The sequence below is a fragment of the Ischnura elegans genome, chromosome 9 (assembly GCF_921293095.1).
Source record: "Ischnura elegans chromosome 9, ioIscEleg1.1, whole genome shotgun sequence".
In the NCBI taxonomy this organism is placed as follows: domain Eukaryota; kingdom Metazoa; phylum Arthropoda; class Insecta; order Odonata; family Coenagrionidae; genus Ischnura; species Ischnura elegans.
The window spans coordinates 64,856,889-65,145,246 of record NC_060254.1 but is presented as its reverse complement, the minus strand read 5'-3'; the positions used below and the strand labels follow the sequence as shown (position 1 = coordinate 65,145,246).

The 288,358-nt window shown below is 37.5% G+C and overlaps 1 protein-coding gene across 2 annotated transcripts; it reads left to right on the top strand.

Annotated features, from left to right (window-relative positions):
* The first annotated feature begins 135,605 nt into the window (after nt 1–135,605).
* Nucleotides 135,606–266,327, top strand: LOC124165891 (lachesin-like). 2 transcript variants are annotated; one of them, XM_046543431.1, is made up of 7 exons: nt 135,606–137,078; nt 188,798–189,039; nt 220,305–220,515; nt 240,639–240,766; nt 251,076–251,244; nt 263,696–263,807; nt 266,146–266,327. In XM_046543431.1, the coding sequence occupies exons 1-6, from the start codon at nt 137,018–137,020 to the stop codon at nt 263,794–263,796; spliced, it is 912 nt and encodes a 303-aa protein (XP_046399387.1). In that variant the 5' UTR covers nt 135,606–137,017; the 3' UTR covers nt 263,797–263,807; nt 266,146–266,327. The 2 variants fall into 2 exon arrangements, with proteins under 2 accessions (XP_046399387.1, XP_046399388.1); XM_046543432.1 differs by lacking the exon at nt 266,146–266,327 and adding an exon at nt 265,242–266,139.
* The last annotated feature ends 22,031 nt before the right edge of the window (nt 266,328–288,358 follow it).

Below are 288,358 nucleotides of genomic sequence, written 5' to 3'. Positions count from 1 at the left end.
AGATAATGGTAATCTGCAACCATTTTATTTGATGAAAAATGAATTCAAATCCCGGAACGGACAACAGTTAAAATTTGGTTAGCTTCCCGTGTAAATGTCATTCAATCTGAAGAAAATTTTCGGCCTGTTTAATTATGAGTACGAGCCAAATTTCCGTGAAAATTCGCGAAAAATACTGCAGTTCAAAATTGTGATGTAGGTACAAACGTCACTTTAATATTTTTATATTCAGAGTTCGCGATCCATATGATACCGTAAATAAAAACAAGGTCCAAGAAGTGTATTAATAGGCTCTAAAATGCTGTACTTCGGTTACTTGGCACCATTTGCTGTAGCATTTCGCATATTAACTTCCACCTGCCTTAAAAGGTACTTGAATGACCGTAGAAAATGGAAGTGAGCGAATCAAAAGATTATTTCATTTCATTTAAGGTCACCTCTTTGTGTGGTAATAGTAAATAATGGGGTTTGTTGTTGAAAGTGAAAATTCTACCCTTTTAAAATGTTAGCAAGTGTCGTGATCCTTCATATAAGGGAAATAGTTATCAGGGTGGTGCGAAAAAACTCAAGTTCCAAATTTCGTGTCGTAATAGTGCGGAAAAGTTTTGATACGTTAGTACAAGAAAAACAAAAAAAGAATTATTAAAATCGGACGTCGTCTTCCGATCCCGCAAAGCACCTGAAAAAATGACAAAAATGAAAAAAATAGTTTTTTTTCGTTGTAAAAAAAATAAATTAAATTAATATCTTTTAACGCTGTAGCAAAAAATGATTACAAATAGCATAGGGTATTATTTATATATGCATATTTATGGCTTTTAACTGTTATTACCGATCGCACAAGATCATTAAAAATGTATAAATTTTGCAATTTAGCCTATTTTTTAGTTGTGTCATAATAACTTAAGGTAATATTTTAGTCTAAAATACATGTTTGATTATGCAGCTCTTCCTTTGTTTATATATGATTTAATAATATTGAAACAACCCAGAACGCACCGCGGAGAGGTGGCTGCACTTTTGAGTTCTACCCACACCATCCATTCAACCAGTGAGGGTACTGCTTCTACAATATTTAAATTTTTTGTCCTTCTTTTAAATTTTAACTTTTGAAAACTACTTTGTACTGCGATTTAGTGGTAAGGTCTGGCATAATGGACCTTGATTTGAATTATCCCTAATAAATCCATCTCTGGATCGATAGCCACAAAGCTTAAGGGATGCCTCCATTACCAATTTCACACACGGCTCCATTGCTTGCGTGTGATATGGGAAGTTATAATATCCCAATCTTGTTTATCGCCAGATTCAACGAAAGAAGCTATTTCTTCATTACTAATTATTCTCATAAGATGAGGTGGAGTAGATAGTTTGACTACATTCCACTCAATCAATTCTATATGGTCAGTTATTTCGAAGTTCATGGTAGGAGTAATGAAGTTTACGATAGGTTTGCCTTTTGGTTAAGTTTGTCTGGCTTTAAATACTCTTTTTAGCCCTAGCTCTCTAATGTGCCTTCTGTAATCAAAACCATCGCCATCAATACATTCTCTTCGTGATCAAAGTTAGAGTTCCGTTCAATAACAGGGAAAACTACTTTCTTTTAATATCCAGGTATGTATCGAGAGGTTTCCTTTGCTCTGTTCTCACGAGCCATCTAGCATGTGAAAATTGTCCAGTATCCCGGTTTGCTAAGTCATTTGGAAAGTCGCCACTTGTGATTGCTTGAATGATGTCTTTGGTCCTTGCTCAAAATTTGTCTATCAACTTGTAGAATTTCACATTCAATTGTTTGGAAATGCAGTTTGGAAGCTTTCCATCACCATTCATATTAGTCCAATTGGCCCACTAAATGATTTTTGGCCACTTGTTTCACCATCTAAATACTGAAAAATATGACAAAAGTAATTCAATGAAATGAAGTAACCCAACTGCCCACTGCAGCGGGTGTCATTGGTGTTTTACGAGCTTTCTAATAGTGCAACCTTTCCATCTAATGTTGATGTTCGTGCCATCACAGCAAACTAACTCTAAGAACTCTAATGATACTCCTTGATCAGAGAGATAAGATAGTATGGAGACCACCATATCTTTAGCAGACCCGGACCTTGGAGAAACATAACTCAAATACACAAAAGCCGGCTCTTTTATTAGAGAATGGTGTTCTGCTATAACTGTCCGACAGTACTCCTTCGATTCAATCATTTCTATTACTATGGTATTGTCTACCCTTCCGTCAAATTATAACCGTGTAGCTCACCTAAATAAAGATGGATTTGCTGTAAATCGCTTATAATATTTTTCTTTTCCCTATTAATTCTATATCGGTCAATGAACTTAGAAGTATATTCTTCATTTATAACACCAATGTCTACAAGTGCACTTGATGCTATAGCAGCTGCTGTACGGTGAGACACATTGATCACAATGAAAAGCTGTACTTTGGAATTTTACCCTCATTTGCCATGGTGATTTATATTCTTTGGATGTACTAGGCATGTAATCTTCCTAGTCAACAAATTTCTCCTTGATTGTTGAGCTTTGCGTTGCGTCATTTAAAACCTCAACATCTTCACTTTCGGTTTCAATTAGGGTAAACATGCTGCCTTTTTAAAGTGCAATTTTGCCTTTCAATTCTAGTGGTCAGTTTTATTGCCTTTTTTGATCTAAAGAGCTAATTAAAACTTCTCAAAAATTATCCTCATGTAATTATTACAAAACTGAAAAATAGGCGAAATTGCAAAATTTATACATTTTTAATGATCTTGTGTGATCGGTAATAACAGCTGAAAGCCATAAATATGCATACATAAATAATAACCTATGCTATTTGTAATAATTTTTTGCTACAGGGTTAAAAGGTATTAATTTATTTTAATTTTTTTACAACGAAAAAAAAACAATTTTTTTCATTTTTGTCATTTTTCAGGTGCTTTGCGGGATCGGAAGATGACGTCCGATTTTAATAATTATTTTTTTGTTTTTCTTGTACTAACGTATCGCAACTTTTCCGCACTATTACGACACGAAATTTGGAACTTGAGGTTTTTCGCACCACCCTAATAGTTATTCCATCCCTATTAATTATCAATGAAAATGAGTTGTATTTTCGACTGGCAGACATATGAGTGGCAAAATTGATGAAAAATTAATTTTTAACAGTAAATTATCACGCGTGCTCAAATAACTTGAGAATTATATGTATATGAGCACTATAGAGCATTTTATCTGGAATTCGAACGAGGAGGATAAATTCCGCTTGGGTAGGTATTGCAAATCTCGAATCAAAACTTAATGAGCGGTGAATATCCTATCTTTCACATTAAAAAAATATATGTTACAATGAGGATTACGAAAATTCGTCCAATGTAACACATACCTACTATGTCATTGCTAAACGTGATTTTCCTCAGACAAAATATTTAAGATAAAAAAAATTGAAATAACATATTATTTACATTAGGTAACAATACTTTGATAAATTGAGGTCAATATTTTGACGCTCTCAAAGATAAAGAAACTCTGCAACACAATGAAATCCTCTATTACAGAGTCAACATTATCAAAATAGCCATCTAGACTTCTTCCTGATAAATAGGAATAATTTTATTACGTTTAGCGAAAGAATTTTTCGATTCTATATTGTTGCTCTTTCATTTAAGATTTAAAGACTCGCTTATTTTAATATGTATCTTTATAATACATTAAAACTCATACGTTCAACCTTTGCTCATCCCTCACACCTGATGCTTTCCCAGCTAATTGGCAACCCTTATGTTTCCTCCACGCGATGTCCTTGATACTGGTCAGAAGAACAGTTAAGTTACTTAACCTTATGGACTCCTTGGAAGAGAAAGGAGTTACAGGGGAGAGGAGAAAGAGCTGAGAATGATTGTGACGCATCAGAAGCCGGTTAAAGTGAGAAAGTAGGGGGGTGCAGGACATCCTTGTCGCATCTGCAGTTCTTTCCCTCTTCATCCACTCTGGTAACCATGTTTCAACCGACACCTGGTGTCCTCAGTCGTTTCCACTGGGTGTAAGAAGTGCTTTCGATCTTCCAACATGCTGCCACCTCTCCCTGTGATATGTTTGTTGAACCTTTGCAGTTAGACTGATTTTAGCAGGAATCTGAGTTCCGCCAGGAATCGTCCAAGTTTTTTATACACTAGGTCCTTCAATGGCAGAACTTAAACATTTAGCTCACGTGATGTTTACGGGCTCAACTTCGTGATTATTAATTTTAGTAACGACAGTAAGCTAACTTTATGTCAAAGATTCAACAAAATTTTACAATGTTATTTTAGCCATCATCAGCCATTTATTTGATTAATGGTAGATTGATTAGGTAAATGTTCCAATTTATATGCGTCAACAAAATTGGACAGATGCCTAAGTTAGTCTTCCCACCTCCCTCACTTCATGCCATTTTTTCATCACTCTTATGATAAAAGTGCGCCCGCCAAAAATAATAAACTCCTATCTTCATGCTTGCATATCTACCCTATTCCTGCACTCAGGACAAATATTTTATCGTGTATTTCGCCGATAGCATACTATAAAATACTAAAAATCTATACTCTAACTAAAATAAACAATTACTTTCTTTTGAGAACCAGCCCGAAAGCTGTTCCTTAATGTAGCGGTGGTGACCAAAATAATCAATGGTCCACGAAAGCATATATTAGTTTGTACGGAGGCCTCCGCGGACGCAGACGCTTAAGACCCGAAGACGGAAGCTGAAATGTGCCCTAAACTGTCGTCCACCATAGAGAGTCAACACGGCCTTTACACGGGAAACATTCGCTTTAATCAATTATTGAAAGGGTACGATCTTTTTAAATGAAAATAATATTCTGTCTGCAATGGTGCCTCAAACTCTGTGAAACTCAAACTCACTGAAAGAATTTATGGGCGGGGGAGCAGGGTGCCGGATGGTGTCCTAATCCTACCCAGGCTAAAGAAAACATCAGTCACATCATCCGGTTTTCTCGCCACGTTTTCAGCGTCCGAAACCAACGAAATGCCTCCAACACAACTCCTACGCTTCCCTCACTTTCTCTCCCTCTGCACCGCTTCACACATTCAAAACTTCCTGCCCGCGCGAAAAAGGATTCGTTCTCTCCGCCATACTCTCCCTCCCGTGTCTTCGCTCGTCCGTAATATGAGCCCTGAAGGCGTTATCACAACACGTGTCTGCACCGCGATAAGCGTGAGAACCCCTCGTCTCTGTCGGACTTCATTTTTTTTTCTGCCGGACCGCATTTTCTTGAATTGCGCCGGTGTATGTCGCCCGGCGTCTCCCTTCATGTTTCATTCATTTTTATTCATTTATTCCTCCGCCTTCGTCCTTGTGCCGAGTCACCAACTGCCCTCATCTCATCTTCTTCCTTGGGTGCCGCACACCTATGCCCGCCTTTTTCCCGTTTTATTCCGTCTCCTTTTTTTAAAAAAAAAAAATCCTGTTTTTCCATTTATTAACCTCTCCTCATCTCATTCATTTTTAGAATATACTATTTAGAATTCTGGAGTATTTCTTGCATTTATTCAACGCGTTTTGTTGTCCATTGTAGAGTTTTAAGTGCCAATTCCCGTGTGAAACCTCTCAAATTATGTTCTGTTGGAGCCGTAACACTTTTTATACATTCATGCTTTTTTGCCAATTTCCTTGTAAAGCCTCTAATTTTATGTTCACTTGGGTTCGTATTTCATTTTTTTAAATCCGTTGTTTTAAAATTTATTTCCTTTTTTTATATATCATTTCTTAACCTTTCAATATTTTACATTTACATACTAGCCACGCATCGAAAGCAATACCTGTTTGTACAAGAAAAAGTTTGAAACCCCTTACGATGCCATAAGTTGGAGAGACGCGTGGTATTAAGAGTAACACCAAGTAGAAGACTTCAAAAGATATTCCAAAAAAGGAATGTTAACTGCTTCTGTGAAAGATATTCTATGTACGTAAGGTATATCCTCTCTTATGATACCTCTTTATCTTTATTTTGATCCCTTTATATTCCACCTTTCTTATTTTAGATCCTCTCCTTCGCTTGCCGATGCTAGCGGCCACTATTTTGCATCTCAATCCGGCCGCTTTGCAGTGATTGAAATAGGACAGAGAACAAAAATGCGAACAATTTAGCTCTTTTTCATCTAAAATTTGAAGCTGTGAATAAGCCCTAAACTGTGCACCAAATATTTTGATTTTAATACAAATTTGTAGCTTTTCTTGAATTCCATGGTCTCAGCGATTGCGCCCAGAAGAGCATATGCAGATATCCTTTAGAAGACATTAGCATGCTCCATTTCAGCCTCAGAATGTAAGAAGTGATATGCGAGAGCATTTATAAGATATCTCTTTACATAATGCACTTTAAGAATAGTATATTATCCAGAAGCATTTAGAAAAGCAATATTCTAAGATATAAACCCGTGCCTATAAAAACGATGTCCTAAAAAAACTTTACATGGTCCCAATTAATATAAAAACTTGCTAGATATCAACTAAAGTGGTGAGAAAATTTGAATCTGAAAAATATATGAAGATGATGCATCCCAATTTAGAACAGAAACATTTTTTACAAATCACTCTGCAATTTAGTAACATAATTATTTCTGAACTCTTATTTAAACATTGATCTTCTGCCTCTATGGAAACATATTTTTGATTGAAAACTATAAATAAACATGAATAATGAAGCACAGGCATTTTAAGCACAAGAAATTAATATCTTTACAACTTTGATGCCATTACAAGCATCAGAGGTTAACCACATTCAAAGCGGATGCCATGAATTCAAGTCTTCCCACGCAAGCCGAGGACGCAGATGCATTGAATTCTAAACATCGGTCCCCGGCGGATCCAGGATTTTTTTCCTGGGGGGCATAAGGATCTGACAGGTTATTTCATATTTGAGATTAAAAATAAAATACAACAATTAATGTGTAAAATATTATCTCTATTTTAATTTGAAAGTTATTAATATTAAATTAAAGGATGGAGGCTCAGCAATGCATAAAATAAAACGAACGTAAAGATAACTGTTTTATTAAAAAAAAATATTCCCAAACCTCCTAATACAGCTCTCATAGGCCATTTTAAATTGGAGTATTCAACAAATTCAACAAGGAAACATACACGATCAACCATGCTCTGGATAAGGGACACTTACCCAGGCGGGACACAAACCCGTGGCCTCATGTTTGGCAGACGAGGACTGTACCCCACCGTCACCGGGGCCGACGATTAATTAAAATCATTGTCTAAATTTTAAGCGTCTGGGAGTGGTGGGCACGGGGGCCCGTATCCCTGTATCCCCCCCTAAATCCACCTATGGGTCCCCTTAGCCCGCCATCTCTATCCGCGTCTTCTATTAAACCCTGCAATTGTTCTCAAACTCTCAGTGTTTCTTTCATAGTGATCAATAATGCGTCGTTTTCTTACAGCAGAATTTTTGCCCTCATACTAGGTATATATTATTTTAAAAACTTAGTTCCGCGTGACGGTGTGTTTTGATAACTTTTTTCATAATCAATTCTGAGCGTGTTAACAGCCTCCACAAGATATATACCTTGAAACGATATTTTTTGTAGGCATATTGGTTTTATCTCATTTTATTGGGAAAAATTTGCAGTAAGATTCAATTCGCTCTATTTAAGTTGTAAAAAAATAGTGTTCAAAATTAGATTCTTTAGCCATTGCTCTCCAATATTTCTCCGTTTTTCTAGACAGAAAGCTCATAAGACATCAAAACGAAGGAAACAAAGGGGTCGTCTTACTGCACAGAAGAATACATAATAGGATATTTTAGCAATGCAAATATCTTAAAATAATCAAACTTAAGAAAACCAAATGTGGATGTTCATTACGCATGGTGCGATTGTTTTACTTCATATTGCATCGCTCTCACTTTCTGAGATGCTCCTGAAGCTGGCGTCATTTTAGTCTACCTAGAAACACAAGAGGTGCGTATGGTGAACTGACATCATAAAACTTAGCGTTACCGGGCTCATATCATCATAGCTATGTTGATTTTCTAATGATTAATAATAGTGAATATTTTAAATATTTTCTCGTTTCTGATTTATGCAGGCATATACATTTTATATCTTCAAGAGCGACACAGAGAACATAGCATTAGAGCCACACTATATTTCCAGGTCCGATAGAAGCGATAAATTAAGAGAGATGTTTTGCCGAACGGATAGATATGCGAATTCGTTTTCCCCCGAACCATAAAGGACTTTAATAAACGCTAGTCCCAACCTCGTTAGAGCCCTTTATTTTTTTATTTTTTTTAATAGCTGTAAACGGCTGGTGTCCTAACACCCCCTGCCATACGCCTTTTAGGCGGCTTGCGGGAGATTATGTAGATGTAGATCACTACTTATTTGCTGATTACTCAAGACCATTTCTATTATTTCCTACATGTTTTACCTATTTTATTAAGCTTTCATTTTATTCCTGCAAACGTACAAGTATACGTTCATGTGACGTTTATTTCGAATGAAACATGACATTTAGAAGAGCGAAGAATATTTCAACTGCAATATCAACCATTTTTCTTCCCTTTTCATTTTTTTTCGCTGACAATATTTTTCTTTGATTTCGACATTCTTGATCCACATTTACCACACCATAGGAGTTTTATAGTAGATTTGCTGAAATAGCCATTTTATGCCAGTATATTTCTTTGTCATTGAGCCATGTCACTTCTTTCTTTTTTATTGCACGCTTTTAACCGCCTGTAGAGCCAGCTTCAATCCATTTCCAGGGAATTACCCTTCTTTATACCATCATTCTTTTGCTCTTTCCATCTTTTATTTTGCCCCCGAAATCTCACGTAACTATAGCAATCCTGTTTTATGGTGATTGTATGCTTGTGGGCTGTACCAGAGAAAAGTCAATTCTCTTCCCTCGGTGCACATTTGGTAGGAAATTGTCTAGTTCTTTGAGTTTTTTTCGTAAAACAAGTAAAGTGAATTTGATGAAGAAAATTAATTTGCAAGACGTCGAAAGGGACTTCATAATCCCCAAAAAGGTACAAAAAAGGTTTCCAGGTAAAATGGAATGAATAATTATAAGCAGAAACAAAGGAAAGCATTAAAAAAAATTAATTTTGGATTTTACACATATGAATCAGTGCCGAGGAAATTATCCACACCGCTTCATTATAAGCGATGATGCTAAGAGGCAGTTAGGTCATTAGAATTTATTTTTCTAAACTTTCATTATTATCACTGGTCAACAAACCTAAGATTGGTAGGACGCTACTATCCACTCAATTTTCCTATCAGCTAATGTTTTTACACCAGTGTATTTACTTCTCATCTACTTCGTATCTACTTACTTTATATCTCTTACACATCCTTATTTACCTGTTCCATATTATTTTGTTCAAAGCCATCCTCTTTCGTTCTTGCAATGCACTTGGCTCTCGAAGATATGTCTTCATCACATAATCATATCTCTAGATATACCCTATATAGTTGTGTCTGTCTTCTTATCATGATATTCATGACGCTTTCCTTCTTTTCTACACTTCTGGGAATTTATGATCGCTAATTCGGTCGATCCATTTATTCTAAGTTATACGTTTTGTTTTCGTATAACTTTGTGTACAAATAGAGTTCTTTTTAATTTACGAGTTCCAAATACTTTCACGAAATTTCATGAATATTTACCGTAAAAATGCATGAATGTAACTGTCGATGAAAGATAAACAGAATAAAGTTTTAAAGAATAAATTAAAAAGTGCATAAAAACTTATTGCCACAAGAAAAAAGGCACGTGAGATAGGTAATGAGGAATAAATTCCGATGTTTTCAAAATGCTACCGCAAAAAGGACAATATGTTAATACTGTGAAATGTATTAATATTATGAAAACAGCTCAATGCCTATACAGCTGAATTTTTTCGTGCCCATACTGTTGAAGAAAAGATACTGCATTAGATACTCCTAACCCAATCAATGTTGCACCGTGGCGGAAAAAAATAGCGCAAAGCTCATTTTCGTCTGAAAGCGGGAAGGTGAGGAGCTACGTGAAGACGTCGATCTTTCGAGATTTTATTCCCGTAGTGTTTTTATACCACTGGGAATTTTCAAAATATATACACCTTCCAACGGGGAAATTCAATCATGTAAGTCGCAGTACGAAAACGCATAAAAGACTCGGCTACATATGCTTCCTTCAATTTTCCGAAATATACTTTCGCCTAAGTCTCACCTAAATTGGAGTATACTCTCGTCGGAACATCAGAACTGGATCGATTGCGCTCTCAAGTATTTTTGATGCTCATTATGTATGTGGGCTGCATTCACAGATTTGTTTTCCAAACAAATTCAGATGCTCAAAATGTTTGCGAGCGGGGAGATTAGTTCTTATTTTATTCGTCTCTAGATTAAACCGAGGCAGAATCATAGTTACCAAAAATACTAAAAAAGGTATATTGCACGCAGATTTGCGTATAATGACTTAGGATGACAGCTTAGCGCAATTGCTGTATGATTGTATGCGTATTTTCATTGTAAGGAATACACAGGTGTATAGAGAAAGATGATTGTGGACTGAAATATACGGGAAAACGAGGATTCTATTTGTTCCTGCCTTTTGTAAGGCTACTTCAACTGGCTTCCGAGATAAGACTTTAATCTGGAAACTTCTCTTCCCGGAATGTGTTATCTTTGCACTTCCTTCGTTTTCCCTCCACTAATTTCCATCCTGGTCCTCCATTAGTGGTAACCACAGCTCCACTTCCACGCTATTCTTCCTTATCCTTACTTTAGCCCTTTGCCAACGGCAGCATTTAAACCTCGTGCCCCTCTTTAGCTTTTTTCCCCTCTATCTGTACCTTTTGACATTTGAATACCTTCTTCGGTCATTCTAATATTATTTTTTTTTAATTTTCATACATTCTTAACCTAGTTGCACCTCTCTAAATCATTTTTGGCTGATCTGTATTCACTGGCTTAATTTCTCTGAATGCGGTTTTCGTATAATTTTTTAGCACTAACCCACAGATGCTGACATTGCTTGACAAGTGGGAGATGTTTAGGAAATTAAATCACCGTTATGAAAAATTTGGTAATTTTAATGGCAAAATATTAAATTCTAGGAATATTTCTTGCATTTAAAGAAATAAATCTACGCAATATTTAGGCATATGGTTTATCAGCAATGTCATTTATTTCAGAATTCATACTTTTTATATCAAATTTAAAGCTGAAATTAGTGGTACTATAAAGCTGCGGCGTTTATTATCTGTTCTACTTCCAAACGTTATCATTAAATTTCGACTTGCTATTTTTTCTCCATGGGATATTCCTCATTTACCTATAAATCATTCTTTCTTTCCTCGAATTAAAATGTTAAATGGGCCTTATAGCCCAATAACTCTTATTTCAAACCTAACTCAATGAAATAATACCCTTAGAGATGATTTAGCATAAAGGTGGCTTCGACCTGCTATTTTTCAACCGCAGGCGGCGGGTATGGCTCCTCAAGGATGAAACACGAGGCGCACTCCTCCCTCGGCAAATAAATTACTCCCGTTGAACTTCCATAATTCAATACTGTCGAAATAGATGGTGGACTCCACATTTTTTATCGCGAAGCGCCAATCATATTGGTGAAATTCATTGAGGCATATACAAGGCATGTCCCTCAAATGCCACCACCAGGTCTCGTTCTAAGTTTGCTATGCAATACGAAATGAATGCTCATGAGGCGTAGTTTTTGTTTCAGTCGGCAACGCTCAATACTTTTCGAGATAAGTACCAGTAAACCTCCTAAATTTATGCAACCCAATTCACAAAAATATATCGACAGTTCTCTTCGTCCATGCAAGGTAGTATAAGGGTCTATTGGTGCGCTGAGTGTTGCATAAATATAGGATTTTACTGGTACATGCAAAAACTACACCTCATGGTTATCCATTTCCTATCACCTAGCAAAATTTAAAGGAGATCTGGTGTTGGCATTTTAGGGACACACCTTGTTAGAGTTGTTCATGGAGGATCTCGCTTTACTTAACTCATGCGTCATGGAGGATGTCAGTAACCGGTGACGGACTTTCACAGAGTGTCACAGCCAGTAATCCCAGGATTTGTTTAACGCAGCTCTGCGCTTAAGTCTTCTTCGTTTTTTTGCATAAAATTATCCATTTCATTCCTTTGAATTCATTCATTATATTAAAATCCTAAGATAGGTAGGCAGTTACCCTTCATTCCACCCTTACCCTTGGCAATTCCTTTAGTTCTCTGATATTCTTATTCCTTTTGCTCAGTATCTTCCACAGGTTACCTCTAGGCCCTCTTTGGAGATATTTTTCTTCAATTTTTCCCTCCATTGTACTCAGGTTATTGAAGTGACTTATAACATGGCTTGTCACCGAACTAGTCTTAGGCATATAGGTGGTCCACATTTCCCTTCATTCTCGTGTTCTTTGGTGTACCTGATCGTTTTTTACCATATTTGTTCATTTTATCTTATGTACTAGGTCTCAAAGGTAATTTGTGGTTTGACCATGTGGCCGTCTTAAATTTCCTCTATCATACTTGATGTAATTTTTAGGCCATCAAGTAGTTCATCATCTTGTAAGGTTTTCGGAAGATCTTTTTTTCTCATTCTCCTTATCACTTCTTTATTTCCCAATGAGCCAATCATTTTAATATCAACTTTACTCTGTAGTAGATAACGCATTTCGAGTTGGCCATATTATGTCATAGCACGGATAAAAATCTCTCCTCTGTTCATGGTAATGGTCCAGGACCAACGTCTAGTCATACAAGTAAAAAAGTAAAAAAAAGGCTTTTACATCGCTTTACATACATTCAATTTTTCATATTTAAATACATATATACGAGGTGTGTTCAAAAAATATCGCGACTTTTGTGTTTTTTCAAAAATTATTTATTTATTCATGAATATCTATTTTGTCCCCTTCAAAGTAATCCCCATGAGATATTATACACTTGTGCCAACGGTTTTTCCAATCTTCGAAGCACTTCAAAAAATCATTTTTTTTTATCTTGTTCAGCTCCTCCTTCGATGCCGTCTTTATCTCGTCAATCGTAGCGTAACGTCGTCCTTTCATGGGTCTCTTCAGTTTAGGGAACAAGAAAAAGTCACAGGGGGCCAGATCTGGGGAATACGGTGGCTGCGGCATCATTAGTGTGTTGTTTTTGGCCAAAAAGTCGCGCACAAGCAACGATGTGTGAGCAGGGGCGTTATCGTGGTGCAAAAGCCAATTTTTGTTCTTCCACAAATCCGGGCGTTTCTGGCGGATTGCTTCGCGCAAATTGTGCATAACTTGCAGGTAATATTCCTTATTGACCGTTCTACCCTGTGGCAAGAACTCATGATGCACCACGCCCCTGCAATCGAAGAAAACTGTCAGCAAAACTTTCACATTCGACCGAACTTGGCGCGCTTTTTTCGGTCTTAGCTCGTGCGGCAGCTTCCATTGAGATGATTGAGCTTTGGTTTCCACGTCATAACCATAAACCCTCGATTCGTCACCAGTTATGACCCTCTGCAGCAAATTTGGGTCGTCGCGGACCCAAACCCAACCCAACCCAACCCGACCCGTCTCATGCCCAAATCATTGATAAAAATCGAATGGCACGAGCCAATCGATATGTTTAGGTCCTCAGCAACTTCTCTAACGGTGATTCGACGATTGGCCAATACTATTTTCTCCACTTCATTAATTTTTTCGTCTGTTGTTGAAGTGCTCGGGCGTCCGGCACGCTCTTCGTCGTTCACATCTTCTCGGCCTTTTGAGAACATTTTGTACCACCGATAAACGTTGCTTCGGTCCAAGGTAGCTTCTCCGTATGCCACAGTCAACATTCGGAATGCATCCGCGCACTTAATTTCGTTTTTCACACAAAATTTGATACAGGTTCTTTGATCCATGGTAAAAATCGAAGACGATCCAAAACACATGCAAGCAAAGCAGCTGTCAACAATTAAGTAAACATTCAAAATGGCCGAGCTTGTCGGCATAAGTGACAGACATGAGTACCAACATAACGCCACAAAAAAATCGAAATTCGATTATACGTAACCCGCGAAAAATACAAAATTTGCGATACTTTTTGAACACACCTCGTACATTCACATTTTATCCCTTTTCACATTATATTACAATTAAAATTTTATTTATATATTTTTCATGTCAAATCTATACTGTGACAGTATTTATCCAATGAAGATTATAATTAATAGTTGACAGTTTTATATAGTAAGTTTTCTTATAACTACCATATGCATTAAAATAATTAGTTTTTCTCTGAATCAGTTTCAAAAACTCATTATTATTTTAAAGCCTTGGGAAAGAGACTTCCAATTACATATTCATTTCATTTTTGTCGAGAGATTACAGTGTAATAAAGGGATACTGTCTCATTTGCCTCCGTCCTCTTTGGGTGCACTATTGGTCCAATTAAGCCATTCACAATCTTAGACACGTATACTGCGCTTCGCTATTCACGCTGGGCGAAATCTTAGTTTACCGAGTTATTTCAGAAGATAGGATATGAATAGAAACCCGACGGGCGGTTCTGAAAGAGTAAATAATCACATCCTTCTTTCCATGACTGTGCAGGTATATCCTTCCTATCATTAAATTTCTCATTTTCCCTTTTTACTCCTCGAGCTGCGATCCGTGGTGTTCCTTCCCAAACCTTATTGTGACTAAAAGCATTCCACCGATTATATTACCTCGCTGCTACGAACGCGCGTTCCTCTTTTAGCCTTATAAATCAACACCTCCGCATTAACCGGTGAGATTCTTTCCTCTATATCTTTTGCTCTCTGTACCTTACAGCTTCCCTGGGGCGAATGAAATTGACTTAATAATTCTCTCCAATCCATTCCCTCTTTGGAATGCATATGCTTTTGCAATATTTATCTGCCTACCTTTGAAAGCCAGTACACCCACTCATTGAAACTTTGGAGGGGGCAGATGAGGAGCTTTTCTGAATGGGCACCCTTGATGATACCCAGAAATGTATTAGTTACATTAAATCTACCTCTATCACTAGCAAGAGGTGGGTTAAACTATGAATGGAGTCAAATTTATGGATTGGGTGAGGATAATGTTGCGTTTTTGTTGATAAGGAGCACCCAGTCAGCGGAAAAGGTTTAGACAATAAATATCTGAAGAAAATATTTGCGCAGATAATATCTATACTACATAACGAATGAGATCCGTGGATGTTTTCGAATTTTGAATTAAAATTAAAATTTGATCTGATTTAGTAATCATCTATCTGTATGAAGCATAACGTCTTGGCAAAAATATTTGGGTGGTCAAAGTATACAGAAACTACTAGACGGTGCACAGCCATTATATAACCTTCAAATTCATCGCCTGGATTACCGAATCCCAGAAAAAATGACGACGAGAGAGTGAAGAAATCGAAACTGTATTATTGCGAATGCTAATTAATTCACGCCAGATCTTAAGATATTGTCCAAACTTCATAAGGCATATTGCCTCTGGGAAACTTTGACCCCTAGACGTATCAACGATCGTGCAAAGAACTGTGTGGATGAATTTTTTTGGATCAGGTCCTTACTGTTACTGCATATTAAAAACTCATAGATTCGGTAAGAAAACGAGAGTAAGCTGTTAAATATTGCGTCAATGGGAGGGTGAAAGGTAATTTCCCATTAAGAACTAAGTCTTCAGTAATGAGGTGTTTTGCGTTGCTTTCCTGTTACTTTCACATACAGTAGAGAGCTGCAGTTTAAAAAATCATACTGATGGTATATTTAATATTTCCATACGATTTTAATCGATGCTTAATATTTCGAACTCTCTGTGTCCGGACTAATTTTACTCTTTCAACAACCAACTACTTCCTACTATCCAGCCTCTCATTATGTAGTTTGATATTGATGGCCACGGTGGCACCAGGGTAAAGTCCTCGCCTGCCAAACAGGAGGCCGCGAGGTCGCGGATTCGAGTCCCGCTTGGGTAAGTTACCCCTGTCCATGGCACGGTTGTTTGTGTATGTTAAACCGTTAGTATGTCAACAACCCTGATGTAAAAGGCTGTATAAAGCTGTTTTCTGTGGCAAGGAAATAAATAAAAAAATAATTAAAAAAATTACGAAAAGTACCTTGAGGATGGAGAAAAATGTCAAGAGTAGCGCTGACCCTCTAACTATGAGATTATTATGTCAAAAACATATCTGCGAAAGGGTTAATGCTGTCTACTTTTCGTCGCTGATGCTTCGAGTGTTGACAAAAAATCGATTTATTCTCAATGCTACTTGGTCTCATCCTACCAAGCTTATTTGTTTCGATTACAGTTGTTCACGCGATAAATTTTCTCTGCATTAAAATCCTTGCCTGTCGCTTATTGCATGCATATTCATTTTAAAAAGTTCTCATTGAGATTATTGTAATCTTTATTGCCTTAATTTAAATGTAACGGGACGGTTTCTTTATTTGACTCTGGTAAATCCATATTTCGGTCAGTAGTAGTATAATCCGAGAAACTTACAAGAAAAGAATGCCTCACTGTTTCTTAACCTTTTTTATGCCATACTTTTAATGGAAATCGGATTTCCGAATAATTTTAGGAATGCATTAGGGTTTCATTTAATGAGTGGTGGTTTGATTTCAATTAACTAGTTTTATCTCGTTATATTGAGCGTAACAAATCCTCCTCAGTCCTGGGACATATAAGTATTTCTTGTTAATTGGACGCAACAAACAACATTAGCGATTTCTGTGAATCATGATTCTGTATCTGTCTGTATCCGTCATCTCTCAGGACGCACTGAACTAGTTGCAATAACGACTTTTTACTTTGTCAAGCAGAGAAAAATTCAAATTAGATGTATTGTATAAGGTAAGCCAGTAGCAAGGAGCATATGTGAACTTGAAATACTAGAATAGTTCACCGACGTAACGCTGGCGCCATGGTTAGCCCGTTTGAGTGAACCAATGAAAGGTAATGAATAAAGTAAGCCTCGAATGAGGTACATAGAGCTAATGATAAAGGACGGTAAGCTGAAGAATTATGTAGGTTCTGGCAAAAGAATTGAGTGGATAGCTGCGTCAAACCAATTCACAATTTGCAATGATAACAGCTGGTGATGATGATGAATAAAGTAGAAAATAAACCGCAGAGCTGAAAAGCTGCGAGAGGGATATTAAAGAAAAATTAACTTAAAAATTATTTTGGAGATAATTTGAATCACTATTACCTCGATTCAAATTTAACTGGATCGATTTTTCTTGAAACTGTGAACTCATTACAAAGAAATCGCTATAAGCTTGGGAAACGTTAAACAAAAATTTATACCAAAAAAGGAACTTAGAAGCTTCACATTCGGAGCATTCCGATTCCATACCAAAAGGGGAAGTGAAAAAAATGAAGTCGGAATAAATTCAGAGGAGCCCACTCTTCATGGTTGGGAGAAAGGGTGTCGAGAGATCTTCTTAAAATTCCCCCAGCATTCGGAATATATTTTACTCCCGAGCTCAAGTCATGCTTCAGCGGAGAGAAATTGCCTTCCAGGTGGGAAAGGTATCTGCTTTCGCCAAGGCCCGCACTCACGCCTAGACAAGAGGTGAGCAATGGTGGTGGAAGGACTAGATGGATAGGCCTAGTCAAGGAAGAGAAAGGTCGAATGGGATGCAGGAGGATCTAATGCGATGCAAGGGAGATGGTGAGACAATCTGGTGACGTATTAGCGCAGGCTCGTTGAGCATGCATCGCGTGCCTAGGACTTTCGCGGGGAGATTAACTTTCGAGGAACGTAAAAACGGTGAACGTTTGCCAACGTATTACTACCAAAGTAAATATAATATTCATGTTCATGAATTTACCTTGACAGCAGTTCTACATAGCACCCATAGAACCACCTCCACGGTGATTGGATTGGACAATATTTTACCCATCTATCTCAAAAGTACGCAAATATTTTAGTTTCTATCACAATAACACGTGATCAGCAGGTTAATTAAGTGCCTCCAAGGGCATATCGTTTTTAGCAAAAGTAATGTGAGAGAAAGCTAAATACATGCCTTAGCACAGAATATGAAATCCCAATATGAAAAAAAAAACAATTTGTTATTCACAGGCGAGCCTGCGTGCTGGTACTATGTTAATCGCAAGTATGGATGGTCATTTATTCCTTGCACTTTAATTGCTACAAGTCTTTAATTTGTAGCCACATTATTTATCTTTCAATTCTTTAAATAAATCTAAATAAATAAAGTCTAAATTTCCATGATTCCAACAGCAGGTATAAAAGTTATCATTATGACACACCCATTTTACTCATACCCCAAGGTATGGCAGATATAGTCTCTCTCTTTCCGTTACTCAATGATTAGTTTTTAATACTTACTCCGTGATTAAAACCTGATGGAGTTAAATGCGAGATAAAAACGGTTACTATAAACTTCATCAACTTCGGGCCATCTTAAAAACCGAAACTCATTTCCTAAAGAAGAGTACGAGTTCGCATGGAGTGTTTAGGTTAACAATGAATTTATTATCCTCAGGATAGGAAGCAAGAATGGTCATGTCCAGGTTGACTCGATATTTTTCGAAATTAGTTTCCCTTCAATAAATTGCCACTACCAAAGCCACTAGTGAAGCTAATTGCAAATAAACTTCGCATTTTATGGTGTCTAAGATATCTTGAACGCTCGAGAACAGAATATTATTTTGGAAATATCTAGACCGCAAGCACAAAGTTAAAATGACGTAGAACGTATTGAATTTAAGAATTGAGTAAGAATTTTAGAGGTGATACAGTTTTTATTATTGAATCGCGTGTCCCTACGGAATGCTATAGTTCCCTAGGTAAGAATCAAATCCTTCCCAAGTCCTTTCTGCCGTAAATGACTGACTTTAAAATACTTAGTAAGAGGTAGTCGTGGAAAAATGCACGCCTGTGAATTTTGTGATTAAAAATTTCTTTTTAATTAGACTTTGGAAGTTTAAAATAGGTTAAAGTCTCATGTTATGAGTTTGCCAAGTACTTAGGAGTCAGCCTTACTCAGAAACTGCATTTGAATAAAATCGGAAAAATGCGAGGGAAAGCGAATCAATGCCTGAAGTTATATGAATAATTCACTGCACGAACGGAAAGATAAAAGGACAGATTTTATTTACAATTTGTTGGCCTCGCTTACGGTATACCGCTGGCGTGTGGGACGTTTTTTGGTCTAGGAATTGATTATAGAAATAAATGAAGTAGAGCATGCTGAGACTAGGTCTACGAAACAAAGAATAGTTTTTCTGTCATTAACGACAAAGGTTGTTGATTTTTAACTCAGGAAAGAAACTGTATGAGGACTGATTTTTTTTGGCAAATTAAAAGGTATATCTCAGAGGAAATATGTAAAGATAGAGTACGTTAACCATCGTATAACCACAAAAGTACATATAATATTTGAGTTGATGAAATTAACTTGACGGCAGTTCTACGTAATATCCCTAGAACTACCAGTACGGTTATTGGAATGGGGTGCTTACTTTACTCATCCAGAATAAAATATGTTCAGTTTTTGTTTCTATCACAATTAGACGTAATAAGAGGAGAAGTTAAGTGCCACCAAACTCTTCATTTGTTAGCAAAAGTAGCCTGAGCAACAACTAGTTACTTGCCTTAGACAAGAGATTATGAGCACGAACACTAAAAATCATCAATCTTTTTGCATTTATAGCAACTTAATTTGAGAATTAATTAGATAATTAATAGACGACCAAATGGCCATAATATCTGAAGCAAGATACAATCTCTCAGCTCACCTTTCTTTTCTCAGAATTTCGTTTCCAAAAGGCCGCCCATGATGGTTTCCAGGGGTGGCGTAACCCTGAATTACCCTCCACTCCGCTAAAGTTCTGGCTGAGAGGTTTGTGAATGGAAGGGTTACTCCCACGATCCCTATATTTAGCAACATTCGACATTCCCGACCACTCCACAGCTAAAAATGGAATCCCACGCATTTCAAGTATTGCCCTTGAGTGAGAAATGCCCCAAAATAGGATAGGTAATTTACCCCTCCGCATCAGGGATCCCAACCTTGACAGTGAAATCTCCCTTTATGTATCTTCCAACAAATAGCTTGATCTCTTAATGTGCTCCACGCCCACTGAGCTTAAACTACTGCCTTCAGGAAACAGGTTCATGGTTTAAAATCCAAGTGAAAGAGAATTTTCCGTTTTTCAAATATTTGTCAGCCGTTGAAATTGAATTTCAATTAAAAAGAAGCAATCTAATTAGCAGCACAATCTTTTTCAGGCTATACAAAACATCACAAATTTAAAAATTACCATCAAGTTGTATGCAATTATTAAAATACAAATGTCAAATGTCCAGGAAAAAGATTTCTATTCCGCAAAATTAAACCAATCAGCTTCATGGAAATTTTTTTCTGAACTTAATAATAAAGGAGTAGATACCTCTTGTCCAAAACTTCTGTAAGCGCGGGGTTTCTGTTGGGCTGGCACTCCAGAGGAATTATTGGAAGAAGTCATTTAGTGAAGGTATTTATTGACAACAACACACATTGCGTCGCGCACACGCCCTCCGACTTTTGCACATGAGTACCTTCCGCCGACTGCCCGCTGCCTACGGCGTCATCCGCCGTCCTTTTCCCCACGTGGCCACCAGCATCCTGGAAGGTGCTGATTGCAGCATCGCTTCCCACGCAGACACTTCTCATGAGTGCCTATGCATGGGAATCAGAATACCATTACCATCCGGTCTCACGTCTACGCGAACATAAGTTGTTCCGCTAACACTACGAATATAATTTGAATGATTCAAATATGAAAAAAGTCAAGAAAAGTGTTCTATTCAACCGAATAAAAAAAATCAGCATGGCAAAATAATCAACTGTATCTTAACAGTAGGCCTTTGAGAAAAGAGCAGTCAAGAGTAGTCTAAAAAATATCACTATACCGGTATTGTTATGATGCATCTCTTTCATTAAGTTCTTTATTCAGTAAATCCTACTGTACCTCGCATATCTTCCTATTTCATCCATTATCACTATTCAAATAAGGTATGTTTCACATCATTCATATTTGATCCAAGGCCTTTCTCTGCCATTTTTCCATTTCACTTTGGCAATTTTTGTCTTTAAACCATGCATAACTCAAAACTTTTTCGCGTGAATTTAATCTAATCAAGAAGGAGAAGTGAATTTCTCTTTTATGGGGAAACAAGTTTGTAGCCTCTTGGCGATTTAAAATTTTCATAGCAAATAGCGTCGACAAAACGATCGCTTGGATACGGAGTAAAGGGTGTGTGGTTCCAATTGATTCCCTGGCCATCAAAAACACCCTGTCTCGCGCTGTTTCGGTGAAACATCTCTTTCCAGTATTGATACTTAAGTATACAAGTGGTTAGATATGTTTTAATGAAATTGTGTGCGTTGCCCAGGTTTGTCATCCCTATCACATTTAACTTCATTGGCTAGTTCACAATTAGCCATATTCCATTTCGTTTTAATATCTTTATTCTTCTCCTACTACCCTGATTATCTAATATTATTGTTAAGGAGTTTGTGCAACAGATGTCAAGGGCCTGGAAAACCTCAATGCCCTTTGCGAACTAAAATATCCAAGCCCCGTTGAACGAGTTTCTGAGGCTTTTTTAAATTATGCTCTCCGTTTTCTGGAACTAGATAGATGGTGGACTCCCACGTTCATTCCAATAGTTTTTTTCTATGTGTCACTATCAAGTAAAGTATTTATTCTCTAGCTCCTAGGCCCGTATCACCTGGCTCCCTTTGACCAAAACTGGCTCGCGGGGCCCATGCCAAACATAATTAATAATAATTTCTCACCTCTGTCAGAGCAGCTCCAGGAATCATTAGAAAACGCAATTAATTTACCACGGCAAGATTGATGCCCAAAAGAGATTCATGCGATTCCTGCACTGCGGCGGGATAATAGACATGAAATGGAAGAATTTACTGAGGGGGTGAAAGAAAACAACGGCATACATGAACCAAAGGAGCTAAAACACAAACAAAGGAGCAATAATAATGCGTGTTGACCCAATATCAATATTAACCATGTAAGAACGAGTAAAAGAAAATAATTTGCATGAGCAGGAAACAAGAGAAGATTGATTGATCGTTAGAATATGAAACCATTTTGAAATCAACTTTCAAAGCTAAAATCAACAGAAATATAAAATAATGTACATGGCCTTCGAAAGTACTTTTTATGGATGAGCCTTTATTTAATGCTTCGTGTTACCAACGGTACGTATGTGATAACTACAGTTCAGAGTCATAAAGGAAAGAGCAACTTAAAATTACACGGTTCTTAGGGAATAAAAGCCATAAGCCCTGAGAATGGGTAGGGATTAGGTCAAACTTACACGCTTTTTTCTGGCATGCTTGAAAGTTACGCCGTGATGGCTCTGCGGTGAAGAATCTTGTGCAATTCTTGGATGACTTCAATTCTTGAATCCAGACTTTTTCTCTTTCGTGACGGAAGTTTGAATCGGTACGATACCGAAGGTTGGACGGCCGAGTGAATAATTGTTATTTTACTTACAGAAGGTATTCGCGCCATATTCATGATTATTAATGGAACTAATTTTATTTAAAATGATCGTAAAACTCAATGATAATTGATGCTCCCAAAGCAAATGTTTTTATAAAAAAATAACATTAATTTTCAATAACCTCGCCAAATTATCACAAAAATTAATTTTTCCCATATTAGTTTGATGATTTTTGTCGATAAATTGGTTAAATTGGTGCTTTTATATTTCTCCTGCCACGATTTACCACCACGTAGCATAAATTTGCATCAATATCCCTCAATTTATTTATTATAGGATGAGCGGCAATATGAACTTCGCTTTTGGCAGACTATTTTGAGTGTCCAGCTGCGCTATTACTCAAGTACTCACTAAGCCTGCTCCGATTGATACTTCGTACTTGATCTAGTGAGTCCAATATTTTGAAAGGCTTCCAGTGTTTTCGGCAAAAAGTTAACTCTTATGCACAAAGCATAAGCGTGACGTCGCCGTGAAGCATGTCATTTGGAAACAGTTTTCGTATATACGGCACCCGAGGACGTTACCTAAACACAGAAGCATATTTTTGCCCTCACACTTTTAAGCACCCTCCAAACCATCTCCACTCAGAACGTTTTGCGGGTTGTATGGTAACTTGACGTTCTCTCGACACCTTGGTCTTTCTTCCAGTGCGCCAGCTAGGAATAAAAATCGTTTCTATTCGAAGAAAAACATTAACTTATATTTTCGCCATACAGCCACGATAAAATTCAATTTTCTTCTGAAAATTAAAATAAACCCACTCCGGTAGAAGTTTACCTCCCACTCCTATTTCCGAACACTTAATTTCCCGCTTTTTCGGAAAAATTGGATATTTTTTTCTTGATCCTCCACTTTTTATTGAAAGACATACTCTGTGATTCGTCCTTCTGTATCAAACCTATATAGAAGAGCATGTTTTCATTTCTATTGGGGAAGCATTATGGTTAAAAAACAAAAATTTATGAAATATTGATTGCATTGACTCAAATAGCGCAATATTCTTAACTTGATTTCATCGGTTGGCTGAAAGAACAGGTATTATATTTTTAAAGAAATTGTGATAATCTCCAAATCACTCGGACTCCTATAAATTTCATCTAAACAACGCACGTTTTTGTTTAACTTTATCCAATACATCCATCTCGTAGGTGCCCCTTTTTTCCCTTGATTGAGACAGATTCCCTTGAGAAAGCGACCAGCATCGGTCAGGAAACGTTGGGGCCACCCAAAATCTGACGCGGCGACATAGCCCAAAAGTTTTAATTCAATATGACGAGCACCCGCGAAAGTTTTAACGAAGAACTGTGAGTAGAACTTCACATTAACAGCCATGAGAAAAACTTTTCCTAGGCTAGGAGTCGAACCACTGACTCATGGCTTTCCCGGTCACCGCGCAGATCACTGCGCTTTGTTTCTTATTTTCTATGATCCTAATCTTCCCATGTTTCTTATTTTAAAACATACTTATATTCATTTTTTTATTTATTCATTCATATTTTTCTAAAGTAATGGATCTAAAATAATGAAATCAAATAATAATGGTTGTTTACCTACCCATAAAAATGATACTTTTAAAAATCAAATTTTATTATCATAATAATATATTTAGCCAAATATATTATTTTTATTAATGTTTGTACATGTCTTTTTTTCCACTATTTTTAAACCAATGCACGGAAGATTATTATGTAATGATGGTAACCTATGTACAGGAGCGACTTCTAGGTTACATTAAGGTTCTATCATTTTGTACATGTCTTTGTTAGTTATATATATCCAATAATAATCATTATAATTATGTTCCTATATAATTAAAGTTTTCAGCCAAATTAGTATTTTTGATGCCGTGAAGCATCAAATACATTACTTTTCATTGCCATTCCTTACGACAGCAAATATTAAATAACAAATATTGAAAATAATTGGATCACTCTACACTAATTACAGCGCTGTGGACATTTTGAAAACTGATTAAATTTCTCCCATAGAGGCGAAATAAATCAAGGTAGTACGGCGGGTTAGAGCGTCCTTTACGTAGCCCAACTGCTCAAAAGTCTCACCTGAAAACCCCATTTCTCCTGACCCGCAATACATCTCCCAATCTATTCGAGTAGCGATCTTAGTTCCACATACGATCTATTTACCCTTTGAGCAGAACCACACTCTCACACCGTGCTTAACACGACTATTCCATCGTGATTAAGTGATATATCCAGGAGCTCCCTGTACTTATGCGGAGCGATCATCGTGATTCACTCGGAACGGTATGGTCATTCTGCCTGCTTCTAAAGGCTAGATAAGCGCAAGTTCAATCAGCGTCAAGACTCAGTGAGAGTGGATGAGGGAGAGGATTCTGTGAGTCAAGACTTTACTAGGAGCGGTGATTGCATTACTTCAATTGTCCCACGAATACTCAACCTCACTCCAAAACCACCGCTCCACAGTACTGTCTGCCTGAGAAATCTGAACGAGACTCGTTCAATGGTGCGATTAATGGAATCGATTTCGCCAAAAGCCACATAAAGATGTTATTGAAGGCCATTTTGGGCTCTCTATCGGGTCTAGGAAGGAAAAAACGGCACCGCTAACCTAAATGTGAGGAAATCACACGCTTGTGACAGTTAGTCTCATAAATTTGAACTCATCTTGGATTTGAAAATGAAGTACTTCGATTCCTAGTGACGCACAGATCTAAGAAATAAAAGCAACGGTTGTTTATTACATTTTAATGCGAAGGATTACATGGATTTTCGCAGACGATAAGGAGTTGCAAGCCTAAGTCAAGTACTGTGGGACTATTTTGTGAAAAAAGCTGGAACATGATGAGTGGTATCCAAAATATCGATTTAAAAATATATAACAAAACATGATTTTACGTTTGAAAAACGAAGAGTCATTCGCTTATATTCTTAGAAATTCGTCTTGCGCTCAAAGTGAAGTGAGACTTAAACTCTCACTAGTTGAGTGGCTTGAAGGCTGGATACAAAACAATTCATCTCTTTCTATTCCCAAGAGTTAACAATTCTTTCTTTCTCATAAAAAGACATTAGGGATTTCTTTCCCCTTATCTCTGCGGTGGCGGATGCGACATTTCACTCCGTGACCGTCAACGTATTTAGAGTCACGCGCAACGATAAATATATCTTAGAAAAGAAATCGGAGATTGCATCTCTAGATTCAAGAAGGAAAATCACCGAAAGGAGTTTAAATATCAAGCATTTTCAATGGGAAAGGAAGAAAATTAGCATTACAAATGCATTCGCCTCTCACCTTTTATCCGGTATTCATAAATAATACATTGGAATGTTATTTCAGTTTTTGCGCAATACCATGCAATATATTTGTGTGAGCTTGTATATTTAATAAGGATCATGTAGTATATACGTCCAGTAAACTAGTTTTTAGATGTCTTCAATAACGATTATAAAATTTATGTTAAATTTTAAAGACATTTTGTGTATTCTCAGGAAAGCTCAAAAATCCATATCATATTCTGTTTGTGATTACTATTACGTGATGCTTAACATTGCTAACCAATATCACGTCGCTGTTATGTTCAAAAAAGATTTATAATTAGTGTAATTGTCGCAAATACTTGGGGCTCTTTGCAGACTCGTGTACTGTTCTCTCCCTTAATCTCTTCCATAATTACAATTTATTGAAATAATTTGGCTGGTGGAATGGAAAGATTGGCGGCGGCAAAAAATTAATCTTCCCCATACAGCCATTCTCTTGCAACTTTAATAAAAGGAGATGCAATGGTAGTCCTCCACTTGTATTGAGTTGCTGATTGATTTACTCCTTCACCTTGAATCTTTAAGTGTGGGAATGAATCGCTCATAAGATTGGAAAAAATCACCTGCACAAGACCCATGCGCAAAAAAGTAGAGCGGTGACCTACTCGGCAAGAATTCGTGACGTCATCAAATTATTTGTAAAATGGTCAAGAGCGTAGATTTTTCGCCACTTTTAGTTTGAAATTTAGACGATGGATAAAAAAACCGAACAATAGGCCTGATTCAGGCCTAATGAGACAGTTTTTATTAACTCCACCAAAATCGGCAAAGAGAACAAATTCTGAACGAGCCCATTGTAAATGGTGTTGTAGAAAAGTCAGCAGTTGGCCGATTTCAATGACTGGTAGATAATAAAAAATATCATTATCATCATTAGTCAACTTAACCCAAGATTAATTTGACGCAACTCTCCATCCTGCTATCTTATCTGCTAACCTTTTCATAGTAATATATATCTTCTCAATTATATCCTTAATAACCTGACCAAGTGGCTCATTCGACCGTCTATTACCCTCCTTACCGCTCACCTATCCTTACACAGATTTTTCACCGCACCACCATGCCTTATGAAGGAGCTTAGTTGTCCCATCCTCTCGTCTTTTTAGAAGACTCAAACTCTTGTTTACACTTCCACATTATTTCCTTCCTCATTACTCTCCTCATCGGTCGATAAATTTTATTTCCATCATTATAGAAAGTTTATGTAAAGTTATAAAGAAGTAAGTAATCATTTCTCACCTAGGTATCGACATAAGAACTGTAAAATCTTAATAAATTACAATTGAGGGTTGCTTTTCAGTGTTTTCTTTCAAGGAATGCTGTATACCTATTAATGGGGATTTGTATTCAATGGGGATTACTTTAATGAAGGCAATGTTATTCGCAACTTGTTTCTGAACAGTTGAATTTAGTGCATTTGTGTAATCGGTCGAAGATGTTTATATGGCCATTAATAACTGCATACTTTTTGAAAGTATGCAGTATTAAGTAAACACATACGAGTACAGAGTGCAGTCAATATTATGTCAATTTTCAACGTAAATATCGAACAGAATATGGAGATTAATGCGTCGAAGATAATTATAAATCTAAGTTTTTTATCTGGTATAAATTAACTTAATACAATTAATAATATTAAATTGATACCCAGACCAGTTATCTTTTTTTTTATAGGTGCTTTTGTAAATCTAATTAAGAGGAAAACAGAAAGCTTTGTCACATTGAGGGGAAAGACGCTATGGTTTATTCATGTTATTTATCCACTTGAAATCACTTGCCGATTGCTCGGTGGATACGAGTAATGCCATGCATATTTCCAAATTCCAACGATGCGGCAATGAAATTTTTGAGGTCAGGGGAGATATATTTTACGCCTATTTTAGCTTAGGTTATTTTATCCGACCATAATAGGGTGGAGAAAAAGGGAGTCTTGTTCTAGGAATTATCTTTGAGGGGTTTTAGGACAGATTTTAGACGGCCAGGTCAGCATGAATTCCACACCTAAGCACAGTTATGTAAGGGGAGGATTACGCCAGGTGGGGTGAAGGCACAGGTTAGTGGCATGTTATCTAATCATGGATGCTAGTCGCTATAATCATGTGTTTTGATTCAAGCCATCAGAACTACTGCTGACTAAACTCCGAAGGTCACATCCGGCAACCTCACATTATCTCAAACAACGTCAGACTACCTATGTGAGTTCACAAACTGAATTACATAAAACCCCAAGGAAAGATTATTATTCATCTTAATGTTACCGAATTACCTTAGTATCTATAATTTACACATATATCCGAATCATTTGGACCGATTGTTTTGAAATAAATTGTTGATAAACTCTTGTAAAAAAAGGCCTCAAACATTGTGTAGTTCTTAAAAAAAATTCCTGTAAATTTTATGGCATAAATATATGTGGTTGAAATATATAATTATCCGTCGAAATCGTTTGTTTCTCACAAGAATACATTAGAATTCGACATAGTATATTCCCATGACTTGTTTATGGTGAAAAAAGTGAACATGCTCATTAATTCATAAGTTTCCAACAATCATTGCATATACTTATATCCATACTACCCCACTCTGTCCCAGCCCCTTACCCATTCTTAGTTGGAACGATAAACATTTGGCCCGTCTAGGCTATCCGAAAGCTCCATGCATCCATTATAAATGTATGTACTTCCTCATATCCCCTGCCTTCCAGCGGAAGGGCTCAAAGGTGGTAGTTGCATGCAAATTGCAACGCGACGATCAAGATGACAAGCGCGTTGCGTCAGTTGGCTCCGGCCCGACTTCCCCTCCCCATCTCACCTTCGGCTGACGATGAGTCAAGCTGATTGTCAGTGAGGGTGTGTGCGGAAATAGCCTTAACTGTCGTGCCATTATAAAAGTCGGAGAATGTTCCGTGCACGAATATTAAAATAGAGGATCCTCAAGTCTCACACTGTGCTGTCCCCTGCCGCGTGTTTAAATATGTTTACTAAAATCGCCACTCGCATCGCCGCGGAAAAATTGATCCGAATTTTACGGGGAAATAAGGCATATAAGGGGTGTCAACCGAAAGTTACATTTACGATGATGTTATTTACCAAATAAATAACTTTTCAATGTTATTCCTCGACATTACATACGTTATACTGCAAAATATTGGTAAAAAAATGGATCGCTTTACGTTCACCACCGTGCCGCGAACATTTCAAAAACCGATTAAAATGCGACCGAAGTGGCAACAGAAATCAGCCTTCTATGCGATGAAATTTAGCCTCCTCCATGCAGTCCCCTTTGTGCTGAGCTTTCAAGTCGAAAAAGCAGGTTTTAGCATCGGAGAAATTAAAACAGTAATGGCGCGGTACACGGAGGACATTCTAGAACAACAATGATGTAACGGAACTATAACGAAGGCTTTTATAGACATTTGGGTTTATTTACACTTGTCATTTTTCCGCCTAAATACGAAGCTGACCAGGACCTGATATATCCCGAGATTCTTCTAATATTGCATTTTATGCTAATGATTAATAGCATATTATATTCAAATATAACAATTATGCCTGGTTTATCTATCGGATGCGTAGATAAAGGTATGCGTTGCCTTTAAACCTGGACGCTGTTCCGCGCTCCGTCCCAATTGATAGAATTTATTTTTTTGGAGTATTAATCGTTTAGAACCCCAGGTCAGAAAAGTATTAAACGGGTCAAGGTATGTTTACGCAAAGTACTATTCGTATTACAATCCATGCCAATCGTTTCTCTACTTTCAATTTGGAAAAAAGTAAAACAAAATCTTTTTTATAAGTTTCAGGGTTTATACAGTTGGAACTTTTCAATATGTGCCTGTATCTTTTAATAAAAAATATTAAAATTGTATAAATCCACATCTGATAAATGCATGAATAGTATTTTCAAATTTGAGATGCGAGCAAATTTTGATAGGTCTCAAATTCATATGACATGACAATTTCTAGATGATGGCATCAGTGATATGCTACAAAAAAAGATCGTTTCATCGGGATTGATGCGTCTCCTAAAATATCGGTCGTAAGTTTATGGTTTGATGTACAGAATAGATGGTGGCGGCGTAAATGTGAAGGAAATGGGTACATTTCACTGGCTTTTTACCATAGTCGTTTGTGACCTGGAAAGTCAACCTGGCGCTGCCGCATACTGGAGCTTTTTATTGGACGAGATATAGTTTTTAGGGACAGAATGATTCCTTGCCAGGGCTATATTTTCACACCCCAACATATCGTTAGATATAAGAAAGAGTGCTGAGTTGTCTCAAAATCAGCGAGGTAAAATCTCTACGATGTTTTGACACGCGATCATTTCGACCTTTTAACTTACCACGAGAGCGGGAGGGACCGCAATTTTTCAGTGCGTCAAGTCCTTTTTTACGCCAATCCGCCATTTTTTTCGGCTGCTTACCTCTTTTAGTACTCATGACTTCGGATCTATAACTCATATAAAAGCCAACCTGGGCTAACATTACGATGAAATTGCGCTAAAGAAGTATGGCTGTGTCAGCGTTCAGTGAAAAATAATTTAGTATGATTATTACTCACTTGTCGTATTTTTTAAAAACGTTTCTAGTTTTAAAACGTTGTGTTGAAAAGAAACCTGCTCCGTACATATGGGGGAATATTTTAAAACGTCTTTTTGTTTTCTCCATAAAAAAATACAGTACATACATCTCATCGCTCAGTGCGTCTCCTTACAGTACTCAACTATTACATGGCTACAAAGTCATAGCTCGTGGAGCCCTAGAACTTTTACTAAACTTATGTTCTGAACTTATGAACCACACATTACTAAACTTATGTTCTGAAATTGAAAATAAAAGTAATCATTGTTGAGCGGGAATGATATTGTGGTAAATTTACTCAAATCTAATGCATACCACTTGTGCGTCACAAATGAGTTTTTTGAATTTAACCCGTTAATGCCCAGAAGATTTTTTTCAAAATAATTTACTTTTTTTGCTTAAATTATGATTAGACATCACCCCTGATGTGGGAAAAAATATTTTAAAAAATCTCTAACATTTGCATAGTACTTAATCCTATACGTATCTTAAGATACGTCTGGGCACTTAAGGGGTCAAAAAAATGTACCATATCATTTAATTGTGTTGATGCACGTTTTTGCTATATAATTCATTACTCATGCCTTCATCAGTGGTTTTTGTACTTGAATTTTAATTTTTATGCATCAAATAATATAATTTTGAGTATTATTATAGTATTATTAAATGAACAATTTACATTTGCATTTTGAAATTTTACAGCGGTGTGACCCTGTATCCCAGTTTTATATACCGTAGCCATCCCTGTACAACTGATACATCAAGTCTCATCTAAAATAAGTGAACCACCATTTTTATTCCTGACTGTTGTCCGGTAACTTGCCAAGAATCGATCGCGCAGGTCCACTCCACACATATGAGAATTGTATTCTGCGATCGCCAATGGCATTGAAAAATTATTTTTTTCTTTTTGGAAACAGAAAAACAAACAGGAGTTTTCATTTTATTGTGTGTGCTATCAGTAATCATGTAACTATGTATTATTCATCGTTAGAAACTTTTCCATTTAACTTCAGCAGTCCTTATTTTGATTTTTGAAATGCAGCTTTTTCTGGGAGGTTATATACATAATTGATTCTATTGTCACGAAGTGTTGCAGTGCCACACAAGCTCCTTCCAGTCAACTTTCTAAGCAGCTTTTCCGATGTGAATAAGTTGCCAACAAATATGTTTGTACCTGGTGGTAATTTACACTCATCCATGAGTCCTAAAACTACATCTCTTCCTTGACCAAAATCTGTTCTCTCAAGATTGGCATCAGCATGATAAAGGTTGACTTGATTCGGAAATAAACTAATTTTAACCCAATTCTTACTCGTTTCCCTATAACACATTGCTTGCAGCGATATCTACCATAGTAGGGGTTGAGTGATTCATCCACCAAGCAGTATTCTCCAGCGCTTACAATTTTGAAAGTCTAGTACAAAATCTCAAACATATGTTGAACTTTATATAGCCTATCCTTGCCATCACTCTCCCCATTATAATAATTATCTGCCTGATGCAGAAACCTTAAAATTTCTTCAAACCTGTCCCTTTGCATTGACTGAGAAACTATTTCGATGGTGCAGTCTGGAGATGACCTCCGATAAAGCCATCGACTAGGTAGACGGTGATAACCTGAGAGTAGCGATATTCCAAACACTTTATAAATCTCTTCGATTTGTACCTACGAATGTACCAACATTTTTAACAACTGTCCAGAAAACTTGTCTTGAATTTTAGTGCTGACAGCGTTGATGGTAGAGCTATTGCAGATATGTTTCACCTCTGCTCCATCACTAAGGTACGTCTTCTCTTCTCAACGGTAAAAGGGAGCCCCTATGCTGTTTTCTTGACTTACATAGCAAGGGGTGCGAAACAAAAGTAACAAAAAAATCATTTACAAAAGAGACGTTTGAGAAATTTTTAAAGCGCCGATTCCTCCTTATGTCAGGTATATACTCCGAAAACTCGGACTTGAATACAAAGTACAAAGTTTTGGGTGACATAGCGTGATACATAATTTCTTTACCAATGTTCACTAAAGTTACTTATTTCCTACACTGATTTCCGGCTTGCAATCTGGATTTCATTGCCTGCGGAAAGTTTAACGAGAAACAAAGTAATCAATGCATTCCACCGTCGGCGATACAGAATACAAGTGATGCCAGGATAGTGGCGGATACACATGGGGGCCAAAGGGGTGCGCGCCCCCCTCTTACGGGGCCGCCCGCATTGCCTAATATAGCAGAACTACAATTGTAACTCCTTCACATCATAAGATAGCATTGCCTTGTATATATGTGTATAATCATTTTAAATAAAACTTTCCTAACCTTTGAATGTGACTTGATTATTTTTCGTTACGATACAAGTAAAGGTAGCTCAAGATATCTTTTGCGCCCCCTTTGAATTTTTTCTGTTTCCACTACTGTGCCAGGATAGGCAACTTGATATCGCGAGCATTTATGCCTCCAGAAATTCAATACTGATTCATTTTATGCGTCCAATGAAGGTAATTTATCACAATTCAAATGAGGATACCACACACCACAATTCTGAGAAAAAACCTGTTTTTGCTGTATTTACCTGATTGTTCAATATTATACTTCATGAAATGGCAGAAATATAAAATTGTCTTTGAGGTATCACATAATTAGGTTTATATAATAATATTTACTTATTTAATCAATAAATATAGTGAAACATACCTATAAGTCAAAACTTGAATTTTTAGTACCACAAGTGCCCAGACGTATCTTTAGATACGTCAAAACTTTACTGATTAGTTTTGCCATGAGCTTGAAAGAAAAATGAATTTCTTTAAAATGATAATATTCCTTATACATTTAAAATAAAACAGGTAAAAACTGGATTCAGATAACTCAATACTTTATGCAAAAATTAAATTTTCACATGACCATAGCGTAGCCATTTCCGAGTAGTTCATGACCAGCCATGTGAAATTAAGCATAACAATTGCAAATATAAAGTTAAATCATCTAAATCACTTGCATACCATTTGAAGACTTTCTTCTGTCATAATACGTAAAGAAATTGCATAAAAAACAAACTAAGGAGTATTTATGAATTTTTAAAGTATGACGTATCTAAAGATACGTCTGGGCATTAATGGGTTAAAAAGGGTGATTATTTTTTCGGAAACTTGCGCGATAAAATAATAAAGAGGCAGTTTATCAAGGGTGTGCGAGGCCTTCGCCGTTAGGAAACGTCACTTGACATGTGAGTTGAGTGGAGAGCTGTTACACAAATATCAGTATTAATCACCTAAAACTTGATGTCATTCCCTTTCCTTAACGACTTTTTTATGTTCAACAATGCAGCTCTAATGTTGCATTACGTGATTACAATTTTGCAGTTCCCCTTTCCCTGATTTAGAAAATCTTGAAAAAGTAAAGGGAGAACAGTAATGCTCCTATGACTACGCTCAACCTAGAAATATGTGGTTAGAATAACACAAAGAAGAGTGAAAAAATTTGACGTGTTAGAAGAAAACTAACTATAGTTTTGAAAGCACAATGCCTTTTTTACCCTGAAGCAGATAAAAAATTGAAATCAACAGAAAATAAGGTAAAACTTTATCCTCAGTGTAGGTGATCATTGATATAGTTAGCGCCACGAAGTGGTAGCAGAGCCTCAATGAGCCTCTGCCTCCTCTGGGAGTTTTCAGAAGTGTCCGGCCCTACTCAGATCCTCCTTGAAGTCATGCGAGTCCACTTCTTTTGTAACACAAAATGACAGAAGTAGGTACACTGCCAATTCAGCGAGGCATTTTCGAGAGCAGAGAAACGTTGGGGAAACTTATCTTCCGAGTAGGTTCTCAGTGAAGAGGTGGACCACAATTGGAGAAAGTGGACTGCCCGTTGGACATTCACCCTTTTGAGCATACAAGTTTGGAACAGTGTCTGGTCAGAAAAGTTTTGGAGTTTTGTGAAGTCCCTCTGTGGACCCGAAGTTGGTTAATCTCTTTCTTTCATGCGTGGATTCTTCAATATAGTTCAAGATACAAATTCAATCTGATGGGCGAACTAACAAAATTACTTTTCTTTCCTCTGAGGCAACTATACTTTTTATGTGAGAGTGATTTTCATCGAGCTGCGCACGGACACTAAGTCTCTTTTTAATTCTCTATTCCGAATAGTTGTATGTCCTAATAACTGCGAAAATAAAAAATTACATACTTTATAATTCTACTAAAGGTAAAGTTTTATTTCAGAAATACCCGTGCCATATAAGAGTTTGTATTTATGTTCGGTATCGTTATTCGTTCTTTGATTCTTTAAGATCTAAGTAAACACACCAAATTTACTTTCGATTACATAAACTATCATGAAATATCAAGGTAATAAAATTGGCAGGAACAGGTTGCCTTTGTTGCGTCCTACGTTTTCGTCATGAAAGTATATGCAGATATGTTTATATGAATCAATTAATATTTTAATTTACCAATTAGATTGTCTTGGCTTCAATTCTGTCCCTAAAGATGCCTAAACTTGAGCGAGAAGTTATCCCTTTTGAAGAAATAAGAGCATTAGAATATAAATCAAATGCAAAAGGCGTCAGCTGAATTTCGAAGACGTTTATCAATATTGATTTTGGATGATAAGAGATATCCACATTAAAAAACTATTTGTTGGGGAATTGACAAATTTGCTACGGAATACAGAACAAAAATTTGATAGCAAAAATTATTTTGACTTCACAGCACTTAAATTTATGCTTTAGTTAATGGAAATGTCTGTTGATTAATTCAGGTGCTTTCTGTTGATTGTAAAACAGGTACCAATTTAGACTGTCCAATAAGCCATATTAACGCTGTGCGCATATATCCCATGGTGACACTTAATTTTTTTTGTTTTCCCTCTATTGTTTGAACCAGCATTCTTGCGGAGCCCATAAAGCTCAATGTTGAAATTGCTCATCACAAAGGGATGGGATGTAAATAATCATCTACTCTAATTAATTTGATCTGACTCGATTCTATTGGTATTTACAATCTGCCGTTCAATGGAATTTTTCACGTTTTACCACACAAATGGTTAAAACCACCAATTTGTATACTGTTTTGCATTGTAAACGTTTTCATTGAAGAGTGTTGAGACTTTTCTTTCTGCCACAAAATTACAATACGAAATTTGTAATAGTGTTGTAAAAGAGTAGTATAAATTTTATCATTATGCAAATAATTAAATTTCATTTGTATTATACACCGCTATCATGAAAGAAAGGTGCGGTTTTGAACATTGAATAAATTAAAACAGAGTTGCTTGCAGTTTATGATTTTTTTTTAATTTTAGAGTTTGTCGTCTCAACAAGTTTTTTCTACAGAACAAATATATTTCAATATGTTCGCCCTTAATAACTCTACAACAGAGAAACCCGCCGTCGAGAGTAGATTATCGTAATCGTGATCCTCTCTGAACACTAAAGCAGGGATCGGGCAGCCTACAAAAAATTAAATGCTTTGTGTATAAATACCTTGCAATTTTGCGCTGCGGAGTAAGAAAATTAGGAGACTTGACAGCGGAATACAGGTAAAGTAAAAAATCTATGCTATGCTCAATTTAAATTCGTCTCTCATTCCTGTAGGAAAAGTAGCTGAAGTTATCGGTTTAAAATTCTATAAAAAATTTTGAAGGCAATAACACAACCCGTATGTTCATTAGAGGAGACTCTTTCCCCCATACTAATCCACTAAACCACAGATTCAAGAAAGGAGGACAAGAATCTTACCTGCGCCATCTTAAACTTTGTGAATTTTGGTGTGGATGTGCCCGAAAGCCTCATTTGGTGTTAGAACCAGGATACCTCAGTCAGTGCCCGAGGGCTCTGATCCATCCAGCTATAAACATTGGTAGGCAGAGATATTTTGAGGAAAATTATGAAAAATCAATGCAACCAAATGATGATGGGGTAAACTCACTGTTTATTCTGATTGAAATATGACATTGATGATGCAATATGTTGCAAAGATGGTGTCAGTCCATTCACATATATTTGTGAAGCCGTTAGTTAATATTTCTTGGATAATTCATATGAATTCAATCAGAATAGCTTTTAGGTCTTCTACTTTCTCTTTAACCTATGCCAATACAATAAATAAACCATGTAAAAGAGAAACCATGATAACAAAATTACTTTTTAATTAAGTACATTACACCAATGCACATGTGAAAAAACTTAAGACAGATTAAAATTGTGAACAACAGTTGAAGAATTTAAAAAATACCTAAGTGCCACAGCAGTTAGCAAAAAAAATGGAGCCTTCAAGGCTTGCAATATATTAGGCACCCAGAGTTTCAATGCAGAGTGCTTACAAAAATTTTGTTAAAAATATGCTGCAGAATACATGAGAATGCCCAAGTTTTTTGTGCATAAGCATTGAATAGGAGATTTATTGAAATTAAATGTAAAAAAGAATATCACAAAGTTTACAGGCGTGAGTATTTTCTTAATATAAAAAAATATTCACGAGGAAATTACCACTTGTAGTAATGCTATCAAACTATTTAAAGTATTAACTTACTTGAAAATTATACAGATTTTCTTATCTAAGTCAATTAAATTGATCGATTATCAGAATGGATATTTACAAGGAGAGCATTGCAAATGCACGTGGCTTTTTCCTTTAGTGGCTTTCCTTCCCTTGTCTGCCGAGGACCCAAACTCACTTTCCATCACATTATTTTCTGGGAGCTCTCTTCACCACTGCTACTCCGTCTTTTCCGATATCCAATCTCTCTTCAAGTTCCATGGGGTCTTCAATCTCGAAACAAGGCCTCTTCACCACAGGTAGTCAGCCGTTTTCCATCGCCAAAAGCCGAAAAGCTTTATTCAAACTATTGGAAAGAAACTGAGTTAATGATGGGACAGGAGAGGGAGAGAGAGGTAGTTTTTCGAGAGAGCCCGTTCTTTCCAAAATAATTTTGTGATCCATTTGTTTCCCTAACTGGGTTACATGGTGTACTTTCCCACGTTATTGAGCATAGATGTGGCATTGAAAAATACCAAAATAAAAAGAGAAGTAAATGAACAATAAGGCTGCTCATTTAGAGTACAAAATTTCCAAATTAGCTTTTATTTTGAGTAATTTGAAATTTGCAGTTTTTAACATTTCAAGATGCTCCCATAGCCATTTTTAAACGGGTCATGTATTTTAACAAATAAAAACTGCATTTTACCTTAATCTGGGGTTTGCATGAATGCTTCGATGATATTATAATGCTGTCTTTTTTGCCATCGCACTCTCATGCATTCTCGCATGCGATGTAGCAATTTACCACTTCACACGACGCAATTTGAAATGCGCTCTCGCACGTACGTAAAATTGTACAAGTACATTCCTAATGTAAAACGGGCCTTAGGAAGGTAGTGTTTTATCCAGGAAATAGATAGTACAATAAAATATTTATAGTTTATTCAATTGTCATCTTCAAAGAGTAGTGAGGGGCTAAAAAATATGGAAACTTGTGTCACAAAGTTTTGATTATTTGTCATAGTAAGAATGCTTCGGTATCTGAGAGATCCAAATGTTGGCCGAATAGAAATATCCGAATTTATATATCAATAATTTGTAGGGTGCAGATGGTCAATGTTTTTTAGCTTCTTTTATTTATTCATAAAGTAATATTATTAAACGTTTTGATGTTAAGATGTCAAAATAAGTCGTTTACTCATACAAATATAGTAAGTGAGCCATCGAATATTTTCTGCTTGTCTGAAGAAGTTATTGAATGGAATGTGTAAAGAATAATCATATTTGTATCCGCTAATACTTGATAAATGATGAATGAAGACAATTTTGGTGTACGAAAAACCCACTCTGGACTGCAGGAAACTGGATGATAATACGGATTCGAATTGATATATTTGCTGCCACTAATCCCTCCATTCGTGGTTTCTTGTTTTATTTTTAAATCCCTTCGAGAAAATAAATTTTCCAATTATGTTAGCGTTTTGCTAATTGAAGTTGTTTTGGAGCTAATTTGATTGCTGGAAGGCCAATGCGGTTACAAAGAAAAGTGAGACAATTGGAACCTAAAGAAAAAAGGATACGATATGGCAATGGGTGGGCGGAGACTAGTGGATAAGGGTTGACAAGGGATTAGTGTCGAGATCCGGAAAAAAAGGTAGGGACCGCCAACTCGAAAAATCTACATTTGTCATCTGTAATAGGGAGAGACGGGATTGATGATGTGGGCGGGACCAGGTGGAAATGAGGAATGACTAATGGAAGGCTGATAAATGAATTCAGACTAAGAACAGTAATGGTTTTTTTGATGAAAAAAATTCACTGGAAAAAATTGAGAGAAGGCACCTAGGAAATAATATATAGGTGAGAGGGCAGTTAATTTTTATACAAAACTAACCGTGGAAAGGCCCCTTCCTTAGAATAGGAATGAGTAGCTCAGAAGATAAATCTCAAAGAGCAAACAGTATTGCTAAAAATTCTGATCTTTAAAAAGTTTTTTCTGATGATAATTTTCACATAAAAATAGCGAAAAGCCAGGTTAAATGTAATATTTAGGCGAAAGAGGAAATATTTTCACAAAACTAGCCATGATTTGGCCCTTTACTTAGTATTAGAATGAGTACTGCAGTAAAGAAATCTTTAGGAGTCAACAGTATTATAAAATATTCAATTATATTTAAAGTCCTTTTCTTTATCATAATAAATCTTGTAAGTAACACTTCTAATATTCCGTTTTAAGCCTTAAATAAAGGTATGCTTGGTTCCATTGACCCGATTTTGAGTGACTTTAGTGGTCGAAGTGATGAAAGAGAAATATGATAAAAATTATAAATGGAGTTGTGGGTGGTTTTGAAGTGAAAATAAACAAAATCTATTTAACTTGATTCTGAGAAAAAATCAGCGAGGACCAATCTTCTAAATGTGAGGAATAAAATAATAAAATATTTATGCATTATCAGTGTAGTTTGTTTGACTTTTATTTACCCATACTTGAATGAGGGGCGGCAATAAATAAATGACATGAATTACTTTCCCGTTCTTCACTACAGAAAATTTATGCTGATGGTAGCTGAAAATGAGAATTTTTTTATCAAATGATACGTAACGTAATTTTTTAGATTGCTTTCAGTCTTCCCAAAAGAATATATTCAATTTAGTGAACGTTACAACTCAGATATAATTACCTTGTACGCTTTTTAATGAAAATCTGGACCATGTTATAAAGAGCTGACAGAAAAGGAAGACATAACGCGGAGTGTGTTCCGGATTAATTTTATTTTTAACTCGTGGTCTGAATTACAAAGGTTTGAAGAAAGGTTGATTTATAATTTTCTCTCCTACACACGGAAGCACGGATATTTCTCTGCCGGGATTTTAGTCTCGGAGGAGAAAAAACTATGATAGAGAAATTAAATTAAATTTTATTCTTAAGCGGATACAAGTTAATGTGTAAAAAATTACGCAAGGACGTATATTCTTTATTGTCCGATTTTACTTACGAATAATCATTTAAAAAAGTGAACTTTCATGAATAAATTTACTTCAAGGTGAACTTTATCTTTGTAATTTTGTATCCCTTCTCTTAGAATGCAGATTGTGAACTAACTGAAATCATCAAAATGAAAGAGGATATCCACCCATGTCTTCAACCATTTCTTCACATTATCGGCTTTTAAGAAAAATCTCAATATATTGGAAATTTTTTCGTTATGTCTTAAGGTTCATATTTGCGCAATCCATTGAAGTAATTTCTTAAGTTTTGGAAAATGATTTATATAAAATCACTCAAACCCTCGCCAAATGTCTCTGGTTTTCTGGAAACCATTATGTTTGCTATATTTCTCTTTGACGGAGAGAAGGCGGCATGGAATTGGACTCCGCACTCATATTATTTGAATTCCGTGTGACGGCGCACATGAATGGACTAGTCACCTGCTGTATCTGGCTCCAACATTCTGCCTTGCCCCGAGGGAGCTCCGTACGTTTGTCACCGCAGCTTGTCGGTTTATGTTTGAGGTACATGCTAATGATTTCTCTTCGGTTATCCACACTATGTCAAGTATGGGGCAGAGGACACTGACCTCGATAGATGAAAGATGATAGGTAAAGGATCAATAACCTAGATGATTGTAGGTCAGACATTTGAAACCATAGAATATTTAGTAATCCACGACTTCTCACGTATGCTATGTGGGATGACTTATCTAAGGAAAAAATGGACCTCAGCTTGAATCGGTACAGAAATGTTTATGGTAATTAACCTTTTAAAGACCGAACTAACTTACCAACTGATTTTTATTATTTTTTTGCATATTCTATTTATTCTACACTAATTAAGAGATGTTACAAAAGAAAACCTGAAAAAAAATTTTTAAATGCGTTTTCAAGCATGTTCCCAAATGGGGACATTGGACACTCCAGTGAATAAAATTTCAAGGTTTTACATTTTTTTGAGCATGTATATTTTTCGAAAATATCATAAATGTGGTAGAAAATACATGTAATAATGGCATCATTCTCATTATACAGTTTATAAATTGCATTAATGGGTACTCATGATACATTGAAAAACAGTGAAGATGCATTTTTTTCCACATTTGGTGCATTGGAGGCGAGTGTGTTTTTTGTAGACTATCGTCCCTGTGAAGCTTTATTTAGAGTATGCCCCCCAGATTTTCTTCGTTTCACTTGCGTCTTAGGTCCAGGATGGGAGATTATTTTTGAGCGTAGTCGCATGAGACTTGATTGCGGTTGTGTAATTTCTATCCTTTTCCCTTTCTTCCTAGAAAATCTCTTTACAGAACCAAATGGCTCATTGGTGTAGCAGCTGGACCCTAATGTAACCACTGAATTATCATTCGACAGAAAAATACATCGGTGAGATTTTGCCATCACTTTTTATGGTTTTAGCGGGCATTTGGCTATCCTTCCTTCGCGAATTGTACCTGTAGCCTTTATGCTTCTATCTGCCAGTTATACTAGCAGTGAGAGGGATGAAAATAAATTATCGAAGTATAACTCAATTTGCTTAGGGTGCTCTACAACAGCCAAAAGATCGCATACTACCCTACTCCCCAGCGATCCAGTAGAATTTTTTTCTTTCCCTGCATATATTTGCATCGCATAGGAATATCCTGATGATGAACGTAGCACCCAGATTTTGTACCCAAAAGGAATTGGTTTTCCTTTGATAAACATTTTGCCCGAGTGATGGCCGTAGTATGGAACCATAGATTCGTCAAGGCTTAGTTCCTTATGGAAGATTCCAAATTGCACGACGTTTTTTCCCAATTCTCTATACAAAGGAGAAATTTTTCCTAATTTGTCACCCTTTTGCAACATGTTGTTATCGGACAAGTGAAAGTATCTTTTTATGTCTTTGAAACGATTCCTGGGCATCACTGATGGAATAATTGGAATCGACATATCCTCTGCAGAACACCAATACAAATTTTCTTGGGGGACCGTGTGGTATTAAACAAAAGTATTCCGAAGAACTGACCAATCTCTTCCCACGTAACATCAAGGGATGAGCCTTTTTGTTGAGCATAAAGAGAGGACATGTTTGCAGTATGACTCAAGTACTGCTGTGGTTAATAATTGAAGAAGAGTTCAATCGGTTCCAAAGCAACCAGTTCCTCCAGATTATTATCTAGCCCCCACATTGGTTCTGACGGAATTTCTTTTTCAAATTGATTCAGCTTCTTCCAAACATTGCCTGTGAATGATACAATCATTCAATTACTTCATGGCTTAGGAATATATAAATTGAAAAAAAAATGAAAAGTTTTGAAGTCATAAACAATTGTAATTTTACAAAGAACATAACTCAGCAATGAAGTACGAGGAAAATTTATTTTACTGACCTTTTCCCATAGTACTGCTTTTCTGTTTTACTCCTTTCCTTCTAGGTAGACGGCCTTTCTCTTTTTCTCCATCATCTCTGTTTGGTTGAGTGAGGCTGATTTTCCCACATGTGTCAGCCGGAATTATTTCCCCTAGATCATTTTCATTGACATCTTCTTCATCCGTCAAACGGTGGTCTTCTTCAGGAGGAAGCTGGCACAACTCGTATTCCGACAGTTCATCGTCACTTAGAACGTCTAAATATTTGACTACTTTTTCCAAAGTAAGAAACTCCTTTGAGCTCATTTTATCAGAAGGGTCTAAAAAAAAGTATGTTCTTCAAAGATAATGATCACAAAACCTACTCTCAGAATAACTTAACAGAGTAGCACACACTGGACGTCAAAACCTGAAGGAACAAGGCACATCGAAGAACTAACCTCAATTAAGCATTTAGAAGAAGACTGTTCCAACTCACTTGGGTTGACCGAATCTATTTCATACCACAATGTCCCACAAGAAAGTAAAATGTATTTATATAGCTGCAAGCAGTCTGAGGTGGCGAATTCAGATATAATTGGGCCAAAGAAGCGACAATGTTTCAAAACTCCTTTGTATGGGACGAAAAAAATAAAACCACAAGAGTTTAGTAATATCTCATCGGAGGCAAAAAACAGAGACTGACTTAGATATGCCGACAGTCCAATGTTCCCTAATGGGATCACACCTCAAAATTTTGTTATTGCTTGAAAAATAAATACAAACTTGACCAAAAAACTAAGTTTGACAATGTAATGTATATTGATCTTTTGAATAAAGGAGTACTTGATACTTGAAAGCGAGTGTAGAGAAAGATATTGGATAAACAACATACTCACTACAGAGGTAATGAAAATAACCAACTTTAAAAATGTATCATTAACGACAAATGTATGAACAAGCCATGCGATTCACTATAAAAAATGCTTCCATACTTTATTTACATAACAAAAGCTACAAAATTAATCACAGATACGAAATATAATTTTCATGAATTTTTTTATAAATCTGTTCCCAAATGGGAGCACTGGTCTGTAAACGATTATTGTTTAGTAATGCTTAGTGTTTGCTTATCTTCTTCACTACTTTCAATTTCTTATTTCATACGTGAAATATTTCAATACTTTTTAAAATAGTAGTCATGGATACACTTTTCCATTCCGTTAGATAGCCAATGGAATATTAGGTAACAAAATCGCTGTCAACCACTAAAAATTAGGTTAAGGTAACGCCTGTATATATAAAGCCCTTAAGGCCTTGCATTGACAAATTGGAGAGTGTTTATACGATAAAAATTATTGCTTAGCCTTTCTTTGGCAAATATGCTCTCATAGAGAAAAACGCGGATTTATTCGTTTTCAAATGTATGCTGAAAACACTGCGGGGAAAGCCACTTATTGCACTGAATTCTATATAATCTAATCAAGACATTAAATATCCTAAAAAAATGGTAAAGAATAAATTTATATAGATGAACGCGACTGTTATTTCATGATAATAGATAATGAGGCCATAATTTTTGTCAAAATAAGAAAATAATAAATTTATTCCCTATGCAGCAATTGATGCAGTCCAAGGAAACGAATATATAGCTTATCCCTTCCCTAAAAATAGTAAATATCATCACGTTTCCCTCTTCTTTTCCACCCGCATAGTGAATAAAATGGTGGGATTCAAGGTGACTGTCGTAAGAAAAAACTGAGGCTAACATTTGAACCTCAATGTCGGCATTCCTGTCATGAAAAATGAAAAAGGTAGCAATTGACGTAATAAAAAAGAACCTTATTAAACTCCTGTTGCGTTTTATTTTCCTATGGTATGCTTTTGAAACTTAAAATTAAATTATCAGCCGAGTTAAAGAAGAATAAAACAAAATCTATCGTCTGCCAATCATAGCTATCACGTGAGCTAGGATTTTTCTAATTATACATTGTTTCAATGCATTGAAACCCTAAAACACCTTTATTTGTATTTAATAAGAGACCTCAGCATGGGAAAAATTTATTTTGAGCATTTTATTTAAGGCTTGAACTCTATTTTAGTCACTTATCCTGTCGCTTCCAGTCATACATTCTTCTCTTTTTATCTGCACCACCTTGAAACATCGCTCTTTGTTTTTAAGAGGACGCAAACCTTCCACTTGATTGGTCATTTGCTGTCAAAGATTACTCGCTAAATACCTGACATCTTTAAGTTTTCAGTTTTTTAAAACAAGACCATAGCCGACCAGGCTTGTGGCTCAATTGTGATCATTTTACCTCAGTATTTTATCAAATCAATTTTTCATTATTGAAAAACTCGCGAATTTAGAAAAAGATCTACTTCACATACTCTGAAATTATTAAGGTGATAATTCAATATTTTAAGGAGTTATACGTCACCAAAAAGGACAAAATATGACTCGTCGAAAGGAAGGTATGCGTCCTCATAAGGGAGTTCTAGGAATGGTGTCGGAAATGGGATTTGGTTAGGTCGCGGATTCATGTGGTATGACAATGAGATGAAATATTTTGAGGATAATGGGATGTAGTAGGGGCATTGAGGTGTGACTCATTTGTGGAAAAGCTTGGAAGGGGGAGTGTAGAAAAGGAAACGTAGGTTAGATTTCTTTGAGGCAAAGATGGGACAAAGCTGGTTGAGACAATGATTTCCTCTTTCTCCCTTTACTCTTTCGCTAAGTCAGTATCCGTCCCATATGTGTCCAAGAAGCAGCTATGCCTTATAAGGTGCGTCCCGAGTCGAAATTAAATTCCTTAGATTTCTGCGATCTTGGATGTGCGGAGAGATACAGCCATGGCCTTGAAGAAGAGAGAGAATAGTATTGGGAAATGGAGAAGAAACTATTCGGGAGGAGGGCTAAGAAAAATTAAAATGAAGGGAAGAAAAATCGAAGTGGAACCTACATTGCCTAGGTTGAGTAATGATGAGAATTAAATGACGTGAGAGAGAAAGAAAACTTTTTCGATAAAAGTCATTCCTTTTGTAATTTTATCTCGCAAGTCCTAAAAGGTACAGCAAAGTAAGAGAATGCTGTTATATATCGTATTCACAAATTTTTACGACCGAAACGGACATATGAGTGTTAGGAAAATCGCACGCATGTATCATGGCGTCACAGAGTGTCAGTTTCTTCGTTTGAGTCGTATAGTTTTCCATTCCACTCCCGTTTGTTAGGGCGCACTATTCTTAGTCTTTCTATTCTTACCTCCCCTTCGATCGCTTCTCTCTCAGTTTTCAAAAGCAACAGGTAATACCGAGAACAAATTTGACGTAGTTTGCTCCTGCTCCGATTGGTGGATCAACCGAGAAAAATATTTGCTCGCCAGTCCATCGCCAATCCATTCTCTTACGTCTGAGTAGGGATACTGGTCTGTCGGTGAATCTAGTCCAGTACCCTTAACTTAAAAAACAAAGCAGCAACTTATAAGTACCAGTAAGAGACAATGACTTAGTAATGCCGAAATAAATTCAGTTGTAGGTATGTATTTTTTAAGCTTCGGATTCAAAAACAGATACAGCTTCATTTCTAAATTCACAAAGAATTTGGAAACGGTCATATTTAATTTTCTTTGCTTTATTTCATTATTGCATCAATTTCAAGTCAGTTAATTGCATTCTGTGCATTTGAATGATAAATAAATTTTTTGAGTCGTCTTTCTCACTCAAACAGGCATCTATCCCTTCCAAACAGGTCACTTACTCTCTTTTAATCCTCCGTACATTTTCTTATCTAATACAGTGGATATAGCTTTAATATGCTTCGATAACCCTTGCATTTAATTGATTTTTACATTCCCAACTAACTTATTTTCCCTTAGCCATGCCAATCGCCATCCCACAGTGTTTCCTGCCAAGACTCCATCTATGTTTGGCGCCGGCCGTGGGGTGAGACAGGAGAATGAAGAAAATTTGGAGTGGTGAGTACCTTGTTCTCCTTCAATTATTGCCTCAAGCTTGATGGATATGATACATAATGAACTTGCTCTGAAAGCCTCGCAGGTTGCCGCATGAACAAATGTGCTATCATCAAGTATACATATAAAATATATCATGAATAGCCACATTAAAATTCAATCGATGAAACTATATCAGTGGTCACAATGCACAAAATTGCACGTAGTTGTCAAGATAATGGAGTTGAACTTTCCTCGTTTCATTTTCAGCAATGAATAGTGTTGAATTTTTATTATTAAGTGAGCTTCCTAAGTATACTTATTAAGTGTCTTCAAATTTTCGTATCAAATGTTTTTTTGTATTCTAAAATAGGCCAGAAAAACTCAAAGAATATTTTTACCCCTAGCCGTGTTTTGGCATCTCAATGACCAAAAATTTTCATATTTTAACGTAAAAGGCAATACAAGATACTGCATTATTCAAGTAGTAAAAAGCAAAAGAAATATCCAATGAAAAATTGCTTTCATGCATTATTTTAATCCTTAAAACCTAATTGTTCTATATATCGGGCAAGCATTCATCGTTAGAGTTGGCCAACTCTTCCAAGCCTTGTTTCATAGAGACATGTGGTAACGTAAATACTTCGGGAAAAGACTAAGAAACGGAGAAAATTTCCGTCATTTTACAACGCGCCGGTGAGAAATTTTAGCTCACATCTGCTTTACCCTCTCATCTTTCACAGGAAGGGAACGTATTTATCCTCGTGAGTTTCTTTCCACACCCATCAACAAACTGCCACGCAAGACTAAACAATGCGACGAAGTGAAGGGAAGGATGAATGGAATCACCTTCGAGTCGCACTTTCCTTTGAAATATATGTCTCTATTTGAAGCGAGACCCCATTTTTAGCGTATTCGTAGTTATACCGCGTGGGAGAAAGGTAGGTAAGGGCGCTTTCATTCCCGGAAGCGAGAAAAGATATTTTGTGAGGGAAGAGGGGAAATATGTTCGGAGATATATTGGAAGGAGGAAAGACGAGAATAAAAACCATCGCGTGAAGAAGAAATGTTCCTTTGTCACGTAGGGCATTATTTAGGAAATTCGGAATATACCTGAGCGCTGCCACGCCAAGCCACCGACTCCTACAACTTTTCACCGAGCCTTCTCCGACGTAGAGTCTTCTCAACGGCGGTTTGACTACTGCCTCCATGCTGCTGTCACCATTGAATTGGCATCCACATTTAGAATTTTCTGGATCTATTGATATGTCCACATAATTTTTTGCTGGCAAAATTCGCTATAAGCAAGGTTTTTCTCTCCATTATTGTTTTTGACAAGTATAAAATGGTAATTACTCATTTAATAAGAATCAAGTCGGAAATGTCTTTCTTGTATCTAATTAAATACGGCATTATGGGGAAAACGTGAGCTTGGCACTGTAAGCTGTGATTGTGAATTTCAATCGAGGTAAGAACATTGTATTTGGTAATATGTGACAAAAAATTCTTTATTCAGTTCTAAAACTAGCGTATTAATATTTAAAATCATTTTCTTGATAAAATCCTCATTCCTTACAATGTCATAACTGATTTCTGAAAATAAATAAATCTGTGATAATACATAAAAAAATTTGTGGAAATAACTAAACCTGTTCCAATATTATGATGGTTTCCTTTCATTGTATATGAACAGTCAGACTTATTTTTGTCTGCTGTTAACTTGACCACTGCTGAAACAGGAATGTACCAAATCATAATTCAGGCGTGCAGCTAGGAATTAAGGCTAGGGGGGTTTTAGGAGCAACTACTACTGGATGGTGTCGAATACGGGAGGTGCAAATGCCCTCCCCCAGAAAACGATTAAGATAAATGGTTCAAAATGGTGAGTTTACGGCTTTCTGAGGGATATTTTATTAATCCTTACATTATTATATAAGTAATATTTATCCCCTTAAGTAAAATGGATTGAATTTTAAAATTTCTCTGAGTTCTGGGGGGCATTTTATCCCCCAAAACCCCCCTCAATGCACTAGTGCACATTATGGCGCCCTCTCAACTTGCGTTTCAAGGAGATCGCTTTTAGACTTATTCCAACAATGATGTTTTTCCATTTCTAATGGAACTATTTCTCCATTATATGTCGCGCTCACGTAGAGTACCCAAGGGGTTCCTTTGTTTTTATATAATCTGTTGAAAAGTATTCTGTTCACAAACGGATTGCATTTTCGAGTTTAAAAAATAACTTCTAATGCTGGCGTAAGTTTTTAATTATAGCGTAGCCAACTGAGTGTTCTTGTTGTCATATCCTCCGAGGATGATGCCGGAATCGATTGAGAATTATGATATCGTGGGTCATCCCTCCCGTCAACAACAAATAAGATATTGTTTCAGGAAAACGTGGAAAAAAGTACAATGCATAGCCTCAGTCACTGTCTTGAAAATAGCTTCCTTAGAAGATACGCGTAGATATTCTTCCAAAGAAGTTATGAGCACATTTAGAAAATCATCTCGCAAATAAAGTTAGTGATGTAAATCATGAATACATGCTTGCAGAATAGAGAATATTGTATTCCAGAAATGTATGGTTATGAATTTAAGTATGATAAATAAATAATACTTTATAATCATTTGCATTTGTCATTAATGAGTATTTGGTGTAACTATGTTGAATAAATAGATTTCTGTATATTTTGCCTTGTGCTCAGTATAATTGCAAACAATTTTAGACGCTATTGTGATCATTCACACGTGATCATATTGAACTCTGTATTTTTAGCTAATTTAAAAGAAATACTGGCTAATTTGATTAAACGACTTACCTAAATGCAAACGTATTTGATAAGGAATTTTAGTAAAATCATTTTAATGTGATATAGGGGAAAAATATTAGCGTGACCTTTTAAAAAGCAAGTATATTTTACCGTGGGAACAACGGCAACGCATAATTGTGGTGTCATGTAGTGAGTAACTTTGAAATATATTATATTTCGGCCACCACATAATGAAGTGAAGCTTAATTCAATGCAGCATCGTGGGCAGGGAAGACATTTTTGCGGAGATCCTTTTAGCAAGTTAAAAATTGCGATTTTTCCCGGCCCTGTCGCAATGATGAGGAGAAAAATTATCCAGAGAAATGTTTTACCCCATGTTACCCGCGGTGTAGCAGTAATCCCCACCAAAATTCTGCCACGAGAGATGAAAAAAAAATGAAATTACCAACGTCCTAGCAATGACTCATTGAGGAGAATGCGACCAAGTGATTTGTATGTGACCAAGGCTACAGAATGCTACATTTTCAGCGACAACTCCAGAACGCACGGGAGGCTAAATGAAGATATATATCAGTGATATTTTTGTCACCTAAAACGGAGCAACTTCTTGCTTATCCTCCTACAGTAACTTTTTACGAGACTTGAGTTACCTCTACTTTATTTAACGTTCTTACATGCTGTCTAGATGTGTGTTCATTTGCATGCTAATTTATTCATTTGCGATAGAAAACTTGATCCATACTGCTAAGGTTTAAAAAAAATATATTTCGAGGATCGTTGTAGATTTTCAAGAGCGCAGCTTAAATCAAATATGTATGTTATATTTTCGATTCGATTTTCGAAGGGAAAATAATATTATTGACAATATTAAAGTTGAACCGGTAGCACTCAGTTATTTTTTGATGGAGGATTTTGTAACCATTGTAGTTCCAGAAATATTTACTCACGATAATTTTCAAATTTTGTGAATATTCAGACCTTGGAATATGAATATTGGGTTATAATATGATTTCCTTGAATTAAAATAATTTTTCAAGATTAAAAAAATACAGTTTTATGAAATATAACAGGTAAATTTCTGTCAGCCGAATAAAGACATATTAGACTAATGTCACAAAAATTGACAAATATATCACAAGGGTTGGAACGGGTGATGATAGGAAAATATATAAAACTTGGGGTTGTCTAAGTCGACGGAGGCATGTTTATTCTGAAAGACTACTAATATTGGCCTAAGGTGTGGGAAAAGTATGAGCTAGATTCAAACTTCTTCTCCTTCAATTTTAATCAAACTTATTTACCTTCCAACTCAAACTTATTTACCGTCGCTGTGAATAATATTTGAGAATCCGTTTAAGGACTGGGAGTGGATGAGAATTTCTGATGGTGCTTCATTTTTTCGTAGAAATTTCTGGAAACCTCCCTGCAATAATATTTTCTCCGTTGTTTATTTAAAAATTGCTTTTGTGGTTATTTATTATTGACTCGGGGAAACTAAAAACCTATTTACATGTGGACACCACTCTTGAAATCTTTTATACCCTGAAGGGTATCCGATATTGAAGAAGAATGATTACAGCTGAGCCACAGCCAGAGGTTTTCTTTGGTGCTGCTTAGCAGGTGAGGTTTGAGATGACTGAGTCAAAATCGTACAATTTAGGCATTAGATGTAAATACAGTATAAAGTGAAGGCATGCAGAAGATAGCTACATACTTAATTGACCTCCCGCAATGTCACGGAAGCAAATTCATCGTTGAACGGGGTCACGGATGGCTTTCGCAGCTGTGCTCATGCAAATGCATCTTCCTCCTCCGTTTCCTATCCCCACCTACAGTGATCTTTTAAACATCAAAGGCCCCATACCCAGCCATTGACTATAGCAGTAGAGGAGTTTAACGATTGGAGCCTGTCGATCTTTCAACAAAAGACAAATCCATAGACGGCTGATTACCCAGTTAAGATCAGAGAGAGTGAATGACGTCACTTTGGTTAATTTTTCATATCTCTCGTTTGGTAGGATGATCGGGAGATTTAGTTATCCCAGCAGGAGACAAGCGAAATGAATACAGGGCATTTCCATGAAAAACTATTTCTCTCGCATTAAAATTTAAACTGGTAATATTTTGTCTTGATAAATCAATAGCTAAATGGCTGAATTTTATGAAATCAGTATTTGAAACATTACTCAGAGCCTTATTAAAAGTTTTCAGATTATACTTCAATTCACGGAGTTTTGAATATGTTTGAAATCCCTACACTTAGGAGGTTGACCTGGTAGTAATTCCGTCACATGTTAAATTTGGGCATATTTAGAAGGCAATTCGATGATTTAACTTTTTTATGCATATGAACATCACCTCCATAAATTTTTTTTGATCATGCACTGTTAGAAGTTTAGCATTTTTTTGGTATTTTACAATTTTATCGAAATATCTCATCTCACAATTTCCTCTGAAGGTAATTCCGTCACAAATGGTATTGCCCTTGTAACGTAAGACGATTAATTTTCATAACCTTTTTTATTTACTCTAATTCTCTCCACAATACTCCACAAAACCTCTCCTTTTTCACATCTCTCTCAACAATCCCCTCTCCCAAACAAACCCTTCACAACCAAAATAACAACTTCAAAAAATCAGACGTTACACCCTACAGTCTAATTAGAAGTAGGAATTTTAAACAAATTTATGAAGAAAAGCTGATGTAATACTGGCTTTAAACTTTCCGTGGCTACTTTCTTGCTATTCGCGATTCACTAATTCCCTTGTCTTCTCCTCTTATCTCTTGCTTCTTCATTTTCTTAATCAGATGTTATGTGGCTTGTGTTAAACCCAATAACATTTTTGCAGATGCATTGCCCACAGTGACCGAATTCTCTACCCCCGGGTATGTGCAAATCTTTCATCTTACAAAATTCAAGTCGTCTAATTAAGGTTTGGATACTATAAGGTTTGGATATATGCTTAGAATCAGAAGACGCATCGTTTTACGATCAATATTAGAGAGTCGATGTTTCAAATATTTCCGCCTGCTTCCTGTTGAGAAAATAACTGCGGGTTCCGACAACAATCGAGTTAATTCGAAATTTCGATGGTCTTGAGGATTATTTATTCTAAAGGATACTGACGTGAGAATGGAATTACTATTGTTAAGAAAGGTGACTTTAGTTAAGAGAAGCATTAGCATATTCCCTAGAAATTAATGCTTTGGTTGAGTTTTGGAATTAATTCCAGTAAAAAATTAAGAAGATAAATAATTCCTACGCGAATGGTCTTTTTCCGATGCTTGAAACTTTTCCAATCACCTAAAACTTCACAGTGAGTATAGAGTAGGCTATTGTTACTATTTCTTTAGGCCAAAAAATTTGATTCTTCCCCTCATAATTATCTCTGATGTAAACTTTATATATTTGGATACAGCCAACTGTTTGGGTGAAAATTTATAGCGTGAAATCTTAAAATCAAGACTGTAAGTTTGTAAGAAGCAAGAGCGAAAAGTATAAAAAAAGAAAAACTATCCCTGTAATAGCGTAGTTTCTGCGTCATTCAGTCGCAATATGGATAAAAATAATTACAGGGCTTTCTGAAATAAAGTATCTAGAGGAGAAGACCCAGATATGACATGGGGGAGCAAGAGGAACAGAGAGAGAGAGATGGAGAAGAGTATAGAGACGAGAAAAAGTGTGAACTGGATGAATACGAGGGAGAGGAAGTGATATGATGAGGTTAACGTTTGTAGGAAAGGCGGCATTTCCGTTGCCGTTCGCCCGAGTTCGCTTCTCCGGGACAGCGGTGGCGGCGGAAGCCGGGAGCGAAGGAAACCGAGCTGTTTACGAGGTAGGCAGACAAGCAAGCGGAGAGAAAGGGTTGGGCGCAAGAAGTGTGGGAGGCGAGGCTTCAGCGTGCGGAGAAGGGAGAAATATGGTTTTCACACACGGATGAGAGCCCAACGGGGGTTAATGAGAGACGGAGGAAAAAAATACCAGCGTTTGTGGGTTAGACGGAAAGAGGGTTTACTTTGTGGTTGGGAAAGGCTGTTTCACCGAATTCAAGGCTGAAATTCTCTGACTTATCACTGAAAAAAATTTTGGTCATTAAATTTGACATTTTCGCTTTCATTTTGGTAAGTAAAAACTTTTTTTTTAAGATTAGAGTCATTTAAATGAAAAATTCTTTATACGGTGTGTCTGAATCCTTACCAAAATATTAATGCACAATTAAATCACAGAAAATTAACTTGAAAATATAATTACAGCGAAATAAATATTAAATACAGACTAGCATAATAAAAAAATTGACAGGAAAATGAAAGACTAATGATATACCCCACGTGCACACGTGTAAATGTCTCCCCTATCTTAATAAGGGATTAGATGTGGTACAATTCACCTTTTGTATTTTGGTACATGCTTGGAACGATGGCTGACTATTCCTCGAAAAGCAGCGAACTCACCCCCGTCTCTCCAGCATATAAAATAAGCATAATAAATGCGAAGTTTGCCGCTCGGAATGCGATCGCAATCAAAGTGCACCCTAATTGTCTAGTAGACTTCCAGAGTAACCTCAGCGTAGGAATAGGAAATAGCAAGTCTTTCCCTCTGTGCTCATGTGCGAGGTTGATAATCCCAATAATCCAAAGCTCACATGAGCCCTCAATACTTCCTTGAGGTATTTCCGTGAAGGTGAAAACCTCTGATTGGATTATTTACCTCGAAAATATTTAACCAATATTCAGATATATAAGGCTATGGGAATAGCTATTCGTATGCACCCCACAGCCAAATCAAGTGCGCGAGTACCTAGATGTGAACGAGATGCCAAAGTTTACCTTAACTACATTTTGGTAAAGGTGTAATAAAAATTCAAGTATTCAATGCATCAATAAAAGTAACCTATCACATTAAGAAAGGTTTCTCCGGCTTTCCACCGGGTAATTTCCTCCATGTCTCCCGACGTTCTGAAAAGCGACATGCCTCTCATTTTCAGCTAAAACCCCCTTAAGATGATAGGCAATTCTCTTTTCGAAACGTCGGGAGACATGGAGGAAGTTATTCGGCGGGAAGCCTGAGAAACGTGTCTTCACTTGATATGCCGGGAGAATCTTAGATCTTACATAACATATCATATGTTTGCAAGAAGCACATAGATAGTAATTAACTTATTTATCATAGTTTATTAGCAAAAAATTGAAAATAGTATGCATAAATAAAAGTTATGAATATGATGGGTGTTTGATATTCGCCCCCTAAGTGGATTTTCATTTATGGCTTGGAGAAGGCAGAAAGGGATTTCCCCATATCCCGACACCTGACGGAATATTTTTTCGTTATCTAATGCTTTCTTGGGCCCATGAGGCTACGAACCCAGCCTCACTCACTGACGCACCGACCCACAGGTATCGTTATCTTCAAGACACCTGACGGTGGAGCCTATAACTAAGCTGCCTAGGGTAAGTCAATCAGTGTTCTCGTGGAAGCCAGTTCTCTTTTCCATAGTGTCCAATTTTTTGTTTTAATTATGAAATGTCCTGCAAATCCGAAGATTTCTCGGATTCCGGCCAATTGCGGACGGAACAAGACAAGAGGATTCTGGGAACGAGACAAGGGGAACTTGTTTCCTTTCCAAATATTAGATAAACCCAGTCCAAGTAGTATAAATGGTACAGCCTTGTGCATTGAAAACGTGCTCATGTACCAACGAGTCTCAGAATTGATTTGATATTGGTGTAATAAGAGTCGCATGGCAAAATCATTGGGTAAATGTAAAAAGCTTTCCAATAATTTCGTGATCTCCTCGATTGAAATTTTCGTCGATTACAAGAATTTATCAAATAAGTATCTCATTCCATAATTTCCACCATATCGCTTCAGCCTAAAATTTAAATAGCTATAAGGTGATAATTTTAGAAAATATTTTGCTCAGTGTCATCCTAAAATACTTCACTGAGCTGCAAAAATCGTGCGAACAGGAAATTGTAACACACCCAACAGCCAATCGTATACCTAGACAGAGTAAATAACTCGAACGGATATCTTTCCTCTATTTGCCCCTGGCCTCGACACTGGACCGAGTCATGTTGGATCATGAAAAACATGGGAATTCAAACAGATACGTACTTTAATGCTGGGTAGTTCTTAATTTCATCCTTTTGATGCCTGTCTAGTTTAGCCGTGAGTTTCTATTTGCTTCTCAGGAATCAATGATTAGATTATGCCTCAAGTCACCTTGCTTGCTATTTGCCTTTTGCGCAGAGTATTTACTACATGACGTAGGATTAAGTTGTACATCGTTTGTAAAGGAAGTTCAGAAAGGATAGTGGGCTGAGAGAAAAAGGTGGAATGAAGAAATACTAACCAATTATTTTCCTCATAGCCCAAGCTCTTTTGCGTTGCACAAGTAGGCCGAATATTCTGCGTCAACATTTTACAACTAAAATTTAGTCTTCGTAATCACATAAACGTGGAGTTTTCCTATCCTTGCGTCTCAAATAAATGCTTTCGGAGAGATATTAATTTAAATAGGTAGGCGAAAAGTAACTATTTATGGAAGCAAAGCACTAGATTCTCGCTTTTAACAATTCATCATTTGCTTTGAAACCGTAGTATCCATATTTCTACAGCTTTAGAGGTAAAATTACAAAAAAATATTTTGAGTATGTATTGAAGTATCAAAAAGAGAAGAAATGAAGCTATGAAATATTAGTTTTTAATAAAGGGTAGCTGTAACTTACCAGTATATCGGATTCTTTTCTATTAATTTAAAAGACAGATCAGTCACTTGAAATTGAAATGAGGTTTCGTTTGGGTTGCCTATCATTATTTCGTTCAGCCGTTTTTTAATGGAAGAACATTTTAGTATTATATTTGATTATACTTTAAAATCTCGTTTTTGTAAAAGTAAATAAGCTAATTATAATAAAATAATGTAATATGCCTATGTACTAAATTTTATGTGTACCAAAACTACAGATTCATGTAAGTATGTTTAAACTACGTGCATTAATACAGTAAAATATAGAAAAAACAAATGCTGAGCGTTTTATTTCACCGCGCATATTGGAATGATTGCCTGGATGCTCTTGCATTCAGATGCCGTCATTTATAACAGCTCGAGCCTCAACCGTCCATTTCAGCTAAAATTGGCCCGTCTACACGTTGGCATGTTGCAGAGCAGAGAAAAGGAAATAATAAATTTAAATGCATTCCAAGTGTTCAGGAGCGAAAGCCCTGAACCACCAAACTTAATGGCCGTCCTTAAAGATATTGACTCGAACCGAGTGACTTCCATTCTTGAACTTATCCTTGGTAACTTGGTGGTTAACATACTAGCCTTGTATTCTGCTCCTGTTCTTCCTTTCTTTATATAATGGGTATTTATTTGTGAACAATTTTGGCCATAAACTTACCGAATATCATTGGCGTTTAAGAGAAAAGAAGATATCAATTTAAATTGAGAGTGCGAGAGTTGAGAAGAAAGTTAGGGTTGTGGAAAAAAGCGAAAAGGATAAATTAAAAAAAAGAGAGCGTTTCATTTCTAAATATATATAATCGTGCACCACTCATTTCATGCCCAGATATTTCTCCCAAAAGTTTTTAAAAATTGTTCAATGCTCCGAAAAGCACTTCCAATTCTCAGTCTGAGCAATAGATACTAGATTGTACATTTTTGTATTTTCTTCGGACTTCAGGAGTATCCACCACAGTATGTGCTTGGATACCAAAATTTGGGTGAAAATTTGGAAAGTAAAGACGATAAAAAGAGCTTTGAAACTGTTTCTTTTTATTAACGCCCATTCCAGTCATGAAAATGATGTACTTGTGCATTAAGAAAATTTAAATTATTGATTATATATTATTAGCCAGGATTTAAGAGTTGAAGTATTGACTAAATATGCAATTTAATCTTTTAAATTCTCTTTCTTCAATTTCACGGTCACAATTGTGAACGTATGAATGAGATAGTGAAGATTGATGATGATCACTGATTAATAAAAGATAGTAGTGTTCCAAGTGACTGCGTGGTTTCGGAAAGCTGAGGTCAACATGAAGCGCAGCGTCCAACTCCCACCTTCCACTATGCATAGTTTTCGAAGCGGAAACCCCAGCAAATAAATATTACTAACATAGCACTCTCTTATTGAATGATGACTTTAATTTAATGAGGGCTAAAATTTTACATCGAAAAACGAAAACTTATAAACCATTACTCTCGTCAGAACCATCCAAACAGATTCTAGATGGAGCATGCGATCTTTAATTTTGCATAATAAAAACGACAACTTATAAACCATTACTTTCGTCATAACTAGCCAAACAGGCTCAAGATGGACCATGCGATCTCTAATTATACCAATTTAATCAGGCTCGTGCGCGCTGAAGCCAAAACTCGGTCTGCCTTACATTTACTGACACAGTAAAGTGGTATGATATCTTAAGGCAAAACTTATTGGCGTCTGAATGCGTCTAGCTCAGAAACTATTTCAAGAGGTACGTCTCTCAAAAAATTATGTCCTTGTAATATTCTCATGCGCATGTGAGCTAAGAAATAAAAGTAAGAAGTGTATAATGAGATGGAGAGAGTATTTACTAGGCTATATGTTTTGTTTTAAGCGCAAATTTGATATAATTTTACCTCTCCTAACTCTAAACATTATAATTAAGTAGAAATCCTTTTATATTTTCCAATACTCTAGTTAATTCAACTGATGATAGTTGCATTAAGAAAGAATAGCGTAGCTGTAATACGAAAACAAAGGCGCTTGCGGCTTTTGCTTTCCAATTGATTGGTATTCAAAACAAATGAGTGTGCTCAAAATCGGAGTAAATTTGAAGGCAAAGAAGCGGTGCCTTCAGGTTTGCTTTTCCGGTCGACTTTCAAAGCAAGGCCTTTTTCAAAGTTAAAAGAAAAACGCAAAATAAGCTAGCATAGGATGAAAGGAAGCGTACAAAAGAAGAAGACGAAGGAGATGATATCGGAATCCAGAGCCCGGACGCATGGCAAGCTTACTTTGCCTAGAGGGCAAAGTAGAAGAGGAAATAATTTAGGCTAACGAAAGAGAAGATATCGTTGGCGGGGAAGGAATTATGGGGCTATCAAAGGTAGGAGGTTCGGAAAAAAACTAGAAACAATGCCCGTGGGAGATAACGGAAAGAGGGATTGCGAGAAGGAGGAGAAAGTGCTCCGAGCGAAGGAAGCTCAAAGGATTCACCCTGACAGTAGGCAAGACCTGGAAATGACAGAGACAGAGGTTGCAAGAGGATTTGAAAGAGAAGGGGATGGAGTGCACTCAAAGCAAGTAGATATGGCGAAGAGGGAACCAAAAAAGTCACCCTAAGGCAATGCTGAGAATACAATACAAGGAAGGGGATCGGGTTGGTGTTGTGACTAGAGTGTTGGCTTCCCACCCCATGGGCTCGGGTTCAAATACCGGCAGTAGCAGAATATTATCAGAGACTGCCCGATCCCTGCTTGAATGTTGTGTTGAGTACATTTCAAGCCCAACACTCCGTACGTCGAATAGGACGTTAAACCGTGGTCCCCTAGGCGCCTATCGTTTAGAAAAGGCTAATACCGACGCCGGGTTTCTCTCCACCCTTCCTTCCATATCCTTCTATTATGGTGAAAATGTGCTCAGCAGTCGGTCGCCTCCATCAAATACCATGCGTTACGAGCTTGCGATCAAAGTCTTGGTACTCATTTATAAATTACAAATCATGTGTTGCTCCGCAGTTTTTTTAATGGCATTCAGATAAGAAAATAACCTCCAGCTTAAGATAAAATAACTCATGTTCTCCTTCTAATGAACGACAAAAGACTCTTCCAGAATTACATAAGTATAAACAGATATACAAAATGTAACATAAATATGAAGTATCTTTAAAAATTATGAATAATTTGTTTCTACTTAACTCGTTTTTCATGTAGATATAAACTACTCTCCAGTTTATAGGTAAATACTTCAAGTTCTCTTGCTAATTATGGACTAAAGACTCTTCCAGTATTAACCTTAAACAGAAAAATAAAATTCAACATAAATATGAAGTAAAATTTTAGCCATGTACTTATGTCTAGGTGATATTTTAACTGGCAGTCAATAACGGTGTCTATTATTCCAAAGATTTTCTGGTTGAGTTTAATTTTTAACTTTTCCAGCTCTCAAAAGCCAGTAGGCTAATTCCGACGTCGGGTTTCTCTCCACCCTTCCTTCCCTTCATACCTTTTCCTTACGGCGCAAATGACCACAGCTGTCGGTCGCCTCCTTCGAATACCATACCATACCATACCAGAATATAGCAAAGGGAACAAGAGTCGGAGGAGTGTATTCAAAAGGAACGAAATATATTCTGGCCATGAATAATTCTTTGCAGGGTGCTTCAAGAGCAATGTGCAATACTTCAAGAGTTAGTGGGGAGATAATTTTAATAATTTTTTGCCCATAAACATGGGGTCACAACTCCTTAGTTACTGAGCTATGACAACGGAAACACTCTTTTTTGGATGCGCTTTTTAGTTACCATGAAAACGGTTTTCTTGGGCTTCCAGCCTTTTCGACATTTCGATTCCTAAGCTGCACAAACGGTCAAAAATACAAATCCGCTCATCTAGTAGTGCAACAATACAAATGCGCTCTGCTGGCAATAGCCGATGTATAAAAATGTATGTGTTCACCTCAGTGTTGTCATGGTGCCAGAATGCGCCGAAACACCGTTTCGGCAGGGGTTAACAAAATATATTATAGTTTTCCAATACAATCAGGTTTTATTCCAATCAGCGGTTTAATAAAATAGGAAAAATCATTTTCGTACTAAAAATATATATTGATTCACTATCAGAATTGTAGGAACTGACATAAGATAGAATTCTTAGAAAAAGGAATGGATTCAGATAATATATATTTTTCGAAGTATGTGTACACTCCACTTTTGAAATCTTATTGCTTTTAAAGTGCACACATGATTGATATTTGTGGCAGAGATGTCTGCAGAACGAAAGGCTATGTTGTAGTTAAGGTAGGTGGGTTTAAGCGATCAGATAAGGCGGAGAAATTTGAAGGAAGTCGGTCGAAAGAGTTCAGTTTCTAAATCAAATCTCTCGGAAGAAAATACACCCAATATTTTATTCACCCTTCCACTAGAGTTATCGAACCGGAAAAGGGTTGCCATTTTCGGTTCATTTGGGTTCGAGGGTAAATGAGAATCGACGGCGTTTTGCACTTATTAGGGTGATTAATCATCCGGAAATGCGCGATAGCAGCGCTGTGGGTGGTTGTAGAGATGGGAAAAATGAGAATTATGATGAGAGCGAGAGAAAAATACTTTATTATCTTTATCTCCACTGACATTTCTTGCAATGAGGACCTTCAAAAGGACTTGGGGCACACCTTGTCTCAACCGAATCAATACCATTGTCGAAGAGAGTATAATTTTCAGGTTTTTTATGTCATAAACTAATTCAGTGGTCTGCAAGATACAATCCTCAGTAGGACAAAGGAGCATAAAAAAGTAATCCATCATCCAGTTTTCAAAGACCGTTAATCGTTAAGCGAAATATTTTCCGGTCATGTCGTCGTTTGCTCGCCACAGAGACTCTACAGAGCTCTAATGATCTTCCTCGCATGCAAATTACCTTCAATTAAATCCGCTAATGTACCATTTCACAGAGGTAAAATGCGGTTTACTGTGCGGGAAATTGTGATTAGTGGAGTTATTGCTTCTGCTCTTTCATCCTCCATTTCCAATGACAACTACATTTCTAGATACCCGTGACCCATTACTAATCCGTGATAAGGAAATAAGAAGGAGATGAAATTTAGCGTGGAGCAAATATGATTTGGTGCCTACCTAATGAATAATTTAATGAGTACAGATTTTCGGAAAAATAAGAACTTTTAAATGCGTTTCGGAAGAGAATATTAATGGAAAGAACGGAAGAGAAAAATGGATTGGAAAAAAATATTTTGTACATTTTGGATAGGAAAAAATTCCAAATTTAGTGGTGTGTGAAACTTTTAATATACTTTTCCAATGAACTTTTATTTTTCAATAGTAATAATATCCACCACTGAAATCCCGGAGAATACTGGGCCTGTGTTATTGTTTTATAAGTCTTTGCTAGAATACTTTCAAAAATCTATGTGGCAACACAAAAGAATTCAAATGGACTAGCAAGATTTGAAATCCCTCCATTCTAACGAAAATCCGTCTATTACAGCTGTAATAAAAAAACATACATTGAAAACTTTAGCAAAATTTATTTATATTTATCAAAATGGATGGCAACTAAGTTGGATAATAGGTTAGTGACCTACAGTCAATAAACAAATATGAGCGAAAATAAGGTACGTCAAAATTTTTATGTATTCACTTCTCATTTTTTTTATTATATCATTGTATAAAAAAAAATGTTTTGTAACCTTTATTTATGTATCAACATTGTACTCTCATTTTTTCATTCAAAGCCCTGAGGAAGGTATAAAATAAACCAAAACGTCGGTAAAACATTTTTGCACTATTTGACCTATACTCCACGAATTTTGATCATTAATTAAAAGAGGTCAAGACAAGAGAAAAAAGACGTTCTAATTTCACAGAACGGCGATGAGTTCTTTCCGCCAATTTCCTGAGGAAATATCCGAGCACCATTGCAACTTCGCGTCTCTTTATTTCACCTCATGTAAGCCGCATTCTTTTAAATATATTATACCCTCCGCCTTTCAAATTCCTTCCCCTTCCTACCGCTCAGAGTGAAAAAAATGCACCCTAACCAAAACAGCATGTACATCTAATTAAATTTTCCTCTCATTGTTTTAGATAAAGTGATACAATGAAAATATTTGTAGCTCCTAGTTAAATCAATTACGAATTCATGACAATGACCCATTATTGTGAGATATTACATGTTATTTAAAAAAAATGAAATGGCTCATTGTCATTTAACCATCGATATTAGTACAATATAAATAACGAATTCTGAGAAATTAAATAGTCAGAATGTGCCAAAAATCGAGAAGGTACCATATTTTCTGGTATAAGCTCGTACTTATTCTGGAAACAAGTGGTTATGGTCGATTAGAGACTTATCTAGGAAGGTATAATGTTAATACCATTGATGAGGAATTAATGAGATCCAGTTTCAAGGCGATGACTCCTATGTAAAAACCATACCCTTTCCTGGACACTAAAACCCTCCTTGACTAAATCTTATGTATTTCTCAAGCAAAACGTGTTTATCTCACATACCACCTCATGGGTCTCCAAAGCACATTTTATCTTCGTTAATTCAGTAAAGGCCTACTAATGTCAATTATCTGAATTATTTAACGAAGGAATGATGCCATGACTTATTCTATGCTCTCATTATACATCAGTGAACGCGTTCAAGAAATGAACTATATGAGCGAATATATTAATTATATTGTATAATATGTATCTATTCTAGTACCAAACCCATGACTTTACAAATAAAAAAGAGTGTTTGCAAAAGAATATATATGTAAAAGAATATTTTCGAGCGGAATGGAATCCAAACACCCCATAAATGGCTTTATAAAACGATGAAGATGGTATCCAGATGCATTATTCCTTCTTATGATGTAAGAATAATGCATACCGCTCGACTTACTCTAAAGTTGTTACCGATTATTTGCCATTTGAGTATAAAAACTATGATTTACAAAAAATAAAAGACATTCATGCAAACGCTCTTTCATTATAAATACGCAAGAATACAGGCGTCCCTCATAGTACCGGACTGTTTTATAAGGTGTGGAATTAAGGTTGGAGTGGTAGAATAACCAGTGAAAAAATGCAATGAGGATAAAAAAATATTCAATGTATCATAAATCAAATATCGACGTGTTGATTTTTCATTCGTCACTAAAGCACCAAAAACAGTCTTTACAAATGCAGTTTTGGATTCCACGGTTCACCATTTGTAAGAGACTCTCACAGTCCTTGTGTCTCATTACTTTTTCATACTCTACATTTCCATCTGAAGACCAAAAACGAATCGACTGTACCAACATCTCTCATTTCTTGCTTTGAGCTTTTCCTTCACATTCACCCAGTACATTTCCTGTCGTTCAGTATACCATCACTTATTGAAGAAAATGTTTTGTCGTTCGCAACGTATTTCTCTTTTAGTATTATTTTTATCCCTTGTTTGTTTTCGCGAGTCTGTACCTTTTGAATTCAAGATAATTCTAGACCTCTAACTTGTTGTGACAAAGTTGAAATATTTCTGCTTCTCACTCTGCGACATAGCTAAAGCATCTCTTTCTCTTCTCAGCTTTTCCAACCATTTTGCCACGCCGTAATATTTTAATAATATCATCATTTTTTAGCCTTTATTCTTTTCTTTGGAAACTTTAGAAAGCAGAAGTTGGAAAGAGGTGAGGCGTTAAGGGTATATTAAATATCACCGCCGAGAATCTCACTGTTATAATCGTTTAGCATTCGTTGCTTAACTCATTCCATCTCTAAAAGCACGCCTTTCTATCCTCAATAGTCTTCTCAATCAATGAACGTCCCAAGGTACAGACACTCGATTTTATCCTCTTATGCTAGCATCAATTTATTTTTTTGCGTCCTTAGTTTGTTTTGACCTCGAAATGCTGTGTTATTCTTCACTAGAATCGTTTCTAGCAACTCAGGAAAATATTCTCCTCTTTTACACGAGCCACCTCGATATTACCTCATGCACTACCAAGAGCAACCTCCTTCTTGATCACGTTTCGTGTTATTTTCTTGCCTTTTGTACCATGTAGATGCAGTAGTTGGAGGAATTAAAGACTCGAATTGTCAGTTTGTGAGCATGACAGTTTATAAGCAACGATGAAATTTATATACAGCAAAAATAAATCGAAATCAGTATCATAAGCCAAGCCGTTATTTCTATAATAAATCCTACAAAAAATACGTGACTATTTTTTCGTATTACCATTATTTTAGCCTCAACTACCAATCCTGTAAATATATAGCGTCCATTTATCGATGTCACAGAGTACACCGAATCATTGCGTTTGGAATTAGGTCATGGAGAGTAATTCTCCCAGAAGTGGATGATAGTTACATGTTTGTTGCTAAATGTGATGTTGGATGTGCATTTATTCATTCAGGTTAGGTAGGGCTTGCGTACTGATCCATTAAATACATTTTTTATACATTCCTTCAGTCTGTATCCGTGCTCATTAATTAGTCAAAAATATGAAAAATAACGTTTTGGATGTGTGTTCATTATTGGTAGTATATCCTTCCAAATAATTTCGTGGAAATTTATAAATAAACGCAATCTGAATAAATTCACAACTATCCTCGAATTTGTATTAAAAAACAAATTTCCACGCTCGAAATTAGTTTCCAATCCTCACGAATCATAACCATACACAAGTGGCGTATGTGTGTGATGTGGGCGTCACTTGGTGAATGGCCGTTTTTTACATTGATTCGTTGCATTGAAGTTAATGAGTTCTTTTAGGATATCGTTCGTTTAAGTGTTTTAAATAAGTGCTATTATAAATCTCAAATTTCGCAGCTTATTTCAGTTTGAACCCGTAACGCTACATTACGTTTTATAAAGTTTGAATTTAGCTAGCATGGTACTGACGGTCATCATGAAGAATCAGTGAAATGCAGTTTAAATAAAGTCAAGTGAGATCGTCAAAATTTAATCGTCATACCTGTTGCGGTATTACACGTTCCATGGGTTAACACTATCGAGTGTGTATCTCTAATGGCTATGTTTTCCCTAAATGTAGTACTTGGATACCTCCATCGTACACGTTCCATGGGTTAAAGTTATTTAACACCAAATTTTGTGTCTTCCCTGAATATTACATTTGAATGCAATCCGTAAAAGATACCGTAGAATTAAAATGATTTTAACTCTAGCATGAAAGGACCGAGAGAAAAAGAAGTAAGCAATCTTTTTCTTACCTATGAAGTGAAGCGTATAAGATCCCGCCAGGAATCAGAACGAGAATGAATATATATTTGGAATATATCTTGCTGGAAGACGGCACAGATGGACTAAGTGGGTGCCTGTCTGCTAGGGTGGTGCGAAAAAACTCAAGTTCCAAATTTCGTGTCGTAATAGTGCGGAAAAGTTGCGATGCGTTAATACAAGAAGAACAAAAAAAGAATTATTAAAATCGGACGTCATCTTCCGATCCCGCAAAGCACCTGAAAAAATGACAAAAATGAAAAAAATTGTTTTTTTTTCGTTGTAAAAAAATTAAATTAAATTAATATCATTTAACGCTGTAGCAAAAAATGATTACAAATAGCATAGGTTATTATTTATATATGCATATTTATGGCTTTTAATTGTTATTACCGATCACACAAGATCATAAAAAATGTATAAATTTTCAATTTCGCCTATTTTTCAGAGTTTTGTAATAATTACTTGAGGATAATTTTTGAGAAGTTTTAATTAGCTCTTTAGATCAAAAATGACAATAAAACTGACCACTAGAATTGAAAGGCAAAATTACACTTTAAAAAGTCAGCATGTTAACCCTATTGAAACCGAAAGTGAAGATGTTGAGGTTTTAAATGACGCAACGCGAAGTTCAACAATCAAGGAGAAATTTGTTGACTAGGAAGATTACATGCCTAGTACATCCAAAAATATATAAATCATAATGGCAAATGAGGGTAAAATTCCAAAGTACAATTATCATCGTATTGATCACAATTCATTGTGATCAATACGATGATAAGGGTGTCTCACCGTACAGCTGCTGCTATAGCATCAAGTGCACTTGTAGACATTGGAGTTATAACTGAAGAATATACTTCTAAGTTCATTGACCGATGTAGAATTAAAAGGGAAAAGAAAAATATTATAAGCGATTTACAGCAAATCCATCTTGATTTAGGTGAGCTACTCGGTTATACTTTGACGGAAGGGTAGACAATACCATAGTCATAGAAATGATTGAATCGAAGGAGTACTGTCGGACAGTTATAGCGGAACACCATTCTCTAATAAAAGAACCGGATTTTGTGTATTTGAGTTATGTTTCTCCAAGCTCCGGGTCTGCTAAAGATATAGTGGTCTCCATACTATCTTATCTCTCTGATCAAGGAGTATCATTAGAGTTCTTAGAGTTAGTTTGCTGTGATGGCACGAGCATCAACATTAGATGGAAAGGTTGCACTATTAGAAAGCTCGTAAAACACCAATGACACCCGCTGCAGTGGGCAGTTGGGTTACTTCATTTCATTGAATTACTTTTGTCATATTTTTCAGTATTTAGATGGTGAAACAAGTGGCCAAAAATCATTTATTGGGCCAATTGGACTAATATGAATGGTTATGGAAAGCTTCCAAACTGCATTTCCAAACAATTGAATGTGAAATTCTACAAGTTGATAAATTTTGAGCAAGGACCAAAGATACCGTATTGACATCAGTCAAGCAATCACAAGTGGCGACTTTCCAAATGACTTAGCAAACCGGGATACTGGACCATTTTCACATGCTAGATGGCCCGTGTGAACAGAGCAAAGGAAACCTCTCGATACATACCTGGATATTAAAAGAAAGTAGTTTTCCCTGTTATTGAACGGAACTCTAACTTTGATCACGAAGAGAATGTATTAATGGCGATGGTTTTTGATTACAGAAGGCACATTAGAGAGCTAGGGCTAAAAAGTGTATTTAAAGCCCGACAGACTTAACCAAAAGGCAAACCTATCGTAAACTTCATTACTTCTACCACGAACTTCTAAATAACTGACCATATAGAATTGATTGACTGGAATGTAGTCAAACTGTCTACTCCACCTCTTCCTATGAGAATAATTACTAATGAAAAAATAGCTTATTTCATTGAATCTGGCGATAAACAAGATTGGGACATTATAACTTCCCATATCAAACGCAAGTAATGGAGCCGTGTGTGAAATTGGTAACGGAGGCATTCCTTAAGCTTTGTGGCTATCGATCCAGTGATGGATTTATTAGGGCTAATTCAAATCAAGGTCCATTATGCCAGACCTTACCACTAAATCGTAGTACAAAGTAGTTTTCAAAAGTTAAAATTTAAAAGAAGGACAAAAAATTTAAATATCGTAGAAGCAGTAACCCTCATTGGTTGGATGAATGGAGGGTGTGGGTAGAACTCTAAGTGCAGCCACCTCTCCGCGGTGAGTTCTGGGTTGTTTAAATATTATTAAATAATATATAAACAAAGGAAGAGCTGCATAATCAAACATGTATTTTAGACTAAAATATTACCTTAAGTTATTATGACACAACTCTGAAAAACCGGCTAAATTGCGAAATTTATACATTTTTATTGATCTTGTGCGATCGGTAATAACAGTTAAAAGTCATAAATATGCATATATAAATAATAACCTATGCTATTTGTAATCATTTTTTGCTACAGCGTTAAAAGATATTAATTTAATTTAATTTTTTTACAACGAAAAAAAAAAACAATTTTTTTCATTTTTGTCATTTTTTCAGGTGCTTTGCGGGATCGGAAGATGACGTCCGATTTTAATAATTCTTTTTTTGTTTTTCTTGTACTAACGAATCGCAACTTTTCCGCACTATTACGACACGAAATTTGGAACTTGAGTTTTTTCGCACCACCCTACTGTCTGCCGGACTTGGGATTAGGGCTACATGGAAGGGTGGTCGCGGGTAAAAGTAGATGTCGAGAATCTTTTGCGCAATAGGAGTGGCAGGGAACTGCGGATTAGAAAGGAATAGAGTGGTAAAGCATCATGGACATGAAGGTAAGGAAATGGTAAAAATGAAGATTGATGGGACTTTTTTGTGAGAGAGGAAGTATTACGGGGAGTATGGAAAGGCAGTGGAAGAATTCTAAAAGGGAAATCAGTTTTTAATCACTTGAGAAAGGGTCACCAAAGTCTTTATTTTGACAGAGAAACGGAACAAAGAGTGGTATGATTACCAAAGGATAAGATCCGGTTAATGAATTGTCGAAAGATGGTGAAGTCCCAGCCACCTGATCTCTCCAACCCAAGGTTTGCTCCGTCAACTTCCGGTAGTTTAATGAGAATAGAGAAGAGGAGACTTGACGACTATCAATACTTTATAATATGTATTTCAGATGCCATAACACTAAGTTTAAGTGAAGCACGTGTGAATTACTCAGTAGTGAAGTGAAAATTGTTGGAATAACTGTTACTCCAGAGACAAAAAGCGATATATTTATGGATCCAATTAACATTCAGGAAATATTGACAAAGTATGTGCTACTAAAACTACTGAAAATACGTTGTTATATCTTTATTTAAAATTAATTTCTAGCTTTGAAATCGCGAGCAAAATAAAATTACGTAAACTTCTATCTTTCCGACACCTTTGACCTGAATATGACGCTGGTACAGGCACAAGGATGACATGGGAAGGTTATTTGAAAGGCGGAAGCGTATAACATAAAAGGAATGAGTGGATTGCGGTCCAAAGCCTCAAGTGGTCTTTGTGGCACCTTTATCAAGAATTCAAAATCTCGAGTCAAGGCAAAAGCGTCCACTCTATTGTAGACCATCCATTTGGTCTCTTTTGGAATGCGAAATCAATCTGAATGCAATGTGTGGATGCGGAAAGCAGATAAGTGCAATTGTCATTCGGTAGTTGCAGTTTCCAGCGTCCAATGTCACAACGGAATAGGTAAAATATAGATTTCAAGAGTACATGCAAAAATGTGCCACTCGAGGCTCATGCAAAAAGTCAAGAATTCTCAGGAAAACGTTGACTCGTCCGGCAGGAGATCATCAACTTATCTAGGAAGGGGAGGAGGCCGTTTATTATTCGTCGTATGTATAGTTTGAGAGATAGGCGACAGATCTAAAAGAGTGGAATTGTGTGCCTTTATAACCAGGTATAGCTTGAAAGGTAGGAGACCGATCTAAAAGCGTGGAAATGTATGCCTGTTTATTTTTTAACCTCTAATTTTACCGACAGCCAAATGACATTTATTTAATGATGTCTTTTCACGTTCACAAACTCTGTGTTTTCTGATAGGATGATAAGGCTTCTTCCCAATTCATCCTCCTACGCTTTTTATTCCCTCATACCTTTCTTTTCCCATGTGACGTACGCAACTCTACTCATGACGTCTGATTTTAATACCGATGATCGGTTCGGCGTCGAGATAACGGAATAAAAATGATTAAAGACACCAGAAATAGAGTAAGTTGTGATGAATCGGGCATAAATTAATCAGACCAGCTCTTTTACTCCCTCGTTAACGTAATATATTATCTGTTCCTCGCGCATGTAGAAGAAATATGATATTCTGCGACAGGTAGTTAGGCAATGAAACAATTCCTTTTCCCTTTACCCTTGTCTTTATCTTAGTCATCATTTTCGTATTTTGTGAATAATCGTTGCTATACCATTCTCGAGTAATTAAATAAATTAGTCTCTGCATAGAGATCCTTTGCTAAAACTGCTTACAGATATCACGAAGGTAGTAAGGCCTTTTGTTGTCATTCATCATGGAACAGTTACTCCACATTGCATCAGAAACATCAAGTTCTTCCTTTAGATAAGCTTCTAACGCTACTATTTCATTACAACAACAGCTTATCACTGTATGTTGTGCCGACGATTGGTCCGGCGTGGGGATAACAAAATGCAAATGAATGGAGATACCAGAAAAAGTGATCGTAATTGTGACTTCTGCGTAAATCACCCATTATAGCCCTTTCTCTCATTCAATCACATCCTATGCCTCTCGAACTTTGAAGAAATTTTTCACTCTACGACGGCGTATGAGTTAAAAAATTATGATTTCTATAATTTATTTTTGTTATTGTTGATTACTGATTCCCCTTTATTATATCATATATGAGCATTGAGAGGTATTTAGCAAAAAATCGTTCAAGTACTACGTTTGAGGAATTACATATGTATCGCAATGCGTTGAGTTCCTTTTCTAACAATGCTTGCAGATATCACTAAAAGTCTTTTGTAAACATTCATGAGTGAAATGTTACTTCACATTGCACCTGAAACATCAAATTCTTCCGTTAAATACGTTACTTTAGGTACGATTTTATGACGCTGAATAAAGTAGAAAACCTGTTTTTATTTACCATCTACGCAATTCGACCTCCCTTTCACCGTAAAAACCCCTTCTTCGAGTGCGTACTTTTATCTCTCCCACATACTCCACCGGTCGTCTCGGTCATTTATACTTTCCTCGCCGTATATAACTCCAGAAGAGCTTTCCTCCAAGGTAGTCCCCTACGTCTTGTTCGGCTCCTTAACGGCACTCGAGAGTCCCATCTCTTGAAGGATCTGGGAGTGTTAGTGCGTGTTTGCGTGCCAGTCTGCTTATGTCTTGGTGTTGGTGTCTTAGTGATATTCTATAACAGAGCAAGAACTTTCGCTCACGTTGTCCCTTCCCTTCGCATTTTCGCTCTTCACGTTTCTCCTTTCTCTCCTCTTTAACGTCTTCTCACGCCTCGTCATCTTATTCTCCTCTACCTGCTTCCTTTACCGAACTCACCACCTTCACCGTAAAGTTGTTGACTTAACTGAGGGGCTTAGAATAGGAATGAACTCTTTGCGTAAAAATGAATTTATTTCACAGGTTGGAATTTACTTTTTACCTGATATTTTGAAATCAATATGTAGTAATTATAATTATTCCTGTTTAAATGCTGCAAAATCCTCAATGACCAAAAGAAATAACAGTCTAAAAATGATTTAGTACTATTCTATGAAAGTAGATTGTTCTATGAAAATAGATGGTATTCGATGAACAGTAGTACTATTCTAAAAAAGTAGCAAGGTGCTCTAGTGGGCAGAGCATTTGGCTACTGAACAAAGGATCCCGAAGGAAGCCATTAAATACCCTAAAAGAAATTCTCAAGGGTGGTGGCCCAAAGAAGGAACTGGCCTTCCTACCTTGAAAGTGTGATATTTTAAGGTGTGAACAGCCCTAACCTAACCTATACCAGCCCAAACCTCCAGTTTGAATCATGGACATGATAATAAGAAGGGAATAATTTTTTGTTCTTTTGCGATGGACGTAAAACTTGGGAATCATAAGAAAAGTCTTCAACTGTATTTTAGCATGTAGTAAATGGCTATTGGATTATAAATATAACGGAATAAAATATCTCTTCTAGCTTCAAGGTCAACCAAGGGTCTTGATGGACTGTGGTGGCCGCAAGGAAAAGTAACCACCTCTCACTGCTCCGGCACCTCTTTCAATCCCTTTTAGTTTGGTAGAAAGTGATTTACAACGCTTCACTGTGGATAATCCTTCAATGCTAACATTGTTCGCAATTTACAGTGAGAAATGCCTGTAAGAATTAAAAAATTAGTTGAAAACTGTATTATTTCAATTAATTGAAAACTTGGCATCTCAGGGTATTAAAGCATGATGTTTATTTCAACATTAATATTTAGAATAACCTCATGCTATTGAAATGAATTGGTAACGACGTTTAAGACATGAGTATTATTGTCATGTGAAATTTCCAAGGCACTGCCTAAAAAAAGAGGAGAAAGAAAATAAGGACTTCGGAAAGAAGAGAAAGTACGTGTTTGAGTACATTTCTCATGAAAAATTTAACGAATCGACTGGTAGACCTGTGTTTTCATATGCGAGGCATATTTAAAAAAAAATGCCGTTTGCTTATACTTAAATAGAACACAGTTTTACTCCTGCTGCGCCAACTACTGATTCATTGAGAAGTTATAGCAGCATTTGATTTGTATCAGAATTCGTTTGCTTGTCCCTGCATGAAAACAACTATGCCCGAGACAAACGTTGATCCCGGCAGCGGTGAAGTGCGTCCTGTCATACGATTCTTGTATGGGAAAGGATTGTCGGCTTCTGAAATTCATCGGGAGGTATGCCTAGTTTATAGATCTACAGTTTATGAGTGAAGGCTAAGTTAGACAATGGTGCCGTGAACCAATTTGAAACAGTGGCTCGGTGGACAACGTTTCGAAACCGAAGGAGAAGTCAATAACGGCATTATCAATTGCTTCAACTCTCAGGTGGCGAGCTTCTATGCAGAGGGGTTAAAGAAGCTGGCACAGTGGTGCGAAAAATGCTTATAAGTGAACGGCAAATATGTAGAGAAATGAAGTACGCTTGTAGCTACATAAAAGTGCCAATAAAATGCGCTTCACATCAGTGTTTTTTCCTTTGGCCGAACGGCTCTTGCTTTATGAATATGCCTCGTATTATCCTATTGGAAAACTTTTCTACTGACTAAAATATATTCAGCTGCTTTACCCAATTGGAAAGAAAATAATAGGATTCTTGTCAAAGTGTAGCAGAAGAGAATTCTTGAATTGAAAAGTCAGGGATATAGGCAAGTGGGAATGAAGGAGTTGGTAAAACAAGGGTACAGTCACAGAATTATCTTCGATAAAATTTATTTTATAAGCTAATTTGCATTTAGTAGGGCCAGTCATTGCAAGAAATATAAAAAATGTAACTCAATGTGGAAAAATAAAAAAATAACTTTTCTAAGTAATTACTGTGCGAATTTTTGGTGAAAAAAATTAAGTTATGAAAGCTAATGAAGTTGAATAAAAAATAAAAAAATTCGGGATTAAAAAAAATAATAAAATTTAGAGTTAACAATACTATCTACAGAATTCTATTAGCGAGCAATGGTTGCAGGTAGAAAAATACAATTCATGTTTGGAAAATAGTGCGAGGGCTAGCAAAAAATTGCAGTACATGAGGTGAAAATAGATATTCTGCATGTGATTTATCTAAGGAATCTTTTATTTTTTCAATTCGCTAAAAATCGTTTTTATAGTAAAATAAATTTAACGTCTCGTACCCAAAAATATACCTCTAAGAAAACGCACAATAACGTCATTCATTCCATATGCTGCCACCGCCCATCCAGCCGAGATCTTCCATTCCCAACTTTGTTGACCTAAAAAAGGCAGTGAGTCTCGGTGCTATAACTTCTGCGTGCTAAACTGTGGTATGCACCCCTCCCCACTCTCCGAAACCTCCTTACTTCCCGAGTAGTATGAGTGTGAATAGCGAGTCGCATAAACTGTAAGGTTTCCGTGTACGACAAAGTTTCTGGCAACATTGTTTTTCATTTCCATTTGTCCGGATTCATCATCTGCAGAGCACAGGAGTCAACGCGGTAGGGCGGCTGAATGCGAGAGGGGTATGAGGCAGAAGATAACACGCATTGGCTGTGATTTATGGGGTACCTGAGATTCACCAAGGGAAAAACGAGTTAAAGCGAAATATATCACTCTCAGCGTTCGTGAGATTTTGTTGATTTTGCGTTGAATGCGCGCCAAAATGTATTACTATTTTCCTAAATGAATTAAAATTTTCCCTGAGCTGGATAAAATTCAAGCAGAATAAGCAAGAAAACAGTTAAAAATAAAAAAAACTCAGTAACATTCAGACAAAAATCAATTTAAACTTAGATATTTTTGTATTACTGAGAAGATGATTTCTTCCATCAGTAACATACGTACTTGTTCTTACGATAAATCTAAACGGAAATTGATGCGGAAGTGCCTACAACGCATGAATATATTTTTTCAATTATTTTGGCTGAAGAGCTTTAATAAAATATGACAAATTCTTTTGTCGATTTAAGTTCTGGTTTCATTAAGATGCTTACAGAGCTTACTCAGCATAAGCAAAATCAATCCTATTCTCAAATATTCTTACCATCAAATATGTACAATGCGAAATATTATATTTTTTGCAATGCGCCAAATATTTCTTATAACATTAAGAGGTAGTGAAAGAAAAACCATTTAAATATTTTTTCCATAATGCCAAAATATTGAGTTTGAGGCTTTCTATGTTTTTCTTGTGTGTTTTAATCATATTTTAATTTTTTAGCAGGACAAAAAAGAAGCAAACTAATTATACACAAACAAATAAAAATTAAAATCACTTAGCAAACCTTTAGGAAAATATTTTCCTTATTTACTTTTATGTTGCTGTAAATTCGATTTCTTTCTTGAGTAGGTAAATATACTCTTGTTCTTACGATAAAACTAAACTCAACGAAGTTTCTAAACTGCTGAAATTAAATTGCGTATGCAAAGGCAACTAATGTAATTCGTGAAATTTGCGTCGATATCCATGCATGTTTTATGATTTCAGAATTTAATGCTACAACTCATAAATCAGCATCATTTTACAGTTATAATGAGTGTTCTCCAGTATTCATCAGTGCATTTCTTTTTTTCTGTTCGATTTCGAGATAAGGGTGTAGGGAAAAAAGAGATTTAAGAGTTGATACTGTTGATAGTCGTTATATTGAATGGGATATTTGTGGGCATAGTGTTTGAAGATATTTCTGTTGACTGAGTCAAGGAGATCAAGGGAGACCTAGGAATAGAGGTTTTGTGATACATTTGGCGAAGAATCCATATTTATTGATCTGTGAGAAAAAGAGGAACAAAGATACTTGGAATTTGTTCTATGTGACATTAATTTTTTGTACTAATTTATCCACGTTTCATTACATAATGTATTCTTTGGCTAACTAACGATGAGCAAATGAATATACTAAATAAATTTATTCTCCAACCTGCTTGAGATGATTTCGTATTTCAAACCTGGCTGGCTTTGAGATGATTTCGTATTTCAAACCATGGTTATATCCGTTTTAATTTTAATTTAAAATTAATTTATGATGGAAATTTGGTGATCAGATTTCTTTTGCAATATTTTATTTACATTTTTTAGATTGCTTCAAATTTTAATGCATAAAAATTGTATGGAAATTATTGCACGATGTGACGGTATTCATGAGCTACGTCAATGACACATGATAGAAATAAGGAATATATTGCTGTGTTCATCACTTATGTCTCCCAACTATCTCCCCAAATGTTTTAATACATTTTGAGAATGGATCTGATAGAGCTAACGAATTTTCCGCGCACTAAAGACTTGGAAAGTAATGGAAATAGAACATTGAGAAATTAAATCGTGTTGAATGGATGCTAATACCTTGAGTGCAAATGGTTATCGTAAGCCGAGGGAATGAGTGAAGCAGAAGAGAATAGGAATTAATTTGAAGGGCGTGAAAGAACGAGCAGACGAGTTTGCGGGAAGTCTGCGAGGGAAAGTAAGCGTCAATGAGGGTGCAGAACACTTGAGACACCCCACAGTCTCCCACACGATGGCGTACTTATCCCATAAGTAAGGCCTTTCGACGGCTTCCCCTCTTTCTCCTAACATCAACTCCTTCTCCTCTTACTCTCTTTTCATTCTGAGGTTCACCATTTTCGTAATCACAGAAAACACCCGGCTTGGATGGATGGTTGTATCTCGCAACTGCGAAATGATGGCACTAGAATATTCCCTTAAAAATATTTCGAGTGCATCTGGCAACTTCGCTATGCTACTCCTATTAAGCCTTCCTAATTAATTTTACCTACGTATTTCTTCCCCCTCAGAAAATGCGTGAAAAAAGTTTGGAGGACTTTCTTGGAATAGTGGCTCATAGAGTGCGACCTCATGATATCGAAAATCTCGATTAAATTGTTTCCTTTAAAACCTGATAGTAAAAGGGATGACATGCTTGTTAGCCTTTTGCCTTTCACCCTCAGTCTGCTACAGCAATCATCTGAAACCTCCTTTACAATAACAACTCCTCTAAACAACAAAATAATTGTACCTGGACCTGGTTGTACCTCACAACTCCGAAATGATGGCACTAGATTATTCCTTTCCAAATATTTCGAGTGCATCATGAGGCTGAAACTTCGCTATGCTAATCATATCAATCCTTCCTAATTAATTTTACCTACGTATTTCTTCTCCTTCAGAAAATGCGTGGAAAAATTTTGGAGGACTTACTTGGAATAGTGGCTCATAGAGTGTGAATTATGATGTCGAAAATCTCGATTGCATTGTTTCCCTTAACACCTGATAGTAAAAGGGATGACATGCTTGTCAGCCTTTGGCCTTCCACCCTCAGTCTATTACAACTATCATCTAAAACCTCCATCACAATGATTTCCTATCAGTATCTTTTCTCAATCCTCCCTTCCTGCCCTTATATGTATGTATATATATTTCACACATGTGTGTGTATATAGCTTCAGAAGAGATGCATAACTTATACTTTGTATTTTTTTCCCTTGTGTATAATCTTGTATGAATACCTAAGCATGTTTTCTCTGTCATGTAATTGGAATTTTGTCTATGTTAACATATGTATACTCCTTTATGAATATCTACGAATGTTTCTATTGGCATGTAATGCGCAGGTATGAAATTCAAATAATTGGTATATTGTCCATTTGCAGCACCAAAACTAAAAAATGTTAAATTCTAATCCTGTTCCATAGGACACTAGTCCTCGAACAATAAAATTCTATTCTATTCTATTCTATTCCTGCCGTTATAATTCCCTGCTCTACACTTTTGAAGCATTTCCGGTTCCTTCTTCAAGCCATCGAGCGTGACTGCCAATGAAAATGATTTTCTATAAAAATATTAAATTGTGGTAAATACGCTACTGAGCTCACACGATCTGAGCACTCTAGTGAGGTTTTTCAGAAAAAAAATCGCGGATTAGCTAGCGGTAAAAAGGGGAACCCGGGGCGGAACGGGGTAGGTGATTTTTATGTGTGAAAAAAATCGGTAATAACTATAACTAGTCCAGATTGCGAAACACCTTTTTTCGCACTTAATAAAATAGCCTACCCCGTTCCGCCCAGGGTTACCATATATACGTTTGCGTTATCCTGTGCTCTCAGTGTAACTATTCCATAGAAGAAAATATTAATCCTCGTTTACTGTCACCGTTTAATACCAGCAAGTGATATATATTGTAAACAATTTTAAATTTGTCACCTGAGAAATACCTTCCACACCCGCAGAACTTGCTCTGTTAAAGAGATAGAAGATAATCATTAGCCTCAAGGCTGTCGAACCGGATGATTGACTAAAGAAAACTAATGACTAAAAATAGCTACTACGGTAAGCCTTCACTTCAACACCAATCATGATCTACGAAACAAATGACAAGCAATCATCCCACCTCCTGGGTACTGAAATTGGCCTACATTCCATCTAACTGGAGGCAGGTGAAATAGTGATTAGGAGAAAATATGATCAGTATATGATGACATAATGTCAACTTTGCCTGACGTTAGCAGAATATTGGTCCTGTTATAATTTGCTGCATCATTGAGTAGTGTTGTTTTTTCAAACAAGTATTTATTTCTCGATTAATATAGGCCCATTTTTAAACCACACACCCAATTCCGACACCTCTTGGGAAATGTCAAGGACAGGACGCCACTTCAAATTGAATGAGTGTACGAAATTCCCCGCGGAACTTTCGAGAACTAAACTAGAAGAACATAAGTGGGCCATTCGATTGGGTTATTCTACGAAGTCCGCCGTAGTGGAGCACGAAGCTACGGGACGCGCGATTGATTTCGAAAAATTTAGAATCATCGCGAGGGTGAAACATCTCAAAATGACTCATCCGCAAATCCATAGAGATAAAGAAAAAAAATATTATAACAGAGATACCGGATTGAGAATTAGCAGTACATGGAACCCAGTCACACAATATTTCTTCATCTTCCCCCTCAAGTCCTCACTCTTCACCCCCTCCGCCCATATGAAATAAAAAGGCTGCAGAACCAAACTCCAGCACAATTCCCGTGAAGAAGTTACCAGCAGTCGGTCACAAAAGTCGGTGCAATTTCCGATACATCACGCGGAGTACACCCGTATGTCTCTTCAATCGGCTATTTATTTATATAATCAAATTTTTACCAATCATAATTCATCCCGAGATCTATTTAAATAACTTGAATAATTGGAACGCAAAATTTTAAGAGCTTATAGGTCCCAAGGTCATTTGGAATTAATCCTTTGCAGGATCGATTGGGATTGACACAATATAATTAGTCGTACAATCAGACTGCTCGGCAACACGTGCAGCTAATTGGGAATGCACCAACAAATAATTTAGAAATATATTTTTACAGCTGTGATAGCTTTGAAAATGATATTGGATACTTGGATTCACAAACTTAGATTTATGTCTCGTCATGTGTGAATGGCGGTGATATCGCTGGATTCCCATTCAGCTTTGCTTTATTGAACATTTCACAATGCTGAAAGGCTTTGGAATTGCAAAGCACATCTCCATGCTCTATTTTTACATTGCGAAATGTAACATTTACCCTAAAGGGTTTTCAATGACGTCACATAAGTAAAAATTTGGTTTTAGTCATGTTCTCACTTAAAATAAACTCCATCTAGGTAGACCCTCAATCTTTTCCTGTGCGAAAGATTCTTGTGGTTATGTATATTTTAAGCAATAGTTTAGAAAAAAAAGGAAATGTCATTTTAAACTCATAGTTTATGTTTAATGTTCGTGAAAATGAGTAGTATAAAGGCCTGGTTACTCGGTACATTAGAGCGGCACTTGAACAAAGTGATCGCCAATAACAAGAAAGATGAACTGAATGTGTCGTTTCCAATTCCGACCACTAGGCAGAAATAATAAGGTGATTATAAGCAGCTTTCGTCTGCTTCCTATCAGTCAACGGCTTTTCTGCGTTTAAAGCGGCTTGTAAAACGCGCCCAAGGTCGAGGAAAAACAAACGCTTAATGCGCATTAAAAATCGTAGAAAACTTGTCCGAAAAAATTTACCTCGTAACCACCTGTTCGTGGATCTTGTCCATGTAAACGTAGAAGAATCTGCATAGGAAATCATTCAGAAAAATGTACAGAATCTTGTACAAATTAATGTACCGTGTAACCAGGCCTTAATTATTTGCATTGATATACTGATTAATGATATTACTTTATGACTTTGTAATTAACGATATAGTATTCATAAAAGTATTGACGTGTTACTTAATATTTTTTCACAACTTTATTGTGAACATCAAGATAAAAGCATTTAATGATTTGAAAAATCTTTCCTCTTTTATAAAACAAGATTAACACAGATCTTTTTGTATATATTATTCTCAACTATCTTGACTTACAATTAGTTACACATTGTAGGAAAGACTTAACAAGTGGAATAATTAATCCCTGATAAATTGGAAATTTATTGGTATGCTTGCACAGAGTTGATAGTTCCATTGATCAATATAATCTTCATTCAGCTGAAATGGCCTTAAATAGATTATACTTGAAACCTGGCGATGCTCTAATGCAGTGGATCAAAGCTTACCTTCTGACAGCCCTATTCCTGAGATATTAATTTTCCTTTTGTCCTCCACTGACGGCTCACTTTACCATCGGTCTGACCATGTTTTAATGACAGTCGACTGTTGCGAATGCATTATCGCTTGCTACATACACGCATTGGCACGATACATCACGACTGAAATTCCCTCCACCAAATTGGATGCGTACGTATGCTATTTGAATAACCGAGATATGAATGCCTAGCGTTTTACAAGGTTTCAGACTGGAATTTTCGAAACCATGCTATCCACCAGAACGAGCTCTCGCGCTGTCTTTTTGGAGATGATAGCATCTGGCTATATAAAAAGGAATAAACTTCGGGTACGTACAATGAAGGCATGAATGTATGTGCGAGAAAGCGTGCCCGCACGTTCTCGCTGAGGAAAATGAAGGATAGCGGCTGTAGAAGGGACTCCATTCGCGATGGAAATTTTTAAAACCCCGTTCCCTGAGAATCATTTATTGCCGATCCGAATGAGCAATGATGTGCCTAACACAGGATATGTTGTGCGATTCCGAAGCATGCATGTCCCAGTTATTTAAGCCGCAACTCAACTTTCTTTCTAAACTTTTAGAATTACTTATTTATTTAATTATTTATTTATCAAATTGTCCACAGACAGCATAGTTTGCCATTTTATAGTGGCACAGTGTAACAAACTTAAAAAGTGCAAACACAATCAAACATAATAAATTTAAATAAATAACAATACATTGAAAGTAAACTTATTGACCTTAAGAGTTTCTATTACGATAGGAAAGAGCGCGGTTTGTAAAGGAGTGGTTTGGAGAGGAGAACGGGTCAATGTGATCTGGAAGGGAATTTATGAGGGAAGAGAGGCGGGAGAGGATGGAACGTTTGGTTAGTGACAGTTTGGGATGGGGCATATGGAGGAGCGAATGCGTTCGAGTGGGTCTGCAAACCGTATCTCTTTAGATATATCATTGCGCAGATTTTGAACGAAAGCCATTCACCGCGACAATTTCCGTTCTCATTCATTGTCTGCAATTATCATTAAGCAAAATATCCCGTAATATAAGTCACAAACAATATTTGAATGATCGCGTATAGAGATAATTTTCGAAAGCAATGTCATACCATTGAGTATACCTCTTTCCGATTGTATATAATTCCATAAAACATTTTGCTGCTTGTAATTGCTAGTACCTAACATCAAATCTGTTTATGCCCCGTACTGGTTTTCAACTTGTCCGCTGAACCTTTGCAATAAGATAGACAAGCTTGTACGTGCGGGGACACTCGTCTCCAGCGTTTAGGTGGCTGAGTGACCATCTGGAATGCAGCACGTGCCTACGTGGATTAGGGCCACGTACTTTAGAAACGGTTGAGCAATAATTCACAATGGCCAAGGCTAAGAAAATGGCGCGAATTCGCGTATCTTATGTCTAGGATTTATTCACATAAGGTATAAAAGCGTCCTTGAGATACGCAGCAAAACGCAGTGACGAAGGTGGAAAAAAGCAACAGTACGATGTCTGTAAACTTATGTTCCATCAGTACGAAGGCCAAAATACTTTTGGTATAAATGTGAAACTGTGATGAGTTATCTGCCAGGTGCACTCAGCACTAAGGATTATTTATACCTTATCAAACGGAGGAAAATTTCCGACCATAGGCAGTTTTAATAGGTGATAATTAAGAGATGTTTCCCTGAGCTCTGTGCCTCATGCATGCATTGGTAATCTCAGATGACGTAAAATTCCTATCTACTCGTATAGAATCTATGTGTGTGTGACGCCGCGTGGAGTGGCATCGCATGGGTGCCAATCTGGCCTTTTTCAAATAAGGTTAAAATTGACCATTAACATTCCTCTAAACTTGGATTTCTAAAACCAAATAATTTGTATATTGTGAGTACACTTATTGTGAGCAAGGAATCGCAATCAATACCTATCGTTTTCTGTGATGAAGGAAACTACCCTATTCCGAGGGGTTGATCTCGCCGCATATGCAACCTGGCGTGCATATATCACAGAAGCAGGTTAGAGAGCCCAGTTCCTTTCTTTGTTCCACCTTTTACTTATAGAATGTTTTTATTATGTTGGAGGGGTCGCGAGGTGCATGCAAATAATATGGTGAACTATGTACTTAAACTTAGACGACCATTTTTTGGCGGTCGCGGCTAAAACGTTAGGGTTAATATGGGTCGCGGAAGAAAATAATTTGGAAACCACTGGGTTAGACAAAGGCTTAGCTCGAGATTTGAACAGCATTAGGTCTACTTAAGCGCCAGAAACGATAGTCTACCACGCACCATCTAGCTCTTAAATGTATTAATTTATAATCTTATCACAACTAGATGATGCCAATATTCCATCACTATCTTCTTCGCCCAATGTTGTTTATGGCTAAAACCTGTCATGATAACGATATGCTTTTCGCATGAACTATTCCTTAGTACCAACTAACTATGAGGGCAAGATCCAGTATCAAAAAATGCCACGTGTTTGGATGTTGTAAGAGAATTTCCTCGTGGATTTGAAAAAAAAATGTCACCATTGATATTCATAGACGCGTGGATTGATTTTATAGAGACTCGATAGCAAAAACGAGGCAGCGGTTCACTGCCAAATTTCATTCTTGTTCTGATGATACTTTTCTGAGAGGCAGTTGTTTCACGGAAGCAAATGTTTCAGGTCACTGAAAATGGGTCGTCGTGAATAGGAAGCAGTTAGCTACGCTGCCTTTATTGCCTTGAGTTCAGTTGAAACTTACGGTATCGTTGAATTGGAGTCATTCTCTTTAGGGATGTATGATTCCTGGATAGGACAAGTACCCAATGCAGATGGGATAGATTGGAGAAAAGTAGGCTCGCAAGGAGCGTCGATATTGGATGTCATATGAATTGAAAAATGTGTAGATAGAAGATCTTCGTTTGGATTAAATTTGAAATTTTATGTTAAAATAAATTCATATGAAGATAGAATATGAATTACTAGAGTGCTTCTCTTGTGAATTCTAACGAGATAGCTTTTGCAATTGCTTTGATGCAAATGTTTAAAATCCAAAAGATGATGCATCCTAATAGAAAGGTATTCTGGTTCCCCACCTGGGCACACCTGATCAGCAGATTTTTGGAACTAATGACGTGTCAAATCTGAATATTTCATTAATTTCTATGTTCACGGTAAAATAGTTACTAACGATGGAAGAAATGTAAGGATATGACCGATTGGAGAGAGTATGAACGTTTTTGTTTTGAGTAAGCATTTGTTTTTTTTTTCATAAACCAATTCTGTTCTATGTCAAACATGTTTTACGGATGTGTAGAGGAAATATATCAAGAGATATTGGACTGTTGACCATTTGGCCAATATAAGAATAGATTACACCTCGAAAATTTTATCCCAATAATGATTGGGTTGTTGTGGGGTGGCTTTCCATCCCATGTGGGCCCGGGTTCAAATCCGACGATAATGGTTATTTTATAGAGACTTCCCGATCCCTACTTTAGAGTTTTGTGTTGGTCACTTCAATTGGACCCTAGGTCGGTCGAAAGAAACATCAAGCCTTGGTCGCTTGACGACTTTTTTTTTTGCTGGCTAATTCTAACATCGGGTTTTAATCCACTATTCCTTTTCCACCCTTCAATCATGACGAGAATGACCACAGCTGTCGATTGTCTGTAGGTACTGTATTCCATGCCTCACTCCCTCAGACTTTTCCGTGTCTACAAGATACTTATAAAATAACCATGATAAATATTTACCGGATCCTGCATGGAATTCCTTGGGAAAAGCACCTGTTAATCTACTTCAGAGGTATGGAAAGGAAGGAAAGGATTTATTGTATGGTATGGTATTTGGAAGAGGCGACCGACAGCTAAATTTATTTGCACAATTAGGGAAGGTAAGAAGGAAAGAAGGGTAGAAAGAAACCCGGCGTCAGCATTAGCTTGCTCTTAACGAAAGGGGAATACGGCTTAACGTCCCCTCCGAAGATCGGAGTGTTACGCTTGAAATGTCCTCCACGCAACATTAAAGCAGGGATCTGGCAGTCTTTTAAAATTTTCTGCTACTGCCGGGATTTAAACCCGAGCCTACGGGATGGGAAGCTAACTCTCTAGCCACCACTTTAACTCGATCTCCAGGAAAAGATTGGTCTGGATATGTTTACCAAAATCATAAAACAAAGTCATCCGTTCATGAAAACGATTTCATTGCATGTGGTCTCAAGGAGACTTCTCCATCTTATCCACACCTCAAAAACCTCCCATTTTCATTTTCTCACAATGGTTTTTATGCTTTGAAAAGAGTGGTGAAACATCTACACTTCCCCTTCCTTCAACTTCCCGAATATTTTTAATCCTTTGTCTTTCCGTCGAAACCATTCCAAGATTTCCATTCTGGACCCATCTCAATGCATGAAAGAAGGCAAAAAAAAACTTTCCGACTTTATCTCGATTTTCCGTCTTTTTCTGGACAAATTCACTTTCAATGGCTTTTTCGAATGGCCAACTCGATTTTAGGAGTTTTCTTGGGAATAAAAAAAACCTATCGTTCTCCTGCAGTAAAGTTGTTTCCTTCCGGAACTCTCCCATCTCTATGGCTCATTGCTAGTTCCAAATGCTACTGCCTCTTACAACTTTGGCGATCTAAGAATGAGGGTAAACAAGATGGCTGTACGATTCCTCCCAAAGGAAAACTGCATCCAACCTCTAGACTCTCATTCTATTCGGGCCAAGTCGAGGAAGAGAAGATGTTTCCTCACATAATCCTACCTCAGAGAATTCACATTCTGTGAGAAAAAATGCTGTTCGTTTCTTCTTTGGACTGATGTAATATACAGAGAGAGCATAGAATATTTCCCTGATCATAAAAATGTATTACAGAATAACTGTCTGACATAATGGTTTAAATTGATGCTGTTACATATGTCAGAGTTAATAGTTATTTTTTAAAAACCACTTGAGTTAGTAAAGTTCAACGTCTGCAACCTTAGTAGCTCAAAATATCGAGGTGGTATTTCCGTTCCCGCCAGCTGTTTATTATTCTGTATTAAATTTTTTATACTCAGGGCAAGGCTTTATCCTCATCCTGTATTTTGTTTCAACTATGCCACTAAAGGTTTCTTTTAATAATGGAGAAGATCGTTCATTTCACTTAATGATCGGCGATTTTTTACGCTCAGCAAAGTGTATGTTGCCGTAAACTAGTCAGTGGTACTGGTTTACAATCATTAAAATTTTTACGATTATCTTAATGTTTATTCTCAACGTCCTCGATATCAGCTATCACGTTTATGGGAAATTAATTTTAAATATTTTCCACTTATATATAAGTAAATCTGACCATTGTATCGAAATAAGTTACTTAAAGAGGCAACATTAAAGGTTATGAATTATTTATTTCTGTCTTGGCCAGATAACTCGAAATTTAAATTAAAAGGTAGGCTGCACCTTTAAACCAGGGTAAAACTAAACTAGAAATAGTCTATTAAATATTTCGAGAAAGAGGCGCTGAAAATCATTTCTCTCGAAGAATTTGATAGGACATAAATAACTTATTTTTTATTGTTATTTCATTTACATAATAGTGGTAGGTTGACATTTTTTGACAGATTCTTGGTTTCAAAACTTTTCACGGAAAATTCTGTTACAAAGGTGAAAATAATTTAAAACCTTAAACACCCATCCATCCCGTCACGGTGGTATGTAACTGCAGTGAAAATTAGACCTAACTGGAAACTTTTCCATTAAAGCGTTAATTTTATCTTTCCTTCCGTCGTTTAAGGTGAACTTTTGGTTCTTTCTTTACCCAGTGGAAAAAACTTCGTCTTCTTGCCGTATTCCTCCTTTTGCAGGACAGAAGTGCCTCTTCCTTGAAGGGCCTCAGGCTCCGTAACAGGAAACTTGGAAATTTCCTAGAAAACTACGTCTTTAATTTCATTTGGCACCGAGTGGTCTTCCAAGCCCTGTATCTAGGCTGTCAAGCAAGTAATGAAACTATCTACACTGCAAATTTCTGGAGATTTAAAGAAAGAATACATCCACACGAAGAAGTATCACGTATGTATAGTTGCAATAGTGCTCAGGTGCGATCTGCTAATTGCTTACTTCTATTTTTCATTATATTATTTAATTGCCGGCCTCGGTGGTGGAGGGATTAAGTCTTCCCCTACCTGAAGGCCGCGGGTTCGAGTCCCATCTTGGTAGATTGCCCCTACTCAGTGAATGGTTGCGTGTGATAGTCGCTGTTTCATGTTATTTCCTCCGATGTAAAAGGCCTTGAATGAGCTGTTTTCGGGGCGATGAAAATAAATAAATTTGATAGGGAGAGAGTCCTAATTTGTTGATTTTTTTAGAGAGTAATATCACACCTAAGAGCATATTTCTATCTGCAATAGATTTACTTTGAAATAGGGCTTTAGAATTGTTATTTATATGAATTTGTTCTTTGAAATGAATGTTGAAATATGAAACTGTTGAGTTTTCTCGGGAATTCCACCGGTTATCTTGTAGGCCGGCATTTCTATTAGCTACCTCTTCCACCGTCCTCAGGGCATCTTCATGGTAAATTAATATGATCTTCCTAAGAAATTTCGTACTAAAATTTTCACTGGACTTTTGAGTAGTGCATGCTCACTTGAAACGATTTTACACCTCTGAATTGAAAATAAGTTCCCTCACTGCCTTATTCCGAAATGATTTGAAAAGGTATACGACAGTCACAATTAAGTCGCTGGTAAAACGAAGGAGAAATTGGCTAGTCCTTAAGATGTTTATCTCCTGAATTTATCCCTGCATTATTGCAACCTGATGATTAATTCACAAAACTAAGCGTAAATATGAAGTCACTGCCATTTTTACCTTGTAGATTTCTTTTCATTTATGCATGGAAATGATGACCTTAATGCGAACTGTTAAAGAAATATTACTCTTATTTCAGTCAGTTGCCTAAAACGCTGAAAATCCATATAGTTACAATTACAAGTTATTTATAAGAAGCAGTTTACATAACCAGGTTTTCTGTGAATAAAAGAGCACGGAGTACTGAGTTTTTCAGGGCAAGTTCATTTGCTTACATTGGGCTGCAACAATCGCTCACAGGAATGAGGTCTAAAACGAATTTCAACAGATCCTGAAGTTGAAATAATGGATTATCAACAGGGGGATATTGGATTAAAAAATATAATTCAATGAAACTATTTTTCAAGAGATATTTTAAAAGAACGGAGGTCATGAGTGAAGTAAAAAATTGAGCTGGACATGATAGCCGTGAAAAATTGGAGACCACCAGCTCTCAAATTCAGGTGAAATAGAGTATGAGTATTAGTGCTACTATTTTTAATAGTAACTACCATGCTTCTTTTTATCCTTTAACAATAAATATTACGCAATATTGTGAAATACAAGCTAAAAACATTTTCTTACGATTTACAAGAATGGCTATGAATGACAAAATTGTGAGCGAGGTATCTAGTTGAGTATGTTAAAAAAAAACTAGTGAAAAGTGGTCATAGAAAGGGGGTATGACAACTGAAAAGTGACATTTTTGTGATTTCATTACAGTTAGTAACACCGACCAGAAAATCACCGCCCTACTCATGTATGGGCTAGTGCCAGAAAGTAGGAAACTTGTCATTCTGAACCCTTATTTCGTATGGATTGGGAAAGACTAGAAGTAAAGTCAATGAACTGCGATGAATTAACTTTTCACACCAAGTATCGAGATATGTTGTTTTAAAAACAAGTGATAGCTATTCTGGTTGCTCATTTCATAAAGTTTGTGCAGTTAAGTATGGATTTGTGTTTCAATTTGCAATACTATGAGTCAAAAATATTTCCCTGAAATTTATTGAGATCATTTTGTTTGATGGAACCGCTTTAATGTAAAAAATTGCCAAACATAATTCTATGAATTTAATTTCTTCTGCATAAAATCCCATACCAATTTTGTCTCTTTTTCCCGTATATTCTATGATTTTCAATGCGCCTTCATGATTCCTGGGATTGAACTGTTTTCGTTGAGTAACCGCCATTCAAAAACGTCCCCTTGAATTGGGAAGGGGATTGCCGAAGCAGACTGCAAGCGGTTTCCTATATCGACCTCAGGCTGCGGCTTTCTTATAAAAAACACTCGGGACTCATAGTCTAGCCGTGGGTGGAAATATAGAACGGTGATACCTTGGAAACCGGAAAAGCGGTTGGACTCAAATGGAGCGGCATATTCTTTCAGAATATTCAGTGGTCCATCTCAGTCACACAGTAAGAATACCATTTCTTTCGAAGGAAAGTAAAATTTTTCCTGTTCTGCCAAAGAAAGACGGCCAAAGTCTGCAATGTTCTCGTAACACTTTGCATCGAATGACAGCAGCAATCATCTATACTAACTCCATCAAAAAGTTTTAACTCACCTCTGAATTTCTAATTACTATTCACTTATATCAGTTATATTTATCTCTCGGTCAGCTTTTTCCTTTAATATATAGCCTTCACTTATTCATCTTCATTGCTACATAATTTTATTCCAATCTCACCAATTGTTTTGGGATAAGAATTAACACTTGTATTCTCAGTGGAGGAAAATTTACTCTAGTAGCGGAGAAACGTACCGATTGTTGCGCACTGCATCCAATGCAGCTAATTTTATGCGAAAAATCTGACCAGCCTTGGTATTCAGTAAAATTGTGTAATACCAAGATATGAAAAACAAGTTACTATTCACTTATATCAATTATATTTATCTCTCGGTCAGCTTTTTCCTTTTATATATAGCCTTCACTTATTCATCTTCGTTGCTACATAATTTTATTCCAATCTCACCAATTGTTTTGGGATAAGAATTAACACTTGTATTCTCAGTGGAGGAAAATTTACTCTAGTAGCGGAGAAACGTACCGATTGTTGCGCACTGCATCCAATGCAGCTAATTTTATGCGAAAAATCTGACCAGCCTTGGTATTCAGTAAAATTGTGTAATACCAAGATATGAAAAACAAGTCATTTTTGTTCTTTTAATGATGAAAAACTTAACTGAAAAATAGGGTAAGGTCGTCCGGGTATGATTTGATATAGAATACGTACGACTCAATGCTTCATCCACCTTCCGAGAAATCTAGTCACGCGTCCAGTCTCAAATCGATTTTTTTTCTTTGTTCCACCATACATCATCTCCAAGCAAAATAAATGCACCTACTATCCTCTCAGCCATTTATTGCTATCTTATTTCATCAGTTGCCTTTTCTTGTCCGCTTGAATGCGTCAATGCCGTCTTAAGCTATTCCACTTTCTTCTGGCAGTCGATTCGTGGCGTAGTGGATTCGTAGACTCTCAAGTGTTCTGTCCGCGTTTGAGGAAGAGGTCATGAATAAAAGGCATGGGACTTAAGAATGGTAAGGATAGAAGTGCTGTGTCCATCTCAGTCATCTCCTCCGTTGAATCTCTGCTTGCATGCCTCTCATCGGATGCTTTGAGGCTGATTGTTTTCTCATCGTTTTCTTTACCGACAAATTTGTTTTCACATACGTTACTTTTTTCACAATCTGTTCACGGTTGGAAATAATGGCCATTTATTAACGTTTCCTTCATTCTGAGTCAAACTAAAAATTATATCTTGATGCTTTCAAGTAGATTTTTGAGTTAACGAAATGATTTTAATAATTTTACGTACAGATATGGTCAAATGGTAGAAAAAGCTACCAAATAATATTCTATTTTCATAAGATTTAGATTGTATTTAATTTGGTTTCCCAGAATTCATTATCTGACTAGGCCTCATTTTTTTAAAAAGAGTTTGCAATGTCGTATCAGAGGAATCACCTCCTGAAATGCACACATAATTCCCACGATCTCATCATCACGATACCTAAGTGCCCATACAAATATATGTATAAATTAGGAAAAATTCTGAGGCCATTGATAACATCTTAAAGTGAATATGTATTTGTTGGCCAGGGAAGGATTCGGGGAAACGAAGGACTACTTAACTAACAAAAATAACTTTAAATAACAAAAAAATTATGCATTGAAGGCTAATATCTGCTATGCTTTGACGTTTATTTTCTTTAAATCGTCACGTAAGTCTTTCGAAAGTAATCCTCCAATTTAAGAGTTGCATTCTTTCGCTGTAGCGCTGTCTGGCGGCAGTTAGGTGGCGGAGGGTTTCGTGTAGGGGAGCGGTTTGAAGATCAATTTTGAGCTTCATTTTGTTTTAATTCTGATCATCCTCATAAATCGGATGGAGCGGATTGATTGGGAAACTCGATAAGTGATTATAATTTTCATTTGCTGACCTCTCAACTTTAGGAAAAAATAACATTTGCATAAAGAAACTATGAAAGAATGGAATATTTTTTAGGCTTTTTGGACTATTTTATCTTAATAGAACGCGTCGCTCAGGGTCGAAAATTTTGCATAAAACCTGAAATTCGTATTCTATAGCCAAAAATGCATGTGTGCCCTAAAATCTATATTTTCCTCGCAATTTTGTAGCTGAAACTCCTCGCTGCCTGGCTGAATCCCATAGCTTTCTTTAAATTAGTAGTTTTTTGTTGCTTTCTTCTGAAGATTTCTCTCCTCCATTTCTACCTTTCTTCGTTCCGTTACTTTTTGAGTTTAACACTTTCATTTACTATTCATTTTCTTTTCATGGAATTTTTTCAATTTCTATGAGGTCTATTCGAATGATACTTCTTTTGGTACTTCTTACTCCCTTTCTTTTCGATGTTTCAGGCCAAACAAGAACGTTACTTATTTGGGTGACTCTAAATTTCCCTTCATTGTGATATGCAACCATTGTTACCTCAGTATTGCTTACGTGTGGAGGAGCGGAAATGCCAAATTCTCTTTAGAAGTATCGGCAGTATTTTATTCTCAGTAATGCTGGTTCAGTATAAGTACTCCTACTTCCTCACCATTTCCTCCTCCAACGTTCTCCTCTAATTTGCACAAACAGCGCTCTCATAATCTGTAGAGAACTCTGAAATGATATCCACGCATTTCTTCTCCCAATTTTTTAAATTAATAAAGTCCCAAAGTTATTAAAATAACATGTATTCGGTCGATTTCCCTCTCCTCTGGAATCTTATTCTTGAGCATGAGACAGTAGGGTGGTCCTTATTTTTAAAGTTTTAAAATTTCTTTTGGGAAGCCCCCCAAAAGTTTTGTTCTATTTGGTTAGAAAATAAATCGAGAACATAATTTTTGCAATCGGATTCCGGGAAAACCTGCCGCATCGCACCTATGGAGAATAAATTACTGTTATTAAGCCCATTTTGGCAATAAAAAGTGAAAAATATAACATAAAAGGTTATATTGACGAAAGTTAAAGTTTACCTGAGGAATTTTATGGTTTTACGACGGGTGAGTAATGCCAACAAATATTGAGCGTATGCAATCCGCGTGCCACCTAAAATGTCTGCTTGGGGTGGCACGCGCTCACTCTTGGTGCGATATCCCAAAAACCAAAGGGCAGAAATGAAAGATATTTGCGGTGATATGCAAAAAATGTCGAACTAGTAGTTATAAAAAACAGGAAAGTAATGGAATAATCCGAGAATGATATGATCTCATTTTTTTTTTTTTTTTAAAGCTATAAATGGCTGGTGTCCTAACACCCCCTGCCACACGCCTTTTAGGTGGCTTGCGGGGTATTATATAGATGTAAATCTTTAATTATGTCCAAAAAACACAAAAAAAATTTAAAAAACTCTTAAGTGCGATGTGATACGTTTTCCTGAGATCCGATTGAAAAAATAATTTTCATGAATTATTTTCTCACCAAATGGAACAACATTAGGGGACGTTCCAAAAGAAATTGAAAAACTTCAAAAATAAGGATCACACTAAGGAGACAGCCAATATCTAATTTCAACGAATAAACGCGGGAAAATTCCCTAAATAGAGCCTTAAATGAACAATATCTTTGCTAGAAAGACACGGAGCCTCATTGCTAAATACCGTTTATCCAGATTTGTGATACTTGTTCAAGTTAAGTTCCATTTTAAAACAAAAGAACTCTGAGAGAAATAATGATCATCCTGCTTGAATAATTTCCAAGGCAGATGCTTATTTATAAAACCTGTATGCAGAACTAATGCGAAGAAATCCTTACTGGTGAAAAGCTTTTATTTTTTAAAAACCTACACTGCGTAGTGAACTGACCTGGACTGCTATACGTTATTACGACTGTATTAAATAAATCTGGATACAATTTTACGTATGCTCTTTGATGTCAGAAGAAAATCGTATATCGCAGGGATTTTCTCATGATGTGAGTTGGGCAAATTCGGTGAAAATTTATGAGTAACGCATCGTTATTTATGGCTTAACTGTTATAAAGGCTCACATGGCTTAGAAAGTTAGTGTATTCTATGGAAACCATAGCCTTAAAAGCAGTTTATTTGCGTTCAAAAAACTGCAACTAAAATGGCTCAGGCTACCTTCTCCTATGCAATATAAATATGTAGAAGATATAACATGTTTCCGCGATGATATTCAAATGCCTCTTGCCATGCCTTGACCCAACTCAATTGAAGAAATGGAATCCAAATTCACTAAAATAAAGCACTCTACTTTAATTGAGCGAATCTGAAATATGAATAGCAAACATTTTTGGCGACCTTTTGAGCATCTCATGCATAAATTATAACATCCCATGTATTTCAATTATATTTACCATTTTATGCTCGGCAATTTACTAAAAAGAGGCACTTCTACACGGGGCACTAAAATTTCGAGAAATATGAAATGACCTCAGCAACAGATTGCATGAAGCTATGTATCACGCTATGAAGCATCATGTGTATAGCTTGAAATTTGGGATTTTCCTACATTTATAAATAGGGACCACGAAAATTTATTTAATATTTAGTGATACTAAGGATCGTGGAAATCACTATTAAAGCACGCAAGGACTAAAATGATTATAGTAACAAACACTTACAAAACAAGTACTTAAAAACCTATAACATTTATATGAAACATCTTTAAAAATTGTTGTTTCTAATGTTGATTATAAGGATTTTCCAGTAATGAGTACCTATTTTAAAATGAAGTGCTTGAGAGGTATATCTTATTAAAATAAAAATACCACTGTGTAGGTCTTTCCCTTAGCTTATAACTGTTGATGTCGACCAAATGGCCCGAAATATTTATTTTTTATTTTTTACTATAAATTTTATTATAAGAAATTTACTTTTGAAAGCTAAAATATTGTAGTTCACATAATGCGAATAGTATGAAAAGATACATATTTTTTATATTATCCTAGTGAGATTTGCAGATGCAAAAATCATTCCAACAGAGCAAAAGATATAAAGAGTAAAATAGTAAAATAGAACCAATTTGCCGATTAAAAAATCGCCTAATTCCTTTTATTTTAAGGCTTTTGCCACAAGAAAAGTAAATAAATTTATATCTATACATTTTTGACGGTGATTTATATTTATTTTTCAAATTTATGCATTTACTTCTGTAAACAATAACCTCTGCATCGTAAAATATAGAAGCTTGCGCAGCTTGCGAAGCTTTCGCCGGGCATTTAGTTCGCCATAAAAATATTTACCGCATGCAGCCCTCTCATCAATGCAAAACGCGAGGGGCTAAACGGATATTAATGGGTCAGAAACAATTAACGTGGTTGGAATAATATCGCGAAAGATTAACGGCTATCTCAAATTGAGGGGAAAGTACTTAATTCTCCCAGCTTCCAAAACAAGCCATTAAAGGCTCGCCTTCATAAGTGGTATTGTTGGGGCATCGCTCCGGCCACCATTAACAGCCCCGCCCTTCATTGCCATTACCTACTCTTCACAGGCCTGCTCACCACATTACTCCTTTTCAATTTTCTCCAAATGTGGTTTTTTTCCTCAGCTCGGGAGGAAGGAATACTGGCCGCATCGGATTCAATAAGTTCATTATACAGTGCTATTCAAGCATATAATAGGATCATCTCTATCCTTAAACAAAGAAGAGGTGTATAAAATCCCGTGCTCTTGCGAGAAATCCTACATCGAGTAGAGAGGGCTCTCCGTAACTTCCCGATTAAAGGAACATCAACGGGCTGTATCACATCAAAATTTGTGGAAGTAAGCCGTAGCTGATCACGCATTATCTAAAGGACCTTATATGAGGGGGTGAGAAGCCAAGGGGTGCAAGTGATTTTTTTATTAAACTGAGTTCGGTACAGAAATTAGGTAAAGAAATAAACGACTCAAATAAATATTACTTAAAAGAGCATTTGATTTTCACTTGATGTGAACATATAACAAATATGGTTGGAAGGAAATTACTTTGCTTTTCTACAAAACACACACTTCATTGCCGACTAGTTTCGGTTACACTGTGCCATTTTCAACGGCAATAAGTGTGTGTTTTTTAGAAAAGCAAAGTAATTTCCTTCCAACCATATAATGGAATTCTACAAAGTAAAGGCCTCAACAATTCAGTGTATATAACAAATACTTACCCGCATCCCTTGACCATCAAGTTTTTGTATATTTCTTGTATCAATTTCTAACCCTAACTCTATAAACAAAATCATTTGTCCCTTGGCCTCTCACCCCATCATATTTTAATTGGATGAACGCAGGTTTATACCCAAGAAAGATGTTATCACGGACGACTAATTCTCGAGGCAATCGAAATTGAAAGAAGGCCCCTGGGCTTTTAACCGGGCATACGGCGTTAAGCTCATCCCGTTATTTGTGAACCCGTCACCACTCGTTTTCCACCCAGCATGCACGAACTACTTCACTAACTCCACCTACTACGTATGCTAGAGAATCTTAATTAAACATCTAATACCGAAGTCGCATTTAGGAAGCAGATAAAAATCAGGAATAATGAGAAAATTACATTATTAAAATATTCGTTGGCAACTCGCACTTGCTGTGACAGTTCTAAGCGCTTCGCACAACTCGAGGCCTATCAAAAGAGGTTTATTCTCAATCATTATATTGTGTGCTGAAAGAGTAGGTAAACATAACTGAAAAACCTACACCAAAGTCATTTCAATGAAAATACTTTTGAAAAATACTAGTGTGTATGTGCCCATACAGTCTCACTTGTTATTAAATGCGGCCAACTGGCACAGGTCAATCATAATATACGGCTCGCAGGCATGGAAAGGTTGCCGACCCCTGTCTGACGCATAAAGTCCTTTTAACCTCGACTATACTAGCCTTAGACTGCTCATAGCTCTTTTCTATCTTCCCCTCCCTCGAGTTGTGGTCATGCTGTCCCAGATACAGCGCCGGCGCGGCGGGCGTGACGACCCGAGCGGGCGCCGCAACTCACGCCTTTGCCTGCGGCAGTGGTGAGCTGGTGGGGTAGAAATATTACCATCAGCAGAATTTCTCCATCTCTCTCATCAAAACCGATGATTTCACTCTAACACCTTTGATTTCTGTTCTTTCAGAATTCCCTTTAGATCTCTTATCTCCTTTTGGTGTATCACTACCATAAGGGTTCTTTTTCCTGAAAGTAGGTCGGTTACAGTTGAGATATTGGGCTTAGAACGTAGAAATGTTTCCAACATAGACATTCAATCTATAAATACAATTCATCAACTGAGTTTTTGAGGCCTTATACTTGTAGCATTCCGTTTTTAAGTTAGGAAAAATGGTTAACTTTGTTTCTACAACTCATATTTAAATTTATAAGTTGATAAGTCGTAAAGGAAGTTTGCTATTTGTTCTAACTAATGAATGGAATTCATCGTAGTTGCTTGCAAGTATTTTCAGAGTATTGAAATCGGATTGATTAGATGAAAAGCATTGGATAAATGATACTCAAATTTTATCTTTGACATTCGGCCTGAAAATCCTGAAGAAGAATAATTTTTTAGTTTAACATAATATGACGAGGAATAAATAACGATGACTGGAAGTGTGAGAGGAGATGGAGGCACAGGAAAAAATCCAAGGGAAACTGAATATTGAGAGTTTTGAATGGACGCCAAAAGTCAAATCCCCGAAGCCAACGAGAATAGGTTGTGCCATTTTGCTTGGGAAAAATCAAGCAAATTACACAAATCCATGTGGCTCCGGGCACCGAGAGCCGAAAGTCGAGTTTTACTGTTCCTGCAAAAGTATATGTTACATCCTCAATGTTTGGAGCATTGATTATGCAGCAATGTTACTACGGCCATAATTATTTTCAATAACTTTGAAGAGACTGCAATGCTAGGGAAACTGAGTTTAAAAACTCCGACGTGGACGACAGTCCGACCGAAATAGGACGAGTCTTTAGCGGGAGGTAATGGGACCCATGTCCAGTACGGGAGTCACCAGAATTATTCACGTGTGTCATGAAGCTGCTTTGCTTGATGCTATTTCTCAGCGTGATACTCCAAAGAAGCCTTATTTAATTGTTGGGTGTCCATATCTATCTATGTGTAAATAAAAAAGAGGATGCCTCTTTGTCTGTCCACGATGCATTTCCATATGGCTCCTTGGATTGAACTAAAAGTTAGTACATAGGTGCGTCTGATACTATCCAAGTATGTAGTGCTACCTTTGGTAGAGTATGATGCGTCCTTTTTTAATAACCGTTTGTTACGCCACGTTATACACTTTCTGTGGTTGGACATCCTGCTGGGTAGGCACACTTCTTGACACGCTTAAAAAGAAAATTTAATTCAAAGGATTGTACTCTTAAATATTAATCCTCCCGGTGCAAATCTTTCTGCTGGGGTATGCGCTAACACGACGGTTTTAGTCTACGCACGTACGGAGACAAACTGATCAATAATGTGGAGCGGGGTATAAGCTGATCCCGTGCCCTGTATGCGGAAATAATTTTCCATTGTTTTCTGGTGCATATATTTACCATCAGCATATTTATTTTGTTTCCTAAACTAAATATCCTACCATTATACCATGAATTCCAAATTCCAAATTTTCTATTTCTCTGGGGACTATTCATCCCTAACAAAGCCTAGTATCCCGCCGGTATTTAATAAATAGAGGATCACTTTAATTCTTCTTTTAAGAAATGGATAATATTTCCTTCTTAATTTGAAAAAATTCCGAAATTTTCAATTATTTTAGTTTCTAATCCTTTATTTTTACCAATTTTTATCATACTCGCTTTCCTGTTTTGTCATTGTTTGTTGTCTTCCTTGCTTGAACGTTAGCTTTATTGAATCTATCATTATGATAATGAGTGGATATTTAATTCTCCAAAGACCTTGCTGTAAAGCCTTAGCCGCAATCATGTTACTCTACTGTCACCTTTGCCCTATGACATTGAATAATAATAATCTAATTCACAACCTTTAAATCTAACAATACTTGGGCAATGCAGTAGGTATACGAGACCAAAAGGTGACGTACAAATAAAGGAATTCCATATACTCATTATTTATGCATCTTTTATAATTAATCGTTACAATATGGGTCCTACTAAATCCGTTATAACTTGAAAGTGGGTGCAGCGTTCGCGTTTTATTCCATAAAGAATAACAAATACCTGAGTAAATACGGGCTGAAACCGTAAATATTGACAAATGTTACAAATTATTAAAAATTCATGAATCAATGAAGTTTTATAAAAGGTAATGTCTTGTTAAACTAGGCAAACTATTTTGACCACGTTATAACTATTTTGACCAAATAACAAGTTATAAAGTTTTGTGAGAGTGAATTGTTTCAATAGCATCAACCATTACTGCTATCTGTACCTTGAGTCTTATCCTCGCTCTACCTGGACCTCCACCTCAGCCACCTCATTTGTCCTACCGTAACCCCTCCCTCCGCCCAAGTGACACTTGACCCCCACGGGTTCATCCCCTTTGCTCTCTGTAACGCCCGCAGGTAGCACCTACTATCCCTATTACGCCTCACTTGCAGCGACATGCCTAGATAGCCCCTTCGGGATTTAGTGATACGCTGGCCAACATCTCCGTATTGGTGAAGATAAAGGAGCGATCTCCATTCCCCCTTGGTAAGTGAGTAAGGGGGGGGTTATTTAATTAATTAATTTTTTAAGTAAATATTTTTACCGTAGGCTATTTCCTGGTGGCAGTATGAGATTTGAACAAATTAATTAAAAGTTGACCTACTTAAGGACAAAGTGAAGATACAGAAAATTCACCTATAGTATAAAGAAATGCATTAATTCAAATTCCATGCAACTAACAAATGAAATTTAAGCCAAATAACCCAATTTCTAACTCTTAATAATAAATCACTATGATACTGATCAAGAATTGATGAACAATTAATGTTTAAATTTTTAGCATTTGCGGGGAAGATCTTAAAAATATCTTCAGGTAGGTTATGTAACGGCCTGGGAGGTGTTTCTTAAAATATCACGATAGTTAACTATATCGATCGTGAATTGCAATATACTCGATAGTGGTATACAAAGGTATGTTTTCACTGGATGGGGAATAAAAGGGCTAATGTTTAGCAATCATTGAAAATATAGATAAATTAACAGTGTAAATGTATAAGTGCACAAGTTGATACGCGCTCTTATCTTCTTATTAGAAAACCTGGTTGCATTAGTAAAATCTATAAAAAAGAAGAGAAAGGCACCAGAAAGTTCATTTCATGCATAAAATTATTAGATGGTTTCCTGCAAATTCCTCACGTTATCACGCTACAACGTGTGCCATAACATTTCAAAATAGATTGGCGAATGCTATTCCTCAGCATATGAAGTTTCAAATAAAATTGACCTTAACTGGGCCTTAATTCAGAGTCATCAAATGAGAAGTATGTGTCCAATAGGGTTTCAAAGTGGACGATTACAAAAAGGGATTGGAAACGGGGGAAATATCTACAATTTTAGAAGAAAGTGACTAAGCTTATCAGTAGGGACTTAATTCATGTAAATAATTTTATATTGATTAAGAATAGCGATTCAGTGATACAAAAAGAGATTTCAGATGGAAGACATGTCTATAATTTTTTAAGAAAGTGACTAATCTTACTAAAAGGGACTTAATCCATGTAAATAGTTTAATGGCGATAAAAAAGCATAGCAATTCAGTCATTTATAATTAGAAGACCAAAATTCTGTTATTTGTGAATATATTTTGAATAAAAATTTCTTGTTGAATACCATATCAATATTTCTGCGTGCATGTTTCATTTATCTATTAATTAATAAATGAATTAGTAACCCTCCCTTAACTTAGTCTTTTTTTTCATTGCCTAATGCATGCCTATCCCACTCTGCCCCGTGCATTATCCTACTCCTCCTAAGGCTGGGGCATAGAGGGACACTTTTCTCCGAAGAAGATACTTAAGTTTTTGCTGTTATTCTAAGGTATTTTTATAACTTGCAGAAATTTTCATACTTTTTAGATTATACAATTTTGCTACTAAATGTGGCAATGTTGCCAATACTTACCACTCACCAAAAGTCCTGGTGAAAACAAAATTTAAATAATAAATCTCCCCCACCGTGTCCCAGTCTCCCCTACACTGTCTGATCCGCTGTCATGCATTTTAGAATGCTTGGTCAAATATTGAAACAGGAGTAGCTCACGGTCTTCCATGTGACCCAAACCCTTCCGTGTGATCCAAAACCCCTTTGCAAATTGTCCGCTCTCCTCTCAAGACCCGATCCTACTTCCGTGTCCTCCGCACACCTTACTAACAAACAAGCCTCCTTACCCCCGACAATCTCCACGCACGCCCACGATCTCCTTTAGATCAGCCAAGCGAGGCGGTCGTCGCGTCGTATTGGAACATAGAACGCCTCCTGACCATAGATTCCTTCCTCTCCCAAGGGCCACCGCTTTGATCGCTGCAAATGCCTAATCACTCCTTCCCTTGGGGTCCATTCCTCGCCCGTGTCCTGATCGGCACACACGAGCAATTTACTTAGTAGCGTCTGCTTCCACGCTGTACTCCGCCAAGATGCCTCTCTTTCTGGCCCAGCACTAGGTAGCTATGCTTGGTCACGAAGGGGCTGCTGTGTGATTCAAAATTAATGGGACTCGGGTTCGAAAGCTTGTGTCTCAACGAGAAATATTTTCATTATATATTGATTCAATCAACTTAAGGCTGGATAGCGATGCTTGGTGGAACTTGGTGTCAGGAAACATAATAAGAGATACACTGAGTTGTATGCTCCACAGAAGTTTTAATAACCAAACTATTAAAAATTCTGTGGAACATACAACAGTGTATCTTTATTACGTTTCATATCGATTCAACGCAAACCTTGTTTTAATTTACATAATATTGTTGCATTCATTGGCGCCGACTCCATGGGGCCTGAGGAGACCCGAGCCCCCTCAAAAATTCGTTATGGGCGTGCAGAAAAATGCGTCAGGCTTGCCGATTTGCCCGGAGTGTCCAGATATCGAGATTCGAGTTATCAGGGTTCTAATATTGATCATTAGACTCTTCTAAAATGCTTAAAAAACTTTAAACTCGCTACTTATAAAAATTTTTGGGTCAAGATCCCCGGTTTGGGCCACCCCAATATTTTTTGTAAGTCGGCATCCTTGGTTGGATTGAAGTGGTGCCACCGAAGAGAGATGAAGGTTATGGATTATCAACAATGAGCGAAGCAAGAAAGAAATAGTTAGCAGATTAGGACAGGTGATGAAGGCTTCCTACAAAATAAAGAATCTATTCGTGGCTGAAAACTCAAGAATAGAAGTGAGGAAACAATTCATCAGATGCTGCACATGCAGTATAGTGTAAAGTAGTGGAGATGGTAAGAGCGGGAGCATTCGAAATTTGGTGCTACCGAAACATTATAAAGAGAAAATAGATCGGCCGAATAAGTAATGAGGAAGTCCTTGTAAAAGTGAGATAAATAATAAGTCTTCTAATAACATGAAGGATAAGATGAAAAATTTATTTGACCACATTATGAAGCATGGTAGCCTGATAAAAATTGTTGTAGAAGGGAAAATGGAAGAAAAGATGAGTAAGGAGTGACCCAGAATAAGTTACTGAGGACATGTAATAAAGGATGTAAAAGAGAATAAATTTGTCACTGCGATAAGTCTATCGTATAGGAGAGAGGAATGGAAATCTGCGTTAAACCAATCTTAGGATTGTTGACTTATGATGGTGATGATTCTTTTTAGTTTTAGTTAATTTTCTAATTGAAACAAGAGCATGTTACGTAAATTTTCGGCGGAAGGTGTTAAAGCTGTGATTGGTAACGTCATATTGCCTTATCATAAAATATAATCTTTTCAATTATGCTATTTTCAATGGACTGAAAAAGTTTCAAATTTGATTTTCATTTGTTTAATAACAAAGGAAAAATAAGATAGAAAAGGATATCTCCAAAGACAGTGATATCTATCCATGTCCAAAAAGACATCGGCAAGATTGATAAAGTGGCATTAAAAAATTTACCATAGAAGACGTAGTTGTTCAGCACTGCTTTTTATCTATAAAATTTAGTGCCGATGCAGCCCCTATAGAAGAATACCAGCCCTGTTGGTCAAGAGGGTCTTCTTCATAGCTCATATCATTTCCCTATTAATTTTTTTTATAGATTTGCCGACTTTCCATTCTCACACTTAACAGCTCTCTCGATATTTAATTTTGTTTAACTCTTCATTATTTTTAAATATTACCTATTTGATTTATTTTTAGAGGGCTAAGGGCACTAAAAAGTTTAGTGGAAGATTTATAGCGCTGACGGCAAGAAGGTCATAAAAGAGGCATGGACGCTTAAGCCCGTTTGACACTTTTTTCTATCACAATTTTTTGGCCAATAAATCGGCGCGCAATTTTGTTTAAAATATTGTGCGTAACGTACAGTATGACACGTATCAATATTTACGCCAATGTTGGCCATAACAGAGCTCTAATGTCCATCTAGAGAAAGCCAGTGTATATAGATGATTTTTCGGTCATTCATATGCATTCGTGTGATTGGTACGCTTCAATCAATAGTGAAAAAACTTCTTTCTTCCACCAATGTTTTAAACCCAAAACAAATGTATTGCAAAGAGCTCCTTGTTTTGGCCACTAGGAGTCAACAACACTGATTTATTTTTGAGATTGGCCGCGAGAAAAAAGAACCTGTTTTAATTTCCAAATTGGGCGAGAAATTTTGTCCAATATTGTTGAAGGATATTGAAATAAAAATTAGAATGTATCAGTTGAACCTTAGTCCAGTATCCAATAGATTGGCCAATAAATTGGGAAGTGCCATACGAGCTGAAGGATGGAGAATGGTGCCGGCGAGATTTAAAATTCATTTGGACTGTAGTGTATTAATATATTTAATTGACACTGATAGTTTATTAAACGACGCACACACCATATTCTTCATTTTTTTACTCTCATACGTTTTTCAGTTCATATAAAAAATATTATCACTTTTTCCATTGTCCTCGGGCGACTGATTACTCTCTGTCAAATATGGCCCTCCCTTAGCTTTTCCATGTTCCATGAACCACCCTTTCCGAAATTCTCTCTTTTCTGTAGCCTGAATTAATTGTGCTTATTTCTCTTGTAAATTATTTCTACCTCTGTTCCACAAATATTTCAAATTTTCGGTATCAATTACTTGGAATAGTAATTTAGACTCTAATGGCTCCAATTCGCAGATGGAAATCGTTTGATATGATGGTGCAGAGGAAAAAATACGAAGAATAAATCGCATCTTTATGATTTTTTATAATAAATTATGTATTATTAACGTAATTTTATTCTTTATTTTTATGTAATATTTCTGTGCTGTCACATTGATGCACATTCTACACGTTTTTTAGCAACACAAGAGCTCCAAGGAATATGAATATTTCTTTCATAATTCTATGCCTTTGCACACACCTCATCTATTTCCCCTCTTCACGCATTATTGCTCTCATAGTCCAACTGCTTGCTCTATCGATGCAATTAGTGTCAAAATTCTAGGCTTTCATGCATTTGAAATTTTGTTCCTGCAACTCACTTTTTTTGTTATTCCACATGCGAAGGGATTTACACTACACATGATTTTGATTGAGTCAAAACCGATAGAGTTGGACCCAGAGCTAGACCAAAAGGCTCCAGGGTCTATTCAGGGTAATATCTTTGAGCGACTTTGAGTTAATATTTTAGTAATGTACCTCGGATACATTAAGAAGACTATGGGGAAGAAAAATATCAGGGAGATTTAAGGACTGGCATGGGATAGGGAAAGATGGAGGGCTGCATTATACCAATGCTACTATGTTATTATGTAAATGATGATATAAATAGAGATTTTCCATTTTTTCTATTGATTTTATAATTTTTGTAATTATTAAAAATTTAAAATTGATTTGATATGTACAAAGTCGTGCATAAAACATCAGACTTGAAGGAAGTTACAGAAATATATCATCATTTATTGATAGTTCTCTCCTGAGGAAGTGATTTTTCTTTTCATAGGTAGGTATGTATTATGCACCTATAATTTTATACCCTATGTATGTATTATGCACCCTATTTACACCCCTATGCACCTATAATTTTGGCGTAAAATAAAAATTCAAATTGAAAGTGAACGCTCATAATATTGAAAATATGTATTCTTCCATTTTTTCCAACGCAAATAGTGTGTCTCATTACGAATCAAATTCACTGTTCTTTTTTTCTGGCGTACAACGATCATAGTGAACCATAGATTCAATGTCGAAGCACTGCAGACGCCTCATTAGATGAAAATTTCTATTGCGGTATTTGAAAATAGAGCTTAAATTTTTCCGCAGACCTTTACACCATGCGCGTGGAAAATTGCTGTATTGTCACCCATATGGTTTGAGCCCGGATTCGGGTCTGCAGCATTGGATTTCTCTGAGGCTTCTCCGCGCCAACGGACCTCAAGCCTTTTGGATGCTTAAAATGCAAATCCTGCACGACCCATCTGCATATTTTACTCCGTGAGGGAAAGTGATTTATTCCCCAGGTGGCGTAGGCATTGAGTCCCACTGAATTCCTTCTTTTCCATTCCGCCAACTCCCACCAGGGTCACCCAGAATTCACTCCTGTGGTCTCCTTTCATATGCCGCCTTTCTTTATAAAATGTTTCGCTCACTTCCTTGTCCATGTAGCCTTAGATTGTGCCATATTACATGTTTTACAGGTAATCGAGTATTCATATCTTATTTTATTCGGAAACCGACATAAGTAGTTGAGTACACCGACAGTTATGTACTCGAGTACCTGTAAAATCGGGCAATCTCCTAGCCATGCTGACAAACTGATTTTCGCAAGATCACCAACTTAGGCCCAAAGTATCATATTAGGCATGGAAGGTGTTCAACGTTCTTCTATTAACCTTCGTGAAAGAATGTTTATGTTTTTTCATTCAATAAATAAAGCCAATTCCATGCTACCTTTTCTAATCAATCCTTTATAACCCTTCAGGGCATCCATAAACTGGATGACTAATCGTAGCTTCTACCATAGAAAATATGTACTCTAATTACGCATGGCAATTATTAACGACTTAACACTAAATTAAGCAATGCTGGGCCCGGGCTAAGGTTGGTGAGAATCAATCATATCTTAACTGCGGTGATCTTGCCAACCCTCTTCAAGTCGCAGACAGAATTAACATGGGGGTAGTACAATTGGGAATGATCAAGAACGACCTGGAAAATATGATTAAACTACCCCAATTCTGCAATCTATTTTATTTGTCACATGTATATTGCACGGTTACCTTAGTACTTACCTTAGTAGTACCTTACCTCAGGTAGACGGCTACATTCACGCAAACACCCGTTTCTTATTCGTGGAGGTGATTGAGGGCTCAATAGGGCATTAGTGTAAACGTCTATTGCCGGGTGATTTTTGTTCATTCGCTCAAGTACGTCATTTTGCGCAAAAAACGGGGAAATGGCCATTTTTGCCCCAAAAATATTCTGTTACGATATATTTTCTGGCTGGTGACCACTTTGATTTTCTCTTTGATCTACTACATTCGATTATTCCGGATTTTTTGTTCAAAACTTTACGACTTGGGCATCGATTTGATTCCGTCATTTGGTAGATGGCGTAAAGGCCTGCAATTTTATGGAGATTAAAAAAAATGAAATAAAAGCTAAAAATTTTAACATAGAAAGAATTTCTATTTTTTAATAAAGTATTTACCTATGATAGATTAAAAAATTCATTCTTAAATTTATAAATTACATAATATACATAGTTTTGGAAATATACTTTATTTCGGGAAACCCCTTGAATGTATAGTCTGTAGCAAACAAGTATCACATTCATCGATTGTTATCAAAATTGGAGGTAGTCGGGGCAGGGGATCATTTTTTGGCGAATAAATGACCCATATGCATATACTAGTCTAAGTATTCAAATGCTTGGCTGGGAATTTTAGTAACATCTCTCTACTTGAATAAAATGAGTGAACTTTTCCTACTACGTGGATAGGTTTTTTGTATTTTTGCTATTTTTTCTTTAGTTTTTGGGCCATAACATATGATTTAATGTAATTTATAAAATTAAGAATGAATTTTTTAATCTATCATAGGTAAATACTTTATATAAAATAGAAATTCTTTCTATGATAAAATTGGTATCAAATTGTAGAAATGACCCATATGCATATACTAGTCTAAGTATTCGAATGCTTGACCGGGAATTTTAGTACCATCTTTCTACTTGAATAAATTTAGTGAACCCTTCCTACTAGCAGACTACTCGCATCGAACTCCGTGGTAAAGGTCATTTCTCCTGCGTTCACATCCACTCTTTTATTTCTCTTTATCGAATTCATCTCTCTCTTCCTCTTCGTCTTCACGTCTTTTCTTTCCTTTCTAACGCTATTTCCTCTCCACGCTTTAAGTCCCTTTCTCCTAGGGAAAACACACTCCCAGCTTTTGCCTTTCCTCCCTCCGTCCCTTCCATTTCCCTCCGCACCCGAGCACTTTTCCTCGCCCACGGCCCTGTCCTTTTGCTCCCACAAACTCTCACATTCCCTCTCAGAACACATTCCCAATTCTTTCAACCGAATTTCCACTCCCAGAGTGCCCAGCGCTTTACACTACTCTCTATATCATTCCCACTCTTCATTCATCCTTTTCCCGTCTTTTTTCTCTGCTTGTCAATTCTACGGCGCTAGATTCAGCATTTTTGCCTTAACCAGTTATACTTCTCACCGTAAAGTATTCTCCGCATTTACCTTTCTTTGTTTCACTGGAATATACAAGTACTTCGGCTCTCAATTGTGTATATATTTTCATCATATTGATAAACTCTCTTTGCGGTATAGTTTACACATTTGGTGTACCTTAGTGTGATTGGGAAATAAATTTTAGGCATAAAAACTATTTATTTGAAGTATTATTGGTGTGGTAACTACACTGAGCAGCATGTTATGCATTTACCCGAAAATCAATACCTTTTTTAAACTGAAGTGAAACCGAATCCAATCGTTAGAGTTCCGTTTCCCACGAGAGAAAATCTTTATTGCCATTCCATATTTGCACAGCACTGTATCCATTATCCATTTAAATCTCCCATATTGGTTGTGGATTTACATGGAAGATCTTTCACAACAGAACGCAAATGTCGCCGTACATATCTGCTTACTATACCGCATTCACCAACTTTGAACTTTGAAAAATTATTACTATCATAGAAAACAGCGGTATAAACTCTATTAGTTACTTAGTCTCAAACGATGCGACGGTGAATTAGATCCTTAGTATGTATTCAATGCTACTAGGCAAAACTTCGTGGAATTTTCTTGAGTTGATGCTTTGTAAATCCAGTACGTAATGCATTGGTATTCGATAAACCACTGTAAAATGAATCACGTTGTACGACAGATAAAATATTTTGTGGAAAATTACAGATTATTAACTTGAATACAGAGAACTCTTCTGGAAATAGATTGACCTAGTTTCGAGTCTATATCAGGAATATTAACATTTATTCCCGGCAATTCTTATTGTTCGTGGCGATTTTGTGCCTTTGGCCCCTCTGAAGCCTCAAATATATGATTATTTCTAAACTACATTTCCTTTATGGGAGTAAATATAATACAAAATCAGCTAAACTACTCTTTTTCGATGTCAAATTACACTTTGCAAATCTATGAAATGAAAAATTAAATATTTTGCTGCCTACTTTTCATAAGCTATTAGTATTATTCATCGCAAATGACTCGAGAAGTAGGTTACAAGCCGAGAAATGGAATACTGAGTGTCTGCTTATATTTCAATCTTCATCTCAGCCAACAATAAAAATAATTGGTGAACAAGATTTTAGGTTTCATTCATATAAGGTTAATAGTTGTATACGACCCAAATCAAACATGAATCACAATTACTCGCGCAATAGTTTTTGTTGTTCGATTCTTTTCCTAAGACTATCGATTTAGGATTTCAATAATGATTGAATTTTGTCATGCATTGATTACGTGCATTGGGTTCTGGCACCATTAAGAGACAACAAAAATATAGATGCAATACCGTACATATTATGTTGGCATAAGAGTAAAACATTTGGATAATCATGTAAAAAATATAGTATTCCCTACATGTAATAATAGAGAGACGTGCACGAGATTTATTTTTTATTCACCACCTGCCTCTAACGTACAGCATATGCCCCAAGGGTTTATACGCTCATTGCGTTGCTTTGTTTGAGTGTTTACGTGAGTGGCTCATGCATACGATACCCTGCCGCTCACCTGCAGTGCGTCAAACGTTGCAAGGGGCCTCGCGAATGATCAAAGACCTATTGATAGAAGCCGGTATGTAGATGGGCATAACATATTGACCGTCCCTTCCTACTTAGATGTTGATTTAACACTAGAAGGACGGCAGGGGTCATTTGACCCATTTTCAGAATTCAAATTTATTTTTCTCTTATTAAAATATTTTTTTAAATTTTGAAACTTTTTGACTTTGTTCATTTTGGTCTATATTTTGATAAATTAGTGGAAATTGAACTATAATGTTTTGTTTTAAATTTTTATGACGTGTTATACCTAGAAGGACGGCTAGGGGTCATTTGACCCACAACTGATTTTCGCGCTATTTTCTTGCCCGTGGGCACTTGAGTGCCATGTATATCATATAATTAGCAGAGGCTAGTGTGGTAGATGATTTGCTTCGTTTTGAATCTGGAAGTACCCGGTTCAATGCCAGTTTCGTCCCAAGGGCTCCTATCTGTATTCGAAAACCTAGGCATAGCGACTTGTTGTGCACAATCTTTCGACATTTTTTGGGCAGCAAAGGGAAATAAAACCTTTTCAATCCTTGATTTGCGTAAATTCATATAATTATGATATTTTAATTTTGTTTTATTTATTGTTCAATGATTATTGTATTACCCACACCGGAAAATCGTCACGTATCCCAAGAATTGTTTTCCATTGTCCAAGATTCAGAGCTCTCATAGACATTATTTTCAATATCGACTCATCAGGTTTATTAATGACTTACATTTTTCTGGCCTGACTACACTGTCACTTGACCTAGCCCCTTTGCCGTGCGTCCAGCATTAGAGCCGCCTGACCCCGTCGGGGTTTGGGGCGGGTTGACTGCATTCTGCGCCCTGGGGAAAAATCCTGTCTCTTTTTGAGAGAGCGGAGGAATTGGGTGGACTGTAAAATTCTACTGTAAATCCTACCCTTGGAATCCGCACGTAGGTCGGAGAAGAACCATTACTGCAAGTTCCAGGATACGGTTGGCGGTTGAGTCCCTGCCTTTCGAACGGCAATTAGCGTTACTTCTGAAAATTTTGTCCTTCTGTATGAATTTCTATTGCTCTCCAGCTCTCTATACCTCCAATGCAACTAGAGAAGATTCTACCATAATGCGCTTTCGTTTGTAGATTTTTTCGCATGCCTATCAGTAGCGAGTTCAGGACTAAAGTAAGAAGCCGAGAAATATATCATGAGAAGAGAATCGTCGCGAATCAAATAGCTGTAGGGAATATGGAAGATCAGTCTGGAAGTGAATCGTAAACATCAGTTCAAGGACATTCTGACCAATCCATCAACATCTCTGTGTGATGGAAGCGACGGTGTCCAAGATAGTGAATCTGATGGCGACTTTGGCGTGATAGCAAATGCACAGCTCTATCCAACAAAATGCAACTGTCCTTTTATGAGGTTGATTCCAAGTAATCCAGACAAATTTGGAATCGAGTACTGGGTTTTGTGAAATGTGAATACAGATGTGAAATGAAAATACAGCCTAAATGAATTTCCATATTGTGGCAAAGATGATGATTGGCCATCAAATCAAGCGTTGGGGAAATATATAGTTACTAAAGTGACCGTAACATACAAGAATTCAGGAATAAATGTAACTTGTAACAATTATTTTCCATCCATCAAGATAGCAGAAAATTAGAAAAAAAAATGGATAACTTCTCTTGCATGGACGATCTGAAAAAAACAGGCATGACGCACAAATGTCCATGACCCCTAAAATAGCCATGTAATCCATTCAACGCGAGTGTTCAAAAATACCTTAGGCCATACTCTTACGTAGAATCAGGCAAACTAGAACAATAATGTACTTTCACTCAGCAGCATGATCTCATACGACACTATTTCCGAAACTAAGAAAAGAATACCAGAGACCATCCTATTTCGAAATAAAAACAAAGCGGGAGTAGATATGACGGATAGCATGTATCTATTTATTTACACGTCTCCAAATCCAACAGCCATATCTCCACGGGCACAAAAAAGAAAGGTGCCAAATACCATCAAATTGAATTAATGCACCAATTTCGTTTCCATTTTCCAAATTCCTTTTCATGTGCAAATGGCTGGTGTCCTAACACCCCCTGCCACACGCTTATATGCGGATTGCGGGTTAGTGTGTATATTTAGATGTAGATGGATAAATCGTCCAATGAACGCATTTAGCGCAAAAAAATATTTTGTGGAAACAGCGCTGAAAAAATACTGTCTGTCTGAAATTTACAACAAAGTAATAAGTTTAAAAAATTTTAATGCAAATTTTGTAAACCCAGTACCCCTATTGTTTAAACATGCAACACAAATTTTGTATTGCGTGTATGTATTTCCATAATTTGATTTGCAATCGACTACTACATACGGTTTAATTCATGATTCGTTAAAATAATTGTTATTAACTTTTGACGATGGAAATAATATTTAATAATGTTTAATAGTGTTTTTAATGAACTGATTCAGCAATTAATACGATTAAACTGAATATTAGTTGAAAATTAGGCGTTTTGTCCTAAAATACATTTTAGGGGTCAAATGACCCCTAGCCGTCCTTCTAGGTAGCGCGAAACTCCCGTCCTCCTAGTGTTAACTACCTTAGATACCGTGACCTTTATATGGAAAGACCTAAGATTACCCAATGGAATCAGGCCAAGTTTAGTAAAATGAGTATAATATTAACTTTCTTGATTAGAAAACCATGCATAATCAATGTAGATAGTTTTTATTTCATTTCAAATCTGATGAAGTTCTGATAAACAGGTATGAAATAAAAGCAACGCAATCTTGCTAACCAAGGCTGAAAATATTGTTTTTGTGGGCTAAGAATTGATTTAATAACATTTAAAGAATGAAATATAGATACTCCATGCCATATTTTACTTCATTACTACCTTGTTTTATGAGTATCCTAGGTGATTCCATGTGGTCACGAAATTTTCAACACTATAATTATTATAATTTTCCATGATGACGCATTTTCAAGTTATCCAAATACAGAGTGTCTAGCGCAAATGGGTTTAGTGGTTTACATTCTCGTATTGTCTAAACTACATATAATCAGTGAATCCCAGTATGGCGGGTCCAATTTATCCCTGCGTTTGCCAACCGTGGGCAACTACGCAGGACATTTCCAAACGGACATGACACTTCACATAACTTATTTGACACACATTTCGTAGCCATCTGCATTTGGCTCCCTTTGTAAATTAGCACCTGTGTATCATTTATTACATTCTCTTTAAAACTTCAAAATTCCTAAAATAAACAATTATTGAATTAACAGATCTGGTTTATCATAATTATCATGCTCAACTATGCTTATAGCGTAAAAATAAAGCCATCGGACGTCAGCAGTTTATTTTCTCTTCCTTTACGTGATATTTTTAAAAGATTTAGAGCTTATACTACATAATAGATCCAAATTCTATATTGGAGGCTTAAGATAATAACAAGAAATATCTCGGCATCTTTGAAATTTACGTAAAAGCTACAATACAATATATTTGGATACAATGGAGAAAAGTAAGAGAAAAAAACAAGGTAATATTATGATTCCGGAAATAATAAAATATTCATGGCAGAAATTAAGCTGAGAAAAGTAGATAGGAGAAGGTAGATAACGGGAATGCTGAATTAGCAGGAGTGATTAAATGAAAAATACGTTTTAGAAGATATAAATCTGGCCAAAATGTTTTATTCTAATCAAGTGCATGTAAACTCTATACAGCTACTAATAATGATGCTGATTAAAATCAACTGATGTAGGCGTTACTTGGTGGAACGATGAAATGTTCATGGTGAAACAAAACCCAGTACTGTTCCACAAACTTTGTGAATTAAGTAAAAAGTTTGTGGAACAGTACTGGGTTTTGTTTCACCATGAATAAAGCTGATTGTTCATAGTTCCTCATTGAATCCTATAATTCACCTTTCTCTTGCTACTAATTTTAGGTGCAATAGAAGTAGCTGCATTTATGTTGTAAACAAATGGAGTAATCTTTATTCCACTCACGATAAGAGTAGCTAAACTTCATTAGAGCTGAATTCTATTATTGTATACACTAAGATTAAAAGGAAAAAAATACAAGACAGCAATATGGGATTCAATTAAGAAATGCTATGTGCTCTCCTTTCTGACAAGAATCACTCTCATAGCTGAAAAATGTAGGGAGGAATCATGCAGGAGGAATAATGCAACGCACGCATAAACTTGAGCGCTTGATGGAATTGCAGAGGCAAATATTTTTTTTTAAACGCCTTCATTACGCTCATGTCTAATTCCGACGCTAATGGATTATCTCACCTCAGTCGGAAATACGTACTCGCTGGTGTAATTACGACTAAAACGGCCAACCGGGGAAAATACCTCTTGGAATTTAAGCGGACTTCATGCGTAATTGATGGCAAATTCTTTTCCCTAAAACCCCAACTTCTCTCCCCAGCTGTGTCCTGGCATTTTTCTTCTTTTTTTTTAATTCTCCCTCAGCTGCAATGAACTTCCACCCCATCGACCGTTGCATTCAACTGCACGCTACGGTCCCTGTACACCGCTCAACACCGTGGGTCGCGCTCCACTTCACTTACGTACTACCGCACGGTAGGTCCCCCTGCCCGTCCTCTTGCCATCCTCGTTTAGGCTTACCGCTCCTCGAGCGTCGTACTCGCACTCATTTCCCCTTTCCACGCCAGCAGTCCGTGACCCGCATGCACACCACCTTGTAAACGCGCTACACTCGAATTCTTATCCCTTACAGTTCAGTTGACGTGATGAGGATGTACGAGCGGGTCTGTTTTTCGTCGGTTTTCCATAAAAATGCATTTTGTAGCTCAAAAATTAATGTAGTAAAATCTGGTGTTCACTAAATTGGGAAGAAGTAAACCAACCGTTAGTAAATGCGCTAATGTTTAGGAAGCATTGTCTTTAAAATGTTTCGTACTTGCGAGGAACATCTTAAAAATACCTACGGGCAGGTTATCATTTTGGCCTGGGCAGTGCCGCAAAATAACGCGATGATCACTATATCGGTCGCGAATTGTGATATATTTGGCAGTGGTATACAAATGTATTTTTTCACTAAATAGGGTAAAAAGAAATCCAAAGATCATACTGTACTTATGTTCAAAAATATAGGTATTCATGATTAAAGTGTGTAAAGGTATAAAAGCGTTAAAGATGATATACGCTCCTCAGTCATTACATTCTCTTCTTCTAAAAAATTCCTGGCAAAATTCGTAAAATTGATAAAATAATATGGAATAAGCAGCAGAAAGTTAGCTTTATCTATGATATTGTTTTCATATTTCATGGAAATTCCACGCGTTAATACGATACAGCGTAAGCCGTAGCACTTCAAAATATACTTGAACCCGTGACCCGCATGAACACCACCTTGTCAACGCACTACATTCCAATTCTTATTCCTCACTGTTCAGTTGTCTTAATTAGGATGTACGAATTTGTCTTTCTTTCGTCGTTTTTGTGTAAAAAGAAATTTTTAGCTGAAAAATGGAGGGGTGACAGTAAAACATGGACTAAAAGAGAATAAAATAGAAAGAAAATACCAATTCGCGGGATTAATTTTCAGCAGATCATAATGGACAGGTGTGAGCTTGCATATCAAGGAAATAATTTTCAGTTGTTGGGAAACTGTATCCTTGGTATGGTTGTTTAGCATGCGGCTTACAAGGGAAGTTTGAGCTAAATAGCCTAATTTCCAACTCTCCGTAATAAATCATAATATTGTCAATCAAGAATTGATGAAAACTTACTCTTTAAAATTTTAATATTTTCTGGGAAGAGCTTGAAAATATATTTAGGTAGGTTATCTTTTGGCCATCACGATAGTTTACATTATCTATTTTGAATTTTAAAATATTTGGCAGTGATATACAATGTATTTCTTTTAAAACTTCCAGCCGTGATCCGTATGTACACCACCAAGTCACACACTCCCTTTCTTATCCTTTGCAGATTATTTGTCATTATGAATATGTACGAACTGGTCTGTTTTTTTTCGGATGGGTAAAAATGCATTTTGTGGCTCACAAATGGAAGGGTGAAATAAAATATAAAATCTGAAAACAAAGTGAAGAAAAATACGTATTATAAGAATAAATTTTCACCCAATGACTGCGGACGGATATCAGCTTGCTTCTGAAGGAAATAGTTTTCAGTTAGTTTCAAAGCATATCCTTGTGGCGATTTTTTCGAATTTACATTCCTTTTTAGGTGAAATTGTGTTTATTGTCCAAAAATAAGTATGGTGAGCGCCGCAATGGCATTTAATCCGTAACAAATGGTCCCATCGATGGCAGGATCGATTTCCATTTGTATTCATTTCTTACTCCTTTCCACCAAAAAATATATTAGCTCTGAAACATGATAAAAAAGACAGCTTATTTGCTCTTTTACGGAACTTCAAAATCTCAGTGACAAAAATTAGAATAAGAGATATTGAAATGCGTGCATTGAATATGTGGCTTCAAATAATACGATGTCGGTGTTGAGCAGTTGTGCAACATGAAATAGAAGTATGTATTGGTCTCCTTTAGGTCTGTTTTGACCCACCAGTATTTCCATTTCGAATAAATGTACTTACTTATATATCTAAGCGTAACTCGCCCGCAAATGCTTCAAGAAAAACATAGAATTTCTTACCTTTGATCACGAACACATTACCATTACTTTGAGCGGTTAGTTATATCATGCAAGATGTAATTAAGGGGTAGGAGTTACCTCAAACCTACGATATAAAGAAAGAAAATAGAGGATTTCATCGGCTTAATGCAGGGAAATTCAGCAGATTAGGAAGATAGTCTTCATTGGAGGCAAATAAGGGAATATTAAATTCAGTGCCACTTAAGACTTAATCTGGGCCCCATATCCCCTGGTTCATTTTCTTAAGCTAACTCCCTACGTATCCTAGCTACTTTGGCGTGCTTTTCATAGTTCCCTTTTTTTACTAAGTCTTTTAAAGCCCCATAATGCTCAGACCCTTCCACCAGTTTTTTTTCTCTGCAGACACCCACTAATTCTTGCTCTTGCGTTTTAGCCACCGGGAGAAGGATTTATTTCAAATCTTTGCTCAGCGCCTACTTATTCCATCTCTTTTAATTCCTCTGTCCATAGCGACACCTCTTCCGGTCTTCTTGTGAGATCATTTACAATGGAAATAATTTGCGTTCAGTTAATCCTATAAATGCATTCCGTGCCATGCAGATCTGCTTCTCTGTAATAAATTTTAGGAGAGGAATGGCACTAAATCGAGAAATTTGGCCGAGAAATTTCTGTTTGCTCTGCTCTGTTCCAATCACCGCAAACATTCAGTAAAAATTTAACCTTCCGTCAGGCGCAATGGATCTGACAGGCACAGCGCGAGTGTTTTTTTTTCATTTCCCTGTGCCACTATGCGGCGTAGGTCCTTGACGTTTATAGTAGCTGTTTTTTTGACATGCTCTATGCGGCCTTTTATTTCTTAGCATTAATGCTTACATATCAGAGGCGGATTATTTAGTGTAGTTTAACAAAATAATGGCACGATAAAGCAAAATGAAAGCATTATTAGCCAAATAAGTTAGAAAATTAAAAAAACTGATCCTATAGAATTCACATGCTAAAATGCATTTCATATAATAATACTTAATAGCCTAAAGAGCACGTTAAATCGTACGTACCTTGCTGGATCGGTCCGGGGCCGTATGACAGTGTGGAAAGGGGTCTATGCATAGAAAATAAGACATCATTTAAGTGCTCGTTTACGCTAAAAGTGGTGCTTCAAACTTTAAGGGTGTACCACTGAGCCATTCCAAGGGCTAATAACGTTTTTTTCATATCTGTCTCTGTCAGGCACATTGCGCCATAACTCAGCAATTCCAATATTGGAAGATATCTGATGGAAGATTAACATAATATACATGAGTTCAGTGATATATCTAATGTGTAATTTTGTAACTATCTACTCGTTTTTGAGTGCGTTTGAAGTTTGATACTCGTTCAGATTTTTATCGTGGGAATTTCAGATTGGCATCCAGAGTCTATTCTTTATTCTACTTAGGCATTTAAACCTACCGCCAATAATTAGCTGGATAGCTCATGGTCTTCGATCGAAGCAAACGTCTCGTAGCATATGTCACAATAAGGGGAGAGGAGTACTCTTGAAATGATATTAATTTATAGAGACTAAAATATAAGCAATTATGTACCATAATATGAGAATTTAATAGCGGTAGCAGATGGAAATCATGGCTTGAGCCAAATTGGCGGATTTGATCGGAGTAGGGAAAAAACTGGGAATTCGAAGAATAACAAATATAGCACAATAAAAGCTTAGGAATATGGAAAAAACCTTAATATTTACAAAGTCATGGAATATAAGCGGTAGATATTTTATTATAATAAAATGCAGACAAAATGAAATGCGGAAAAATAGCGTGTCCAGTTCTTTGAGCGTAAATAAATGCAATCCATAAAAAAATGATGAAATTAGTTAACACGTTCACTGCCGCTTCGGTCGTATTAACCACGACACGTACTTAATTTTCACGCCACTTCGGTCATAATGAGCGAAGAATGAGTCACTTTTTTGGCCTATCATATCGCGCCGTTGCTCATAGCTGCTTCAGTGCCGCTTACAATGACACGGAACACGTGGCCGAATGCACATGAAAACGCAAATGGAAAGGATCCGAGCATTAAAAAAACGGGGCAGTCGTGCGACTGGCCGACAGAAGTGAAAACTAAAATAATTATTATCCATTTATTTTTTATATAGATTTAATATTATTAAAGAACTAATTTTTCCAGTAATACTCATTTTTCAACAAAAAATGAAATTATTTTTTTCAGCAAACTATTTATTATTAAATATATATTAAAAATACGATGAGTGTGAATAGAAAGTAACATCATTTATATATTAAAATATAATATGCTTTTATTTCTTTTATTTAATATGCTTTAAACCTATAATTTTTCACTATGCATATAAAAGAAACTGCCTTAAATTGTACTGACCTGTATTTTTATAGCGTGTACACTCTTCTGCACGTTCATGCACGAGCTCTTTATATTTAATGAACTTATACAATACACACTATAGATTTTTATTTTCACTTTTAATATTTTTAAAACAAAAAGACTTTAACAGTCTATATATTAACAATATATTCACAAAGTGTTTTTACTATGCCTAGTCAGCCTGCGTAGTTGAAATATTCATTGTAAAAATTTTTAAATTGTATGAGTATTGAGAAAAAAATCCTTCCTGGCGGGGAATTGAACCCCGGTTTTACGCGTGACAGGAGGGGATACTGACCACTACACTACCGAGGACGTGATACTAAGAGACGAATTTTAAGACGGAAATATATATCTCGCTGTAGCGATCGCGGTGTCGGGTCGGTGACGCTCACGCGAATTCTATGCTTTTTCCCCATCCCGCAAAAGTGCTTAACGCCGCTAAAGAAGTTTTCACTTCAAAAATAAAAAAACGTGGGCACAATGGAAGAATTTGCCTAAAAACCATGGATGGCAATAGAAACTAAACGAAAGTCAAAACCAGTAAAATTTCAATAGTTCCGTTCCCGGGAGTGAAATGTAGAAAAGAAACGAAATGGATTTAAACCCAAGGGAGCTAAACTCAGGGTCGAAACGAAATCGGAGTCAAAACTACTTCGGGTCAAAACTAAACTGAAACTCTGGGACGAAACGAAACGCAGATAATATTTTGCACCGGAGGGACCACTTGCTTCGAACAGTTCAGTTTCGACCCACACACCGAGTGCGAAGTGTGGTTGAATGAAGTACAGATTCCGCCTACCGCCATTAAATGTATGGGGCACTAATATATTTTCAACGCTAACAGGAGAGCGGTGAACGTTAACCGGCCATTTGATTTTTAAGCTCAATGTTTTAACCTCTCTACAAGTAGTGTGTCATACGTATTGGGTCGAAACTATTCCCTCTTATATTTAACTTTATATTTTAATTTTATATATAACTTATTCCTCTATAATTCTGGGATCGAAACTTAACTTGCTATCCCTGCTAAAAATCCGCGTCACGGAACGAGTTATGGAAACAAGAAAAGCAGCCTGTACAAAGAGCAGGTTGTGAATGTATCAGAGAGGCAGGCGCCAATCCAAGGGCTAGGGTTTAGTCAGAATGGGAGTACGAGAGCAGGGCGGAAAAGGAAAGGAGTTAGGACTTCCGAACCCTCTGAAAATGAATGTCGGTTCGTTTGCGAGGAGACGAGATACTGAAAGAGGATTTCCCAACAGAGCTTCAAAATTGTTGGCTAGTGTGACAGAGCGACGTCGGTTTGTAGGCGCATAAGTGGAAATACAAAAAGAGGCTTAAGATGATTTTGCGACGAGGGTGAAGGTTTAATGGGAGAACGTGACGAAACTGATTTTGTTATATGACGAGGTAGAGTGTGAAGGAAGTTGAAAATGGGCGTGGAATAGGATTTCAGTGGATGAGTGGATGGCTCTTTTGAGGCGTAAGCTGGAGTGGCAGGCGAGGAAAACGATTTTAACCACATGCGAAAACTCTCAGTGAGTGCAGATTCAGAGAAATTTTCTCCGTGATGAGTTATTTAACTGATTATGGAAGGTGAGGATCGATTGGTGTGGTACCTAAGATCCTTTTCAAATGTCTTTGCGTCTTGCACAGTTGTGCAAGCTCCGAATTTTTCGAGCGGCTTCGCGGCAAGAGGTGGGAACTACGATACTACTATTGGCACAAAAACAAAATAGAACGTAGAACTTTAAGCATTTGTGATAAATTCTGCCAAAACTCCATAGGGTTAAGTAACAAATGGTTTTACTCATTGTTCATTCGACTACAATAAATTAGACTCAAACATTCCACTGCATCTTCACATTAAAAATACCCTTTTAAATCAAATTTCACCCATTCCGAAAGGTGGATTTCGATTTCCGAGATGTAGAAAAGTACATGAATATCTAAGTTTCGTATTCCATTTGTAAAACATATTTCCAAACATTTCATTTTTGGAAATTTTGATATTGGAAATGTGCATTCTAAAACATAACATCATTTGAGCACGCAGTTATCATCTCACGGCGGTCTCTGTACTAATGGAAACCCTTGCACCCTTATACCGGGAAGACAGAAAATTCGCTAGGTGTTGGTTGCACTTTGTGACGGGATACAACTTAATTTTCGATGAAATCTTACCGGGTTTGGCAGCGGCTAAGGCTGTTTTAGGCCAACGATTCGATGAAAAACTCCTTAATCGTGGTATGGGCTAATGCTGAGTCAACAATAAAACTCAATCTTGGCCCTGATGACGATGAGGCAGTTTCTCATCGAAACGTTGGCCTTAAGCAGCCTTGTGCTCTGCCAAATCCGTGAAGATTTTATCAATAGTATTCGCAGGGAAAGCATACGATCTTTTAACTTTATCTTCCTTTCATGCGCATATAAAGGATAGGGATTTAGGAATCGAGCTTCACGACGGTGTATTCCCAAGGCACTTTCTAATCAATGCTTTAATGCCTTTCCGACCAATGATATTGTAAATTTTTCACGGTTTAACCTCCTCCAAAGTTTAAGTTCCCTGGTAACGACAATACAGTACAGTTTTCAAAGATTTGGGATGGATGGAGAAACTGACCCGAGAGATTAATCATCATCATAATAAGTAAACAATCATAAGATTAGTTTTTCTCATTACCATATCCTATCCACTAGCTTTTTCTAAGACTTATTTATGCCCTTTTGCATTCTTTGTAAACTGTCTTATGTAACTCATTAGGAGCCGGTTGTTTTCATCAGGCCATCATGTCTCATAATGCGGCCAACTAAGTTGTCCCGTCTTCTGCTTAAGGTTTTTAGGAAACTTCTCTTTTTTCCCACTCTTCTTAGTAATTCCTCATTACTTCGATCCATTTTATCTTCATCATTCTTCGGTAGCACAACATTTCGAATGCTTCCACTCTTGACTTCTCTACTGCTGTCAACGCCCAAACCTCGTTTCCATAGAGAAACGCGCTCTTTATGTAGTATCTGATGAATTGTATCCAAGAGAAACGTTTCCTTAATCCATAACAATCATCATCGAACCCACCAAGCAAATTGCATATAAAGCATAAGAAAAAACAGAATAAAGTGAAGGAAATGTCGAGAATGGAAGCTCACTTAATAATAAAGAGGGAATGGAGAAAGAATGTGACCAGCATAAGAAGTAGATATTTTGATTCAGCGGCGGAATGAGAATATGAACATAAGAACAAAATCTGAGATTAGAGAGGCAATTAGGGTACCAAGAGTTGGCCACGACCACTCTGCGACGATAGCGTATCCCTTCCATGGCCGGTTCACTCTGGCAATTAATCATCGCCTACCCGTTAGGAGCCCATGGGCGGACGAGGAGACTAGGTCCAGATAGTGGAAGTAGATAAGAACCAGCGATGCGATTTTTGAGAAATAAAGCTTCGCCTCAGGCTCTCGCCTATTTTCAGTGCGCCCTCTTTTCCTTCCCTATCATACAATTTTAAAGTGAGAGAAATTATCTACACCTCCCACGTAAGACCCCATTTAGAATAGACTGCCAGTGTTTGGGACCCTCATGCAAAAGCCTAAAATAACACAGAACGCGTGCAAAGAAGAGCTGCCAGGAACGTGAAAGGTCGTTGCGATAGTCTCGTTAGTGCAACTAACCTCTTAGGTAAACTCGAATGGGAATCTCTCTGTCAGACCGTAGTTCTAAAAATAGACTAAACCTTTTAGATAAGTTCAAGAGCAGTGTCTTTTCTGACCAAGTTAGCCATATCTTACGAACGCCAACATACTACGGAAGAATGGATCATATAAATAAAGTAAGAGAGATAGACTGTAGAACAGACAGATTTAGAATGTCTTTTTTGCACGATTATAGATTAGAGATTATAACGGCAGCGTCAGAACTCATAAATAGATTAGATGACTTGTAGTGTAGCCTGCCAACTTATGTAAAACTTAATGCATGTTTTTGAATTTTATTATTATTCTAACCTCATATGGTTGTATAATTTGTTAGTATGCTGCATGCTGGTGATTGATCACCATTACAAAACACCCTACATGTGTCTCGCAGGGTATTTTGTAGATGTAGATTTTCCGGGAATTGCATCTCGTTCTCGGGTATCCAAATCATTTCATTTAACCCACCGCAGGTACTCTTTTGCGACATTATTCTCTTCCACCACGCTTTCCTCTCGACCTATTCCCGAATATTTTTCCAAGTTGCTTGCCTTCGTCTCTGTCCTCCGCCTTAAAAATTCCTGTCTTCTCACTCGTTCCTGAATTTTATTTTCTGTTTTATATTTGCTCCCCAATGTTCGTTACCTCTAATCACTCTTTCTCTGGTCTAGCCCTTTCGCTAAATTTTCAGTGAAGTAATTACCTATTTCCAGTCGTACTTACGCAGTTTGTGCTTTATCTTTCTATTTTGAATTTAATTTTTGCTTACTCATGAGTTTCCGTTTTCATTCGATGAGTAAGCATTACTAATTGACATAAAATGCAAGTATTTATTTGTTTCACTGGTTGTATATTTAGATAACACCTCATTCGATTGATTTAATAAAATAAAATATCTTTTTCATTGTAGCTCTCTACTCTTAACTATTGACGACTTTATTTCATGCGGTTTGAATGTTTACCAACAAATAAGGTGGGTAAGTGGATATTTTAGGCAGGGAATAAATTTTAGAATTCCACTGGGAGATAATTTTGCGAAGATAGCGCTATTTGGGTCAATTTCGAGTTTTTACTTTTTATGTCTAGTAGAAACTCCAAGGTAAGCTTTGCTCGTACCAAAATAAGTCTTTCAATATTTAATGCCATTTACACTCCAGGACTGAATTTAATGGAGAGTTAATTACACCAATCTCTGTCGACGTCAATTTGTGTGCCAAACGTTTAAGCATACCTTTAACCTAATTGTGCTTGCCACTTTCCTCTCAGTAATGTAATATACTTTCCCATTGTCCTAGTTTCACACTAAGAGAGAAGAGCGCATTTTTTTCCTCGTTAATTGCTTTCTACGGTAATGTTGAAGCCAATTTTATGGTAAATGTGAAGAGAAAACATCTGAATAAGTAGTTTTAGCTGATATCGGAGCTTAACTCGAATATAGCAACGTCAAATTCTGGGTGATATATCAGAATGGTATTCGTCTAAAAAACTGGGTATTGCTTTTCAGATTAAAATTTATAGATATTAATACCGCAAATTTCAATAAACATCTATAACTGGGCTTTTAATGAGTTAATATTTTAAACCCATATTTTGTTCTTCGTGACATATAATTGAAAGTTGACTTTTGTATTTAATAGATACATCTCACAATGTCGTCGTGAGTACCATAGTTAAACTGTTTCAATCCCTGGAAATATGATAAATGAGTCTATATGTTTTGATCTAATAAGTAATCAGGAAAGAAAAAAATTAGTTGATAGGTTTGCATTTCAATAAGATTCCTATTATGTGTAGAACAATAGAAATGAATATTGCTATTAAGATTTTAATCTCAAATGCTTATTCAACGCACCCCAATTCCATTTTCCAATTTAATTATAGTTTCATAATTCATAGTTACATTCACTGCTATAATAGCTCTTTTGCTGATTGTGGAATTCAATTTGGGGTGAAAAATAGCCTTCAAGAATTTGCCTAACGCAAGCAAATTAGAATAAAAATTTCAGCCAATCTGAGAAAGGAATGTACGGTAATTATTCCTTAAAGTTTAGTTCAGAGGCAGCGTTTAATCTTGGGAAGGTGCATTTTGTGACAATTATCTATGGAAAAAATTAATCTATGCAGTCATTGAAACACATTACTTATTTTACTTATTATTTTTAGGGAAACGAGAAATTTTAAAGCGAGAAATTTTGCAACGATAAATCTCCGATCAACGAAATATTTTCATTCAAATTTAAACCCCAAAAGTCATGTATTTGCTGTTGTGAGTTATTCCTCACTTTAGTTTGAAAATAGTTCATACAACCGAATTTTTAATACATAGCACGAGTTAAGAATCTACACAATATTTCGTGTTTTTTTTAGGTTTCTAAGATGCTATTGAGAGAACTGAAATAGAATGAATTGGTGCATTCTTAGTTGTCTAGTTATATTGTTAATACCCACTTAAACTGAGTTTTTATGCAAGGATCAATAAGTTATGGATGCCATTTTTTTCGGAAAATCAAGTTTTACCTTAATGCTGTGAATCTTTGACAAAATGACCCTGTCGTTGCCTGAGCTCGATATAACCCCGCAAACAAGCTGCATGCAGCAGCCGTCATCCTCTCTGTAAACTCGCTTCCTCGCTAATGACCTTTTTCTAATTAACTCAACTGTTGATGACCATTTTCAGTGATGAGAGCCAGCGTTGTAGACCAGTGATATATTACATTCGGTGCCCAGGACAAGTAAGGCAAGTCATTTTATCATTGGTTTTGAATTTTTTGCAAGTAATTAATAGAGGATGCATTAGAAAATTTCATCAAAAATTCATCTATTTCATTTATTGATCGGTATGTATTACAATTTCTCCTGCCGAAATGTTTTTTTTTCTTAAAAACGATTAAACCATTTTATTGCAACGAATCGCCTGAGCAAAAGAAAGATACTAAATTCTTGATTATAGTCACTGCTCTTTCTATGTACATCATCAAAGTCCTCTATCATTTTTCAAGAAGAGATTTTTTATGTGTTTATACGAAAAAAGGGATGGATAATTTGTCAGAAAAATGTAAACATGCTACAGTTACAACTCTACATATGAAGTGGATGCTAGCATGTGCTTGTTTTTGAACATGATTGCAAGCGATATTTTGTCCAGAGTAGTTTATTTTTCATTATTTATGCGATGGAATTATTAAAAATTAGCCTTCTACAAGTTCTCATGCAGCCGTGACGTGTGAATATACTTTTTGAGTTTCGGTCAATAGCCACTATCTAGCATCCTCCTTCCAAAATGAAGCTTGCGATGCAACGCTAACTTCGAACAGATCAATATCTTAGTTCTGAAGAGTTGAATTATGCCTCGAGTTCCATATTAATAACTCAATTCCTTGCACATCCTTTTTCATTCCTTTTCATTACTTCAAACAACTCAGAGACTGATTCATACCTCATACACACTCATAATCCTTACGTATAATTGTGTACTTCTTCAATCCTCTACGGAAATGTATGGTAACTAATCACTTCCCGTCACATTGCATTCTCTCTTCTATTACCTTTAAATTCCCTTCCTTCATATATTCAAGCAGATTCAACGCAACAAATACCGCCTTTCAAATTGTTCTGCGCATGGATAATATATTTGGATATGCACTCTGCAAAAATTATCACAATTGCTCCTTTTTTGTCTTTGCTTTTTATCTCACATCAAAATATCCTCTACATAATGCAAAATTCAGCATCAATATTTAATATACTGGCAGCCCTTTTGTAAGCTAAATCGATCTACAAAATTATTAATTTTTTATAGGAAAATACAAAATAATGGTAATAAACACGATAAAGCTAATTTTTCTTACAAGGTACCTTCTAACAGCCCGTTGGAAGCCATCCATTATATCGGCTTAAAATACTCAGAGGTGTCAATCACCTTTCAAAGTAATGAGTGTCTAATAGATTATAATTAAGTATATTACTACGTTCTGGGAAGATTTTGTAAACATAGTCCGGTAAGGACCATAAGATACACTTTCAACAGTTTTTATTTAAAAGTCTTGCGATACAACGAGCCCATTCGTTCATGACATAATCGTATAATAAATTGTTAATAGTAGTTACTTGGTCATCTCAATTTTGACAAACATATTCCTAACAGGTATCCGTTACTATCGCCGAAGAATTAATGCCACGAAATATTAACAATGGTTAAGGGAAGAAGAACCAACCACTATCCTTTTTCCCTAGTGTGTCCACCGATACGTACAACGGCTATCCTTCCTCATTATATCAATCGATGAAAAACAATCCTCTGTATGGAACGAGCACAACAAACAGTCAGCGCTGCAGGTGATGCCTAGCGAACTCGGTTCCTCAACACGGACGATGTGAACTTTCTTCCGCTTTCTCGAATCCATGATGTCCAATATCCCAGCTCATCAACATAAATGGAATGAAAAAGTATTTCACTTGAATTCTACTGTTTGTTTCGTTTTTAAACTAAATTTTACTAAATAGTTTAATGAAATAATTAATAAAATACATCTTCAATGATGAAATATAAAAAATAACAGTAATTTCAATACTTACACACAACTCTGCAACCACACAATGGTTTGGACACTTTTTCTTCATTCTCAAAAGATTAGAAGTGTCGGCAACCATTGTCAGTATTGGAGTTTTGTATTCAAGTGTGGAAATTACAATTGGTATTTTATATTTTATCATTGAAACTTTAAGGGTGATACTTATAGTTGCGATAAAAATGAAGAAAATATTGACATTAAAGGTATGAAAATGTCCATTTAATTCAAATTATTGTTACTACAAATACTATGGGTAATAACATGAATGCCAGTTGGTTCGGAATAAAGTTCTCACCTACAGAATACGGCAAACATACCCTAAAAAGCTGACTGTCACACTCGGGAAATCATAACACTAAAACCTTACCATTAATCTCATCTTCACTAAGAGGGAGATTTCATCGACTAGATTGTCGTGGTATACTCAATACGCCGCCGTTCCATTTCCCATATATCCATGACGACACACTGCTCGATCTACGTCCGCCGCATATTGCAACACCAACACCCTGTCCCTTGCCTCTTAGAGGGAAACCTAGCTTCCGCAAACCACGCGCCCAAAGAGGTATTCCTTTCCTTCAACCAGAGTTCCCATGCATTATTCATCAAGAACCAAGAGGATAGATGGTGGCGATGTTCCCCAAGCTGGTTGGATTAAGGGAGAGGTGGCCCAGGCGACGAAGTGTATTTACAAGGGGAAGATTCAGTGGAGGGGTGTGGGGAACCGGCGAGGGTAGTGGGAATGACCAAATGCTATAGACAGTTGCTTTGGAAGTGGGGAGCAGGAGAAGCCGAAGAATGTTCGAGAATTTGAAGTATGTACTGATTGTTATATTTCAAATTCTGCAGCGTTAACGGCGGTGAAATATATTTGACTTGTGTCGCAAGTGATATTTTCACCGCACATCTATCATTCACTCCACTACGATAAACCCATAACTAAACGCGTCCAGAAACAACTGGCCTGTGAAAAAACTTAGCATCGTATGCAGTTTAGCTAATATTTCTTCAAATTAAATATTTGATAAAAAATGGAGTAACTAATCAACTACGTAGCTACTTTTCTGGCAAAAAATTCCGTTTTTTATGTCGCAGTGAACTCCGTTGTGATCTTTAATCGCTTCTGAAAGGAAATTTTCCATCCGTCCATCACACTATTTAGGTTCCTGAATTCCTATGGCAATTGTACTGAAGCTCTTGGTACTGGATGTTAGGCCCTTTACGGACCATTAAGGATAGCAAAGCGAGGAGTAAGGACTTCAATGGAGCCACAACCATTTGAGAGCCTCAAACATGCGCTAAAGGCACGCAATGCAGTGTATGTAATATTTCGACGTCTGTAGCGTGAGCGGCGGTGGTATATGCATGGATTGCCACGGGAAAAAATCCCCTTAACTTGGAATCAAACCACGGAAAAAATGCCAAGGGAAATCTAGAACCTGGGTAGCGTAGTGGTCTGCACAGTAGCTCGGAAAGCCAATGGTCTGTGGTTCGTTTCCCGGTTAAGGAGAATTATTTCTCATGGCAATTTACTTACGCCTAGTGTATTTTTGGTTTGGGTGCTGAACGAAAGGTCCTGGGTTCAAATCCTCGGCGAACCCTTAGCACGTTTCACATAAATATCCTTGATTTTCGAGTTGACGAAAAAACGTACTGGATTTCTCTCCCTATAACCTTGCGAATTCTTAAACCATGTGACTTCGTCCAGTCCGACCTCTACCCCCATCTATCGAAATTAACTAACGGGTACAATCAATGATTGTCGATTAAATTGTTTTCGGAGATATAACATTTGAATACATGCTGTTTCTGAACTCATCAGACAAATCTGACTGCTACTCTGGAGAATAAGGAAAACTAAATCACGGATGACACAATTATATAATAACGTAATCCCTTGGAAGCCAGTATTAGATGCCTATAGAATTCGTCCGGATCTTTTTGGAAAGTTTCACCGCACTTTGCAGCAATGGTATCTTCTCGATCGGTATAAAATAATAAAAAAATGTGGTCGTTTGTTTAACACAATTTATCAAGGAAACGGAACTGCTATGGTATTGCTGCCTGCAGTCTTAAAAAAACATGGGCGACTGACACTTTATTTTTGGAGAAGGTACTGTTTAAGCCTTTTCCTTACTGTTCACTCAAGCAATTAAGTTCCGAAATCTCTAAGTTTAGATGTAAATTCTATGCCTTACTTTGAAAAGAAAGAATTTTCATTTGGAACCGCTTTGCAAAATGATCCCGAACCGAAAAATATACGCCGAATCAATGTCATTGATTAATCAGTGAAATGCTGTATTGCCAATGTTATGGCGCCACAACTATTTTTTACAATTTCTTTAAGAGGTTAAAAGGAAGGCAAGCCAATATTTTGAAATCACTTTCTCCATTTCATTATTGCTACCAAAATTTAAATAGAATTTAGGATTGAATATTGAAAAGTCATAATGAATTATGGCTGCTATTTATTGTATTTCTATCACTTCTGCTACATTTTTCATCGTGAGAAGTTAGAAAATTTTAGTCTGCGTAACTTTGAATCTGTCACCCGGAGTGTTGAATGATTAGCTATCTTTTTTCAAAGTTATCCGAAAATATTAAAAAAAAGAAGGTTGCTGTCTGAATAATTGTGTCATATCTATGTTATGCTCCCCCCTGACCCCACCCCCTAAATCCGATTATGTACATGCACGATTTTATAATTTTTACCTCAGTTGCTCTAGCTCAAGTGAATTCAACTACACTAAGTCTATATATTACGAACTCAAACTAAACTTGAGTTTGAAATCTGAACCACCGAGGTAGACTAGAGAGTCAAGATTGAGTCGAGTTCTAGAAAACAATGATTGGGTGCAAATTATTATAATAACTTTATTACATAATAATTTACTCATGATGAAGATGATTATTCATCAAAACACGGGTGGCTCTATCTAAAAAAAGAAGTGGTATATGTAAAAGTAAACTAACCAAATTACCTTATAATGGAATACCACCCAGTTAAAAAAGAGATGGTGCATTCTGAAATATGGCCCGTAGACCAGGTGCATACTTACCTCAGCGTAGGGTTTTTATAACGTTTTTACAAACTCGCTTTCTTGTTTGTCAACTTGTCCGAGTCAAATCTTGCAACTCAAATTTTAAATCAATTTCCGATTAGTTATCAAGCTGAAACTTTCAGGATAACTCAGAACCTGATGACAATACAATAACTTAGCGTGTTTATTATGATTTTAATTGTGTTTTATTGTTATTCCGAATTTAAAATTAAATATGGGGATTGCTTTAAAATATGGCCACCAAAATCCGATGGCAGCGTTGCGATCATCTAAAGGAATGAGAATGACAGAGCCATACCAACAAATTTGTTTACAACTTATTTAATTAAAAAAATTGACTGAGCAAAAATTTACTTGCATTCTTTTTAGTCCACGATAAAAAGGTTGTTTTTTATTAAAAATATGTATATATTTTGTGCTATTATTTTCTCCTAAGACGGAGGGACGAGTATTCGCGTGGATGCGCGGAAGGGAAGAGAGCATAAAAGCATTGAACTGCGGGAACGCATGATGTTGCCTGGGAGTGAGCAGCGATGAGGCATTGTGGATGACGCAGCAACGACTCCTGCGGGAGATGTTTCCAGATGCAATCCTCCCCCATAACACACCATCCCATCCCCCGCATGCTTCTTTTCTGTGATCCTCTGACGAGCACGTCTGTTCCGCTCCCACCCCGCCCTGCGAGTCTTCTTTTTAAACCCCTGCTCCCTTTACGACGTCCCGCATTCCGCCATAACCCCAACACCGGCGGTTCGTCCCCCGTCCATCACCGTGGGGAATTCCAGACACCCTTGCAACTGCACCGCACCCTCTTGATACTATATGCACGAGCGCCTCCGACCCCTGTGATCTCTCTGACGACCTATCTCTCCCCACATACGCACTTCCGAACCCCCACCCTTCCATGGAGGATGGTGTATGGTGGGAGCTGTCTGCAGCAATGATGTGCCCGGTAAATCACTTTTTATTGCTGCTTTGATCATTATTTTAAGAAATAACTGAGGACTATGCAGCGGTATTCCTTACTGAATCATCCACAAGTGAAAGTAATGTGTTTCGCCGGCGATTTTTGAGCAGAATAATTCACATATGCTTCCAGATATACACTTTCAAATGAGAGCGTGTTGTGCGTATAGCGTATTTCTGATTCAAAAGCCAGAACATTGCATTCTGGATTTATCCCATGATAAACCGCTGCTGTTGCGCTATACATGGAAGAAAACTTGGGATCAAGCAAGGCGAAAGATTTTTTTCTCCCTACAAGTTTTGCACTATCTGTGCACTGGTAAAGGGTCACCGCTGGCTAGTTAAGGGCCATCGCCTTATGCTTAGCCAAAAGTGAATTCTTGCCAATTCTAGGACCGGAATTGCGAATCAGAAATGATGTGCCTTCTGAAAAGATTTTCACTGCTACTTTGGTCATTATTTCTAAGGAAATAGCTCACTGAATCGCCCGCAAGTGCAAAGGATTTGTTTCAACTGCAATATTTTTAAAAGTACCTACTATGTTGTATAAGCTTTCAGACGTACAATGTCAGAGAAGGTCGTGTTGCAGTACCACTAGCAGATAACCTCAACCTTCTTAGGCATCCTCTGACTCAGCCGCATTAGGCCCTTATTCCCTGGGTCTCTTCGGGAGCCCTTCTCCCCCACCCAACAGAATCATTCCGCCAAGATGCCCGCCATCTTCTCCCGCTTTATCCGCTAGCTTACACCCCTCGTCCTGCTCTGCATCAACCCCTTATGATTTCCGTGCTCTGATACAGGGGTTTTATGGCAATCGAGCGCCAATTTAAATTTACATTCGTGCAAAATTAGATTTCATCAGCCAGACGCTCCATGTTTCCGGCAGGCCTAGGCGTAGCGTCTTATAAAATATTGAAGGGAAAATCTACTTTATGGGATTAAATTGCGAAAGCATGAGTCATCTGGGATGTGATGGCTTGAATAATTGGTCCCTAGTAGCTAACTTATTATGCACCTTCACCGTGCTCGCTATTGCATTTGGTTAACTTGTATAACAAATGTAATTTCCCAGCTATGAATTTGTTGTTTTTACTATTGAAAGAGTATATTTACTAGGGTTAAAATATATATACCCAAGTGTACAAATTAATTTTTTTGTAATTATAAAGTATTGCTCTCGTTGACAATAAAAATCATTTTTGGGAATTCGTTATGATGAACACGTTGGAATTAATTTTATGTATTTATTTGAAGATATTTTAAATATATTCATTGTTGTATTTACTTAAAAATTAGTGAATTAAAACTATTGCTGACAACCCAACGCATGGTTTTGATGGAAGTCTATGTAGTTTTCTTTATTAATTATTATATTTTATGCATACAATATTATATTCAAAATTTAACAAATCAGATATTCAAACCAGCTTATAAATTAACAATTAAGCTATTCTATATTGTTAATTCATCATTTAAAACATCCATGTGGGTAAAACAATCCCCACCCGCAACTTATTAACGGGTCATTCTTATGTATGCTGAATATATTATGCCGTATCTCATAATTTTTTGTGAATATGCCAAGGAAAGTATGTAATCAGTTAAGTTTTTTAGGCAGCAAATGCAAATAGCAGAATCAGGTGTGATCTAGAAAACGGAAATTTTCCGGAAAGAAAGGGCTAGGCAAGCTTTCCTATTCTATGAGATGGATAAGATCCACCTGAACAGTAAAATATCAACCTATTGAAATTTAAAAATTACCGCGAATTAACTGCTAATTACTAATATGTTATGCAATGCACTTTTTTGACACAGGAGTTCTTTTATTCAGAGTAAAATTCAACAACACCAAACAACACTATTTTTCAACGTAATCTCCATTCAATGCTACGGCTATATGCCACCTTGAAGGCCTGCATGCCTGCACAGTACCATTCCACTCGTCGATGTCGGAGCCAACATCGTACTGCATCAATGTCTTATTCATCATACAGTAGCAGCGATGGTTAAGCATGCGATGTCCAATGATTGACCGTGCTTTTTACCACTGTCGGATCACTGTAGACCTGCTTGTAGAAGTGCCTGAGATAATAATAATCTAATACCTGTGATACCATAGTTTTTCGGAAAAAGAAATTCAATATCTGCCCGTATTCTGGAACGCATCTTCGCTACAGACGCCATTTTAACATCTCCTTGTAGCGTGGTCACCTATCGTAAATGCCTGTTAATGCGATAAATTAACACCTACAAGTTAATGTATGTTTGTATGAATGACTTTTGTGGAGCGGAACGAAACATGAACGAATGCATGAACCAAATTAGAACAGGTTCTATTTTCTGTGCATGCATTCGAACAAGTTGGGTGGTTACACTGTGAATTTTGGCGTTCATTCTCGCGTTCATACATTTTGACATTAACTCGTACGTAAAGTGGAACAGTAGGAACGAGGCAAAACGGGAATCTTTGAAAATGATTCAAAAGAGATACAAAGTGTTTTCAACCAAAATTGGCCGTGAAAAATAATGTGTTGTATTACCTATTAAAGACTCCTCGATTAATCCAAAAAAACGCTTAAGTCTAGATGCCAGTAAGTGCTGTGCTACCAAAAACAAAGTAATCTCATTTAGTTGCATGAAAAGTTGATCGAACGAACTATTTATATTCATGATTCTGGACATGTGCAGCTTTCATAATGAAACTCTTTGTTTCATATGATTTTTTTCATACCAAGAAGATTTATGGATTCGCTGCGTCGTGTATTGCACTAGGTGCATCGCCATAAGACACTGCAGCAATCAAGTCTTGACGGGACGTGGTCTTGAGTGATATGAATGTTTTGGCTACGTGGCAGGGGTTGACGCTTTGGGAATATTCGGGCGAGGAAGTAAGACTGGGGGAATAGATAAAAGAGAGAGGGGATGGGAGAGTTTCTGGGGGTCCAGAGGGGAGGTTGCAAAGCGTGCCCGAAATATTTAATTTGGCCAGCATACGGTAGAGGTCCCATCTCCCCTCACCCTCGTGAATGATCGATATAGTTGCTGAATGGTAGGAGTTACGTCCCCTGTATATAAGTTCCGAGGTTAGTTTTTTTGACAGAATGCGTGCAGTTGGCCACAAAAAGAAGACTATTATTACATCTGAAGATACAAGCGTTGAGGAATAGGAAAAAAATCATCAGATGCTACATATGGAGTATGTTCTTTTATAGGAGCTAGGCATGGACGTTGGCAGCAGCAGAGTGCAAGAATTCGAAATGTGATTCTACAAATGAGTGATTATTATAAAATAACGTTCTAGTTGCTGAATGGTGGAAGTAACGGTGCCTGCATATGGGTTTAGGAGTTAGGTTCTTGCCAGAATGCGAGCTATTGGCCACAAAAAGATGAATATATTTACAGCTGAAGATACAAGTATTTAAGGAAGGAGAAAAAAATCATCGGATGCCACATATGGAGGCATGGACGTTGACAGTATCAGGGAAGGCAGTAGAAGAACCTTTTGAAGTTTGGTGCTACGAAAGAATGATAAAAATAAATTTGATAGACCCTTTAAGTACTGAGATGGTGAGAAGAATAATGAAAGAAAAAACAACTCTTCTAATAGCTCCAAGACGAAGATGGGAAGAATTATATGCCACATCATGAGGCATAATGGCCGATGGCTCGATGGAAATAATTGTCCAAGGACAAGAATATAGCAAGAAGGAAAGGCGTCCCCAAATAGGTATGTAGAATAAGCTACTTACGAAAAAAACGAGATACTAAAGAATGAAAAGGTAAGCATATAGGAGTGCGGGTAAGAGCTTCGTCAAACCAATTATCGAATTGATGACTTATAATGATAATAACATGAAAGTGGAGGGAGTAAATGGCTTAAAATTAGCAAGAATAGCGCAAAATTATTCAAACTCTATATATATGGACCCACGGTAATGCATTTTCTATATGGTCACCATTATACAAGGCCGTATTTTTATCCCGGAAATAGGAATAGCCAATACACTGTATTATGAGGTTTTTATGATATTTTTCTTTGTTGCACTTCACTACCATCACAAATTAAAATTACAGCTGAGCACTACGGAAAAAATGGAAAATTTTTGGCGACCTCATGAGTTCCCTTTTTAAATTATAGACTATAAATATGTTCAATATGACGTTCAATAATTTTTCTCCAGTCGTCGAAGTACTTGAGTTAATATCTGTTACTATGTGAGTTGGTACTTACGTTAATAACTTTTCCGAGTCCACAGGCCTGAGTTCAAGACTACGTTTTCAATATTCATCTCGAAATTTATCTCTTAGTTTTGTAAGAAGGCACCTTATTTCATAGTGCTTCCCCAGGAAGCATCGATAAATATGATATAAGGATATTCTTTTCTTCGGAAAAAGTTATTTATGGGTAATACGTATATGGAGTTCCGTTTACTTCAGAAAATGGTACCCATTAAGGCAACATTTTTTTTACCAAAACATTTCGAGTTTTCAAGTAAATGCAACCGATCCAGGCGAGACACAGTGGAAGTTCGACATATTAAAATAGAATACAATTGCGCTTCTCCATAATTATTTCAATGCGCACGGCACGGCGTGTTCCGACTCAACGAGACATTATGTATTATGCCTTGCCTTGTACCAAATGGGCTCCGTGAGCCAAAATGCGTCGCACGAATTAAAATGATTGTGGAAAAGTGCAATTTTATATCATTTTTATTTTGAGTTTCAATTTCCCGATTTCCAGTTATAAAGCAGAGATGTCAGTTGATAGCAAAATATTTATTGTATCTAGCTATTTCAAATGTTTGTATCTCATAGTGTTGAAGATGGTGGCATTTGGGTGGAGGCGTATTGTTAAAACTCCAATAAAGGTAATAAATGAAGCTGCTCTCATAAAACGCTTCGTAATATTTTACCAAATTGAGTATGAAGATTTTTGATGGCCTCCTTTAATATAATGGAGGTATCTTTCAAGATTAATTAGTGTTACTTTTGGGGAATAAAGGTAACGAATCAGACAGCATTTCCCTATTGTAGTTTAGGTATCATAGTCCGATAAGAAACGCAAAAGATAGATTTGCTGCAATAATCTAAAAGAAAAGTTTCCAACATTCATTACACTACTGTGCTTTTTCATCCTAAGTATGTTTTCAGTCATTCAATAAGGTTCGAATAAAATATATTAACAATGCGGCTTATAATAAATAATCGACGACAGCGTGAAACGCAGTGTAGATAGTAAGGCGCGAAACAGCTGAGAAGTTTAAAAAAACTTACTTCAGTTAAATGAGGGCATGAATAATTATGGGATCAAGAATAGTTTGTACTGCTCAGGCAAAGCTTGCAAATGGGAAGGATTCGCTTTCAAGAAAGGAATAAAGCCTGAGTTTATGCCTCAAAGATTTAGAAAGGATCTACCTCTACAATTTGCCTTGCATCCCACTGGCGCTTTGGAACTCCTGTGGTGTGTTCCAGCTTTTGAAGTTCTCGAGTCCGTTAATGTAAGAGGCAAGTACGCTTTTGGATACGAGCAGCGTCCTCTTTCTCTTACTCTCTCATTTTACCACACTATTTATAGTCCCCACTGGCAAGTATCTTTATCCCTAACTTCCTCTTCCTACTTCATTCAACTTCACTTCTGGCTCGCAGTACCTCTAAACCATACTTGAAAGACCAAAGTTAACATGACGATCACGTGTCTTACAGTAGAGGATTCTCAAGTCGGCCTCATAATATACTGTCACCCACCGCGTACTTAAATGGGTTTACAAAAGTCGCCACTCGAGTCGCTGACGGACAAATTGACCGAGTTTCACTGGGAAATAGGATATAATTATAGGAGCCAACCGAAATTTATATTCACGATGACATTATTGCTGAAATTCATAACTTTTCAATGGCATTCCTCGCAATTACAAACATTATGCTGCAAAATATTGGAAAAAAGTGGATCGCATTGCACTCATAACCGCGCTGCGATCATTTTTGAAAGCCAATTAAGTCACCCTTCTGTGGGATGGAATTGGGTCTCCTCTATGCACTCCACTTGATGACGATACTCGGTTTAAACGCGTGCGGCAACTAGGACGGAATAAATTCCATTTCTTCCACTATCTATAATGAGCAGGTGGAAAGTATTGAGGATTTTAACTATGATGCCAACGGGAGGTCTGGGAGATTTTTTGAAAAATTTTATGTCTGGAAATAGATTTTACATCATATCGACTCTTAAAATTTAACTATAAGCAGATGCAGTTACTTTACGTCAAAACGAGACAATAGTTTTAAATAATTTTTCTTTTGTTTTGGGGGAGGATTTTCCCCTCATCCTTCCCATAGTTACGCCACTGACTCATGTGATATCCCCACGGAGGAGTAATCGATACATAATTGTTCTGAGATGTCGATAAATAATTGCTTTGCAATATAATATCACGATGTTTCGGAGTGAAATAGATGTAGAATAATGCATTATCTTAGACTTTCCTGGAATATAATGTGCAGAAAAGTTTCTCGGGTTTTCCACCTGTTGATATTCTCCGTGTCTCCCGACATTTTAAGCAGCGACTTGATGTTTATCCTCTTCATCCATTCATCCTCATCCTCATTCATCCTCATCGAATTGCATTGAGGATGAATAGAGAGTCGCTGCTCGAAACGTTGGGAGACATGGAGAACATCTACCGGTGGAGAACCCGAGAAATTTTTATGTGGAATGATATTTGTGGAATGATCGTTTTTCCTCATTATATTATCACTCTTGTCGGCCCTTTATTATCCCATCGTTGACTAAGGCTTGTTCAAAAATATCCAATAGACCAAAACACCAAACAATGCACATATCAGCGAGATGCATTTTATGTTTTTTTGAGGTAGAACACGCTCATTAGTAGAAAAAACTCGATAAAATTGGCCACCATAACTGAGAAATGTGCAGTAGGAGAAATAAATCTTCCTACTTCAAATTCCGCAAGCCTTCAACTTGAAGATAATCGTAGAAGGACAGGTGGGGTGGAAGAAGGGTAAGGATGATCTCCTTTGGTACACTTTTAATTTTGCTGATATTTTTTTTCCGCTGCAGACCAATTTAAGACCAATCAGAGCACTTTTGATGCTGACCTAATCGTGTACTTCCACTTTTATTTCGTGAATTATTATCTCAACAACGGAGGGAGATATAATGTTACGTCATAACGTTACAAGGAAGGGAGATACGTTGCTGCGTCATAGGGATCAAAAAAATGGTTAGAACTGGCAGAGTGACCAGGAAAGGCTGTAGGTCCTTGCGCGAGCGAAAGCGAGTTCCATTTTTTAAGAGTTCAGTGAGTCGCCTCGTGGGTGCCCCTTGTGATTCCGACCTCCAGGGTACACTGCCATTCAACTCAGAAGCCTCCCACTCCTATCCGCCAGTACGGCCACGGCGCGGCCCAGATTCACCCCCTCCATCGCCGCTCCCTCCCCTTCTCCCCCTGCAACAGAAGCCGGTAGAGCCGGCGTGGAATCGGCGCCCTCTATGCAGTGCGAGAGTGTCCGCCGCGGCGACTTGACGTAGCGAGGCAATTGTGTGGATCGCTGCCTGTGTTTTTGAGTGGTTGTGCATCGGTATTCTCTTCTGCCGGATAACTTCGGGCAAGTGTAATGTATAGATTGTACTATTTGTATCAAGACAAGTGTACGTAGAAGTGTTTCGCCGCAAATTGTTGAGCCCAAACGCAATTGATAATTGGATGAGACCGATCGGGGCTAAATACTCACGCTTGCAATTTTGTTTAGCCATCGTATTTGTTTGGACTTTAGCTCTTTGACAATATTGAGTCAAATATCTATACTAAGTTTAAAAATTAGTGGCCAATCTGTTGATGAATGCCGTTGACGTGAAAGTGAGCGAGGAAGACGAGCTCTCGGAACTCGGGGCCAAATAAATACCCCGGCAATTTTGTTTAGCCATTGTCTTTGTTTGGTCTTCAGCTCTTTGAAAAGCTCGAGTCATTTCAATTGGCTAAGTCTGAAAATAACACTAAATTCTGTTGGCTGCTGTCGGTGATGTGAAAGTGTGTGAGAAAGACGAACTCCCGGTATATTCTGTGAGCTCTTCGAAATCATGAAACCCTCTGGAAAGACTGAGACATTTTACATTTTATCCATGGAGGCAACACTAGCATATGTGAATTTTTCAGTATTTATCCGAAGTCCCTCATCACTAGACTCTGCTGTGTTGGAATAGAAGTATATGCTATTTGTAAAGTACACGGCTTGACTTTATACTACTGTCGTAATGAAGTTGATTACCTTGTGAGAGTCGGAACTCCGGATGTGAACATAATATTTGCCTCTCATTACCTTCAGTGTGTGCGTAAGATATTTAATTTAAAATAGAGGAATAAAGCACCGGAAATTCTGCTATCTTTCTCAATACCCTGAGGAGGAAACCAGTCGCCTCTCTTCCTCATTACTATGTTTGGCTAAAAAGTACGGAAACATTGAAGTCTATTTTTATGCTCCTGTACTTCAGAGGAGTAGAGGTGCCGATCTATTAGGCCATAAAGTTTAGAAAATAATCGAATAATAAAATAGTTCATTGTGACCATTCATTTTCAGCAGGAATGGGATTAATGACGATAGTAGCCAAGGCATGCTGTCTATTGGAGTGACCGCTGGCGTCTCAGATTATTAGCAGAGGTCTGTGAAATTTGGACATAAATGGTTTAGAAATGATAATGCCAGTGGTGTGGACATGAATTTCCTTCTGATTCCGGAGCCATTTCTAACACGGACGTTGTCTATGGTCACCAAGGGAGGGTTTAAGGCTTAAATAACTTTCGCGCATCTTAAAAGTTAAGTGCATCGTGACACCCTACGAGGATTACATAGACTGACGGATATCTGATACCTATCCAATAAGGCAGAGTGCTGAAGAGCGTGTTCACTGTCATCACAAGGATCCATCGATGGCGTTTGTTCGTGGTCTCATGACATCTGTGGTGATGTTCACCCTAATCATCACAACAGGTAGGATTCTTTAACATTACTTTACTTCATCGAGTTTTAGCTCATAAACCGTTGCCTGTGATTGGCTGTGATATATAAAATTCTGTAAAAAAATATTTTTTTTAAATATATAATATTTTTTCTAAAAACTTAATACATTACTTTTTATCGATTCGAAAACTTGAGGAGTGCCCTTATTCGGTGTGTTTCCTAAAATAAGGGATACGATATAATATTTCCTGGAGTTTAGGTCAAATGACGTATATTAAACCAGGACAAGAAAATGAAAAAAAAAATAAAAATAAGGGATCAAATTTACGATTATGTTTCGTAAAACGTTGCTGTCCATAAACAGGTTCCAAACTTCTTCACAAGATACGTTGGAAAATAGCCGTTAATAAAAAAAATGTAAAAATTATATTGTACAGGAAATAGTGAATGATTTACACTCTTTCATTAATTTATCTCCCTAATGTAGGATATTAGTTAGTGTTCTGGGTTGTATTGGAGTCAGAAAATCATTCGCGATTAATTGGCAATGCCATTGCTGAACAATTAATGGACACAGCGTAATTCTGATTTTAAATTGATATTTCTATAAGCCATAGCTTTAGATTTATATTGTGAAAATAATTGTATGATTAAAATTAAAATTTATTGCTCGTACTACTGCAAGGTTTTTGAGAAAACCAAGGTTAAACATGAGCACTTCTGGGGACTCATCTAAAAAGTGGCACATCTAAATATTTCATATCTATGAAAAATGTACGCGCATTTTTTTAAATCTTATGTGGCTACATTAAATAAAAAACGGAATTTGATAATTTAGATAAAATTAGATTATATGTTAACAGAATCAATTATCTATTTTGGTTTTAGCCTCTATTTCACAGTTTTGTCTCCTAGGATAGCTTTATTTTATTGCCAAGTTATATATGTATTTTATTCAGTGTTCAGTTCATGGAAAGTTATTGATATGAAAATGCAGTTAATTTGAAGAATTTTTCTGTATTTTACCACGGTCCAATATTTCGCATTTCAAATAATGTCAGGTTAAGTAATTATTTAACATTATGACGTTTTCCCTCTCAACTCCGGCTTCAATTCGATCCTTGACTTGTTACTCATAAATACGCGCGTTGAAGCTAATCTGCTCGTTGGCTTTCATGTGTATTCGTAATATTTATTTGTTGATGGCGGTGACAAATTGTTGGTATTTGTGATATATTTCTACGTTTTAAGAATTTGTAAAGGGCCAATTTCATTACATTTTGATTAAATACGAATCTTCGGTCGCACATATGTAAGAGTGGAAATTAATCACATATTTCCTAATGCTTTATATAAAGTTAGGATATATATACCTAGAATTTTGGCTTTGAAATCATTTAATAGATATTTTAGTATTGTGGATATTTTTTATCATCACTGGTAATCAATCCTGAGATTGGTTTGACGTAGCTCTCCATTCAATTATGCTTTCAGGTAATCGTTTCAAGCTACGTATTTCTTCTCTTTCACATCCACCTTTACCCGTTCCATATATTTATTCGAGGTCTTCCTTTACCGTTCTTGACTTCTACTTGTCACTCAAAGATTGTTTTCATCAGGCCATCATGTCTCAAGGTATACCTATATGATTATTCCATCTTCTTATCAAGGTTTTCATGAGGCTTCTCTTCTTCCCCACTCTGTTTAAGACTTCCTCATTACTAAGTCAATCCATTTGATCCTTTCCATTCTTACGCTGCACGGTACTTTGATGGCTCCTATCCTATATTGCGTATTTTGGGTTAGAAGTTGGTATTTCACTTAATGAACTCATACGCGTGCGTACCGCTTATGAAGTCCTATTCCACTATCGGACGCGGGTGTCTATGGTGGTCATTTTTTTCCCCTTCTTGAGACCGTCTACTATCTTTTCTGCCAGAGCTGAATGCACTCTGTAATGGTTTAACTTGCGTCCCCGCTGAAAAAAATGCGTGCTTTTAAAACTCGTTGTTGCTCCCCGACGCTACACTTCCAATGCACAAATGTGCGAAATTCCACGGAAGAAAAATCATTCACCTTGAATGGGATTCGAATCCAGTTCCCTTCGTTCCCGGCCGAGTGCTTTAGCCAGTTAAGCTATTGAGGCGTCAATACTCTCTGTGGAAATTTGTGTGTGACTGATGGTGTAACCACTTGACTGATTATAGTATACCGGGACTAACCACGGTGATAACTTAAAGTAGTCGCCCGTCATGCACACGTGTGCGAAATTCTACTATAACCTCTGGTGTTCAGAAGTTCAGACTTTGTTTTCTGGCTATGGCGTAGTGTTGCACGACTTGGACTGCGAGTCACATAATATGCTCAGCAGTCCAGACCATCTGGTCGATTAAATTCACAGATTTTCAACTACGGCATTCACGCCTCAGAAGCTTAACTGGCTAAAGCACCAGGCTAGAAATTGAGGAATCTGCATTCGAAACCCGGACAAGGCGTATGATTTTTTTCTCAGCGGAATATTCGCACAATCGTTAGCCAGGATCTGACTCGGAGGGAAACCTGAAAAGAATTCATTTCATTCGTTTGCCGGGAAAGAACTAACCTACATTACTAATATCTAATAAAGTTATACGGGACTATTTATTTCAACTAAGCGTGCAGTGTGAACTGGAGTGAAAATCTTGAAATATGCGCTCTTTTATTTCATGTTGCATCTTTATTCATATGCCGTGACTCCTTGGTAGATTAACTGGCTAAAACACTCGCCGGAAATAGAGAAATCCAGGTTCCAATCCCGGAAAATGCGGATGATATTTACTCTTTGGAATTTTGCACATTTCTACACTGCGGGTGACTCAGTAAAGTTATCACCGTGGCTATTCTCAGTACATTGCAATCCCGATATACGTATAGCTACCAATCTCCCCCCTCCCATCGCTCCTTCTCCGCCGGTAATCCGACCTTGCCCTTGCCCAACTAGACGATCCCCGCGGGTTCCTAAACACATCACGCACACTGCGGGAATTCTATTGTGTAAAATCTTCCCCATGAGGCCCGCGTCACTTCCGGTTAGGTATAGGCGGTAGATAGGCGTTAACGATGAACGTGGGCATGGGAAATGGATAATGATCGTGCTGTTGCTACTAAATCAGTGATTCGACCCTAAGGCTAGTTCGGATTGGTGAGGGTAGAGTTAGCCACAGTCGAGTGTGAATATAAAATCACTGGAACAGGGGAGTGGCAGCTCCTCTTCCTGTTTTTTTTTGCACTTCACGGATTTCTTTATAGGGGTGTTCGAAGGCTTCATAAGGGATTTGAACTCGGGTTCCTTCAATCAGCGCCCTTATGCCCTACCTACTAGGCTACCACGGTCCCCAGCTGTGGAAAAGCACCGAAAATTCGATCCCATAAATAATGTATTTCATATGGTCATCAATGCGCCCTTCGTTGTCAGTGTAGGAAGAAGGAACATTGGTTTCAAAAATTTATTTTTCATCTGATATTATCGTAAACGATAATATCGGATGATCATAACGATGATACGATAGCTAAGGACCTTTAAAGGTACAATGTGGTCATGCTTTATTGTTGAGCGTTGTCTCGTACCTATCGAAAGTTTTTGGCTTAATGTCACTACGTAGAGGAGGTACCTGTCCGTCCCCAGGAAGCAGCTGGAAAAATTTATGCTGCCGCTAAGAGCGAATTTTAATCGGTTCTCAAAAATATCTGTCGCACTTTGATGAGTCCAGAGTGAATCATTTATACTTTATCATTCTTCTCTTTCATTAGCAATCACGAAGAATATCATAAAAATACTTATGTGATTACATATAACACAACTAATATGAATGCTGGTGAACAAGATAAAAAAATCATTTCCTCGAAATTAGATCGCTCGGCAGCAATCGACGCGTGTGGCGACCTTTGCTACTCCTTTAACTGCAAGGTGGAAGACGAAACACTTCGTGGCCAACTGCAGCATCCACAATTCTAATATCCATGGGTTGGCTACGATTTTAACTAGAGTTCCTTTCATTTATATTTGTGACTGAGAGGTAGGCCCAAGCTTTCCTTTTTTGGGAGTACGGGTTAGGGCGGAGCACTCGAGACTTCCTGAAAACTAATCAAAATGCGATAGGTGGGAAATACCTAGTCTCCGGGAAATTAGTCGCTTTCGGAACCCCGAGGTGCAAGTTTCGTGAGTTAGTTAGCTATGTTGTCGCGTGGGATGAGGGCTTTGGCGCCTGAGGAGGTGGGATGAGGTCTTTCCTTTCCATTAACTTAATTTGTCTTTTGAGAAGAAATGGCAAGGCCGGCGTCGCTTTCTCCGCAGCCCGCATTCTTTGTGCCGTATGCCCCTCCTCCTGCCGCGACGCCGCTCGAATCATTCTGCATCTACATAATACCCTGCGGGCACCTCTAGGGTGTTTGGCAGGGGGTTACCAATCACCAACATGCAGCATGCAAGAGGACCGTCACATGCACACCGCACGGTCATAGAAATATAACGCATACTAGCAACATATGCATGCGCAGTCATAAGAAAAAACTTACCAATGGTTAGTAATTCCTATGGCAAATACATGCAAGATTAGAACTATGGAAAAAAACATGCTATGAATCATCCTAGCGAGTGACGCCATTAATCCAATAATTGAGACAACGTTGTCATTCTTAATTGTACGAGGTAGGAGCGACATTTTAGATCTCTCTATTTTGCAGTCTGTTTCTTTAATTTTCTTCTCATGATCACGTCTACCATAGTACGACGGTATATGATTCGCGTCGTCTGAGAAAATATCTTCATCGATTTTACCAAGTAAATTAAGCCTTGAACGAGTAGGCCAGTCGCATTTTGAAATGGATCATAATCATCGATCCTCCTCTCTCATAATGTTTACGTTTACAACTCGCTGATTCACTTTGCCACTTCCTTCCTTGTTTCTTCCCTACCGATGCATGGGTTCTTTCCTCACCCCACACGTCGATTCCCCTCCGCCGGTAACCTGACGTTTTTCTCCCTTGGCGTTTCCCTGAACACACCGTTCACACTACGGGCACTCCATCGTGGCAGATCTCCCTCATAGGGCCCACGTCACGTCCGTAAGTAAGTTTTCTGGTGTGCGAGACTTGAAGGATGAGTGATAGAATGAGGGAAAACTAAATTTGTGAATAGCAACTCAATCATTTATGACGCGAAGATCAAAGCACATCACCTCAGTGGCAAGTGTGAGTTCATTTCTCTTTCCTTTGAGATGTAATATATATTACTGTAAAGCGCCAATCAAAGCCGGTCGGACGATACGCAAAAGATGAAAGCTGGCAGTAGAGGAAAAACAAAAGGCAATGATGATTTCTGCTTCTAGTATTAATTAAAAATGTTGCACTATTGTAGAATTTTGTTTCTTCCCGGCGTATGATCTGCAGGAATAGTTCTCGGGTTTCCAACCGGGTATTCCTTTGGTTACATAGTCCAAACCTTTCACGGTTAAGTCTGTCTTCAAGGATAAAATGTAGAACCAAGTTCTTATCGGTGTTTATACCCTCCAGAGCCGCTCAAGTCGGCCGTGATTGGTTGATTCTCTATTGATGTTGTTTTGTGTTGTGTCTATGGTTAATTATGGTCTTCCATGTATTGCTTAACTGAAAGCCTTTGTTTCCATTGATAGTCTTTTTCTATACGCTAATTAGTATGTCTAGCCAACTGGTGAAGACGTGAATATTCATCCGAAAGAAAAAATCAGGAGTCGACCACGCGGGAAGCATTCTTGTGCGCCGCTTTACACTAATGTGTTTATTACCTCTCTAGCTTAAGAATTGGTATTCGTTCCGTTGGCATGGGTTCCATTCTAGAAAGCTGATAACTTCTGCGACATCTGATTTCGCTTCCCTTTTCAAAAATATCTTTATTATCCTCTTTCAACCTAAAATCGGTCGATATGTTCTGGAAAGAAATTGATGACCATGTTATACCCATGAATCTTTCGTTGTATCTGACTTCTGAAAATTTTCTTAGAGGAATGAGAATTAAATCTCTAGCTTGAGTCAATCCATCGATAGAGTTTTTATTTTTCTTCTCCAGCAGTAAATTGGAAAAAAAATATTTCCTCATTTCTTATCGAAACATGTTTCTGCGTTTAATTTATATGAGATTACGAGTACGATTATTAAGTACGATGAGGATATTGGCCGTTGTAGAATGTAGTATATATCCTTTTTCGGAATATCTCATGTAACAGTTCCAATGGATGATATGTACGCTCAAAACCTACTTTTGAGATGCATTAACGAATAAAGATTTTATATCGGTAACATTTTTTGTGACTGCATACGAAATATGATATAAAGGAATGACGGTATATAATACATGGTGAGAATATTTTTTGTGAAAAGATTGAAATTCATTCGTCAGCAGTTCATAAAAATAATGGATTTATCATACTCACCCACTATATGCCTTTTTCAATTTGTAGCTTTATGTTCTCCTTTTAGATCGGCTTGGAAATAAAATTTTTATTACGATTATTAAATGTAGCAGCCGAGAGTTTCGTGGTTTCGTGTTATTTATTAATGAAATTCCGGCTTTGATTTTGGCTGTGTTAAATAATGCGCCGCATCACGCCACCTGCATGATGTTAAAATGTATTTTCATTCCAGCGTATGCCAACAAATCTCAGTCAGCTTTTACGATTCTCAGAAAGCTCCGATTCAGTTGAAAATCCGCTACCTAGCTCGTACGGTGTAGAGAGATAAGTAATGCACCAGGATTAAATACGGTGCCTGCACGTTTTTCTCATATCTCACTTTTTCTGTCCGTTGCGTAATTGTTCCCGCTCAATGAAATGAAGATATTGTCCCGTATCTTCATCGGATATGAGCGGAAATAACAATCGCATAAAACTTAAAGTGCCATTTCTAACTCATCATCCTTATTTTACTATACTCCATAGGTACGGCAAGGGAAATGTATCCATATTGAAAACTTTATTACTGTCGCCACTATTGTTGTGCGAAATAATGAATTTCCTTACTGATGGGACGATCTTCTTCCACTCCAATCAGGGAATTTTAATCACGTCCTATCGTCGTACTCTTCAAATCAGAGAATTAGAGCACATCGTCCGCTATTCCCGAGTGCTGGAGAAGGTGTTAGGTTATAGATATATTATCGTATGGAGACATTATAAGGACAAGGTCAAGTGCAGGTAATTTTTGCACTAGAATTTAAATAAAGCTTTTCAAAGGAATCACATGAGGATTATCTCAATTATCAGTTAAGGATTAGCTAGCCTTAGTGGTGGTAGGAGAAAGTCGTCGGCTACCAAACGAAAGACCGCGGGTTCGAGTCCAACCGGATAGGTGGTCGAAATCAATGGCATGGGTTTTCGTGTTGTTGAGCATTGTTAATGTTTGGAACCCCATTGTAAAAGGCCGATTAGTGCTTTTCGGGGAAATAGGAAATAAAGAAATGCATTATCTGTTATGCCGCGATTCAAGTAACTTGTGAGATTTCACTCGGGAAAGCCAAGCTGAAGATGTTTCGTCTTCGATTAACTAGATGAAAAGTGGAAGGAAAATTGACGAAGATAAGTTTCCCTCGTCAAACTATGACCCAAGTATAGCATGCCAATCTAGGAAAACCGATGTTCTCGCTGATTGGTGGTGGCGGCAAACATTTGTCATTGTACTTTTTTCCTTCTGAGTAAAATCCCATGACGTGGTAAATATCGTAGCATTTTTCTTCATTACTTATTGAAAGCGGGAATAACTTCAATCGCCGTTATGTCTACAGAAAATTCTTGGTTTATAGCAAAATGTTGGGTGGAGCGTTATTGTGCACGGAGAAAATTCTCGCCAGAATGGCGTGTACGAAATCGGGGCACATAAACGGAAAGATTGTGTATTCAGTTGACGGAGGGAGAGAAGGGATTTGGGGCGGACGGGTTGATGGCTAAGAGGGACCGGGTGAATATTGCGCGCCCCGCTGTGCAAACGCTGAAAGGGGGAGTACGTCATTTTTTCATCCCATCCAACGCACCACCCCCTTCCCTCCCGGCCACAACACGCACGTCGAATCATCATTCTTCCCTCTGCAAGAGCTATTTCGTAGCGCACACATATCACTTACTTTCACCATCTCTTTTTATCTTTTGCGTACACAAACAGATCGATGTTTCCAGTTCAGCTCGCATTTGGTTTTACCATTTATGCAAATATTGCAGTGAAATTGTAACTAATATTTCGATCCTTCCACGTGAATTGCGGTGAAATTAAAATAAATTGCCATCGGAAAAATTACTATGGAAAGGGAACCGAACCACGGCTTTCCGGATCACTGCGCAGACCAGTGGCGTAGCGGTGGGGATGGGGGGACCAGGGGGTCCTAATTTGGAAAAGTTTCCACTGTAATTACCGGCGATATAGCGATCTGAGTTTCCGCGAAATAAGCTATTATAGAGAATGTTGAGCAAAGTACACAATAAATACGATGTAAACGGTGCGACAAACATTTATAGCGCGAATACCTGAAACGATGATGAAGATAAAAAGTCAGTTGAGCATGGATACGGATACGTTATTTTGATCATATTTCACCTCATTTTCTCCAACTCAGAGAAGACAGGAGAGCTGAGCGTAATAATATACGTCATGCAATTTTCATGGTATGGTATTTAGAGGAGGCTACCGAAAGCTTAGGTCTTTTGCCCCATGAGGGAAGGGCGTGTAAGGAAGGATGGAGAGAAACCCGGTGTCGGCATTAGTCTCCTCTTAACGAAAGGCACAAAGAGGAACACGGCTAAACGTCCCATCCGACGGACGGGGTGTTGCACTTGAGGTGCCCTCCACAACTGATCCAAGTAGGGATTGGACAACGTCCGAAAAATCTCTGCCACCAATTTGGATTTGAACCCAGGCTAACAGGGTAGAAACCTAACCCGATCCCTCTCCTGCAAGTCTTTCATTCTAAGATGCTCAGTTTGCCCTCCACGAGCAAAGAGTTATTTATCAACCCACCGTCGTGGTGGTGAATCTCGGATGCGATGATGCATCCCTGGAGTAGTTCGTCCAGTTTCGCATCGCTCCAGTACAACTGGAAAGTGATTCTCTACATCTTGTACTGAGGTCCCATTGGAGCTGTTATTTGCCTCCATAAATGAATGTCCAGTGTGTTTTTGTGCGAAGAGATGCCAACGGACAGTAAGTTGTGATATGAAAAAAAGTTTCTGGACCCATTTTGATCATTACATTAGGTATTCGTGTACATGTCCGAAATATCTCCTACCATTTCTGCCGTACATGTTTGCCACATCCTGTAACATTCTACTCATTAATAAACTTCTTTATTTGTTTATATATTTATCATCCACTCTTCCAACTTCGATGGAACGAGGGTATCAGTGGAAAGGGGTTGTGGGTAAAAGTAGAAGCAAACGCAGTTTGTATTTAATTCACAGTGTCCGGCGATATCTGGTGGAAATGTTTTATATCCATGAGAATAAAATAAAATGGTAAATTTCCACACAATTTTATTAACAAAATACCGAACCGGTTTCGACACTTAGTGTCATTATCAAGGTCGAAATATATCGAGGTCAATAACGAAACCGGGTCGGTATTTTGTTAATAAAATTGTGTGGAAATTTACCATTTTATTTTATTCTCATGCAGTGTGTATTGCCTGCTTCTAGTGATTAGTTTGTCATGCCAAGGGTATAAATACGTTATCGCAGCGGCGCATTGTGTTCGAGCTGACTCGCATTAAGTTATGAGTTCATTATGCGCCGGTTTGGTAATGTACAATATGATTAGCGCTTGCGAGCAAGTGATATTTCGCAAGCACAAATCGCTCTTCTTCTATCGCCACTGCATAGGCATTAAAAATCTTTTCAGTAAAGACCTCTTAAGTAGGCGGAAAGGGGCTTCCTCCAAGTTGACCCTTTGATCATAATCCTTCGGTCAATGAAGTGTCCTCAAGTATTTCTTCATCACATGCTCTACTCCTTGGTTCAGTGATGGAAGCTGTGAAGTTCTCTGTCAAGTTGGTTAAATCTTGATATCTTCGGTGTTGTCTGTAATCCATTCGCTAAGATTACTCCCTGTTGATTGGTTTATTGCTTGAGGGTTTTTGTTCTTCTAATCAATGCTCTGGTTTTTATAGAAGGCAGATTTCGATGACGGACTAAGCTTATCGCAAAACTATACAGGTTCCGGCGTAAATCGTCGGAAATCTTAAGCTTAAATGTTAAGCTTGTCGTTTTCATATTGCCCAGGGGGAATGTCACATAGTCAACTGTTTTGTGAACTTTGCATTCGTAGTATTAATACTTTATCGTTTTGCTGAGAGGATCCTAAAATATTAACCTTTTTCTCAATAACCCCGCATTTTCCAGCCTTTATTTTCCAAACTTTTTTTATTGAAGTATCAATTGCCTGGCTTAAAAAATGAAAGGTGATTTTGCTTTGAAGGGAAATTTTGTAACACATCCTTGCTGGAATTTTAATTGAAATTAATCATTCAATGAGGGGATAGCTTTGGCTCTTTTAAGAGTCGTAGTGGATTAATTTTGTTCTCTGTCTTCGGTATTAATGCATTTTCATTTAAATAAACAAAGGTACTTATTTTATTTTGACTGAATCAATGCTTTCAATAATATTTATGCTTCTCTTCTCTCAAATATCTGTTTATATTACATCCTGATTTATTTGTCACCTTATGCCACAGATTCCAACCTTTTTCACCATTTCCTTATCTTTTTTTCCTTGCTATCTTTCACATGAAACCGGGTAAAAAATAAACAATAACTGCATGTGTATTAAAATAATAACTAAATGCATGTGAGTATTTATTATTCCAGGCGTTTTTTTTTCGACGATGAGTTTTTATTGAAGGAAAGGTAGGCGAGGATTTATACATGAGTATTTCTTATCTGATGGTTATATATGCTTCGGACGTATTTTTTTTTAATTTAAGAAGTAACCAGTCATGCAGTGTCAAATATTTCATATAAGTTATTTAATTTTTACGGAACATTGTTATATTTCTTACTCTCACCAAACCTTGGGGTTATCATTTCTTCTTCCCTAACCATGTAGAGTATGAGCTAATGAGGTCCTAATTGAGTTACAGGTGAGAAAGTAATGGAACGAGTGTTGCAGAGCGGTTAAATTTCTTTGATAGGTTAAATTTCCTTACCTACTCCACCTCAACATAATTTTCTTGAGTCACCCTCGAATCTTATTTTCACCTTTCGAAAATAGTAATTGGTAATACATTGACAGTGTCACATATTTCCTCCTTATAAAATTACTTCATGGAAGAACAAAATTCATTAGTGCCAGTAATTTTTTTCCATAGTTGTATATTTTACTCTTTAAGGACGGCGGATACAGAAAATAATTCAAGGGGGGTGGTGCACCAAAGATCTTTAAAATTCCTTTACTATAATTATATTAAAAAAATAAACAAGTCACAAGCAAAGTTGCAGAAATTTTATTCAAACTGATTATACACCATATTGTACAAGACGATGCCATATTATGGCACAAAAAAGTTACAATTGTGGTTCTGCAAAGATCGGCAATGCGGGCGGCCCCGCAAAGGAGGAGCGTGCGCTCACATTATATGTATCCGCCCCTGTAAGGATGTTTATTAATGTATAAAAATACTTGCGCAGCTACTCCAATTCTCATCAGTATTACGTGTAGGCTCTGGGAATAAGCTTTTTCATTTCTCTTTTGTGTCTGTTTTTTTAAGCAAAATGGAAGAGAAAGCCACCACATCTCCTCGTATTGTAAAAACATTAGTGCATAACTGCGGGGTTTGCCGAACTTTCTGTCACTAAACCGATAGGAGAAGGTATTATTTGGTTTACAGCAAGGGAGTTTGAATTAGTTAGGTGATGATGGACCACAATCCGATAATCTCAAGCCTAATGTTCTCCCTCTCTCTGCTCTTTCTATGTCCGTTACATCTCTCATACATCTTAACCCTATATTATGTCATTTTACGGCCACCCTCCATCCTACTTAGCCGAATTGGAGATGAAAAGTCAGAATAAAAAATCCTCATTACGGTTGCTCTCCCATTTTCCCCAGCCTAAATGCATGTTAAAGCTCCCTAGTGAAACGCTTTCGATCTCTTTTGCGAAGAGGAGCAGCTGGTAACCGTAGGGATGAAAAGAGCATGTGGGAAAGCAAAGAAAAGAGCATGTGGCATATGGGAAAGTGAACAGACGTATTTGCTGAATTACCCTTATCCTATTTTACGTGCCTATAGCATTCATTTATATCTCATACAGATTTCCAACTTCACAAATATAATAATTCCTTGTTGTTACTGCCCTATGCATCGCTATCGGTAGTACATATAACTTTTTTGGTATTGATTGTAGGTATTCATGTAAAGACTGGTAAGAAATCACTGTTGAGAATATGTATTTAAACTCTATTGTTATTTAATTTACACTTTTTTACGTATAAAACAGACGAGACTAATTCGCCCAGCTTGGGTATAATGTATTTTGAGGAAATGAACGTACAGTAAAATTATTAAAGCATATATACCTATATTAAGCTATTACTTGTACCGATTTGTTAAGTACTTGAACAAAACATTTGAGCTATAGACTTATTTTAAGCTTACAAGATAATATTGGGGCGATATAAATGTATTTCTAGGTCTCGTGAGGTAATAGTGAAAAAATCTATTTTAGAAATGTTATTTAGGGCGTAAATTCTCCTTACTGAAATCTTTGACCCCTCCTATTATGGTATTATCCTCATGCCTTTACCGTGAAAGTAATTTTGATTTGATTAAACGGTTTTTGTGATTAAATTGGTTTTCAGCAAATGGCGCCGGTAGTACGTAGAAATATTTTGGTAGTGAGCGTAGATATTCATAAAAAGACTTGTAGGAAGCAATCGCAGTTGATCACGGTTGAGCAGGATTTATTGTTTTCCATTCAAAGGGTTCCCTTTGTGTTCACGTTGATTATTTATGTAGATAATGTCCTATTGTGTTACCAGGAACGCATTAATATGTAATGAACAAACGGTGAAATTATGAGTGCCTCTGTACGAGCCTTGTTCATTTTTTTACCCTTAAAAATCAGTGTTTGTCCTCGGATGTCGCAAATTTTTTTTGGGAAATTAAAACCAACCTAAATTCTTTACAACATAGTACCATGAATAATGAATGCGTGTTTTTCAACAAACAAGGGTTACCCATGTGCGCGGGGAAACAGAGATGTTATATTATTCATCGGTTTTCGCGTAAAAGATAGGAAAGGAAAAAAAATAGAGGGAAAAGATGAAAATTCTATGGCGCAGTGACATGAATGAAGAGTAAATGAGGAAGTACCATGAGCAGATTTGATCGTTCGGTAAAGAGGGAATGTTCGGGGTGAATGTGAGCAAGGTAAGATGTTATTCCCTTTAAAAGAAGCAATGCTAAAGAAGAATACAGCGTAGCAACCTGATGATAAAATGGGATTGTTGGAAAACGACAGTTTGAAAGAACAGAATATTAAAGAAAAAAATGTTCGCTATTGGTGAGATTTTAATCGGTAAATTATTAATTTGAGCCTGAAAATTATGAAAAAATGAAAGTACGAACGTAAGCAGGGATAATATGAATAACTATAAGAAAATACAAATTTCCTGGTGTATTAATTGTGGAGAGGTAAAAATATATTTCAAAATGCACAAGCCAGTGTAAAAGTTTGAGAACATGTGGTGTTAATTAGCATTATCGGGTAAATAAATTGAATTCTCTCAACATTCTATGTTTGGTAAGGTATGTCGTATCGAACAGATTCATATATATTTCAATTTAGGAGTGTATTTTAATGTTATTTTCATGATGTCATCCAAAATTGACTTAATTTTTGTGTCCCCGCACGGAAATAATTGTAATTATATGCAATTAACTGCTAACTCTATCGTAAACTTTATAAATATGTGATTGGAAGGGAAAATATTTTCTATTATATATCATGAAAAGGGAATACCTTCATTAACAGAAGTCTATCCTGATTGAAGGAAGATTTATTTACTTCGCTGACCATATAGTTCCCCTGAGTAGATCTCTGTGACATGCCGTACTAGACTTCTACGCTGTTCACTCAAAATTCATTTCATTTAGTGAAATAGATCCTTGGAATAAATGAAAAAATGTGTATTTTACATTTTGTTTTGAGGTAATTTAAAAAGTAATAAACATGCTCCAATTTTAATTGTGCACATGTTATATACGATATCTACTGGTGAAGTTTTACAATGAATCCACACTTCCCATGTCACCTATCTTTCCTTACAAGTGAAATATTTAGCGCAGTCGCATTCAGCTGACGTGGTGCTCATTCTGGTGTTCTCTTTTCACATGACAGACGAGCATCGGAATGGCCTACTTTGAGTATTAGTACTATCATAAAAGTCTTTAGACAATCTACGCCTAAATGCTCAACGCCAGCGCGGATAGAAAAGCATGCGACTGTATGAAAAAAATTAAAAAAATATCTTTTGAGCACGACAGCGAATTTTAGTGTTTATTTCCTAAAAATCCACTTTGCGAAGAAAGGATTAAGTGCCTCTTATGTGCTCACCACTGAGAATATTTTTCTTTTTCATTATGACGGGGTCTTCTGTAACGCAAGGGGCTTTTTAATTGCCTAGCCTTTGCTTACTTCTCATTGTGTTCTCTTGATGCACCGTCAAACAATATTTCTTTGAACAGCTTCAAGGGTAGAAAATGAGCTTTATTTAATCGCAAATAAAATATATCCTCATCCTGATTCCAAGATGGCGATGGTGGCTGAATAAATATAAAGAATGGGCCTCAAATACGCTATATTTTTCACGCTATTTGTGGAAGAATAAAGAATGATAGTCATGAATACAGCAGCAATAATATAAAAGAGGAAACGATAAATATATTTTCAAAGATATTTCACTATTCGGCGGCAGAAAAAAAAGCTGGTGTGATATTAGGAAAGGCATTGGGGCCTTAAAAATTATAAGGTGATACGAAGTAGGAAATACTGAGCTAGTAATAACAAAATTGCAGAACCTCACGCAAAATTTTCAAAAAGACCCCTTATATTTCAAAATACACCACGCTTTAATTTCCACCGCTTTGGTTTTTCTGCCAGTAAAGAGCATATAAGAGGAGGGAATTTTTTAAGTTTCAAGGATTTCTGATGCTCCTATTTTTCAGCACTTTAGATTTACCTCTCGTTAAAAGTTTAGTAATTTTCTTCTGGTCAGGTTAAATAAACAATATTTAAATCTGAAGCTTTTACCAACTGTCGCAACAGTTTCTAATAATAATTCAGTGATAATAATTTTACCATTGAAGTAATAACCCCGTGAAGTGCTAATGAACATCATTCGCTGAATAGCCAGAAGTAATTTATTAATCTTCTTCTATTTTGCCGCATATTGGCTTTTTTCATCGTCTGTATAGAAGATATCGATACCGCTGGAGCTAAATCAATGGAAAAATGGAAATAATGTATGTGCAACGTATGGATGGAAAATTGAATGAACTCGAAGACAAAAGGAGTAAGTACTGACAGAAGAATGAGGGCATAAAATGTTGATAGAGAAATTGGAAACTAGTAATTATGAGAAGTGAGAGTTTGACAATGATGAGAGTGGGACATAACATACAAATTATTTGGTTTTATAAATCCCAGTTTAGACGAATATTAATGGTCAATTTTAAACTCACTTGTAAAAGGGCAGATTGGTGCCCATGCGATGCCACTTCACGTGACGTCACGAGGACCTAGATGCAATAGGAGTAGTCAGGAGTTTTACATCGTCTGAGATTACCAATGCATGCACGAGGGACAGAGCTCAGGGAAACAGCTCATAATAATCGCCTACTAAAATTACTAAAGGTTGGAAAGTTTCCTTCGTTTGTTAGGATATTAATAATCCTTATTTAAGCCAAGCTACCTGCTAGTAGCCTGCATCGGAGCCTCGCACCAATGTGGCCTTACACAGCATCAACCGGAACCAGAATGACGTCACCCGGTCTTTACCCACAATTCATACTTAGCCGTCGCTTTTTCGCGCGCTTGAAACTTTTCACTTTTCATTTAATCGCGAGAAATAGATATCGGTATTTAAAAATCTAGAAGCGTGAACTACCTACTCCAGAAGTAAAAATCTTCCAATTTAGGCAATAAAAAATAGGAGACCACCTAATTGTATTATAGTAAAACAAATAAGTTGCGACTTTTTATTGGTAGGAAAAGTATTGTACAAGGAATCATCACGGGGTCAGAGAAGAGATAGGAGTGCTAAATTGCTGACGCCATGAAGTTGGACATCGGAACCTCCGTTTGGCGGGATTCCAGCATAAAAGGCCGTAAAGCTCTCTAAGGCAAGGAACCATTCGAGTTCGATAAAGTCGGGTTGAAGAAGAGGTTGGATAAAACTTCATCTACGTACCACCTCAAATGCCGACTAAATAGGCGTGTGGCAGGGGCGTGAGGACTCTAGGTGTTAATGAAAATATATTAAAAGAAAATGTAATCTACGTTCGATATATTGGACTATAGTGTCCCTACTTGGATATTTTAACGGCCTTAATTTTTTTAGGTCAGGGTGAATTCCTATACCTATTCGTGTATTTGTGCCAAAATATGCGTTCACATTCTGTCAGAGAAGCTTTATTTATCATTAATTCAGTAATTGCATAGTTATTGCAGTCCTTAAAGTTGGTGTGGTCAGGTGAGGGTAGCGGTCCTCAAGGACTAAGCTGCGAGTCTAAGGAATAATGGGGCTCCTACGATTGGATGGGATTCCCTGTCCCACCATAAACATGAAGGATTTTGGGTTACGGGGTACCTTCAGGCTCCTCCCGCTGTTTAAACCCGAGGCCCTTCGTTCATCAGCCAATTTCTCCATCCACAAGGTTATCAAAATACGCAGCTCCCCAAAAATCACCCTACCTGTGTCCGATCTTTGTAAAGAAAAATTTTAAATTTTACGGTTTTTTTTTTCAGAGTTCGTTTTTCAATTTTTTTATTTAATATGATTGGATGTCCCTTAAGAAATATTTCACTTGCATTCATGTTTTACTTTGTCACTGGCAGCCGTTAAGAGTTGACGTGAATTAATGAGCTCGTTGATTATCGGTTGTGAAAAGAAATATATGATAAGTATCAGAGAATAATTGCCAAGTAAAGAATTATCAGAAAACAAAGTTAAACAAAGTGTGAAATGTAAAAAGGATATTTGGGTCTGATATGAGTAGAAAAAGGATTTGCGATTGGTGTAAGCGTTTCCAATATGGCCGTGAGGACGTTGATAATGACGAACACCCTGGACGCCCAATTATAACGAACATCGTTAAACTAATATTTAAAAAAGAAACTATAATCCCCGTTATTTTCTGAGCACACGACGTATACATATTTGAAAATAAGTGTGATTGTATAAATAAATAAGTAAATTAACTGAGGATATTAACCATCAGATGACAATAATGTAATAAAAATGAAAGTAAGTCGAGTTTCAGTAAGTAAGTAGAATTCCATCGTCTTGGAATCGACGTATTTCACTACTATTTGCTATCATGCTTGAGGGTCTGTTGGCTGACGAATACGAGTGGGTAAGCATATAAGGGTTGGAGGTTGATTGATAGAGCCGGATTCAGTCAGAAGGGGATGAAACAGGGTGGGCGTGGATATAGAGGGTACTCTGGGAAGCCGCTTACGCAGGGCAAGTTGGAGGGCGGGAAATTCCCAAGGGAGAAATTGTGCGGGAGAACGCATTATCGGATAGGGGAAGAAAATGAGCCTGGATGAGGATTATGTTGCGAAGGAAGATTATTTCGAGCGAGGAAAAAGTATTGGCGCGTAAGAGTTAGATCCGCTGTGAGGGAGTCTGTTGGGTATCAGGATCTCATAGGGGAAAAGTAGTGGAAAACTGTGCGGGATTCAAGGGAAAGCTCAATGGGACAGCATAGAGAAGACCCAATTCCATCCCACGGAAGGCTGATTTCTGTTGCCACTTCGGTAGCATTTTTATCGGTGTTCAAAAATTTCCGCGGCGCGGTGATGAGTGCAATACGATCTAATTTTACTTTTCAACATTTTGCAGAATAATGAATTTAATAGCAATGAAAATCATTGAAAAGTTATGAATTTGATTTATCATATCATCATGCATGTGAATTTCACTTTGCACCTAAAATTATATCTTTTTTCCTCGTGAAACTCGGATCACTTTGTCCGTTAACGACGCGAGTGATGACTTTTGTAAGCATTTTAAAATTCTAATTTAATTGGAAGAAGTAGACAGTTTGTAGAGATCCATTATTAGATATGAAGTGATACTAATTTGCACTTTTCCACATAAAACTTTATTTCACCTGAGTCAACATGTTTTACTGCACTGCACTTTATGACTTGCCTTGATAATGCTGAAGTGCAGTGAAACATGTTGACTCAGGTGAAATAAAGTTTTATGTGGAATGGTGCAAATTAGAATCACTTCATATCTTATATTAAAATGTGCTGTGGGTAATAACACATTTAGAGGCAGACTTGAGGATCATCACCACTAGTACTCGTAGGGAAGCTATCGTGGCATTACTAGGAATCGGGTAGAAAAACTTAAACGCTCTTTTCTGTCTATTTCTCTTTGCTTTTCTAGTTTCAAAGAATTAGTTTACCCTGAATATATTGAATCTACTTTCATAAATTGCGTCCATATTATCTCAATCCTCCTACATAGCGGTATGAAATCCGTGTCTTAGAAAGATATATTTTGAGGAAACAGTTGATTTGCCTAAAAATTGGGAACGAGTATTTTTTAGTACTTACATATAATACGTACGCTTTGAATACAGCCCAAGATGAGGTTGCGGATTTTTAGAGCCCAAGGTAATGGTTATCATTATCCTTGGCCTGCCCCATACCTCGGTGGTTGAAACCAGGCGACGCAGTTATACCAATCAATGTTTTACAGGCTATAAAATGAAACTTCACCTTGCTCAGAGACTCCTGAGAAATGAATTCTGCTAATAAATCTTTTCAATTTATCGAGTTATGCGATATTAATGGCTCGCAATAAAATGAGAAAAGTTCTCTGTATATTTACTTGATCTCTATAACTTTAACGCGTTTCAGTGAGTAGCGCGTGAGTATTCTAGATCAATGTTTTGTTTTCTCATTCACTTATATGATACATTTCAATACTTACGTGAGCTTTAAGTAGATATGAAAACTTATATGGGTTAAATGTCATAAAATGACTGCTTATGCGATTATGCTGTTAATATCAAATCATAACTCAATTGATTCAACAGAGATTGTTTGATGCTATTTTGGAATCTATTGTAACCTATTGCACCTAACATGTTTCCCTATTAAACATTTAAATTGCATTATATTTCTGCAAGTACATGCAGGAATATCATCGTGAAATTCTCACTGTCCAAGGAATAAACTAGTAATTACATATTAGAAAGATAATGACAATTTTGTAGCAATGAAAGCTCGCATTTTAATAATTCTTTCCTATGGGTGAATTAGTGTACAAAACATACCACTAAATCGGGCGTATCATCAAAGGTGCCTCAAGGAGACTAGCCTATCATGAAATCGATGGTAAAAAGGTCAAGTAGAACTTTCAGTGTATCTCAAAGGATAAATATTGAAAATTTAGGAGACAGGTTATATGTTTTTAATCTGCGCATTGCACAGAAGCTTCTTGCTCCATTTTGGGTATTTCATTTTTTAATTAAAATTAATCAAGCCAAAAAATAGATTTTTTTACTGTAGCATATTAATTTTCCCATTTTTATCTTAAATTATACTTCGTTTAACATAAAAGTGCTCTTAGATTAAAATTTTATTTTATTAATTTTTTTTGTTGTAAAATATGTTACTTGTATACTATGATAATTTATAGATCCAGACCTACCATATATTCTATGCAATTAAACCTCAAAATAATCAATATGCGGAATGAAATTCAAAAATAAAGTTCCAATAAATTCAGAATATCTAAAATTCATCGTGAAATTAGCTACTGGTCACTCTCGCTTCAGCATCGAAGGGATGTTTAGTGGCATTTAAGCGACAGTGAAAACTCGTTCTTGATAACAAAGTTTTTCAGTATAGCTCATGAAATGATGATGAATGATAGCTTACCCCACGCAAGTCCTTACGCCAAGTAGTACCGGAGGAGCAAATTTGAAGACGGCCCCCGGAATACAGTTCTCCCTCCTTTGTCGAGAGGTTGTCCTACGGTAGTTTCAATCCACTCACACTTAGAGGAAGCCTGTATTTGCACATCCCCTAACAGATTCCTTCCAAGAAATTTTTAAATCCATCCCCCCTTCCCTAAAGGATACCGAGCACCAAAATTTACTCTCCGAAGCCAGAGAAACTCACTCCCTCAAATTCGTCAAATTGTTTGCATTCCTCTTGAGAAACTCAGGATTCTCAATCCGTAAACCCACTTCTCAATCTTCCCCTTGGATTCTCCATTTTCCTCTTCCGGTTGCATATGTTTAGCTTACAATGATCATTTCCTTGCCTCCAGTAGTTTACCTGCAGTTTTCATGCATGCAGTCATAACTTTGAAAAAATAGTTTGAGCATAGTTTCTCCTTTACTGGTTCAATTCCACTGCACAATATACATGCAATCAATCCAACTTAATTAAGAAATAGTACATTACAATCCCTTTAAAGGGCCACAGTTAGTTATAAAAAAAATGGCTGTTTAAAGGCGTGGCCCCCTAATATAATATTTCGGGTAGAATTAAAAAATATAAATGAGCAGTTATTGAATCAGGGATTAATCATATTTGCTACATGAACTTTTTACATAATCGGTTATTAATTACCGACTTAAGTATTTGTGTTAAATAGGATTGGCCTCTATGGGGGCCAGATTTATCCAGCTATTTTGGGTGAAGGCCACCTGGCCACTGATCTGGACGTCTCGGGAGATACAGCGGAATTGAATAAATGTCATGATTTAAATTGTTGCTGTTTTAGCTTAACCAAATGTTTTTGCTTTGGCTTTGACAATCTGTAAGTTCTTGCTTGGTTAGCGACGGAACAACATTAGGAACAATTTTTTGAGCTTCTGAGGTAAACTTTTTGTGGAATAATAGCTCATCAACGTCTCTCTACGATTGGCTAAAGGAGGCTCTCTTGCATCGGCATAACTGCTCAAGACAGGAGAGGTCCTGAAGGCACCGGTTGCAAACCGTAGTCCAGTATTATGAACCGTCGAAAGTGGTTTCATGTAGGTTTCACGGGCGGATGAGTACACAATCGATCAGTAATCTAGCCTAGAGCATACTAATGCTCAATAAAGCATTAATATTGAGGTACGACCTGCGCCCCATGTTGAATGTGATAAAAAACGTTCAATGCTCAGAACATTGAAGCAGTTTTCCCTTAGAGTTCGGAAGTGCTCGCGCCAATTGGGTAGTCTCCTTCATCAAAGTAAACGAAAGGCATTGATTGCAATTCGTTACCCACCATTTGTGTATTCATAATATACAAATTATTTGGTTTTAGAAATGCCAGTTTAGGCGAATGTTAATGGTCAATTTTAACCTCATTTGAAAAAGGCCAGATTCGCGCCACTCCACGTGACGTCACAGGGACCTAGATGCTATACGAGTGGTCGTGAGTTTTACATCGTCTGAGATTACAAATGCATGAATGTGGCACAGAGCTCAGAGAAATATCTCTCAATAATCACTTATTAAAATTGCCTTCGTTTGATAAAAGTTTCCTTCGGTTGATAAGGTATTAATAATCCTTATTTAAGCCAAGCGCTAACTGCTAGCTGGGTACTCTGCTACCTGCTAGCAGCCTGCATGGTAGTGGCGCTCAAGGCCTTGCTCCAAGGTGACCTCACACTGCGGCAGGCGGAACTAGATTGACGTCACACGGGCTTTTCCCACCATTCATATTTAGCTGTCGCGTTTTCGTGCGCTTGAAAATGTTCACTTTTCATTTAATCGCGATAAATAGATATCGTCATTTAAAAGTCCAAAAGCATGTAATAAGTACTCCAGGAGTAATATTAATTAGGTGGGGAGTATTCTGTACCGCAAAGCTAATTACAAAGAAATCCCGAGGCTTTCTGATTGGACTGATAAATTAAGTCTTATTATTAGACGAATGATATGGCATTCTGCAGTATGGAAGTGGAAGGGACAGTACTTCTACCGAATCTAAGACATGCAATTACGTGTGCGGTATGTCCAACAGATATCAACCTATCTAGTGCTAATCCTTTATTTAAATGAATAGGCAGAGAAAAAATGGCTAAAATATGTGTATTCTATTAATTAAATAATAAGACTAACGATATATGCGGACCACGCGTGTGGCAAAAACATCGATTTTATTTTGCTTGATGCAAACGGTCGTAGTTGATTTCTATGGATGGACACTAAAACGTTTCATGTAATTTTAGAGAAAATATCTCGAGGTAACTCGTTGATCCTTTTCTTATAATTCCAAATAAACACAAAATTACGACGAAAAACAGAGTCCTCCAATTTGTGTGGTGTCGACGATAAATATCGCAAGACAGCGAATAAATTAGTTTATATGGAATGTAAAATAAATGTGGTACTAAATACATTAATCTTATACACAATTCACTTGCTAATAGACTCACTTTCCAACGTCCGTCGAGCATGGTATTCCCCGTGGCCAACAGCTAGCTCCGAACTGTGCCGAACCTTCGAAAAGTCTTAATTTCGGCGTCGCAGGTGGTCGCGATTCTCCTTTAGGTATCATACTCTACCTATAGGTTTTGTTGCATGTATGGTGTAAATATCTCGTAGTAACTCGGTGGTCCTTTTTTATAATCGTACATGAACACAAAATTTCTACAGAAAACAGGGTCCACCATTATGTATCGTATCGATGATGAATATCGCAGGAAAGTGAAGAAATTAGGTTGAACGAAATGGAAATGAAATGTACCATGCCGCACGTTCGAAAATTCGATCTTAATTTCGGCGTCGCAGGTGGTCGCAATTCTCCTTTTGGAAGCATACTTTATAGGTTTTGCTGTATATGTGGTGTAAATATCTCGAGGTAAGTCGGTGATCCTTTTTTTATGATCCTACCTGAACACAAAATTTCTACAAAAAACAGTGTCCGCCATTTTGCATCGTATCGGCCACAAACAATACAACTGAGTCGTGAAAGTTGCCAAGAATTAACAATAATTAACCACATAAAAAATGTTGTAAATATTTGATTCTGTTGAATTACTACAGAAGGTGCGGCATTAGTTGTAACATTATGAATTTCGAAAAAAATTCAATGCGGTCAATTTTTGCGAAATTTGTTCAACTTTGAGGCCAAGTAATTTGTTTAAAAAAGTAACTCATGAAACACAGTTTGCGTCATAAATGCACTAATATGTTGACAAAAACTGTGCAAAGTTTCAAATTCTGCACTCAAAATAATCGTTTTTAAGGTTTCGTCGAGCTGTTTTCGATTTCAGCCCAGTTTGCGCCTGTCCAATACCCAGAAATATACCCAGAAAACGAGCGTAAGGAAGCTCTTTATCAATAAGGTATAGGGACGATGGGACGTGTACACCCCGACCCCGGTTAAAATGTATTCATTTAGTTTTACTCAGAAGAGAAACGGAAATCATTCCTCTGAGACCAGCCGGAGAGCTTATTCAGAGTCAGCTGAATCAGCCTAGAGGCACTCGTTGATTTTGTAGACCTGCAGAAAATAGAGAGGTCGTCAACAAACAAGGAGCCCATAACTGGGAAGCGGATATACTCGGCTTTATCATTTGTCACAATGGCGAACAAGGTCACGCTTAGTATGGACCCCTGAAAGTATTCTTACGCTCAACTGACCTTTTCAATAAAATAAAAATGATACCTGTTTTACATTATTTCCATGTACGGAAAATCGTAGAATTTTCCTTCCTCACACGAAATATTTTCCTTTTTGTAGAAAAATTAAATGATGGTTTCGCTAGTAGTAGGCCCTGTCGTCTTTCATGGCGGCTCGGGTATTTCCTTATGCTACCCTTCCATTCCTCTACCCCGCAGGCGTCTACGGGCTCCTATCGCGGCGGAGCCTCCTTCGTTTCTCCTTCTCATTCCACTCCCCTGCCCGGAAGCAAGGGCGTATGTGTTGTACTACTGGGTTGCAGTTCTCAGTGATGTAAATTATTCCCACCAAATTTTAAGACTGGACTTGTTCCCTTTTTCCAGTTCCAGTCAAAGTGGTGCAAAATTGCCTTAGCCGACGACGCAACCTATAAAATAATTTCTACTACTACTGAGGTTTTCCTACGAGAATATGTTGACTCTTTAAGAGAAGCACAGGATGCACAAAGAATGGCAATCAATATTTGAAATGAAATATCCGTAACCATGTCTTTGATTGAATAACCATTAGTTGACTAATAACTTCTTTTCGAAATTTTTCTATATTTCAAGATTGATTACTCTTTGGTATTTATTTATGAAACCCAATTTATTAGTTAGCTTTAATTACTACATAGAGAAGTATAGAAGAGAAACGGTCCCTGATCTAAGTTAATCCATGTAAGGTGTAGTAAAAAACGATCATCTTCTATTAAATGAAAAAGTAGCATTCCTTTTCTTGACACTCGTTATTGATTTACAATATTTTTTAAAATGAGAATGATTACCATTTCTCTGATAGTTAAGCGATAGAAAAGTATTGTAGAGCAATGCTTCCGAGGCATCGGTTAAATTAACTCAATAGAATATATGCTGACCCTTTCAACTTCAGTTTATTTTCTGTAATAGGGTAGTTTCCTCTAATTTTTTTATTACCTAAATCGAAAGATTATTACTCCTGGAGTACACATTTCACGCTTTTAGATTTTTAAATGACAATATCTATTTTTCGCCGTTTCAAGCGCGCGAAAACGCAACGGCTAAGTATAAATTCTGGGAAAAGCCCGTGTGACGATATTCTGGTTCCCGCTGCCGCCGTGTGAGGTGACCTTGGGGCGAGGATATGGGCGCCGCTGCGATGTAGGCTGCTAGCAGTTAGCTGAGTACCCTGCTAGCACTTGGCTTAAATAAGGATTATTTATACCCTATCAAACGAAGGAAACTTTCCGACTATAGGCAGTTTTATAGGTGATTATTAAGAGATGTTTTCCTAAGCTCTGTTCCTCATGCATGCATTGGTAATCTCAGACGATGTAAAACTCCTATCTACTCGTATAGAATCTAGGTCCCTGTGACGTCACGTGGAGTGGCATCGCATGGGCGCCAATCTGGCCTTTTTCAAATGCGGTTAAAATTGACCATTGACATTCGTCTAAACTGGGAATTCTAAAACCAAATAATTTTTATATTATAAATACACAAATGGTGGGTAACGAATCGCAATCAATGCCTTTCGTTTTCTTTGATGAAGAAAACTACCCTATTTGTGCTCCTTCTTCTATTTATTATTTCTGTGGTTCTTTTAGAACGGAACGGTAGGCAATTAAAAGATATTTTGTAGATTGTAATCAACGTAGAATAGTGAAATGAAAAGTGACTATAACATCACATTTTTCATGAACATACCTCATTACCGGAAGAAAATCGAGAACGCAGGTATCGCTATCGCTGCTCGTATAAAATATTTTGTTTCCTTTCAAAGCATCATATTTCATGAAATATGAGTATGTACATTATGGATGTTTTATCACTGTTCAAATTTAAAAATATGTAAAGTACTCCCCTAAATAGTGCTAAAATTATGAAAATCTGATGACGAACTACTCTACGTCATAGCGCGAATTGGCATCGTAAGTTATTGACGAGCTAGACTCGTCATTTCAGGGCAAGGGGTTAGGAATATTATCTTTTTTTCATTACCATATATTTTGCTTTTAGTCTGGGCGCAAAGGGGATGAAATATATTGCCGTAAAAGATGGTCAAGGCCACTCAAAGGACAAGAGTTCGCGGAAGTGGGTTACAAGTGAGGGAGATGGGGTAGAATGGGGATTAAAGAGAGCGGCGCCCAAGAGTGTGTGGCGGGCTTGCCGTGAGCAAGAGAGATGAATGGCCGGCGAACATCGAGGAGAAAGGGATCTCGTGCTATTACGGTGGCTAAAGTTTCCTCGGATCTAGTCCTCACAAGAAATTGGTGCAGGGTTTATGGCGAAAATGAGAGGACCTTCGCACGACTCTCACGATTTATGGATGGGATAATTGTGGTACAAGTGGTGGAAGGAAAAAGGTGTATTTGGAGAAGAAGAAAAAATAAATTAATTTTGTAGTTCGGATAAGTAATAAGAGATAAATTACCTGCGTGTTACCTGGATAAATTACCAGGTTGCTGAATAGTCTATACTGGAAAACTAAATTGGAAAGAGCAAAATAACTATGTAAAATTATAGAACAATAGTTTTGCCATATCAATAAAAGTACCTCAACTTAAAAAAGTGTTCAGAATGTTATCCTTTTTATATTCCCAAGTATTTTGGTTCTAATCTGGACGGAAAAATGATGAAATATAGCCGTAAAGGATGGTGAAGTCAACTCAAAAGTCAAGAAATTGCGGAAATTAATTTTAATTTGCCGGTGAATATAACATTTAATGTAAATTTTATTCACAGTCGTTGCATTTGAAAATCCAATTTTCTCTTGAAATCCACCCAAAACCTTCTGTGAGAAATCTTTACCGTCTGTAAAGTGCTGCACAGTCATGCCTAGTCTTGTGAAACCGTAAGGATATGTAGAGTTACAATTGCTTTTCTATGGAATCACTTCTCAAATACAAACATTACGAAGTTGATGGTTTGAGGCGTTACATTATGGATTTTTTTCATAACGAATGAAAATTAAACTATGTTTTTCCACGTAAAATATTTATTAGGTCACTACCATGGTTTCAAAGGATGGTTTCAGGCATTTGGGTGAATCAGTGCGTTGAAAAAATAGCTTAATTTTCATTCAATAGAGGCATTGTATTTAAAACTGTTTGCTTTAACTGTCTGAAATAGTCTGCTAAAATTTTGCCTTCCGACTCACCTCTAAAATTAATTGCCAAAGCCATTTTGTCTTCTAAGGAAATTTTCAAAACTTATCATGAAAACCAATGATAGCTCGAGGAATTTTATCATGTCGATGCTGTTTTGGTGGAACTATATTTAAACTATAAGTTAAACTTAAATAAGTGATTTTGTGCCTGCTGATTTTATCAAGAGCTGAAGCAATAATATCAGGTATGTAATTAATATAATTATGGATAGTACTAAATCATGAATTTTTACTTGTTGTCTAACAGTGCCTCAATCTGTATCTTTAATTTCTCAATTTTTAGATGTGATTGGTGGTCGTAAATGATAAGGTATTTTAAAAAGTATTCATGGAAGATAAGCCTAGTTGATTTTTCTTGGTACATTATACATATTTAGAGGAATGCCTCGGCCACTTGAGGATTTAACGAGAGAAGAAAGGTGTGTGGATATTTTTCTCAGGGTTGAACTAGCCTTGAACGGTATGGATAGAAATAAGGATGAAATATATTTGGGTGTTGCTGGGACACGTGACGTCAGTTAGGGAAATTACATTTGGAAAGCATGCGTGTAAAGTGGGATTTATATTGCGCCCTTGCGTCCAAAACGCGGCGCGCGGAAATTGTCAAAAATGCCCATGATGAATAGGCACGGAAAATTTGATTTATGCCACATTTTCCTTTTGGTGGCGTAGATTTCTATCGGAGAGAGAATTAATCTGTTTAAAAGAAGTTTCCTGGGTTAAATCGGGTTGAAGCCTTGAGACAGTGAGACATTTTATTTGGAACAATTGTTATTCGAGGAACAACTGCGGTAAATGCGAGAAAAAATTGCATGAACTATAATTTCTATCCCAAATTGGTATTTTTTTGGTGATGACCTTTCGTTTTCCTGGGTTTAACTCAACCCAACGGTAGCCATACTGGTTTTTGATAGGGAACGAGATTGAAAACAATTCCTCGTGAACAAGGGCCTTATGACTTATAAATCTATTATCTGTTGGCCTTTTATTCAAATGTACCGATGCGACTCATAAATACGACAAGATTTTTTTTTTAAGATGACACTGCATTCGGAAATTTCTATTTCCATATTTATTATTAAAAAGGAGATATTTTACTACTAGTTCCCTTATCAATAATTGATTATTTAACCAAATGATTGACCACCACAATGTCAGATTAACATTTTATTGGAAATAATTTCACGATGTCATGAAAAGTTTAAATACTCAACAATTAGTCCCCCTATTAGCTCTAATGGCATTAATTGTGCGGATGTAATAGATACTAAATTAAGTGGAGATAATCATCAAGTCATCATTAAGGCAAATAATCATCAAGACATAATTTTACATATGTTGATGCTAAATATTTCAGTTGAACCGTAGTTGACTCCTTTGAAGTTATTGCACTTAATTTTAATGCAACGAAGAAAATTGGTAAATGGAAAATGGAGGAATTTTGAAGGAAATATATTCAAAATATCATATCTTATAAAGTGTATTTATTTGCTTCTCCCTTACATCAAATCGCTAACGATAAGATACGTGTAATGACATAGACAGTTCCTACATCAACATCCATTCAAGTAGACAATATCTTTTATTCAGTTCTTTCATTCATAATATGTATATACATGCTTAATGAAAATGAAAAAGCAGGATGACCGGCGTCACCTGGCTTGAAAGCAGAGTCACCTGGCTTGATGATGTTGCTGAAAAGCGAAACCGGTAGTATTAATAAATGTAAAATTGTGGAAATTGCTCCTGCTTTTTCATTTTCATTATGTCACGTTTCAACTCCATCTCGCCTGAAACCTCAGACTATATATACATGCTTGTTTAACGCGCTTTGCAGAGTCACCTGGCTTTCATCACATGCCTAATACGTTGGCTGCTGAATCATGTCCATGTCTAACAGCCGGGGGGGGGGGGGGGTAAGGAGCTAAAGATATATATAAATATATAATTCGTCGCCCGAAAAGCCAGGAAAACTACAGCAGCTATCATAATGCTTTGAAGAGGATTATATCCCAAATAGTTTTCCAACATGCCATCCAATTTACTCGGGCAACGAGCCAATTGAAATTATTCAAGGGAACTAAAAAATATTTGAAGTCATTTTAAGATCCTATCTAAAGAATTAGACGATGTGATGTACAAATTAATCTGTTATTATTCGTAACCATTTTATTGGATTTTTTTCTTTTTACCATGTACCTCTCATTATATGTAGATTTTCTGTAATGTGCAGTCCTTAAATTGTCGCATTTGAATGAGGTGCACGTATTCCACGAGGCGAATTCCTGGGAAGTTTGAAGGGTGCGACAGCTCAAGTGTGGCGGGAGGGGTCGTCGTTAACAACTCGCATAAGGAAAGAATGGAAGCAAAATAATAGAATTACGAAGCCGGAGTGACAAGTGCACTTGCGAGGGCAAAAAAATATAATTTTTGTCTGATGGCGAGAACAATGCAATGTGGAGGCGAGAGTTTGAAATGTGGATGACAACGGGGGCTGAAGAGTCTGGGGGACTTTGTAGGCTGTGTTGGAGCTGGAGATGGCCGAGATTGGGCAGGGAAAAAGGCTTTCGCTGCAGTATGGGATTTAAGGAGGCAATCCTTCCTATCCTACCCCATTCGCATTCGTGCTCTTCTGCTGGTTCAGCAATATGGAAGTGAACACAAGGAAAAAATGAGACGCACAAGACAACTTGAGAAAAAAAACATACTGGAAATAAAACGACAAAAGCGGTTTTCTGGTCGAGGCGTGAGGGAATGGAATTCTTGCAGGGTTGACACAATATAGTGACATGTTTTCAGTGGACAACGGTCCTTCAATTACCAGGAATTGTTGATGTTTTACTTTGGATCAGAATTGCCTAACCTCGGTAGGTATCTGATGATGCCGCTATGTCGAAACTAGTCATAACACAAAGCAATTGGTGGAATAGGGTGAAGTTTATTTTCAGTTTATTATTAGAAAATAGATTCTCACGAATCCTTTCCTTTAATTTCTACAAGTATTGTGTAGCTAAACAACTCGCTAATTTTATTCCTATTATCATGGTTATTTTTAGTTTCCGGTATTTTTATTCAATAGGAAATAATAATACGGCTTGCAGTAGATGTTGTAGTATCTAGCTGGGTGAAATATCTGCAAGAAGTGAAAGACAAACCTGAGATGCGAGAAATTAAGAGGCAAAAAGGTTTTCAGCTCGAGGCCGAGTAACAGAATGCTTGTAAGAGTGGCGGTATTCAGCAGCCTTTTATCAGTTTTCTACGGTCCTTCAATTGTTAGGGATTAATAGACCCTAAAAGATTTTCGATATAGTACCCTCATCGCATTAGTTAAGAAACCGTTCAGTTGCTTATGCATATTTTCACTATCAAGTTTACTCTTATAATTTTTGAAAGTTTAACTGCTACGCAACTTTATGCATAAAAATATACCGTCAGGTAATTTTTCGGATTGTTTTTGAATTTCTTGCACTAAAAAATTAGATAAAGAAGTAATTTTTAGGAAATGATTAGGGTAAATGCACTAAAAATCCGAAAATGCGCTGACCTGAAAAGGATTTGCCAACGGTTAAAAACTTTCCATGAAAAATATTTTGTTGCTTTCTGTTTGTTCCTGTTGATGATTGTATAACACATGAAACAAGTGTAGTTCTCTATTCATAAAATTGTGGATATCTTCGTTGATCATTAGACTAGAATACCAATGTAAATTATACCATAAAAATCTGGCCGCCACATGTAACGTTACGTTTCACTAAATTGTTTATGACTCAGGCCATAATTTCGCAAAAAGCTCTCCAAATGTAATTAATGAGGGTAAGTTGATGAACCTGGGAGGGGGAAGGAAGGTACAAGATCACTTCGCCTGAGCTATCAAGAGACTTCATACTGCATCAGTCCTGCCCTCATCGCACAAATTTCTCAATGTTTCTCCCCAACCAGTCGTTTGAGAGTGCCGCTTACGAAGTGAGTTTATTCATGCATGTGGCAAAACAATCGAATCAATTAATGCCTCACAGATGGCAAAGGGAGGCGAGTAAACAGGCTGCTTGAGTTGACCGAGTTGAGTCAATCAATCGATAAAGAGGAGTAAAACCTTCAGGGAAATGTGGATGTAAGTTTAAGAATAAACGTCAATTTGGATTACGCATGGTTAGATAAGATAGTTTGATAAACATGGTAAGAATAAGGCTTTAACACTGTTTTACCGCCCACAGCATTGGAGGTATAAAAGAAGCACGCTACCGTGGTGGAAAGCAACTCTCTCAAAAAGTGTAATATATTTAAATTAAATCTCTCCTAACTCCCTATTTTTGGTAATTAACTCTAATCGTATGGTCGAAATCCGACCAACTTTCAGGGGTAACACCCTGCGCCATGGTAGCGTGGTATCTGTGGCACGGGTTCGCGTCAATTTAAATTAAGCGAATGTGAATTTTACTATTAAAGTATTCTACCAAATGAGGAAGGTTTTCATGGAGTAATAAAAAGGTTTCCTGGAAGCCTCCCCTTCCTTCAAGACCTTTCCTCTTCATTTCACTGTATGGCCTACCCCTTTTCTATCAATTTAAGAATCCTATTCTCTCCCTTCTTCTCCTTCGTTTACCCTCTATTCCTATTCTACCCTCTAACACTATTTTCAACATCCCCTCCCAGATAAGTACTCGCTCCATCCATACCTTCTGTCTACTCCGCATCTCATCTAAAAGCTGGCTCTCCTCACCCATCATGTTCAGCATTTCGTCGTTCCTTCTCCTCTCCGTCCACTTTGCCTTATCCATTCTTCTCCACACCCACATCTCAAACGCCTCAGGTATCCTCTAATCGTTCTTCCTGAGTGTCCTTGTTTGTGCACCGTAAAAAATATGTATTCATGTTTATAAATGCCTTATGGTTCATCGTTAGGACAAGATAGTTTTTTCTTGTCGGCATTCTGAAAAATTAAGGACCAACCTAGTGAACAAAAGTGGAAAAAGAAAAACGCAAAAAGATTGTGAGTGGTAAAGGACTTCAAAGAAGGAATGGGTAAAGAAATATTGGCGACTTGGAGTAAAACTGGGAGAGAAAGCCTAACAGTGTGAGCAGCAGGAAAATTGGGAAGATGGATTGACGCAGGAGAGCGTGGATGTTGAGATAAACCGAACGCAATTTTACAGCCAAGTCCAGGGAAAAAATTTCAAACCCTAGAAGTGCGACTCTAGGGAAATAATAAAAAAAACAACGCAAGAGTTACATACCCAGCGTAAGGCGTAAAATAATTAACCAATAAAGGAGAATTTAGGTCTAAATGAGCAACTAGTAGGGATTGAGTTGGTGTGGTGGCTAGTGTTGGCTTCTCACCGCGTGGACTCGGGCTCAAATCCCAGCGGTAGTAGAAACATTTCAAAGACAAACTGATACTTGCTTGAATGATATGTGGTGGACATTTCAAGCGCAGAACTCCTCCCGTCTGATAGGACATTAAGCCGTTGTCACCTTGTCGCCTTTCGTTAAGAGCAGACTAATGTCGACAACGGGTTTCTCTCCACCCTTCCTTACTACCAACCCATTTGGTAATGACGTAAATGACCTCAGCTATCGTCACCTCTTCCAAACACGATACCATGAACAACCAGCTGAGAAGTTTCAGTTCCAAGATTAAATAGTATAACAACGCCTTTTTAATTATCACTAAACTCTAAACACATTCTAAACAGATTTTTTTAAATATTTAGTTATATCGCCACTTTTCTATTGGGTGATGATTTTTAGAGAAAAGTTTTCACATGCTCCCCATATTAAAATACAAAAAAATAAAATACATAATTTTTAGTTCAGAATCATTATATGGCATGATATATGTTTTCACTTCATTCCCGACCCTGTAATTCAGTATGTAACTCTCAATTTGTCCTTTCCAAGAAGACCAATGTGTGCAAGGAAATGAGGGAAGAATACTTCAAATTCAAGAGTTAGGTTTCACGTGAGTCAGAATCCCAAGATAGAACTCTGAGTACAAAAACAGTAGAAAATGAGTAATGTTATAATGTATTTATAGCGTCGCCTGTAGGCGTAGGGGAAGGAGGACTCTTAGAATGGAGATTGAGGCAGTTTAGGGAATCTATAGAGAGACTGTGAGACGCCAATAGTTGCAGCATAAATTCATGGAGGTGAGAGCTCACTGAGGGTAACCCATGCGCTAGGAATTTCAAAGGCTGTTAGGATCCATTGAAGTGTGAGGTGAAAGTGATTAGTTTCCCTCAGAGTCTGACTGCTTTCATAATAGGAACCAGAAGCGTTGGCTATGAGAACGCTGGAACGTCTTGGCGAGGGAAGATGTTTCATTACTTAATTACAGAACAGTTGCAGAACGCGCGAAAGTTTACGTCATCTTGATGCGCCGAATACTGGATGTAAAACGTGTAAAAAAGAGAAATAGAAAATAATAGTACCAGAGAGTGCATGGTATGCAAAGTGCTATTTAGATAATACTTCAATAATTGAATAACTATTGTCGAAGATGTGGAAATATAACGCAGTGTACAGTTCAACTAGCCGTGAAGCAGATCAAAGCGGAGGTAAACCCCTCGAACTCCGTCGAAGAGGTAAGCGAAAATTCCCATATCTCAATGCGTTGGATAAGTGGGGGCATAAAAATTCATTGAAATTTTTGGCTGCAATAATCAAAAACATTAGCCTGATTGTAAAATCAATTCACGAATGAAATCAGGTTATTATAAAATAGATTCATTCAGTCCAGATTCAAAACCGTGCCGTGTGCAACGCTTTGAGCGTTCGTGGGGATAGTAAGTTCAGCATTTGAGTTATAATTACGTGTTTCAAACACGTTAAATCAGAAAAGCCTCTCATTTTTTTCTCTCCCTTCCTCCTATTTTCCCACTCATCCAACTTTCATTCCCACGGATTACAATAAGCCCAATGCCTTCAATCGTACCTCAAATATCACTAAAACATATGAAATATATTATTGTGATATTAATACAAATACGCCTCAAATTCACTACAGTATACATCAATGCATCGAAGAGGTAAAATTGCGTATCGTAGAAATAAAATCAATATTTCCGTAGTATCTCCTTATATATTTCAAATGTAAAATATTTCTAGAAAGAGCTAGTCCTTTCATTGGTAAAATATTTATTATTGGGAAATTGGAATTATTATTTTTTATTATTATAAATATTATCCCGAGTAATTTCAACGAATATAAGTATTAGCAGTGGTAATGACTCAGTGGGAATACCTTATTTTAGAGACACCCTGGCTGCGTTTCAGGCGCACTTAATATAGGTAATAGTAGCGGGATTTACTGGTGAATATCCTTTATGATAAGGGTATCAATTATGATTAGCTAGTGATATAGGAGAAAACCTTCACCAAGTCATGCCCGCTACTATTACTTAAATCCGCTGAAGTGCACCAGCAACTCAACTAGAAGAAGTCTCTGATGTTAACTGGCAAAAATATATACTGCTCCACTTTCCTTTACTCTTTACCTTGATAAAGTTACTCTTTGAATAAACCATGGTCGGTAAGAACAAAACACCATTTGGAAACAGCAAAATGTTAATTCCTTCAACTCCTACCTCAGCGGATTTAATAAACCTCCACGCTTCTCAGGCTGAAGTAACTGGAGATGACGTAAGGTGGATTTGAGTTTGACGTTGATTAGGCTATATGTAGTCTTTTGGCAGAGAAAGAGTCGAGAATTTAAGCTGTGGGTATGTATTTTGAAGGAGAGTTGTATATTTTCGGGAGTGAAATATGGGGTTTTGCGAGTTCTCGCATTTGTAATAAACGTGGAAGTATATTTAAGTGGAAAGGAAATCGTGGAGATTGAGGTTGACAGGTGCGAAATGAAGTCGTTTCCAGCGCGTGTGACGTGTGGTGAAATAATTGAATCGGCGGGAATGACTGAGTGACTCATACACGAATACCTAGACGTTTCATTTGGCATGAAGCAATTACAGTGCCGCAGATTGAACAACGTGGAGAAGTAAACAAAGAGTGACAAGGATGAATTCATAATTTTCCGTCACTGAAAGGTAGGTGAACAATGGTTCTGATATCATTTTTAGGCTCTCCGATAAACTTTTGGCGCTAAAGTCGAATCGTTATTCTGACACTTGTCACCACATACGCATGAATTACGTTGCGCAGATTTGATCACAATGAGTAATGGAAAAGACAGCGCAAGGTAGAACAAACGCGAGTTCAAGTAAGTTGTCGACGTGATAAATGAGTAAAATATTTCAAAATAAAAGTTTTTTCTTGAGAGTAAATCATGATTCATCGGAGAGTTCAAACAGGACGAGTCGACAGGTAGAATTTAGTTTAGAACTTGGAAATATGTGTGAGAATGAAAAACAATTTTGGACAAAAACCAGACGAGTAAATAGGACAATGAAAAATTTGCTGAGGACCGAGGTAATACCTTTTTGCTCCATGAATCGTTTTAATGCTTAAAGAAATTGGCAATGCTACAGTTTTTCGGAGGTTCTATAACTGTCGCTATTTTTCACGCATTTTTTGTCATAAATAATAATTCATTTTAATATCAAGCAAGCATCTTAAAATATTTTAAGGGCTGAAGAGTTGACCTTTTCCAACAGTTGAATCTGTATTACATTTGAAAGATATGCCTGCAAAAATTGAGGTGAAATTTTAAATTTAATGCAGGGAAAAGTATGTTTAAGTGTCAAATATTGAGATCATAGTAAGTTTTTAGCGTGTAATCACCGTTCGGTGAATACATTATTTGACGAGAGAAAGCAGAGGAGAGTTCTGTCGCATCAATGTTAGGGTAATTGATCTTTAATGATGCTGATACATCATATCGTTGAACGATATAATTGTATTTCCTCCTTATTCCGTACCGTAAAAAATTTACCTGATATTTTCTATTGTGACATACGATGGTGTAATTTCGCAAATTCTAGCCATCTAGCATGAATTTTTTATTTACCTCGATCCCCTTTCCCTCGCTTTTCTCACCTTATTCTTAACTTGGCTTCTGACCGGGGTTTCCAACCACGATCGCGCTAGACCCCGGCGCCTTCTTTCTAATCAAGGCCCCAGCCCAAAGCAAGGACTTCAAAGGGACATGTTTCTGTGGTGTGGTGCCGTGGGAAGCCTTAGGGTTCCATAGAAGGTATGCGGCATACGTGGAATGGGTAAGGGCCCTCGGGAAAACGTCATAAGGCGAGTGTGAAGAGACGGGTGAAGAGGGTGCTGTGAAACGGGGATGATGGGTGAGGTGCCGGTTTTGGAATTTAGAGAGTGCATGAACACTACGTGTTGAAGGCGCTGCTGACGTGGAGCAGAGTAAATGAAGCACAGGTAGTTCGGAATTCGTGAAAGATTATGGTATTTTACGTTTACACTCTGCAATTTCTTCATGATAAGTCGTAGAAAATTCATAAGAAGTGACATTACTAAACATGGTACCGTATGCCTTAACCCTTTCCGGTCTAATTTTTTTTAAATATAATTTTTTTCAAAACAATTTTTAGGGAAAAAATTCTCATGATTGATTGTTGCCCTCTAAATGTTCTTATATTATTGTTTTAAGTAAACATCCACTGGTTTTAATACTATCCATGCTCGATCAAAGAGTTTTTCTTGGAAAAATTTCAACGTGTCATATCTCTTGAAATAATTTATAATCCCTTGAGCCCTTGTATTATCGCAGTGCCTTGTGATGTCGAGCTAAAAATGTCGTTGGATCTGGTGCTAGCAAAAGGCCTGTCGAGTCAGCCGCGACTTTGGACCGCAAAAGGTTAATAGAGTTCCTTGAATTCAAAGAAAGAATGGACGCATCGAAGTACTTGCTTATTTTCTTTCACCCTCTACTTCATGGTGGATTAGCTTAAATTTCCATCCATTTAAATGTATTTGGTAAATATTTCATCGTGTGTCTTGTCGCCGCAAATTCTAGTCTCCAAATGAGTATCCTTATACTTACTTTTATCGAGTTTTGGCTGCCCCTCTCACAATGTGCTAACTCAATGCTTTGAGAAAAAGTTTAAAACCGATCGTGGCGGATGTAAGGGTAGCGTGAGCGATCTAATGACCACGCTTTTTTTGCTTCTTTGAAATATTGCACGTACCATGAATATTACAAAAGAGGATATTCAAGTCGGCCTCTAAATGCGTTGTCACCCACCGCGCATTTATATGTGTTTACAAAAGTCGACACTCGTGTCGCTGACAGACGAATTTATCCGAGTTTCATGTAGAAATACGTTATAATTATGGGTATTAACCGAAATTAATGCACATGATAATGTGATCTATCTATTAATTACTTTTCAATACTATTCCTCGCAACGACAAGCATTATACTGTGAAACATTGGATAAAAACGGATCGCATTTAACTCGTCACCGTGCCATGATTATTCGGGCCCAGAAGTGGCAACAGAAATCAGCCCTCCATAGGATGGAGTTTGGCCTCCTCTCTACACTCACCTTGTTTGACACCAACCTCAGATGTATAAAAATGCCATCATCTATTAGCGGTGGTAGGTTTTCACGGAAACCTCATACCTTCCTCGACGGATCTGGGGAGAGTTTGTCTTGTTCCGTGCAACCAATTTAGCTCGAAATTCCATTTTTACGCTAATGCGCTATGCTGACTATTCTGCCCACAATTTGCTCATTTTCCTCCTCGTTGCTATCTTGAAACACCTTTCTTAAATTTCTGCGTTTTTGTTTTGCGAATTTATGCCGTTATTATGCCGGTATTAATTTTGTAGGAAATGTTGCTTGAGTATTCACAGAAACAGAGCTAAAAATAAGCCACCACTTTGTGAGACCAGTATGAATTGTATAATTGCAGCAATTTATTTTTCTATCTTTTGTAATATTTAGTAAAACTCTAGACATTACATTATATCATTACTTCTGTCAATCGGACCACCTGAATTTACCGGACGAATAGGGTTGAGTCTGAGTAAGTGTGGTTCCAAACTAAAGGATGAAAGTAAAGTGGAAAAACTTTTTCTGGAAATAATTTTGAGCGAAGTCACTATTCTCCGAAAAAAGGAAACAGTATTTATATCATTATCTATATTTCCTGTGTGGCGGTGAGGCAGGAGGTGCGGCCGCCACACCTGTAAGAAAGACAGCTCATTGAATGTAGGTATTTAAAGACTGCCACTTCACTCTGACGCTCAGATAAGCTGTTCTCTCACCAGATAAGAACCGAAGATGATTGGAGAAAGGTAAGAGAACTATCATCACTAGTATTCTGAAGCACCAGTGCTGATTTTCGAGTCATGTTATGACCATTTACCTTGCAGATGTAATGCTCTCAAACTTGCAGCGTGAAAATAGCTCTCCTAATCCTAAGAGTTCTTCAAAATCCGTCCGTTCTCGCTTCTTTGAAATCCTCGTTTTCCTACCCCCTTCCCTATCACTCTATTCCCTTTCTATACCTCTCCACTTCTCTCTCGTCTATTCGTTGTTCGTGATCCTCCTGAATGCTCTTGATGGGGATCTGCACACCTATACTACACTGGCCTCACTCACTTTTCGCCAACCTTTAACCATCACTGAAGCGGTTGTGAAGCAGCAATAGATCTCACGAGGTTCCCCACTCATGTCAAGAGCGGCGGCCCTAGCTCACGTCTTTTGTGCATCGGCTTCCACATCTCCCTTCCACTACCAGGTATTGGATGAGTTGAAAGTGGGCTGCACAAAGTCATATGTACAATGCATAGTGAGATGGAGTCAGCAAACCCTAAGTAAATGAAAATAGAGTAAAGTTAAATAACATCTGCAAAATTTTAGTTACATTTTAAAATTCGATGTGAAAATTCTTATGGCCGTTTTACACGGGGCACGGAATTGTGCAGGTTAGAGTTGCATTAATTTCTAATATGGCGTGGAATTGCATGAATGCATGAACGAAATTAGAGCAGGGGCTATTTTGCCGTCTCGCATTCACGCATTCTCGCATGTGTTCTAGCAAGTCACCGCTTTGGACGACGCAATTTTGATTGCGCCTATCTCCGATTGCGCAATTCCGTGTACCGTGTAAAACGGCCTTTAGAATAATCAGAGGCCAATCGGTGAATTAATCAGGTTCAGAAAATGTTTTTACTTTTTAGCATTTCAAAAACATTTTTAAATGAATATTGATTGAAATAATATGAAGCCGCATCAGGTAACCTTAAGTTAACCTCCAGTAAAATTAGCTGTATTATTTTCTTACATTTCGATGTCCATGTCCAAGTATATTATGCACTCATAGCAACCAGCTAAGGAAATTTTATGAAAGGCAAAGACTCTCAGAGACTACATTTGGCTATGCGAATAATAAAAATTATATATCTAATGATTTTACTGATTTATGATCTTTACGCATGAATCATGATAAAACATATCTTAAGTGTCGTCATTGATCTGAGAAGTAAGCGCTTAAGGGAAGAAGGCATGGACAATTATGCCGTTCTTGTCAATGCTTTTAAACTTTAGTAAGTCCCCTTTTTCGTTCAAATTCACTTCAAGAAAACAATTCAGCCTCCTGGGAGTAATTAAATTGAAAGAAAAACAATGCTATACTTTCCCTTTTATAATGATGAAAACGAATATTGACGTCATATTTTTAAGGTGTAATTGCATTTTAATGCAGTGTTTTTCCATTATAGTAATTTTTAAGAAGATAAATATATTTTTAATATACATTATGCTAGGAATAGATATCATTATTTATGGTGTATTATATCATTTATGAAAGAAACAGCTTTAAAACTCAGTGTGTGCAATTTTTGTTTTTATTTTAGCGATCTCACACCTGCTTTTCGGCCCGGGTTCGGAGGTTGCATTCCGCTGAATTTACATACTCTTAAAGGATCACCAGGATCATACCCTTACTATCCCATTCACTACCCTTTTGTCTTCCTCCGTTAAAGTTTACATTTTTTTCCTCCTCCATTGCATCATCCTGCTTTCATTCCCCCTTGCACCCTGTGATTGATGTCGGCACTTTAGCCTGGAGATTACTTGAGGTGGCAAATGGATGGGGGTTGTCTGACATAACGATGTGAGATGCCCTTTTCATTACAAAGATGAACGAGGGTTTGAGAGGATTAGCTAAGAAAAGTGCCGGAAGGGGATGTGGAGTCTATGTGGATGAAGTGCCCTGCTTTGGGAGGGATGTAGCGGAGATACCTCAGTGAGAATATAGAGGGTGTGAAAGACCTAGCGGTCTTTTGCGTGGATTGGTAGGGGGCTATAGAGGTTCTTGGGGGTTAACCGGCGACGGAGGGGGTTATTCATTTCGAAGGGTGGATATGCAAATGAAATAGCTTATACTCAAGGAATGAGATCCACAGTTGCGTTTAATCAAGGCCAGTTTCCAATTTTTACGTGACCACTGCGTTCCAACACCACTTCAACCGGTATGTGTTTACAGCACACAAAAATTAACGATATATTATAAATGTTTGTAACCACTTGCCCTGAGTGGATTTGAATAATATTTTATTTATTATTTTTAGGAGCGATTAACATCTAAATCTTTTTTAGTCTCTTACTCTTTCTAGCTTAAATATTAGTCATTTATAAATAGATTTCGAAGAGTACCTTATAATCAAGAGGAGAGAAAAAGCTTAGAGATGAGATCAATCCAACATTGCAACTACCTGTATAAATTAGGATAGTATTTTTGATCTTTTGGAAAATTTAACATTCAGCTTTTCCTAGAGCGACTGGCTTGAATATCTTTAGTTTATAGACAGTTTTAGAAGCCTATTTTATAATCAAGAGGTGGGAGGATACACTGAAGAAGAGATCAGTACAACGCTGCAACAACGAGAAGAGATATTACGTTGTTTGCATTAACTTTGAAATGTTACTCTTATTGGAGCTCCGCAAAAAATGGACGGCGCGCTATTCCAAAAACAGAGACTGCTGGAATCTAGGATTTGATGGACATGAGAGGTAGAGCAGTATTCGACAGGCGTGGAGTGGGGCGTGGTTAGCCATGGGAAGAGAGACGCAGTATGTTGTGAACCAGAGTATGAGGGAGGTGCGAGTGGGAAGAAATTGGTGCGTGAGTGGTGAGGGATTAATGGAGAGATATGAGAAGGAAGGATGAGAGCGGCATGGAAAGAAGGGAGGGAAAAGTGAGGGGCTAGAATGGAGATATCGAGAAGAAACAGGGTTGAGGTATAGGAGAGGGATGGTGCACATTTGAGGGGGAAGTAAATTACCCTTTAGCGAAGTGGGAGAATATTAAAGGAGACCAAGCAATCATTGGAGCTACATTTGCTGAAGGTCATCGATGTTTCTGGCATTATTTGTGGCATGATGTTGAGGGAAATTTTAGCGGTGATTAAATTCGATAATGCACGCTTTCCTACTTAACTTATTTGCCCATCAAGCGTTCGTATGTAAACTATGTCGCTTTAGAATTTACTTGAAAATGTTGCCGTGCTAAACGAAAATCATAGTGCAAAAAACCACTAGATGGAAAAGAGTGAATTGCGCAACTTAAATAACATCAGTACTTCCATTATAAAAGAATGATAATGGAAATTTTATTTTCTTGATAAAAGAGCAAGCAATCAAGTATGGAAAACTGGCACGAAATTCATCTTTTTCAGTTCAAGGTATCTTTTCAGTTTACTAATAAATTTTTTACTAACATTTAATTTACTAACAGGTAATTTCATATTTTAAAAAAGCACTTGTCTCTACGGTTGAAAATTTTTATTTATTCACAATTGAAATATTCGGGTGAAGCTACAGCACATTGCATGAGTCACCATGTATAAATATGCAAAAATAAATAACAATAAAGATAATGCAACTAGAAAGCATAATTTTATTAGAGAGGAAATGATTTTATTAGCATTGTTATTTTAAAAAATACCTTTTTTCCCTTTGATACATACGTTAAACAAACGCTGATCTCATGATAGATTGTAGTAAAGGGTGAATACACCATACCGGACAGTCATAGTAATTGGCAAATTGGTGGAAATAAATTTTGGGGCCGTTTTAGATAATTGTGCTCATGATTATTTTATTGCCAAAAACTTCGCTAGTGTTTTCTTTGGGTTATACTGGAGGACTTGCTGATCAATCGCAGATGAAGCGAAGCCGCACCTTAAATATGCAGCGAGCGTATGGAATCCGATGCAGAAAGATTTAATCCACGAACTGAATAAAACACTAAGGAAGGCTGCGCGTTTCGTCAAAAACTGCTTGGGGCGTACAAACAGCGTTACCCAGATGTTAACCGAATTAGGCTGGGAGCCGCGGGAGACTCAGAGGCTGCGCGCTAGGCTTAGATTGCTTGAACAATTGAGAGTGGATATCTTTAAGAGCGACACGGAGAACATAGTATTATAGCCACACTATATTTCCAGATCCAACAGAAGCGATAAATTAAGAGAGATTTTTTTGCCGAACGGATAGATATGTGAATTCGTTTTTCGCCAGATCCATAAAGAACTTTAATAAACGCTAGTCCCAACCTCGTTAGAGCACTTCATTTTTATGTGTAAACGGCTGGTGTCCTAACACCCCCTGCCAAACGCCTTTTAGACGGCTTGCTAGGTATTATGCAGATGTAAATGAAACTCAGAATTAATAATTTCAATTAGGAGCAGGAACTCTTCTAAAGCATGGAGATCATAGATTTTTAAGTCGTCAGCATTAAGGATGCATTTTGAATAATTGATGATCTTAATCAGATTGAGAGTATTCGGAGTGCGCAAGAGGAGTTCGCGGATGGAGCCTTATGGAAAAGCATGTGAAACCGTGAGCCAAGAAGATACCTCACAACTCTGGCACTTAACTGAATGAGTTCTGCCCGACAATTAGGAATGGAATCGAATATAGGAAAATCAGGCATTCCAGTTTACGCAAAATAAATTATTCGCCCGATTGAAGGCTTTGGTGAAGTCAAATCAGACCATAACTTTATTGAAATTCTTATCGTTAGTTTGGTAAATGTAGTGCATGACTTCCAGCAAGGTAGTTTAGGCACTGAAGCCTGGAAAGAATAATTTTTTTTTTCTTAAGTGCCTTATAATTTGTAAATATTGGAAATTCCATCTTTTTCTGACAATTTCGTTCTCATTGTAAATGGAGAGTAATGATGACAAAAGTTTATACAAAAGTGATGGATGCTGTCAGGGAATTTATCATATTTATCAGGGAATACTCTGATAAAAATCAATTTCATCATACGAATGTACTTCAGCGAGGGACTGAACCTTTATCACATGCTTCTATCACGATCACGATCTTCGATGGGTGTATTCTTTATGCCCATATTCCATGAATGAAGTTTGTGAACGAAGTTGGGGACCGCAGTGCAGAGGTGAGCTGGAAAGATAAGAAATTCGCTATACGGTGGAGGAAGAAAAAAATCCATGCTTAGTTTGACGGATGCCATTTTTTAGAGAATAAGTGGCTGATACATCTTTTAGGAGTATTTTCACGAATGGAAATTTTCACCCTATAAGAAGTTTTCACACATAAAGAAAGGTAATAATCATTCGTAGTTAATATTTTATCATAGATATATCGTATTTCCGCCAAGTCAAGCCTGAAACTATTTTATACGCTCTTTTTATTACGCTCGCAAACACATTTGAATAGAGATGGAAGGCTAGATCGGACCTTCTTAGCTAAAAAATGCCGTGTTCTTACCGCTCTTCTCCTTATTATCACGTTCTCTATTTTATCAAACCTCCTCTTGTTTGAATGCCTCCTGGTAGGAACTTAATGACGGCATTAGTTCCATTTAATGGGCGCCACTGTTGCACCTTTGCGGTGAGGATCTTACGTGTGTTTAGGTATGGTTAAATAGCATTGGAAGCCGTGATCCTCCACCCTACGACGCCTCGTCTCCGTCCCAACGTCTTCATGGGGACTCGATGTGGCTGATAATAGGGTTGGCAAAAGGTATTAGGGTGGTGTGAACTTCCACCAGGTTCGGCAGTGCGCATCTCTTTTGCCAACGAAGCTCATGCCCCTAGCCGTAATACTATCAGTAACTGTCTCACTATTGCCTCCCCACTTTCATCCTATTTCCACGCGTGGCTATCTGATTCTTGTTAATGCTTTTGAGGGTCTTGTGCTGGAAGCTATTGTAAGTAATAGTATCGGGCGTGACATGGTAGAAATCCTTTATCGTAGGAGATGAAAGAATAAAAACTTCGGTTTTCCACTTGGTAATTAATTTTGTCCGACCTTAGTTTCATTACAGCGCAACATTTTCAAGGTGAGGGGTACAAGAAAATGAGCAGTACTTAAATTGCGTTAAAAATGGATTGGGAATTTATTCGGATATTGATGGGTTGGTGATTAAGGAGTGGTGGCGGTTGGGCTCGGTGTTTGGGTCCTCATTCTAACCATAGTTATGGCGAGGGAGGTAATGTGCAGCCCTTCTTTGGATGCGTACTTCACTACACATTAATTTAGTATTGGTATGTCTCAAAATGGCATCAAGTTCGAAGGTTTATTGATTCATATCGTTGTTCGAATGTTTTTATTTTAAAATTTGGATCATCACATAAATTACCTTCTACAGGATTTATTTATGTTCAAATCGGGCACTTAATGTTGAAAGAAGTATTAATTCTCTCGCATGAAGTTTTAAATTCAGCTCGATGCTGGCTATTTTTCTGATATAATATTATTTAGAAAATGGAAAATTGCAGTAATAATAGCTACGGAATGCCACCATGTTCATCATTGATTATGAAGATAAGTTTTCTGCCCGTGTCGTCAATAGTCTTTAACGGTGAACTCGATCTGATGTTGCGAATAAAAAACTGAGTTAGATGAGGGAGAGCTATGACGTATTCATGTTAGCCAATGGAGTGCCAGTCTAGCAAAGCGTAATCAATCGAAAAAATAAAGATAGAATCGCATATCCGCGGTGGAAAACAGTGCCAGAGTACCACGGCCAAGAGGGACATGTGCTCAACCTCTGTTAGGAAAAGGTAGCCACGTTTAATGATGACATGGCACGGGGCGTAGAGAAACACAGTTGGATGAGAAGTGAATGTGGCTGGAGATTGAATTCCCGTGTACCGGAGTGGGGTCATTATGAAGACATTTTCGAGAGAAGTTGTGTTTGTCACAGAAGGACGTTGAAAAAAGACACTTTGTGATGGAGTAAGCTGGTGATACATGTACCTAATGTGAGTGAAAACTAGTGTATGGGCGCAGTTAGTTCAAGAAGGTCGGGCAGACTACGAGGGAATCGGGGTTAAATTGCCAGACAAACACGGGTTGGTTGGTAAGCTGGAGTTAGCTGATATCAGTGCCCACACGATGCGACGCGACGGCATTTAGACAGTGTCCCACCGCCAGACAGGCATCTATTAAGTGAGCACAAATGGGCCCACATGCAATGCTTTCACGATGTTTTTACCCCTTTCTCTGTACTCTTTGATCGCAACGTAGATCTAATTATCATGATTAGAATAAGAATAATTTATTTTTTCCATTAATTTTACAATATTAAATATAAGTTCTAAGAAGCCTCCAATGATAAATATGTGTCGAGGTTAATTTCCTGTTGTCCTGAAAAATATATTTTACAACAAAAGATAATTAAATTATGCATATACTATTTACCATACTGTACAACAAAAGCAGGAATTAACATTGGTGTACACATATATAAAATAAATATCACAAAAATTCGATAAAAGTTTAAAGGTGTTTCTAAAACCGAAAATTGATATGTAACTTGAAAATAAGAGAATTATCGCGAGATTGTAATTGGTTAATTGGTATTACCCCAAAACTACGTACCGTAACAGGTCGCGTCGGATCATTGTGATCCAAGTTGAGTTTATTGCTAATTACAAACATTTTTGTCAATTTACTTCTACTCAGTAAGTAAGTTGTTCGAATAAGGGTAATACATTTTTATTGTTAAAATTGCAGCAGCATACACAATAAACATTGTATAAGCAATGGCCGATGCATGGGAAACGGTATCAATATTTAAGCAAAGAACAAATAGAAAAATGAATTTTATAGAAAGAGGAAAAACTATTGAGCTTTACAAAATAAGACGAAATCAGCCTATTATAAAAAAAACTAATATAAGACTAAAATAGAGTAATGCGTCTGGGTAAAGGCGGAAAAAATCTGATATGCTCACGGTCGCGGAACAGAAATAGTTCATTGAACTCTTTAAGCCACAAATAAAAGTTTGGTCAACTCTTATTCCGCCGTCATTTAAATAATTCACAATGGTTCCACCCTTCCAAAATATTTAAAATTTGTAACTCATAGAAAGATGAATGCTAACCCAAATAACCCAATAAAACCTAATGTTGCTTCTAAGCAACATCAAAAATGTATATATTATATGCTCTTTTTAGGAAATATCTGAACTACGCATTATTTTGTGTTGCTAATTGTAATGACGTAATATTCATCTGCCACGATGACTATGATTGATTGCAAAATTTTCAAGTCTTCATAATGAAAAACCTAGAAATTTGAATTCTCCCAAAAGTGGCTCTGGGTTAGAAAGGGTTAATGCCGCTCATTTTTGGCAATAGAACCTCAGTCGGTGCTAAAATAGCACGAAGCGCAGAAGATAATGCTAATTTTTAATGATATGATCGGTCTCTCATGAGTGATGTTGAGATGATTGACTTTTGAAATGGTGCGAAGACAGAGATCAGGACACCAGAGTGGGTCCTCTGGGGGTATTACGCAACGGGACCGGGAACCAAGTCAGAGGCTTACAGGGAGGGGTTTGGATGGGAAGGAACAAGGAAAGAGGCGCCGTCGCGATAGGAGCCCGTCGACGCCTCTGGGATAGGGATCGGGTTGGGAGGGAGGGACGGGGTAAACACCTCTACGCTATAGCAGCGGAGAGGTGTTCACCCCGTCGATATCAAATCGTTGGATAATCAAAAAGTATATGATTACCTGTTCATATTAATCGTTCTATATGAAGTTTATGGCATAACACTCAGTGATTGTAATTAACTTCCGGGAATCCGATGCATACTATTACCGATTTCATCAAAATACTCATGGAATCATATGCTCAACATTGGCACTAAAGACAAGTATGGAGGTACTCAAGACAGTATGTAGGCATGCAAAACGCGTTTATGTTATAAAGGAAAAGTGTATACGTAGAAAAGAATGCTTTTGGATGACTTGAGGTTGGGCGCCCCCGGGTGAAGTTGATGATTGGACTCTTAAGCCGATTGAAGTGGTGATCCATCGTAAGGTGGAGGGCAATTCGTCTTCAAGGAATATGAAGGAAGTTAACCCGTCAGAAGTTGATTTCCTCCGGGATGAACACTTGTGCCACACACCGATCCCTAGAGCAAGGGTCTTCAACCAGGAACCCCGGGCCGCATGCGGCCCGTCGCGTCGGTTAATTTCTTGCGGCTCCTATAGTCTAAAGAAATTAAAAAATATATTGTATCACTCAAAAATATGCATTGACACACTCAGAAAAAAATAAGCAATGTCAAAAATCACCGTGATTAATTGGACTTTTTAACTAATAAAGATTATTACACGTTGAGATTATATGTTTTTTTAATTTTATTTATGTGGTGATAAAGTGACCTGGAGGATTGTGGCCCTCCGGATGATGTGAAATCGATTTTTGGCCCTTGCATTAAAGAATGTTGAACAACCCTTCCTTGGAGTATGACGTCTTCCTCCGGTGAAACAGATGTGGGCCCTTATACAATTCTTTTTTCTTACCTTTGTGTCACCACTCAATTTGACAGAGTGGGCAGAGCTTATCATTCGCATTACTAATTATTATAGCCTCGCCCTATTGCTTCGTTGAGACTCTTCCGAGTACATCTTGGTGCTACATTTCACCCAGATTCATTCCGTCAAACTTGATTTTTCACATCTATTATATCTTTAATGAAGACCCTTAAGACCTACTTAAGCGCTTATTAATTTGAAACAAGCATATGATTACCTGTCATGCTAATCGTGCCATATGATGTTTATGGCATAACAATCAGCGGTTGTAATTAAACTCCGGGTATCCGATGCCTATCATTACCGAATTAATCAAAATACTGATGGACTTACTCGTATACTCAACACTGGCACTGAAGACAAGTGGTAAGGACGTACTATGCACAACTACAGCCACGTATGACTTCATTCAGAGCACATTTATTCGCTAGATGTACTTGTATTTATCATTTAAATTTTGACTCATTTTTCTTCCTAAATTATGAACTTTAATATAACGGCCATATTATTAACCTGGATCCCTTTGTTACGTTCATTATTTCTGCGTTGATTTAACTATAGATAAATTTATTGCGGTTAATTCCCACAGTTCTTCTCTTTTGTGTTATATTCAGACAATATTATTTGTTCCGCGTCGTATTCCTCCTCTGACACGCACTTAACCACCGCTCCTTACTTTCCTGGATACCACTTCATCATCCTCAAGTCTTCCGCCACGCGTTACCTCTGATTCTGTTTTCTCATTTGATGATCCCTTGGGACTTTTCCTCCCAAACAACCTCCCCCTGCCTCTTCACTTCCACTTCAGTCTTCTACCGTGGTTCCAGAATTCTATCATCGCGCTCTTTCCCAAAGTAAACACATCAAGCTGAGGCAGTCTTCACTGCAACAAGAGGGCGAGTTAATACAGTGAATTGCTCCCAACACATGTCCTTGGTTTCTAGGCATCTTGATCAATTCAAAACTACAAATTTATATGAGAAACAGTTTCATTTCCTTCACAGCTAGGTTATTTCCAAATAATATAGCTATTAAGGTCGGATATCTTTTCTTTCATTTTGGATTGGTGATGTATTCAACAGTACTACACTCTCCTCAATGATATTTTCACTCTATACTCCTGTTTTTGATTGTTCTATCCTATCAGTCACGGTGTCCAAACAAGTTGAGGATCATATTGTTTTACCATGTTTTATTTTAATAGCTTCCATTTTTTTGCTGTTTGACCCTCAGGGCAATATCTGGTCACTCAAATTCCGACCTCTTCATGATTAGCTAATGCTCTGCAATTCTCAGTATTGCCCACAGCTAGAAGACAATGCAATTTTCTTGAACTTTTACGATGATCGGAATGTTATCTTGACCAATATTACGAAAAAAATCAAATATGGAGATTACTTAGTTCCACAAATGGTCACCAGAATTCAATGGAGGAGCTGAAATCATTACAGCTGTAATAAAGTCTCCTCAGAACACTGCAGCCCATTTGTTATACTGGGTGGATCCAGTGCGGGTTATCCCGAATCGAGGCTCTCGTCTACCCATACTTTTGTAGTATATCTTTGACATAAGCTTGCGATTTACCATTCCTTATTTTTATTTTACCTTAAAAATTGTTTATTCCTGCGTGTAATTTTCGTCTTCGCACATAACTTCCGCCTTCCCAATGTTTCATTAGCTCTCCAAAGGGACGATTTATTTTCTCCCCATTGTTCCAATACAAGCTACTTCGTTTATCAAATTGCCCTTCTCCTATAATTTAAATCTATAATTTTGCTCATTATTATTATTTACTTATTATTATATATTATGTAAAAACTGGATATTACAGATGTGATAATTGAAAAAAATGCCGGATGAGTGAATTTTGTGTTACTTAAGAATATAATTGTAAAAAAAATGACAAGAACTACTGGAAGTAAAAACGATTAAAGTGTAACTTGCCATAGGACCACAATGTATCAAAATTAGTGCTACGTAAAAACTCATTTGGACTTACAAATTTGGAACTCAATTCCTCAAGAACTGAAAAACACTACCACAATAGATAGATATAAAAAAACATTTGTTTTATTAATGGTAATCTCAAAGGCAGTTGATATTTATGAAGATACGTATGCCTCCAATGTGGTTGTTAAAATGATAATATATTTTTGACTGTAAACTTTGTATGTCTTTCGAATCTGTGCTGAAAGTGATTGCATAACATATTCATGCTTGACAGTAAATAATTTTAGATTGAACTTTTAGAACGAGATTACCAAGAATATTATTGCGTGTGTTTTTCTAATTTTGATCTGTCCGAGTTTTTGTAAACTTATAAATGCTCTCAAGGAAAAGTCCATGAGCGAATAATCTATCTAAGCACCTAAAGAGTCAGAAAATATTTTGATGTATATATAACAGGTAAGCAAATTATTCATATGAAATTAATCAGATAGAATGGAAGGAAATGAAACCATGAAATGAGACGCATTGAAAAATTTGAAATGAAAATATGATTCGAGAAAGAACCGTAGTGTAAGAGTAAATGAGGAACAGGCTAATGTAGTAAAGGCATGAACGATATAGCTTGAAAAAGGAGAAGCGTGGGCAAGGAATTAAAGAAAAGAAGAAGAACGAGGAAGAAAGATGGGATTGAGAAAGCTGCGGTGATTATGGCATACGAAAATGGGATGTATAAATGGAAAGAGCATATTGTTGGGACTCCCTCTTTTTTTTACTCCAAGAGTATTGAAAAGAAATATTCTTTCAAAGGAAATGAGAAACAGGAATTGAAATCCGTTCACTAAGGCGAGCGACTTGAGAAGAAATTTTACCATTCGCATAAAAAATATATGAGCACTTTTTAATGAGCCCAAATCTGTAATATTTGAATATCATGTATATTAACTACGTCATTAAAAATTCATGTTTTTGAAATTATGTGAGATGCTATTGACACGGTGAATTTTATTAATTTCCCCGAAGGGGGAAAGAGCAGGAGTCTTGGATGAAAATAAAATCTTGCGCAATATAATCATCATCCCAAAATTTGCAATTTTATATTAGAGTGCGAATTAAAATCTCCATTGCTATTCATCCTCTTTATAGTTATAGGTATTTTACAAAATTTAACAACTATATCTGTATTTTCTCATGCTTTATGTACATATTACGTTGATGTAAAAGGATAGGAATAATAAAATAGTTCTCTATAAATATAACAAATACGATGAAGCAACAGTGACACAATATATCTAGAGGATTCTAGTTCATAATTGTATAAAAAGATAAAGAGGAATGTTACCATAGACTCTGGGTTTAAATTGGAGTGGGTTTTGGATTGGATTAGGGAGAACATATCGAAGTGTGTTATGTCGAAATATTTCCGCTATCTCTGCGTTTCTCCCTCTTAGCTGTTCGTAAAATTCAACGTGTAGTTCCCTCGTAGGTCGGAAAATGTCGAAGCGGTATTTTAGTTCCTGCCAAGTGTTTTGCAACATGTGTTCTGTCACAGAGCCCGCTGCAACTTGTATCCTAGCCTTCAGTCCGTAGAATTCAGTAACTGGTGTGGTGAAGACTATGTCATTTATATAGCATATTTTAATTAAAATCATTATATAAAACGGTTATTTTGTAATGAGTTTTCATAATCAGGGCAAGACTCTATACTCACCCTTATATTTCTTAAATACTTGGAACTCTACTTAGCCAATTTTTTTATTTTTAAAAGCCATACCTGATTAGTGTGTTCTTTTGCAGTTAGTATTTTATTCTGAGAATCTTAATGAGCCTGAAATTTATAGGATCAGACTGTAACAGCATTTCTGTGTTTTTATTTATAGTAGTAATTCATTTATGTTTTCAACTAATTAAAAAATTCCAGTTTGAACTGATACCCTTTTTCCTTCTCTCATAGACAATGAAGCCAGTACTTAAAATTCTGTCTCCTTGTACTAATTGAAGTGATTGTTTCCTTTCCTCCAGGATCCACTCGCTTTGAGGAAGGATTATACAATGGACAGCAGGAGAACGAATTAATGGGAGTCAGAGAAGACACTAGTAACGGAGACGGAGGAGGTGTGGAGAATGATGTGGAGGACATAGGTATTCCAGCCATTTTGCTCGGAGGGCCTTACTTCGACACCTCTGCGTCTACAAACGTTACAGCCCTAGTGGGGAATACGGTGTACCTCAAATGCCGAGTGAAGAACTTGGGGAATAGAACGGTAAGTTTCGTTAATATTTTGAAGTATTTTTGATAATGGCTTGGGATACAACATTAACTAACAACTAATGGTATTGCCAAATGACATATTCCTTGGAAAGAGACCTTAGATAAGACGAACAGTTCTTCTGCAATTGAGTATTTGCATGGGTCGTAGAGTATTTGTATTTTAATGGGTCGGAATGTGGCAATGATTTTTTTTCAGAGAAAGATTGTATTGTAAAAAGTCAATTCTGCTGCAAAACATAGTTTTTTGTATTGCATAAGTAATATTAGCCAACAAGGCTACATTTTTTTCGTATCAGCATTTAGGAAGAAAAAACCTGATCTGATTGGCAGCTCCATTCAGACGTCACCAACCATTCGCTGTTTGGCGACTGTACGAATGTGTGCCAACGAGATACTTTTTTAATACGAGAACAGCAGTTATTTTCGCGAACTTTCCCAAGTTTCCTGACTCTAAGTTTAGTTTTTTATTCTATTAGAAAATCTTAAACTGAAGATTTCCATTCGCAACTACATATTTCGAAGCAATCCGAAAATTAACATTCAGCAAACAAAGTCATTCGCGAGCATAATTCATACATTTTCAGGTCATTTTTGAGATCCAAAATTATATTTGTTTTCTATTTTTTCTTATTTTAGCTGCAAACATATATTTATCTTACTGTACATTACGATAACATTAAAACATAAACAAATTATTTTTTGTGCCAGTGATATTGATTATTTAATCAACATGATTATTTATTGCTTCTGAGCAGAACATGATATGTGATTTCTTTTCCAATCCGCAAAGGAGTTATTTCGAGCAGAGAAATCATGAACATCCATTAATTCATTCACTGTTCGATACTATTTATAAAATTATCTGCAAATGTAGATTACTCGTTAAATGGGAAAATGATAAGAAACCAACTTCACAAACCTGATATAATGAAACCATGCTATGACAATTTTGCAGATTTTTTTATGCGAAATGTGTTGGTAATTTTCGAAATTTTTAAATCATTCATGCAATAGAACAAAACCGACAAGAAAAAAGTCCTATTTAGACCCATTAATGTAGATGCGCATATTTACGTGTGAACGCGCCTCATCTCTTTGATCCATCGTTTAATGAAACCCGGTGAGACTCGCTAGGCCATGAAATACTGTAATTACCGCCCCAGTAGGTGTCATCCAATCGAAAGCTCGTTTCCATACTTATCTAGAAATATTCGTGTACCAGGCTTTTTTCATGCGACTTCGCTTAGTTGTACTTTTAACGATTATTTTTCATTTCTTGCCATTAAAAAAGCATTTGTATTCAAGTTTTCAGTTAATAACAGTACAGCCTTAAGCTTTCCTATGCTTCTGACTGGCGGTTGGGCATAGATAGAGCCAGGGGTAGGATAAAGTGATCAATTAAAACCACCTAGTCGTTCACTGAGTACGTGACAGGGTCTTCAAGAGTCTCGCAAAGTTTTCTGCAGTGGAATCTTCTCCCGTGGACAATATGATGTGCTTTGCGAGATAAGAGCCGTAGTTCCACTTGGAAACGGCAGTGCTTGTGTCATCCCCAATGCGAGCAGTTAACAACATGGTACTCTCAGTAAACATTTACCATAGTAATTTTCTTCTGCGCGTGTTGTCAAGGTTGAAATGTCTGATGGAAATTATGATAGGCTGACTGCGCTGATATTGCTTGTTTTTATGGTCTTTTTTAGGTCGGGTATTTTATTTTTGTTATCTTTAATGCTCGAAAAGAAGTAATATATGAACGGAAAGATTACCTATAATAATTTTGCTCACTTTTTCCACACATTATTCACTTACTCACTCATTCAGAAATTTAACCCTCCGGTGGGTTTGGATAGGTCAGAGCCGAGCCTAAGCCAGAAATAACCATAGGGTAGTGAATAAATACTTTGAAGGTAGGAGGGGCCACCCTGTATTTGTAGAATTTTGAAGGTGGGTATTTCGAAAGCTTTACCCGAGATTTGAACCCGGTACCTTTGGGTCAGCAGCAAAGCGCTCTACCCATTAGCTTCCCATATAAATACGCTTTGCCACATATAGGCTGCATTTTCCGGGTTTCTCCGCGTCATGGTTGCGTTGAGGACAACAGTTTCTCCTGCATTCCAGCAGGCGTCTTCAGATCGAAGTCCCCTCGCCGACTGGCTGACGAGTGCCTAATCATTCGCGAACCTTAACGATTTTAACATCATTCCTTCCTTTTTCACTCCAGCTTTCAACTCTTCCCACGCTTCTCTTACCATCTCCTCAGCATATACGTTAAAAAGCAGTGGCGAAAAAGGACAACCTTGTCTCATTATCTTCGACCTCAGGACGCCTGCTGGAATACAGGAGAAACTGTTGTCACCAACGCAACCACGACGCGGTGAAACCCGGAAAATGCAGCCAACATTACCAGCGCACCGCGGAAGCCTTCGCACCAACACGCTTTGCCACAGTTGGAGCTTCAATTATATCCTCTGATTTTGGTACTAAGTAGCCACCTTGAGTATTATAGTGCATATTAACTCTTAGGTCTGGGAGACAGAAGGGTGGCCGATCGAACTGTAGCTCTAGTATGCGGTCTCCTTGTATCAACCGCACTGTCGACAGTGCGCCGTCCTGCGAGGGAAGAGGGAACCATATTATTCGGATTTGCATGGCTTTGTTTCGATGGGGTCGTAATATATATTTGTCTGAAATTTTGTATTCCAAAAAGGCATGATTCAAAGCGCGGAGGTACTGATCGCTGGCTGCTTATTTTTCTCCATCAATTTAGAATTTTATGGCTTACATGCACCAAGAATGAACATTTTCATGAAAAATGCATTTAGCTTAACTAGGATTTGAACCCGAGTCGCACGATTTCCAGCCAGTTATGGTACCAGAACCATTACAAAAGAGGATTCTTAAGTCGGCCTTTAAATGAGTTGTCACTCACCGCGCATTTAAATGGGTTTATAAAAGTCACCACCCTCGTCGCTCACGGTCAATGAAATTTCACGGGGATATAAGGTATAATTATGGGTGTCAACCGATATCCACATTCATGACGTAATGGACACACACATGACGTAATTTGTCAAATTCATAATTCTTCAATGCTATTCGTCGCATTTGCAAATACAACACAGCAAAATATTGGAAAAACGTGGATCGGATTGACTCATTACCTCGGGCATTTTTGAAAACCTATTAAAATACGACCGAAGTGGAAACAGATATGATTTATATGGGATATGATCGTCCTCTCTCTAAATTCATGTCTGCTACTTACAACTCCTTGGGAGGGATGGATAGAGAGGAACAGAGTTGGGTGGGTGTTGCTCGAATCGGATGGAACGGTGCATGGTGGTTGAGCGGTTAGCGTGGATACGCGGCTCCAGGGAATCGGCTGCGGCGGAAGCCATCGCGGCCGGAAACGTTTGAGGCGATTATTCTCCAAGGGGAAGGGAGGGAGGGAGTTGTTCGCGGTAATGCGGGATTTTGAGAATATATCGATATTGAAATACAGGGTGCTCTGGGAGGAATCTGAAATGCTTAATGAGGTGATTAGGGAGACATTTTAAGTATATCTTGTCCATAAACATGGAATCGCAACATCTAAGTTACTAAGCAAAAATTTTGAACACCCGTCCTTGGATATTAAATACTTTGGTAGATTAATTATGATAGTAATCTTAATTTTTTCACCTGTAATCAAATTTGAAATTTTGCATGAACTAACTTATATCTGATTTACAAAATTTATTGTTTTTAATCTATTGCATCATTGAAATTCATGATTAAATTAACCATCTTCATATTATTAATCAAGATAGTTTCGGTGGCTTTGTTTTTTACGCATCGGTTTGGTTAATGAATCACATTTACTTTTGCAACAAGAAGGTTTAATTTTACTCTTCAATGATAAGTATTCTCAAAATGAAGTATTAAACCCTAATATTAGTAGAATCTCTTTATTTGAGCATGATTAAACTTAGTGCGGATAAAATTGTTGTTTTTTCCATTGTTGAGTAGGAGAGATGAAAGAGAGAGAGAGAGAGAGTGGAAGAGGATGAACGAAGAAAGTAAAGAGATTTAAATTTCGGCATTTTTCAGTCCGGAAGTTTTGCGAGGAGTCTAACATCGGGTTGATGATTTCTCATAACGAACGTGTGAAAGCATATATTTTGTAGCCGAAATATGTAACATTCATTGTCGTGAGAAATGTCGCTGATTATAAATTTTAAACTAAGAAACACCTAGCTTGAGGTAAACAGTATTGTAAGGGATTCATAATTTTTATCTGGATAAATGATGCTTGAATTAATCTTGTGAAATTTCAGATTTTAATTTTGTCGGTATTTTAAATGGATCTCAAAATTCTGCCCTAAATTTTAATTACAGTTTCTTGGCGATGGTATTGAAAACTGCCTCTAATACGAATTATGTATATAGTGTGAAGAATAGATGTCACGAAATGTTGACCGCGAGTTTTTCCTATTTCCAGATACCTTGAATGCATCGCGACCTCAGGCAGGCACATCATTTGAAGTAATGAGTTGTCTATTGCATTTGACAGCACCTCAAACTCGCGGCCAATCTGAGCGCTAGCCTCAAAGTTCCTGTTTCGGCTTAAAAGTTTGGCTAATAATGTACAGGTTTCTGAGTGTATGACAACTTTTCCGGACATTATTCCAGTAGTATTTTCGGTTCCAATTTTAATTAAATATCGGCACGGTAAAAAAACCATGGGTGAATTTGACGCAAAATCATATGGTTTTATTCTTATTTTAATGTCAATGTTTCTTTCTGGATTCTTTTATATAGGAAAAAAATGCGAATTTTACTGATGCCTCAATTTTTCTCCGTCCAGAAAATATATACTCAAAATTTCTCAATGATTTATTTTCTATGGCAGTGGCAGGAATATAAAGATATCACCCCCGGCCTTGGTGGCGGTGGGGTAAAATCCTCGCCTGCTTATCCAGGCGTCGTAATCGAATCTCGCCTGGGTGGGTGTATGTCCTCCCATCCAGAGCATGGATGTATGTACTTGTCCATCAACTTAGTGGTAAGAGAGGACTTGTTCAGTCCTAAATTCGGTTGATAAATAAATAGGGATTATTATTACTTTATCATTCAGCAGTCTTATCATTTAATAGCAATGTAAATCGGAATGACTTTTTTTGTGAAATTCTTCTGATTTTGTCAGTTATTCTCTATAAAAACTCGAATGTGAAAATGTGTTGGAGGAGCAAATAAAACGTAGCGCATAAAATAATTTAGTTTCATATGCAAAGGTTTCTTTTACTAGGAGAGCTTCCTGTGTTTAACATGGTAACATCACATGTATTCTATTGTACCTTTTCCTCATTGAATTCAATATATGAAGCATTTATTTTTCACGATAGCACTCAACTCATATTTTCCTGGTTACTAGAGTCTGCATGTCATCCTTTCATGTTCAATTCTTGCATTCTTTTTTGGAACGCCGCTGTTTCTTTCTGGATTCCTTTCTAGAGGAAAAAATACGAATTTTACTGATGAAAGAATTTTTTCCCCTCTAGGAAAAATATACTCACATTTGCTCGAAGATTTTTTTCCATAACAGTAGCAGGAATTCATATCCTACTTCTTCTCCAAAGGTTTCATCACCAAAAACTTTGGAATTGATACACCATAATCATTGATGTAAAGTTTTCTTCTTGGAAGCATCTATTCAAACACTGACTGAAAACAGCATACCATTGTATATCTTGCAAAATGCCGCTAATTCAAAGAAGATTCTGTTCCTCCGTAGGGAAAATATTTGGTATATTCTATGCGAAAATATCTCATTTCCGTCGTCTTTTCAGTCTTTCACCGACACCGTTTCATTGACGGCGCAGGTAGGCTCAACGATCGAAAGTTATCATCGCTAAGATGATAATTAGAAAGCTGTATTTCAGATTAATTGGAATTTTGAGCGGAGCGTTTGATTTTTAACAGTATGTAAGATAGAGGACGTCTTTGATTTTAGAGGGAATTGAATTTGAAAGACATGACTTTATTTAAAGCCTGTCACATGAACGGTTTTAAAATTTATAATAATAATCAAGAGAAAAATTTGTTTTGGGATGGGAATCTAGCCTCACCATTAGGTCTCTGAGGTTCTGTACACTACCTTTTTCAGGATGTGTAATTTCTCTTGTAAATAGTCTTCGCCATTACTCTCTACAGGTTCCTTTGCCTAAATTTGCCATGGGAAGGAAGAAATCTGGAGGGCATTACATAATGCGCAGTGAAATGGAAAGCCAAAGAACCGCGGTTCAATTCCAGGTCCAGGGTATTTATTTCTCACAACAATTTATGTGAGCTATGTGAACATCATGATGTAATTGGCCATATTTTTTCGATATGCTTAAAATTTCCAAAAAAAATGTTGGAGTGGAATTTGTACGTGCACAAAATAAAAAAGGTGCAAATATCCAAAAAAATGTTAATTAGCTTCGGGATTAATGGTATTGTATTTTCATAGATGTTAGATCTAAGTTGATGTTGTAGCATTGAACAAAGGGTATAAATGAAATATATTTCGCGGTAAATGGTACCATTTTATTTCAATATCTGCCCTGAAGTTTTCAAGATGATAGTATAAGGTTTAAGCTAATCAGTTACGGAAAATTTTACTCTAGCGGGAGGTAAGCACCAGGGATGGCAAGTGAAGCGAAAGAAAAAAGTTTCGTTTCGACCCGGAGGGAAACGAAAATTCTCACTAGGCCTAGGTTTAGTTTCGTTCCCGCACGAAATAAAAATCACCGAGGAGTTTAGTTTCGACCCGGGATGAAACTTTACTCCCAGGAATGAAACTAAATTAATCGAAACCTTGCTGCTCATAGCTATGTTTCAATCCCAGAAATTGAGTGGAGGGGAATGAGAGGGAATAGTTTAGATCCATTTCATGACAGGATATAGAGGTGTTAAAACATTGAGCTTAACCCTGCAACCGTACACCTCCATTTCTGTTACACTAACCGTACACTGGGGTACTGAGTGCCCCAAAGAGTTATAAAACATATAAAATGCAAAAACTTATTTTTATTCAAAAAACCATTGAAAACGCGTTATTTTGGCCTTAAATTATTGCAAAAACATAAATTTAATTACTTGTTTTAATATTTTAACAAATATAATTAGAGAATTAAGAAACCTTACATAAAATTTACGGGAAAGTTAAAATTCCCTGGGGCACTGAGTGCCCCGGTGTACGGTTCCAGGGTTAAACATTGAATGACCAGTTTGCGTTCACCGTTCTCCTGTCTGTGGTAAAAATATGAGTGCCCCATGCGTTTGGTGGTAGCCGAACCTCCACTTCATTCAACCATACTCCGTACTCGGTGTGTGGGTCGAAACTTAACTGTCCAAAGGTGAAGCACGTGGTCCCTCCAGTGCGAAACATTATTTACGTTTCGTTTCGTCCCAGAGTTTTAGTTTAGTTTTGACCCGAAATAGATTTGACTCCGATTTCATTTCGAGCCTGAGTTTAGCTCCCTGGGTTTAAATACATTTAGTTTCGTTTCTACATATCGCTCCCGGGAACGAAACTAATGAAATTTTACTGGTTTTGACTTTCGTTTAGTCTCTATTGCCATCCCTGGGATGCGCACTCTTAAAAGAGAGACAGAGAAGGGAGTGGTCGGATGTTGAGGGGGAGGGGAGGAAAGGGGCTAGGAGGAGGGGAAGAGGGGGAGGGATATCGACCTGGTAGAAATGTCCCCCGAGGGAAAGGGCGGGGGTGGAGGGGGAACAGAGGGGAGGGAAGAGGGGAGTGAGCCTTGAGATAGGTGCTTTAGGTGATTGAGAGAGTGAGAGGAAAAAATGATTAATGGAGGCGGACTGCACTGGGTGAAGGACGTGGAAGTTCACACGAGAGGCGGGAAAATCACTTTTCATCATATACGTAAAAACATATCCCCGTTAGTATATTTCAACGTTCTTGCATTTTTGACCTTCATTTCCAAGCAGCACAGTACTAACTTTTTGATATCAAATCTTGTCAAATTAATTTTACCGGCGAAATCAATCATTTTGGTATTAAGTAGTTGTTACCCGATGAAATCTAATCAAAATTTAATTACTATTTGAATGCTAAAATGAAAAAATTATTTTGTCTACAAAATTTGAAAAGTACTTGGCACCAGGTGGGTAAACAAAAATGTACACCGGTAAGTATGACCAGTGGCCTCTTTAGAACGCGATGTGTAATTTAAATCATATTTTATTTGTAGAGGCGAGTAGAATTTTCGGTAGCCAGGTTGAATGTTTTCAGTGCACTTTCTCATAATATGAAGAGTTGTTAATTTTTTAATAGACGCTACAATTATATTATTTTTATGTATTTAAAGAATAAAGTGATAAAAAGTGTGTTGGTGATAAAATTTTCACATCTTTTGGTCTTAAAATAGTGCTGCTTGTGATCACTTAGGACAAATATTTTTTCCAAATAGTGAAAATTGGTTTTTCAGTGTTTTAATTCATCCAACTGAATAAATTTTTCTTGTTCTAGTGTACTAGCTCCTTGTATGCTCTGCTTTATATTTTCTGTAAAGTATTTTATGATTCGCAGATTGTTCAACTCAGCTTTCAAAACTGCCCTTGTATGAAACCCTCAATTTCAATATTTTATTGGGAAAAGGAAAATGCTAGACGATTTGATTGTTAAAGGTATAATTTTTTGTGCAGTCATTGTTTTCCCCTGCTAAATTGTTTAAATACAATCTGAAAACTTTCACGCTTATCAATCCTGTTAGGCCTTTTTACAGAGACGGAGATTATTAATATTGGGTTTTCATTGAAAATATAAAACATGTTTACATATCTGACCATCGAAATTAGTCGAGGATGTGCCCACATTTAGTAAGATCGAAATGAGAGAAAAATATTTTCCTGGATTTTTCACCTCATTTTCACCACGTTAAGCTATTATCGTAACTTCAAAATGAGTAAAAATATTTCGAACTTGAGCCTGTTAAGGTTATCCTTTATTAAATCATGCATTGAGAACCACTTATTGAGTGAGGGAATTTCTTGCAAGAGTGTAAAAAGCAAAGAATCACACGAGATCCAAGGACGCGACTGAAGAGATACGGAGAAGCGGGGCGAACTTGCGTATGACTTTGTAAGGTCAGAAAATTATCTGTAAAACGTTGAAGAGAAGTAATTTTCGCCCTGAATCGCTCCTAAGTGAGTAGTGACAAATCGAAAATAAATTCATACGTAAACAGGGTGGAGAAAAATTGTAGAATAAAATTTTAACTCGGGACAGCTGCCGCCAGTATAAACCTAAAGTACTAAATATGTTTAGGTCAAAAAACGCACCCTTTTTAAACTACGGAAACTTTGAGCCAAGTGCCTCCCCCTCCATACCTCCATTTAAATTAAACGATAATGTTCGCAACATCTTCACCTTTGGGGCCCTCGCGGCGGTCATTAATAATATCCGATCTTGAGAAATTCCTGATCTAAGCCCCTGACGTAAGTTGGCAACTTTCCCGAATCAAGCGTATTTGATCCTGGAAAAAAATCCACTCTAGACTATACCCTAGACTAGCCTTGTTGCCGGATGCTCTGGATAACTTATGACTTCGAATGTTTGATCTACCTGAGATCGTGATGCATCCAAGACATCCGGCAATAGCGCAAACTCGCGGCCAATCGCTTATCACTTAGTTTACGAAGGAGGAGCGCTTATCACAAAGCTTATACATTTTAAAAATGGTATTTTTGGCTAAAACATGATCATTTATTTTGGTTTCTACTGGCACCAGCTATCGAGGGTTAAAATTTCGTGAAAAAATTTCTTTACCCTGTGTAATGCTGAAACTCTGTCACAGTGGTGAACAACAATAGCATTCAGGATCAAAGCATTTTTGCTCTAATAGTGCAGGAATGCAAGATCGAGGGAGTTAGCGGAGGATCGGAAAGATTGTAATGGGTGAAGGTCATTGGAAGTCTGGGAGGGAACTAGCTACACCCGCCCATTCACAAGGTAGCTCACTCTCCCCTCATTTCAAATTCCCCCTCCTTCAAGTCTCCCCGGGACCATCAACGCCTTTCCCGAGCTCTCCTCCCCCCGGAACGTTGCCGGCCTCCGCGCCAAGGAATGAAGGGACCCCGTCCGTCCAGGGGCACACTATCTGTAAAAAAAGGTCTGTGACACCGGAGTTTGAGTAGCTCAATACAAATAAACCACTTTCTTACAAAAGCTGAATTGTTCTACTGATATCTATGTTAGATGATGAACTTTATATAAAATCTAATATTTGAACTTTTCTTAATGAGGTGCACTTTTTTATGCACGTGAAACCATGTTATCCAATTTTAGCGCTAGATATGGGGGCAGTTTTATTTCCAATTGATTGCAATGTTAAAGCGAGAACGCTATATGTATTCTGAGCAGAATGCGGAATGAATTATTATGCATTATGCACTTACAATGCGAACTGTGCAATCTTCTGCAAATTCGAAACTATTGGCTCCATTGTTTAGTCTCTTGTTTGTTGTTCCATGTAAGCAAAAGCCGTGTAAGAAAAGTTCCGTAGAAATGGCATACATTTTTCTGTTATTAGTTGCATTGAAATTTTTGCTTCGCTAGGACGATAGAGCTACTCAAACTCGATTTTTTTTTGTTTTTTATTGTTGGCTATAGGAGAGAAAATATCAGGGAAAAAGAGTACTGGTAGGAGGTAGTTTGGGAGGAAGTAGTCTCAGGCAATTAAGGGATATGAAGTTTTATTTTGCAAAGGGGCGTATTTGTTTTCCTTAACAGGAGTAGGATTTACCATTGAGTGGCTGGTGGACATGAAAACGCTTCTTAAAGGACGTTGCTCCTGGGAGACAGGAGAGACAGAGCTAATGTTATGTTTTATTAATGAAGGCCTTAATTCTATCTCGGGACTAATTCTCCGAGTATGAAATTTTATTTGATTCTCTCGGCACATAAGGATGTGATGTTAACAAGTGTAATCTCTCTTAACCCTAATACTGGCAACATATTTTTCTGACGTAATCGGGCAAGGTGAGTCCAATGGACTCTTTTGACTTTTGATTTTAATTTAAACTATTGAACAGTGAAAAAATATTACTTTTCACATCAATTTGTACATATTGTGCGCCTTAGAATCATTTAACATAAAATTGATTATTATTTGTTTAACAATAGTTTTACATTACTTATTAATTTCACACATAGTCAAACAGCGAGTACAGTGGACTCTTTTGACTAATTGTTTCTGTTTTCACAACATAAAAGTACAAAATATTTATCGTCACCTGTATAAAATGATAATTTTACATTATTTTGACAATTCAAACCAAATATTTGTAAAATGCACATTACTTTTTACATTTCGTGCAAACAGACTCACCCTGCCCGGATCTGTGGGAATTCAGGGAAAAAAAATTATTTCTAAGTTACTTTGATTCCGAAAGAAGTTTGAATTACTCTAATTTATAGGAAATATACCATTAGAAGAAGTAAAAAATTTACAACATGCTGAAATTTCAATAACATAATAAAATCCTCAAAAATGTGATGTGATGAGTCCAAGAGACTCACCTTGCCCGTATTAGGGTTAATGTGCAATTTTGGCGCTAGAAATACCAATGCGATGAATTTTAGAGTTAACAAAACTTTGTCCGCATTTGGATGGAATTACGAGGGTGGTTAGTTTTTCAATCTCCGATACCTCAGCAAAAACACCATATTAGTGACAGGCGAGTACTGCGCGGATTGGACAACTGCGCATCCACACATTCAAGTCATTTCTGACCGTAAGTTGTTAGTTTAAGATTAGTGGCAATCTCATTCACAACACTGCCTCAATTGTTTCTCCCGCCAAGTGAGCACTGCGGAGCGACAGCCAGAAAACTCGCCGAATAGCTTCAGCATTGACTTTTCTTAATCTTAAGGCCAATGAAAGAGAATTTTAACGTAAACCTGCCGGCTTGGTGCCGGCCTCGGTGGCGGCGGGGTAAAGACCTCGCCTGCCAAACAAGAGGTCGCGGGTTCGAGTCCCGCCTGGGTAGGTTTCCTCTGTCCAGGGCATGGTTGTTCGTGTACGTTTATTTGTTAAAGTTGTTGAATATCCCGATGTAAAATGGCCAATATGAGCTGTATTCGGTGGTTTGAGAGTAAATAAAAAATAAATAAAATAAAAATAAATAAACGCAGCTGCTCAGTGTGAAAAAATACGCCCATTCCCATTCAAAACAAAATAAGAGACATGCTGACTTCTGGAAGTGTTCCTATCCATGACAACGTCCATCATCTCAGCGCTGATACACCCCAACTACTCCTTTAGAAATTTCCTAGTGCCGTGTGACTTCAACCTTTAGGCTGAAATGAAGATGTGGCTAGGAGGGAAGCATTTTCAAACGGGAGATGGGCTTCAGGCCAAAGGCAAAATTCATTGGAAGTCATTGGCGGCAACATCCTATAGTAAAGCTTGTCCATAGGCACTACCAATTCCCCTATCGCCGAGATAATTATCTCAAAAATACACTATAAGTTTGCTCAAATTTCGGTTTGAAATAATTTTTAATCAATCCCTTTGTCTTCTGTTCATGACCAATCGGAGCTTTAAAAAAAAAAAAACGGCCCACGTAGATAAATTTCTGAAGCAGGTTCTTTAAAATTTTGCCTCGCATTCTTGTAATCATGTACCTATTATATACCAAAGTGACGTTGGCCGTGACAGATGGCCCTTTTTCGACATGAAATTACCCACAAGTAGGGAAAATACAATGGATAAGGCAAATCATAATGTATAAGGAAAGGAGAAGATAGTAATATTCCAGGAAACATAATACAGAAATGGAACGTCGTTGGCGAGTGACGGTGAGTTTACTTTATGGACAACGAGTACGAAAGACCGGATGCTGTGTTGAGAAGGACTTGTATGGTGGTGATAAATGTTATCACGATTTATAAATCAAGCGAAGTTTGACTCAGACATTCCTCTTTTATTATGGGATCGTAAACCATTACTTTTTATATCGATTATGATGGAGATTTAAAAATGTAGTGACCCGTGTTTTTCCGTTTTATGATCTGGCACCTGCTTTTTAAATTACATCCGACAAAATATCGATGAATTCAACCCTTACTACAATAAGATAAATTGGTGACGTCAACAACTTTAACCCATCTGTTTACCGATTCATCGCCACCCATCGACCTGCGCATCGGCCGCAAGTGGTCAGTATATTTTTTTTTTACTCTCTAGAGCCATTTCTTTCCTCAATGAGAGGTTTACTTTGATCCAGATAATAAACGGGAGTTGCAGTGACGTCACCAACTTTTAAAAGGTGGGTGATAACTTACGGATTATTTAATTTTAAACAGATTTAATTTTGGCTGAATGAGATATTTGTAACATATGTTTCTATTTCAAAAACCGATTTGGATGAATGAATAAAATCGGTAAAATTGAAAAAATGAATTGCAATTTTAGGTTTGAGTGTACGACCCCATTGGAGGGGTAACACTTCAAACCAAACACTCGGTAGGGATTCAAGACCCCTTGATTAGCAGGCGAAGACATTATCCCCTTATCCCACCGTCACCGAACGGAAGTAGATAAGGACCGAGAAGGAAGGACGAAAACCAATTTATAACAGTGTGAAAATATTGAAAAGATGAAGAGTGACAGTGAAGGATTAACAGTTTTATGCCAGTCTTTTATGCATGCTGAGGGAGACATCTGGTGTGAGCAGGGCAAAATATTCGAGAATGGGGACATGTTGTTATCTTTAAGCAGCGACATCCATGCGCTGATTTGGTTCAGTATTAGGTCGGCAAGTGTGTCGCTTGTGTCTTTTATCTTCTTCCTACACGCTACCTTACTTATCATCTTATCGAATATAATGAAATCACTAAGACTGTACCTACTTAGATAGCTTTTAAAAAGTAACGTTATGTTGCAGGTGATAGTCATTTATTCGGAAAGGCTCTTACTCTTCAAGTAACTAACTTTAAAACAGCATAGAATTTTCATTTCTTAGTGGTCAATGAGGCAGTTATAGTATTTATTGTCTATGAAACATTGGTATGGAAATTTAGGAGGGTGGTTTGATAAGTTCTCGGAATCACCACGAGTTGTCAGGGCTAGTGCTACGAACTTTTCACGTGATATCCATAGGACCGTTTGCTGTAGAAACATGCCACGTCAATGCTCGTGGAAAAGAACTGTGGCGGTGACGTGGCTTTTTTGTTGTTCCCGCATAATGATTTGCGAAGATGGAAAAAATCGATGTTCGTGCAGTGACCAAGTACTTCGTAAAAATAGGTATGAAAGCAAAGGACATTCATGCCAATTTCCGGAATATAATAGGGGACTCTGCTCCTTCATAGTCAACTGTTGCCAAGAGGACAAATGACTTTAAATTTGGTCGGGAGAGCTGACATGATGGTCCGCGCAAAGGTCAGCCAAGAAGTGCCACTACTCCAAAAATCATTACAAAAGTGCACAAAATGGTAATGGAGGATCGCCGATTGAAAGTGGGTGAAATTGTTCTTGCTTGCCAGATGTCACATAAAAGGGTATATTATATTTTAACTGAAAAATTAGAAATGAAAAAAATTATTCGCTAGATGAGTGCCGCGACTCTTGACGCTGGATCAAAAACGCATGAGAATGGACATATCGGAACAATTCTTGACCCGTTTTAGGGAAAACGAACAAGTTTTTTTGGACCGGTTTGTGTCCAAAGATGAAACTTGGGTCCATTACTATTCCCCAGAGACAAAAACACAGCCAAAGCTGCGGAAACACGATGATTATCCATCACCAAAGAAAGGAAAGACAATTATTTCGATTGGAAAGGTCATGGCATCAGTGTTCTGGGATGTGAACGGGATTCTGTTTATAGATTGTCTCCCCGCGAGGCAAAAAATTTCTAGAGAATACTATGCTAACCTTTTGGACTAACTGCAACAAAATATACGCAAAAAAACGCCAGGTTTAGCAAGGAAGAAAGTCATCTTCCATCAACGCAATGCGCGCCTGCACACATGTGCTGTCGCCATGGCAGAATAACACGAGCTATGGTATTAATTGTTGCCACTTCCGCTTTATTCACCTGATGTGACTCCATCGAACTTCCATTTCTTCCCAAAACTGAAATTTTTCATGGTAGACTGGGTGGATAAAATGATTCACTTCAAATGAAGAACTGAAAGCCGGAGTTGACAACTATTTTGCAGGACTAGGGAAGTCTCATTTTCTAGATGAGATCAAGGCACTAGAGTATCGTTGGAAAAAATGTAGTAATCTACAAGGAGACTATATTGAAAATAAAATAAGTTTCAGTGATGTATGGAAATTTTTTCTATTACATTCCGAGAAATTTTCAAACCACCCTCGTTTTTACGACGGAAAATGTTTTTCGATTTTCATTATCGAATATTTAGGACATTCAATTTAATATAATCATAGATCTGAACTGAGTGTTGTAGCTATTTTTTCTATGTAGTTTAATTTGTATTATTTCCTCTACGTGAAGCAATTCTGTCTTATACAGTAAACTTAAAAATAATAAGGTTACCAGCGTATCACGACTATAAACATTACATCTTGAATGAGATATCTAGGCTAGAAATAATCGACAATCGACCAATCTCTCGCCTCAAACCTACTCAAAAACGCCGTATGATCGGCAGGCATTCTAAAGGGTACGAATACAACGGTATTTATGAAGTCTAATAAATGGTTCTCTTTAGAGGTAGCGGGGTCAAGGTTAATCTCTCGACTGATATAGAAGTGGAACTCCCATCAAAACATCACATTGTCTCCATTCGTTCTCGCTATCCCCGTTTGCCATAGAAGGTCCACTTGAAAAATATGAGCTTCCATGGCCTTCCATGGGAAATAATTCTCATTTCCGGCTCGAGACCGCGATGGCTACGCTTTTAAGAGACATTCAGGCGGACCCTTGGGCCACAATCCTCTTGACACGTACGGAATTCCATTCCGCGCGAAATAAAAGCAATTAGCGAACCTTCTCGGGGACTCATTAGCAATCCTGTGGGAGAGTATATTTGCTCACTCAAATATCGACTTTATCCGCGCCCACGCCTCCAATTCCAAACCTTCCTTTCTTGGTGGAATACTCGTTTGGACGATTGAAATCCCTTTTTGGATGAGACATCTCGTGGTGGATCCATCAACCCTCAACATTCTCCATTTCAACCTATTCCCTTTTTCGTCAAAACCAATAACCTCTTCGCATCTTATGTCTTTTTAAGCTATTGAATAAAGACTTTCTATAATTATAAAATTTGTTACGACCTTGTTTTAAATGCAACTACATCATCTTCAAGGTCTATTCTATTAAAATTTTTACGAGATAGGTTTCAATGTCACTAAATCAACTCGAAGATGATGTATAACATTGAATCATAGTTGTAATAAATTTTATAATCGTGGAAAGTCGAGTCTTTATTTCAATGTGGAATGATTCCACACCAACCCGCTTGGATCATCGGATTTTATTCTTTTACAAACCCCTTTCTCATCTCCTTGACCTAGTTATTTTACTCAAAATTTATCTCCATTTCAATTCATCTTTCGTCCAACGTTATTCTTCTCCCTGTGTCATAAATAGCAACGCAAATCTCCTACCCCATTTTTCCTATTATTTTTACACGCCTCAATGAGCCTTAAAAATTGAATATTTATATGGCAATAGTTATGTATACCTACCTGTTTTCACTTAATATTTTAGGGGCTGAACCTATCTCCATGAATTGATTTTATGTCGGAACAAACAATAAATTTGCTTGTTAAATGGTTCATAATCATTTTCATGCTTATCTTTAGCTATTATAATAATGATGAACGATCGTAACTGTTTTTATATTTGTGATTTAAATAGAGTAATTGAATATTTTCCTAAAAAAAGCGGCGATCACCTCGGCAGTTTTTAGTTTGCTATTGCGTAATCGGCAATGTTACCCCTCGTGGTAAATTTTTTAAATCCTTTCGCATAGTGCTTAATTCTTTTTTTAGCATTATCCGAAATCTATCTTTAAATAATTTTGAATTTGAGGATATCGCAATGCATTGTGTGTGACTATTCATTTCCTAGAGAGTAAATTTTGATAACTACCTATTTATATTATGTACCCACGATGCAGAATATTTCGCCATGAAATTAGCTGGCTTTTTCCGACTCTCCTCTTTTTCTAAGCCACTCTTTAAAGGGTGAACTTTATTATATCCCATTTCAGCCACATTTACTGTCAACCCCTCAACGGTCGCCATACTTATTCTTTGCTTCGCATCTCTGTCAACCACTGTTCTTTTCTCTTCCTCCTTCAAGAGGCTCACGCTTTCCTCCTCCAATCTCTTTCTTCTTTCCACCCTCATTCCCATCTGTTCCATCTTATCTGTCCCCTCTTTGTCTCCCCAAGAAAACATCCCCTCCTTTCTGTAATCAGAGCCATTCACTCTCAACGCTATCTTTTTAAAGGAGATGGGAGCTCTTCTCACCGCAGTCCTTCTGTATCCCTCCTTAGGGTCACCATGCCCCACTTCTGAGTTACTTTTTTCCTCAATTCCACACTACTGCACAATTCCGTAGCTTTTCTCCCTCTACAGTATCTCTGAAAACGAGCTCACTCTGCGTGTGACAGTCAGAAGGAAGCTAGTGTGTCATGAGGAGAGAATTCTCAGTCGTGAGACGGGTGGGGGGCAATCTGCGTGGGTTGGGTTTTCCCATCTATTTCTCATTCCCACAATTCTCCTTCCCTTTTCATAATCAATTCGTACCCAGACTCGCATAGAAATTACTTGTATGCGGCGGAGTGACACTTGCGGAAAGGACCATGAAGTGTCATAAAATCGTAATTTCTAAAGGTTACATTATTGTAAAAACTATTAAAATGTCGAATCTCTGATAAAAAAATCCTTTTTGAAAATCATACATAGTCGAAAACAGTGGGGAATTATGCAAGATTTTGTGCGATATTTATTGTATGCACGGTGGCGTGGGTGAGTAATGTTAATGCCAACAACTTTTGGCTGTGGAATCGCAGTGATATTCGCATAAACTTCCAAAGGAAAAATTCCCTTGGACCGGAAATTGAACCACAGACCTCGGGCTTTCCGCGCCACTGTGCGGACCACTCCCTTTCCAGCTTCTTGAATAACAATGGCAAATTTAAAGCAAAATAAAAAGGTCCGTGGTTCGATTCTCGAACCAGGGGAATATTTTTCATAGCGATTTATGTAAACTCTTGTCTACTAGGTGAAAAATAATCGTATACTCTTTTAATGTGCATGCATATGTTTATACATACAAGTTATATTTACTTCAATATTGAGGGGCATGAAAGAACTTGTCTGAACGAGAGATCTTCCGAATTTTGCGACATCATTTCTCACTCTGCATTAGTATCTCTAAATACACCCTGCCATCCGAGTTTCCCTCCTTTCTTTAGCCGTACTTTTAGCGGTTACCTACACCTGATCCTTATTCTCCCAGTCACTGAACCCCATCATGCTATGATGCCTAGTTATGCAGGGTAATGCCACTTCATCCATGAAGTTTCGTGGAGGTATCCTGCTGCGCCCTTGTTATGAATTAACATAATTGTATTTTAATTATTTATTCCGCGATTCGTTTTAGATCCTAAGAAATATCTGAGCATCCTCAGACGTATCTAGAAGTGTATGAAGAGAAGGGATTCTACGGAAGGATTTCCTGCATGAAAAAGAAGAGGATCCGAGAATTCTGATATATACATGTATGTATCGTTGATGGAATCCTGATGATGTTATGAATCTTTCATTTCCCCAAGGAATTGCAATTCTAAAATCAAATAAAAATATGTCTGTGTTTTTTTTTGCGCCGGGGTGGAGTTGGAATTCACTAAAGCCCACCTTGATACGCCAAATTTTGCATCGAATTTATTTTTTGCCGTTTCCATTTTTTGATCAGGAGAAAAATTTCTGCAATTTAGAGAGAAATTTCTGCTCTATCTCTTACTCATTGGGTGTGTATCCACTTCTATGTTTCGCTCACAATAGGAAGAAATTTTCCGCAATTCTCCTATCACCGCGAACCTATCGAAGCCCAGGGATAAACGTCTTTTCTGTTACGGATGTGGACAATATCCTTTGTTTCCTTTCCAAATTCCAGCCGCTCCAAAAGTAAAGATTGAAGAATTCCACAGGCTCTTAGATCCGGTTTGTGGAGCTTAATATCGATGGGTGGAAATATTTTCGACTGCCCCCTGTCGCATTCATCAATCCATCTACCGAGGTTATTGATGAAGGTTTAAGCATAAGTATTTATAGGAATGTAACGTTTATTCGGAAATTCGGTAAATTTTCGTATGAAAAAAGATTATCAATATTGAAAATTTCAGACCAACTCATTTCATGCAGCTGGAAAATAGTAGAAAGTTCAATTTAAAAATTCCTAATATTAGATGAAAGTATTTTGAATTCTGCGATTTAGAAACTGTATGGCTACTTTCAATCCAAATAATGACCCAATTTCTAATGGCCTAATTTTGTGTACCACTTATGATATATTTCGTGACACCTTGTAGTACTTAAGTGATAGCTTGATTTCATTTCTTTCTTCGTAAAAGTCGCACAAGAGTCTCATGGAAATAATTTTCCACATGAAATAATATTTTAATGACTTCATCGAGCTAATTTTTCTTCGCCTTATCTACATATCTTTTTAGTCCATCTCTAACCATGAGCAGTGCATCCCACATTCCATCTTTCTCCCAGAATGTCGCGGTTCACGCCAAGCGCTGGCCTCAATAAGTAGAGAGCGACTTTTTAATGAGAAATTGTGAATTTATCACAGCTTTCTCGGGGCTAATTGCCTACTTGAGCCGGGTGAACCTCCCTTTGCCACTGGATGGTTGGAACCGTTGTGGCGCGCAGGAGAGGGAAGTTCGTGTGGGATAGAGGGGTAGGAATCGAATGTTGTCTCGGAGGATTTGCTCAGGGAACGGGAGCCGGCGAGTTGAGTAGGGATGGCTACGAAGCAGTCGTGAAAAGGGGTGGGAAAGAAAATAGTGTGATAAGCACAGTCTTAACACTGGAACAGAGGTTCCTAACCGGTTGCAAGCGCAACCCTTGGGGGTACCAAACCAGTAGGGGGTTTGCCGAAAATAATGACGCCGCGTGATAGCGGGTGTTAGGAATTATGTATCTATTAACCAGTAGATATGTACACATATTATATGGGATATTTAAAACAAAGTTTCCCGTAGTGTAAATTCTGAAATAAAATGTGCACGTTGCATTTTTAGGGGTAGGTACAATATTAGTATAGCCATATATAGAGGAATAAAAGAGGAAAAAAATGCAGAGAACCACTGCACTAGAAGGAGTGGGGTTGTATTGCTACCTAGAAGGACCATTACCTATCATTTTGATAGGTAGTAATCATTCTTCCTACACATTAAAATTAATTGATGACTTCATTTAATATAACCTTTTCCATTATTTACCAATAAAGCTGAGTAATTTTTGACAAATCATTTCACAATAAAAAATTTAAAATGATCAAAGGTCACGTCGCTCCTGCTTCCCTTACCCTTTCCTACCGCACGCCACTCAGTATTGCAAATATATTGCTCATTTCTATTAAAAACATAATAATAAATGAATAAATATGATAAAACATAAAAATGGCTAGATGTCGTGTAGTGCTGTGAATGAATAAATAAAACATTTACCGTTACCGTTATAAATTTCGTTGGTGGCCGTTACCGGCCCGTTAACCGGTGGCGGCGGGGTAAAGTCCTCGCCTGCCAAACCGAACCACAATACATAAATAAATTCCAGAAACATTGAGACGGTAGAAAAAAATTCTCCGTAACAGTCAGTAGAAGCTACCCGTTAAAATGACTTGTCTCGCCCTTCTAGCGCTAAAGAGCAGGGAGTAAAAAGAGAGCCTGAAAGAGAAAGTGAGGGTACTGTCAAATCTCCATTAGAGAACGGGTCTCCATTGGGGGAAGAAAGCAAAGTAGTCGCGAGGAATAGGAAAGGAGATTGTAGGAAACGAAAAGTCCCAAGAGGTGGGAAAACGACAGAGAGAAGTGAATAGAGAAAGGAGGAGATATTAGCACTGTTGAAATGGCGAGAACTGTTTCAGAGGAGGTAATTGTAGAAGGTATTTGATCTCCAAGGAATAAAAGTATTCCACGTTTGTATTTATTGATTGAAATTCGTTTAAAGACTCCTATGAATATGAGGCACTAAACTGCATAACCGTAACGTATATGCCTATATTTTAAAAATGAAAGTAAAGTCATGAATTGCATGTATGCTTGCGTAAATTTATGAACGCCAGCCACCTCGTTTTTCATAGCAGTTAATACCTACCAAATGTTTAATTTACTTTGAATTTAGATTTGATAATTTTTGGTTTCCGAAATAGAATAGTGCGGATCAAGAAGAATAGCTCGGGAACTTTTCTCATAATAGAGTATGTGCACGTTTTTGGGAAGTGATCTTAAAAAAAATTAACTCTCAATTAGGCTAAATTCCAGTCTGAGAATAGTGAGGTACTTTTTAAGTGAGATATTAATTATTAAAATTTGCAAAATTAATGATGCGCTGAAACACCAGTCGGCCATTATCTCGGGGCATTGACATAATTTTGTTTTATGAGGACTCAGGCATACCATGTTCTTTAGGGTGAGCCCCTCTACAGCGTAAACCGAGATTGGAAGGAAGCCATGGAATGGCTTATGGACTAGATTAAAAGTGTGTACATGCCATCATCTACATCTTTTAATTCATTTATTTCTCGGTTACGCTGACGGCAAGACTCTCTATCAACTTTTTCTACAACTATCAATTGTATTTGTCACTCTTCGATTCCCGGTTTTGCGTTCGTTTGCATATTTATATTGACATTAAAATTAATAGAGGCACTTAAACAGTGATGATCCTTTTTAATATTACAAATTAATTCGTGAAGACTAAGTCACTAATTGTAAGTATGAGTACCCGTAATATTAACTAAAAAACGGAAAATCATTTTTCGACAAAAAGTGAGTTTGGATTTTCAAAATATTTCTAATATAATGGCAAACATAGTCATGCAAATATTTTCAAAATCGGATGTGAAATAAGCTCATTATTACGTATCTTTATCGGGAATACTTTTTGGAAGTGCACCGCGCGCAGGGATTCCTCGCTTAATGGATAGTCATAACAAGACAGTTTTACTTTTTAACCTATAAACTTATGCTGTCAAGAAATGTAAAATAAACCCATTTTAAAATGGTGCTAACAAATGCATATTAAAACCGAATGAATGAAAAGTAATCGTCTAATCTAATAATCAAACATTTGATTTCCAGCCCGAGAGATTTCCATCAGAAAATCATACATCCGGAGCAAGTTTTCAATGACATTATTTTAAGATATACCTCACAAATGCTATTCATTAACCTCAACCAAGGAAACGTATAGCTGACTAACATATCTCTACTAGCGAAACTCAAGAGATTAATCAGAACTCTGGTTTTGAATACATTAATTCTACGAAAGAACAAATACGTCGATAAAAAGTGCGTTTTGTTAAAGAAATGGAGGTCAGATTACTGCTTAAACTGGACCAAAATGTAACTCCAGTTATTTGCGCTTACGTTTCAAACCTTAAATAGCCCAGAAGAAGAAGAACCCATCTCAGTAGCGGCAATTAAATAATGAACATTGGATATTCATCCAGCTACTACCGGCCAAAACTCAAAATGAAAAATTATTTTTCGCGAGTGAGTAGCTTAAATAATAACAGAAGAGGAAATAGTTAAATAGATAAATGAAATTAAGATTGACGATTGAAATGATGATACAAATATCGATAGTTATCTACGCACCGGCACTTTTACTTCCATAAACCTTCGAATCGTGCTTATAAAATTTTGGCTCATTATCTACTGTTAGAAACACACTTACTTAATTCACTTGGACCGAATTTCTGATGAGGTTTCCCTTCTATTGCTCTTTATTATGAATGAGGCAACACAACAAAAAATCTCCAGTGTAACATTAAAACTTCGTGTCGCGGCATGTAGTTATAGTCCAACATAATCAGCATGGTCAATCATTGAAACATCCACCTTCGGGATATCATTTGAAGAAACCTTCACTAAACCTGATTCCATGATGTGCACTTAGACGTATTTCCCTTTACAAAGAACATATCCACCAACGTTTTCCAATGCACACGTAGTTCATTGTATCATAAACACGATAAACACTTTGCACGCTGATGAGATAGAACAGAATGACGTAACGTAACGAGGAGCCAATAAATGAGCGTTTTCGTCGGCTCAATATCGTTGCGAAAACAATGCATATTAAATATTAATTATCACACAAACTAAGCTACACTTAATGTTGTTAATCAAAAGTATTAGTATTTATGATACACTTTATCGAAAAAGCTGCATTTCAATCGTATTCCTCCCGGGTGCACATACTATCTTCTGAGTATAGGTACACTAGTGTAATGCGTAAACGGATATTGCATGCATCACGCAGTGAATTGTAATGCGTCAGAATTTTTTGAAGCATGCTGACCGCTAGACTTTGTATAGCAGCGTGGAATCTGTGCCTAAAATATCCGTGAACACAAAAAGGACAACTTTGTTCGGTCTGTTGAACGCGCGCGCAAATATGTGGCGAAGCTCATTCGCTTGGCATTGCAATGCGGAAGGAAAAAAAGAGCAAAATGTCGTGCGGGTAACTTTATACGTGATGGACATTCTGTAACGGACCGCGTTTTGCTGGAAATCATTTATTACCGTTCCGCATGAATAATAATATTCCCGGAGACGGAAATGCTGGACATGCTGGGCAAGACAAAAGCATTCGTAATTTCCTGCATTCAAGCTTCAATTCACCCTGTTTTTTGGCTCTCATGTTTTACGATCCATTAAATACACGGGCGGAGATTTTTGATTGCATATAAATAGTGCTTTGCGTACTCTTTTCCGTTATTCATTATAAATTACCATTAGCTTAATTTACGCTGTTCTCCGTTGTCATTAGAAAACCATACTGAAATAATGAAATCTGAGCATTTTCATAATTCATGCTATGCTTTTGATTATTAAAATAATAAGGTGCAATGTTCTGATAAATGGAAATATTTTAAGGCTCTAAAATAAAAAAAATTGCTCGAATTTTAAAGCATTCTCAACAATGAAATTTGTATTTATGGTGACTCTTTCCGAATATCTTTTTGCTAGAAAAATATATTTTCCTAATTTTTTCTCGTTATTTTTTCCCGTTATTTTTTCTTTTCCTATCTCATCCTTGGAGCTGATTTTATTTATACATATATTCTTCTATTTTTTCAAACGTATTATAAAATATTACTCTATTCACAAAATCTATATGACTCCCTACTGAGGTGTAAATATAAGACGTTTAGCTAAATTGCATTCGCAGAATCACCCAAATTTTGTCTTCATGTGAAATGATGTCGTTGTCAAAAGAAAACTCACCAGAATTTAGCATCAAAATTGCAATTGTTCATAATTGTATATGAGATTGATATGGGTTCTTGCATTTTTAAGTACATAAATGTGATTGATTTTAATTTATCGAATTGATTATAGTGAAAATAGTCATTTGTTCATTTTATGAGTACAGCTCTTTATGGACGGGGCAGTAAAATATCTTGAACTTTGATGGCACTGTAAAAATGAAGCAAATATGGAACGTTGAAAAATTTTCCATCACAAATCATTCGCCTTCATTAATTTTCTTTTCCCCAGTGGACTGCTAGATATATTGCCTAATTACCTTCTCATTTGAAATGTTAGTATACTTCTTACCTATCATAATGTCCCATTTAGGCATTTTATCCATAAAGTAAGAAGTAATATGCAAAGTTTTCTTCCGTAAAGTCTTCTAGGGCAAGGGTCTCCGACCCGTGCTCCGCCGGCTAATTTCTTGTGGCTCCCAGGGGCTTAAGAAAATATTGTATACAACTACAAAAATGAGACCAAATATTGGCATAGTCGTCAATAAACGCATTGAATGATTGAATTTTTAAACCAATAATGATTATTGCACTTCTTATTTTATTGATATGGTAAATTGTCTTTGAGTATTGTGGCCCTCCGGACGATGTGAAATCGATTTTTTTGCCATTGAATTAAATTAGGCTGAACACCCCTGCTTGAGTGCCCTGAATGTGTAGCTTACCTTACCCAGAAGAAGAGATTGGGTTGGCTTTGAGATTATAAGTACATCTTCCCATCACAATCCGTTTTTTTAAATTTAAACCACAGTTTGTTGGAAAAATATAAAATGTGCAGTGAAAATATTTCCTTCTTGTTGAATATATTACTTAATATTACGTTTTATATCTTTTTCATTGAGGAATTCTTGATCCAAACCGATAGAGTCATCAACTGGTGCTGGCGTAAAAAGTACGCCAATCTTCGAAAACCAAGAATTTCAACATTGTACGTACATTCTGGTCTAAAATGGCCACGTGAATTCTTAAAATGTACTTTGACTGTCTATAGTGCAAGTTTTCAAAGCCAGAATATTGTACCTAATGTATTTTTAGATCGGCAAGAGGAACCGACACCCGTGGCGTACAAAGAACGCCGCGCGACCGGCCCTGTACCAACTATAACACCTGCGTACCTAATATCTGTATCACCTGTAAATGTACCAGCTTGAACTAATTTCTACGAATAAAGATAAATTATAACGAAAATCAAGTGTTATCATGTAAATTCTATATCGTGGACATAGTACGCCACGCGTCCGGTCGTTTAAAAATATCAGGCGCGCCCGCTCGAGGGCTAAAGGTGGAAATTCTCAGCTTGATGAAATATTACAAATGCACTTTCCGTCGAATCTAGCTATAGTTCTGCCTATCATCCGCTCATCACCTCCTATTACGGTTTAATCCACTAATGTGTCAGTTTAAAACTGGAAACACACCTTGTTCTTCACATTTATTTTATTCATTCAGAAGGATAATAGCGAAATGGAATGAAAATGCATGAAAAATATCGGGAACACTCGCATCTTTGGAAGTGACGTGATGGGGAGCTTTCATTTGAGTTCCAGTGGAGAAATATTATAAGCTGGATCACTGCAAGCATGCACTCTGTTGGTGTGAACTTATAATAAAGATAGTGGGGGAAGCGTATAAGGCCGCATGGAAAAGTAGGACAGGTGGATTTTTTTTATAAATAGAGTTCACAGCCATGTGTACTACTTTCGCAATGCGCGAGCACATGTTATGTGATAACAAGCATAACACATGAGGGATGACGTCACAACACTCTCATAACTTTTGCGGCGAATCAGCGCGCGTACCACGATTGCAGTGGAGCGAAAAATACGAAGGTTCATCTTTATAAACACCGTGGTATTAATTTCTGCCTCAGTTTTTTTTATTTTTAATTTTTTTTTTTTTGTCTTTTCATTCCTCTCAAAGTGTTTGAGGGATAACTTTTGCTCACACTCTTCTGCTGTGAAGCCACAGATGATGCCTCTTCGTCATATCCGTCGAGTACTTCGTTATATAGGTATGCTTGTGATATGTACGTTTGTGTTAATACGTAAACTCTATCCCACATGCTTTCTTTGCTCGTCAATATGGACGAGCGGCGCCGAGTCACTAGAATAAAATATATCGGTGAAGGACGAATGACGTCACGAAAAGTATGACCAACACGACAATAGAAGGAAACTATGAAAAAAAGGACCGTACACGAGAATCGACCTTATAACTTTGGTACGGTAATCGAGCATCGTAAATAGTACTTTTACATGTACTTTTATGGCATTCTGAAGCGAATACCTTTCACCTTTTAATACTTAAGTGCTTTTTTTTACTATTATTCTATAATTGAGCTTAAAATTTATTAATTTAACGTAATTGATTATACATATTGTCCTCAAGTTTTAGCAATAAGCGATTACATACGACGCGTTGCGTATCTCTTGCGGGCTTGGAATTTTGATGTGTGAAAGCCAGATCTATTAATAAAAGTTTGCAGAAAACAAATTGATTATACCACGAAAATAGTTGGATTTGTTGTAAACAACGCAAATCTCTGCTAACTTCGAAACCAATGGATCAATTGAAAATTGAATTGTAATGATGTATGCTGTACGATGAAATGAAGAGTGGTACTTATAAAATTTGCAATAAAAATTGCTAATAAAGTCAGTATCGCTTATTATATATATAGATGTTCTCTACTCGTACCGGCAGCTTCGTCGCGAGAGACGGAGGAGAGGAGGGGCGCGTTGTGCCACCGACTCGGCAGAAGCAATAAAAGGATGATTAATTAACTGCTAGGGTACTGTGCGTCACGATGCATAATATGGTAATGGCGCACGGCTTTGAGAGACTTTCTCTTTTCTGCTGCTTTGTTTCGGCATACCTCGCTAGGCAGGGAAAAAGCGACTATCAGAACTCAAAACAAGAATAAATATCATACGATATCGAATATACTGCTGACATTTTACGTGTTCGATCTACGTACCTGCATTACTTACATTCTACCGCACACAACAGTAACATTTTTTTCAATTGACACATTTGCTTCGAAGTAAGCAGAGATTTGCGTTGCTTACAACAAATCCATTAATTTTAGTGGTATGGTAGTTTTTTATCATGGATATGTCACATATCCACCAAGTCAAGCATGAAACAATTTTATTCGTATTTCAACCCCTTTCAGGTTACCTTTATTTTTGGAAATAGGAAAAAGTCTCAAGGAGCGAATATGGACGCTGATGCGCCGTCGTTTATAGCCAAACATTTGCGAACAAGTAATGAAGTGAATACCTCACACGGCTTGATGTTGACGTTAGTTGTTCACTGCTCGTAAGTCAATTTCACCACGTGACTTTTTGTTGACTCACAACCTCAAACCGTAATTTAATCATCTCCCAATCCAATTACTGATGCTATATAATACAAAATTATCGCCTATTAACTTTTGAATGCAGTGGGATAAAAGGATATCAATAGAGTTCACTATATATATTTCAGAAGTGTATTCAGGGAATAACGGGAACTAATATTTTTAATTTTCCGCGAGTTTGGAGAGTCTGATTGTATTTAAAAAATATTTTTGATAAAAGATCTATTGTATTGATTGTTTACTTTGTCTGTGCGAGGGTAGACGTGATTTTATAAGTTCGGTGATTTTCGGCTCTCACTTCGTTACTTGTTCTTGAATTTTTGTCAAAAAACCAATGCTGCAGCGATGCATCTGCCTCCGTATTCGATCCGTTTGACTTTTTCCTATTTAAAAATAAAGAGAACCTTAAAGGGCCGTCGTTTTATCAGCATATATGGCATTAAAATAAATCACTGACAGAGCTAAGTTCTATCCCAAAGATCGAATTTGAGTAGTTTTTATAGCATAGCAAGAAGCACTGGGACGAGTGCATTTAATTAGGGCTATTTTTAAGGTGGCAACATTAATGTAGAAGAATATATAAATATTTTCTTTTTTCAAAAACCTAAACTTCCTCTTATTTTCTGAAAAATCCTTTCATGTGCCATTGGTAATTGACTAAATCAAATGATCTCGGCGCATTTCATTTTTGGCGATTTCGTCTCTTCTACACGAGATTATGAGAGCCAGGACTGTATGTGTTGAGCAATCCTCCTGCCTCACGTTACTTTAGTCTTATTTTCCATTAATAACTTTATTTTACGTGTCAACCGTCACCGATACAGCTTATGATTGGCTGGTGTCTTGACACCCCCTGCCATACGCCTTTCAGGCGGCTTGCGGGGTAGTAAATAGATGTAAAAATGGATAGATGAACTCCAGTATTTCATCTTTCCCTTTGCATACTACGCTCCAGGCTGCACAATGCTGTACTTATGGAATGCTATTCCTCTATCGCTGGTTTACACAATATAATCTTTCGAAGAGGAAGAAATTTCCTGGAGCCATTTGAATTGATCGGCTGCTTCTCACCGAAACCCATTCCCCGCTTACACTCCTCAATGTGTAACCATCTATTCATTCTCTCCTCTTTACGTGCATTCCCTCATTATTTTACCATTTCAACAAATTATCAGTTCGTCGTCCCATTCTACTACGAACGCTAAAATGCATTTAATCCTGTTTTCACCTCTTCCAGTTGAACGTTTGCGGCTTTACTTTGCGGAACCACGCAGTATAATATGGATATTCACTTACTCGCAGTACAGTCCAACTGATGATTTAATCCCGTCAATGTTATTTGCGTTACTATTCGATTTTCAGAGACAAGTAAAACATCAAAAATTGTAACTCGGCTATGTGGTGCCTCAACACCACAATCGCATGAAATTCGATTCAACTACTAAACAGCCTTGATTAAATGAAGAGAACAGACAACTGATTGCCATTCTGATATTTTTGTAGTGATTAATTAGTGAATCAATATGGAAACTGTGAGTAATAATTCTACACTTAGTGTGGTAGTACTAAAATTTTAGAGAAGACGTGGCTTTCATGAAATTTCAAAATGAACAAAAGTGAGACTCCTCTTGAGTTGAAATACTGAGAACATTTTCAGATGTGCAGCGTAACTGTACAAATAGTACAAGCGTTGTGACATACCTGCTCCAGTTTCGTATTTGCTTAAAAAGAAAGATTTCTTTCAGAAATTAATGTAAATTACCATTAATAGATATATGCTTTAAAACGCAACGGTTACAGGTAAAAAGTGATTGAATTGCGATCATAACCGGTAAATCAGTAACTTATGCTCGGTTACGATTCAACTCTGCTGAATATATAGCCACTAAATGAAGTAAGTCCGTTCCTTAAATGCCATAACTAAATACCTTAATAAAAATGAATTACCTAAAATAAAATAGGGAAGCGGCTGACTGCAGGCAACTGTTTGTCTTCGGTTTCCAATCGTCTTCTCGTCTGCCGGCTGAAATTTACCATAATATGCCTGTTCTCTCCTATTGATATCATCATCTGCTAATATCCTTTGTGAACTCTCAGCAAAACGATTCAATGCTCAGAATAGGAAGATTCAAATGTGTGGGAGGAGTTTGGGAAAAAATAGAGAGGATTTCGAGAATGTGACAGGCAGATTGGACAACGCATCGTTTAAGCTCAGGGATATAATTAATGGAATATGAATTCGAAAGGAGCCGTGGATATTGGAGCATGCTGCCATATTTCAGGAAGAAATGATCAAGGCTACATCTATATTTCAATGCAGGGAATAGTTTGGAATATTCTAATTTAAATGGCAGACGGGTTAATGACGCTTCAGAGTTAACGACGAAAGACGTGCGCACCAGCCCACTAGTACAACCTTTCACCTACCACAACGAGTTTATCGAACGTGATTAGTTAATTGAAATGCGTAGCAAGGTTTTCGGGTTGACCTCCGCGTCGTTTCATCTTCATGACGACCGTTTCGCCGGCGTTGCAGCTAGCGTCTTCAGGTACGAAGTGTTTGATGCAGGTTTTTGCCCGTCTTATATAGGCCTTGGTTTGGGCTAGGTGCATTCTGATTGGTCCGTTTGGGTAAGTGTCTCTTCCATGTGTTTGAGAGCGAATAGCTGTCCTCCCTGTTGAAAGTGGATGTTTTCGCTATTTCGATAGCCCCTCGCACGAGTCGGGGAAAGTAATGCTTTTCTCTAGCGATGATTTTGGTACTTTCAAAGTCCACATTGTGTGTTGGTCCTTCCCAGTAGTGCTCGGCGGAACTGTCGTCATGAAGGAGAAACGACGCGGAGGTCAACCCGAAAACCTTGCTACGCATGCTGCACCACCCCGCGAAAGTCTCCATCAACACTTAATTGAAATATACTCTTTCATTCCCAAAATCGTCCCCTGCGTGATCCTGTGAGCTCTCACGAGGCTTGTACGAACACCATTTGTAAGCCATTATCTCTGACGCCACTGAAACTAACATTGAAAAACTCCAAGACTAATCAAAAATTGATCCTTTGCTGCTCACAGAATCCCATTGATCCTGTAGACAGTGTGCAAGGTTCATTTGATGTATTGACATGCAGAAAATAAGTTAAATGAGGCAGAAAACGCTGTCTCATTCAATGTTAATGTTGCAGCTACTGGATAAGTGATCAAGAAACATGCATAAATTAAAAGGTCTTGCAAAACTATGCGTCATCTATTTACATACATTTACAATCTGTCATCTATGATTCTGGTAAAATTTGTTGTAATGTCCAATTATGAAGCCCTCTGATAATTTGTAATTTTCCTTCTCTTTTCAGGTAACGTGGGTTCGACATCGTGACATACACCTGCTCACGGTTGGGCGGCATACGTACACGAGTGACCAGAGATTTCAGTCAATCCACTCACCGCACACCGAAGATTGGAAGCTGCAAATTAGATACCCGCAGCGAAGAGACTCCGGCACGTACGAGTGCCAAGTGAGCACCACACCACCTATCGGCCACTCCATGTACCTGTCCGTCGTTGGTGAGTATCCGGCACAAACAAATTTAACCCATTAATGTCCAGACGTATCTTTAGATGCGTCATACTTTAAACATTTCTAAATACTCTTTATTGAGTTTTTTATCCAATTTCTTTACGTAATATGACAAAAGAAAGTCTTCAAAAGGTATACAAGTGATTTAGATGATTTAAGCCCATATTTGCTATTGTTATGCTTAATTTCACATGGCTGGTCATGAACTACTCAGGAATCGCTACACTATGGTCATGTGAAAATTTACTTTTTGTGTAAAGAATTGAGTTATCTGAATCCAGTTTTTACCTGTTTTATTTTAGATGTATAAGGAATATTATCATTTTAAAGAAATTCATTTTTCTTTCAAGCTCATGACAAAACTAATCAGTAAAGTTTTGACGTATCTAAAGATACGTCTGGGCACTTGTGGTACTAAAAATTCAAGTTTTGACTTATAGGTATGTTTCATTATATTTATTGATTAAATAAATAAATAATTATTTTACAAACCTAATTATGTGATATCTCGAAGACAATTTTATATTTCTGCCATTTCATGAAGTATAATATTGAGCAATTAGGTAAATACAGCAAAAGCAGGTTTTTTCTCAGAATTGTGGCGTGTAGTATCCTCATTTGAATTGTGATAAATTACCTTCATTAGAAGCATAAAATGAATCAGTATTGAATTTCTGGAGGCACAAATGCTCGCGATATCAAGTTGCCTATCCTGGCACAGTAGCGGAAACAGAAAAAATTCAAGGGGGGCGCAAAAGATATCTTGAGCTACCTTTACTTGTATCGTAACGAAAAATAATCAAGTCACATGCAAAGTTTAGGAAAGTTTTATTTAAAATGATTATACCCATATATACAAGACAATGCCATCTTATGATGTGAAGGAGTTACAATTGTAGTTCTGCAATATTAGGCAATGCGGGCGGCCCCGTAAGAGGGGGGCGCGCGCCCCCTGGCCTCCCCATGTGTATCCGCCACTATACTGGCATCACTTGTATTCTGTATCGACGACGGTGGAATGCATTGATTACTTTGTTTCTCGTTAAACTTTCCGCAGGCAATGAAATCCAAATTGCAAGCCGGAAATCAGTGTAGGAAATAAGTAACTTTAGTAAACATTGGTAAGGAAATTATTTACCAAGCTATGTCACCCAATACTTTGTACTTTGTATTCAAGTCCGATTTTTCGAATGATATACCTGACCTACCTACCTACCTACCTACCATAAGGAGGAATCGGCGCTTTAAAAAATTCTCAAACGTCTCTTTTGTAAATGATTTTTTGTTACTTTTGCTGCACACCCCTTGCTATGTAAGTCAAGAAAACAGCATAGGGGCTCCCATTTACCGTTGAGAAGAGAAGACGTACCTTAGTGATGGAGCAGAGGTGAAACATATCTGAAATAGCTCTACCATCAACGCTGTCAGCACCAAAATTCAAGACAAGTTTTCTGAACAATTGTTAAAAATGTTAGTACATTCGTTTGGAATATCGCTACTCTTAAGTTATCACCGTCTACCTAGTCGATTGCTTTATCGGAGGTCATCTCCAGACTGCACCAACGAAATAGTTTCTCAGTCAATGCGAAGGAACAGGTTTGAAGGACTTTTAATGTTTCTGCATCTGGCAGATAGTTATTATAATGGGAAGAATGATGGCAAGGATAGGCTATATAAACTTTTGTTTGAGATTTTGAACAAGACTTTCAAATTGTAAGCGCTGGAGGATACTGTTTGGTGGATGAATCAATCAACCCCTACTATGGTAGATACGGCTGCAAGCAATGTATTAGAGGGAAATCAGTAAGATTTGGGTTATAATTATGGTGTATTTCTGAATCAAGTCAACCTTTATCATGCTGGAGCCAATCATGAGAGAAAAGATCTTGGTCAAGGAGGAGATGTAGTTTTAGGACTCGTGGATGAGTGTAAATTACCACCAGGTGTAAACATATTTGTTGACAACTTATTCACATCAGAAAAGCTGCTTAGAAAGTTGACTGGAAGGAGATTGTGTGGCACTGGAACACTTCGTGAAAATAGAATCAATTATGTATATAACCTTCCAGAAAAAGCTGCATTTCAAAAATCAAAAGGGGGACTGCTGATATTAAATCGAAAAGTTTCTAACGATGATTAATACATAGTTACCATGATTACTGATAGCATGCATAATAAAATGAAAACTCCTGTTTGTTATTCTGTTTCCGAAAAGAAAAAGAAAATAATATTCCAATGCCAGTGGCGATCACAGAATACAATGCTCACATGGGTAGAGTGGACCTGTGCCATCAATTCTTGGTGAATTACCAGACAACAGTCAGGAATAAAAATGGTGGTTCACTTATTTTAGATGAGACTATCAGTTGTACAGGGATGGCTACGGTATAGAAAACTGGGATACAGGGTCACACTGCTGTAAAATTTCAAAATGCAAATGTAAGTTGTTCACGTAATAATACTATAATACTCAACATTATATTATTTGATGAATAAAAATTAAAATTCAAGTACAAAAACCACTGATGAAGGCATGAGTCATGAAGTATATAGCAAAAACGTGCATCAACACAATTAAATGATAATGTACATTTTTTTGACCCCTCAAGTGCCCAGATGTATCTTAAGATACGTATAGGATTAAGTACTATGCAAATGTTAGAGATTTTTCAAAACATTTTTTCCCACATCAGATGTGATGTCAAATCATAATTTAAGCAAAAAAGGTAAATTATTTTGAAAAAAATCTTTTGGGCATTAATGGGTCTTTAATCTTAATAGATAATACCGTTTCGTCTGAAGTCATGGATTCCCAAATAGTGTGAAATAAAATATTCCAGTGCAATGATTAAAAATATTCTAATGGAGCCTGCATTTAAGGACATAATTTCCTGATATCCATCTCTAGTCTATGTCCTATTTACACGGATAATTTCATTCTTTTTGCAAACTGTCTTTTACATTACACACAAAAAGAGATAAAAAAGAAGTATTATCACATTAAAAAGTAATATATATCAAAAGAAAAAGGAGTTCAATTTCATTGATATTGCATACATTTCTTGTTTTCTTGTACTTTCTTTAGTGCTACTATGAAATTGTAGCGCCGGTTCGCTGGAGAAGGATATTCAAAATAACGTGCGCTCACTTCGAGGCTCAAACCACAACTCTTTTATTCTCTCTCTTTTACAACGGGCCCCAAAAGCCCTTCTCCCGTCGAGGGCTTCACGCCCCCACCTCCTGGGTTTTCCCCAAGAGTCCATGTCCTGAGTAGCGGACAGCGCTCCGCTACACTGCCCCCTCCTTTCAAAGGCGTCGCGCCCTCGCGACGGTCAGCATAGCTGGAACCTTCGCTGTCCTCGGATCTCGGAAAGTTGGCGCCTTTATCTCCTTACCTCTGAAACGAAAAGAAAAGAGACCACCCCCCCGGAATTACTCCTTCTTCAGAGCCCGGCTTGAAACCTTTCTGGCTCCCTTGTCACCCGTCTGGGATATCGCATGGTCGGCTCAATAACCGCTTCAGCTGGTGGCTCCTCTCTCGCTGCCGGAGTCGCTTGGCCCTCCTGTGTTGGTGGAATGGAGAAAAACTTCCATCCACCCCCTCCGCGGACGACCGGTTTTTCCCTCGCTGTCTCGGCCTCTCTTGGCCCATCTTTTGTCTCTTCAACTCCGTCCGTATTCTCACATTCCTTTTCCGTGTCTCCTCCCGGTCTTTCCTCCCACCTTTTGAGTCGGTTGAAGTGTACCACTAGGCGGCGGCGAGGATTATCCACCTTCTTCACTCGGTACGTGACCTCGGACAATTTCCGTATGATTTGGAAAGGACCCGTCCAGGGGCGATGGAATTTGCGACACTTCCCTCTTGCCGTAGCGGGATCGTGGAGCCATACCCTTTCCCCTTCCTCAAAGGGTGCACCGTGACAACGGCGGTCGTATTGTTCTTTTTGCCGGAGGTGGGCCGACCCAAGCCTCTGCCGTGCGAGATCATGGGCTTTCTCGAGGCTCTCTCGCAAGCGTCTCACAAAGTCGCCTTCTTTCGCCACCCCCCTCTGCACGTCAGGGATCCCCCACTCTAACTCAATGGGAAGGCGCACTTCTCTGCCAAACATAAGAAAATAAGGTGTAAATCCTGTGCTGCTGTGTTTGGCCGACCGATAGGCTAGCATGACGGAATCCAAATGCTCATCCCATTCGGATTCCATATCCGTCCACTGGCTCAACATAGCTAATAATGTTCTATTGAACCGCTCGACTTGGCCGTCCGACTGTGGGTGGTAGGGTGATGTTCTTGTTTTTACCGCCCCAATCACTTTACACATCTCTTGGAAGAGGCGGGATTCGAATTGGCGTCCTTGATCAGTATGGATTTCCCGTGGCACTCCCCACCTGCACACGAAGCCCTTAACCTGATGCGCCACTGTTTCCGCCTCTTGGTTATGCATGGCATACGCTTCGGTCCACTTGGTGAACTCATCAGCGACCACCAATATATATTTATTTCCCAACTTTGTTTGAGGAAGTGGTCCTAAAATGTCCATGGAAATCCTTTCCATCGGTCCTCCCGTCGGGCAATGACCCAGTGGTGCTCGTTGCTGGTGAGGCGGGGATTTCCGACGCGAACAATCTTCACACGTGCGGCACCAAATTTCCACGTCTTTTGTGTATCCGGGCCAATAGTAGCGCTCTCTCACTTTACCTAGAGTTTTCTCATACCCTAAATGGCCTCCGACGGGCGAATCGTGCAAAGCCCGAAGAATTTCGTCCCTAGCCTCAGCAGGCACAATTATCTGGAGACGGAAGGCGTCCCTTCCTTCTTCTTCCCACCTTCGAAAGAGAGCCCCATCCTTAAACACTAGTCTATCCCATTGTGTCCACAAAGCCTTCGCCCTCGGGCAGTCACCCCTCCTCTCTCCCTCGGACGGCCGAATTCCTGCTTCGAGTGCTTCCATTACCCTTCTCAGCACGGGGTCTTTGCTTTGTCTGTCTCTCACGCCTTCACTGGGGGCCTCTAAGACGGCGTCGATTTCCGCTGAAATCAGCTCCCCCTCTCCCCGAGCGCACTGTTTACAAACAGACCGGGATAAACCGTCGGCATTTCCATGTTTGTTTCCCGGCCGATGCACCACTAAAAAGTCATACTCCGACAATTGCTCAAGCCATCGAGCAACTTGTCCTTCCGGTTCTCGAAACGATCTCAACCACTGTAGGGAATTATGATCGGTGCGCACCACAAACCGTTTGCCTAATAAATATTGGCGAAAATGGCGGGTAGAATTTACTACCGCCAAAAGTTCACGCCTCGTCACACAATATTGTTTTTCGGCACGTGAGAGCGTCCGACTATAATAGGCCACAACCCTTTCCTCGCCTTCCTGTCTCTGGCTGAGTACGGCCCCGATACCCATCCCGCTAGCGTCACAGTCGAGCGTAAATTCGCAGTCCATCCGCGGGAAGGCCAAAATCGGTGAACACGTTAGCTTTCGCTTAAGAGTCTGAAAGGCGTCTTCACATTCTGCACTCCATTTAAATAAGGCATGCTTTTCGGTCAACCTGTGAAGGGGGCAGGCTATCTGTGAAAAGTCTCTAATAAACCGCCTGTAGTAAGACACAGTTCCTAGGAACGCCCTAAGCTCCTCAAGGGATGCTGGAGATCGCCATTGTGTGATCGCGGCAATTTTATTAGGATCCGTCGCGACACCATTTTTGGAGACTATATGGCCTAAAAATTTCACAGATGGTTTCATGATTTGGCACTTCTCAGGCTTAATTTTCAGTCCCGCCTTCCTTAGGCGTATCAACACATCTGTTAGCCTTTCTACGTGCTCCCTAAAATCCCTTCCAAAAATTATGACGTCATCCAAGTACACCAAACAAGACCTCCACTGTGCACCCGCGAGCACTAGGTCCATTAGTCTTTGGAATGTACTGGGTCCGTTGCACAATCCGAAAGGCAGCACTTTAAACTGATATAGACCGTCACCAGTGGTAAAGGCTGTCTTTTCTCGATCAACTTCCGCGACCTCGCACTGCCAGTATCCTGACGCCATATCTATTGTGGAGAAAGCTGTTGCGCCGGCGAGCGAATCGAGAATGTCGTCCATGCGGGGGAGGGGATAAGCATCTTTGTGAGTCACGGAATTCAGACGCCTATAATCAACACAAAATCGCGTCGATCCGTCTTTCTTTTTCACAAGAACGATCGGTGAACTCCAAGGAGATGATGATTCTTCGATTATATCGTCCCTCATCATTTCCTCTACGATTCGTCGCACTTCTCCGCGTCTGTGGATTGGCAATCTCCGGGGAGGTTGCCGAATCGGGGACACATCCCTAGTCTCTATTGTGTGCTTAAGAATGTTTGTACGCCCTAAGTCGTAGGGTCCTCGAGAGCACACATCTGAAAACTCATTCAACACTGTTTTGAGTTCCTCTATTTCCGCTTCACTAATATCGGCACAGTTTAAGTCAAAGAGGGAAGATGCTGGGGGGAGATGCGCGTTCTCCAGACTAAAAACGGGCTTTTGACATGTTTCCACTTGTTCTCCACAACACTCGTGCAATACGCCCACTTTCGTGTCTTTGTATAGAGTCACTGTCTCTCCCAAGGGATTCAGGAAAAGCATATTCACCGTATCCTTCACGTTATGCAAAATCCGCGCACCGAAAACGCCATAACGCTCTAAAAGTTTTGGGTTTGGCTCGATTATCCCCACTTTTTCTTTGAACCCCGGGTCCGAGCTCACCAAACACTCCACTACCACTTCGTGGTGAGGAGGAAGAACAACGTTCTCCTTCAACGTCACTGCGCAGCCCCACTCGCACTTTCCCTCACTTGAGAGAAAAGGCACCGCTTTTCCGCGGAGAAGAATGCAATTCCGGGAAAAAGCCACGTCACACTGATGTGCTCGCAGAAAATCGGCACCCAGGAGGCATCCCTTCGATAGGCGCGGGGCGATGAGCACATCATGAGAGAACTCTTCCCCTCCGATCTGAAGTATCACTTCACCCTTCCCAAGCACCCGTAATGGCTCCCCATTCGCCGTTATTAGTGTCACATTGTCTGTTATGATTTTCCCCGAATTTTCGGTGCGGCTCCATATTTCTTCCGATATCAGTGACACTGCCGCTCCCGTGTCTATTAGTATCTCGACGGGGATCCCCGAAACGGATCCGCGCACCAGGGGCACTGACTCGGACAAAATTGTCCAAATTTCCTTTACTCCGCGTCCTCCGACGCCCTCGAGCGGTGAAGTAGTGTCTCGGTTTCCTTTTCCGTCTGCGGCCGAGAAGGTTACCGTCTCCTCGGCCTCCCATCGTTTCCCGAGAAGGAAAGCCGTGGGCATTCGGCCCTCAGATGGCCCTCCTCGCCGCACATCCAACAGCGCGGCCGATCTCTGCGCCTCACACTGGAATTAGGGCGCCGCCTCTCCGGAGCGGGAGCGGGGTCGTGGTCCTCACCACTCGACATAACCATCCCTCGTAGAAATTGCAACACCTCTCTCATTGTCTCTGAGTTCTGTGTCAACGCGGCCTCCACTCTGTCCTCGCGACCACACCCTCGACTCCCCACACCGATATCCTGTGACCTGACGAGCGTCGCCGGCGCCAACGCATTCACTCCCCTGGTGGATGACTCGGCGAAATGGATTGCCTCCATCTCGATTGCAACGCCGATTGCTTCCTCGAGGCTAGCAGGTCTCGCCTGCTTCACCCACACCCGAATGTTCCCGTCGAGCCCATCGAGGAAGCGGTCGCGCACTACGGCCTTTCTCGCATCCTCGGGCCAGGAAGGGTATGCGCGCCGAGCAAGGCGCCCGAGGTCCGTGGCAAAGGCGGCGATGTCTTCTCCGGGGTTGCGCGCCCTTTGGACGAATCGCGCCTTCTCCTTCTCGCTCGCTTCCCTTGGGTTGAAGCGCCGCCCCAACGCCTCCCGCGCCTTTTCATAGCTCCCTCTGTTTTCCTCCGGCAGATCACGAAACGCCGAGAGAGCGTTTCCTGTGAGGCAGAGTCTCAGGTAGAGCGTCTTCTGCTCCTCAGGCCATTTATTTATTTCCGCCACTGTCTCAAATTGGAAGACCCAGTCTTCCCACTCCTCCGCACCACTAAACTTCTCCGGCATCACCATACCCGCCATGGCTGCCGCCGCCGAACCGCACGCAAAATCTCAGGATCGAGAACACAATCCTACCGACTGCGCCAATGTAGCGCCGGTTCGCTGGAGAAGGATATTCAAAATAACGTGCGCTCACTTCGAGGCTCAAACCACAACTCTTTTATTCTCTCTCTTTTACAACGGGCCCCAAAAGCCCTTCTCCCGTCGAGGGCTTCACGCCCCCACCTCCTGGGTTTTCCCCAAGAGTCCATGTCCTGAGTAGCGGACAGCGCTCCGCTACAAAATGATAATCGAGACAGGAAAGTATTTATCAATTTGTCAGTCGTAGGTATTTGATTTAGAATTTCTTTTGCGGGAGTAATCAGTCAGCCAGAATTTCGAAACGGAGGTGCGGGTTTTACTGGAGATTTCGGGGCTCTACCGTGGGGTATGGCAGGCCCCATGGTAATTGAATCACATGGTATTGTAATCCGGAAAGTTTTGGGATTTTTGATGTCAAAAACGTGGTTTTTTGAACTCAAAAACTGTAATTTTGTATTTATTCTTGAAGCCATCTTACTCGTTTCTGGCGGCTCTGTACAAGACACAAGGTGGTAAACCGGAAACCCCCCCCCCCCCCCGAAACCCCTGAGAAACAAATATTCACTATCACTTCCTCAGCGAGCCAAATAAAAGGCTGGTTTGGGTTAAAGGTAAACTCACACTAGGCTAGGCGGATGGTATATCATTTTTTATATTTAGTGTAAGGGGTCAATTTTCTTCTTCAACCTTTCTTGCACATCGAAGGTTAATTTATAATTAGGAAAGTCCCAATTAATAATTTATTCTTGGGGATTCCGACTTCGTAGCCGTGAAATAATAGCCCTACGTTCTAAAAAACACATTAAAACTAGGCGATATTTACTGAATGAAATAGGTATTAAGTAAGTGAATGTAGACGAGTTATAACCAATTTCCAAAACTTTACCCTCCCTCTATATCCATAAACACCCTCCTTGGTCCTTCGATCAGCAATACCAATCCCTACCTAACATTACTTTAATATATAGTGGGGTATAAATTAACAGTCTTCCACAGGGCCAAGAAGATGAGACCACTTATTAAAAAAATAAGTGGGCAGCATTTTCAATCTATGGGTATATATTGGTGGCGTAGATAGTAATATGATAAAAATAAAAGGAAGATGGGGATTTTAAAATGAAAAAAAAACGATGAGAGACTACTTACGAGTTTCAAATCAAATTTCGAGGAAGATGCAAACATGATTCGTTCAAATGATGACAGCAGTCACCTTTGACAAATTAAGATGTAGTGAGGTACTGCTTCTTAAAGTAATCAAAATATTGTGTGCATCAAATACCAGCATTTTTGCGCGATATTTCAAGAGAAATAAAGTGAATGGCTTAAAATTAGCATAAAGTGGGATCCAAGAAATTCTAGAAATCTTGCATGTAAGGTTTTGCTAGCTCTTTAAAATTTATGCTCGGGCTTCTTAGGAGTGAAGAAAATATCCTTAGTACTACAGAGATAGTAGCACATAGTTTAGAAAGTAGTAAATATGCAGAATTTCTAGCTTGTCTACATAATTCCCCAAGCCGGTCATGGACAAAAAATAGGCGATGGAATGAAAAACTTGTAATATATTCGCCTACGACCAGCAATATATTTCTCAAGGGAGACGAGAATCCTAGGCACACAAAAAGCTTGAATGGCAAAATGCTTTCCGGTCATTAATTTGATTACGCTTTTTACCGCCAAATTCCCCACGAAAACTTCGTGTTTTCCATATAGCAAAGACCTCAGGAAAAAGACGGGTGGTTAAACTTCTCCTTACCCCATCCCGTGCCAAACTATCTACAAAACCGCCCCTCAACCCAACTATCTCCGCACCCATCCCTTCCGGGACGAGAAGGTTTGGGATACTTGCCAGCGGCGTGCGGCAAGTAAAGACCTCGCACTATAAAGCTTCGATGGCAGAGAGATGGAAAAAAGGGCTCACCATTCCCAAGTCTCAATAAGGAATATGGATCCATATTTTGATAAGGAATACGACCCCATAGGGCCATAAAGAATTGTCGATATGGCCAAAAGTGGTGACGTATCATTCTTTAGAGACCGCATCATATTCCCCAGTGACCGATAAACCTTTCTTTAACCTCCCTCGGCATAATCCTCAGCAGCCCATTCCATTTATTTTTTCTTCGTCCCTGCTGCGATCGGCTGGGAATAGGATTTAAGTTTAAATGGCTATTATGGAGCAGGCATTGGTGAATTAGGTGGATATGGCGAGAATATTCGAAAAACTGTCGATGCTGGTTTTTGCGAAAATAATTTATTATTAAAGGCCGCGAGAGAACTAGATATTTATAATGGTTTAACGTAAAATATACCATTACGCAGTCGCAATCATATATAGCAGCTGCAAATTTACAAGACTCAATACCTCAGCCAAAGACTTATTGACATAAGAGTACAAATATGCATAAAACTTTTTATTTATAATTTTTTCGAATATTTTTGCAGGGTGTTAACATAGCTTTGTATTTGAAAATAACAACATAACATGTAAAATAAATTAACATTTAAAGTAACAATAAAAACTGTTAGAGAAGATTACGAAGAGATAGCTAAGAAAATAGATCAACAATAAGATACACGAGTTAATTCAAGGAATTAATAAAAATGTCCTAACAAGATGGGACTGTAATATGGGCCCCAAGCCGATTGAAATTAGAACGGTGCCAAGTATGACATGAAAAAATATGTTTCCTAACGGGTTAAAACCCGTTAGGAAACATATTTTTGTAGGTAGGTAGGTAGGTAGCACAACTGAAGGTAAGACAGCTAGATATTGCCGAAACCGATTCCGATTTAGTGTACAAAAATTAACACAACCAGAGAATTAACTCCTTTAATGTGCATAATTTGACAGCTGATGTATGGATTCGGGAAGCATGGATTATAACGGGGACTGTTCGTAGAAATGAAGACGAGAGCGAGGCTCCAGGAGACCATATGTTGATGGGTGGCACTGCTTCTTCATGTAACGTGTCTCCGGCGCGTCGTCACTTCGTTTGTCAACTGAAGTGGGATGAATCCGCAGACGTGGAATGAGCTACGATGTTGCCGTGATGAACGACTGAATATTCGTCAAAGTATTATTCCGAATGTTCTGCTCTTCAACTCGTCGTTAGCAGCAAATGAGAAGTACCATCATTGAGCCGCCATCGTACTGGACAAAAACGAAGGAGGCGCTAGAAATTTCATTTAATCCTCTGCTGACTAGATTCTGAGGTGATAAGGAAAAATATGAATTAAGACGGAACTGAAGCTAACAGAGAAACTAAAACATGTGTCAATGAATATGTTTTAAAAACGCAATTACCTACGTATTTCATTAATATTTTTTTCGAAATTCGATGATGCATATCCCTTGAGCCTCTTCGCAGAGTAATGCGTTACTTACATAATCTCGAGATCAATATAATAGTTTATAGGTACCGCTTTTGTTTCATTTTTGTCGCATCTAAAATAATACTTTTACTCCACTACCGCCTGGTATATCAGCGTCGATCTTTGCTTCTTTGCCTTATTTGAACGCCTTCTATCATTTGGTACTATTATAATTTTTTCTTCTCCCCAACCTGATCTTTGATCCTTCCATCGTGTCGTTCTCCCTTCCTTTGTCTCCTTTATTTCCGACACAGTGAGTCCTCTATTCGCTTTTACGGTATTTATATTTCAATTCTTTTCCGAGAACTTGCATTCACCCAACCCTAGAACCTCATCCCTCTTTTATTCTGCTATTACATTTTTTTCCATATCCATTTTTGGCTGAAATGGTTTATGAGAGTCTTATTTTCTTCCTTCTCCAATAACAACAAGTCGCACACTCTGGGATGCTTCCTCATTTGCAAGAGAAGATACTTACTTTTCTTTCAACAGCGCTACCAAACCATTACTCTCATTTTCGTTATTTTTGTACATTATTCATTTTTTCAGATGAGCTCATCACCTTCCCAATCCGCAAATGATAAGCTATGCAAGGGAATAAGAACATGAAAAGACTGAGTAAGGTTGTTGTAACTTAACATTTATTTTTGCAATTCAGAGATCCATAAAAATCAATATTTCATTTATTTACTTCTAAAATAAATTTAATTTTTTCACTCTATGGTCCAGTAATATCAATTTTCACAACTTTATAATATTAAAATTCAACTTGGTGAAGCTCAAGGAGAAACCATGTCCCCTTTATTTCTGTAATAAATACCCAATCTCTTCAGACCCGACTTTGAGCTTGATTTTTCAGGGGCTGGAATTCAGCCATCCCACTCATCTTTTTAATTTTTGTACATTTTCATTCTGTCCATCCCCTTGTTTGATCAAATAATTCTCTCATCTTCACAACACCGTGTCACCAGCAACTCTCAAGGCCATAGAGAGGAACATTTTTCCGAGGGCACTTGAAGATAGTAACTCATTCTGAGGGGGTATATTTAAGACAGTAATCTTCAAAACTTTCGAGGATGTGGGTGTCGGGTTCGAATCCCATGTCCCCACCACCTTCACTACAGCCTACCCAGTAAATTATTTTTATTTTCTCAGTGAAATTTTTCTTGGATTTCATATATTTTCTTAGTACGTCTTCTTCAGATTAGATTAGAATTTGCGTTAGCGTGTCTCGGTGGCTAGGCCATTTTGCACCACTACTCAGCCATTTGATTCAAGTCTTATGGGATGGTTACTGTACCATTTATTTACATAAAATATATAGGAACTTTTAAATTTTATTCAAAAGACCCATTTCATTGAGAAACAATTATACTATTTAAATTATTAGGGTGGTGTCCTAGGAGGGATTCAAGGTCCCCCCTATCTTGGACCGTATTAGCGCGTCACGGTATTTTATATTTTTATTCCTCCTCATGCCTCTTTGCGGCCGTGAGTAGGAAAGCGATGGAGGAGATTTAGCGTGTAATGGGAAAAAATGATTGTTCCGACGGGGGTGGTTACGGTAGAAGGAAATGAAGTTGTTGATAGACGGCATGCCACTGATGCTGAAGGAAGGGAAAGACATAGAAAGTGGACGTGGTAAAGGTTCGTTTACACTGAGTAACATGTTATATCTGCAAGTTACATGTAAATTGTTTTACGAAAAAGATACAAATCCGTGTAACATGTTGTATGTAATACTGTGTTCATCCATGATAAAAACACAAATGGTAATTTTCACTCTATTTAATTTAACTCTTAACGACCGACCATGGTTTCAACACTTTATGTCATTATTTACACCTTGTTAAATTAAATAGTGTGGAAATAACCATTTGTGTTTTTTTATCATAATATAGCAATATTCCATAAAATCAAGCCTGAAACGATTGTGTTCATCATCATCATTAGTCAACAATCCTAAGATTGGTTAGACGCTGCTCTCCATTTCTCCTCCCTAACCGCTAACCTTTTCATATCGACGTATTTCTTCTCTTTTACATCCTTTATAACCTGTCCTATGTAACTTATTCGGGGCCGTCCCTTGCCCTTTTTCCCTTCCACTTGTCCTTTAAAGATAGTCTTCATCAGGCCATCGTGCCTCAAAATGTGGCCAACTAAGTTGTCCCGTCTTCTGCTTAGGGTTTTTAGGAGGCTTCTCTTTTCTCCCACTCTTCTTAGCACTTCCTCGTTACTTACGCGGTCAATCCATTTTATCTTCATCATTCTTCGGTAGCACCACATTTCGAACGCTTCTACTCTTTGACTTCTCTGTTGCTGTCAACGTCCAAGCCTCGCATAGAGAAACATACTCCATATGCATCTGATGATTTTTTTCTTACTTCTGCGCTTGTATTCTCAGCTATAAGAAGATTCTTCTTTTAGTAGAATGCCCTCTTCGCCTGCGCTATTCTACTATTTCTTTCTTGCTTCGTCCATCGTTAGTAATTCGACTTCCTAGGTAAGAAAATTCTTTCACCTCTCCAAGCTTATGCTTTCCTAGGTTAATCTTTGTCTTAGCCTCCTCTCTTTTGTTGCAAACTAATATCTTAGAGTTCTTTTTGTTGATTTTTAGCTGATATCTGCCCAGAGTCCTTTCCATATTTGTCAATGTCTTCTTCAAATCAATCTTCTTGAAGAATATTGAGTTATAAAACAAAAATTCGTGTTATACAACAAGTTTTTGTTTTATAACACATTATAACATGTAACATGTTACACGGATTGGTAACTTTCTCGTAAAACATGTTATATGTAACTAGTAAATAGTACATGTTACTCAGTGTAAACGCACCTTAAGGGGTATCAAAGCCGGAGTAGAGGTAACAGGTGTAGAGGATGAAGAAATCGAGAATCTTTTCCACTAAAACTTGAGGAACGGCAGAGCGCATTCCACCAACTGCCTTTCACTGCCCTTAATAAAGACGAAGAGGCCGAGGTAAAGGATAATGAACTTAGCCTAAGAGCTTCAAGGACGCAAAAGATCCTTGGCAAGCATTGTACCCAGTTAATTCATCCCTGTTTTTTAACTGAGAGAATTGGCCTTTTTATTTTTCCCTTTCTTTACAACTCCCGTTGTCCTTGCCAATTTATCCTCCAAAATTTGTGCCAACTGAAATAGTTGAAGAATTCTGAGGAAGCAGTCTTGAGGCTTGTTCTTTTGTAACCAGCTTATTTTTCATCATATTTATTGCTGCTCGAAAACAGGGAAAGGATTTTTAGGAAGCATTAACAAACATTTAAAGAAACATTTAAAGAGCAAAAGTATTTTAACAATAGAAAATAATTGGCTATCTAACATTCTAAAACTCCTCTTCAGGTATAGGTAAAAGGTAGTTACGCTTTGGTTGATGTGTAACTTTGGCTGGAAAATTCCTTCTATTTCCCTGTAGTAAGCGTATAATGTTATGTCAATCTATATTTTCCTATTCATCTAAAAAAAATGTGCATAAAATATCTAATAATATAGTGTTTGCATTTTATTACGTATTTGGCACATGGCTTAACATTTTAATATGGCTAATCTTAAAAGTATTGTAAGGGCTGCTTATTTTCTGCTTTCCATTGTAATTCTGCTTTAACCTGATCGATTTTTAGCGATGAATTACAGGTAACAACACTGGATATGTAATTGTAGAGATTTATTTTAATATATCTTTATTAGTGTGGAATGGGGAATTCTTCTTCAGTGCCTTTTTAGGAACGTAGATAATCGTGATTAATTTTCAATAAACTAGGTAACAGTTATCAAAGAATAAAACTTCTGAACAGTATTTATTTAGATGAAAGGAAATTAAATGAAATTTTAGAAATACTACAACCTTGCATACAAAGGTAATTAGCATGTGGACCACGTTATTATGCTTAAATATGATCTGAGTATCACGGTTTCAGAGGAGCTTTGTACCCTTAGCTAGAAGCTAATAAAGATTTATTGTGAGCCTGTGAGAGGCTAATGATTTCCCATGCACAAAAAACTGAGACGGATACAAAGCGGTGGAGAGGGGATTACTCGTGCAATACGCTGGGGAGGGGGAAACGGCTGGGAAGAAAAACGAGTGAAAGATACGAGGTAGTCAAAGAAGGAAAGGTATAAGCGAAACTTTTGGAAGATAAGCACCATACACTTATACCTGTGATTAAGTATTATTTATAAATATATTTAGTAATGTAATGCTAGTTTTCAGTATAATTTAAGAAAAACACACATTGAGTCTAACCAATAGTAATAGAAAGCCATAGTAATAAAAACACAATGAGGTATATAAAAGAAATGTTTCTTTCCTTTTGAAATTAGAACAGTTTATGCATGCATAAATCAGTTTTTCCAACCTTCTTTCATGACTTATTAAATGTTTTAATGATATATGTGAGCATTTTTATTCTTATTTCAATCATTTTCTCACTTGATTGACTGCAACTCATGACTTGCCATTCTCTTGATCGTCAACATTAAGCCAAAAGGTGTTGCTTCTCGATCTTACGTCCAATAAAAACAATTATCCTATGCAATAAAAAATTGCAAAAAGTGAATAATATGTGAACTGTTAATTAAAAATTAAATCTTAAAATGATGGTGGAGAAAATGGTGTTGGGTACTTGGTAGGATACGTAAAATTGAAATACATTGAAGTATTCCACGCGTTCTCCGAGCAACAGTTTTTTCCTCGATTATTGGAAAGGGACGAACGTTGAAATTAAAAATGTAAATCGAATAATTAAGGAATATTAATAGCTCCGTCATGCGAGAATTTATGATGAGCTAATTGAAACTTAATTTCATGCTTATTCTTTTGACGGACGAAACAACAAATTATTAAAATTAACGTATTCATGATAATTGAAAAACAAAATATTCGATTTAATTACTTTCTGGTAGCAGTTGCTGGATAGATATTCTACCACAAACTATCTAAACACTCGGAAATAATAATCAGTTTTCGGATTACAAATTAAGGTTTCTCCTGATTGGGGCAAAAAGTTTCGCTAAAATATTGCCTATTGATGTCGGGGTTCCCGCAGATGGATTGCGCTACACAGTCAGCCGCAAAAACTTTCCCTAAAAGGAAGCTAGATGGGAAAGTGGAAGAGAGAGAGAAAGAGTAGGGGGACGAGTTTCAGAATGAGGGAATGGATAGGGAGTCTTGAGAGAGGAAAAAACAATAGACCCTCCTCTCAAGACTGCAAATCGAAATAAAAGAAAGATACAAATTAACTGGAGAGGGAGAGAGAAAGTGGTGGGGATAACAAATTGCCAAGCAAAGAAGCGGGCGAGAAGCTTTGGAGAAGGAATTAAAGGAAGGAAGGAAGTGAATTAAGCCGAAGGACTGAAGATTTGGCGGGGGGACTCCCTCAGCTCATGGCATGAAGGAAATTGGTCTAAATGCACCCAAACTGATGCAGATTTCTTAAGCTATACTGATCGCAATTGAGAAGACCGAAATCAATACTGTTATATTTTAAGGAGAAAGTATTCTGGAAAGTATTAGGACAAATTTTGCGAAAATCATTGAGCAAAAAAATCGAAAGTTTTACTGATGCACTTTAAGGAAAAAATATCCTGACGAATTGTGCGAAAATTTCGCATATAGAAAATAAAAATTATATTGACGATTTTTGTCGAAATAATTATCATGAAAAATCATGCAAATATTCCACAGAGGAAATATCGAAAATTATATTGATATATTTTATGGAAAAATTATCCTGACGAATTGTGCAAAGATTTAACAGAGGAATAATCGAAAGTTATGAAGATGAATTTTAAACAAAATATTATCATGACAAATTGTGCGAAAATTTCTCACTGAAAAAAGATTTTTTGATAATAGCATGCGAATTATTTTTTCTCTGTGGAATTTCCGCACAATGTTAGAATTCCGGGTGACTCCGTGGCTAGTTCCAGTGGACTAACTTTATACTGAAAAAGTTTGTGCTGTCAGAATGCAATATTATTTGTATAATTTCTAATATCATATTATACGTAGCCCAAGCTCTGACGAATTCAGACTCGTCATTTTATTTCCCTCTTTCTACTGTACAAATCTAAGACTAATTACTCGCAGGTCGTCTACATCTACAACCCACGCCGATCACCTGAACGTTGACATATAATACCAGATTTTTCTAAATATATGGCGGGGTTGTAACGCTTTCTAAAATTTTTTACGCTGAACTCACAGGTATGAAGCATATATCAAATCAAAGATCAACTCAAACAATTTTACTTAAAAGCCTATATATGTTCAATGTTGGCGTCATTCCTCATACGGCACACGTGAAGACACTTTGTGAATTCTTTCTAAACGTTGATTAGTGTCTCTCGAGTAATTGTTGCAACAGCTTCTTCAATCGTGTTTCTTAATTCGGAAAGGTGAGCTTGTAGTGGAGGCACGGATGTCATTATCACTTGGAAGATTGCAACCGAACGTTATACGTTAAGCTTTTGGCACAGTAAATACAGGTTCCGTCTTTGCAAACTGTAAAACAAAAAAATATTTCTACTCCCTAGTCGCCATTTATGTTGCTAGCGCTTTCTAATTGATGGCGTTGAAAACTTTTGGTAAACGTTCGCATTGTTGCCAACAAATAAACTATTTCAGTCGCTCATTCATTTGATACATTATTTATTGTTGTAAGTTAAGTATGATAAATTTAATAAAGCACAAGAACCCCGATATTCATTTTGAAACATCCGGTATATTCGTCATGTGATTATTACTTTGGAATGTTCAGTTATCTCTAGTGCCGAAAACTCTCCTTAATTTTCCTACCACTTGTCGTTTTTCCTCATGCCATGTACCTTAAACTGCATTCTAGCAAGGCCAAACAATTCAATTGCATTTAATTTTTCAGAAAGCGCCACAAATTACACTTGGGGCACGCAGGCCGCGTGTACTGCCTTCGGCTCTTACGAGTTTACAAAGGAAGACAATGCAAAGCGTTTTTATGTCCCCCGTTGAAATTTAGCCTAGTTATTGAATTCCATTAGAGAGGAAACGTAATTTCTCGTTAGACGATAGTAGCAAAAAGTATTAATAATATTGCCAGGATACTAGTTTTCACCTCAAAGTAGCTACAAATGAAACGTATAAAACGTATGAAAAGTTACATCATCGTTAATAATGCACCATTCTTATAAATTTTAACTTAGTTTCAGTGAGCAAATACCCAGCGGAATAATGATAAAGCTGAAATATAGCTATTTTTTTCACTAACATTTTGATAGATATCATAGCTTATTTCTTTATGAAGAAGTATTCAAATATCTCTTACATAGCCATTCAAAGTGCATTCTTATAGCCTCAAATTGCCTTCAAGATGATTAATGCTAATCATCTTAACTGTGTTGACATAAAATATTTTTCATCATCATCCGTTGAGTCTTTTTATTCGCAAGTGTTTTTGGTCGTCAGTATTTTTAAAGCTTTATTTCGGCGTTAATCACTCACTCACCTACGACATTTTTATCATTCACCTGTAATAACTATATTTACTTTTAAACACGTACCGTCATCTTAGCCGAATCCCTTCACTTTTTACAAAACATTCACGCATTGCATACATGATACACAATACATTTTCACATTTTCAAATTTTTCCTTTCTTCGACGAAAACAATGCCTAATATTTCCATCCTGGCGTAATTTTTTAGAGAAGTAGGAGGTAACACCTCGTTTGATTTCATTATTTCACACGTTTACTCCTTCGTTATTAGCTTCTACTGTGAATCCTACGCCTTTGTGGGAGATTTTCGCTACACTTAACCATATCGTTGCCTGTCAATATTACCAAAACGGTCTCTTGAAAATGGTCCTCTTTAATATGGTTTTATAACGGTAGCATTTAATATTTTCATGGACGAATAAAGCAATGTTACTGGTGATGAGGAGAGGGCGTTTTATACCGATCTAAAACTTCTGTCGTCGAAAGAAACAATAAGCTTACGAGGAAGGAAAGTACAATGCTCTTTGAAGGCGTTTCCGTAAGCTTACCTTGCGTTTCTGTAATTTTTATGCTTACTCGTGATTATATCTCCACGGCAGGGTAAATGAGAGGTTTTGTCTTTAGTGTAGCGTATTAAATTTCTTGGAGGAGAATTGTGCATGGAATAATTATCAGCATTTTCCTGCTAATACGCACGCGCTTGTTCAGATGCATGCATGCAATCATATCGCTCCCAGTACATGGTACAGGTATGATTAATGGATCGTATGTCCCTGATATCATCTATAGCGTTGATTTACTCAAGCATACACCGGACAGATAAATGGGCGCTTGCAAGAAGCTCCCTTTTCCGTCTTTATTATCTCGCTCAAAATTTATTTTTCAGGGCAAACTTCATCCTTTGGTGCATTTAACTTTGCACCCGTGCACGTGACCGCGTACAAAATCACTTGTTTCTGTAGTGCTTTGAAATTGAAATTTGCTTTCCTTTGAGTATTCACGCGCCTTTTTACTCGTAAAATAGACTCATTAGAATTTTTATCTGCATACTTTCAGAGCCCATTACTACGATTGTTGGCGGCCCAGACATGTATATCAACAAGGGCAGTACCATCAACCTGACGTGCATTGTGCAACATAGCCCGGAGCCACCACCTGCCATACGATGGACTCATAACCTTGAGGTAAGCATAAATCTAATGTATTGTATGCTTTGCGGCACGATGTGGTAGAGCTGGGATTTAATCTCTCCGTTGGTCACGTGGCGTCTACCAGACACCAGGCCATTTTCTAATTTTTGCCCTCATCGTATTTTCATAGCTAGGAAACTCATATACCTTGTATCACATTATTTTATGATTCTTAATTAGTCACCAGTATGATTATATGATTTGAAGCAATTATGGAATATATTTTGATATTTTGTTTCTTTTGGAGCCTGGTACACGCCACGCGACAACTTCATTTACAACATGTTACATGCTAATAGCTTAGTGATATTTAATGCAAAATTTTTAAATACGTTCATAGTTTAAGATAACAACTATAATAATCATTAAATTTTGGAAATGCGTCTTATTGCGAGGAATTTTTACTGTAACCAATTTAACACCTGAGTAAAACTATCGTTGCGAAGCATTTACTATGGTTTTCACATATTTTGAGCGAACTGTAGCGTATAATTCACCGTTTTCCCCTCTGCTACATACGCGTATGGTGACGTATTACATTCATTTACATGCATAACATTAACCGTAAAAATAAACATAACAAATTTGTGGTTGCATCGAATAATAACATTCAAATCCGGTGGGAGAAGGTCAACTGAACGCCCTATCGATAGAAAATATATACAAAATCAGTAATTCCCCTGGTAGTAAAAATTAATTGTCAGATTGTTGGAAAAATCCACACCGTGAAACTGTGAAAATTAGGCTTGCATTTACCGTGCAAATTAAACATGTTGATATAATTTCGATTAAAGAAAAAATCTAAGAAACGTAAAAATAAGTAACATTCAGTCCGTGATAAAAAAAACAAATGGTAATTTCCACACTATACAATTTAACACTTAACGACCGACCATGGTTTCGACACTTTGTGTCATTATCAAGGATCGAAAGTCGAAAGCAAAGTGTCGAAACCATGCTCAGTCGTTAAGTGTTATAATCAAATAGTGTGGAAATTACCATTTGTGTTTTTATCATGGGTGTAACAATTTTCCACGAAATCAAGCCTGAAACGATTTTAACATTTAGTTATTTATGAATACAAATATATCCATCATTAATATGCATACATTTGTTGCCCATTCAAGAAACGAAGTATACATTGAATGATTTTTTGTAGTTAAAACAGATATTTCTACTTTCATGAATTTTGTTTAACCATTCCAAAATGGTGTCTGTTAGACGCCGCGTGGCAAAGTGCGTCCCAAAATGTGACGCGACTGACGGAGGGTTAATATTATTTAAATGATGCATTGCAATACTTCCTCCGGATCTCCAATTTCTTTATGTCAATGGGCTTATTTAGACCGGCTTCATAAGTAAACTAATAAGCGAATTAATTTTCATTGCAAGCTTTAACAACATATTTAAAACTATTCGACAGCAAAAAGAATTGCTGATTTTCTTCAAGAGCGTCATATGCTCAGAATGATAGGGTGTAGCCATTTTGCTACGGTGGGCGGAAACGCGTTAAGTAGAAATTTAATTATGTTTCTTATCTGTCAAATTCATTTTCTAAGTTACCTTGAAGGCCTTGAGGTCTCAGTAAATGAAAGTAAAACACGAACAACCTTTCCGCCACTTCTTAATGTACTACTCCCTCCACATCCTTCACTCCTCACTCTGGGCCTCACCACTCTGAAAGCTTTCTTTCGCCTGCCATGTTCTTTTTCCGAAGGCCTTGATTCACTACTCAATTCTACCATCAAAACTCCAACGCTCCCCAAATCTCTCTTTGACTTTCAGTCCATCCATCTGCTACCACCTCTCCATTACCTCAGCTCTACACCTCGAGAATTCTTTTCCATTCTCTCTCAGGTTCTCATCCCATTGCATTTCTTTCTTCACTTTTTTTCCAATCAAAAGACTAAGAGTGAGTGCGAAGTGTTCTGTAATCCCTAACCCACCGCCGCACAGTGGGGCCAAACCCCACTTTAAGTGGACAGAAGTCCAAAAATGAAAGTCTGCAAAAGGGTTTTTTAAATATTAGGTTGGGTAATAGGATGTTTGAACTGCGTAACAGTGTATTTCACGGGTTGGTATGTGAGCACCTTCGCGTAGAAATGAGTGTCAAAGTGAGAGAAAAGCGAAGCACTGGTCGCGGAGTCACAGACGCCTAAATGGACGGTCGATTTTAAACTATGATAACAGTACACTGGTCCATTTGATTTTATTTTTTTTAACGTTCAATCATTTGGAATAAGTATTGAAAATATAAATTTGCTTTTACTATTTATATTTTGGAGAAAAAGCCCTGGAGAAATTCATTATCATGAATGGAACGTCGTTGATTTTTCTCGATGAAATGTTTTATTTAATTAGAGAAAAGTTATATAATCGCACGGAATCGTAACGTGATTTTTACATATATTATTAATTGAAAAATGAGCTAAATAATGTAAAAGAAATTAACTGCCATCAAGTTGCAAAAAGAGTTTTATGATAAAAGATTAGCTAAGCATGACAAGCCGAAAAGGAATCCATCCGGCCGTAATGGCCGCATAGCAACGGGTAAACTATAATATTAAGTGTCCATTAAAATATTATTATTCTGTAATAAATGAAATTTGCATGCATTATATATTTTGTCAACTCATAGATACAAGCGGTGAAGTTTTCTATACAAGGGCTGAGATTTTTGAAATGTAGAGAAGCCATTCCCGAGGCTCCCAACCTGTCATGAATGAAGTGCTGGAAAAGGTTATTTCCGTTCAACTGTGGTGTACTTATTCGATTCCGGAATGCCAATTTAGTACTTTTTCACTCTCTACGCGCAATAAACCATATTCTATAGTATTTTATTTATGAAAGTTAAAACTACCTCTTCAATGCAGTATTTTCTTTCCTTTTGTATTGGAAAATGGTACGTGCAAACTTAAGAGCAAATATTTATTTTTCTATTAAGCATGAAGATTTTTTCAAAGATATTGCTAAAATAATTTCGCAAATTTTATATCAGATTTTTTCTGTCCACTAGGATTATTAACGTGAACTTTTTTATTTTTTTTATTTCAAATTTTCATGTACCTATAATCTATTTTTACAACTAATCAAGTTACTTTTCAAATTATTAAAGTAATAAAATTTAAAAAAAATAAAAAAAATCGAAAATATTGAAAACTTAATATTGGATTTCATTAAAGCGGTCTCTAAAATATATATATGAATATTCTTAGTAAACGTTTTTGACCTTTGTCCGTCTAAAGTGGGGTTTGGCCCCACTGTGCGCCGATTGACATCAGACACCAAATTTCTTTACCGCATCATGAATAGGTCCTTCAGATGCAGTGATCTCCTAACATTCTTTTCACTGCCCATTCCAGCTCGCAAGACCCGTAATACTGAAGCTCTACACCAGCCCAATATCCGTCTGGCAGTATTTCATATAGATCCCTCTTTTATCGCTTACCTTCTATTTTCAATTCAATATCCAATACTTCTTCTTCTCTTGACATCTTTGCCTCCCGCGCCAATTTTCATAACCAATTGAACGACTATCTTCTTGACACCGACCTTTTGTATGTGTAGTATATGTTGAAAATGGTAGTTATTTATGAGATTATTTTTATACATGTTTATCAATTATATTTACATGATTTATATTGTTCATAAACCCAATGTAAGGACTTAGTGCTGTTTTTGGTGTGATATAAATAACCTTCCACTAACATCGCGTCTCCCTTTAGTTCTTTACCTTTGCTTACTGTCGGTTGTTTCAGAATGAATAACGAGGTTTTAATGGTTCATAATATTTATTACACCGAACTTACATCCATGAATTATACGTCATATGAAAGAGCAAACCAATCACTTTGTTTGTTGGTACTAGTGCTCATGTTAAGGCAATGCTTCCGTGGCCTTCCGTTAGAATGGGCAATTAGTAAATACGGTGACTATTAAGCAGAAGGTTTTTGGTCTATTACAGTTTGCAAAGACGGATTCTGTTGTCGCTGTACAACGTGCGATCTATATAAAGGCCGGGACACACATGACCGCACCGAGCCCGCGCCGACACACGGCCGCGGCACGGACGATTGTTGGTGACGGTGGTAGGAGAACACACTGGCCCGTCACTGCCCCGTGCGACGGCCGTCAGTATTGTCTCATTTCTGTTCCTAGCGCGGTGTGTTTTTCTGATCTCGATCATGTTTTCAAACTTTCGGGACAGTGATCAAGCGGCGATTGCCTTGGCTTTAGATGAAGAGGAAAAAGAGGAAACTTTGAGGAGGCGAAGAAAGAGAACTTGGGTGGACGGTGCATAGAAATCAAGACCCATTGAGGGAGAATTTAATACCCTGTTTCATCGTCTCATGGATGATGAAATCAAGTTCTTCGGATATTTTCGAATGACAAAAAATACCTTCTTCTCCATCTTCTCCTCAACAAGCTCCAAGAACATCTGAAGAAGAACGATACTTTTTGGAGGAGATGTATTCCACTAAGAGAACGTCTGGCTGTGTGCTTAAGGTATGTGCCCATATTAGTGCGTTTTTAGGAGGTGTACATAAATGTGTGTGTGTGTATATATATATATAATACACACACATGACCAAATATTCTTCTTTTCTAATTTCTGTAGTTTTGCATAATTGTATAAGAGAGTCACCAGTGGTAATAGAAACACAATTTCAAAAAATCAGTACTTTAATATCCAAATTTTTAATACTTAACATGTTAATATTATTATTTTTACAATTTAAAAACGAGGCGTGGTTCACCGTATGCACGGAAAGTGGATTCGTTATTTGTTGGTTGCTTTCGTTAAGGGAACTGTAATGAGGTGATTCATTGGTGAATGATGAACGTGTGGAGGAATCATTGCTGCCTGCGACGCTTTCATTTTTTGATAACTGCTTTAACTCAAAGTCTTGCACAGTGGTGAAAATTGAAGTTTTTACCTGATTTAGTAATACGGGGTCCAATTAAGTATTAACTCTGATTTTTTCTGCCTCTTTTTCGGCTAATATGTACGCCATAAGTTGGCTCGAAGGAGACTCTTGCGCCGGTTTTTTATAATTTGATCCCCTTCGTGTAGCATTCAATGGCCTAATGAAGTGGTTTCTTTGCCCAGAAATGGCTTGCGTGGACTCAGCTGGAGGAACTAGAGAGGTAGGCTGAACTGTAATCTGTGAACTTGTACCAGGATATTGAGAAACATCATTTTGGCTTTCAAGCTCACTTTCGGGATCATGTTCAGGCTCTTCCACTCTTGGGTCAAATTCAGAATCATCCCTTTGGTATTCTATTGATGGCACATTTGAGAGGGCTTCTCTTTCCACAATATGATGGAGCAAAAATTCCAAAATGTCTTCGTACTTGTACTTTTGTTTTTTGGCTGCAGCTTGTCCTGATTTTGTCTTCGTCTTCTGTAGAGTTCAACGGAACTGATCTCGAAACGAGGCCCACCTTTTCCTGCACTCTTCCGGCCCTCCTAAAAAATATTCTTTTAGAATAATAAATTTATTTTAAAATCTATCAAAATATCTTTTTTCAGGTTTCTTGCAACTGGGGATACTTTCAAGACAATTTCATTCAGCTATAGGCTGGGCAGATCGACTGAAGCTGCTATCATTCACAGTACATGTAAAGCAATAGTGGACGTTATTCAAAACGAGGTCATGCCTGTGCCAGATGAAGCAAAATGGAACACTGTGGCATCTGAGTTTTGGGAAAAGTGGCAGTTCCCCAACTGTATTGGAGCCTTGGATGGGAAGCATGTTACAATTCAAGCTCCGAAGTTATCAGGCAGTTTATACTGGAATTACAAGCACTCATACTCCATTGTACTTATAGCCTTAGTTGACCTATGCTACAACTTCATTGTGGTAGACGTCGGAGCTTACGGGAAAAACTCGGGTGGAGGTATTTTTTTAAACTCGAATTTTGGAAGAGCTCTGGAGCATGGCCAGCTCAATGTTCCCAGGGGTGGAGCACTACCTGGAACAAATTTCGAACTGCCAATGGTCATTGTAGGTGATGAAGCCTTTCCTCTTAAAAGGTATATGATGAGACCTTATCCTGGAAAAGGTTTTACAGATGACAAAAGGATATTTAACTACCGTCTAAGCCGAGCTAGGAGTATTTCTGAAAATGCGTTTGGAATTTTGGTACAGAAGTTTCGCATTTTCTCCCGACGGTTGCAAGGAAATCCTGAAAACATTACGACTTTAGTACTAGCTGCTTGCGTTCCCCACAATTTAATAAGACAAAATGAAGGAAGTAACATGTCAGCATTAAATGAAAGCAATGATGGGACTGAGAGCACCAGACTCCGTAGCAGGGCCTGCAATCTTCAAGACCTACCCCGTCTACGAGGAGGGTCAACAGGAGAAGCGTTTGCTGTTCGAGAAAAACTCAAGGATTTCTTTAACTCTCCAGTTGGAAGTGTAGAATGGCAAGCGAGGGCTGCACTGGGAATATAATACGCCCAAGATTTAACGCCAAATGACATTGGACTTTAACGTACAAGTAGAGATAATATTTTGAACTTCAACTTTCAACTGTGGAAAATTCAACTGTGTTATTGCGTTAATTATACATATTAAATTTTTATTCTTACTTTACCTCTTCTTAAACTTATTTATTTATATTTTTGTGAGTTCTTGGGGTTTAAGTCCAAATAAATAAAAACCAAATTTAGCCAACGCTTCGATATAATTGTATATCATCTAAAGGGCTTGGTTATGAAAAAGAAAATGAGATAAACATATGGATGAATTAAATATAATATGATAGTAAAATTTGGAAGCATAAATATATAAAGTTACAATACTGTTTTTAGTTTATAATAAAATGAAATGACAAATTCAGTATTAAGTAATTGAGAAAAGGAAAACACAGGAGTTCAACGTAACTTAATTTGTGGTGTTTGTTTATGGTAACAATGATTATTTTGTAGTCCATGGTTACATTCAGAGAAAATCAATCAAGAACTGGGAATTTCCGCACTTCTTCAATAAGTTTCTCGCTCTCCATATTGCACGAGCCCGCACCGTCACCGTCAAAAAGTAAACTGAACTAGTCGGTGACGGTGCGGGCTCGGCGCGGTCTCCAAGCACGATGACGGTGCGGGCACGGTGCGGTGGTGTGTGTCCCTACGCGTTTGAATGCATTGTTTTCCTTTCTCGCCGTAGCACGTCCAACACTCGGCCGTGTGTCGGCGCGGGCTCGGTGCGGTTATGTGTGTCCCGGCCTTAAATCGTCCTCTGCGAACTGTCCATTACCGTTTGACTCTTCCGAATTAAAAACAGGATTTCATCGATTCCTGAAACGAGAAGAGAGTCACATATTAATGTTTTGGCAAAACTCGGACTTTGTCTTTTCGTGTGTCGTTTGACGAATGGTGATAATATTGAGCAACTGTAGCATTCTATTTGAAAGCAGTTTTAGTTTTTCTTTAATTTGATGCATAATTTATAGCTGTAATCTAAACTAAACAAATAAATTTTTTTATAACTAATTACTTCAGGCTTTACTTTGTGAAACCTCTCCATATTGGAAGTAAGGAAATAAAACTTTGTAAGGTTCACTGTTATTTAATTATGGGCACGACCCGGGTTTCGTAACTTGGTTACATCGTCAGGTGACTGATCTTGCATGCATCATACATTTATACACAAAGTACACAAGTGACTGTGAGGACATATATCGGAAGGAAAAGGACCCCCGCTCTTTCAACCAGTCCTTTTCCTTCCGATAGATGTCCTCACAGTCACTTGTGTACTTTGTCTATAAATGTATGATGCATGCAAGATCAGTCACCTGACGATGTAACCAAGTTACGAAACCCGGGTCGTGCCCATAATTAAATAGCAGTGAACCTTACAAAGTTTTATTTCCTTACTTCCAAATAAACATTTTCTTTAAAACCCCACCATTCTTTTTGACACATTCGGTAATTAGATCGATAATTTTCCTCTTCACGCCACCTCTGATCAATTCGATCCTTCTTCAAAATTGGAAACCCATTAAATCTTATTTCTCTTACTTGTAAGCATGCGTAACTGTCCTTTCTGTACTTTTATTATCCATGTTTTTTTCTCAGAATTCTCAAAGTGAATTATGATATGAAATGGTTTATAGCACGTTTTGGAACATTAATTACGTGACCCTGAAAGAGCTCGAGAATAAAGCGAAGGATCAAAAATGGAAACATGAGTCTCTCTTGTGCGTATACCTTTTTCGGGATTGCCATCAGGATAAAAACTTACCAGCTGCGACTCGGAACTCATTCTAAGTATGAGAGAAAATTAGAGATAATGATGATGGGCACGAAATGTCGGTAGAAATGGAGTTTTTAACTCGGCGGTTATTTTGAGAAAAGGTTGCCCACATAATTCGCCGGTTAAGCGTCAAATCTTATAAGAGAGTCTCTCTATTTTTCAAACTCTGTCAACATCGACCATAGTTAAAAATTTGTGAATGTGCCCATTGATTTTTGCTCAAATTTACCACCATAATAGGAATTTCCTCTTTCTGCAGAAAATTTAGCGGCATTCTGGCGGAATTGGATGGTTCTAAGGATGATAGGTGAGGCGACAATCAAGGTCCAATCTTGACTCACGGGGTCCCTTTGGCAGTGCATCCATATTGCATACATCTACGGACCAGAATACCTCTCGCGCCATTGGCATGGCAAAGGCATGCTTACCTCCCGCCCTCCTCACCGTGACCCACGATCTTACTGTGGTCAGAGCCCGCACCGCTCCACCGCAGGGAACCGTCCCTGTACGAGGAATATCTTCCTTTTACGGGGGACCGTCATTGAGACGTGAGGCCATCGTCAGCTCATCCCTTTATTCAATGTCTGTTTTCCGTCTCCTGTCCTCGAATGTACCGCCTTTTTTGTTTGGAATATTTTCATTCGGGCGAGACAAAGGTGCCAAGGTCGTTGCGAGATTTGATAAAATGTCTGAGGTTCAAATTTTTTCCTTCTCCCCCCGAAATGTTTTAGAGATACTGTTTCGAACATATCTCCTTTGAGGAGCACACTCGGGTAGCTTATATGAAGGCATTGGTTCGCAAGCGTTCCTTTTCACGTACAAACCGCTGCGGTCTCCCCACCACTATTGGAGTCGAACCTTGTCAAAGGACTGGCAAAGCATGCCTCAAAATGGCTTATTTTATTGGAAGTTTGTGTCATCTTATTAGCCAGCTTCTGAAGTCTCGCTCATGCCTCATCCTCATGTCCTTGTAGGAGATGGCAACAAGGTGACTGAGAATTTATTGCGTGGTACATGACCTCTTTTCCTTTTTCTCCTTGCATTTATTATTCCTTTTCGTAAGGAATGCTTTTCTATGGAGAGGTGAAGGCTCTGGTGGCTTTATTTTGCGTTCCTCTGTTTCCCATCATGTTTTATTTCACAATTTCATTTCGCCATTTCACGCGTAGTGTCTATATTCACGAGTGATTTTCTTTATTGTAAGGCTCAAGAAGAGAGTAAGGATGTGAACTAAATATTTACCTATATGACGTATGCGAATGTTTTTTTATGTAAGTTCCCGTTAAGTAATAATCTAGCCTCCATTTGAGCTCATTTAGGAGGCGTTGTCAACGTACATATTTCAAGGACTACACTAACTGCAGTCATTTAACTGGAATTTTCATGTGCATCAAATAACTCTTGATCATCTCCCGTTGCTTTAAAATAAAACTTTTATGTTAACATAAATTTTTGATCACTATGAAACTTGGTTTTTAATTCAAAATCAAGAGTAATACGTTATAGAAGTAAGTGTTTGCGACAGAATGGGATCAGATTCAAGAAACTTCTGATCACCAAAGGGGAGTAATAAGCAAAACTTGAAGGTTCTCTATATCATTTTCGTTGGAAAATTGTGGTTAATTACCATATAAAGTTTACTTTGGCACGGTTATTTGTAATTGCTTTTCTGTATTTATTAACAAATTCCTTAAATGCCTTTCTCTAAATGATATTTCAAAATGCAGTTTACGATTTCGAATAGGGTAAAATCGACTCAATTGTATGCTCATTTATTCCTTATCATTGGGGAATCTTACTCAAATGTTTGTTGATATGTTATTGCATTAAATTCCAATTTACCGATGGTCAGGTAGCAATATTAGGACAAATAATTTTGACTTATTAAGTGCATATATTGAGCGGAAATTTCCTGAGGAAATAAATACGTCGAGTGGAAAAATTACTCACCTTAAAATTTCCATTTTTGAGAGAATTCCTGGTCACACAATTTTTAGGCTTTTTGGTGTTTAAAATAATTAACTTCTTCACTTCATTTTTAGGAGATTAGTTACGACTCTCCCCGTGGTGGTGTGAGCGTGATCACGGAGAAAGGAGACTTAACTACGAGTTACCTTCTGATCCAAAGGGCGAAAGCAGCCGACTCGGGCAAATACACCTGTAGTCCAACCAACGCCAATCCCAAGACCCTAAATGTCCACGTGCTCAACGGTAAGTAGATTTGGAGTTGATCTCAAAGGATAATTTTATTATTGAATGGCAAAGAAACTCACTTCTGTCAATGTGGGCAAATTTATAGTTACTTTAAAGCATACCGCTCTATTCAGGAGTTCGTTGAATGGATTTAAACATTTTTCTTGTCACTTGTGCTTGGGAAAATATGTTTCCTAATTAACATCGTCACGAAGTGCTGGACACTAGGCTAGTACGCTAAGGTTATTTAAGGAGGAAAATGTGAAATTAAATAAACTATGGGAATAGATACATTATTCATACATCATATATATTGACTACTGAGGTTACTATGAATAGCCAAATATCACTATTGAGAATAAATCCAAATTTCCTCCTGTATCCCAGAATAAACTGTCTTTGGGAGGCTATTTTCCCCGTCAAAATATATTTATTTTTTAAGCACATTTTGAAGTACTTGGAGACCAGGAGTAGAGCTCTGAGCCGTTGTAACCAGGAGTAGATCTATTTTTGATAAACTCGTTAATAACTAATATCGGTAGTAGAGAGGCACAAAGAGTGTCGTTCATATTCGAAAAAATGGGCGACAAGGTAAAATTTGTAATTGTATTACTTTTGGATTCTTGAGAATTTTAATTTTCCTGTTCTGGATACCGTGTTTTGCATGAATCATATCCAAATTATTAACTGGCGTTCAATTATCAAATATATTTTATTAATCGATCAACCAAAGTTTCAGCACTAAGAGCCTTCATCAACGCACTTGGTATTCTGCTTGATTAAATGCGAAAATTCAATATTGGTTTTAATTTTGAATTGTAATAATAATAAATCAATCTATAATTCCACGAATTTACTACTAAAATATCTTACAGGGGTTGAGAGACAGAAATTGACAGCTATTATAACAATCCAGTTGGTTTTAATAAATTATTGGCTCTTCACATTGATAATTTTATTGGCAATTTATAGATTGTGGCATTGGACGTTGAACTTCATTTTTTTGTGTTATTCCGCCATTATAAGTTCCAATATCTGGCAACACATGTATGGTACACGATTATCGCATAAAAATAGGCAGTAGCAAGGTTCTCATTTCTCTAAATTATTGCAGCTCTTACTGTTCAGAAATATTTACTAACCATAAATCTATTTTATGGTTGTAAGTAATGATAGCTATCACAAAAATAATCCAGAATCCAAATTCATTGCCGAATAATATATGCTTAATCATTCATAACGTTCAAAATACATAACATTAAAATGGATGTTACGTAATGTTACTCTCAAAAAAATATCAGTGCACTTTCAGAAAGTATTCTACCACTCATTTTTCTGCTGTGAGCACAGACTGCTCAGTTCGATATTTTCCTAGCAGTATCCTCCGAGAGCTTTATTTTTACTCTTGTTCTCTGTTTGAAGAATGGAATGAAAGGCATACAAGGTGGGGTATTATATAAAGTTTTGCCTGAGTTACAATAGCAGGAAAGCTTTTACGACCGCCGCCGCTGGGCATCAAGAATACGCCGTCGAGAACTTAATGTGGCCACTGGCATTCAATGAGAAAACTCGTCTGGCTTTCCTGCTAGTGTTGAGGCACTAAAAGGAGAGCTTGGAGAACACGATCACGAGTGAATGTTTCAATATTTCCTCGAATGTATTTTGAATCTCACATATTTATCCCATGGCTTAGTATGAGAGATATTGTTACGCATCGTGAAAAGATATTAGATAATCCGATGATAACACACAAAGATGAATAATGAGAGATTAAATGTACTGAGTAGCCGTGGACTAATTCATCCAATTATAATCCAAATCAAGGTAAACTTTGAAGAAGCAGTCATCAATGCTAAGATGAGTTTGACGCAGCTCTCCACTCCGTTCTCCTATCGGCTAATATGTTAACATATTTGTTCTGCTTTAAATCCTTTATAACTTGTTCTATTATACTCATATGTGGTTTACCTCCCCCTTCGTCCGCCCGCCGTCCATCGCCGTCCATCCCTTACACCTGTCTTTATCCTTCCCCACGATAATTTTCTTTTGATCTACGTGTCTCATGATGAGGCGAAATTTCGAATAACTTAAAAAAAACCGAAGGGGCACGGACAAAAATTTTAATACTTTAAGTCAGATTTGTATCTGCATTTTTCACTGTAGTAATAAAATCCATCATTTGGAGGGTGATGGAGAAAGAATTTTGAAAAAATCATAAACTTAAAGGGTGGGTTTCGAAGGTAACAAAATTGAATTTTCTTCGCTGCACCTATTGATTTGAGTGGGATAAAACTACCTGAAGGAGGTGGGGTGAACCTTAAGTATAAAAAAAAAAACAGTTTCAGTGCTCTTCAAGCTATTAGAGCGGCAGATCGTCTTTTATTGTAAACCTCTGCGCGCCAACCGTGTCACGAAAAAAATGGAATCGACAATTGAGCAAAGTTTAAGTTTCGCGCTAAACTGCAAGACTCTCTTGAGGAGGCAAACACAATGATTCGTAAGGATTACGGGAATTATGCTCTGTTCTACTCACAAGTTTTGAGGCCTTTAAGAACTGCCGGGAAGAGGTAAATCCCCAAAATGGCAAGAATGAACAAATAAAAAGTGAAAAAGTGGAATCAGTGTTCATCGCCTTTTTAGATAGCAAAGGAGTGATCCACGAGGAATATGTTTCTCAAGGAAAGACAGTTAATGCTGCCTAAAAAATGAACGTGCTGGAAAGACTCAGAAAAAACGTAATCAGGATGAGAAGAGGCATCTTCGCTACCTGGCTTTTCCATCACGACAAAGCGCATTGCCACAACGCTCTATAAGTCCGCGAGCTCCTGAAAAAACACGAGGTTCAAACGTTGCTCCAACCCTATATAGTCCTGAAGTCGCCAGTCATAGTCTTCATTCTATTACCTCAGATTAAGGCAGCCGTGAAATGAACCCATTTGTCGTCCTTAGAAGAGAGACAATCTGTCGCGACGAGGACTTAGCAAGTGGTTCCCGAAGAAGCCTTCCTGGATCCGCACCAGTCATGACAGATTCACTGGAAAAAATATTTGGAACCCTAAGGGAATTACTTTGCAAAATTTTAAGTGTTTGTCCAAATATGTTCAATAAATTTCTTTTTTAAAAATAATTGTATTTTTTTCGGAACGCATCGTGTAGATTGTTGAGTCAGACAGAATTTCCAAAAGAGTGGAAAACGACACAATGGCCGAAACTAACAAGCTATTAACTTTTCATGCCAGAGCATATTGTGAGCCTTTTCACCTATTCTAGTCCCAGGTAGACTTTTTACATTGTTAATTCATGGAATTTTATAGTGTTATTTTTAAATACAAAAAATACCCATGTAATGTAAGTGATAAGAAAGAGTCCATTGATGAAAAATTAATACCTATACTAGAAAAAGTAATATACAATACACTTTGTGTGCGATTTGAACCAATGATTCTGAAAGGCTGTAAAAAGGCAAAATCACGATGCATGACGACTGCAGGGAGATTTTATTTTTGTCATGTCAAAATTAATAATTAATGGCCTATTTAAGATGCCTCCAACTTATTGAACGACCAAAGTACCATTATTTAAGGCACATTTCCTGATTAAAGCAGTGGGGAAATACACCTTTTTTGGCTTTTGATTTTTCGTGTTTATACTAGAATTTTACGAAATCGTCTGTCAATAACGCGAGGGATGAGGTCGAGTGAATTTATTAATTATTTTACTTATTTTCAATTATTATAATTTCCATAGAGAAACTAAGTACATGCTTCCGATTTAAAGGTGTTATTTTTTTGCAATTTTTCCCTTAGTCGGTGTAAAGAAAAGACTTCGTTAATTACCATCATCATTAGTCAACAATCCTAAGATTGGTTTGACGCAGCTCTCCATTTCTCTCTCCTATCCGCTAATCTCGTCATAGCTACATATTTATTCTCTTTTACATCCTTTATAACCTGTCCTATATAACTCATTCGGGGCCGTCCCTTGCCCTTTTTCCCTTCCACTTGTCCTTCAACGATTGTCTTCATCAGACCATCGTGCCTCAAAATGTGGCCAACTAAGTTGTCCCTTCTTCTGATTAATGTTTTTAGGAGGCTTCTCTTTTCTCCTACTCTCCTTAGCACTTCCTGGTTACTCACACGGTCAATCCATTTTATATTCATCATTCTTCGGTAGCACCACATTTCGAATGCTTCCACTCTTGATTTCTCTGCTGCTGTCAACGTCCAAGCCTCGCTTCCATAGAGAAACATACTCCATATGTAGCATCTGATGAATTGTTTCCTTACTTCTATGCTGGTATTTTCAGCTGTAAGAAGATTCTTCTTTTTGTAGAAAGCCCTCTTCGCCTGCGCTACTCTACTGTGTATTTCTTTCTTGCTCCGTCCATCGCTGGTAATTCGGCTTCCCAGGTAAGAGAACTCGTTCACCTCTTCAAGCTTATGCTGTCCTAGGTTGATGTTTGTTTTAGCCTCCTCTCTTTTGCTGCAAACTAATATCTTAGTCTTCTTTTTGTTGATTTTCAGCTGATATGTGGCCATTGTCCTTTCCATGTTTGTCAACGTCTTCTTCAAATCCTTCTCTGTCTCGGCTATGACTGCTATGTCGTCAGCAAATCGCAGCATACTAATTTTTTCTCCGTGGATATTGACACCCGAAGCTTTCTGCTTGATTTCGTTGATGGCTTTCTCAATGTAAACATTAAAAATTAAGGGGAAAGCGCACAACCTTGTCTCACCCCTTTTCTTATTCTCGCTTCTGCACAATTTGGTCCACATTTGATCACAGCTACTTAGTTTTTATACAAACAATAAATAATTTTACGATCATTGTAGAGTACGCCGATTCCTTTCAAAATTCTAAGCATTGAATTCCATTCCATGTTATCAAAGGCCTTCTCTAAATCGACAAATGCTATGAAGGTTGGTTTGTTTTTCTTCATTCTCTTCTCTATGATCATTCTAAGAGCCAAAATTGCTTCCCTTGTGCCCCTGCTTTTCCTAAATCCGAATTGGTCCTCATCCAGGAATTCTTCTGCTCTTCGTTCAATTCTCCTGTAAATGATTCTTGTCAGAATCTTCGACGCATGTGTCGTCAGGCTTATGGTCCTAAATTCTTCGCACTTCTCAGCTCTCTTCTTTTTGGGTATGGGAATGATGATGTTCTTCTCAAAGTCACTAGGTAAATCTCCTGTTGAGTACATATCGCAGATAGTTTTATACAGTTGAGTTAAGACCTTTTCTCCTGCATTTTTTATTAACTCTGCTGGAATGTCATCTATTCCTGGGGCCTTATTCTTTCGCAGGTCTCTTACTGCCGCGTCAAATTCCGATCTTAAGATGCTTGCTCCAATGTCATCCTTTTCAACTTCACTTTCCTCTTCGAGAACTTTTGAGCTAAGTTTGCTCCCGTTGTATAATTCCTCCAGGTATTCCTTCCATCTCTCGGCTTTGTCTTCGTTTTCAATTAGAATGTTTCTATTCCTGTCCCTTATGCTATTACATTTTGTGTTTCGTTCCTTGAAATGGTTCCTCACTATTCTATAGGCCGCTTCCACTTTCCCTTTTACGAGGTTATTTTGTACGTCCACACATATGTTCCTCATCCACACTTCTCTGGCTTTCCTCGCTTGGCGGCAAATCTCGTTCCTTATTCTCTTGTAGCAAGCCTGTCCTTCCTCAGTATTCGTATTCTTATACTTTCTCCTTTCTTCAATGAGGTCTAGGATTTCATCCGTGATCCATGGCTTTTTCTTAACACATTTTCTTATCCCTAGAACTTCTCTAGCGGCCTCCTGAAATCCACTTCTTAAGGTAGTCCAGTTATTCTCAACTGAGTTTTCAGACTGATTTAGTCCTATCTTGCGCTCCACTACTTCCTGAAAGGCCTGTTGATTTTTTGGCTCCTTAAGTTTCTCTAATTGCCAGGTGTTCTTTGCTGATTTCTTCAATTTCTTGAATTTCAGATGGCATTTCATCATCACTAGATTATGATCACTGTCGATATCTGCCCCCGGGTAGCTTTTAGAGTCCTTTATCTGGTTTCTAAACCTCTGCTTCACTAAAATATAGTCTAGTTGACATCTTCTTTTGTCTCCTGGCATTTTCCATGTGTATCTTCTTCGCATGTGATTCTTAAATAGAGTGTTGGCAACCACTAATTTGTGTTCGGTGCAGAACTCTAACAGCCTTTCTCCTCTTTCATTTCTATTTCCTAATCCATATTTTCCGGTTTCGTTAATTATGCAACCGTAAAATAAAACATGCACTGATCCAAGTCTCAATGGGTTCCAGTTATTTTCAAGGTTCCGAATTACAGCAAAGCTCCAGGATATACGTTTTCGAAACTGTCGTCACTGTAGTAGATACTCCGATAACTACACTCAACCTGAATATTAACACGGAAACCTTCACAGGAATTACACCAGTAGTTTATTTCAGGAAGAGTAACAAAGACGTTGACCTTATCAAACAGGTATTTTAATCGGGGCATCAAAACTGTCAAGCATTAAAAAAATAACAACTTTTACTCCCTTATTTTCTAAATGAGGAATGGATGGCTGAAAATCACTATCATAACAGCTCTCTAGGATATTTCTTTGCAAATTGGAGGCGAAAACTCGGTTTTTCCTTATATTTATAATATTTATTGTTTTCATTCCTCACTGGAATTAAAATTAGATTTTGGGCGCCGGGATATTCCAGTGTTGGAGATGAAGCTTGCGCCTCATAGTCTATGGCCCTCGTAAAGAACCTTGGGTAAGAGTAAGTGGTGCGCCTGGTCGTAAAGAAGATAGGGAAAGGATTGGAGGGTAAGGTGGGGGGTTCTGAGATAAAGGTCGGTGAGGGTGTAGGCCTCTGTGTGAGGCAACTGGATGTGCCAATTGGGAGTGGGGGGAAGTTGGGATTGAGACGGTTGGGTCAAGTTTACGGCGGTTAGTATCTATCCTTGGAGACAAGGGGACTGCATAGAGAAGGACCAATTCCATCCCACAGAAGGCTGATTTCTGTTGCCACTTCGGTCGCATTTTAATCGGTTTCCAAAAATGTCCGCGGCGCGGTGATGAGTGCAATGCGATCCACTTTTTTCCAAATATTTTGCAGTAAAAATGTTTATCATTGCCAAGTATAGTTATTGAAAAGTTATGAATTTGATAGATCACATCACACACATAAATTTCGGTTGGTACCCCTAATTTTACCTTATTTCCCCGTGGAAATCGGATCAATTTGTCCGTCAGCGACGCGAGTGGCGAAAGCCATTCACATACGTTAGAAAAACGTAGCGGATTTCTGTGATTGCTGTCAATTTCCTTCCCCTAACTCCTGTGGTGGAAGCAGGAATTTAGGTTTATGGGCAGAGGATATATAAGCTTTGTGTTGCGGACGACTTAGCAGTCTTGGCAGAAAGTGAAGACAAACTACAAGAAGTGCTTAGGGAGATGGGAGTCACGCTGGCTAGATACAATCTAAAGTTAAGCAGGACCAAAACCAAGACTATCGTTGTAAGAAAAACAGGAAAACCAGTACATATAACCTTGGGTAATACACAGCTGAACAATGCAGAAGAATGCACGTATTTAGGAAGCAAGATCACCACGGATGCCAGAAGCAAAAGGGAAATTAGCAATATAATACAACAGGCAAAAATAGCTTTCAACAAGAAGAGAAAGATATACGTTTCAAAAAACATGAGTATCAAGATTAGGATGAATCTACTCAAAACTTTTGTTTGGAGCATAATACTTTATGGTAGTGAAACTTGGACAATAGGAGCAGCAGAGAAAAAAAGAATTGATGCTTTTGAACTATGGTGCTACCGTAGAATGCTAAAAGTTTCATGGGTAGACCGGGTTACGAATTAAGAAATAATGGACAGAATGGGAGTGAAAGCAGACCTGTGGAATATTTTAACTGCAAGGAGAAAGAAATGGGTTGGTCATTTACTGAGACATGATGGATTGGTAAAGACAGTTTTAGAGGGCACCGTGGAGGGGAAGAGCGGCAGAGGAAGGCCGAGGTTGAGTTACATTACCCAAGTGATGAGGGACAAGGGCTGCAACAGCTACCTGGAGCTGAAGAGGCTGGCGGAAGACAGACGGAGATGGAATAACTACTGCAAACCAACCCAAGGGTTGACTACTTAGAAGAAGAACTCCTGTGAGCTATTAATGTAGTATATACGTGGAATTATAGATTGATTTCTTATTATTCTCCTTCAAAATGAAAACCAATATTACATTTTCGTGCATATTTAATCGAGCATAATACTCAGTGCGTTGGTGAAGGCTCTTAGTGCTAAAACTTGGGTCAGTCAAGTAATTTAATTTATTTGATAATTGAACACCAATATGACGACATATTTAGAGGCCGACTTTTGGATCCACTTTTGTAATATTCCTGCCTGGTGGCAAGAGATAGAAATACTGTGCCATGATAAGAGGCGGAAAATGAAGATAGCGAATATAAGCACCGTAGAGTCGTAGGATAGTATTGAATACAAAATACGGAAACAGATTTTTGAACGCTTACGGAATGGGTTGACCAAAGTTAATTATGATGCTCTTATCTTAAAGACAAGGGAACATAGTCTTTGGTTTATTCATTTCTACTTATTAGTTATGCGGTGGCAGTTTTTATGTTGACCGCATTTTTGCATCCAAAATTTTTTTACGTTAAAACCGTGTATTTTTCTGATCAATCGCATCGCTAAAATAACTTATTATAAGACTAAATTAGTTTACACCATTATATATATACATTAAACCTTATCAGAAATCTAAATTTTAGATTTCCAAAGTTAAATTATCGTCAGACAGCAATATTTTTCAGGGTTGAAAAACTATAATTCATTTCACTCACTGATGTAATATTTTCATATTGATGTGAATATATGCTTTGAATATTCGATAGGGTTTAATGGGAGGCAAATTCGATTCATATAAGATGGGTTTCATGATTAGTGGCTAGTAATCTATTTTAACTCAACGTCATGTTCATAGCATGGATGTTTTATTTTGATTTTTAGATAAATTTGGTATAGAACCAGTAAAAATTCATTTCGTTGAAGTACCTACCTCATGAATATTTAATTTCAAGTCATCTACCGGACGCATTGTGGCATAGGAATGGCTAAGTGTATGGTTTAATAAAAAAAGGCATGTCACCTTTTTACAAACACAAATATTCTTCCGGAATCCATAGTCTCTTGATTCCATAGTGATGCTAGTATTACTTTTTTCGCATTATTCTCGTGCATATTCATTATTTTTTTCATGAAGCATGCAATTCATATATATGTTAACAGTATGGAACAATATGAAATGAGAGGCCTGCCTATGAAACTTGAGTTACATAGAGGGGATTTCTTCAATTTTAGCATTAATTTTGCTCGAGAGAGTATGATTTTTGAATACTTTTTCTTCTAATTTATGTATCCTGGCAATGGCGTTCCTTCACGGGAAAACGACTTTCTCTTAGATTCCGAGTGTCACCCGACGCTTAAAACTGAGCTGAAACAAACCGAATAACAAATCTTCCACACCACACTGGGTGATGTGGATCTGGGGCTCCGCCATCGGCACACAATGCCGCAGCCGCAAGAATGCCAGCCGCAGCCGAGACTCTTATCGCTCGCCGAAATTTCACTCTCTTGGTCGAAGGGGCTGCAAAGTGAAAGGAACACTAGGAGTCGAATTTCGCTTGGGATGTTTCCTCTTCGAGATTTCAGCCATCTGTTCTTTGACAGACTACACTGCTTTACTATTGTACTCTATCCTGTATCTATGGAATATCTTCAATTGAAACTCAAATCTTATTTACTTAAAACATAATCATAGATACACTAATATTGGATTTTCCACAAATTTTACATTAACCTGACACAGGTTTTGACTATGCTTATTACTTCATTCTCAATTATCATTTATTCATTCAAATTTATGCCAATTTTACCTTTAAGAACTGTGAAATAGTGTACAGTATCGAGACCTGTGTCAGATTAATAAAACATTTGTGGAACATACAAAATAAGTGTATATGTGATGAGTTTTCATTTAACAACTTAATATCACCGTCCACCCTTAATTGGTTATTTCCTTAACTTTTATTTTATTTGCTGAACAAAGCATATTGCCATATTTTCTTGCTGGAAAGTGAGAATAATGAAAGATAATCGTAGGATTACTACGTACTTACGTAATTCAGGATATATATTAATTTTACTGCGTTATCTCTAGCTAAAGAAAAGGTCATATTGGTCATTTGGTCACCACGGTAAGTCCAGTTAGTAAGAAATGAAATAGAATATCTAATAGGTGAAAGGCCTGGAGAAAAGTACTTGGACAGGTCAGGAAAGGATTTGGTGTAAAAGAACCTGGGGGAAGTACAAGAACAGGATTGATGAAGAATTATGGAGAGCTTCTGAACACGAACCATTGGCTTTAATACTGCTACTTTTTTTATGTAATGAAAAAGAGTTTGTCAAAAGTTCAGTGTATTGGTACATTTTGATAGAAGAATTAAAAATGTATATGATGAACTAAAATTTTATTTTATTTACTGAGCGAAGCATAGTACTATATTTTCCGCGCTTAATGACTTACCCTAGGAGGTGTAAATAAAACAACCCTTAGAAGGCGAAGGGTAGATCCTGCTAGAATTTTAGGGAAAACCAACGGGGAAAAGGCCCTACCATATTGACATATTTTCACGCCGAAAAGTGAGGTAAACGAAAGACTAAAGCAGGTTTATCATTCAGGGCATTTTTTCCTCCTCTTACGTTATCTGCAGTTGAAGAAGAGGAAAGGAAAAGAATAAAAGCAAAGGAGGAGCGAGAAGGAAAAGGATTTTTTAGCGGAAAGATAAATAGGTAAGCCAAGTTATAATTTAACGCAAAATTCGATCTTTTTCGGGGCGGTGACTTACTACATGATTGCAGGGGGATAGAGAACGTCAGGAAAGATTTCATCGCAAATCGGAATGAGAATGGGAGAAGACGTATGCGGGAAGGGAAGTTGTGGTACAGAGTAAACCTTCCCAGCTATAACTATAAAGGCTCCAAGGTTGCTGGCGGGGTGAAAACTATTAAACCTCGGCGCCTCGCTAGTTAGGGGTATCACGCCATCTCTCTCTGAAGCTAAGGCACGCACGCTCTTACCTTACCCTTTAAAAACCCTTCTTTCCAGTTGGAAGGTACGCCGTATATAGTATTTAGAAGGGCCTTTTATCCTTTGGTTTTCTCTTCAAGTCTAGCAGGAGCTACCTTTCACCTTCAAAGGGGAGTTTTATTTCTACTTCGTAGGATAAGTCATTAAGAACGAATGTTGGAAGACATGTAGGGTATATGTACGGCGACGTATACATATATACGTCGCCAGCCAGTAAGCCAGTTCAAGGGTTTCAAATAGTCTGGGGCACAAAGGAGAAATTTACAGTCTTGGAAGAGTGTAGGAGGACGAAGTGTATTCTAACTCTCCATCTGAGAGGTACCGTAATAACAAAAGCTTCCATATAAAGTAGACCCCCAACTTTACAATGGATTTGAATTTTGATGGATTAGGTATAAATACGATGTGAGCTGTTTTTGCTTCACTCGCTACTTAAAATTATAAATTTTACTGAATTTCTTGATTGAAGCTTTCGCGGCTCATGATGATTAAAAAATAAGTCACATACTGGTTTATGCCACGTGTTGTAATGGAGATTGCCCCGACGTTTCGCGACCGACTGCTAGTCATTATTCCCTTGACAAAGTGACCAGCAGTCGGTCGCGAAACGTCGGGGCAATCTCCATTACGACACGCGGCATACACCCGTATGAGACTTATTTTTTAATTTACTAATTTCGTTTCTTCATGCACAATGTATCATCAATAATTCAATTCTGCGCCATATTTTCTGAGTATTTCCTTTTACGGAAAATTATAGGAACGATAAATTCTTTAGAATGAAAGTTCTCCTCCTTGAAGCTATTTCATTCAGAAAGAGGGTAATGGAGTGGTATGCCATTTTTCACATGCGTAATTGTACTTCCTATTTAAAAATGAAATACATTTTTTAGCATAGCCAAATTTGGCAATGGTGCTTTGTGCACTGATTTCTGCTCCTGGAAATAATGCGTCTTCGGCGCATAATGGAAGCCATTTTACCGAGGGTCATCCGAAACGGAATATTATTGCTAAGCTAGGGTTTATTTACATCCTTTTGGTTACCTGTGATTCAATGGACAATTATGGAATGCCACTTGTCCCTATATCGTTTTATAATGAGTCTGTCTCCTGCTTCAAGTTCCAATGCTCGTAGTTATATTCATGTGTTCGGATATAAAAATATAAACTTTGTAATATTGTGTTCTAATGTTAGATAAAAACATGTCCCACTCTTTTGCATTTTCAGGAAACAATGGATAAAATACCTCAAAAGTTTAATAAGAACAGAGACGTTGCATAAATTTATTCCAATTTATTTTTCAGGGGAGCACCCAGAAGCTATGCAGCATGGAGGGCAGCAGAGGCTAGAGTTCCCATACAGTGTCTTGCTGATCAGCTTCATGCTAGCAGTCTCAGGATCCTGAGTAACGAGTCTGTAAGTAAAATAAGCAAGCACTAATATGCCCCTCAATTTTAATCTGAAATAGTGCAAAGTAAAAAAATATTTTTACGGTTTCATACAATTTTAATGCTATAATCCACGGTTAAACATAACATTTGCGCGAAAAATCAAAGTTTATAATAATTTTCTTTAAGAAATTACCGTAGTATCATAAAATAAAGATAAATCCTAAGTCTACGTTGCTGTAGAAACCTCTATTCCTGTATCATACCCTGACCCAGTGCTGTAGTGTGGCCGGTACGGCGTACCCCCAAAATTCCAGACTCATTAAACAGCGTACCGGTTAAACTACCTTTTTAGATCTGTAAAAATAGCCCTACTGTAAATTGTCCAATGGATTTCAGAAAGAAAAATTGGAAATGATAATTACTTGATCAGAGTTATCTTGTGGTAGACTTTGGAACTAATATAAGAGTTAAAGTTTGACATTTCAATCGCGGCCGGATGTACCTATGTACAATACATGATCAGCTGTTGGCAATTTTGGTGAGTACCGCCAAATTTTTTTTTTCTAACTACAGCACTGCCCTTACCTAGTGTAACCCATGATGAAGAAACTACCATCCTCACGAAGATTTAAAAACTTAACTCTCCGCCAAGTGTACAATTGAAATTGCACGGGTATATCAAACACTCCTTAATTCCTAGATTGAGTATTTTGTATTGTTTGCCATAAATCATATCGAGTGATGAAGAGGGAGCGCCACGTCAACAGTACCGAATCCACGACATGACATTTTTCGCCGTAAGCATCTTCAAACGCCCTCTACTTTCACCATATGAAAAGTAACCGAGCGTCAATATAAGCACATCTAGGAGTCGAGAAGTGGAATGTTCTCGTATTAACTACGACTTGGCGTGTTTCCTTGAATTTCGTAGAATTCATACCGCACAAACAATGACGTATATTCGTTATCTCCGACAACTTTTCAGCCGAAGGAATACAGAGAATGATTTGGTAATCTTTAACGAAAGTTTATATGTTGTTTTAATCTTTTATTGGACTTAAAAATCTAATACCAATGATGACGAGAATGTGTGATGGATTTTATAATGTTTAAGTAAATTAATTTTCGGTGATATCATTTCTCTTGTACTGCTTGAGTAGGAATGAGCATTCTGCTACAGTGTTGCTTGGCAAGAATAAAGCTGAAACCGCATGGATGTGGTATGCACAAGGTAAATTATCCTCTTCAAAGGTGAAAATGAAATTAAACGTATCTATCGCTCATACTTTATATTATTAACATTATTGATTAGTATATAGACAAATTCTTTTTATAATTTTTTTATGGTCTCATTTTTTACTTATTTTTTCTCATTTAGTGGACTATATATTTAGTAAGCATCATTTTACTATTTTTATAATTTCTTTTCTTTGTTTTTTATTCCTTATTTCAACAAAAGATTCGTGGAATCCAAGGAGTTATGGCAAGTGGCGGAGCAATTTACGAGCAGTTAAGAAAATATAGTGTACCCTGTGTAAATCACATCGTTTCCTAATGTAGTTGAAGGGAAAGAAGTTAAGAAAAGAGTTTGATGATGAGGTAAAGTATTTGACGAAGGAAGGAGATTTTGTGTTCGGGGAATATCGTTATATATCTGAAGCTAAATGTCCAAAAAAATGTTACTTGAATTGGTACCGTCATGATTCTGATAACCAAAAAAAAATTAAATAAGGAACGAATGAAAATTAATCCGTGGATGGACTGGAGAAAAATACTTGAGGCAAGTCAAGAAAGTAATAGGATAAGGTAGAAGATAAGATAGCTGCATCAGTAGAAGCAAAAGGGTGCCATAAAGTTGATCGTTTTTAATTTCATAAAGTATAACTTACAATTTCACGTTCGGCTGATTTTGAGGCCCGTGCCCCATTCATGATCCTGGCCCTCTTTTCTCATTCCAATTGCTTTTCTCACCAAAATTTGGAACGGCAAAATTGCCCAAAAAGATTCTAATCCTCATGAAAAAAATACTTTTTCCCTTGTTTCGAGTTGAGAAATTGGCTGTGACTATTTTGAATAATTACTTAGTTTGTAATTTCATGGAGATTCAAGTTCTTTGCCATTTCTGCATATAAAATCCTTGATTACTCTTCATTCAATTATTTCAACATAGACATAGAGTTTTTAAGATGAATTAACAAAATGTAACTCAGTCGAAGCTCTAAAATTGGGGTTTTAAAGTTTAAAATTAAGTTCAGGCCACTATGTCAGTTGTATGTGTTCAAGGAAGTCTATTTACCTGTAAAGGTTTAGTGACACATGCTATGCTAGTAATCCGGCTAAATTGATGTTACTATCCATTTCAGGGGAAAATGCCTGATTCCATGGCAGGAATTGCGACTGTCATCAGCACGTGACTCCAGTATGCCAGAAGACCTTCACGAGAATACGGTCACAAAAAATGTGTCTGTTTTAATGAATGAAGCCGTCATCTATTTGTCTATTTGTACTTTTGTATCTATATTTTTACAATATATTTTTGAGTGAAGTGTATGCTCTTTTCATTTATTAAGCTCATACCTCAAAATTCTATTCTTCCTGCTATATCTCTCTACCATATTTTCGAGGCTATAATATCTGCTGTTTTCTCAACACTAACGTATTTTAAAAGTCTAGTTAACTTTGAGTCAAATTCAATTACAGAAACAGTTGTCAGATTGCTTTGTTTTCATTTTTGAACCCGGTATCTATAGTATCATGCATGAAATGAAGTGCTATTTCTTTGATTCATTCTCTTCTATCCTTCCAGCTTTGGAAATATAAATAGAACGTGTTCCAGTTTATTTTTCTCGTTTATTTCAGAGCCAAAAGTGTTACAATTTTATTTTTACGCCAGTCCGATTATTCCTTTGATAACTTGGCTTCATTTTAATTTGCGTTACCTTTTTTACACTTGAACTACATCAAGTTATAATTTCCCCTAATTGCTTTAAAGTTTTGTCCCTTGAGAACTTTCTTAATTTTTCAGTGACCCCTCACACCATATTGCAGATGTAATTGTCTCATCAAGTCTCTTATTTTTTATGAAATCATCTTTATGGATTAAGATGATACCAGCAGTCCCAAAGATACTGCTTCACTCAAGTTTTATCAACCATCGTTCCAGGTTTCCTTGGTGCTACTTCATTTAAAAGTTGCATGATCACGATTCCTCTTCCTAATCTTAATATGGCCGAAAAATTGCAACAGGGAGGGGTCCATCTCAGGTTAGTGCAATCAAAGCCTTATCTGGTTTTAAATGCAGCTTGTTCTGATCTGTCATAACCCTGGAATAGAGATTAGTTGGTAGTGTGCGGAAATTGTGCTGCAACATGGCTGCAGGAATATCGCATATATTACTCTGCGGAGCAATTCTTAAATTATTTCCTGCTGAATTCGATTATTGAGCTGTTTTAGAGTTTAATAAGAATGCTGGTTTAAGAACTGTAGCTTGTTTTTTTTCAACATCACGTTAAGTTTTTATTTAGTATTCTTTGCGTTATTGAGAATAATCTACTATTGTGCGACGCTAGATTTATCGTCGATAAAGGAGGCATCATTCCTCTCCAATTGGCTGACATTAACCTTATGCGACTAACGCCGAGTGACTGACGCCGTAGGATATCAACAAAAGGTGTATAGCAGTCCAGTTATGCAGGAGATACTATAGTGAGAACCAGGAACGTAGCCCGAAATAGGGTGGTTTTCTATTATTTTTTATTGCTTAATCAAAAGATTATTACTTCTGGAGTACGTATTTCATGGTTTTAAATTTTTTAATGACGATATATATTTTTCGTGATTAAATGAAAACTGATAATTTTCCAGCGCGCGAAAACACGACGGCTAAGCATGAATGCTGGAGAAAGTCCGTGTGACGTCATTCTGGTTCCGGATGCCGCCGTGTGAGGCCACCTTGGTGCGAGGCTTTGAAGGCCGCTACGATGGAGGCTGATAGCAGGTATCTTGGACGATGTAAAACTCCTGACCACTCGTACAGTTTCAAGGTCCCTATGACGTCACGGGGAGTGGCATCGTATGGGCGCCAATCTGGCCTGTTTCAAAGTTAAATTGAGGTTAAAATTGATCATTAACATTCGTCTAAACTGGTATTTCTAAAACAAAATAATTTGCATATTAGGAATACACTAATGGTGGGTAATGAATAGCAATAAATGCCTTTCGTTTCCTTTGATGAAGGAAAATACCCTATTTGCTTCGTAAGGGAGCTTTGGTGTAGCGCTGGTTGCCTACACGGATATTTTTGCCAATTCTCATGCATCTGTTCCTTTCTATAAATTTAATCATTAGGCATGGACGGTATATAAGTAAAGGCCGTTTTACACGGGACACGAAATTGTGCAGGTTAGAACTGCATTAATTTAAAAAATGGCATGGAATTGCACGAATGCATGGACGACATTGGAATAGGGGCTATTTTTCCATCTCGCGTCCACGTATTCCCGCATACGTTATAGCAATTAACCGCTTTACATGACGCAATTTTGACGGTGCTACCGTACACGTCGGATTGTGCAAGAACGTGCCCTGTGTAAAATAGCCTTAATATTACCCTTTCGATTCCTTCATTTGTAGATTTTGTATGACGTATGATACAAAAAGAGGTTAAATTGTAGCTTAAAAAGTTGACGTGATATATAACAACTGAGATAATATTATCCAGAGTCCAAAAGAAAGTGAACAACAAGATCCTAGACTACAAAATAGCTGCTCTTCAGTGTTATCGCCTCGAGGTTCAAGAAGTTAATAATGTACTCAGATAAAATCAGTAGATATGTTTCCTAAATTGTGAAAACTGGAAACTAGTAATCTAACTCGTTGATTTTAATTTTTTTCTTCTGCAACTTTCCTTGGTAATATTTGCTTGAGATTTTCCTCTTCGTCAAAATTTGTGGTTCACTTTAAGTTAAAAAGCATAAAAAACTAGCATAAACATATATAAACTGATGTTTACAGCTTAATTCTTGGACTGTAATTATGCGATAGACAGTCAACATCTTATGATTATCACTGTATACTTCCATTTTCTCAGTGCATCAGTTGCAGTAGAAGGTATGGGACGAAGTGGCTGAAAGAAATAACATAATTTGCGTAAAGTATAAATTTGAATATCTTTTTTTCTAAAAAGTGACAGCGTCACTGTCCAATAATCACTAAAAGGCACAAAATAACTTATAGCGGCAGGGATTTCTGTAATATGTGACCTCCATCATCATAAATATGATGGAGGACGCATGTTACAGAAAAAGCCATCTTTCTAGGTTACTTTCATGAGGTAGCATAAGATGTAATGGAGGTTTGTGCTCTCCCGTCTCTGTTACGATACAAGGAAACAAAGAAAAATGTAAGGCTTGAGAATGTCAGCTGTAGCAAGGAAGTGTAGATGGAAAGCAGAAACGTTGTGCGGATGAAAATTGAAGCAAGTAAAAGTTTTTAGAGTGAAACTACTTTCGTCATGGTATAAGATTGTTAGTGCATATTATTAGCACAATAATGTGGGAGATTACAATCCTTTTTCTAAGAATGGATGATTTTATGGACACAATCATGAATGTAAAGAGTTCACTCTTCAAATGTGTAGTGCATAGATTTTGTAGCAACCATCTTTGTTTATTAGGTACATAGGGGTTCTTCATGAAGAAGCTTCTGCTGAAGATCAGACCTGATTAAGGAAATTTATGATAAAACTACGAGATAAGAATGTATTGAGTAAACGGTAAAATACACTGTTAAAAGATGGAACGGCAAATGCTGCAATTTTTGGCGCAATATCGTTCAATGACCTCATACATGCCTCATGCATACATACATGACTAAAGCATGCATACATGACTCATGCATGCATACATACATGACTCAATCGTACATACACCTCTGAGTTGCGAGGTTCGAAGCCAGCATGTGTGGAATAAAAGGGAGCAATCGCCTATAACTACTTAGTGCTTTGTTTTGATCCCTTTGGTGCGCGGCCATACATAGCGATTATTATTTAAAGCCAACAATTGACTCCGATGATAAATTCCTCCCTCCAAAATTCGTAGCAAGTAGGTACCTAAATATTATAATTGTATGAAAGAGTTTTAAAATACATTGGTGATCTCCACACTTGCCTGAGAAAGAAAAAGAATGTATATCTAGAAATGAAACGAAGGAAAACCTACCACCTAACATGCAATTTTATATCAATCGATACACACGCTCTTTCTGTAAAATCTTTTTTTATTGCTCAGCACGTAACCTCAGTGTCAAACAAATATTTTTTCGGAGGAAAAATTCAAATAACTCTGTTTCTAAACAACTGCGTGAAAACTTTTCAAGAGTTCTCCGATCATAACCGAGAGAACAATTTCATTTGGCTACAAAAACGGATCTCTCGGAGCAGCAGTTGGAAAAAAAACTCGTGCCGCAGCATCATATGATAAAACGACAAAAACTATGGTCAAATGGATATGCCGTTGTTCAAATATTTACCTCCTTTTGTGGCTCCCCGGAGGAAAACAGGGAAGCTCTAAAAAAGATATTCGAGAAAGAAAACTGCACGAGGTCGAAGTGGTCCAAGCCGAGTGTTTTGAAAGGTGGGCTGCAGGTCTCCTCTGGGAGAAATTGTTAGGCTACGCTGTTTTGCCTCGATATCAAATCGCAAAAGTTTTATGGCGCATTATAGCTCTGGAACCTGCAAGATATCAGATATCGTGGGGAAGAGGTCCAATAGTAACCAAAACAGTTGTATCTTTCCAGTGAACATTTGAACATTGTAAATGTAAAGAAAATATATTTAGCTACAAGTAGATAAGGAAATAATTAATAGGTGGTGCATACAGGGTTTCTGCGCTTTTGAAAGAGGTAGGTACCTTTGAGAGATATCAAAAAGGTGATGAATAATATGAATAAATTGTATTAAAGGGTAAGAGGTGGTTTCTTATGGATATTTTGTTTCAATTTCGACTTATGACTATACCTTGATTATAACGCTGAAGATATGTAATTTGGGCTCCGGCAGCTTCCTTACAATAAAAATATATAATTTAAGAGAAACTATTTTTACAATTTTCTTTGGTAATGGCGAGCGTGGAATTCCTGATGACCTCATTCTCACTTTGAGAGTTCAGAAAGTGTACGATGAATGCTCTTCCCCTATGTAGTTCCCTATTACTAGAGCCCTTTGCACATGAAATTTCCTTCATATAAGGGTCATTTCACGAATAAAAAACATTAAGAGCAGGAAAGTGGCCAACTTTTTCCTTAAAATCTCCAATTTCGATAAAAATTGCCAATTCTTTTGTTACTTGCTTTGCATGCTTAATTTTTTTCAGAATCATCATTATATTGCATTGGCATAGATAGGTCTTTGATCAGTTTCGATCTCTACATTTTTTCTGTTTGTTTTTGAGACGTTGGCATTGGAAAGGTACATAGTCACCAAATGTGAATTTTACAGGAGTCAAAAGAAAAAGGTTTGCTAACATTTTGAAGCTGTATTAGTGTACAAACTTCGTCAATCGTACCAAATGGTATGTTGTACCAATAACTTTCTACCTTGCCCAGGCCATTGGCATGCGCATATACTACTTTATCCATGAATAAACTAAATTTCCATGTTTTTCTGACTAACTTCCTTTCCCAGGTCAACGCTTGAATTATGAATCATTATAAATATTGAAATTTCAAAATTGTTTTTAAGCGAAATGGTATTTTAAATAAGTTTTAACTTTGTGACTGTTTCTCTCATCAAATTCTCCTTCTAATCCTTCCTGTTGATTCACAGACTCTATTTCTCGTAAAAGGAGTAAGTAATTTAAACTTTGTGACTATTTCTCATATCACGTTACCCTTCCAATCATTGGTAATAATTCACAGACAGACTCATATACTAGTTCTTTTAGTAGTTTCTTTTTGAGATATTCTAACTTGAATTGAAATTACTCATCGTAAGTAATTCTTTCTATGAAAGAAGAATGTGATGCTACGTTGGGTTTTAGTACAAGTTACTTGAGTGGATACCATATCTAATGCGTTTGCCGCTTTTTTAGTGTTTAACTGCCGAATTAGAGAAGTAATAATGGAAGCAACTTCAACCTTGATGATATGAACTACTTAATTAGGTTTTGCAAGTATTGAGCTTAGCGTGTATGAGCCGATTACAATTCCAGCAATATATGTGCATAACCTTTCCATTCCACCATTCTTTGTTAAGACTGTACTAAGAACATTTTCTCGGCAAACAATCAGAGGTTACTGTAGGATTTTAAACTGATATCCCTAAGGAACGGAGCCATTTCCCTTTGAGGGCTAAATCCATCTCATTCTCACCGGAGCCTATTCTCTAAACACCATTAAGGATTCCACTCACCCACCCTCCCAATATGGATCATGCGAACTCAATCTTCAATCGCACAGCGTACTAAGCACACTTGATGCTCTTACTCCGCCATCTTTCGGAATAAAAAGGGGTCAAGACCCTGATCAGAGATGCGGTAATGGAAGTACTTGCGTGGGAGATTTTCGCATGGATCAAACCAGAGAATTGAATTGAGTGTGCCCCACATTGAATGCACGCAGCGGTTTTGTCAAGTAGGCAAGGATGTGGAACGTCAAAGATTTTGACATAAGGAGCTCTAATAAGGTGTCACTGGAGGAGAAGCAATAATTGGATGCAGATGTCCAGGAAAGCTGCATGTTTTAGTTAGATGGTAGGCTTTCGCGGGCTGAGTTAGTGTTAGCTCTTCGAGTTTTTATTCCGTGAGGTTTTTTATTAAATTAACCAATTGAAAGAGCACTAACGAGACACCAAAAATAGACACTTTCAAGCCTACAGTGAGAGCAAGCCATAGCATAAAAAACTAAAAACTTATTGAGTGTAGCATATCGACTAAACACTTACGAGATTGACAACCTATTAATAACCTAGAGTCATCATTGAAGCAATATGAAGCTATAAAACCCTCGATAAATTCAATGTAGGGAATATGCATCCCGAAATATACTTGCAATCGAGTCTTTTTTAACAGGAGTATAGAACCAGCGTTTTTTCTTAACTAGCAGTATGAAAGTTACCTCGACGCTTCGACATGGAGAAGAAATCTTAAATTCTTGAAAATAACCGATATACCCGGTCAGGATATATCCGAAAAAGGAGCTAACTCTTTGTTTCACAGGTTTTCCCAGGGAAAGCTGGAGTGAGCAAAGAATTATAGCTCAATGTTGAGGATTGACTAAGTGAAGTAAGTAAGACGCCTTTATTTTGTCAAAACATTCCAGTAATCGTAAAATGCAACGTAATTCTCCACCCTTTTCCCTTGTGAGCTGATATTTTTGACCCAAGCATGATGATTTTGTTGCAAATCCTTCACCAGCTACTTTGTTGTCAGCGAGAAAAGATATCATTCTCGGTAAGAATGCTGTGATGCTGCAGTGACCTTTACAATGATAATGGGATGGGAAATGCTTGGAGGAAGAGATGAAGTTGACTGTAGTCGGAAGTGAAGACAAATGGCGTTCGAAAATGGGCGAGAGGCAGAAGAGAAGGATAATAAAAAGAAAGTGGCGGAATTAGGAAATATAACATTGGAGGAGTTTACCCCACCATGTCCTGTACAAGAGGAACCCTTGGAAGCTAGAAGCAGTGGTATTGGGAAAGGGAGGATATTTTTCATAGGATGAGCTTCATAGATTAATCTTGACTGCCTGTGTGATGCCTGAAGGAAAGCGGTAGGTGCATGAGGCAATGGAATCTAGTCTAGAAGTCTAGTATCTAGTCTAGAAGTCTAGAATCTCTTGATCCACGCTGTAGACCGGCTCTTATATTTGAATATTTCGAGAAATATTGTTTTCTTAGTCTCAAAACGACCAAAATGATGTCTTAATCACGTTGTAAACTTGGATTCTTTAAAATAACGGGAAACCGTCCCCCGAAGGCCCAAAATTTAATAGTTTGGGACTGAAAAACTCTCATCCGACGGAAAACGTGATTGTGAAGTCCAGTGGCGTAATTAAAAATATGCTTTTGGGGAGGACGAAGGGGCCGAGGGGGTTATCCCCCCGTCAGGCAACGGAGGTTCCGGTAAAATTTTTGAAAAATGACATGCCTGAAAATATATTTTACATCATTTTGCCAATTAAAATTTAACTTTAAGCAGATGCAGCTATTATGCCTCAAAACTAGACAATAGTTTTAAATAATTTTCTTACGTCTATGGCTTTTGGGGATGAGGGGATCTATCCCCTCATCCCCAAATAGTTATGCCACTGGTTAGGCCTCTCAGGATAGAAATTGCGTTCGTTTTCACGAAGCCGTTTATGAGATATAATATCTCCGTATAATCCGTTCTTCCCCCTTCATACTACCCTACGCCGCGAAAACTCAAAAGGTTAAGGGGAGGGTAAGGATAATCTCAAGCCATGCCATAGGCGGCGCTAGCTATGATTGATTGAACCTGAATTTCAATGCCCTAGAGAAAGGAAGAATCATATAATATAAAAAGATGGACCGGAACATTTTCGCTAGATATGCGCAAGAATCAGTTCCAGAATCAATGACCTTGTAGAAAGGTATACTAGGTAAGGGATGAGATACTAGCACACATTTTACCAACGCATTTTGTGGCCCGCTCTTTCATCATTTTTATCAATAAGATAATACCTTGTAGTACTAGTTTTGGTAAAAACTGCGCTTTGCATTCTCGTTTATTAATGTTAACCGATTCTTAATTTTTACACTGGTAATAGTATGGGGCAAAAATTGTTGAGCGTTGATCAACATGTATTTTTCCACTGTTTACGTTGAGCGAAATGTCACGGTAGTGGGTGCAGTTTTACTTAATTTATGAATTCTCCCTTTACTTGATTCCGTCCAGTGATGAGTGTCCATCACCCATTTAGAACGTTCTCTCACTGATGTGAGGTATCCTGAAAATTTACGACATGGACCATATTTTCGTGTTAGTTGATAGTAGGTAAATATCTAGTGGACAGCCATCAGTAAACCTTGGCATACAGACTTCCCTAGTGGAAAACTGGATAGGACTGATGAGAAAAGTATTGCAAATGAAGTTGAATTTATCATTTTATCGTTAGTTATAAAGGATGAGAAGTAAGTCTTTTAGAGTTCCATTTGGAGGCTAGTGTACTGAACAAGCATGCAGTAATTACTGCAGTAATGTGTGCGGACCACTTTGGTTAGTTTTCAGCTGAAAGAGAGGCGTGTGGAGTCTGAGGTTTGGAGCGGAGCTGTGGTTAGGCGCATTAATTGAAGAGAAGTGAAAGAAATAGGTCAAGAGGATGAGCTTTGAGTGGATATAAACAGAGCCTGGAGTTGAAAGGAAGGAAAATCGGAAAAAGGTCTGAGTGTCTTGGAACTGGAATCGGGGGAAGTTGTTTGTCAAGGGAGTTGGAAGAGACTAGATGTCGCTGCGTGGGACTTTGATGGAGTGCGGAGCCGGAAGTCAAATTGTGGACGGTTGAAGACGACAAGCCAAAGGAAGGGGATGCAAGAATAATTTAAGGGGTCGTAGTCGTCGTGTTGATTTTTTAAGCTCTCAACTAGTACTACATTTAAAGGAGGATGTCTGTTTGTCTGTCCGCTGTGCGTTTCCATAAGGCTAATGAGATTGCGGCCAAACTTAGTTCATAGGTGAATCTTTTGTTCCCAAACCCCGTAGTACTACTTTTGGCTACGTTTAATGCGTCTTTTGCGTCGTTATCTCATTACCGTTGGATACGTCACGTCATATAATTTCTGCGCTTGGACATTCCGCCGGGTAGGCACACCTCTTGACACAGTCAAATAGGAAACATTAAAATCCTATGATGATGACATCCAAGTTCCAAGTTTTCCATTTCTCTGCGTACTATCCTTCCAAGCAACGCCGGGTGCCCTACTAATCTTCATATAAGGGTAAGGACAAATATTTTTGGGGTGATGCTTTCTTGGAGCCCCCCTTGGAGCCCTTGGAACGTTATATTAATGTATATCAATGCTGGGGGTACATTTGCAGGGGACAACTGCCTCCCTAATGTTTGGGAGGCTGATAGAACTCCAAGGCCTACTGCATTGTTGTAATATCCAGCTACATTGGATATGAGACACTACACCAAGCGTGAACGTGGTATTAATATATGGAATGGAATTCAATTTAAAAACTAACATTTGAGAAGTGTGACAAGCAAACTCCATCTAAATGTGATTAATCGCAAATTTTAGCCTCCTTATCTATTTACACAGCTGGACATTTTTGAATTTTTTAAAATCTAACTGGCCTATCTGATTATGTTAAAGTGATATATCTTAGTGCTAATAGCAAGTCACTATTTACTTCGAATGCTACTTCATAATTATACTCGACATAATGAAAATCCTGAACTTATGCTACAGGAAAATTACTTCGAACCCATGTAGTGAATTACATTTGAAATAGATGAGACCATGAAATCATAGATAAAATTTTCTGTAGTTGAGTTTTCTGTTGAGTTCAAGAGGCTACATTCTAAAGAACATTATTTGACTCAGTGCTTGGGTGAAGAATTTATTGTTTTATAGAAATTCGCATAAATTTTTGTGTTTTTCTTTAAAATATGTTCTAAAAGCCACTTTTGTGCCAAAGTCTTTCAAGAACCGGCTCCAATTTGCTCTGAGAATATTCTATATTCCGGTTGGCACTAAACAACGTAGCAATGGGTGACGATGGTTGCTATGCATCAGACTCTTTCAACAAGTAAAAGATTTTAGGGAACTTCTTTAGATTTTTCATTATCAGTAAAGACATTATTGATATGTCTATGATGGCATTGATATAGTCCTTGTGTACATTTTTAGTTTGTTAAGTGGTGAAGAATGGTATGGTGAGGCAGCAGCAAGAGATATGCCAGTGCTAACAGAGACACTCCTTCCCTTGCTTAATTTGCTTCAACAGAACGTATAGTGCTCTCATATAAAAAACAATCACTCAAGACTTTTCCCATTCTCCTCCTTCTCACGACTCAGAAAATATAATTAAGTCATAAAATAATTAGTGACGTGAGAGGGGCTAGTCGGAGAAAGGTTTCTATCGTCAATACTCTTAGAGACTAAGCTTTAGTTTATTAGTGTTTTGAACTCTTCGTATTTTACACTTTCAACTTTTATATCTATCATTTACCGCTATTAACGGTCCTCTGTACATTTTTGAAAACTTTATTGTTTTTCCTACACCTTACTGCAATATTCTCATGTATTACACGTCATTTTCTTCGTGAATTGAATCACATTCGCCGCTAATCACCGCGAATAAAATAGGTAAACGACAGAAAAATAGCTTAAATAAAAGTAGTTTACACATTATATATCAGCAGTATTGTGTTTAAATGTGCAGGTAAGAGTCATAAATTTCGCTATCAGCTATCAGCAATATTTTCCCTTCTAATGTTTGTAGTCGGTATAAAAATCCATCTATCTTTATTTCACGAAGACCAAAGTTTTCCTTTTCGTAAGCTTTTCAGTGAAAACTTTTTCTTTTCAGTGAAAACTATCTTCTTCCTTCGCATATAGGGTGCAAAGTAATTAAGTCATTCCATCAACGCGTGAGGTAAGACGATAGGAACTCGATGTTTCTAGTTCCCAAATTGATTCGTTTATATCGTTTCACGCCATCCACAACTAGAATGATGGAAGGAAGCTTTACAACCCCCATTTCCATTCCGAGGCAGACAGTTAAAGGACTTCACTGCTCACTTAGTCCAGCGCTTTACCCATTTACCCCTTTCCTAATCATTTCATTTAAACTGCTTCCAGCACCCTGCCTCGCCCCGCTACTCCTACGTTTTTTTCCCCTCAGCGTTTCCACAGCCAGTTTCTCCGAAATCAATTCCGTGCCCTGCTTTATATCTTTGCACCCCTTTTAACCTTTACCTTCCCTTCACTTTATTCCCCACGTCTCCCCGTCTCCCGCTTTAATGGGAGGGTCGTGTTCTTCGAGACTGCGACGAAGTTAATGCCCAAGTCGCTAACCGCCGCCTCGGGCGTATCCAGCGCCCGTTTTTCCCCGTCTCCCTCGCCGATTGCCGTAGTCCTCCTCTGGCATTTTCTTCGATCGGATTACGGGACAAAATTCCTCCGGGAACTCAAACCCTTAAATTTTAGAATGAAGATTAGATTAAATTCACTTAGGTATTCAACCCGAAGGTTAGTTTGGATAGGAGAAGATAGAGTTCAACGCAGGCTAAGGTGAAATCCGCATGTAGCAAAATAAAGTGATAAAAATTATCGTACTGACAACTGGTTTATTAATTAAACAACGTTTTTCGAATATTAGCGTCATCATCAGATCACGCCATCAAAAAATGTCATCTTGCTATTTCTAGTTGATATGACGAAAACAATAAGCGTCGAAACGCGTCGCTATTATTAGTAAACTAGTGGTCAGTGCAATGAGTTTTATCATTCGTGGTAAAACTGTGGACAGACGAAGGTAAAATTAATCAACCTATGGTGTAAAGAGGAAGTTTTTAGAAAAGTTAAGTCACTACGAGAAGGCTAGTGAATAGGACAATGTAATGGTGAGTTGGTTCAAATCAATCCTAGGATTGTTGACGGATGGTAATGGGAGAAAAGATAAGTATATTCTATAAGGAGACGGGACGGTCGCTTCATGAGGAATCATTGTTTGATAGAGACAATCATTGAAGCACAATCAAATGGTAAAGGAGGCCCGAAATGAGTTCCTTAGACCAACTAGCGAAGTATAGAGAAGGGAAGAGAAGCGTAAAAATGAGAAGATTAACTTGATGGAAGAGGAGAGTGAAGTGCAGCGTTCCACTTAAGTTCGCATTGTTGACTTATGGTGATGAGCTTTTCATAAGTTTTTGGATACCGAGACATGAAATTTCCATAATCTACTCCCGAACTCCTTCTTATGATAGCAAGACTCTGCTCTATTGACTTGTTGTTAATTTACGCACATGAATGGAGTAAATTTATAGTAGCTGTGTAATAATAATATACATTGATTGCCCAAATATTTCAAACATTTAAAAATATTGTGCATTCAATACCAGGTAGGAGTTTAAGGTGACCTCAAAGCCTTCAGGAAACAATCGTAATGCTATGTGTATAAGAATTTAAAAACGTCTCTTAGATGAAATTTTGATGCATAAATAATAATACAAAGCGGTGATGTATATGTAATAATGCAGTAAATAAAGAAAATGGAATGGAAATTAAATGAAAAAAATTAAAAAAAGGAGCATGGAAATGGCCGGGCACAGAGTATGAGGGGGCCGTATTATGGCCTCATATGGGCCAGTTAAAACAAACAAATATATTAAATTAAATAATTGGCTTTTTAATCCATCTATTATTTTCCCGAATATTTTTGTTTTCAAAATATCCTGAAGTTTTCCATTTCTTAGGAACGTATATTTGCAGTTACTCTCTTTGATTGTATTTTGGTTTTTGATTTGAATATTATGCCTCTATATGTAAAATTTTCACTGCGTGGGTAATTATACTCATAGTTATAATCACCCTAAATTCGAAACGCCTACGTTCTGCCCTTCCTCTGCTCGGTTTTATGTGCCCGAGGAATAACTTCCTTCAGGTTTGCCCTTTAAGTTATATCCCTGGGTTTCATAAATACTTAGAATTCCATAGCTCATGAAATTGCTGTCATTTGGTCCTCAAATCCTCTGACCTCAGTCCGATGTTACTTTATGGATATCGTCGCTATTTCGTATGCCGAATTGGAGACAATTTTGAATTACGACAGATCCCTTTGCCATAATTTCGGTGAGACCTACATTCAAAATAGTATTTACGCTCTAGTAAAGCGTACAAATTGGTAAATATGTGACTGAAACATTAAAATTTACAGTGTGAAGGTGTGGCACAGTGAGGATAACCATCGAAACATTTCTAAATTAATTTAAGGAATAAAATTTTGGACATTAATTAGCCAGTAATACGTCAATTACTTTATAATGCGGGCTGTACCAGAATGAGGTCGCCAGTGACTTGGAATTGACAAATACAAATGATGAAAGGTGAAGGCGAACTGAATTTGATTTATAATTAGATCCCTGGCATTAATTTTGTGGTTAAGAACTACCCACCCATTCAGCTTTGATAAAAAAATATAAAAATATTGGAATGAACCGCAAAAAATGCATGCTTTATTGATTTTTATCATTCACTTCAAACGGTATGGTGTATTTAAGTCTAGATTATCAGGGTACCAACCAATATGCTTCCTGGTACAATAATAAGTATAACATATCATGCATCATAAATATTTACAGTGACACCTTAATTAACCCGGGGGTATTGAAACTGCGATTGAGAAATACGTTATTTCTAAATTGAGAGTAGATTGTCTATTCATAGTATAGTAAAAAGTTCTCATAAAGCATAGTGTCAGCATCTAGATATTGTTTTTGAACGAATTCTAAGAGTACACGGATAAGCCGACAGAAGTATTATATTCTTCTTCAAGTAACATATGCTTATGGATTGTGATTGTAGGTACTGAAAATATCCAATACCAGTCAAGCATGACTTGTTCATCCCACTCAGCATAATATTCACTTCGCATGACGTTTGGTGCACCTCTATTTATTAAGTTACTAGCTGACCCGGCGAACTTCGTACCACCTAACAATCAATGAACTTAAAGTTTACTTACACCATTTATAAATCAAGAGCGGCTGTATCGTTTTTAATCATGTTTAATTTAATATAATAAAATAAGGATACAAATTCAATAAAACTACGTAAATGAGTACCAAAATTGCTTGTCAGAAAGACATTTTCTTTATTGAATCTACATAGGGAGAATCGGAGCACGTTTACGCGGATTTTTTTCAACAAATTTTCTAACGTTTTAGCTTAAGAAATTTTGGGCATTGTGGTTTAATAAAGCAGTTCATGAAATAAAAATTATACGCATTCAGTTGTTGGCTATTTGCGTTATTAGCTGTAAAAAAATGTTTTTAGGTCCAAGTCTGTTGCATACACTTGGCCCATTCAGGGGGCAGGTTGACACGACCCCAGACCGACGCTTGACTGATGCTCAAAATCGTGCAAGAAAAGCCCCTATGAAGCAGCATTCGCATTAAATGACTTAAGGCGCGCCAGTTTGAGTATCTCTGTTTGGAAAAAATGCACTGCGTAAACGTACTGCATGCGCAAACGCACCACGGTGAGCCCTACACATTCGGGTTTAATGTCTTGCGTCAAGCACCTTCTGAGAAACAACAGTTTTTGTTTTGTTATCAGGCGCAAGATGAAGCGGATGAAGCTAAATAAATATAGCGAAGCAAAGCAGTGACGCAGCTAGGGGAGGTTTTGGGGGATAACCCCCCCCCCCCCCCAAGAGCTTAGAGAATTTTTTAATGAAAGATTTTGTTATTAATATTTGGGGGACGGATGACTAACAAACAAAACATATTTAACTATTCACACAGCCACAAAACCCACTATTTTGAACCATTTATCTTAAAAAATGTCTGGAGGAAGTGCCCCCACACTTCCCGCTTACCTTAGCGAGTTTTCTATACCCTACAGACCCGTGGTATTAGCTGCGCCCAAAACCCCCTATCCTAGCTACGCACTTGAAGCGAAGGAAGAAATACAGAGGATGGTTTATCGACTCGTGAACATAGCACGCTAAATTGATCATGAGAAAATCATGGGTTTTCATTAGCACATGAGCACAAACAACAAAAACTGAAAGAATGACCAAGGGATTTTTTAATCGTTATCACGAATGCAACACGAATTGTAAATTGAATACGTTTAAGCTCAAAAGGGCATATGAATTGAGATCATGGAATCTACGGAATGAGGACTTCCTAACCTTTGAATTTTCCTTTGAGTAAAGTTGCGTGAATCACATTCATCACCAATTTTTTTAATGATCAAACACGTTCCGTTGGATAGTTACGGTTGGTTTAGGCTTCGAAAGATCATGAACACAGAGCCTACCTTTAGCTTTTAATCGTGCCGTGGTAAGCCAGGTGCGTCCAAAGGACTTTAAATATTCAGATAGATAGTTGGTGACTTCGTCTTCGTTTATTACAAAGTTAAAAGATTCGAATCCATGCAGAGTACGAACTATTTGAATTTACCTATTCAGATAGATAGTTGGTGACTTCGTCTTCGTTTACTACAAAGTTAAAAGATTCGAATCCATGCAGAGTACGAACTATTTGAATTTACCTAGTTTTCGCCATCCACATATTCGTTCTTGCTCGCTAAATCAACCATCTTTGATTTTTTTGGTGATCAATCATATTCTGGAACTCTTTGTTGATGAGCTCACCTTCCGCTGAAACTCGACAGGAACACGGACATTACCGTTTGTCAACAATTGCTTGGAGATTTGTTTACAAACACGGTAGTGAAGTGTCAACTCGAGCTGGGCCACGGCTGGGCTTACAATCAGCTCGAATTAAATTTTAAAAATGTAATTTCAATTTAATTAATATTTTGAATATATTTAGTAATTAAAATGTTATATTGTTACTAAATTCAGTTATTAAAGTGGTAAAAACAAAACAAATTATTTAATTTGTAGTTTTGACCGACTTATCAATTGTTGTGTTACTATAACTCCTAAAAGCATGTCCATAGGAAAGAGATGAATTTTTTTTGTGAAATTATCCTTTTTTTAATAGCCTATATGTTAACCCCGCCTGAGACGAATCCAAAGAACCAAATCTCATTGAAATCGGTGCAGCCGTTCTCGAGTTATAAGTGTTCTAACTAACACGATTTTCGACTTTCTTTTATATATATAGATATTCCTCCGTTTTATAAAAGATATCACCTACTCAGTAATTACTTCTTTCAATTATAATGAAACATTGTTTAGCTCTGAGAGCTGTAACAACTATATGATCAAAGAATAAAATTTTCTAAGAATGGAAGATCATTGATCACTCCACTTAATCGTTTTTCATTTGCTAGAATCCCCACACATTGATAAAAGGTTTTCAAGAAAAAAACATTGGAGTCGGTCGATTTTGCAATAATTATTGCTAAATTAGTCATGTCTTGCTTGTTAAATGTGGTTCAGTAGTTGAAAAGTTCTTTATTCTTGGATTACAATGGAATACAAATATACTCTAATGTGTATATTTGTAATTCATAGCTTCCATTTGAAATTTTAATAGGAATCCGATTCTTTTAGATTCATTGAACAGTATATTTATTTGATTTTTGTGTCTATTTATTGGAACAGTAATTTTCCACGCACATTATTTGTGTTTTTAATGTACAGTCGCATCTATTAATTGCTCACCTCTTTTTTATACAAAATTTTTCATTGCAAACAGCCAGAATACATTATGCAATTTTTTCAGAGTAAAGAGAAATATCGCAATGTTGTAACTAGATTATCAGCTGATTTTTTAATTGTTCCTCAACATCGTACCACTGCATTTGATAATTCATTTTCAGTTGTTGGGTCAAGGCTATGGAATGGTACTCCAAAACAAATCAAAACCGCAAAATCGCTGATGTCTTTTAAAAATCTAATGTTCACTAAAATGCTTTTACAAGAAAAAATGTAATTTTACCAATATTCCACTATATTCTGTTACAATTTATTTTTTATTTTTTTGCATGTATCTTATTCTTCTGTGCACTGAGATCTAATATAAATTTAAGCCTTTGTATGTTCTTAGTGGACCATAAAGGTCCAAGAACAATAAATATTTCTTTATCTTTATCTCACCGACAGGAGTGCCGTCTTAAAAATCTTTGGGGGGCCCTTATTGGTGGTCTTGCCCCGAGAAATTTTAAATAGAGAGTTTTAAAGTTTTTTAAAAGCATTTTAGAAGAGTCATAAGATGAGCATGAACCCTGAAATCTCGACTCACGAGAACTGGAAACTCAAGGAAAAATAGACAAGCCTGACACATCTTTTCCTTCCCACTCATAACGAATTTTTGAGGGGGCTTGGGCTTCATCAGGCCCCATGGAGTCGGCGCCACTGCTCATGGAATTTTTCAAAACAATAAAAGGGTTTTTGTCTCCTTTGAGTGATGTTTCCAAATCGAGGAACGGAATTGAGTTCTTTTCGATCTAATCTTAATCTTTAATCTATTACTGCACTCAGAAAGCTTCTGGTGTGTCCCACTCTTTTCGTGATAGGGCAATTTACCACAGTTTCGCGTGGAGTGCAAACCAGAATAAACAAGACACAAGAACATGCGAACAGGCTCACCAGGCGATCATGGCGATGATTAACGGAGTAACCCACTCCTCGCGATTAAAAACGGGCGTAGCACACGAAGGAGGCGGAGATTTTTGTGAGGCGGTGATAGCGAATGGCCATAAGATGAATTCGCTCCCCGAAAATGGAGGTAATTGGGTGAGAAGGGATCACTTGAACTGGGTGTGATTGCAGTGCCCTTCCGATATTTTGGCCTATTACTTCAACTGACCCATATATTCTATCTCCAGTCTCGCGTTTCCCATCCTTTTTAATGGCTAACTTCAGAAAGTTCTTAAAAGATTTTTTTCCTGTCGCATGCCGCTAACGCGACTTTGTGTTCCTTTCTTCCTGCTGTATTTTCAATTGCACATAATGTAAAAACTACTGCTTTTTGGTACATTATTCCTAGATTGTGAGGTCAAGATGTAAAAATCATCGTATAATTTTTACGAATTAGAGCCTCGATGTTGCAAATTGCAGTACTTTTCGTCCATAATAGCGCGGGAAAATGGATGTAATGGGTATTTAATGTCAACTGACACAGGTATTTTATCTTCAGTCTTGCATTTTTTATCAATTTGATGGCTTCCTCAGCACTTGCTCATAAGCGTTTTCTGTTGCACGTAGCTAATACGACGGTGTACTTACGTCTTTCGGCTGTATTTTAAATTGCTTTTATTTAAAAAATATAAAAATACTGAATTTTTAAAATGCATCTAATGAAAGGCAGTGCCCTTCTCCTCTTCCTGCCGTATTTTGAATGATTATTATGAAAAGTATATAAAAATTATTGCATGTTGATACGTTATTTCAAGACAATGAAGTTTAAAAGTCAATGTCTGATTTTTGATGCATGAAGTGCTTTGACGAAATTTTCTGTTCTATATTCTCATTGATATGAGGCCAATAAGGGCCAAATTGCATCTCTATTGCTGTTGCATTTTCTAAATCCGAATGGGATCTCATCCAGGAAATCTTCCATTTTTTAGTCTTTTCACTTGAGACTCACTCATGGTGGCCAGTGCATTAGCGTTCCTCGCAGAGATTAAGTAAAATAATATGTCTCAGCAGTTTCTTTGTTATGATTTGATACGTTTCCTTTCCTTTAAGAATCATTAATTTTCTCCTAGTACATCCTAAAATGTTTCCGTAGATTTCATAGAACTACTGCAGAATAGTTGTAATGAGAGGCGCAGCTAGGAATTAAAGCTGGGGGGGGGGGGGGGTTTAGGTGCAACTAATACCGGGGTGTGTGGGGGTGTGGAATACCCATGAGGATAAGCGGTAGGAGCGAGATTAATAAATTGCGGAATTTAGGATACACGGTTAAAAATGGTGAGTTTTACGGCTTTCTGAGGGATATTTCATTAATTCTTACACTGTTATATTAGTAATATCAATCCAATTAAGTAAAATGGTTTAAACTAAAAAATTTCTCTGAGCTCTGGGGGGGAGGCCCAAACCCCACCCCCCCCCTCGTTGCGCCACGGGTTGTAATGTCTGCTATATGTTAAAATAGGACATGGCATAAAGGTATGCTGGAAGTGACAGAATCCTGTAAGTGAAAACTAAGTTACGTAGTGTACACATGAGCGCATTTACCCAAAAATTCAAATTACTCTGGGAGTGCTAAAATTCACCGAGACTCTGGCAGGGCTTGACGGGGATCACACAGGAGAGTTTACCCTTGGGTGTAGCAGCTATTCTGCCAGAAGAAAGCAGGCGATATTGGACGATGGAGGGAAAAAGGACCTCAGGCGAGGGTCATGGAGAATAGGCGGCGATTAGGTGAGCAAACATTGGAAGAAAGGAAAAAAAGGGCCGAAGTTTGGAGGGTCGAATGATATTGGAGGAGGAGAGTGAGGGATTCGTGTTTGGCAAGATAAAGGGATTGGATGGGGAAGGGTGTTGAAGGTTCTCTGACCATGCATTGGGAACAGATTTGGGAAAGGCTAAGATCGCAGAGGTGATATTAAAGCGGCACAACCGCAAATTTCGCTGTGGTTGGTGAAATCTAAAAAGGAGCGTGAGTGCAACTCTTTAACGCATCGAATGTAGCTAAATATTTGTAGGTTAATAAAAGTTTTGTTATATTTATTTGCCGTTTTCGTGAGGATGCTAATCATTTTTACTGACCATAATCGGTTTATGCACATACGTAGAAAGTGTTAAGTGTTTTTGTTTTTGCTCGTGGCAATAGTAAAGGTAGGTTATTTCGAAGAATAAACTAAACGAAGAGCCATTTTTTATGCTTGTTTCCATTATCAATTCTTAAGGTCGTTTTACACGGTACACGGAATTGCGCAATCTGACGTATGTGCGAAGGCGCAATCAAAATTGCGTCGTGTAAAGCGGTGAATTGCTAGAACACATGCGAGAATGCGTGGATGCGAGACGGCAAAATAGCCCCTGTTCGAATTTTGTTCATGCATTCGCGCAATTCCACCCTATTTTAGAAATGAATTCAGCTCTAACCTGCGCAATTCCGTGCCCCTCGTAAAACGGCCTTTAGGATAGGGGCTATATTTCGTTGCGAAATCTCTATAATGACCATAGTATTGATCCTCAATAGCTTTAAGCGGTGAAAGATAAATCATCCCCCAAAAACTCATCATTATTTTCCGTCTTCAACACAGGGATGGCAAGTAAAACGAAAAAAAAATGTTTCGTTTCGTTCCCGCACGAAATTAAAATCGCCAAGTAGTTTACTTTCGACCCGGGACGAAACTTTACTCCCAGGAATGAAACTGATTTAATCGAAGTTCCGCTGCTCATAGATAATTTTCAATCCAACAAGTTGAGTGGAGGGAGATATGATGGATTCGTTTCGACCCATTTCATGACAGAATGTAGGGAGGGTAAATCATTTCGTTTCGTCCCAGAGGTTTAGTTTAGTTTCGGCCCGAAGTAGTTTTTACTCCGATATCGTTTCGACCCTGAGTTTAGCTACTCAAGTTTTTTTTTTCGTTTTGATTTTAGATTTCGCTCCCGGGAACGAAACTATTGAAATTTTACTGGTTTTTACTTTTTTTAAAGTTTCAATTGCCATCCCTGATTCAACATTGCAGCATCACTTTACTCTTATGCGAACCTGAGCAAATACGTTTCCGCGGTGTTTGGATTTCAATGTCTCTATGTTCCGGTTACTACATCATTAGTTGCGATGTGACGTAAACAATTTCGACTTGATCTGAATGGGCTGGCGATAGCGGCAGCGAAATTGTTATCGTCACATAACCACCGACGCGGTAGTTACCGGAAGATGGAGAAGTAGGAACTAGGCAAAAGAGTTTCTTGCATTGCTTCACCCTCATTCCGCTTAGCTGCGAACCGATCGTTAATTGTGCCTCGCTCGGCTCACTGAGGAAGTTCTGGACTTAAGGCCGTTTTATACGGGGCACGGAATCGCGCAGGTTAGAACTGCATTAATTTCTAAAATGGCGTGGAATTGCGCGAATGCATGAACGAAATTAGAACAGGGGCTATTTTGCCACTTCACGTCTACGCATTCTCACATGTATATCAGCAATTCACCGCTTTACGCGACGCAATTTTGACTGCACCTTCGTACACACATCAGATTGTGCAAGTACGTACCCCGCGTAAAGCGGCTTTTACATAGTTAAGGTTGGTTTATTGCCCCTCTAAGCACATTGAAGTGTAGAGATTGCCTTCTGAGCACGCGACCAATTTTTTAATATCATTATCCGTGGTCCTTTGATTCCTGATTCTTCTAATGGACTTTTTAAGACTGATGGTTTGTTTTCATGCTGTACATATTGCTTGGAAGATTTATTATTAATACTTTCGTGGAAAGTATTGTTGTTGAGACTGGTTAAAGATGTACGTATATATTCTATTTAAAAACAAGTAGTTTATTTTCTAAATAATTTATCTTCTATTGATACAACCACGTTAGAAGTTTTAATGCTACCACAAAGTATTATTTACAATGTCACCACCTAGAACGCTGTCCCATATATTTTCTCTGAGAACTGCCAAATCTTTATGCTTTCATGCAAATGATGCTGATATAGATACGAAGACGAAGGGAGTTGGACACCACCACGTCGGTAACTGGGTTGGACGCAAACATAGCACAATATACCTCCGGTTCATTGTATCTGTCCCAATCACTTGAAAGATGCTATGCTTCAATATATACTCGGTGCTCTTCTTTTTAAGATTTTCAGAGAGAGAATCCCTAATTATCTCCTGTAAATCTTTATGAACAGATCAGTAACCACCCATATGTCATCTCGCAAAAAGGACTATATATGTTATCCTACTCCATGTACTAATATCTACCAGAAATCATTTCTGGTAACGGGAT

Bases quoted from the DNA above. Each gene is read 5' to 3' on its own strand.
- LOC124165891 (XM_046543431.1), top strand. From the start codon at position 137,018: ATGGCGTTTGTTCGTGGTCTCATGACATCTGTGGTGATGTTCACCCTA. The intron at 189,040-220,304 runs GTAAGTTTCGTT...TTCTCTTTTCAG, and splicing joins AGAACTTGGGGAATAGAACG to GTAACGTGGGTTCGACATCG. The intron at 220,516-240,638 runs GTGAGTATCCGG...GCATACTTTCAG, and splicing joins CATGTACCTGTCCGTCGTTG to AGCCCATTACTACGATTGTT.